The 237,340-nt window shown below is 41.6% G+C and overlaps 5 protein-coding genes and 1 long non-coding RNA gene across 6 annotated transcripts; 3 read left to right on the top strand and 3 right to left on the bottom strand.

The window, feature by feature from the left end:
* The first annotated feature begins 11,357 nt into the window (after positions 1–11,357).
* Positions 11,358–57,077, top strand: LOC134541082 (multiple inositol polyphosphate phosphatase 1-like). Its single transcript, XM_063384235.1, has 10 exons — positions 11,358–11,706; positions 30,334–30,519; positions 40,827–40,958; positions 42,323–42,501; positions 44,427–44,543; positions 45,650–45,800; positions 46,508–46,608; positions 47,673–47,782; positions 49,306–49,521; positions 50,643–57,077. The coding sequence occupies exons 2-10, from the start codon at positions 30,348–30,350 to the stop codon at positions 50,878–50,880; spliced, it is 1,416 nt and encodes a 471-aa protein (XP_063240305.1). The 5' UTR covers positions 11,358–11,706; positions 30,334–30,347; the 3' UTR covers positions 50,881–57,077.
* A 1,586-nt stretch (positions 57,078–58,663) lies between these two features.
* Positions 58,664–85,356, top strand: LOC134541291 (DNA-directed RNA polymerase III subunit RPC5). Its single transcript, XM_063384611.1, has 9 exons — positions 58,664–58,798; positions 62,243–62,344; positions 65,109–65,269; positions 66,782–66,975; positions 69,326–69,516; positions 71,143–71,347; positions 73,535–73,737; positions 79,583–79,746; positions 82,869–85,356. Exons 1-9 carry the CDS (start codon positions 58,760–58,762, stop codon positions 83,167–83,169), a joined length of 1,560 nt encoding a protein of 519 aa, XP_063240681.1. The 5' UTR covers positions 58,664–58,759; the 3' UTR covers positions 83,170–85,356.
* Positions 85,357–91,455: 6,099 nt separating this feature from the next.
* On the top strand, positions 91,456–143,615 carry LOC134541081 (monocarboxylate transporter 12-like). The gene is made up of 8 exons (XM_063384234.1): positions 91,456–91,641; positions 122,849–123,838; positions 124,829–125,062; positions 128,937–129,273; positions 131,247–131,364; positions 134,185–134,412; positions 136,096–136,378; positions 139,522–143,615. The coding sequence occupies exons 2-8, from the start codon at positions 123,067–123,069 to the stop codon at positions 139,734–139,736; spliced, it is 2,187 nt and encodes a 728-aa protein (XP_063240304.1). The 5' UTR covers positions 91,456–91,641; positions 122,849–123,066; the 3' UTR covers positions 139,737–143,615.
* Positions 116,146–118,345, bottom strand: LOC134541388 (serine/arginine repetitive matrix protein 1-like). The gene is made up of 4 exons (XM_063384811.1): positions 118,096–118,345; positions 117,771–118,007; positions 117,407–117,736; positions 116,146–117,248 (listed from the first exon to the last, which is right to left on the bottom strand). Exons 1-4 carry the CDS (start codon positions 118,343–118,345, stop codon positions 116,146–116,148), a joined length of 1,920 nt encoding a protein of 639 aa, XP_063240881.1.
* A 13,801-nt stretch (positions 143,616–157,416) lies between the features above and the next one.
* LOC134541094 (uncharacterized) lies at positions 157,417–237,139 on the bottom strand. The gene is made up of 3 exons (XR_010076547.1): positions 237,009–237,139; positions 163,236–163,352; positions 157,417–159,342 (listed from the first exon to the last, which is right to left on the bottom strand). It is a non-coding gene; the product is annotated as an uncharacterized LOC134541094 (long non-coding RNA).
* On the bottom strand, positions 212,587–214,096 carry LOC134541346 (uncharacterized). Its single transcript, XM_063384767.1, has one exon. It carries the CDS (start codon positions 214,094–214,096, stop codon positions 212,645–212,647), a length of 1,452 nt encoding a protein of 483 aa, XP_063240837.1. The 3' UTR covers positions 212,587–212,644.
* Positions 237,140–237,340: the final 201 nt, after the last annotated feature.

Genomic DNA, 237,340 nt, shown 5'->3' with positions numbered 1-237,340 from the left:
AGTCAATAAAGTATCCAATCACAAGTTACCCACTTGAGACACCTCAAAATTCAGCACCCAATGAACAGGTGCCGTTTGCCCAAGTAGGCAGAGGATCCTGGAGTCTATCCTGGAGGTCATTGAACTCGCGAATTTTTCCTGTCCCTAGACCGCAGTTATCTGGACACGTCCCTCTGCGACCGTGAGCCAACGAGGCCCAGCCAGGAGAGAATCAAGCGAATCAAGTAGTTACGGCTGACAAGCACAAAAACTGTTGTCACCATAAAAAAAAAACCGCCAATGGAAAATAAGAAATTGGAAGAACACACGCAGTGTTTTGAATTCGATACTGAACGCCAAAAGGATTCTAGTAGCCTAATTTCCAGGTCTCTTAGTCACTGTTCGATAGCAAAGTCCGTGCCTTGGCAGGTCACTCGTGATTGGTGGACGTTAAAAGCGTGTTAAGAGCACTATAGTCCAATCAGAATTCGCACTCTAGCAGTCAGCCTGGTCGGTCGAGCTCTCTCCTCACTAGCAGCAAGATGCCAAACTCGCACCGAAAGAGGAGGGGAAACCACCGCGGCCACAAGCACACCGAGCAATGCGAATCTAGCCTAGAGGCAGAGTTCAAGGACTGGTCGCCGATGCGCTCAGAAAGTGGTCGAATAATCGACTTCTACGAGAAGAACTACGAGGAACACATGCCCGCTGGCATCGGCTGCCCGGCCTTCTGCTGCACGATCAAGTGGGATCCAGCCATCGAGCCGGGGAAGCTGAGCGAGCTGGTCACTGGATACGTGGAGGACTACGACGATGAAGAGTACCAGCCAGAAGTAGATGTAGTGCCGATACGCAGCGCAGCAGGCACCACAGAGGCGTTGGTGTATCTGCGTGATTCGGCCTGCCTTGACCGTCTCAAGAGAGTGCGGGACTCAAGGTACCGCATTCGTACAACAAATGCGGCCGTCCGCATTGCATCAGACCCGCCGGATTACCTCGGATGGGGCATCTACTGGGATGTGGTGCAATGCGAGGAGCAAGCAAGGCAAAACAAGAATAACCACAGCAACGACAGCTCATTCCAGACGCCTGAGCTCACTCCAGAGCTGCAGGACTGCAGCACACAGACGGACAAACCAGCAGGGCTCCGACACACCTCGTGTCAGACGCCCGCCGCAGCCAAGTGGAAACACTCTGGCACCCAAACCGCCGTTTTTACGGCAGAGAAAGGTACCAGCACTGCAGCCACAGCACCAGCACCAAGTCAACAACAGCTGCGCACGCCTCGAGACCGCCCAGTGACGCCGGCCCCTCCAGCCAAGAAGAGGGAGGCGGCCGCCACTGATGCGCGGGAACCAAGACTGCAGCCTGCTGCAGAACATCGCCAGCGGCCTCCGCAACTGAAGAGAGTGCCCTGGCACTTTGTCGTCCTGCGGGGCGGCGGAGGGGCTGGGGTACCGACCGAAGAAGTGGAGTCTGCACTGCACGAGGCCGGCCACAAACCGACCAAGTGTTGGCGCATACGCAGCAAGGCAACAGGGCGCCCCACCGGCCTTCACCGAGTGGCTTTTGCAACACCTGAAGAAGCCACTCGACTCCTGGAGGCCGGCCTAGCCACCCAGGGCGCCCAGCTCGCAGCTGAACCAGCTCACACCAGACCGCAGCTCCCCAGGGCCTGGGGCCGCACCGAGCTGCAGTCTACTCCGCGCGGCGCAGTGCTGCAGTTGGCAAAAATGTTAACTGCGGTGCTGAGCCGCGCTAGGTACACACCGAGCCAGCCGTGGGCAGAGGGGACTTGTCCCCTCCGCCGGCCTAGCCCCTCTTCCCGTTAAAGGGAGGGGGTCAGCAGCCCACGGTCTAGGAACCTCGCCACACACACAACACACTAGCTAACACAGTAAATCAGTCCAGCCTTTGCCCACACGCAAATAAATAAATCAACACGCTCTTCAAGCAAGTAAATAAAAATCAAAACAAACTGAGCAGCTAAGGCCAACTGCTCAGCTTAAATTAATATTCACCCCCCCTTCCCCCCCTTTGAATTTAAATTTTAAACTTAAAGGGAGGGCTGGACAACACACGAGTTTAAAGTAGAGTCACCACACGAAATTAAAGTAGATTATACCAGGTCACTTGCAACAAAACACAGCTTCGCAGCTTATTTAAAAGTCAGTCACACAAAAAGTCAAAACCGAAAACACATTAGGCAAAACAGGAGGTTATGGGTCGGCAGTAAGCCACCTGGTACTCCTAAAGGGTCGCGGAGTTCGATGCCAAGATGCGGCATTCGGGCCCCGCGGCCCTCAACGGCGATGATGTTATCCCTTTATCAGTCAGACGAGAGTCTGCTGAGGGGGTGCTTCATTAAGCACATATACTGAGCCAGTCCAATCAGAAACTTGAAGCAGATGTATATGTGTTTCCAGTCAACTTTGCTACATAGAAAAAAAAATTTCTGTACGTTTACAAATAATTCCTTTGGAAACCAGCTGCCAAGTTATAGTTGTAATACTACAATAATACAGCAAATGGCAATGGTTACTTTTGCATGTATGAAATACGATTTTCGAGATAACTTAATTCTGAGTATTGCTTACGAAAGTTGGGGGAAAATTTAATATTTAAAATGATTTTTCATTCAAACATTTTTTTTTTTCAAATCATGGAAAAAAGATAATCAAATATTCAACTATTCGACTTTATTTTGTTGTAGTTTGCTTAACTATTAATGTGCGTAGTTAATACTAGTAAGCTATTCAGGGAACGGTTTTGCATATATATTTTAACTATTGGAAAAACTGGGACAACACAAAAGCCTAAATGTCCGTATTACTGCGTACACTATTTTGTATTGATAGCCTACAGTTTTTTCCACGTAAATGTACAAATTTACAAATATCTGTAATTTTACTTGAATATTTCGGTTCCATTTACAAATACACACACACACACACACACACATATATATATATATATATATATATATATATATATATATATATATATATATTTCAATTGTACCCATGAAAACGCGAAATAACAGGTGACATCAGCCGGTAGTGTGATTCACGAAGTCCGTTGAAATTCCGTTTCATTGTTTTCCTCCGGGTAAACGCAGCCTTGATAAACAAAAGCTCTGTGAAGAAGCCTCGATATCCTTATGCAAACTTGCTCTGTGGCCTTCTGCCCAACTTTCAGGGGAAGCTTGAGGTTCACATTCCGAGGCCCGATTTTTTTTCTAACCAAACTAAAACTAAGTGTATTTTGGAGGGGTCCGGGTTAGGGAGGGACCTAGGTGCGTCTCAGGCCGAAGCCTATACGCCTAGTCATGCTGGGATTAGCCATGCAGGGAGAGGGTCGCATGCATCGTGTGCCAGGAGGGGGATTGGCCAGCCATGGCAGCGATTGGAGCCATGACTAACTCGCCTCACTCTTAAATCTAGACTATAACTAGAGGCCGGAAAAATTCGCGGGTTCAATGACCTCCAGGATGGACTCCAATATCCTTTACACACTCGGGCAAATGCCAACTGTTCATTGGCTGTTGACTTGTGAGTCGTCACGACTGGGTTGCCTGTGATTCGACACTTCTACGAGTGAGGGTCTCTAATTGGCCCTCAGTCCTCCAGATTAACAGTGGACCAATGGCAGAAGCAGCACTAAGGTATAATTATTTGAATTTTAGCATAGCACGTGATGAACCCGCGAATTTTTCAGGTCTCTAACTATAACTAGAGATAGGTTGGGCCCTGCTAAAACCTGCATAGACACAGGGAAAACCCTGGGCGCATTCATGCGGGATGCAAATTGGCATGCATTACGTGTAGGAATGTACAGAAAAACCAGTGTAGGAGAAGGGGGGGGGGGGGGAGTGGAACATCACGAACGCGGCTTTTTGAATGGACCGTTGTGAATCTTTAAGAGTTTCCCCCCACTTTTCAAGTCACCATGTTAGAGGTTACGTCACAGCTGTGTGCGGAGAGGAGGTTTTTTTTTTCTCCGAGGGCTTTTCGTCTGAAAACAGGTGGCAAACAAACAAACACGTAGATTGCGTTTCTTTCTAATCCAGTGGCGTGAGCTCCTGCGATTGCAAACAGTCGGTACGTAGCGAGGCGTGAACGACATCGTACTTCGACCGCTTACCTGCTCTCCGACACATACAAACATGTGACAACTGCGCACAATTGTACAGTTGCCGTGTGATATATTTTTTTTGACGTGACAACGTCTAATAAATCGATGAACGCCGGCTGCACGCACGAAAAAAGTGTCCCGGTACGCACATTGTCCCGTCACGCTCATTGTCCCGTTACGCTGTGTCCCGTTACGCTCATTGTACGCTTGCGCCGCATCTAACTCTTTTCCACTCGATTAGCCTATGCGTTCGAGAAGAAAGACAGCGGCAGCACACAACACGTGAACTGTTTCGACGACTGTTTATAAAGTGAAGTGAAAAGTTAATGTGGTTTTCATTGCTTATTACAACAACAATTTCGGCTATAAAGGTTAATTATTCTTGCATTTTAAAAATCTGATTATTAGTATAATTTCAAGTATTTATTCTTCTATTATTAAAATAAAAATGATTCAATTTTGTTCATAAAAATATGCAATCATTTCATCAATGTTTGTTATGACATTGTCACGTTAAACCGACTTTACAGACTTTTTTTTTTTTTTTTTTTAAGAAACCTTGTACAGTGTGTGTACTTTCACTGAAACCTACATACATAAAAAACTGTTAATTCTCGTTCATTCAAAATTTTAAATCTCTGAAAGTTCTTCGCTGATTTTGTTTTGAAATTTTGACACAACGTTACGTTCGAATACGCGCGTAATTTTGATGAAAGAAAAGTTTAACGTGCGAACTTGTTAAATTAAATATATAATTTCTCTACACAATAAAATATAAGTTTTTTTTTTTTTTTGCTTTGGAGGGGCTATCACCCCACCCCCCGGGTAATCCCCCGTTTTCACCGAAAGGAGCCAAGCTTTAATAAAACTGTATTTAACATTATATTAGATCCTTTCATCTAATTGTATTGCCCGCAAACACTGTAAAATTGCGATAAACATACATTTCAAGAGGATTTACCAGCAACTTGACAATTCTTTCCCGTAAAAAACCGAACCAGTCCGTCAAAACCATGGTATTAGGAAGAAAGGAGGTAAGGGCATGCGCATCTTCCCTCCCTTCACTCCTAGGTCTCTGACGTCACCTGGCGGCCAGGCCATGCGCCTGCGTCAAAACAGCTCTCTGTCTTCCTCGGTCGAATTATTGTAGTTCTCCCGTCTGCTGTCGACAGCAGTGGATGGCGCTGAAAGCAGTGCGAAAAGCAGTGTGTAATATCTCTTATGTTGTTGGGAGTGAGAGAGACGCCACTTCGTCGTTCAAAGTTCTGACGCTAGATAGCAGTGAAGGTTTATTGTAACTCAATCGACGTACTCTTGAATTGCCGTTTTTTTTTCTCTTTCCTACAGGTTTGTCAACCAGTACAGAATCTGTGAGAATATACAATAATATAGGCATGTATACGGTGCACGGTGATGATTGCGCAGTAATACCATATTGCGATATCAGAAGGAAATTGTTTTGACAGTACATTTTATAAATATTTATTTTGATTGTTGATGTTATATTAAAACCACATGACATTTATAAGTTTTTAAAGGTACCTCAATACCTGTAAAGAGTGGTGATAGTCAACCTTATAACTAGTATATATTTTAATTCGAATTTTAATTTATAACACCAAATATAATTTAACTTCTCATTAATATCATGCAAATATAATCGTAACATATTTCTTCTTGAAAGAAGGCATAATCAAAATGTATCTGATTAGTCGACAATTATAATTCAAACAAGTTGAATGGAACTGTATATAAAGTAACAAAAACATTTTGGCAGTTACGTATGATATCTAATAATAAAACAGTACGTAGTTTGTACATCGGATGATTTTTGAAAAAAAAAATAATGAAATTGGTTACTAACATTATTTTTAACTCAAAAATATAGGTTTTAGAATTACTGTCTATTTATCTTGTTTGTTCCAGCATCAATCAAAAACTACTTGATGTATTTTTATGAAACATTTAATGTTAGTAAGGCTTTTGGCTTAACTTAAACACTATGCTATACTTAATTAAAGGTTTCCAACCCTAAGGAAGTGTGAGAAAGGGGTAAATAGGGTGTTAAGATGATTAATTATATCTCAGAATATAACCAAATAGGATACAAAATATTAGGCAACAATAATAAACATTCGAAAACTAGTAATCACATAAATTTACCATATTGCAGAATTCAACCCCTAAACGGGGAATAAGGGTTACATTATGTTTTAAAATAGTCGCAGAGTACAATCAAGCATTCTAATAGCTATTGGATACCAATAATACACATACTAAAACTACTAACCACAATTGTATCATTTTGGGAAAATCAACCCCCAATGTGTTAAAAGGGAGTAAGTATGTTTTAAGTCATATAATTATATATTTAAAGATAAGCATTATCAACTATATTGGGTACCAATACTAAACATACGAAAAGTACCAACCCCAATTCACCATTTTGCGAAATCTTAGACCCTTAAGTGTGTAAATGAGCAAGTATGGTTTTTAAACGAACTGTGAACCCTTCCTATTCAATTATAGTTATGTATCATATTATTTTTATTTGCTGAAAATCGTTTATTAAATGGGTGAAAATGGGGGTTGGTTTGGATTTATTTTATGAAATCGTATCTCCGAAACAAATCAAGTACAATATAAATTATTTGGTAAGAATAAGAAACCATAATCATTTTACTATTTTGCTAGATTTCACCCCTACAGGATGTAAAAGGGGTAAGTTTGATTTTAAGAAAAAAATGCATACTCCCGATTCTACTTGATCTAAGGATGGAAATTAATAATAAACAATACGCCTAAAGAGTTACGAATTGTATTTTATTTTCATTTGACAGGAATTCGAACTTTAAAAAAATAGGGGGGGGGGGGGGGGGTTTTGTGAAAAAAGCGTTTAGGTACGATTTTTCATAAAAAAATTATATATCAATTGAAAATAAAACTGGATGGAAGGTACTGAGCATTAATAACGTATATATTAAATTTCGTAGTGTGAGTTTACCATTTTTATAAATTCTACCCTAAAGGCGATGACATGGAAGTATGTTAGTTTTAATTGCAATAAATCATAGATCAAAGCAAATTAAGCTGGAGATAAAAAAAACTGAGCAAAAATAACATACATTATGTGATTACATAGCACGTTATTTTTTACCTTAACCGTTTTTCTATATAATTATTACCGCAAACAGGGCGAAAGTGCGGGCAGTTTTGTTTTATTTTAAAAGTCATGTCTAGAGACCTGAAAAATTCGCGGGTTCATTACGTGCTATGCTAAAATTCAAATAATAATTATACCTTAGTGCTGCTTCTGCCATTGGTCCACTGTTAATCTGAAAGACTGAGGGCCAATTAGAGACCCTCACTCGTAGAAGTGTCGAATCACAGGCCACCCAGTCGAGACGACTCACAAGTCAGCAGCCAATGAACAGTTGGCATTTGCCCGAATGTGTAGAGGATATTGGAGTCTATCCTGGAGGTCATTGAACCCGCGAATTTTTCCGGTCTCTATTCATGTCCCTAAAGCTAAGCGAGCGGAATGTAAGTTATGAGGTATTATATATAAGCATGCAAAACTTAACCAACTTTTTTATACCACTTGCTGAAGTTCTATTAAGGGTGTTGCGGGTGTATGTAATTTTGCCGCCCGCAACGCTGTTTTGTTCTTCCCGACTTTGCATCATGTTAAGGCCCCCGCCTACCCGGGCACACACCCGGTGCGCAGAGCTTTAGTTAAAACAACGCAATTTGAAAACTACTCAAGATATCCGAGTGGAGGTCTGCTTACGAAAAGCATCTACGAGTTCGCCGAGGGCCGAAAAGTACTTTTGATTTCGGATTGAGTTTTTAAACTGTACTTTTAGAAGAGTAAATTTGCTAAAAACGCATGTTTTCAGAGTTTTTTTTAAAGGCGTAAAACAACCAGTACAGATTCTTGAAAGCATCAAAGGGACATGCATTAAAACTTTATCTTCATTTCTCCGCCATATATAATGTTACGGTCACCGCTCATACGCACGACGAGAAGACTGCGCGCCAGTCCAGAGGAGACACCGCGCTAGAAGCACCAGCGAGCGTCGCGCTTATCATCCCGCCTCATTAACAGAGATACACCCCTGATCAGACGGGTGCCCCTTAACTCCTGAGCGCTTGCCACCCGCTGCATCTGGAAGCATTCCCAGTTGCCTAACTACCGAAGGAAGGGATTCTGCGCATGTCATGTGACCGGGTCATGTGACCAGCTCAGCGGAGTGATTCTTCTACTGGATGCGCGATCGTTCTGGTTCGTTCCGGGAGTACTCTTCCGCGGGACACCAGAAGCTGAGAAGCTTCTGTCGGAATCTTCTGTCGGAATCTTGTCGGAATCTTCTGTCGGAATCTTCTGTCGGAATCGCCGATCTTGCCCTTTGTTGGACTTGGCCACTGATTTGGGTAAGAGCGACCACTTTGTTTTTGAGGTCAGACGTAGCACCCGCGGCCATGAAAAATGAACTTACTGCCACCCCAGTATGAGTGCACCAGTGCACGAAGGTAACTCGCTCGAAGACAGACGTACCCAACTCGCCGAGCGAGTAGGTTCGCAAAAAAACAAACTCGCTCATCGGGAATTTGGGTACAGTTAGGTGGTCAGAATAACACCTGGTACTTTTATTAATTTCAACAATATTGGCAGAATTATATTAAAAATTACTTGTCTAAAATCAGTTCCAAAGCCAGGGTTTAGTATATATATTTTTTTTCAATTATATTTATGGGATCCGTTATATTATTTAATTTAGGATTTCACTCTGTAAATCGAATTGATTCGATGATCGTAGTAGCTGCTCCGGTAGTGAATTCTAGTGACGGGTGCGGAAAATATACTTGATTCGCTTCGAGAATAGTTGAAAAAACAATTTGCGTGTATTTATCACGCTCGGCATTAATTCAAAGAATTCTACGATAAATTTCCTTGTCCGAGTTTCGTATTATAAGTGTACTTGCAACCATAGGCGTGCGCAGGACTTCAGTATTGGTGGTGCCAGATTACACAACAGTCCTGTCATGCACGGACCCCGAGCCTAAAGCGGGGGGTCCGGGGGTCCTCCCCCGGAAAAATTTGGATTTGAAAGCGCAAAATGGTGCTATTTAAGGTGTTTCCGAACAAAAACATTAAATACACAGATGTAAAATTGTTAACATTTTTTATGACAAATTATGGCTTTGAACGTTATAATCACCAGGAAAACTACTAAACTATTTACAGTTTTAAGCTTTGTTGAGCCATAAAGTAAATTGCACAAATTGTTTGCACGGAATTCATGCTGGTGGCTTTGAAAAACCGTACTTATATGTTTTCTGAAGACACCAAATAAATGCTAGAAAAAACATTCTCAAATGTTAAGTTTTAAAATCAACAAATTAGGGGAGTTTTTGTAACATACCTAAAATATGTAAAATAATAAAATAATAAAAATACACAAATAAGAGTGGGCAAAAGTTTTAACTTTTGGAATACAACAAAAATGTTTTGTCGGCGACTGCATATAAGTCATCAAGTAAGCCTATCCTTTTAACTAACTAAACTCTCTTTTTTAAAATAAACCCTGGCGGACGGCGGCTATTATTCCGTGCGCCTGCCGAGTGGAGTGAACAGTGGACACCGAGCGCGCATTCTATGTAATTCGAGGAGAACTATGAGAAGTATTTACATTTCAGAAGTTTCGTAGCCGCGGCCCGCGTTTACAACACAAGTAGAGGTGTAAAAGTAACGAAAAAATGTGTACCCGTATGTATTCGTTACTATAACAATCAGTACTCGTTACTTTCGTATCGTTACTCGTTACTTCTGATACCGCATAACATGGCACATGCTATGTTATGTAACAGCAACGAATCGAGTCGTATTTCGTACGCGTACAGTATGACATCGCGTAAATAAAAATAAATCGAATATAAACAATTAAAAATATTTGATAATTAACAGCTTTTGTTAACCAAGAAACTATTAAATCTCATTAGAGCGGCTTTATTATAATATATCTTTTAATATAAGAACATAAAACGTGAAAATACGCGATAATAAAAAACAAAAACATACATATTTATAATTTGTAAAAAATACTTTCTTACGTTGTTTCTGTTCGAATCTAAAACTTTGTCTACACACACAAAACCTTTAATAAACAGTAAAAAACTTGGACGACGAATTTCCAAATTATACTTTTATTAATAAACAAACATCGTTCTTTGTAACGAATAAGCGCGCGCATGCGTAAAACATACGAAAGATGCGAGTAACGAAATGCATTCGTGTGTAACGTTTCGTTACTCGTTACTAGATGCCGCACCCGTTACTCAGTAACGAATACATACGGTTTGCTACAGCTCTAAACACAAGTAATAATTGCAACTGGCTTGTTTCCGTGTGTATAGTTGGTTCGATTGATAATTGATATACTGATAGTGTTATGAGCACAATCTGTAACTCGACACGATTGGAAAACATATTTTTGTGGAAATAATACGGATCTTTGTAAGTATGTATTATTTCTGCTTGTAAAAAAAATAACGTTAACCCTAATGGTGGTGCCAAGGCACCTGTGGCACCTACTGTGCGCACGCCTATGCAGTTGCAACAAGAGAACACATGAATTCGCTCGTTACCGAGGTTAGATGTTACACATCTCTGACGAGTACTGAAAGACTCACTCAGTTTTTTTTTCCTACCCAACAATTCCTAATTTAACTGTTTTTATGCACTTAAATCGCACTGGATGGCTGTGATTGGTGCGCCGACAGTAGACATGCGCCTGGAATAAACCCAGCCAACCACGAGACACAGACAATGCTACAGAGTTTTAACACACAGCTGTTCGGAAAATTACATGACCCTATTACTAGTATATTAGTGATTAATCCATTAAATCTATATAAAAAAAAGGTATGAATTTATTTTAGATAATGTATGAAACTACGGAATATTAGAAGCAAAATAATTTAGGATACTAAGATACCTTCTCCTTGGCTTCGCCACCGGGGCGGGGGAGGCGACCGGTTTGAACGTGGCGATTGTTGACATGCTTGGCACGGCGCCCACGTCCTTTCATCTTCCTCTCTCTGACACGTGACTGCGCGTCGGCGTTCCCCCCCCCCCCCCCCCCCGACAGTCGTGTTTACAGCCCGTGTGGGGGGAGGGGAGCTCTAGCCGCCCTCCCATTGGCCGGCCGCCGGCGTGCTTTCCAAAACCAAGAAGGAGGGGGGAGACCGGACAGAAGCGGCAGCCACAGCACACCTCGATCAACACAAGCTTTCCTGCCCCTGCGACCATTGCACGGGAACTGTTTTTCGAAAATTCGAACGTTTTGAAATCTCCGGGGAAAAAGAATAAAAACTGTAAGCGCGCGCGCGCGCGCCGGTGTTAAACGATTATTTTTAAAATTAGAATAAAATAAAAAAAAACAAAAGAACTCAAGCAGGAAAAGAAAACGCTTTCTTTTTTTCTTTTCTTTCTTCACCCGTGCGCGTGTATTTATTTCTCGCCAGAGAGACGTTTGAAGAGGCAGCTGAGTTTCAAGGTCGACGGTTCGTGCAGATACAGGAAGTGGAAAGGTTGGTGAATTTGAAATATATATACATATTTTTGTGATTACTGGCCAGAGATGTGTGTGTAACATCTAAACACGGTATAGCGAGCATGTGTTTGTTTCCCATGTTGCAGATGCGATGTTTATCATACGAAACTCTGGTCACGAAACGTAGAATTCTTTAAAATGATGACGAGCGCTAATTGTGTTTTCAACAGCTACGTCGAGTATTGAATCATTTTACTATCAGACCGAGGGTGTTTACACATTAACAAGAAACCCTTTCAAACATTGGCTCACGATCTGTCAAACAGAACTGTCAGAATCACCTGTAAACAATGGCGTTACGCGTTAGTTTTAATTTTTTATGTCTTTTCGAATAAGCCCGTGCTTTTGTTGAAACACTTCGTTTGGCGCGAGGCGGAAACCACAGGTCTTTTGTTTGCTCTATCAACGTTCGTTTTTCAATTAGTTGATTGTTAAGAAAAATAATAGTTTTCATTATTCGGCGCTACCTGACTCGCTTACTTCTCTCCTAGCTGGGCATTGTTGGCTCGCGGTCTGAAGGGGCGTGTCCGAATAAACTGCGGTCCAATCAAGAACTCAGGGCGACAGTTTGAAGGGTTGCATTCTAACTTGTGACCAAATGAATTCGCGAAATTTCTGTACTTCCTTCAATCGTCCTAGCGCCGAGTTTACAAACTACACCAGGCACGTTACACGCAAACAACTTAAAAGGAGTTCACGTTAATTCATGAAACTTGGAAGTCTCGATGCGTTACTAACACTATATAACTTCTAACTGTGAAACGGTAGAAAAAAAAATTTCTCCGCTTATTTTGATGATTCATTTTTTTATCGGGGAAATCCGCGAAATCTATATAAATACAAATTTAAATGTTCGTTCAAAATCTTAAATTTCCGAAAGTTCTTCACCGATCGCTTTGAAATCTCAACACAACTTTGCTTTCAAATAGGCACGTGTTTTTATATGCCTATATCACACCTGTGACAGATAAAATAATAGATTGGTAAAAGTGTAATATATAAATTAATATTTGTTGTTCGCCTTCTGTTTTGTAAAGATAAAAAATAGTTTGGAAGATGTAGACGTAGAGAGATAGAGATATAGAGAGAGTTTTTTTTTTAATATATAGATAAATATAGCGAGTTTTATAGAAGGACATAAATAAAGCGATAGAGATATAGAGAGACATGCTTTGTTTACATGTACCTACTTCAAACAAATTACACTATAGCAATGAAAATAATAAAAATCTATGTTTTTATCTGTTTATATTTTATCTACCTTTTTACCAGTCACATTTTTGAAATAAGTATGTAGAAACACGCGCGAATTAGAATGCATAGTTGTGTCAAAATTTCAAAGCAATCCGTAAGGATTTTTTTTAGATATTTAAGGTTTTTAACTAACGAACATTTACATATTTTTTTCTATTCATGTAGATTAAAAATAAATTTAAAGCTTATAACAATTTTAAAATATAGTAGTGTATTTTGGATCCACCCAATTACTTGTACCCCTCCCCCCCGTCCCCCCGTCTAACAGGACAACACGTACAGTGTGCAAAGCTCCACAAAAAAAAAATTCGATTTGAAAATTGATCAAGATATCCAAATGGGGTCTGCTTACGAAAAGCATTTAAGCGTTCGCTGAGGGCCGAAAAGTACTTTTGATTTCGGATTAGGTTTTTAAACGGTAGTTTTAGAAGAGTTAAAATGGCTAAAGCTCATGTTTTCAGAATAAAATTTAGGCGTAAAACAACCATGACAGATTCTTGAAAGCATTTACGGGCCTTACATTACGCCTTTATCTTCACTTCTCCGCCATGTAATGTTACGGTCGCCGCTCATACGCACGACGAGAAGACTGCGCGCCAGTCCAGAGGAGACACCGCGCTAGAAGCACCAGCGAGCGTCGCGCTTATCATCCCGCCTCACCGACACAGATACACGGTGCCCCTCCGACCAGGAAGGGCACCTTAGTCATTAACCAGCTGCAAGCAACGTGACTCTCTTTTCTTCCGAGTGTTATGGTTATTTGGCTCCGGAAGTAATAGCAGCAGCGAGGTGGAAAGATAGCATAAGGCGAGCACCATGCCTTTCAGCTACTCTTTGTCATGCTTCACGGCGCTCGGCGGTGATTGGCGGGTCTGCGCATGCGCCGTGACGCGGAAACTGGAGCGCAGGAGAGGTCACTCCCGCTGGAAACAAACAAAAAATCAAAGGGGAAACGGAAGAAAAAAAAACGTTAACCACATTCAAAGTCGCCGTCACATCAAACAAAGCTCAGAATCACAGACAGCCATGCATGGCCCCCCACACATTCGATTACGGGCCCTAGACCCAGAATCGGAGACGCAACCTCCCCCCCCCTCCACACACACACTCACAAACACACAATTTTACAGTCACGTGCCACATTAAGTATAATAGCATGGTTATTTCTAGAGACCTGAAAAATTCGCGGGTTCATTACGTGCTATGCTAAAATTCAAATAATTATACCTTAGTGCTTCTTCTGCCATTGGTCCACTGTTAATCTGGAGGACTGAGGGCCAATTAGAGACCCTCACTCGTAGAAGTGTCGAATCACAGGCCACCCAGTCGTAACGACTCACAAGTTAGCAGCCAATGAACAGTTGGCATTTGACCGAGTGTGTAAAGGATATTGGAGTCCATCCTAAAGGTCATTGAACCCGCGAATTTTTCCGGTCTCTAGTTATTTCTTACTTACCCACTTTTTTTGGAATGTTATTTAACCCTGAAAATGCAGGGGATAATAATAATTATGGTAACTATTTTGTAAGTCCAAACTAAGCTTTATTTGTTTAATTATTTTACTTTCAGATAACCGCAGCGAGTATGTATATTTATTTCACACACTGAGATAAAAATAAAATAAGGCTGGGCCCTGCACCCAAGGGTCCACCCAGCCCTGCCCTTGTGGGGGCCATGCGAGTCAGCACAGAAAAAACGGGGGAGCTGAATTGTTGCCCCTTGGATGGGCAGCCCTTCAGGATTTTTCTGACAGTGGTTAGTTTGTAAAGTGACCTAACCTAACCTAACCTAAACTAACCACTGTCAGAAAAATCCTGAAGGGCTGCCCATCCAAGGGGCAACAATTCAGACAACCTTTCAAAAACACTACTGTCAGAAAAATCCTGATAGGCTGCCCTTCCAAGGGGCAAGTTTTCAGGATTATTTAAACACTTAAAGAAACATGTTTTCAGAAATTGGATGGGCTGCCCTTCCAGTCGCTGTACAAGCAAACCATTGCCAGAAATATCCTGAAGGGCTGCCCTTTCAAGGGGCAGCATTTCAGTCACCCCAAAAATTCCGTGGAAGAAACTAGTAAATATATATATATATATATATAATATTGATGCACAGACGGACAGAGTGAGCTGACAACGGCGGACAAGAGCGACAAACAGCTTAACCCGACGATGAAACTAAACATAATTATGTGTCCAACACAGAGACGCACATTCCTTGAAGTTTTATTGTAAACCGCGCAGAAATTATTTAAGACTGAACTGTATGCGTCTGGATAATATCTAATTGAACTAAGTTCTGACACCACAGCAAAGTTTGTCGCTGTCGTAAAAATGATTTTGATTGAAATAATCAGGGTCAGTAACAAGTCACTTTGGAAAATAAAGGCGTTAACGCCAATTTTTTAAATGAAATTATTTACGGACAACAAATTTTGGTGGTGGTTGCAGAACTTGTTGAATTAAATCTTATCCAGACGCATATAGTGTTCTATATTAAATACTTTCTCTATTATTCACTATGAAAATATTGTTCAGCCCAACTTCAAAGATATATACCAGATTTGGGAAGGACTTTTAAAACAGTAAGTCGTAGCCTCCACATGTTTTCAACTTAATTTTTTTTCCTGTAGCCAAAGTTGGTCTTTCGAATTCAGACACATGCTGCGTAGCTATTCGCGGCTTCTTATGCATATTTATTCCTTTAAGCTGATTTTTCTATTGGCTTCACTGTTAATCTGGAGGACTGTAATCCAAATGAGAGAAACCCTCAAGCAAAGAAGTATCCAACCACGCTGGTAAACCAGTCGAGACGACTAACAAGTCAATAACCAATGAAATGGCGTTATTTGGCTGAGTGGTTATCGAAGCCGTGTATATATATATATATATATATATATATTTCCAGTCCCTGTGCAAAAGCTAACAATCTCTACAGAATACTTTATCCCTGGATTTCTACCTTAATTTCACCCCCATCAGCGCAAGTGAACGCGCAGTAAATAATGAACGACTTGAAGTCAGACTTCGACGGGCACTGACGGGTGAACGAATGGCGTTTGAAAAATTCACAACCAGGGGCTCTGACACTCGTGTGTGTACGTCTTGAAGGTTAATCACGTTATGCATTATTTAATTGGATCATGCTCTGACCACGTCTTGGCATCGCAAGTCTATCAGAAGTTTAGAGAAGAAGGAAAAAAAAACAAGGGTCTGTTATCCGCTCCACGTAATAGTTTCTGCCCTTCTCAAAAGGGCAGACGATTACAGTTTGTGATGAAAATAAGATTTACTTTACTCAGGGCCGCAACTAGAGTCTCTGGCACCCGGGGCATGAATGGAATCATGCGCCCCCCCCCCCCCCTCTTTTTTTGCACATACCACACCAATAAAGCTGGGGGTCCAGGGGCCCTCCCACGGAAAAATGGTGCTATTTAAGCATCTTCCATACCTACATGAAACAGTTTCTGTGCTACTGTACCTTCCATGCATGAATCCACTATGTCCATAAAGTAGTCCGTATAATCACTAGACTTGTTCATTAAATATATGTTGAGACGTTATATTGTAAATCAGATTAGACATTCCTGGCATGCAAGTTAAAAAAACTTTTTACCAGTTACCAGTTGTAGTAGGAATTACAATGCAAGCGATTTCGGCGCCCCCACAGCTTTGCGCCCGGGGCGTATGCCCCGTTTGCTCCCCCCTAGTTGCGGCCCTGACTTTACTTATAGTTGTCAAAATAAACCTAACGTTTAATATTAATTGCGTATTTTTATAAAGAGTCTTACTTGCAATTTTCAGTTTTGAAAACGTTTGGTAGGCTTAGTTATCAAAAAAAAACAAACATAACATGTAATGTGAATTGTATATTTTTATAAAGAGTCTCATTTAAAATTTTCAGTTTTGAAAACGTTTGGTACGCTTAGTTATCAAAAAAACCTAACATGTATTGTGAATTGTATATTTTTTTAAAGAGTCTCATTTCAAATTTTCAGTTTTGAAAATTTTGGATAGGCCTGATACTGCATCCAGATGAGTTCTGAGCCAATAGCAGAAGCAGGCCTGTTTGAATTTCAGCCAATCACGAAATGAGTCCAGAAATGTTCCAGTCTTTTTGTATAGTATACACAAAAAATGAAACATTTCTGCACTTTTACAAAAATTAGTTTGTGATACTACAAGAAAGGTGTAATTTTGTACAACACGTGACTATGGTTATTTTCACATATGTGAAATACGTTTTTCGAGATAATATTGAATATTCCTATGAAAATTAGAGCATATATTTTTTTTTAAATTTCAATTGATGTTTCATTCAAGCGTAATTTTTTTTAAACCATGGCAACGATAATATAATATTGATAACTTTGACTTTATTTTGTTGCTTCATGCTTATTACATGCACAGTTAATACTGGAAAGTTATTCAGGGGAACGGTTTACCAACAAATTTAACTATTGGAGGTGATGGAATAGCACAAAGTATAAATTCCCGGGTAAGAATCCGAACAACACAGTATGACTGCGAACATTATTTTGTAGCGATACAATGATTTTCAATTGAATGAACACATTTTAAAATACCCGTAATTTTCACATACAAAAATAGACGACAGTGTAAGTAACGTGTAATTCGTACGTCCGACAGACCTTGCCGAGTGTGGGAACGCAGCCTGAATAGCGTTGGTGTAGTGAGAGAGAGAGAGAGAGAAAGAGAGAGAGAGGAGATTGTGCAACATCGCATGACCTTCACAGTGACCTTCGCCGCGTCCTGATGCCGGCGTCGTCAAACAAACATCTTCGTGGATCGCCGCTTCTCTCTCCACAGACCACGAAGGAAAAAGAAGCTAGGGGGTGGTAAAAAAAAATCTTGTGTTATCGAAGTGAAAAAATTCTTTTGGGCGCGATGGGTGTAATATATAAAGGCCTAATTTATTAATGCAACGTTTTCTGTCTCTAATTTGTGTGGTACAACAATGTGTATTATTAAGTTATGACAGTTATAAGTTGTGTGTTTATAAATTATGATTTTCTATGCTACGGTGTTTATACATTTTTGGCGATGTGTGTTTCTAAGTTACGGAGGTCCTGATTTGTGTTATTCTGATGGACAAAAGTTAAGATGTCTCTAAGTTGTGTAGTTCAACGTCGTGTGTTTCCAAGTAACGGTAGTCCTAAGTCGTGGTTCCTGACGGTCATCAGTTGAGATGTCTCTAAGTTGTGTGGTTCAACGTCGTGTGTTTCCAAGTAACGGTAGTCCTAAGTCGTGGTTCCTGACGGTCATCAGTTGAGATGTCTCTAAGTTGTGTGGTTCAACGTCGTGTGTTTCCAAGTAACGGTAGTCCTGAGTTGTGGTTCCTGACGGTCATCAGTTGAGATGTCTCTAAGTTGTGTGGTTCAACGTCGTGTGTTTTCCAAGTAACGGTAGTCCTGAGTTGTGGTTCCTGACGGTCATCAGTTGAGATGTCTCTAAGTTGTGTGGTTCAACATCGTGTGTTTCCGAGTAACGGTAGTCCTGAGTTGTGGTTCCTGACGGTCATCCGTTGAGATGTCTCTAAGTTGTGTGGTTCAACGTCGTGTGTTTTCCAAGTAACGGTAGTCCTGAGTTGTGGTTCCTGACGGTCATCAGTTGAGATGTCTCTAAGTTGTGTGGTTCAACGTCGTGTGTTTTCCAAGTAACGGTAGTCCTGAGTTGTGGTTCCTGACGGTCATCAGTTGAGATGTCTCTAAGTTGTGTGGTTCAACATCGTGTGTTTCCGAGTAACGGTAGTCCTGAGTTGTGGTTCCTGACGGTCATCAGTTGAGATGTCTCTAAGTTGTGTGGTTCAACATCGTGTGTTTCCGAGTAACGGTAGTCCTGAGTTGTGGTTCCTGACGGTCATCAGTTGAGATGTTTCTAAGTTGTGTGATTCAACGTCGTGTGTTTCCAAGTAACGGTAGTCCTAAGTTTTGTTTCATGATGGTCATCAGTTGATATGTCTCCTAAGTTGTGCGGCTCAACGCCGCGTGTTCCCAAGTCCCGACTGCTCTAGGGTGTGTGTGAGCCCCGGACAGCAGGCGGGGGGGTCGTTGACCCTTGTCCGGGCCCCTCGGGCGGAGAACAAAGGTCGCGTCTGTCATCGCCCCGGGAGAGACCCTTCGCTCCGACAGACAGAGGCGGCCCCGCGGGGAACAGATCTCCCGTCAAATTGGGCCGGGGATACCCCGGTGTAGCGCTGGACGAGAAGGGCAGGGTGGGGGGATACGAGATGCAGCCCGAATGGACTCCAGATCAAAAAAAAAAAAAGAAAAAACAGTTGTTGTAAACACCCGACGCGGTCTCACAGAGAGAGCCGAAACTCTTCTCCACACGTGTGCTCGCCGGACGGAAATCCGATACCCTGAGTTCTCGGCATGAAGCGAGGGTCTGTTTGAAGACCATTTCCAGTTTAACATCTGCCACGCTCGCACATAAATATTCACGTAATTACAGATTTATTTTTATTTTTTTGTAAATTGCCATACATTCACACGACAACAACTGTATCACTATAAATAAATAAATAAGTATATATATATATATATATATATATATATATATATATATATATATATATTCGCGGTTATACTGGGGTTCGGATTTTTGCCCAAGAATTTATGCTTTTGTGTTGTCCCAGTACCTCCAATAGTTCCCTGAATAGCTTTCCAGTATTAACTGCGCACATATTAAACATGTTACAGCAAAATAAAGCCACATTGATGAATATTCGAGTATCTTTTTTTTCCCCATGGTTTAAAATAATAATGCTTGAATAAAACATTTATTAAAATATAAAATTATGCGCCGATTTTCGTAAGAAATTACTATCTCGAAAAAATTATTTAATGTGTGCAAAAATAACTATAGCCATGACATGAGTTGTACAAAGTTACAATATCTTTCTTGTAGTATTACAAACTATTTCTTTGCAACTGGTTTCGTGACCTTCGTGATTTTAATGGCAAGTCCTTCAGTTACGTTATTTTTTCGTGTCCTTCGGGACTTTCCTGATCAGATCTTCAGTTTTGTTACTTATTAGTGATTTTCCTGGCCATTTCTTCAGTTTTTTTGCTTTTTCATGACTTCCGTGACTTTTCCTGACTAGTACTTCAGTTTCGTTACTTATAAGTGATTTTCTTGGCCAGTTCTTCAGTTTCGTTACTTATTAGTGATTTTCCTGGCCCGTTCTTCAGTTTCGTTGCCTTTTCATGACTTCTGTGACTTTGCCCGAACAGTCCTTCAATTTCGTTACTCATTAGTGACTTTCCTGACCAGTTCTTCAGTTTTATTGCTTTCTAGTGACTTCGGTGACGTTCCCCCACCAGTCCTTCAGTTTAGTGACCTTCGTGTCTTTCCTGACCGGTTCTTCAATTTCGTTACTTTTTTTAGTGACGTTCCCGACTATTCCTTCAGTTTCGTTACTTTTTAGTGAATTTCCTGGCCAGTTCTTCAGTTTGGTTGATTTTTCATGGCATCAGTGACTTTTCCTGACCAGTTCTTCAGTTTCGTTACATTTTTAGTGACTTCCCTGGCCAGTTCTTCAGTTTGGTTGATTTTTCATAGCTTCAGTGACTTTTCCTGTCCAGTTCTTCAGTTTCGTTAATTTTTAGTGACTTTCCTGGCCAGTTCTTCAGTTTGGTTGATTTTTCATGGCTTCAGTGACTTTTCCTGTCCAGTTCTTCAGTTTCGCTACATTTTTAGTGACTTTCCTGGCCAGTTCTTCAGTTTGGTTGATTTTTAATGGCTTCAGTGACTTTTCCTGTCCAGTCCTTCAGTTTCGTTACTTTTTAGTGACGTTCCTTGCCGGTTCTTCAGTTTCGTTGATTTTTCCGTGACATCAGTGACTTTTCCCGACCAGACCTTGAGTTCCGCGACTTTCCTGACCGTTCCTCCGTGACTCGCGCGAATACTCGAGACCCGCTCACACACACACACTTGCCGGCGAGCTGCCCCGCCTCGGGCGGGGAGAGTCGCTTCTCGCGGGTCGTTCACCCCCATCAGACCGCGGGACCGCGTGCTTCGTTCCGTTACCGCGCGTGCTCGTGCGGACAGTGCGCGCGAAGAGGCGGACCCCAGCGCTGCCAGCGGGCACCGGCAGAAGGTACACAAGTCCTCCAGCTAAACTAACGAATACATCTCCCTGACTTTCCCCCCATATGACTTCTTCGGATCTACGCAAAGTGCGACGTACAAAAAAACGCAAGATTTTCTTGGAAAACCACAATTTTTAACTTTCGCACTTCTTTCTGATACTACACGGAATTTTTTTTTTTTTTTGCTTATGGCCTAAAGTGCCTTCTCAAGGCTGGTATACGTATTTAAAGGTGGGGTGGAAGAACGTATACATTATAAATAACTAGCTGCAGTACCCGGCATTGCCCGGACTGAACACAGGCTGATATATTGTCCGCAATTTTAAAGCGAAATGGATAGTGCTATATGACAGTGTGGTGGACGTGGGGAAATGACGCACAATTGCTGTTTGTATGCCTGTGACCTAACACTTCGATGTGCCAACTTTCACAAATGGGTTCCTTTTGGAAACCAGTTGCCAATAAAAAATTGTTTGCAATACTACAACACATGGCTATGGTTATTGACGCATATATGAAAAAAAAAGTTTTTTGATATAATAACGAGCCTTACTTTACGAAAATTGGCGCAAAATTTAATATTTTAATTGATTTTTCATTCAAGCGTCATTTCTTAAACCATGGAAAATATAATCGAATATCAATCGATTTGAATTAATTTTGTTTTATTGTGCTTATTAATGTGCGCAGTTTTTACTGGAAAGCTATTTGAAGAAAGGTTTACAAACAACCTTAACTATCAAAGTTACTTTGGACAACAAAAAGCATAAATGCCCGGGTAATAATAATCCGAACCCAGTATTACTGCGAGTCTACTATTTCGTTGGAATACAACTTTTTTTTTTTTCGTGTCAATTTGCAAATGTCTGTAATTCTTACATGGATATTTCTGTTCCGTTTACAACTTGGGGACGTCTGACGAGACAGGCAGCCGATGAGCGGGTGGCGACATCTGCCCGAGTGTACGTATAGTGCTGTGGAGTCCATCCTGGGGGGGGGGGGGGGGTCGCCGAACCCGCCTTCCTTCGTGCAGGTCAACAAGACAGGACCGCCGAGGCCTTGTTCGCGTCGCGCCGCGACTTCACTCCAGCTCTCCCGCACGGCAGTGTTCGCCCGACGTATTCAGGTCGGCGAGGTGAACGGGCTTCGCGTGTGCCTTCCCCCCTCCCCCCTCACACCTCCGTGCAAGTACTGCCCGCTCGACCCTATCCCGGACGGAGATTGCAAAGCTGTTAAGGCCCATGCCTACCCGGGCACACACACAGTGCGCAGAGCTTCAGGGAAAACAACGCGATTTCAAAACCACTCGAGACATCCGAGTGAGGGTCTGCTCGCGAAAAGCATATAAGAGTTCGCTGAGAGCCGAAAAGTAGATACTTTTGATTTCGGATTAAGTTTTTAAAACGTAATTTCAGAAGAGTTAAAAAAAAGGCTAAAACACATTTTTTCTCAGTAATTTTTAGTCGTAAAACACTCGGTAGAGATCCTTGAAAGCACTCAAGGGACTTGCATTACACCTTTATCTTCATTTCTCCGCCATGTAATGTTACGGTCGCCGCTCATACGCACGACGAGAAGACTGCGCGCCAGTCCAGAGGAGACACCGCGCTAGAAGCACCAGCGAGCGTCGCGCTTATCATCCCGCCTCGCCCGACACAGCAGATACGACCCTAGATAGGGCCCCTTAAAGGGCGAGGCGCGCCCTCACCCTGACACGCAAGGTTGTTCCCTGTCTCGTTCGAGCGCACGCCAGGCGTAACAGACACGCGAAGAATCTCAGGGAATATTTCATCAATTTGTAGAGACAGAAAGAAAAGTCGCTTAATAAAACCTGATCGCTAGGGCCATGTAATTTTCGCGAAAAGATTCCCAGACCAGCTGTGTGTTAAAACTCTGTAGCATTAGCTACGTTTAGTGGTTGGCTCGGTTTATTCCAGGTGCATGTCTACTGTCGGCGCACCAATCACAGCCATCCAGTGCGGAAGCCAAACTCGTCCTGAATGGCCCGGCCAGACAGGGCGATGTCTTCTCTCGCAAACGGCCGCCAATCACAAGGGAACAATGGCATACCTTGTTGCAGTCTAACGAGCGAGCAGATTATTTCGCGAAAAATGCATGGCCTCACTGATAGCCAATAACTAGAGACCGGAAAATTTCGCGGGTTCATTTCGTGATACGCTAAAATTCAAATAATTATACCGTTGTGCTGCTTCTGCTATTGGTTCACTGTTAATATGTAGGATTCTTGGCCAATTAGAGACCATTAGTCAAAAACCAAAAACGTATCCAATCACAAGTTACCCACTTGGAAACGCCTCAAAAATTCAGCACCCAATGAACAGGCGCCGTTTGCCCAAGTAGGCAGAGGATCGTGTTGTCTATCCTGAAGGTCACTGAACTAGCGAATTTTTCCAGTCTCTACCAATAACGAAAACTGTGCAAGAAGACGAAGATTTGCATTCTAGCTTGGAAAGATTCTGCATTCTCTAAGGATTTCTCTTGGCGCGAAGTCCTACGTCAGCGCCAGATTGACAACGGTCCAAACATCGCAAGACGTAGACAATGCTTCTTGTATAGGTCAGCCAGGTGGTTGAAATCAATCTCGGAAATGTTTTGCCACTCCGTAGACGTGCCTTCAGTTAGGGTGACGTTGTGACGTCACGCCGTGAGACTAGGTACGTAACAATGTGAAACCGCCAAACAGAAAAAAAAAATTTCTTTCCTCCTTTCCCCTTCCCCATTCCGCGAGCAGCCTTCGCAAAGTTCACCCAAGGTCGTGCGAACTCTGGTGCGGTCATCTTCCGAAACAGGCCTGCGCCGCCATCTGTTCCCTCCGTCATCCGCGCTGGAGCGTGTCCAGGAGATAACAGGCACAGAACAGGCACAGAACTCTGTGAGCAAAGACACGGAAAACTCGCCGACATATAGCCTGACGTCAGGCTACCTGGTTCGTAGGGGCAGGAATTTTTCGCGAAAAGATCTGAACAAATACTATACTGCAACTGCAACAAGGTATGCCGGCAGCAGCGGTTTCTTCCTCGTGATTGGCGGCCCGTCTAGCGAGGGAAGTCGTCGCCTTGCTTGACCGAGCCACTCAGGACTGCGCTTGCTTCCTCACTGGATCACTGCGATTGGTGCTGGGACAATCGGCATGTGCCTTAAAGGAACTCGTCCGATCACGAAACACAGACGACGCTACAGCGTTGTAACTCGGTCAGTCCCGAAATCTTTTCGGGAAATATACTGTAGGGCCGCGACGTCTTGGCGGGTCGACTCCCTAGAGCCCAGCGACCTTGTAATCGACACGTCCCGCCTTGCCTGCTCCGCAGATAGCAACGGCCTGGAAGTCTTCATGCCGTTCCGAAAACATTGGTCGAGAACAATCTCACGTACGGTGCAACCCTGCGCAGATATTAATGATACAAAGATGCGATAATGCTTTACGGTAATTTATTATTTAAAGGTAGTGAGTGCACTATTCGATCGACTGGGCAGCTTAGTTAAACATAGTTAAACATAGATATACAATACTTTAAAAGTTAAGAACTAAATTTGTAATTTATTGTGGGTTGCTGTAGGAAACACAATTAATTAAGACTTGCAGCTAACTCCCTCGCTGATGCTTTCTTTTCCATTTGGTTTGGCTGAAACGTGAAGACGATCGACATGACACTTTCACGCACGTCAAAAACCTTACCACTTTTATGCACTCAGGTTAGTATTTTTTCCATGATAGCAGTCTGAAAGAAACATTTTAGTCATTTCGAGGGGGCCGAAAACCATATTTCTAACAAACCATCCTCGGGTAGCAATATCGGCTACACTTGTAGCTAACAAATATTCTAACAAGCGGTGCAGAAAGTCTGGAAAATTGCCAAATGCAAAACAAACAAACCGCGGGCGAAAATACGGGGAATGCGTTAAAAAACTTATAATGTATGTATTATTATTTAAAGTTATAATTACCTTTTTTTGCCTGGTTTGTTTGTTTTTTATTTGGCGTCTCTATGTTGTGTTTTCGGATGCGCGAAACTGATCTTTTGCTTATACCTGTGTATCGCGCAGCTCTTTCGGTTGCTTTTGCAAGAGGTACTAGCAGACATTTGTTGGCAGCTTCTTCATCACAACACTGGATTACACTACTTATAATTCCCCTCTCCCAACAATGTATTACTTTATTGTATCTTGAACGTCCTGCGTCGGGCTCCATTGTTCAATTCAGACTGAGAGCGTGCCGCCTGATGTTTTTGCTATGAATCGCATAGCGGCTGATGTGCGCGCTCACCTGCTTCTCCTCTCAATCAGTCTTCCCCGCTTCCCCGCAAAACGACACGCCAAGACGTAATTGGCCCTCAGTCCTCCAGATTAACAGTGAACCAATGACAGAAGCAGCACTGAGGTATAATTATTTCAATTTTAGAACAACACGAAATGAACCCGCGAATTTTTCAGGTCTCTAATTATACATAATACCGCGAAGATGCGTATGGGAAGAGGAAAAATTGGGAAATGAAATCGAATCAAAGGCGGCAGGAGAGATTCGTGCGTGGAAACACAGCGACAAAGTTCGTAAGACGCACCAACCTTCGCTCCTGACAGTTGTTTTTAATGTTTATCGTGTCCTGGTGACCGCTCACGGATGTTGCTTGGAAAAGAGCTAGGGGTGGAGGGGGGGACGAAGAGGTCAGTTGTCGACGGAGGTCATCGGGGTCAACAGTCACGGGGTCTCTGTTTTGACCAGCGAGGGGGGAGGGAAAGAGATACAACTCAGAAAAAAAAAATACATGCTCCTGTAACTTCTACAAAAGATTTCTTTGTAAACCGGTCGCCAAGTTTGTTACACCGCAAGATAGATAATTGAAACTCTGTAAATACACACACGGGGCTACGGTTATTTTTTTTGACGTGATAACGTCTTATAAATCGATGAACGCCGACTGCACGCACGAAAAATTGTCACGTTCCGCCTGAGCCGAGCGTGCAAGAACTGGTCAACAACTGTGCGAGAAAATCTTCTATAATATCAAACAGGTTAAGGCGGCCTTTTTAAAGAATATTTCGTGATCATATTTAAAACAAATTATTTAAATTACATTTGCAAAAAAAAACTGTAAAAAATATTTGAAAATTAAAAATAAGTATGCAATTTTTTATCAATGTTTTCTTATGACTTTATCACGTAAAATTATCGTCCGTAAACCGACTTTACAGACAACAACCTCCCCCCCCCCTTTTTTTTTGCACGCATCGGAATAAGAGTGAGTATTTATTACGAAAAAATTGGCGCACAATGTTATATTCTAATTGATGGTGTCCTTCAGGCATAATTTGTTTTAACCATGGAAAATATAATCTAATATTAAATAACTGTGCTTTATTTTGTTTCGCCAAGACTATTGACGTACGCAGTTAATACTGGAAAGCTTCTTTCTCTATGAACGGTTTACAAATAAATTTATCTTTTGGAGGTACTGGGACAACCCAAAGTCTGGTAATATTTTTTTGTGTGTGATAAAATTGTTTTCATGTGAATATACAGATTTAAAAGTATCTGTAATTTTACATTAATATTTTACCCCAAAAAAAAAGACACTGTATTCCTGTTTGGGTCAGTGAATTAGGTATGTTGTAAGTATGTCGTAATGTAATACGTGGACAGTAGAGATCTGTGAAGATTAGAGAAACATAAGCACCCAAGCGCCTTGCATTACTTATTTATCTTCACGTCTCCGCCATCTCATACCGCTCAGATTTACACAGTTTCTCTATGCACGACGAGAAAACTGCGCGCCAGTTCGGAGTCTTAGCGCTTAGAGGCGATAACGCGCTAGAAACACCAGCGAGCGTAGCCCTTGTCATCCCGCCTCGCTGACACAATTACACCCCTCACGAATAGACGTGATATGAACACGTAAATAAAAAGGGAAGACGATAGAAATCAGTAGATTTGGACATCGTAGGGCAGTTTTCCGTGAGACAATGTGACGTCATTCACTTTCGGATAGGGACACGGACAGCCTATAGGTTCGGACTATTTAAATGAACCCTTATCGTGACTAAAATAAAAGTTTGGTTTTGTTAGGTCAGCAACATTTAAAAACTCAAAAAACACGAAATCCATTAATCCTAGCAATTTTTTTTTATTCCGACCGCAAAGGTCTAGGTAGATCTGAGATCAATAATTCATAGATTTCCAATGAAGAATGTGCTGCGAGTTTTTGAAATCCATAGAGCAAATTTTTATGCTGATCAGATCTCTAAATAATGTATTAGTCTACTCGTTCCTATGGTTTGCGCTTACTTTCATAATCTTTGGTTTTGTTTGCAGTCATGAATATTTTCGCAAGAGATGGGAGCTAAATTTTAGTGTTCTGTTTCACTGGACGAAACAACGTAAGTGATAGCTCATGCGAACTTAGTTTATTTAGTTTACTGTCAATGTAGGTAATACTAAACGTCGTCCAATTTCATTCCTACTAAATCTATTTCATTTTTTTTTTCTTTTCAAAATTACAAATTTTGGAGGGAAATTTCACTGGCCGGAACATGCCTAATTGTCAGTGAACTATGCGGTAGTGTTTGATGTTGTGCCACACCAGTAGTTCCATAGAACAAAGATGGTGATAGAGAAGTGTGACTCTTACAGTGGATACTGAAACCATGTTTCGAGCGACATGTGATGCTATCTGTTGAGTACAAACAAAAAAAACTCGTGCAGGAGATTCAAATGTTAATTTTTATAACGATTACTTAACTACTTGACGACTAATCGCTTTTAGAAGAGATCTAGACTGTACTGTTTTTTATTTTTTTAAAAAAAGGGGGGGGGGTGTTGTCTGTAAAGTCGGTTTACGGACAATAATTTTACGTGATAACGTCACAAGAAAACATTCATGAAAAATTGCATACTTTTATGAATTGAATTGAATTATCATCACTGAATGATCATTATTAGGAATAATACTATGAAGGAGTTAATTGAAAATTCAAATTTCTTTCATTAAATATATAATAAAAGCAGTTGACTTTTTATACGATCTTTTATATGAGATAATAATTTTTTAGTCAAAATTGTAACATAACCTATTATTACTGCACTCGCCGACCGATGATACTTTTATTTTTAAATAATCAAAGAACAAATATATGAGATTACATCGGTAATAAAATTCTTAAAATGCAAGAATTAATTACCTTTTTTTTGCTGCAATTGTTGTAATAAACAATGGAAACCACATTAACTTTTCACTTCACTTTATAAACAGTTGACAAAACAGTTCGCGTGTAGGTTGTGTGCTGCCGCTGTCTCTCTTCTACTCGGACGCATCGGCCGATGGAGTGGGAGAGAGATAGATGCGTCACAAGCCGGTCGTGCCTCTCTATCGCTTGTTCCGCGCTCTCGCTTGCACGCTCGGCTCAGGCGGAACGTGACAATGTGTAGAGACTGGAAAAATTCGCGAGTTCGATGACCTCCAGGATAGACTCCACGATCCTCCGCCTACTTGGGCAAACGGCGCCCGTTCATTGGGTGCTGAATTTTGATGCGTCTCAAGTGGGTAACTTGTAATTGTATACTTCTTTGATTGATAGTCTCTAATTAGCCAAGAGTCGTACATATTAACAGCGAACCAATAGCAGAAGCAGCGCAACTGTATAATTATTTGAATTTTAGCATATCACGAAATGAACCCGCGAAATTTTTCCGGTCTCTAACAGTGAGTCGTGCTATTTCGTGCGTGCAGCCGGCGTTCATCGAATTTATAAGACGTTATCACGTCAAAGAAATCATGTTCTATATAAATGAGTAGGACATGCAGTATGCGTGTTTTCGCGTGTCATCGCGTCGCGTCTGACCCTGTGCGTCGAGGGGAAAGTCGAAGTCGCAAGTTGTTCCGAGCGCAGGCGGATAGTTTCTCTCTTCGAGACGCTAATTGCTTGAGCAAGCCTTGACGCGGGTTTTCAGATTATCTGCTGATCCTCACCACGTATGGGCAGAGAGAGAGACGACTACATCGCTAGAGACCTGAAAAATTCGCGGGTTCATTGCGTACTATGCTAAAGTTCAAATAATTACACCTTAGTTTTGTTTCTGCCATTGGTCCACTGTTAATCTGGAGGACTGAGGCCCTCACTCGCAGAAGTGTCGAATCACAGAGCCATCCAGTCGTGACGACTCACAAGTCAGCAGCCAATGAACAGTTGACATTTGCCCGAGTGTGTAAAGGATATTGGTGTCTATCCTAAAGGTCATTGAACCCGCGAATTTTTCCGGTCTCTATACATTGCGGTAGGGACATGCACATTTTGCGAAAAGATTAAAGATTCCGAGACCAGCTGAAAGTTTAAAAAAAAAAAAAAAAAAAAAAAAAAAAAACTGTAGCGTTGTTTGTGTTTCGTGATTGGGTGAGTTTCTTTCGGGCACAAGTCGATTGTTTCAGCACCAATCACAGTAACACAGCGCTGAAGCAAAACGCGTCCTGAGTGGCTCGGTCAAACAAGGCAACGACTTCTCTCGCAGAAAGCCGGCCAATCACAAGGGTAGAAAACGCTTTTGCGGGGTATATCTTTGTTGCGGTCTAACAGGCGTTCAGATTTTTTTCTTTTTCGCGAAAAAATGCCTGCCCACAAAAATTAAGAGACCGGAAAAATTCGCGGGTTCATTTCGTGATATGCTAAAATTCAAATAATTATTAAGTTGCGCTGCTTCTGCTATTGGTTCGCTGTTAATATGTAGGACTCTTGGCCAATTGGAGACCATCAATCAAAGAAGTATCGAACTACAAGTTACCCATTTGAGACGCCCCAAAATTCAGCACCCAATGAACAGGCGCCGTTTGTCCAAGTAGGCAGAGGGTCGTGGAGTCCATCCTGAAGGTCATTGAACTCGCGAATTTTTCCTGTCTCCACTTATAAATTGGTAGAGACCTGCAAAATTCGCGGATACATTGACCTCTAGGATAGACTCCACAGTCCTTTAAATACTCGCGGAAATGACACGTGTTCATTGGCTACTGACGCGTGAGACGTCTCAACTAGGCTTTCCGTAATTCGGCACTTTCTTGGTTTAGTGTTTCCCATCGGCTCACAGTTCCCCGGATAAAATGTGGGCCAATCGCAGAAGCGGTACGAAGGTATAGTTGTTTTTATGCTAGCCTATCGCCAAATGAATCCGCGAATTTTGCATGTCTCTATAAATTGGTGATGGAATTTTTTTTATAACAGTGCTGTGTGTGTTCGCAGGCGGGCGGGTCGAGATGGCGACGTTGCCATGTCTCTTGCCGCTGGTGTTCCTCGTGGCGGCGGTGGGGGCGCAGGACGGCAACAGCGCTTGCTACGCGCGCAACGACAACCCCTACCTGCGCTTCGGCACCAAGACCGCCTACGAGTTCGTCTACCACGACCGCCGGAAGCCGGAGAACATCCCCAGTAAGTCTACCCTCCCTTCCACACCAACCCTTATTCTTTTCCCCTCTTTTACACCCTCTCTCGCCAGGAAGACACGTTGTTATCACCGTCAGCTAGAGACCGGGAAAATTCGCGGGTTCATTTCGTGATATGCTAAAATTCAAATAATTATACCGTTGCGCTGCTTCTGCTATTGGTTCACTGTTAATATGTAGGACTCTTGGCCAATCAGAGACCATCAATCAAAGAAGTATCCAACCACAAGTTACCCACTTGACGCCTCAAAATTCAGCACCCAATGAACAGGCGACGTTTGCCCAAGTAGGCAGAGGATCGTGGAGTCTATCCTGAAGGTCATTGAACTCGCGAATTTTTCCATTCCCTACCGTCAGCACACGGTTACATTTTTGAGGTTAAAATTTTTTTAGGCACGCTGTTGAAAATTTTTTTTTTTGATGAGAGTGATTTTTTTTTTTTGCGATGCACACGCACTACGCAACGAAATTTTCATAAAATGAAAAAAAGAGTTCTACATAAAAATACTATATATATATATATATTATTTATGTGCTTTTAAATCTTATTATTTAGTGATCAATGGACTTCTGGTCCATATCATTTTAAAAAACATTTATGTATTGTGAATATTAGTGATATAAATTGTGATTATAAACTTTTCCAAGTGTATTTATATAAGTGAGGAGTGTGTTCCCTTATGTATAATTTATTTGCGTCATAAATTACAAAATTTTACATTATTATTTAATGAGTAATTTAAAATTAAAAAATTAGAATAATCATTCTTGCATACATATTGATTTCTGTTGTTAATTAAATAATTAATTTTATGCACGTTTTTCTTTTAATATTGAATACTGAGTATTTGTTTTCTAAAAAAAATTTAATGTGAATGAATTATTACTTTTAATACCTTTTAATATCATTCAGACGTGGTGAAGCACCATTTCAGCAATGTTGTGTGCGTGACAATGTAGCGATGGCGAGATGAAAACGTCTGCTGAAGTTTCCTGACTCCATTGCGATACTTGACAGTACCTGATGTACTTAACAATACTTGCGGTACTTAACAATACTTGCTCTACTTAACAGTACTTGCTGTACTTAACAATACATGCTGTACTTAACAGTACCTGATGTACTTAACAATACTTGCGGTACCTGGTGTACGTAACAATACTTACGGTTCTTAACAGTACTTGCTGTACTTAACAGTACTTGCTGTACTTAACAATAGATGCTGTACTTAACAATATATGCTGTACTTACCAGTACTTGCTGTACTTAACAATACATGCTGTACTTAACAGTACCTGATGTACTTAACAATACTTGCGGTACTAAACAATACTTGCTATAATTAACAGTACCTGATGTACTTAATACTTGCGGTACTTCACAATACTTGCGGTACTTATCAGTACTTGTACTTAACAGTAACTTGTACTTAATAGTATTTTCTGTGCTTAACAGTACTCGCGGTACGGTACTTAATACTTGCGGTACTTAACATACTTGCGGTACTTAGGGCCAGTGATTATTCGCGAATCACTCCAGTGGTGCGAAAGTCGATCAGGAATGTCGACCTCTCCCGCCACTTATGGATAGACCTGCGACCCATTTTTTTTTCTCCTCCTCCTGTGACCTCTGTCAGGCCTATGGCCTACGCAACTGGAGCAAGGACACCCCTTGCTAGAGCTGCAATGGGCCGTAACGTTGTCAGCCTGGTGCTTTGCGTAACACTTGATACACTCTTAGATGTGGTTCCTCTTCCTCCTATTCCACTACCAACTATGGCGAAGAGATAAGCACAGGAAGATATCAGGCCGGTATTCCACTGTAAAATATTTCAGAACACATATTTTATAAAATATATTTTTCATATTTTAATAAAATATTTGAAGATTGATTATTTATAAAAGTTTTAGGCTTTAAGTACACAATGTAAAAGATATATGTCAAAGAAGTAACCCCTTTTATCAGAATTTCATAACATTTCATTGTAGTGTAAAGAGTATTAAGTGTTCATTAAACAGTTACACTTTTTAATCACATTTAATTGATTTTTTTTACGTCTAGGATAGTACAACCAGGTTTAACTGTGTTTATAACATCTTGCTTTTTATTTCTATTTTTGTAGTCTTCGTACTTTGCATTGTGTAGCATTTCATGAAACATTTGCACTAAGAAATAAACTTTGTCGTTGTGTCCACACTCCAAGTCTACTTATTTGTGGGCTGTGTGGCCATTTAGAAAATTCACAACTGTGACACGATCTTAACAGTTAACTGGAAAACTGCTTTTATAAAATGTAATGCCAACCCATTACTTTTTATGAAATAAATTTTTTAAATGTAATAATTTACGAAATATGGCCTATTACACTATCAAAGAATCTTGATCAAAGACATTTTATAAAATATGTTTTATAAAATACTTTACAGTGGAATACCGTCCTTATACTAGTTTCAACGGTGTCTCATGCCGTGACGTGTTTTTTCGTCTTAGCTCTCGGGATACGGCATTTGTTAGTAGTAGTAGAAGGAACGGAAATCGCGTGGAACGGAAATGTGTAACCACGGTTCTGCCAAAGGGAAACTTTATTGTATTAACTTTTTTTAATGAATTTTAAAGCAAGATGGGCAGTATTTCAATAAAAAAATTCTTGTTGATTTACCGTCCCTTTTTCGCTTTTATCGGAGTCGTTTCAGTATATGTAGTTTAACATTTCGCTCTGCAAATCGCGTGAATCTATAGTCGACGTGACTGCTCCAGCAACGAATTCTAGCGGCGGGTGAAGGAAACTACGTGTGGTTCGCGTCCAGAAATGCAGTTGAGATCACAAGATTCGTCCATTTATCATGTTCTACATTATTTTAAGTAATTATTAGAGACCTGCAAAATTCGCGGATTCATTCGGCGATAGGCCAGAATTCAAACACATATACACCTCTTAGATAATAATTTTGCTATTGGCTTACTGTTCGTCTGGACGAATATCTCAACCAGTTAAAAAAAAAACCTCAACCAAAGAAGGATCGAATCACAGACAAACCAGCTGAGACGACTTACAAGTCGGCAGCCCAGTGGCGTAGCCAGGATTTGTGTATGGGGGGTGTTAAGAAGCATGCCCCCCCCCCCCCCTTATTAAAGTGGGGAGTCCGGGGGTCCTCCCCCGGGAAAATTTGGATTTTAAGGTGTAAAATAGTGCTATTTTAGCTTACTTAAATTTAAATATTGTAATGGTAAAATTTTTATTAATTTTAATATGAAATTTGTTTAAGTGATGAATAAGCAATTAATTAAAGATTTGTTGCTAAGGGGGGTGGGGGGTTGAACCCCTAAACCCCTCCCCCCCCCTGGCTACGCCCCTGCGGCAGCCAATGAACTTTCGTTATTTGCCCGAGTGTACAGGGGTATGTGCAGTCTATCCTGAAGGCCATCGAAAACCGCGAATTTTGCAGGTCTCTAGTAATCATACTTTAAATTTTGGCGTGAGAGGCCCTATTTTCGTATTTTCGTATTTGCAACACGAGAACACATGAATTCGCTCGTAACCGAGGGCAGATGTTACACATCTCTGGCGAGTACTGAAAGACTTACTCACTTTTTTTGACGTGACAACGTCTTATAAATCGATGAACGCCGGCTGCACGCACGGAAAAAAGCACGACTCATTGTCACGTTCCGCTTGAGCCGAGCGTGCAAGAACCGGTCCAACCACCGCGCGAGAAAAAAAATCGTCTATAATATCAAACAGGTTGAGGCGGGGCTTTTCAAACAAATTGTTCGTGATTATATTCAAACAAATTTGCAAAAACTGTAAATAATATTTGAAAATTAAACAGTATGCAAATTTTCATCAATGTTTGCTTATGAAGTTATCACGTAACATTATCGTCCGTAAACCGACTTTGCAGACAACCCCCTTTTTTTATCGTTAAATTTTGAACGTTAGCATCGTTAAGATAGAGATCACTCATGAATGAAATTTCCAGAGACTATAACTAGAGACTCGGTGTTGGGTGTCAGGATAGATTTGAAAGCCATATGTTTTCACTACATGACGTCACGCGCGCATACCTTCGGGGATTACACCGACCCGGCCACACCCTGCCCCCACGCCCTGTTTCCTCGGCGCCTTTATTCTAGCCCTTAGCGGCGTGGGAACCCCGCGTGGAGTGGCGTGAACAAGCGCCGGTATTCTGGATGCTTCGAGCGTCGGGTCGGTCCGGGATGTACGCGACACGTCACAACCTCTCCAGTACATTCCAGAAAGACGGCCAACGGGTATAAAAGCGGCGACGCCGGCCTCGGACAGGCGCACTTTAATACGGATGATACAACAAAACAAAAATTCAAATAATTAAATATCCAATCATCTTTTCCATGGTTAAAAAAAAAAAATGTATATGCTTGGATAAAGTATCAGTTAGAAAATAAATTATGCGTCAATTTTTGTAAGAACCGCATGTTACATATGTGCAAAAAGAAAAAAAAAAAGATCATGGCCATGCGTCGTACAAAAGTTACAATATCTTGTCGTATTGGCTACTGGTTTCTAAAAGGAATCTCTTGTGAAAGTACAGGGGAGTGCTTTGTGATTGACGCTGTGACCGCTGTATCTACCTCTCTCCCCCCCCCCCCCCCACCCTCCCGCGAGACGTGAAGACCACGTGATTCTCGCTCGCTGACAGCAGATGGTGGGGTCTCGACGGACGATGATTCACGGATGCTGTGCCTCGCGAATGTGACCCCCTGGGTCAAGGTCTCTCTCTCTCTCTCTCTCTCCCTGTCTCTCTCTCTCTCTCTCTCTCTCCCTCCTCCGCGGACGTCCTTTACAAAACACGCCAAGTGCTTCAACGGTTCTGTTTACACAGCACCATCCATTCGAAAGTTTTTGCTGTTAGCTGAGTGTAAAAGCCAGCCTTTCCCCCCTGTCCCCCCCCCCCCCCCCCCCGCAACACACACAAACACACACACACAATCTGTCCGAACTGTCAGTTCATTGATAAGGGGAAAGGGGAGGAGGGGGGTAACTCGTCCGTTAATTACGTGTGAAGCCGATTTTGGGTGATTTTTCGGAACTACCCCCCCCCCCCCTTTTTTTTTTTTCACCTCGGTGAGATACGGCTATGTTCGGGATCGTACTGGGGTGTAGTATGTACTACCTTATCTGTGTCGGCGAGGCGGGATGATATGCGCGACGCTCGCTGGTGCTTCTAGCGCGGTGTCTCCTCTGGACTGGCGCGCAGTCTTCTCGTCGTGCGTATGAGCGGTGACCGTAACATTACATGGCGGAGAAATGAAGATAAAGGTGTAATGCAAGTCCCTTTGAGTGCTTTCAAGAATTACTACCAGTAGTTTCATACCTTAAAAAAATATATATATCCTGAAAATAAGAACTTTTAGCCCATTTAAACTTAATAAAAATTTAGTTAAAAAAATTAAGGAAACGAAACTACTTGTCGGCTCTCGGCGTGTTATTAATTGGTTTCTGAAAGCAGACCCAACTCGGACCAGTGGCGGATCCAAGGGGGGGGGGGGGGGGGCACCAGTGGCAAGTGCCCCCTCCCCCCCGGAAAAACCAGTTGTCTGCTACATTAATATTGCCGACAAAAATGATTGTTTCTGAAACCAATAAAATATTTTAATATAATTAATGAATTTCTTGTAGAATCATAAAATCTGGTGGTTGGTTGTTACGTGTAGTGTGAGTAGATTAAATACAAATTTAGTAAATTTAAGACATTTTTTTTTTCTCTGGCTACTCTGAAATCCTGGAGTGCCCCCCTCCGAGGTGAACCTCTGGATCCGCCACTGGCTGGGACACGTGGAGCGGTGTTCAGACCACGTGGTTTCTTCTGGAGCTCTGCGCGGCTTGGAAAAAGGGGGGGGGGGGGGGAAAGAAAGGCTTGCTGTGTTCGCGACGGGTCGTGTAGGGTTGCGCGGGTGTCTCGGGTTTCCGCTGCGTTCCCCCCCCCCCCCCCCCACTGTCTTTCGGGGTCGCGGCGTGGGGTCAGACCCTCCAGTCGACACCGGGTGGAGGGCGCGTCCGAACCGTGCGCAGCTTGCCTGGTTGGTTTGCCCTCTTTCCAGGTCAGATTCACTTCCGCGCGGTTAAACTTGGCGACTTCTCGATTGGCTGAACTTTCACTTCATATACATATACATATACAGGGGTGCCCACAAGGGGAGGGGGGGGGGGTGTTTAACGACGCAGACTGCGTCATTAAAATTTCAGGGGGGGGGGGGGGTTTGTCAAAAGACGAGAAAAAATATATATATATATCATTCACATACTTATAGCTTCTAATGTGAAAATACGTTTCTGGTGCTTTGATAATTGAAAGGGATCTTGTATATCAAATTGGCAAACCCGCACTTTCATCAACAAAAGCAGTTTGGCATCTGTCGGTTCAGGATGGTTCCTATCCCCGCTTCGAAAATAAGTGCACACACGCATATGACCAAAATTATTATTATTAGAAAATTAGTTTTAATTAATGCAAAATGTGACAAAAGATAATACTAAAAAAGTATAATATTATAAAATCATTGAGAAAATGGCACAAAAAATTTCGGGGGGGGGGGGGGAGGCCCTCATTAGGTTAGGGGGGGTGAGTTATAGTGTTTGGGGGGGGCGCCTCTGACATATATATATATATATATATATATATATATATATATATATATATATATAGTTATGGAGCCATTAATCTCAAAATGCCTAAGCGAAAACGGGTTATGTTTGGGGAAAAAAAGAAAACAAAGCGAAATCGCCCGAGCAGAAGCGATTTTAAATTTACAGAGAAGTGTAGTAGGTACCGAACGAGGCCAAAAAAAAAAAAAAAGTAGCCTAGTGAAAATGAGCCAGTGGGGCAAAATTATTAGTCCCCGAACGAGGGCGAGAAGCGACGGGGAATGCAGAACATTGTTTGTTGATGGACGTGTGCAGTGGCGTAGCCAGGATTTGTGTATGGGGGGTGTTAAGAAGCATGCCACCCCCCCCCCCCCCCGTATTAAAGCGGGTGGTCCGGGGGTTCTCCCCCGGGAAAATTTGGATTTTAAGGTGTAAAATAGTGCTATTTTAGCAGTTTTCGGTACTTAAATTTAAATATTGTAATTGTAAAAATTTTATTAATTTTAATATGAAATTTGTTTGAGTGATGAATAAGAAATTAATTAAAGATTTGGTGCTAAGGGGGGGGGTTAACCCCTAACCCCCCCCCCCCTGGCTGCGCCCCTGGACGTGTGGATGTTCTGATGTTGATGTGGAGTCTGTTGAGCGAGTGGCTGTGAAAGGAGGGCCGATTTCGTCGCGGTTTTGTGTTCGCCCGACCGTCAAGCAAGACGTTCATCGAAATTCACGTCAAAAAAAAAAAAGCAAAAAAAAAAATTTTTTGTTTATTTATTTATTTATTTATTTCGTACACAACATTCGCGTTCAGCGCGATGGAAATTCAACGAGACAGCTTCCTGGGCTGCTGCAGTCCAAAATACAGCCTGAACATGGAATTGTTTCTTCGAGGAAGATGCTGCTTGCAGAAAGTCCCTCGAACGCCCGACTGTGACGTATGTTGACGGACCGCTTCCTGCCGCTTGCCCCCGTGACCCCTCATCACGCGGGTCAGAGCGAGAGGCGGGGCCACCTGGAGGCGCGGGCAAGCAGCTGGTTCCCCGCCGCGCGTGGCCTCGGCCGAGTCCGTGCGGCCAGATAATTACACACGCACGTCTTTGATAAGTTAAAAAAAAAAAAAAAAAAAATTAAAATTAAACTTCCTAATTGTGTGTCATGGGAACTGTCGACAGAAGTGAAAACTTAAAATTTTGTTTTTTAAATTTGTAATATGAAATAATGTACGCAAGTGTACGCAATGTACGCAAGAAAATGATTTTGGTATTATATCGCTAGCATGTCGGTGACGCGAAACCATAAGTTTTGCCCCTACCAATAATAACTTTAAAACTAGATGAAATGAAGTTTTTTTTCATTGAAAAAATAAAAAATGATTAACTTAAATCTACAAATAATCAACATTATCTCTAATAAATCAATAACCTGACATTTGAAGAAATTCGCATCGTAAATAAATAAACAAAATAAAAAGCATAACCTGAACTTAACATCCTACTAAATAATATACAATACTCGCGATTTGTAGCACACAATAACATTAAAATTTCCTTGGAAAATAAAGACAAAATTAAAAACTTGTATCTTTAAAAATAGAATAAATTAAGTTTTATCCTTGATATATATATAAAAAATTAACATGTCACGTGACCATGTCGATGATGACTTACATGAATTTACTCCCGATCCAAACCTTCCTATAGAAGTATTCACTTCAAAAAAGTTCAAAATGTTACTTCGGAAGTTATTTCATCCAAAGCATTGTTTATCCTACTTTGTTTTAGCAAAAAGGGGAGAGGGATGGAGGAGGTTCCACATGCCCCTGTGCCCCAATTTCCCTCTCCGTCTAAATTCGCCTCTTGAATATTGCTTTGGTCTGGCAAAATCAAGCTGAAAATAGATCCACTCTCCGCAGAGAACAAACGCTTGCTGTTTCGGAACACATCTTCACACACAGCTGGTTTCTTTAGCTGGTATCATGCACGCTCCTTCTACTTCTCTGGAGTTTTTCCTCCTCCCCCAGCCGCAATACCTTCTTCTTTTTTCTTTTTTTTTTTACCCCTCCCAGGCAACAGTGAAGTTCTTCCACCTCCGCCTCAAAACTCTTCCCACCCACACCCCTCGTCAAGCCGTAATGGATCCGTCCTTCACTCCTCCCCCTTTCCTAGGTGATTTTGAGTGGCGTGGAATGGAACCAGTGATGTAATCGTTTCGTGCGCTCGGCACTTTTCGTGTTTTTCCGCCCCCACTCCTCTTTCACCCGTCGTTCATGAAGGTAGACTCACAATGATCCGTTGCATCCGTCCGTAAACTGTCCATCCGTCAACAGACCGGGCGATTCACAACTATCCACAATTTCGTCAAATTCTTTTTTTCATTTTCCTGCTGCTAACAGACTATAAGGCTTCAATAATGGTAAATATTTATCTTTTATAGGTATACTATCTGAAGTACCCGATGTTTCCCGGGCTAATATCACTACCGAGGTTCGAGTCCGTGGGACATACACTTGAAAAACGGGAAATTTTGATTCTAAAGTTCCATTGATTGCACAGTCTCGGTGCATCAAGAATACGCGACTGCAAAACCTGGAGGCCAAACTTCATTTTGTGGGGAGGCAGGTAATCCTTAGGCAAGACGTGACGGATGCACCAAATGCTAGCGTGTTACAAAGTCAAGGCAATGCCATCTATTGACGAAGTTATAAACTAAGCAGATGGGTTTCGCCAAGGAGAAAGATAGGAAATTGCCAGATCTTACAGTGTGGTGGACATCGAGAAATTACACAAACTCACTGTTCGTGTGTCTAGATCCGTTCTTTTTTCCGACCATCTGCCAATCACCTGACTTCAAGCCAATCAGGCGGCCTGGAAAAGTCCATCCATGCATTCATCAAAATCTTACAAGTTTTAACTTTTGGAAGACAGATTAAATAATAACCTCCATAATGTTTCCAAGGCATTGCCAGCAATTTTTATATTCTTAAACGGTTTTGTAATTTGTTTATTTGTTTAGCTGCTTCTCTAAGATGTGTTTAAACTGTGTTTGGACATGAGTTAAAATTTTGATGGTCTTTAAAACAAGAACGGAGACATAAATGTCATTAATAACGTGAGGTTTAAATCGATTGATGTATAAGTGCATGTCAAACTTATCTACCTTTACAAGAGAAACTTTATTTAAAATTAAACCCTTCTAGTTAGTTGGCAGCATCCAAATGGAAAAAAAAAAAAAAAAATTGTGATGTTCGTGCGGAGCATTGTAAAATAGTTGGCCAGTTAATGGTCGGGCCGTTGGCGGATGGACGGGCGATGGACGGATGCGACGGATTATTGATGGTCCACCATTATGCTTAACACCGCTTTTGGACAATATTATTTAATAATGATCGCAGGCTTTCACGGCCATTGTCTGAAGTAGCTTGGTTTCTGGGTTGTACTGGTAACTGCTCCCTGATGATGGCGACTGCAATGTCGATCGAAACGTCGGTGAATTATTCGCCTATGACACGGCTACAACCCAGAATCCAAGCCACTTCAATATTATTTACTTTGATTGGGGGGTTTCTTTACGTCATGCTCTATTTGGATTCTTCCAGTAGCTTGGCTTCAACCTAATTTATCTCCCTCCTCAGTTACAAAAGATTTCATGTGAGTTGTGTCATTGTTCGCAGACTGCCAGCCGGCCCAGGTGTGGATGCTCTCGCGCCATGGCACCCGGTACCCCAAGAGACCGGAGATACAGAACCTCACCGATGTCGCCCAGCTCCGAGACCAGATCCTGCGGAATGCGCAGGAGAGCGGTGGTGAGTGTCGACACCACCGTCAAGCCCAGATGCCGCTCAACTGTACAGGTCGTGGCCCCCACAAGGGTGGGGCTGGGTGGACCCCTGGGTCCAGGGCCCGGGCCTGTAGGGGACCACGGCCCCTGGGCCTGTTCATTTTTTAATGTTTAACTATCATAATTTAGCTATTGAGAATGAATTGGCCACGTATCTTGACTTTTCCGATGTAATTGATGATTGTAGCCCGAAGAAGCTCGAAAAACTGTTATTAATTTAAGTGGTCTTATTTTGTTGCCAGTGTCTTATGATTTACACAGATCCTAATTTTATTTTTCTGTAACTATTTTAATTTTTTAGCTCAGTGTGTGAAATAAATATACATACTCGCTGAGGTTACTTTTAAGTAAAATTATTTTATAAATAAAGCTTAGTTTGGACTTATAGAATAGTAACCATAATTATAGGCCTCCCCTGTATTTTCAAGTTAAATAACATTCTAAAATGAGTTTAGGTAAGACAATTATAATGTAGCACGTGACTGTAAAATTGGGGAGGGGTAAGGGGTCCCGTCTCCGATCCTGGGTCCAGGGCCCGTAGTCGAATGTGGGGGCCATGGTACAGGTCGTTAGTTTATTCAGACAATAGGGGCTGCGCCTGCAATTTTCCATCAGCAGGTGTCACACACATTTGTTTCCCATGCAACACAGCATTTCAGTTACAACTCAGACATGTATTTTAATTAAAAGTTTTGTCGTAAATCTAATCCAAAGCCAAGGTTTAGCATGTTTTAAAGTCTTTTTTCTCTTTTATCGGAGAGGTTTCATCATATAGTTCACCATCGAACGATTTGATAGTTCACGTAGCTGCTCCAGACACGAATTCTTGCGGCAGGTTCGGAAATTACGTGTGACTCGCGTCCAGAAATGTAGGTAGTTGAAAACACAGTTTACAAATATTTACTTTTAAGAATTCTGCGTCAAATTTTGTGTCCAAGTTTCGTATAAGTCCAATATTTATAACATGAGAACACTCGAATTTGCTTATTACCGAGGTAAAATGTTACACATTTTTGGCGAGTACTGAACGACTTGCTCACTTTTTGTAGTAGTAGTAGTAGAATAGTAGTAGTTTTAGTAGTAGTAGATTAAGTAGTAGTTTTTTTTGGAGAGAGGTTAAAAAAATTTCAAAGGACACCAACGAAGGGGAATTTGAAGAATTAGGTGGAGTTAATAGTGTGGGATTTTAACCCACTAAAAACAATCCTCTCTCTTCTAACCCTCGGCCATGAGCAGAGGTTTAGTAGTAGTAGTAGTAGTTTCAATATTGAATCGCCCTTTGAACACAGTTTTAGACGCTGCTATAATTTTGTACTCCTCCACCCACAGGGCGCCACCTGTGCTGGGAGGACCTGGAGGCCTTGAGGCGCTGGAACTTCACGGTGCGCATGGACCAGGAGTCGCTGCTGACCTTGCAGGGTCGCGACGACATGAAGTTCCTCGCCATGCGCTTCAAGACGCGCTACCCGGGCCTGCTCGAGCGGCCCTACAGCGTCGGCATGTACGAGGTGCGTCCCGCCGTCGTTTTAATACAAGAACAGGGCGACGCCATATTGGTTTCAACATATTTCTTTGAATTAACGTTATTTTTAATATGATTTTAGTACATAAACATTTTGAATTCTTAGTGAAGCGAGATATTAACAAGAAGGCGCCATATTGTTTTCATCATATTTATTTGAATTAACATTATTTTTAATATGATTTAGTACATAAACATTTTGAATTCTTAGTGAAGCGAGATATTATCAATAAGGCGCCATATTGTTTTCAAAATTTTTCTTGGATTCACATTATTTTTAATATGATTTAGTACATAAACATTTTGAATCCTTAGTGAAGCGAGATATTATCAAGAAGACGCCATGTTGTTTTCAACATATTTTTGAATTAACATTATTTTTAATATAATTTAGTAGAGAAACATTTTGAATCCTTAGGGAAGCGAGATATTATCAAGAAGAAGCCATGTTGTTTTCAGTAGTTTTATATACATTGCAACATTTTTATAGTGTAAAACTTAAATTTTTGATTTGTTAAATGCTATTTTCACCATGAGTTATTTTGATTTTAAGCTAAGCCTAAGAACATTTAATTGAGTTTAAAAAACGAATTTCATTTCATCAAATAGTTCCTTGAGTTTAGGATAAATAAAATGGTCAGAGGTTAATTTCTAGTGTTAACTTCTTACCCTAAGTTTAGCAAGCATAAAAATTGACGCACAATTGTGTCTGCTGATATTTGACAATGAGAACAATACACATAAATAACCTCAAATATTTAAGCAACAAATATAGGTTTTTTTTAAGATTGCGGGGTATCGTTTTAAAGTGTATTTTTAACACAGTACAGAATGTGCTAAAGTAAAATAAACTAAAGCTTGTTTGTGTTTTCCTCAAACACAATTAATGGAATGCAATATTATATGAATCATGATTTATATGTTCCTGAAGGGAAAATTAATGTCAACTATAACATAGAAGGATAATTTAAGGGGAAAGTAATAAAAGATAATATTTATTAAATGTATTTGTATAAATTTTGGCTATTTAGTACAATAACAATGTATGCAAAGTTTAAGCTTTCAGAGGAGATCTTAATAGGATTTTAAATCACACACTAGGTAATTTATCTAGAAAAAATAAACATACTGAGACAAATCTTTGTGCCCTCCAGAACAACAAGACAACTTATTTATTATTTTTAATTTACTTGCTGATGCATCATTTATTTTTTAACTTTAAAAAAAGGCTTATGTAAATGCTTCTTTTTTTCCCTGAGAAATATAAATCTATTGGTTGCCATTTTTTTTTTCCAAATATAATTGTTGAAATAAATTATTGTGTTCAGTCACTGCTACTGTTATTTTTGTGACATAGTAAATAATTAATTTTAATGAGTTAATTTTACTTTATTTGATTGTTACGACTGGCTAAAGTGGCTCTTGCTCAGGGCCGGTGCAAGGTAAATTGGCGCCCTAGGCAAAAAACCTTAATGCCCCCCCCCCCCCCCCTTCCCGGCTGGACACCCCAAAAAAATTTTTCTTGCCTCAAAATACATCACGTAAGCCTAAGATTTTGTCAACAATCAAATGTAAGCAGGCTTGTGTTTTTTTTTTTTTTTTTTACTGTTTTACTTATTACAAATCATAAACAGGTCACCGTGGACTTTAAATAATTACTTATATCAATATAAGCATTCCAAACTGTTACAAAAATCCATTTTCATCTAGTTTCAATAATCGTTAAACATATTATATCAACTGTTGTGTGTCATGCTGCGCCGCCCCCAGCTACTTGGCGCCCTAGGCGGTCGCCTAGTTCGCCTGTATGGACGCCCCGGCCCTGCTCTTGCTGTACCTAACTCTGATGAGGCAAAGTAGGAGCAAACAGGGGGTCGGAGACTGACTGTCTTGTTGTGCCTGTCCCCGCAGTTCCGGTACACGGTGAAGGAGCGCACCAAGCAGAGCGCCGAGGTGTTCTCTCGAGCGATGTTTGGCCACAGCAGCATCCACTTCATGGAGCCGACGGAGAACGACACTCTCCTCCGGGTGGGTACCGGCGCCCATGCCGACACGCCGGTTCCGACCAGGCTGAACTTTCACTTCAGGAGGAATGCACACACCATGGGCGTCGCAAGGATATATTTTTTTGGGGGGGGGGGGGGGGGGGGGGAGGACTGAAATTGTTTTAGTTGTTGAGGAATATCCATCCCCTGGAAAAAAAGTGGGGTGTCCAGGGGTCCTCCCCCGGGAAAATTTGGGATTTGAAGGTGCAAAAGGTTTTTTAGGCATTTTTCTTTATTAAATATTCTAATTATAGTTGGTTGCAATATATAATTTATTTTTTATAGACAAATATTTTCAGAGAACAAATTTGTAAAAATACAGTGATCAAATTACCACGATTGGACTAAATGCACCATGCGCAACATATGGGTTATACCACAGAAATCATATTAATAATATAACTACGAAACTAAATATATTATTGGAGGGGACGAAATGAAAGACTTTTATTATTGGGGGGGACGTGACCCCCCCGTCCCCCCCGGTTGCGACGCCCATGGCACACACCAAATCTTGGGAACTTTCTGGCTGGCCACGACAGGTGGTCATGCGTGCATTATTACGTGCTTGAACTGCTGTTCGTCTAGCTGATGGTTTCCAATTTTCAAATTCCATATTTGACCATTTTTATCATGCGGCAAAGTTGTGTTCAGAACCAACTTCAATTTCCCAGTTTTACGCACATTTTTGTTTTTTAATTTTTTTTCCATGAGCAAACACTGCAAAATAATTTTTTAGCAGTATTTGCTGTATTACATTAATAGAATAAATTTTTTTCAGCTACTCTTATTTTTGGGCTTCAAAAAATACAGCCTAATATTTAAGGAAACAAAATATAGGTTGTATTGTATTCAAATTGTTTGAATCCTATCCGTCATACTGTAATTCAGTACTCACTACTTTTTCCCCTGCTTAAATTGTGAACATCATTAAAAAATGATAAACTTTTTTATCACATTTCCACTTACCTTGAACCCCTAACTAACTTAACGTCTGTGACAAAATGTACGTACTTGTTTAGGAAATAAGATAGGTAGCCATTTCACAGCTCCACGTCTGACAGAACCGTTCTGTTTCTTTTCATCCAGCCGTATCATGTGTGTGATACCTGGAGGAAACAGGTGGACGAGAATCCAGAAACCTACAAGGAGATGCATCTGTTCGAAGAAGGTCCGGAAATGCAGAACCTCATTCAGAATGTTAGCAGCAGGCTGGGTTTCCGCTACAAGCTGAACATACGTAAGTTCATCAACCAGGGATGGGACATTCGAATCCTTTAACTCATGAATGACCATCAAGTCTCTAGTATGTATATGCAAGGTTAGAGATTTGATCGAAAAGATTCAAAGAAAAAAATATTGCAGTAATGTAAATTAAAAATTTCAACACTTACATTTCTTAACAATATTAGATCCATTAGAAATTATGATTTTTTTTTATGCATGTACTAATTTCCATTCCTTAACATATTGCACTTAAAATAAGGAACTATGTAAATTAAAATATAAAAAAAACATGTATTGAAGCTGAAAAATTCCACACCACAAGCTATGTGGTGAATTAATTTTCACTGGTTTTGTTTGCCTGATAAAATATGACACATTAATTCTCACCTGAGGACTAGCACTCAATCATTTCACACTAGCTAGTTGGCACCCTGGCATACCATCCAAACCATCAACACCGCATGTGGTAAGCGATAGGACGACAATTTAAGCTTTTCTCGTCTTGCATTTCTTGCGTAGTTTATAAGCATGTCTAACCACGCCCCTGATATAAGCACTAACTCGAGTGGCAGTTTCGTGTCACTGCAGGTGCCACAAGCCTGTTCGCTGGGTGAATTCATCCGCCTTCTCTCTTCCCGCACTTAGGTTTAGCACGATCATGTATGATGTTTGAAGACGTGGTGTCGATGGAAGTGTCGATGATGTTCCTCTGACGCGCAGACCAAATCAACATGATGTACGACATGTGCCGCTACGACAAAGCGTGGCAGGTGAAGCAGCTCTCCCCGTGGTGTGCCGTCTTCTCTTCCAAGGAACTGCAGGTGGGTCCACGTCGGCACGGCAGATACTTGCGAACAACTGTTTCCACTACGAAATAGTGTTCACCGAAATACTGATTTCCGATTCCTACCCGGGCCAGTGGCGGATATACCAGCAGGCTGAGTAGGCTTGAGCCTAGGGCGGCAGATTTTTGGGGCGGCAAATTTGGGGACATAATTTAATTTTTTTAAAATTTTTTTTGCTACCTCATAGAAATCAAAAAAGATTTCTGCATGTCGGTTTTCTGTTTTCTGATGTTTTACAGATAGACGTCTGCAACAAAACTTTGCCGATGACTTTCCCCTCTCCCTTGTCATTGTACGTTCCGTGAATCCGTGTAGCAAACTTCCATATTCTAGAGTAAAACAGCTATAGTTCGCAGCGCCCCCCCCCCCCTTCCCCCTCAACCAGTACTCCTCGGCCTCTGCGCCCTCTGCCCACATGATTGAGCTTCGATTAGCTAAAAAATATACCCAAAAATTATTTTACTTGCAATTTCAACGAAATTGTTGTGGATTGTAAAAATAATGTAGGACATGAAAACTGTTGAGGCAAGGGCGGCAAAAACTTTTACAGCCTATACCTTGAAAATTTGTAAATCCGCCACTGACCCGGGCACTTGAACATTATCTTGTCCCAGTACCTCCAATAGTTAAAGTTATTTGTGAACCGTTTCCTGAATAGTTTCCCAGTACTACTAACTGCGCGCTTGAGTAAGCGTAATAAAACAAAGCACAAATCATTAAAAATGTTTGATGATATATACTCAATGGTTAAAAAAAATTATCCTTGAATGAAAAAAATGAATTTAAATTTTTTAATTATGTTGCCAATTTTCGTTTGATTTGCACACAGAAGACCTTGGTGTGTAGTTAAGGTGTGGGTGGAGCGCGAACATAACACGGCCTAGGCATACGGCTGTTCCCAACGTGATGCAGTTGCCGGCCCGAGGCCAGAAATGGCGGACGCGACCAGGGTTGTTTGGGGCCGGATCTGAGCTTGTGTCTGTTGTTCCGGGCTGGGACCGGTCCCCAGCGGGGTTCGACTGTTGGGTGACCTCTTCCAGCTGCTGGAGTTCCGGGAGGACCTGGAGTACTACTACTACTCGGGCTACGGCAACCACCTCAACGTGAAGCTCGGCTGCCCGGTGGTCCACGACATGCTCGAGCACTTCAGGTAAGTCGCCGTCGCTACGACGTACGTATGTCCGATCACCTGAACCTTCATCTTTGAAAGATTTGTGCATTGGGAGTGCATGACTTGATGCAAGGCCGGTGTGCAAGGTCAATTGGCGCCCCTAGGCGAAAAAACTGAATGCCCCCCTCCCCCCGCCGGACACCCCAAAAAAAATTTTCCTTGCCTCAAAATACATCACGTGAGCCTAATATTTTGTGAAAAATCAAATGTAAGCAGGCTTGTGTTTTTTTTTACTTTTTTATTTATTACAAATCATAAACAGGTCACCGTGGACTTTAAATAATTACTTATATCAGTATAAACATTCCAAACTGTTACAAAAATCAATTTTCATCTAGTTTCAATAATCGTTAAACATGTTATATCAGCTGTTATGTGTCGTGCTGCGCCGCCGCCAGCCACTTGGCGCCCTAGGCGGTCGCCTAGTTCGCCTGTATGGACGTGCCGGCCCTGACTTGATGTAGGCTTTTGGACATACGCCATTGCTAAGCACATGTATGTCTGTAGAAGAAAACTGCAAAAAACACAAATGACAAAAAAACACAAATTAAGCAAAAAAAATTACTGTTGTCAGGATATATACACCACACAATACTCCACAACAGGAATATGGTCAACAAACAAAGAAAAAACAAAGAAAAATAGACTAACAGAACGAAAAAAAAATCCCACTAATGATGACGGAACAAAAATACCGAATGCAAAAAATTCAGCACAACAGTTGAAACGAGACAAAAACACAGCAAAACGAAAAGACGAAAACAAACACAATAGTTTTCCAAAAAACAGAAGATAACGAAAATCTAAATATATCTAAATCTAAATCTTAAAATATTACACTCCTGGGTTTATTATCTTTGAAAGATTTGTGCAATGGGAGTGCATGACTTGATGTAGGCTTTTGGACATACGCCATTGCTTAGCACATGTATGTCTGCAGAAGAAAACTACAAAAAAACACAAATGACAAAAAACACAAATTAAGGAAAAATTGCTGTTGTCAGGATTTAACGCCACACAATATTCCACAACAGGAATATGGTCAACAAACAAGGAAAAAACTAAGAAAAATGGACTAACAGAACGAAAAAAAAAACCACAAATGATGACAGCACAAAAATTCCGGACCCAAAAAAATTCAACACAACAGTTGAAACGAGACAAAAAACACAGCAAAACAAAAAGACGAAACAAACACAATAGTTTTCCAAAAAAAAAAAAAAAGAGAAACGAGAAAACGCCCACAAACCACAAATGATGACAGCACAAAAAATATTGAACCCAAAAAATTCAGCACAACAGTCAAGACGAGACAAAAACACGACCAAACGAAAAGACGAAACAAACACAACAGTTTTCTAAAACAGAAACAAGCGACGTTTCGGGAACTGCTATCTGCACCCGTCCTCGGGCAGAGACGCACATGGTACGGAAACACAGGTGCTACAACCCGGAAGCCGAGCTGCTTCGACGACCTACGTCGGCGAGTCCCCTGCCCGCAGGAAGGTGGAAGAGGCGGGCGACGGCGGACCCCAGCAGCCCCTAGGGGTGTTCTACTTCGCGCACTCGGCCACGCTGCAGATGGCGCTGTCGCAGCTCGGCATCGCACGGGACCCGCAGCCCCTGACGCACGCCAGCTTCCAGTCGGCCGCGCACAGGCGGTGGAAGACCTCCGAGCTGTCTCCCTTCGCGGCCAACCTCGCGGCCGTGCTCTACAGGTGAGGGCCACGCCCAAGAGAACGAGTGTCTCTTGTTTAAGTCATTCTAAATTTAATTTGATTTAATAGGTAAAGTGTAGAACTACAAGTGAACTGTTGACCCATACTAGGAAAAATTGCGAGTAACGGAAATGCATTCGTGTGTTAACGTTTCGTTACTCTCTGCTGGATGGCGCAACCGTTACTCAGTACCGAATACATACGGTTTGCTACAGCTCTAGATGAGAGTCGTGTCTTTTAATGAATGCACGTGTCTTCATTCATTAAAATACACGAGACTCAACTACCGAACAGACTAAACGATCTCGTAGTGTACTAAGTTAAGGGGAAAGATATGTTATGTATTTAGGTTAAGATATGGCAAGGTTGGCATCATCTGGGTTAAGGGATCGTCCATTAATCACGTGAGGCTTGAAAGGGGGGGGGGGGGGGGTCGGGAAAAATCACGAAATATCACAAGGGGGAGGGGGGTGTAGAGATATCACGTGTATTTATTTTTTCGCCCGATTTCTACTAAACCGAAAAGCTACGCGTGACCTTGACTCGCAGTAGCCAGGCAACAATATCCCCGCCCGCCGCAACATGAACCACCCGGCTCGGCTTGCCAGTCGCCAGTAAGACTGATTTTGGCGCCGAATACATGCGTAAATCACATATAAGCATTTCCTTTATTATTTTTATGCCAGTGAAAATAAACCTGCAACCTTAATGTGTGTCTGGACATTTTTATCACCGTGCTTAATTTTCCAGAATTAAATTAGATTATACCTATATTTAAAGATAATATTCTGAAATTTTTAACAAATATATTGTACCAAAAAAATATACGTGATTTATGGTGGGGGGGGGGGGGAAGAGAGATAACTCTAAAACCTCACCACAAATCACTAGGGGGGGTGGGGAAGGGGGGGGGGGGTGGTTAAAAATTTGCTAAAAAAAAAATTCAAGTGATTAATGGACGACCCTTGAGATAGTTGGTTGTTGTTGTCTGGTCGGTGTTATGTGTGTGACAGTCGAACTGTAGCCACATTTCGTGGGAAAGGGGGAAACCACTTCAATGTCGAGAGTTGTGTCTGAACGGAAGACATGTGCAGAGCGAGACGTGCCGTGGATTCGCGCAGGTGCACGGACGGGGAGCGGCACCGCGTGATGTTCTACGTGTCGGAGAAGCTGGTCGACTACGAGGGCTGCGACGTGGGGCTGTGCTCGTGGCGCTACCTCGCGGGCCGGCTGGGCCACGTGGCCTCGGGTTGCGACCTGCAGTTCTGCCGCGACGGCAGCGGGGCCCCGGGGGCGAGCCGCCTCGCGGCGCCGGCCCTGGCGGTGGCCGCCTGGGCGCTGGCCCTCCGGCTCCTGTGAGGCGGGAGAGTGCCCCGCGCCGAACCCACGACGGACACAGTCTGGCCGTCCTCCGCCCAACTCGTCCGGAACAGCAGCTAAACCCTACCTACCTGTCTCTCCTTCGTTCACCTCCGATCATCCTATCTGTCTCTCCTTCATTCACGTCCGCCCACCTCATTCGAAACAGCAGCTAAACTCTATCCCGTTCACCTCTGATCATCAAGGACCTTCTGTAGGCTAAACTCTTTATGGGGTAAGACTAAGAAACTGGGAGAAGTCATTTTGGATTGAATAGATTTTTAACACATATATGGAAATTTAGTTAAAAGTACTATATCAACAAACCTACTATTACAGATACTTTTCCCTGTGAGATTATTGAATAAACTATTTTTAGGATTTCCTAAAACTATAATATTAACAACTCTTTCGCAATCTTGGAGGAGGATTGGCAGATATCACACATGAAAAGATTTATAACAAAGAAAACCTTAAACAGTGCATATCGACAGCATTAAAACTAGCAATCGTTCCCCCCAACAAATTAATTAAATACTCAACGCAGATGACTTTAGAGGGAAAACTGTCTGTTAGTCAGTCACTGCTAACTTCGTACATTCCAATCAACTATATACTATGCATTAAAGAAGACAAATTATGAAAATTAAACAACAGAAAATAGTTGTGGCCTAAAAACTATTGAAACTATGAAGGTATCTCTTGGTTCTTATCCCTCCCCTTTAACAAAGGCAAATAATTAGTAATAAACTACGTAGATCTGATATAGCTTGTTTCTGTCATTATTGCTCCCCTTTTAATAACTAGGCCAGTGGTTCCCAAACTTTTTCACCCGGCGACCCACCTTTCCTTACAGGAATACCTCCACGGTCTATCGGTCCATGGTGGAGTAAAAAACCTTATTTGTATTGTATCCCTTCCTTATGTATATATAATTTACCATCAAATATTGCAAATATATATACATACACATATATATGGTTTTTTTAAGATATTGGTTGATTATTGATAAACAATTTTGTGTTCTGATTTGAAAATGGTTGACAAAATATAAGCACTTTGTAGCAAAACAGTTATTTATTTAACAGTAGATACGTGTTTGCACACAATTCGATGTTGTTTCGATTTTTTTTATCTTTTCTGATGGTTTATTCGATGGTTTCTGACAGTTTTAGGATCGAGTCGCGACCCACCTGTAACCCTTCCGCGACCCACCGGTGGGTCGCGACCCACCGTTTGGGAACCGTTGAACCCAATTATTCAGAGTCCAATCTCGAACAACAGATCAACTGATGTTGGTTTGTAACAGCGGGATCACGTAGCCCGTAACCTCCGTCCGTACATCATCCGTCCGACAGTCATGTGACCTGCAGCCAATCTGATGGTCCGAAAAATTCTGTCCGTCCGTCCGTCAAAAGATTGGCAAGCTCTGACTTGACGGACGGATTATTTCCATGTTTTTGGCCGCGGCAGTCAGTTGCTACCAGACAGAATACATGCCCGTTGGTGTTTGCACAGGTCTTTCAGATTTTTTTGTATAACAACAGTGTGGTTTTTAAAACTCGTGTTCAAACAATTTTAATCACGTCTCTGAATTTTTTCTGGGGTAGCATTAACACAGTATGTACGTAAAAAACCACATAAACAGTGAATAAAAAATCTATATAAATCTCCCGAGAGAGAGGAAAAACATGGATTGCTGGTAGAACTTACTTAATAAAATATTTTGATGGACGGATGAAGTCCAGTTGTAAATCAGTTGGCTGGCTGTGTGGCATTGATGGACGGACGGTTAAGGTACGGAGGTGACAGGCTGTTGTTATTTTGCCTTTTTTTGTTTTAAACCACCGTGAGACATGTCCTAACAACTTTGTTCCGATTGAAAATGTTGGAGAAACCCTGGACGTATATTAGTCAAAGAAGTCTGTGTCTGTTGAACATTTGAAGTCACTATGGGTTGAACATGGTTATATGAAGGCGAACGCTAGAAGTTACTTTAATGGCTTGAAAGGAACTCGATCTGTACAAAAAATTATCAAGGTATCTTTAAACCTCATTATATACAATGCTATCCGAAAAAGAGAAATGGGTAAAGGTATGGGTCTCATTTCGACTTCAATTACTAGCATGGAAATTATTGCATACACCAACACTAACGGCATAGGAGTATCCTTGGATTTAATCGTGTTGTAAAAAGAATCTGCGAAATTTAAGATCTTCACTTGTCATGTGGTAATCAATTTTTTTTTTCAGATCTATGATGTTAGTTTGAGTGTGGTCAGCAACTTTCCAGCAATACATCAAAAGGAAAGGCATTTAGATGAAATCTTTTATTATTATTTGAGAATAAATTCTTCTGAGAGCTATTTTTTTTTATAACTTTGTAATGCCTAATTGTTTTTACTGCTTTGTGCCCTTGAAAAATTACAGAAACATTTTGGGAGTGTAAAATCAATTTTTTGTTTTAGTACAAAATTTATAATATCATAGAGATTCTTATGATTATGAAAAAATTCTCACAGCTCCTCCTAACTTTTATCTCACAAAATCAAAGCATACACATATAAGGATATATATACTAAAAATTTCCATGATTGGGTGAAGACATGCATTAACTACATATTTTATTGTTTTGCCACTAGATAATGGTTATCTGTTTAGAATGCTCTTTTATACACATACTGGTAGTCACTGATTATTGTTCACAGTTTAAAATGTAGTATGCATTTAATGGCAAATTATTAACATGGATTTACATTTTATCAAGGCAATTTTATATTACCATTTCACAAATCCTTCTGGTACAAATAAACATAGTATTTGTAAATATAATGCAATAAATGTTACTATTTAAATAAATACCATAAAATCTCTGCATTATTTTTGTGTCCTTACTAAAAGAAAGTTTTGTTTTATACTAGCCGATAACATAAAACCTTTTGTATAATTGTGTAGTGTCATGGGTATGTGTTTAATGTTAGGCAGTGCATATAGTATGTATTTGTAAATGTTATGTAAGATCAATTTTTTTTAGTACTGTAGGAAGTGTACATTATATTTCTGATGGCTAAATGTACATTATGTAGATAGTGAAAATATTATGAAATATATTACACTAACAAATTACTACAAACTATAGTTAATTTGCATTTACGTAAAGTGATTTTTTTTTGTAACTGTTAATAGATCATTGTGTAGTTACAAGGGCCATTATCTACACAATTTCTTACTACCTACTGACTTGACAAACTACATTTACAAAATATACACGGAAAAAAAATTATTTTTGTAACACATAATATTGTTTAGCATAGAAAAATAATTGTTTATGTGCAAGCTGTTTTTTTGTCTAATTATGTAATTTTCAATAAAAGGAAAAAAAGAGACAACACATATTTTGTAGAATGTAACCATACCAGTATTTTATAAACTGCCATTTAACATCATGTACATCTTTCTTAAGCATGTAAAAGAAATTAAATTTGTTTCTCTTGTGTCTAGAACAGCGCTTTTAAAAAGGTGTTCTGCGGAACCCTGGGGTCACTTGGCAGGGTCACAGGGGTTCCATGAGTCGGGAAGTTTGTCGTACGAAGCAGGCACAGTTACTTTCGAACAACTTTCTTCGCAGGAGTTGGGGTTCTGTCGAAAGAAAAGTCGATCATGGGGGGTTCCCCGGCCGGAAAAAAAAATTGGGAACTGCTGGTCTAGAAGATGAAATTTTCAAGTTTTATCAGAATGTGTGTACCTGTTTTCTGTTTTATGAGACACTTACAAGTCCGGAGGGTTACACTCGTTGCGATAAGTGCCGAACGGGCCCCACCGTATGTCAAGGGAACACAGACCCGGCAGAGATTCCTCTCAGGGTGTGATGTTGACTTGTGTGTGGAACGAGATTCGGAGCCTCCTCATACACTTACCAACAACACCAAGGCCTGGCCCACTCAGCATCGGGCAACACCCGGTACCTGCAACTGGGTCGGCGCGTGGCCAGAAAGCAACACGGTTTCCCATTCAACGTCTTCATTCGCGTCGACAGTCACCACACGCCCTCGTACAATTCTTGATTAAAACTTTTACAATGCTTACGAATTGATTCAGGTGCTGCGTGAGCCAGCCGCGTTGCGTGACAAAGATTCAGCGTGATCTGATTTCAAAGTTCCGTTAAGGAGTAAATAATAACTATTCAGACAGGTACAGTCCGAGGCAGGCCCTAAGGACATTAAGAAAAAAGATTTGGATTAATTGAAACAGAAAACCGAATTACTTAAGTCAGTGACGGCAACGGATAAATTCCCCAGAATTGTGGCACACTTTGTGAACACACATGCACGCTTACCTACAAATGTCGGAAAAGATGTGGTGGGGAAGGGAGCAGAATCTTACTAGGCTCATGGGATGAAGCCCCGATCGATGTCAAAACTGCCTGAAGAGGTTTAAAACCACTACTAAGCTTATTTGACTGTTCATATAATTGATGGTACATGTGTCACTATTGCACACCAATGTCCCCACACCCAGGAGCACTTGTGCAACTGTTGCAATGAGTCAGATCAAAGAGTAAAGAAGGGTGAGAAAGATTTGATTAGTTTGAGTCTCATATAGACCTTTGTAGCCACACAGTCACAAAGAGCAGTTTTCGAGGTTATCTCATTTGCGCTCCATAAACTATAATATGGTCTCTTTTTTCTACCAGTTAGAATTTTAAAAGTATCCCTCCCTTTTCTTTATAAAATTTTCAGGTTGACCCTTATGTACCCTCATCTTTCTGTTGTCGAGCCGATTCTTATCATGTTAAACGTTGAAACGCCATGCAAAACTTCATAATTATTGTCTAGTACAGCTCAAAAATTACATTTAGTGAATGCACGAGAGCTGTCGAAATCAATTTAGAGGTAAATTTATTAAATCATTTAGTAATGCAAAGAAAATTAAGTAACCAAAGAGGTGCCTCGAACTAAATGTAAAAAAAGGAGGTTGTCTGTAAAGTCGGTTTACGGACGATAATTTTACGTAATAACGTCATAAGAAAACATTTATGAAAAATTGCATATGTTTAAATTTTCAAATATTATTTACATTTTTTGCAAATTTAATTTAAATAAGTTGTTTAAATACAATCACAAACTTTTAGTTATAGAAATAAACTGAAATCAAATCAATGTCAATAAATTGTTAATTTGAAATGACGAAATTGGACAAATAAATAAAAATTTTTAAATTGCTGCTTTTAAAAAGCCTGCCTTAACCTGTTTGATATTATAGAAAATTTTCTCGCACGGTGGTTAGCCGGTTTTTGCACGAACGGCTCAGGCGGAACGTGACAATGAGTCATTCTTTTTTGTGCATGCAGCCGGCGTTCATCGATTTGACGTTATCACGTCAAAAAAAAAAACTTTTGCCATCTCCATCCTGCCTAAAATCATTGAACCTAGAATTGTTGACCCTATGGAAGCAATTAAAAACAGACAACCAGAAGGCCAGAAGAATAGGTCCAGTCAGTCAGAAGTGCTTGTGACAGTCACAGCAGCTGGTAACCAGGTAACAGAGGTTCTAGATGCTTGAACATTGCCACAAAGCAGAGACGGCCTGGACGCCTAGCGCGGCCCTGTGGTAAATCAACAGTCCCCCCCTTCCATTCAAACAGGTGCATGCCACGGTGTCTCGCTCGTCTTGAATGCGGTGGGTGTCAACGCCTGCAGCTTGTCAATCAACCCAATGCTTGCATAATGACCGACATCACGTGCGTCCCCACGCCTGACCTGTTGCATGCACAGGGACCCAACCAGGGGGTAAGGTCCGTGGGATCCGGACCCTCTCTTCCAGGATTTAAAAGAAGGAAAAGAAAAACCCACAAGTGAAAACAGAATAAGGAACGTATAGCAACTAAGCTACATAAGGTTACAGTGAGATTATTGTGGAAGGATAATTTATTGTAAGCTAGGTAGGCTGCAATTCTGTGAATTCTCCCCACTACAGACCGACATACCTTACACGCAGAAGCGGCAGAAACCATTTTTAAATTTGGTCTGTATTTAATGCTGGTTTGCACGTGTTTTACTATAAGCATCACTCAAAAAACTTGACAAGTGTGTTTCATGTATTTAATAACATTAATGTAGATGTACTAATGCCTTGTTTCAAAGTAATAATCAAACCATTTTCTTGAGGACAAAGTTTTTCAATCATTAAATAAAACCCAAAATATTAAATGTTCAGTTTCCTTTTCTTGAGCATTAATCATTACTTTGTTGCGGTGTGGGCAGTCTCAAGGTTGAAATGGGTTGATGTTAATGCCCAGTGAGTTCTCAAAGGGGGTTCAGGCCACGTAGCACGTTGATGGATACAGGAGTGATTTATTGCAACTTGAAAGAAGTTAATCCTGAAGAGGTTTTGCTTTAATACACAATGGGTTGGCACTGTAGATTGTGCTACCGCAGCACTCAGCGTCCGACCCATGGCCCCCACATTCGACTACGGGCCCTGGACCCAGGATCGAAGAAGCTCACACCCCCCCCCCCCCCCCCACCCCCAAAATTTTACAGGGACCTGCTACATTATAATTTAATGGTTATTTCTTACACACTTTTTAGAATGTTATTTAACAGTAAAATTCAGTATAATTATGGTTACTATTTTATAAGTCCAGCCTAAGTTTTGTTTATAAAATTATTTTCCTTTAAAATAACAACAGCGAGTATGAATATTTATTTCACACACTGAGATAAGAATAAACAGGGCTAAGCCCAGGGGTCCACCCAGCCCCACCCTTGTGGGGGACTGATGTGGCCTCGGCGACTCGGAACAGCCAGGATCACCTTTCCCGTGCGAAGTACGCAGAGCGCGGAAACAATTCTGGCTAAGATTTGCGACACTGGTTGTAATTTTAAAAGTAGATCAAATTAGGACAATACGCTATATTAATATATTGTGTACAAATTAATGAAAGTAAGACATAGTGGATAATTCATGTCTGCAATGGCGGAAGGATACACATACACCACCTGTGAAGAGTTAACAAGGCCACACTCGCCACGCGGGCGGCTATCGATATCAAGGTTTCGGGATTGTTTATGGCGCTGCAATGCACTACATTTGCACGCACGGGCGTGATCGACGCACCCGCACTGGCTGAGGCATCGATGAGCCATTGCAGCCTGTGTTGTCGGAGATAGCACAGATGGTCGGCGTCAACTTAAATTTATGTGTGTAAATGTGAGATGTCTAAACGTCTACTATTCCCTGAGGTTTTGGTGCGACAGTCGATTTTCTTTTAAAATTATTTAGTTGTTATTTTGGACCTCCTCTTTTACAAAATCCTAACTATGGTTCTGGTAGGCAGCTGGTGCATTAAGAGCTTCCTGATGATGCTAATAAGTAGGGGCTAGAAAAACTAGGATCATTTTTTTTTAATTAGCATCATTTATTGTGAAATTATTTACATTCTAAATATTTGTAAAACAAATATTCGTGTACACATATACCTACAAATATCCCGCAGTTTCAAGTTTGTAAATTTTTTCTTTTGCATTGGTGATGTTCGATAGCTGTCTCAGAAGTAAAGATGGCAATGAAATTACACGCCATGGTGACATCTTGTGACTTGCATGAAATCTTAAAATATACTTTCATTTGGCAACAAAGATTTTTACAATACCTACTTTAAAAATTGAGTAATTATTTTGTAACTATTCAGTTCCCGAGGAACAAAAATCGAACAAAATGACAGAAATATATTTGCTCTACGATAATATTTCGAGATTTTCTGGCATATTCCTGACTCTGTGGAAGATTCAATATGGCTTTTGCGTAAGAGTTGTTGTGTTGATTTTTTACTGAAAGTAAGTACTATTTCATTGAATGGTGTTAGAAATCAAGTATAATGAAAGAGGAAGATGACGAAGACCCAGTTGTCGAGGAGGTATTGTTATAATACGTAATTATTAATTTAAAATGAGCTTAAGTTTTAAAATTTAATTTGTATAGGTTATGATAACAATACAAACACGTGTACGACGTTAGTTTTATCATTTATCTGTGTTAGATCTACGGTAGTTTTATAAGACAATTTTGTAGCTGGATACTTTTCTTAAAGTGACGATGGTGATTAATAATATTAAAATTAACTTATCCGATTGTTTACTCGAGCGAGAAATAGTCATGAAGTACCGGCGTTCAATTACGTCATGCATATAATAACGTACTGCTGTTTAGGAAGAACGGGTCGTGTCATATTTTCCCTAATACGATTATTAATGCGTTACTGGAGAAGGCGAAGTTAAATCATGTATGGACCTATTTGCCTCCTCTAGATAAATCTGTTAAGTTGGGCAGCCCGCAGTTACGCCCAATGTTAAGGAAACGGGGACTGATCCCCCGAAACATTTCTTTATCGCGTCTGCTGCTTCCAAATGTACGGACACGTAACCAATATCATCCAATGAGAACGCATTTCAAGGATACCAAGTATTTATTTAATTTAAAATAAAATTATGCATTTTGATCATAGCATATGTGAAGAATTTACATCAATAATAAACACAAATGACAAAATAATAATAAAACACAACATATTCTCGTACATTAAAGTTTTTTTAACGTATTTAGAACATTGACAAACATGGCTTCCACTGCAGCCAAGTACTCGTCCATTATTGGTAGCATTTTGGAACATACTCGGATGAGCTTAGCAATGCCGAGCTAATCCGTACAGTTCCGTCTCAGTCTACAAGCTATTGTAGAAACTCCGTTCAGTGAGATCGTTTCCATTTATGTGATCCGTCTCAGTTTCTGTGTCATTGTGGAGCATGCGCCACTCTAAAAAAAATGCAAACACCTGAAAGTGAATTTATTCTTTTCCTTATTTTATTTATAATGATTACATTTGAGGTTCATTCAGATGTTTTCGAGAACTTTCCAAATAATAACTATTTTACACGGTTGCCTGTACGGTGACTACTTGGTCGCCGCTATACTAATGTCCATGGTGTAGAACTATTGTAAATATTACATATAGACCTAAAGTAAATGTGTGTTGTGCTTTAATAGCGTAGCCGAAATTGTTTTGAACAAGAGATAACCCTGATCCTGTTATCATAGCCCTACCACTTACGTGATTCTAGCTGCAATGTGATACAATTCTCCAGAGATCCTTAAAAACACAGCATAGCCGAGGCAGTTTTCCAAAATACAGGGAGGGATGTTTAGTGTCAGTATGTAAAGGCCCGGACCAAGACTGTTTTCCACTCGAATTAAGCAGAATCAATTAAAATAATTAATTTATTTTTGTTAATATTTATCATTGTACGTATGACCCCATGAACATAACTCATCCATGAAAGAGCCTGAGTTCTGGAATGCCCCCTCTACCCTGTTTCCCTTTCTTCTGTTTTAACCTGGATACGTCCCTTGCTTGGAAGAAGTCCAGAATTTGGAAATACAGAGAATCAATTTGAAAATAGCTTGGGATTCTTCTTGGTTCAAATTTAATTGGAGTAGTCACTCATTTAGAGAAAAAAAACCAACTAAACAAAATGTTTCTTAGTATACAGCCATTTTCACAAATCCTTGCGAATAAAAGTTTACACTTGGAACATAGGCTTCGTATTTGCTGATTTTCAAAGTAATTTACAGTTACATATTTCTTTTTTTTTTTTTTTGACCATAATCCTAACTTATAAGGCCCCCACATACTATAAGTCCAAATGTTGCTATTGCTGTTGAAAGTATTGTTTCATCGTAGGATATGGAACAAACTTTGAATGCTGCAATTGCAGTTGCACTTTAGGTTAGCAAAAAAGAAGAAGAAAATAGCAAACCATCCAATAGTACGTACAAAGATGACTGCCATGACTAGAGACCTGCAAAATTTGTGGATTCATTTGGTGATAGGCTAGAATTCAAACACATATACCTCTTAGATAATTTTGCTATTGGCTTACTTACTGTTCATCTGGACGAATCTCAACCAGTTATAAACCCTCAACCAAAGAAGAATCGAATCACAGACAAACCAGCTGAGACGACTTACAGGTCAGCAGCCAATGAACTTGCATTATTTGCCCGAGTGTACAGGGGTATGTGCAGTCTATCCTGAAGGCCATCGAAACCGCGAATTTTGCAGGTCTCTAGCCATGGCGCTAAGCAGATGGAATGACGGACTGACAGTTTGGACTGGCGAGATGCTGTTCCCACACGCGGCAGTTCCGACTGATGGGTCCGAATTGACACTTCCGACTGATCGTGTGTGGGGGGGGGGGGGGGCGTAAAGGGGTCAATCTCATATGCTAAGTTGATCTAATTTTAAAGGCAATATTTATTTCTAACAGCTATTTCTGTAAATTTATCACAATACTTCCATTGCGTTTGTTTTTGTGTCATAAATCTTTTCAACAGACATTTAATATTTTTAATATATTGGGTGTTAAAAGTTGCACAGCTATTTACATGCATTATATATATCTTAATGAATATCTGTCTGGAATATTAGCGACAGTACATTAAAAGCAAAGGGAGGTCGTCATTATCATTAACTGCTTCCGTTGTGCGACCTAGTCTGCAAAGAAAAATGCCTCGCACCTTTTTTTTTTTTTTTTTTTGTCACTCCACCATTCTTCCTCCTTCAATCTATTCCAGTATTCTCTCTCCTGCACTCCTTTAACTATATCTGCTCTTCCCATCTCCTCTTTGGTCTTCCTTGGGGTGTTCTTCTTGTGTACTTCAACTCCTATCGTTTTCCTATGCAGTCCTCTCTCATCCCGTTCCCTGCACACGGCCGTACCGTCTCGTTCTTGCTTGCCCCGTGGTCTCATTAGAGTCCTGTGCACCTGCTCTTGCTTGCACCGTCTCGTTCCTGGTCCTGTCTCGTCTCGCAACTGCCAACACTCCTCATGTACGCTGCTCCTGTTGCCCAGCGTGTCTCTTGCCTGCGGTCCAAGTCGCTGCTCCGTAAGTGACTGCGGGCACAAAGGAGGTATTCGACAACAATTAATTGTTCTCTTCCATACAAATCTCTCACACACCTATGGAATGCAATTTGAAGCCTGCATATATATGTGTGTGTGTGTGTGTGCACACACACATACACACACACAGATATATATATGTTGGTTACGGTAAAGTTTATCTAAATGATAATAGTGCGAACATTATTTTTTGCGGGGAAAGTATTATTATTCAAATTTTTAGTGATATGTAGTTTGATAAAAATGTGTTTTTGATGGTAAATTTGTTTTATTTTAGTTAGTATAGGTATCTGTTATTTTTGTGATACCGATGTGACAGGGTGATCGAAGGTTGAGTGGAACAATGGAAAAAAAAACTCGGAAAATGGGCTGAAGCTGGAGTGTGGGAACGTGTGTTTCAGATCCCGGTGTACCTGTCCCAGATGCTTGCTGAGAAGCTGTTCATCTACCAGTACCCGCTCAAGCACAGCGAGAAAGGCTACGATGAGACTAGGGTTATCGCGGTATTTATCGGACTTTTTTCGCTGCCTGTGGCTTGCATATTTTTTTGACGTGACAACTTCTAATAAATCGATGAACGCCGGCTGCACGCACGAAAAAGGATGACTCATTGTCCCATTACACACATAGTCCCGTTACGCTCATTGTACGCTTGCGCCGCATCTATCTCTCTTCCACTCGGTTGGAACAACCACCGATTTGACTTTTTCGAGGCACATTAAACTTGGAACACTCCCATTCGTTTTTCTACTTTTCCTATCATCATCCTATCCTTAACGGAATAACACAGATTGGAAGAAGTTAAATAGCAAACGTGTATAGAAGTTATAGTATAAATAATCTCTTCGTTAAAGTAATAAACATATTGGAATTAATGAGTGCAAATAAAAGTAAATTTATCAATTAAATTGTAGATTTCATTTCACTCCTTTGTTTGTATCCATACAAAATAGTGATAATTCAATAAAAATGATTCAATTTTATTCATAAAAGTATGCAATCATTTCATCAATGTTTTGTTATGACGTCACTTTAAACTATCGTCCGTAAACCAACTTTACAGACAACCAATTTTTTTTTTGTGGGTGAGACCCTCTATGATAAGTTACTTATTGTTCAGTGTGATAGATAATGATAGCAGAGAAGATGATGAGGATAATGACTATGTGACTGGTGATACAACAAAAGACTATTGTGATTATCAGAATAATGGCAGCATAAGAGATATCATATGTGTCTTGGGATGGTCTATTATACTAGTACGGATGAGATAACCTCTATGCCTGAACTCGTGCGTATTTATCGCCTTGTATTTTTACATTGGCGGTATTTGAGTTATTTTTATGTTAGATGGAATTCAAAAAAAGGGGAGGGCTGTGATTTTAATATTGATGATTTTTGATAATGATTTTTCTTTGGTTATTCCTGTTAAAACTATTTTTACGCTCGAAATTGCCTTCACACCGCAGCTGTGGTTCCAAATGCAGCTGATTCTAGGACTTTTCACTTCAGTCACGTTTACAGTGATGTAAACCATGGTTCTAGCAGACAGGTAGAATTTTAAAATTTAAAGATTTCAAACATGTTAGACGGGGTCAATTTTGAGGTCGTTACCTTGAATGGGGCCTTTTGTGGAGGAAGGCTCCACTTTGAGGAATATGGCTCCATTAGGAGAATAAATTAAGCCTCTTTGAAGAAAATGTCCCCATTTATTTTTTGAGGGGGAAAATGGTAACATTTCACCAGAGACTGGTAATTTTAAGTCGTTTTGAGGACTTTTGAGAAAATGTTGACACCAAAACGGCTGCCGTGACATTACAGTCCAAGATGACATTCTGCTGCACACCCTGAACCCTGGCACCGGACTTAACATTTCTGTATTTTGTTACAAGTGGGGAAAATTAATTATATACATTTTTATTTACTACTGATATTTACTCCATGTGATAGGCACCTAACTGGCGGCAACCTTCTATGGGTCTTCAAACAGTGCCACTATATAGAGAGAAAGTCTCCCTTAACGTACCTAACAATACTATGTACAACATTTTTCATACTTTGAAATATCTTTGAAAATAAATGGTGATGGGTTTCAATTCCAATTTTCTCACATCCAAATTTCGAATTTGAATCTCAAAAGAGTACCTCGAATGTACCCCTCGAATCCGAATCTAGGTCTCAAGGATCAAAAATAATATATAAGTTATTAAAAGTATCAACTACGGTGTCGAAACATTAAAAACGTCCAGCCTTTTAAATTTTTTTATTTTACAAACTCAATTTCCAGTGTCAATACATATTGTAATTTTATTTGTATAATTACATGTTAAATTACTTTATCTTGAGGAATGGTAACAGAAAAGGTATGAAGAAGAAAATTTGACCTAGTAAACTTCAGAGGTTTTTTAAGTGATGAATTTTTCGAATTGTTTTTTGTTAAACTACGAGTAGAAAATAATTCTGGCGACACTCACGTATATCTGAAAACATTTCTGTACTTAGACGCAAAGAACACTATGTCCAATTTCAGGTAAAAAAATGCACTTTCAGCCATTTCACGTTCTTTTCTCATGGCATATGTCGAAAATTCTCTTATTTTTGTTATAAAGTGAAGCGCTGTTTGAAAATATTTCAACCGGTCTCATGAAAAATGTGGAAGTTGTGACGTAGTCTCATGACTCCGAGATACAGGCATGAATTCTTTAAGGGCTCGTTAAAAATCCTGTAGTTCTTATTAAGGGGCCCGCCTCGTCAGGGGTGTGTGTGTGTCGGCGAGGCGGGATGATAAGCGCGACGCTCGCTGGTGCTTCTAGCGCGGTGTCTCCTCGGGACTGGCGCGCAGTCTTCTCGTCGTGCGTGAGCGGTGACCGTAACATTATATGGCGGAGAAATGAAGATAAAGGGATAATGCAAGTCCCTTAAGTTCTTTCAAGGGTCTGTGTGTGTTGTTTCATGCCTAAAAATTACTCTGAAAACATGGTTTTTAGCCATTTTAACTCTTCTAAAAATACAGTTTAAAACTCTAATCCGAAATCAAAAGTACTTTTCGGTCCTCGGTGAACTCTTAAAATGCTTTTCGTAAGCAGACCCCCACTCGGATGTCTTGACTAGTTTAGAAATCGCGTTGTTATTCCTGAAGCTCTGCGCGCCGTGTGTGTGCCCGGGTAGGCGGGCCCCTTAATGTGGAAAGGTTAGGAATCCCTGGTGTGAATCGGGGAAAAGCGCTGGTCCCGTGTGTGACCCTGGGTTCTCTCGGTGTGTCCCCAGAGCTGCGTCAAGCCCCAGCACCAGGAGGTGCGGCTGGAGATCGGACTGGACGCCCGCAACCCCAACTTCGACGCGGGCAAGGCCGAGCAGATAGCGCTCAACACGGACGGCCTGCCGGGCAGGAAGGACGAGAAGAAACCGGAGGAGAAGCTGTTCAAGAGGTGACCCCGCCTTTCCGCCCCCCTCCCTCCCCCTCCCTCCTCCGTCCCGTCGAGCCATGGGCCTCTCCGGCGGAAGGGGGGGTGATGGGGGGTGACATGTCCCCTCCAAAAAAATTCCTTGTGGAGGGGACGCAGGGACTAATTTATATGCTGTTTCGCGATTCATTACAAGGTTTCTATTCTGTTTTGTGGTAAACATTTTGAACACTGCATCAAAGAATAAATAAGTGTACCTACCTAACAGAAGCGACAAGGCGTGGTTTTCATCTAACTCTTGTTTTCTCTTTTTGGGATTTCACGGTTTCGTGGCATGTTTACCGTACTCTCTAGCGGAGGGATCAGTACACATCAGTTCGCCCCCCCCCTCCTCCCCCCCTAAATTTACTTACCTGAGAGGCCCATGCGGCGTCGACGCACAGGACACTCGCAGACGGCACGTCAATTTGTTCGGTGCGTTGATCGCGCCGATTCCGCCTTGCTTGGGACCGTAGATTCTCGAGACAGGCCTTTGAGAATGCTAGCAAATACCAAATTGAATGTTAAAACGTATTCGTGAAGTCGAATCGAACTGCGAATATTACAATATTACACTTATATTATAAAATACTAGATACAATTATACAATCCAAACAATTATTTTAGCTGACTTGACTTAGCCAACTTTTAACTCGAGTAACATTGGTCTAATTATCATAAGTTGTTACAAGACGTGAAAACAGATGTCTTTAGTGAGATTCTAATTCTCATTCTTACTATTCGAATCCGAGATTCCTATTCGTGAATAATTTGATGTTCATATTCGTTTTCTATTCGAACCAAAAAACTGATTTTTGCACAGGCCTAGTGAACACCCTTTTAAAGGCGTGAAAAAATATACCTCTGGCTCGCCCCACTACTGGTAGTGTATGTGCTGCTCAGTTTTTTTTTGCAAGAATGACTTGATGTTTTCAGCCAATAGGTGGCTACCCAAGTAGTGTTTAAAATCTGTAGGATAGATAGCGCTCTCTCTAGCCAGCTAGTTCGTTCGTAAATTCATAGATTGCATTAATAATTATTAAATATAAATTTTAATGTTTATGATGAAATTTAATGTTTTTAAAATAAGAAATGAACAATAGTAAAAAAAATTATTATTTAATTTTGCTTTTTTTTTTTTGTTTACTGTAATGTGGTACCACCTGATCGCTTTTATCATAACTGAAGAAAATGAAATAAACATTTATAATATAGTCCATAATGGAAAGAACTGTTTTCATAACGTAAAAAAAAAATCCTTTCGGAGTTGTGGGACAAGTCTTGAGGTGTTTATTATTAATATGTACTCTACTATTGCGACACTGATGGTTGTCCAGTGTCTCCGTTTGATTTTGAAAAAAAAAAGTTGACAGTTGATCATTTCAGTACATTCATCTTCACGGACATTGAGTTGTGTAGATCGGTAGGTGGCGGTGCGGTCGTGTGATGTCCTGTTGCGTGGAGGATCCCCCGAGGCCCGGGTTTTGTGTTCCCCAGCGACGTGATGGACAAGCTGGTGCTGACGTCCACCCGCTCCGTGCCGGCCGCCTCCAACTACGCGCTGGGCGTGCTGCTGGACAAGGAGCTGCACGTGACGCCCGTGCGAGGCATCCTGGCGCTGCGCCCCTCCTTCGGCTACCTCGACAAGTCGGACCGGCGCGCCAAGGAGGACGCCAAGGAGCGGGGCGAAGGTATTCCTCCGTGTTCCCGGTGCTCGCGACCAAGCTGTGTTGCACTTGTTTAAGAAAAATAAAATTATTTAATTGCAAAGGAGCGTACGCCAAGGAGAGGGGCGAAGTTATTCCTCCCGGGGACACCCACAGGGGTGTCCCGTCCTCGGTTCCCGGTGCGGGGGCCCAGTGCGAAGCGAACATGCTCACGACCAAGCTCTGTTGCTCTTATTTAAAGAAAAGAAAATTATTTAATTAAAAAGGAGCGTACGCCAAGGAGAGGGGCGAAGTTATTCCTCCCGGGGACACCCACAGGGGTGTCCCGTCCTCGCTTCCCGGTGCGGGGGCCCCCGTGCGAAGCGAACATATTGCTCATGACCAAGCTCTGTTGCAATTATTTAAGAAAAATAAAATTATTTAATTGCAAAGGAGCGTACGCCAAGGAGAGGGGCGAAGTTATTCCTCCCGGGGACACCCACAGGGGTGTCCCGTCCTCGGTTCCCGGTGCGGGGGCCCAGTGCGAAGCGAACATGCTCACGACCAAGCTCTGTTGCTCTTATTTAAAGAAAAGAAAATTATTTAATTAAAAAGGAGCGTACGCCAAGGAGAGGGGCGAAGTTATTCCTCCCGGGGACACCCACAGGGGTGTCCCGTCCTCGCTTCCCGGTGCGGGGGCCCCCGTGCGAAGCGAACATATTGCTCACGACCAAGCTCTGTTGCAATTATTTAAGAAAAATAAAATTATTTAATTGCAAAGGAGCGTACGCCAAGGAGAGGGGCGAAGTTATTCCTCCCGGGGACACCCACAGGGGTGTCCCGTCCTCGGTTCCCGGTGCGGGGGCCCAGAGCGAAGCGAACATATTGCTCACGATCAAGCTCTATTGCTCTTGTTTAAGGAAAAAAATTCTTTTTAAAGTTTGTAATGTTTGAACTGATCGATTGATCAGTTGGGCCTGTATATATTACATAAATCAACTCGCAGCGTGTCATGTGCTAGGTTCCCGGTGTGGGGCCTCGTGCGAACACCAGCTTTCCGATGTGGAGCGAATGTTTCTCACGACCAAGCTGTATTGCACTTATTTAAGAAAACAAAAAAATAGAATAGAATTAAAAAAATATATATCTTCTTCACTTTTGTAGTGTTTGAACTTATTGATTGACCAATTGGACCCTATATATTATATCAATCAAATCAATAAAAAAATTACATAATAACCTTGCATAATATTAATATACAGCATTCGAAAAGGCAAATAGAGGTTATTTTTTTTTGTAGTAACAAACATTATTCAAGCAAAACATGTACAATGCAAAAAAAAAAGTGTTCGTGAGTGAAATTTAAGGTTTCCAGTGTTTTAAAGCTTCACGTCCAATGCGAGGATTTGAATCTCAACCTGAGCTTCAGATAAAATTAGTAGCAGATTTCCTGGCGGATGTCAAATTGATCATTGAAAAGAGCTTAGAAGTTTTGCACAGGCCTAGTGTCAGGGAGGCGGGATGATATTAGCAACACTCGCTGGTGCTTTTAGCGCAGTATCGCCTCTGAGCGCAGAGCTGTTGCATGTCACGCAGTCTTCTCGTGATGCATGAGGCAAATATGAGATCTCGGAGGTAAAGCTGGATTCGCAATGATCCGTCTTGTCCGTCTGTCATCCGTCAGCTTATTCAAGTCTTACCACATCTCTGGGACCCTTTAGAAAACTAGGGGTCAGAAGGATTTTAAAAAAAAATATTCTATATTCGTCAATAATTTCATATTAATTTCAGCATTTCAAACATATGATGCTACAAATATTTGTTCAGAATCTTTAGTTTTTTTTTACAGTGTTATTCATACACTGATTTTATAAATAACAAATATTCTGTGACTTGAATTAAAATTTTTTAAATTACTTTATGTTTATGCATATTATGAGTTAAAACAACAAAAAAAAAAGTTTCAATCTTAAATTTTTTTTATTAAGGTAAAGTAAATAAATGCATTTCCAGGTTTACTTTTTCTGTTGTTTATACACACATACATACATAGAGTGTTTTTTTTTTAAATTTTATTGTATTTTGAATCGATTATCCTTGGGAATCTTGTGAAGGGTGTAAAAAAATGTTTTACTGTACGTGTGTTCGTGTTTTTAGTCTAAATTCATGAATGATTTGATATATTCAGTTGAAATGTTGATAAAAAAAAGGAAAAGCAGTGTTTGCAGAAGCGTACAAAAAATTTGAAGAGCCCTGGTCCTGCCTAGTCGCCACTCGAAATGTTAAGAGGACGCTGCCGTGCTGACCCGCTTGGCTGGCGTGGCCCGGGCCTGGCTCTCGCGAGGGTTTGTGTGTCAGCGAGTGAGTGAGTGAGTGCGTGTGTTGTGCCGCGCAGAGATGTCCGGCGAGGAGGACGGGCCCGAGGAGGAGGAGGAGATGAAGCAGATCACGGTGAAGTTCGCGCGGCGCGAGAACGACAAGCTCAAGCAGGCGCGCGAGCGCTCGTACGGCTTCCTCAGCAAGCGCATCGCCGAGGAGTCGTGGTACCACACCGACTACCACCACAGCAAGACTGACCGCGCCGAGGTGGGTTGTTGGTCCCCGACTTTGGGGATTCCCCGGTGAGGGAGGGGGGGAGTGTCATGTGTCATGATTCTGTCTCCGCCATCGGCCAGACTGTGAAAAGTTTTATTTATTTTTTTCCTCGTGGTCTGAAGGTTTTTTTTTAAGCGCGAGGTCCATTAATGCTGTCTTTTGCTCGTGCGTACATCGCACCGGGGCGAAGCCGTCGCCAGTCGACACTATTGGTGGTTGTTTGTTGACTTTGGTTCGTGGCACCGCGCGTTTTCCGCGTAGGAAGTACGTAGGTCAACGGTCGGGCGTATTCATCGCCAGAGGGCCCCGTCCCTCTCCGAAAGTCGACACCGGCTGCTGTCTCGTTCGTAAGATGGATTTCACGATGGCTTTGACTGTTGGAAGACCTTGATGACCACCTCTTTAGTGTACAAAGTTTTGCTTGGATGTGCAGCATTTCTTAGCTTTATTTCGGAGGGTTTTTCAGTTCTTTTTTTGAGTCAAATCAAATTCAAAAGTTTTTTATTGACACATACTTTACACTTTACACAGTTTTACAATTACAATTAAACACGCCAGCACTCTGTGCTCTTTTGCTCATATTTACACTATTGATAATGTTAATTAAAGTACTATTGAACAGAAAAAATGGATGATTATAAGGAAAATTTAAAAAAACCTTTTTATATTGATTGTTTTTTTGGAGCATCTTTGCTCGATGTCAATGAGAAGTGTTTTTAGCACCTTCTCACAGAGGGATTTAACTAGTATGAGTGAATCCTCCATAATTATAGTATCTAACTTGGGAACTTCAGTCTTCGGGGCTTTGTTCAGCTGTTGTAGCTCTTGGATTCCTGTAGTTCTCGAACAGGGTTTTTTTTTGGATAGGAACCTAAACATGTCCACGTAATCGTCGTCATCCGAATCGGCTAAAGTGGCATCACACGGTGATAATCGAAAATCCCGGAAACTCGGGTTGGTCAAAGAGTGAAGAATTAATTGAATCGTAATTTCCAAACAGAAAGTTGTACCAAAGTGCATGGATCGGGAAAAAAAGAGTTAATGTAATTTGTTTGGATGTGCATCTACCATTGAATTAATTTTAAAACCATAAATTCTCATTAATTTTTTATTGTTTTCTGTTTTAACCCATTTTTCTAAAAAAAAAAATTATTTTACGTCAAAAAATTTAACTTATAAATTCAGCTTTCATTTGTTGTGGAAGTTAAGTATTACAAAACGGAATTTTTAAAAATGAAAAAAAAAACAACTCTGAAATTTGTACTGGGTTTTTTTGAAAACGAAATTTGACATCCCAGATGCTTAAGATAAACTGCAGCTATGAAGCAATGCACTTGTTTTTCCATCAACACAACGGACTTGTTCCACATCACGAAACTTGACTGCTATTATAGCATCTCACATGAGAGCGAAGGGCCGAATGTACATGATAATAGCTTTTTAAAAGCAAATATTTTTTTTTTGAGTTTCTATATTTAGTTTGTTTGAACCTTAAAACCATAAAAAGCTTGTCTGTGGAGTTTGAATCCTCGAGGGCGGTCACGCTCGGTTATCCCCTCCCCCGCGGGTTGCGTCGCGGTGCGAGCGTTCCCGGGACTGCGCCCCCTGTCCCCGCAGATGGAGAGGAGCAAGCTGTACTGCCCCGCGACCCACGAGCAGCTCACGGAGCTCAGCCTCTCGCCCGCGGAGTACCTCGCCGCGCTGCTGCCGCGGGGCGCGGAGGAGGAGGAAGCGGCGGCGGCTCCCGGGGCCCGGCCCTCGTCCCTGAAGGACCTCCGGCGCCTGCCGCTGGTCGACCAGGTCAAGGCCGTCCTCCGGGAGGGTGAGTCGAGATGAGGCCGTCCCATCTGTTCGTTCCCCGCCGTCCGTCGGCCGTGTGGCCGCGAACGCCTCCGTAACATCCTTGAGGGCTCCGCCTACCTGGTCACACAGACGGTGTGCAGAGCTTCAGGAAAAACAACGCGATTTCAAAACTGCTCAAGATATCCGAGTTGGGTATGTTTACGAAAAACATTTAAGAGTTCGCTGAGGCCCGAAAAGTACTTTTAATTTTAGATCATGTTTTTAAACTGTAATTCTAGAAGAGTTAAAATGGCTGAAACGCATGTTTTCAGAGTAATTTTTAGGCGTAAAACAACCAGTACAGATTCTTGAAAGCACTTAAGGGACTTGCATTACACCTTTATCTTCATTTATCGGCCATATAATGTTGCGGTCACCGCTCAAATTTCACAGTTATCCTGTGACGACGAGTAGACTACGCGTCAATTCAGAGCCTTGCGCCTAGAGGCGATACCGCGCTAGAAATACCATCGAGCGTCGCACTTATCATCCCGCCTCACTAACACACATACACCCCTGACGAGGCGGGCCCCTTAATCGGTCTTCAATCGAACAAGCCCTCTTAAAAGTGCTTAAATTTATCTAAGGATCCTTAAAAACCCATTGATAAAGACTGATGGCTTGAAAGTAACAGATGAATATGGTTTGCAATGCAGTTTTTTGGACATACAACATTAAATTTTTTCACTGTTTGTCATGGAATAATTCTGAAAATCAAAAATAGATAAAAATATTCACAGAAAACGAGACTGAATCGGCTGATGTCGGACAAACGGAACCGACGATGAAACTAAACAAGTTATTATGGACAACACTGCAACTACAGCACTTCATGAAAATCTGCAATTATATGTCCAAAAAACTGCATTAAATCAAAATCCCCCATTGATTGAATCATTTAAAGAATGTATGAATATGGGTATTCTAATGTTCTTCTGTGTCCGACTTGGCAGCACACACACGTTCTGCGCAGAGCGCCGAATTTCCGGCCATGTGATCAGGTTTTGTCTCCAAAAAACTTTTGGACTAGTTTTTCGCACTTAGTAGGTATGTTTTACTGTCTTATTTTGGATTTATAAAGTAAATGTAATTTAATTAGTGGTCAAATTGAATGTTAGGGCTACAAATTTCAGATAGACACTATGCTTGGGTTAGATAGTATGTGTTTCAGAGATAATTTTTTAACCTTGAGATAAAGTACTAAATATATTTAAACTTATTATTTCGGAATTTTTCTGAAGGGGTTTTGCCGTACAGTAAATCACCATTGTTAGGACCCCTTGCGGTTCCTGGGAATAGGGTCGTAACAAGGACTCTCAGTAATTACAGAAGCCAAGAGAGTTAGCTTTTCAAACAGCAAGCGATATCGCCCCTCAGCAGGAAAAACATGGCTGGTGTCCTGGGACTATTATCTTTGGTAGGCCACGTGCGGTACAGCACTTGTAGCTAATTTTTTATTTTTAAAAATAAGTTTTAAAATTTCTTAAATGTACATATTATTGATGGAATTAACATTAATCATAATTTGAGGCAAAGCTAAAGTTTACTAACCTATTGGAGTTTTAGGTTTTTGTGAACAATACTGCAACACATTCCAAACAAATTTTTGTCCTATTTCCTTCAAACTTTCGGATTTTTAACACACAAATTTTCCACAGTTGCTCAAAAAATAATAATTTCAATATTGGGGGTGGACATAATAATTGGAGTAGTAACAACAAGTGTGGTGCAACTCATTTCAAACAAATTTTTGTTAGATGTCCTTTAGACTTTCGGATTTTTAACGCAAAATTTTCCACGGGTGTCCACAGTTAGTACTTTCATACTAGATCTAGTACTTTCTTAACTTTTTTTAGTGGTTTCGTACTAGATCTAGTACATTTTTTCTTTAATAAAATAATATTACAGTAACTCCAATATATGTTTTATTACTGAGCGTAATTATTTAAAAAAAAAAAAAAAAATTACGGAATGTGCGTGCGTGTGGTGTGATGTTTAAGTTCGAGCGTCGCAATGTCTTGATAACTATCCTGAATTGTTAGAAACCGTAACAAATTATAATCTAGTACTTTTTTTTTCTCGCCTCAGTTGGTACGAAATATTTTTTTCCCTCGTGGGCACCCTGCGGCCGTCAGTGTAGCTCGCGCGCGTGTGGCGTGCCCTGCAGCGAAGGTGCTGCGCTTCGACGCGCTGACGTCCCTGCTTCCCGCGCCGGCGGACCCCAAGGCCGTGCTCCGCGCCGTGCAGCAGGCGGGCGTGCTGGTGCGAGGCAACTGGGTGGTGCGCAGCGACGTGCTTCACCCCAAGGACTCTGCCAGCGACCTGCACGGCGTGCCGGCCGAGATCATGTGCCGCGCTCGCGACCACATCGTGAGTGCTGATTGGATTGTGCGCGAGGCTGTTGGGAAATCTGGCTGGATGGGCCGTAGGCTTTAATTTGATGTAAGCTTTCGGACATAACGCCGTTGCCAAGCAGCTAATTAGACGTAGTTATGCGAAAAGGAACCGACCCACGTGAAAACCTATTCTAAATATTTCGAAGTTAAAGTTAATTATAAATTGTAATTCTCGTATTAATAACATAACGTGGCTATAATTTTAATGGTCTAGTATGAATACTGATATAATAATAGCAACGACGGTATAATCAACCTTGTACTATTTTAATAATTTATTTTCAAATAAAATATGACAAAATTGTGGGTTGGTTCCTTTTTGCATAACTACGTCCAATTTATCTTTTAGCTTCTCTTTGCACTGTAGACACTTCTTTTGGACAAGATTCGTGATGGCCTGGTAAATGCAATATTGAAATCTTTATAGTTTTAAGGATGGACTGAATTTCGAGCTGTAGTTGCCGAAATTACATTGTTCAAATGTTGTTTTTTGACGGTGATGTGCGGCAATTCTTTCGCTCGGCAGCTTTCGGCTGGCTCTCCGGGTTATTTGTTGGGCCTGTTCGCTGTTGACCGGGGATTTGACCGTGAGTCACCCCAGGAATGACTCCCTTGCTGCGACATTTACAGCTGCAAGCAATGGCGTATGTCCAAAAGCTTACATCAAGTCATGCACTCCCATTGCACAAATCTTTCAAAGATAATAAGTCAAACCTCTCTGAAACGACCCGTCACGGTTCCCAGGAATAGGGTATCTTAATAGAGGGGGGGTCGTAATAGATGTTTTCCGAAATTTTCAGTTGATTTCTACCCCACACCCCCCCCCCCCTCCCTCCCACACCTGTACTCGCTAAGGAACCAGCCGTACAATGGCAGGATGCTGTCACTCACAATGCCAGACGGCTTTGCTTTAAACCCACTTCAACCTTCATGACAAGTCCGTCGCCCCTACATGCCACCTCTAAAGAAAATATGTCAATAGACAGTTTATTTTTACTGGTTAGTTTACATGTACGTTTTCTGCTTGCCGTAGTTAAATACACTAGAACCCCGATGTCACGAACCCCGGATTTAACGAAGCAGTGATTTTACGAAGACGTTTTCGGGAACTGTCAAAAAATTGGACTTTTTGATCAAAATTTGAAAATCAGAAAAAAAATTAAAAAAAAAAAAAAAACGAAATGAAAGAACATTAAAATATGTTAATTTTAACACAGAGTGTATTTTTGTGTCGGCTTTAATACTTCCAATAATGTTCATATAAGAATAACAAAAAACAATGGGACATTTCCTTTAAAAATATGGCAGTGGTAGGTTCTGCAGCACGAGTGGGCGCACACGAAGCTCGCCCGGCTGGCTGGCCGCAGCGGCTTCATGACGCATAAGCTCACCCCTCCCTCCCCTGTTAACATTCTTCAAGGCTAGCTCATCCCTCCCAGACACACAAACCATCTAGTGTCCTCCCTTATAACACCCCAACTTCGCTCCCCTTTGAAAAACCTTCAGTGAGAAAATGCTCTTTTCACCCTCCCTTCTCCCGTAAAATTTGGCTATTTTGAATGGGGTACTAAAGCGGTGAGGGAGAGGTAAGATCGTTGTAAATATTTTCGGACCCCTCCCTCCTCACCAAACACGCACAAAAAAATGTATGTCAAAATATGTCACTTTTCACACCAAGTTCGAGTTCAGTCATCTCTGGCAAGGAATTTACAAGCTTTCAAAATTAAATTTAAATGTACAGTGAAACCCCTTATTTACACTTTTCAGGGGAACAGAGACAAAAAGTGTAAATACCAGGAAAGTGTAAATTGAGGGAAACATATTTTTAAAATGTAACATACCTGGTTTAATGCACTCCTATTACTTCAGTAGTCAGAGACATCAAAAAAAGACACTGAACGAAATATCTTTAAAAAAAATTCCTTCATTAGGCCTATGTAAACCAAAATAAATTTACAACATATAACTTATAAAATTGTGTGAATACAACACTGAAGCAATGTGTGCCATGATAAAATGTTACCATAAAAAAGTTTTGTAGGCTTATGTGCAAAAACTTTCATGCCTAACTTAGGTCTATTTCTTTGTAAAATAATCAGAAATCTTGGTTTGCTTGCATCTTTGAGTGTTCATGCACATGATCTGCTTCTCTAAAGTATAAAAATTATCAAAAACACCATCACAGTTTTCACCAGCAGATACTCCAATGTAGTCTCGCAGAGTTTGAAGAGCAGCAAGAGCATCTTTACTCGTGGGTGTTGTCACTTCATCATCATCATCTTCTTCGTCAGTATCCTGTTGAGAAGTACTGACATGGCTTTCTACAATATCTTCTATACATTGCACTTCCGAAGTGATCACCTGACTGTCCACATCCACGTAATCTTGAAATATTTTCTCCTGCAACACCCTCTCATGTCCTTCAACATCTTCAATGTCACTGTAATCATCTTCACTGAGAGTGTAAGGCTTTTCTGGGAACACAAATCCAGCTTTTGCAAAGCAGTTTTGAATTGTTGATGTTTTCACTTCTTTCCAGGCTCTTGCACTAAAATGCAATGCAGTCAGCAGATTTATCTTCATCAAAGAAGGGTCTTTTCCAACATCAAGCATTGTTACTGCCCTTGAAACTAGGTATCTGCGGTACAAAAACTTGAATGCCTGAATGATACCCAAGTCAAGGGGCTGTAGCTCACTCGTGCAGTTTGCTGGGAAGAAGACAATATCAGTGTTGCGAAGCTGGATGGTTGCTTTGTGAGCAGAGCACTGATCTATGAAAAGAAGAACTTTCCTATTTTGCAAAGCCATTTTCGAATCAAATGCATGCAACTGGCTCTGAAACAAAGCATTGGTCATCCAGGCTTTGGTGTTTGCTTCGTACTTTGTTGGGAGTGACTTGATGTTTTTAAAACATCGAGGTTTCCTCACTTTGCCAATGACATAAAGGGGGAATTTTTCACTTCCATCTGCATTGGTAAGCAATAACACAGTAATCCGTTGCTTGCTGAGCTTACCTCCGTGACACGTTTCCCCTTTAAAACTAAAGGTTTTATCTGGTAGAACATTGAAAAACAACCCTGTTTCGTCGGCATTGAAAACATTTTTCGGGTCGAACCCAGCAATTTTTTCCTGTAGCGTTTCCTTCCAATGTTCCACAGTCTCCACATCCACACTTTTGCTTTCGCCACAAACCACCTTGTAAACAATATTGTGACGCTGCTTAAACCGATCAATCCATCCATTGGAAGCTGAGAAATCTTGAATTCCCAGCCTAGAGGCAATAACACGTGCTTTTTCTCTCAGTATTGTACCATTTATTGGTAAATTTGCGGCACGTGCACTAGAAAACCACTCAAGAAGAATATCTTCCAGCTGTTTGAATTTCGAGTCCTTCACATATTTACGTTTTTTAGCACTTGGCCCACATTGCGCGGCATTTGCAGTGATGGTTTCTCGGCTTTTGATGATGGTGTTAAGAGTACTCACAGGGATTGAAAGTTCTTTCGTAAGGTCCACACGTGATCCAACATATTCGTCGAATTTGGCAATTATTTTAATTTTATCGGCAACGGTAATAGTTTTTCGTTGTTTCACTTTCTCCATTTTCTCACAGATATTAATAACGACAAAGAGTTAAAGATGTGTCAAATACATTTACCGCTAAAGCCAATGATACTACCAGCGCTCGTAGCGGAAAGCTGTGGAAATAGAAGTACTGTGAATAGTGCAAGGTTACTTGCACTGTTCACGACGCGAACGCATTCACATACGCAGCTTTTGTTGTATCTTTCTTCTATGGCGGCCATGTTTCGGTGTTTGTAAACACTGAACGAGACGTTAATAACGGGAATGAAGCAACTTTTCCGACGTAACAAGCGTGAAAACGACATATACCGCCTTATGGAAAATAAATTGGGCCAAAAACAAAGGAGGTAAATAACGGGAAAACGTAAATACCGTTAACGTAAATACCGTTAACGTAAATACGGGGTTTCACTGTATTTTAATAGCAAGGGTCCTATGAAAAGGAATATACCAAATAAAATCAAGCTGCTGTCACCAAACAAAGCATAAAAGGCCCAATGCGTGGTCGCTTCGTCATTGCTCGCGCGAGAGGCGAGACGTGGATTGTTAAAGAAAGATAAATGCGGGGGAGACAGACGGCAGCCAGTGTGTTTCCTGCGTGGGGAATAAGTGGCGTAGCCTTTTTTTTTATGCTGGGTGAAGCGACCTTTTTCTGTCAACCCACGGGGAAAAGATAATTGCTTGAGCTGTCAAAATAAACATCGCTGCGGCAGTTAAAACAAGTCGAGGCGGGCGTGCATCCAGTCGGTCGCTGTGTATATCTACTCGAAAAACATAACATCTCAATTCATAGCAAGATTCCTTATAACCTACACGTATTGACGGATGTTTTCAGCCTGATCCATACAAGTTCTTTAGCCACGTTTTGATTGAAAACAACTGGCGGGCCAGTGTTGTGCCCTGTTTTGCGGACACATTAAGCTTTTATCAATTTGCCGACAGTTTTATTATATTTTTACTCGTTAAAATTAAGCAGATAGCGTGATTCGAGGAATGGGGGTTGTCAAGCGCTGACAGCGGTCGACAGGAAGTGGTATCTATTTTTAGATATGCGCTGCCCACGGCAGTACAGCACTCGGCAAGAGATACGCAGTAACACGCTACTCACCACAAGATACTTATTTTCTGTCCGATTTTCTTCGGATTTTCGGCAATTTTTTCACGGTTCCTCGTAATCGGGTTGTAATAGAGAGGTGGTCGCAATAAATGGGGTCGCAACAAAAAGGTTTTACTGTATGTAGGTTCAATGTCGTAGGTTGTAGCCGGCAGCCAAGGGCAGATACAGAACGATGGTCACGGTAGGCCTAACTAATGTTTCTAGTACAATTTTAATTTTAGTACATTTAGAATTGAAATATTTAGCGCATTTTATTTTTGGTTCAAAAACGTCCTGTTATCCATAGCACTGGAGTAAAATAATTTGTGAATAAGTTTCGTAAACTTTGGTAAGGATTCAGGAGAAAATAAAAAAAAAATTTAGTCTGGGTTTAAGGGGGAGGGGAGTCATGCTGCGATGGTGGTAGCACATGTTTCGAGGTGCTTTGTTCTATTTTTATGGTGTCTGTACTTTGTGTAAGTAACTAAAAATAAAAATAAAAGTCGCTTGGTACCTTTTATATTAATGATGTGAATTTTATTTTAACAAAACTTATTTGAAATCTCAAAAAAAAAAAAAAAATCCACTTAATGAATGTAGTTTATTTAGCGTGAAGATTGTATGGAAATGTAAAATTTAGACGGATTGTAAAAAAATAAATATTAATTATTTGAGCTTTGAAATCTTGTTAAAAAGTGATTTATATATTACCGGCATTAGAAATGAAATAGGCTGGAACAATAAAAACCACAAAGTGTTGTCCCTGGCGATGAAGCGAAGGCATCTTTTGAGGACTTGTAAATTCGCGACTGCCCGGGATTCGTGCTATCGCAGCTCACCGTACGGTCTTATCCCTAGCAGTGAGATCCGCTTGCCTTAAGAGGTGAGACGGGCTGGAGCAGTTAAACCACAGCGTCTCGTCCCCGGCGACGGAGCGTTGGGCGTGTTTGAGGACTGCCCGGGTAGGGGAGTGGGGAAGGGGGCGGAGGTCAGACAGTGTCTTAAGGGGGTCTTTGAAGACATGATAACTCGCGACTGCCCGAGAAGGGAGAGAAAGGGGGTGGTGTGTGTCTTCGAGGACTGCCCCGGGAGGGTGAGGTGAGGTGAGACGGTGCCGGTGACGGCGTGTGGCCCGCAGCTGCACCAGCTGGACCAGCACCAGTTCGTGGACCGGCGCCAGGTGGCGGCGGAGGTGCGGCTGCCGTTCGAGGAGGTGAAGGAGCTGCTGTCGCAGGTGGCGCGACTGCGGCCGGGACGCGGCTGGGAGCTGCTTCTCCCGCTCGACGACGACTTCCTCTCCAGGTGCGTTGCCGTCTCCCCCCGGGGGTGTCGGCCCCCCCCCCCCCCCCCACCGTGCGCGCGTGCAGAGTGTCGTTCGTCTCCGGGGCGCGGGTTCCGGTTCCTACACCCGGACTGACAAGTCGGTCGGTTGAAGCCTGTCCGGTGGCACAGACCCCCGGTGGGTCACCAGTTTCCGAAGATAGTACGTACTGGTGGGGTCTTGGCCCGTCGGGCCAGCAGAAACCTTCAGCCAACTTCCTGTGAAACCTCTGTTCGCTGACTTGCGCGGGCAGGTTGGCGGTCCGCTATGTCGGGCAGAGTGGAGGGGGGGACCTGTCTTCCAAGACTAGTCTCCGGGGCGCGGGTTCCGGTTCCTACACCCGGATCGACAAGTCAGTCTGTTGAAGCCTGTCCGGTGGCACAGACCCCCGGTGGGTCACCAGTTTCCCGAAGACAGCACACGTGCTGGTGAGGTATAAAAACAAAATTTTTGAGTTTTCACTTCTGTCGACAGTCCCCCACGACTGCTTTTTTTTTTTTTTTGGTCCGTTTAGTAAGTATCGAGAGTTCAGGTAGAAGTCTTAATTTTTTTTTTTTTGATGATTTTACGAAATCCCCGGGGATTGCGCAAGTTTTGGGTTAATTAAATGAAACCTAGATTTTCTTTAATTTTTTAAATCTTCAAATCTGATTGATAAGGTGTACCTTGAATCTGAATCTGGGGCCGGTATTCCAAAACACAGATTTAAGGGTTTGGGTGTCGAATATGCTTCACCTGTGCCCCGACCGTATTCCTAGTGCACTTTAGCACACGGCCAGTCACTTATTTTTAGACTACGTATTTTGGTGTCCTATCCGTTGCGGTTCTGTTGCTCAGAGCTCACTTTTTCGTTGATTTTGTCCGGATGGAGAACCCGCGCCTAGTGCCGTTAACTCAAATGCTGTCATTTTTGTGAACATCAGCGGACATACCGAGTGTTTCGGTGTACCAAATGAAACTTAAGGATACTGAAACGGTTCCGGAATACATTTGGTACACATTGGTGGTCATAACATCAAGTATAATCACAATTTTAAAAGTATTTGGGGGAAAAAATGAAATTTCACTGTTTATTTTTGAGTGATTGTGCTGTTGTATTTAAGACTTTTGAGTCCAGCAAATGTATGGATAGTTGCAGGGCACGGTTTATTAAAAACTGTTGCTTTTTGCGTTGCGAAACAGGAATTGGGTTTGGACAGGTTCTGGAATACGGCCCACGAGTCAGGTTACAGTTTTATCCCAACAAGGTAGTGCTTGTTCGCTACCTAACCCGAATGTCTTGGAATGCCGCCCTAGGTCTCAGAGGCAAAAAAATATATATTTTGGTGAAAATTAAAACCTTATGCCAATTCAGCTGTTGATGATTCTGAACTTTTACATGGGAAAACACTTTAAGGTTAACAAATGTGTATACAATTTCTAATTTGCCATAAAGGTCTTATCAGAAAATCATGCAATGCAAATGCATGTGTATTTTAGTTAAGTATATAAAATGTATTTTTTTTTTTTAAATAAAATTAACTTAAAGGTGAACTGAATGGCATGTCTTTTCTCTGACCAGCAGAAACATAAATGCAAAAACAAGTGAGTTCTTGCTTAAAGTTTCGTTGTCGTTCAACATTTTCACAATCAATATTTCAATGCTAAGTAAATAATTAGGACAATAGACAGAAAAAATTCCTTGATACATGTAGATGGTAGGATATAGAGATGTGATGTATGATGAAATGAAAGTCGAGGAAATTTTTGCCGATTTGTAAATTCAACTGTTGATGATTCTGATTTGATGCATGGGAAAACACACTTAGCTTAAAAAAAAAAATTATAAAAATTACTTTATTGCTGTAAAAATCTTATCCTTAGAAAAACATGCAATACAAATTTACATGTATTTTTAGTTAAGTAGATGAAATGTATTTTTCAAAAAAATTTAACCTAAGGTGAACTGAGTGGCATTTATTTTCTCTACTTCACTCTAACCAGCAGTAACATAAATACAATAACAAGCGAGTGCTTGCTTAAAGTTTTGTTGTCATTCATCATTTTCACAATTGACATTTCAATGCTAACTTTGAATATATATACTGTATAGAAGTCGCCAGCCCAGGTTAAAATTTCTAATACGGTTTTGAGGTAGTTGGTTAATTCACCACCCCAATCGCCACCATCTCTAGGGCATCGACTTGTGGTGGTCCCTAGCGGACAAGTGTCGAACTCTTCAAACACCCCTTCCCCCACCCTCCCTCAAACACGCGTTGTCCTCCACCCACCCTCTAACCCACCCTTCATCCCTATAGTTTTGTGACGCACAAACTCCCGTTGAACGACCTTGAGCTGCAGTGAATGATGGGTTGGGGGGGGGGGGGGGGAACGGCAGCGGGCGACAGTGCTGCGCTCTTAACGTGCAAATAAAAACCTTAAGACGATACAGGGCGTTACGGCAGCGCCATGCAGCGGTGAAGTTCCCAAGCTGCTCACCATACACTCCTGAAAAAACGTAGAGTAAATCCTATCCACTCGCGACTTCTATACAGTATATATATATATATTCAAAGATGCTTAGTTAAATAATTAGGACAATAGAGAGAAAAATTCCTTGAGGCTATATGATACACTGCATGCAGATGGTAGGATGTAGAGATGTGACGTGTAATGAAATGAAAGTCGAGGAAATTTTTGCCGATATGCAGATTCAACTGTTGATGGATTCTGATTTGATACATGGGAAAACACATTTAGGTTGAAAAATTTTTTATAAAATTACTGTATCGCTGTAAAAATCTTATCGTTAGAAAAGCATGCAATGCAAATTTACATGTACGTATTTTTCAAAAAATTTAACCTAAGTTAAACTGAATGGCATTTTTTTTCTCTACTTCTCTCTAACCAGCAGTAACATGAATACGAAAACGAGCGAGTACTTGCTTGAAGTTTCGTTGTCATTCAACCATTTTCGCAATTGACGTTTCAATGCTGAGTAAAATAATTGGGACGACAGAGAGAACATATTCCTTGAGGCTGTGTGATACGCTGCACGTGGATGGTAGGATGTAGAGATGTCGAGGAAAGGATATCCCCCTGAAGCTGTGCGGTTGTCGGCCAGGCACCCGGAGGTGGCGGAGCGGCAGAGGCTGTGGTGGGAGGCGAAGCGGGGCCAGGCGGACGGGGGACTCCGCGAGGGACCGCCCCGCCCCCCGGGACGCCCCCGCCGCCAGTCAAACCGCGACTCGTCCGTCGGGTCTTCGGACGGGGAAGCCGCGGCCGGCGGCCGCCGCCGTCGCAAGTCGACGCAGCGCGACTCGATCAGCTCGGACGAAGGGGGCGGGGGTGACGGGTCCCGGGCGCAGCGCCGCCGCCCCGCCAAGGACCGCCCCGTCGTCAAGCCCGAGCCGCCGGAGACGTGACCTGCGGCTCCCGTGCGGCCGGACGCAAGACCGGGCCCCGGATCACGCCGAAGCAGCTTAAATCTATGTCCTCGTCAAGCTTTCAGCATCATTACCTACCGCCGCGGAACCCCGCACATCCCAAACCCGTCGTTTTTTTTTTTGTTTCCCCTCGTTGGATCGCGTCATGCGACGAGGAACCGACCCGATGAATCTGAGAGCGGGGGGAAATTAAGTTCAATTTTTTTGTGGTGGCCACACGTCATATAAGTTCGTATTGTATTCATCAAAGATTTAAGATATGTCGAGTGGGAGTTTGGGTAGGTGATGTATTTGTGTATGCAATGTTCTGTTTGAATTTTAATTTTTTTATTTCGTACCTGATCTATCGTATAGGAAACTGCAAATTAACCAAAAAAATTTTTAAAAACACATTTTTAGGGAAATTTGGAATTTTGGTCACGGGAAGTAGGCTAAATGTCAGGGGAAATTAGATTGCAGATTTGTGAGGACGTCGTGGATAATAATGTTTGTAAAACATTCGCAGTCTTGTTCAATTTGCCCTGTGGCTGCTGCTTCGGGATCTCGCGTTAGTTTTGGTCTTTTAAGTCGCTTTCTGTTAAAAGTCCTTCCTGTCTCGTCGGAGCCTCTCGGACGCGAGTCCGTAGATGCCAGCCACGGACGTCCGGTTGCGTAGGCGTCGGTTGAAAAGCGAGCTGTGTGGTTTGTTCAGACCAAACCAGCGTGCCTCCACGTGACAGCGGCTCCAAACGACGACAGGATATTCGCAGAATCAAGAGCTGCTAAAGGCATAGCGCGCCATGCGACCGTGGCTTGGCCGCTGTGTCTTCCCCGTACTTTTTTCCCAACCGTGCCGTTCTGGCTTCCCGTGTTGGTGTCGCCGTCCGTATCTGCGCTTTTGAATGCTGCGTTGGTTCTTGCAACCTTGTCTTCACGACATCATCAAATTTAAATTCCCATGCCGTACCAGGCCTTCGGAGGACATTCCACTCTCAGGATATTGTACTGCTTTCCGTTTTAGTTTCCTTCAGACAAACGTGATTTAGGGTCCTTTTGTTCTTTAAAAATTCTTTGCAATCTTGTTGATTCGTTGCCAGTGGAGCATTGCGCTGTTCAGCGGTGGATATGTGACCTGGTGATCTACTATTCACAAAGTTTTGCATCGGATGCGAAGCTTTGCATCACAATCGAAGCTTCAAATAAAATGGAATAGCAAATATCCTGGCCGAGTCAAATCAAATATCAAAATGAGCTTCGATTGATTTCGCGTAATCGAAGCTTCGCACGGGCGTAATAAGTCATGGAAATTTCTTTAGTGATAAATGGTGAAGACTGGATTTTTTTTTATTTCTCAGAAAATTGCTACATAAGCAAATTATTTAAAATTTAAAAAAAAAATATATGGGTAGGTAATTTGAAATTTTGGTCAAGGAAACTGTGCAAATTTTATCACAGATTTTTATGGACACCCTGGTTTGAGACTAATGCAGTTTATGTGGTACTTATTAAGGACTAAATCTCCGTGACATAGAGGAACAAATTTGTAAAATGATAAAATTGAAGTGACCCAAATTCCCATCCTGCATTGAAATGATAAATTAAAATGGTTGCAAATGTGAACTTTCCACATGTTTGCAAGTGTGTGTTAGTTAATTTTTTAAGATTATTAAAATGACGTTCTGGGTTTGTAATCATGAAACTATTTGATGTGTACATACTTAGTATTTGTATTGATATTTTTAGCAGATGTTACAAGCATTGATTGTCTTATACAAATACATACCATCAATGTAACCCACTGCAGGAAATTGGCGGGTTTAAGATTGATTGTTTTGATGTATTGCTGTTAACTGTTAGTGCATATCTTAATGCCTTGTTTCTACTGCCAATGTAGTTTTTTTTAATATAAATCCTGATATATAGAGATTGGTTGCAGTTACGTTATCATTCAAACTCCACCATTATATTTAATTACTAAGCTCAGCTGTCTTTATGTCCAGTTGTGCTTTATGTTGCATGCTTACGGCGAGTAATATGATTGGCCAGGCATCGTTTGTAAGGTCTTACTCACTGCCTTTGAGTAGCTGTACGTTTAGCAAAGGATATTATTATGTGTACAGAATATTGTAATTTTTTTTTGTAAAAAAATCTCTCTTATTTATTAAACAGTCAACTGTAAAAAAAATATGTAAACAGTTTTTTTTTTTCTTGTATGAGAGTGATTTGATTTGTTGAAAGCACATAGAATAAGTTAGTGAAGTCTTGAGGCAAAAAAATTTTATCTAAAAAAGAAGACTGAAAATTAGAGGTGGGCGGGATCCCAAAACTCGGGATAAAAGTCTGAAATGTGGCCATTCCCGATTTTGGGAAAGTAATTTTTCTCCTCGGGATAATACTTCAGGGAAAACCTATTATTAATTGTAAAATTTTCCTGCGATTTAATTTTTATATTATAAAAACTTTATGTGCTTACATTTTCTTACAATATATGTTACGGAACAAATCTCAAATTTGCACATATGTTAACCAGACAAAGAAAAAAAGATATCACAAAAAACATGTATCTGTGAAATTTAATTCAAACCTTGTTCATAAGTGCAGTTAAAAATAAAAACTTGACTAAATAAAGTACTCAAATGTGATGAAACATATTTTTACTTTTGACGAATGTACACATCTTTACCATGTCGTTAGGCTATGTTTGAAAATTAACTTCACAAGAGCAGCGATGAACAATGTTGCTAAACTCTTCACATTCAAATAGACACAAAAAACAATTTTTAACAAAGAAACTGAAAGATGCCATCTTGGTTTAAAATAATTTTAAAGCCATACATTTCTGTTTTTTTTTTTTTTTTCAGAACCATTGGAGAGGTTTTGTGTTTTTTTTTCCAGTTGGTCATCATGTATGATCAGAAGTAAATTACGGGAAACGATTAAGAAATAGGATGATCGCTTTTATTTCCAATATGTGTGTGTGTTTCTTATTATTTGTCCTTATGTATCAATATTTATTTGGTGAACATGAAATCATTTGGACCACGAATGGTTTATGGGTTGGATGAGATGTTTTTGAGGGACAGATTATTGGTAAATATTTTTTTTCAATGTACCAAGTTAAGTGTCATAACTTCAATGCTGTTGCTCCTGATTGCGATCCCGAAAATCCAATATTTTTCCCGACCGAATCCGGCCCCGAAGTAAAAATGCCTTACCCGTTCACCTCTACTGCAAATGTGTAGTGAATTTTATGCTGGGGAGAATTTGTGAAGAGACTGAGTGGCATGTGTTTACATCTTAAAATTAGACTTTGTTCTTTGTAGAGTTTAATGTAAAGGTAATTAAAAAAAAAATTATCAAATTAGCACTTAACCAGTTAATGAACTTTTTACCAATGGACTCAGCAAGCTATGTTAACAAATATAATGTTAAACAACTGACTGTTAATAGGAACTGTCTATGCTCGAATTTTGCTTCAACCAAGCCAACAATTTTTCTTCAACTTTTTTCGTTGTTCCGACTTCTATTTTCTTTTATCTTTACAGACACGCTGCCACATCTCTGTAAAATTATCTCGCAATTCACAAAGATGACAGTCGGAATGGGAATTCCTTCTAAACTTGAACACATGTTATTTTTGTGGATTCCTACCAGCAATAAAAATAAATACTTTTGTGCCAGCGTGGGATGGTTGGCAAATTAAAACATTTTAGAATGTAACTACTACATCTGAAAACACACCAGAATGGCAAGAAACAGAAGGATTTATTTGTTTTACAAGAGGAAGGCGCTGGGGAATGTATGAATCCTCGACATAACAATTACACGGTTTTGGGCAGCGATAACGTTCGTTAGCAATAGAGTTCTGGTGCATTTACTGTTTTGTTTCGTCATGCAATCCTACTCGGACAATCTACATCCACGGTATAGCAGCGATTTCAAACAAACACTTTCGTAAATTGTTAAGTAAAGAGTTTGTGTTAAATTCCAAGGATGGAATAGTTTAAATTTTTTTTTTGTTATGAGCAGGAAATGCATAGTTCGTGAAATGTTATTTACAGGATATAAATACAGTGTTTTTATTGGAAAAATTTGGGGACTTAAAAAAAATATAAGTAGAGGCAAGATTATATGGTGAATAGCGATAAAACTAAAATAAGAGTGAAATTGAAGTTCATGCACCACCAAATACCAAAATGGGAGTCAATACTACACATAAGATGAAAAATGCAAGGAAAAAATACAAACTGCAGTTAAATTCACCTCAGTTAAAATACAGAATTCACTTCATAAATCTTTAGTTAAGCTTTTATTTGAAAACCTAGAATTTAATGTAAAAAATGATGGAAAAAAAATAGTTTCTCTGTAAGGTTTTTTTTTTTCCAAAGTTAAGTAATAAGAGAATATAGGCAAGTATAATGGTTGCGGGCTTTTAAAACTGTGTTTTGATATTTTATAATCAAGTTTATAGTATGTATTGAAATGGTAACACAGTGTAAAATTTTAATTTTTAAAAAATGTTGGCACCAGAAATAAACTGAAACCACGCAATTAATCAAAATACATTTTATCTCCCCCCACTGCTTAAAAAGTTACATAGTTTTAAGAATTGCAATAACACCATTTATTTTTTTATATTTCAGTAATTTTATACATTGATGCACAATACTTGAAGTATAAAAAGAGAAATTATAACATTGAAACTTGTCAAAATATCGAACCGCCATAAAATCTTGGCTCTGTTTATAAGCCTGAAAATGTTATAGGTGGAAACATGTTTCTACTGCATGTTCAGGGACGTGACCGAAAAAAAAAAGAGGGGGGGGGGGTTGGGGAGGGGGGCTAAACTGTCAGAATAATTATTACTATAGAAATTTACTTGAATATCGACGTGTTTGAACACACAACAAAAAGCTAGAAGGCAGGTGAACTGAATTGTTTGAATTGAAAGATATATTCACGTACAACTTCAAATATTTAAATATTTTTGTGTACTTATCCAACTTGCGATGTGTATTAAAAACGAAATGACTGCAAATAAATCTGTTTATTTAGCATTTAAGTTGAATAATAAAAAATATTTGGAATAGTGATGGTTTATGCTGGGGTCGGTACGAGGAGCAGAACTTAACTAGTTACAGGATGTTTGTGGGAGAGAAAAAAATAATATTGCATTCTCGAATGCTCGTTTTGTATATTACTGTAAATATTTAGCGATACACGCTAGGAAGCACACAATCCATAGTCACTCACCTTTAGCCTGAGTGTACTGAAGGTATAGTAATTAATGTTTATAAATCACGAGATTTTTTTTTTTTAATTTATTTTTTACCATATTTTAAAATAGAATCTATTTTGAGACGGTAAAACTTGTATTTTACTCTTACCATGGGACGGACCATGGCAATTCTTTTAAAAATCATGCATGATATCAAACATGCCTGAACGTTCATTTGGACTTGAAAGATAGCGGCAAGTAGGAATAGAAAGGCGTAAGTTGAGGTGGGGTTAAAATAGGTTCTACTGTTGTAATATATGTACATTTAAGATGTGAACGTATTTGTTGTTTATTTTCTTGTGTTTTTGTTAAAAGGGATAAGGATGTTCATGTGAATGATTGTCTGAAATTGTGAAACACGTGATTACTTACTTGCATCGAGTTTGATAATGATATGTACTGAATTCAAGTATAGTCATAGAGTTGTGGAAGATAGGTAACCCAATATTTGTTAAAATAATACTGAATCATTTTGTCATAATGCATTTTTTGTTAAGTAAAGTCTGTGCTTTTAATCTGTTTGTCACAACTCATTCATTAGCCGTTAATATTTAAAAGTAATATAGTTGTGGTTAAAGACGAGAGTTTGTATTTTTTTTTTCCCCTTTTGCTTAAGCAGAAAGCAGAAAGTGATTATTTTACTCGTGCTATGAAGTTGATTTAAAGATTTTTTGGGGTGTGTGGAGAAGTATCCGATTGTGTATCTAATTTCAGGTGAATCAGTAGAACTGTAATCGCAAGTGCAGAGAAGTACACTTACAGACTACGGTCGACGTTATGCAAACCATTAGCACTGTGTTGAAGCCTAACAAATTTTCAAACTTCCCGCTGAATACAGGCTTTGTCTTGGCAACCGGTGACGTTTTGCATCGCATTATGGCTATCATTAGTCTTGTTTTAAATTTTTTTTTTTATACATGTCTAGAGAAACCTCAGAAATGGACAACAAAGATGAACGCAAACACACAGAAAATAAGTCATATACAGCTGGTGTCAAAAGTTAGCTTGCATAGATCGCACGGAGAATTCAGTGGTCTGGAATCGGAAAAATGTCACAACGCAGACACAAACACTGGGCTGACAGGGACGACTAGACAATTGCAACAAGAACCGTACCTGAAAACAAACCTGACCTTGGACTACAGAGGGACTGATAAAACTAAATGGATATTTCGGACACATCTTCAACATTGCAGGAATCATTCGAAGAACCGTTAGTTTTTTTCTATCTTTAAGGAAGAATGTCCTGTTCCAGGTTTATTTTGAACATGTTAAATTTGTGAATTTTGAGAATTTTAAAACGTTGGGTAACATTTAATAAATTAAAAAAAAAATTAAAAGCATATAAGGTAACCAAATAGCCTGTAGCGTTCCCTTTAAAACTGATTTTTAAAAATTATTTATGCTATTTGATTCTCTTTATCCATAATGTACAAAAACTGAAAGAAGAAAAAAAGCAAATTTGACAGTTAATTTTGCAAGAATTTTTTTTTTATGTCTGAAGTTTCAGCCACTGTGTACTCTCTTGAAAATTGTTGTTTGTGGGTTTAATGAAATCATTTTGAGATGCTTAGCTTAACGATATCTTTTGGAGGAGACAAAAATCCTTTTCTTTTAGTATTTCCGACTAGAGTTAAATTTTTAAATCTATGATGTCTTGTATGTATGTATATTATCTGAATACTAATGTTGTGATGTTACTGTGTTTGTTGTTTAGAGACACACACGTAATTTTATGTAATTTTTTTGTGTGTGTGTGTTAAGTTGTTTTTAGCATGTTATTCACAAAAATAACAAATATAATGCCGGGAAATATTGTAACTTTTTCTTGTTTGTATGTTTGTGCATGTTTTATTTATGCCAGTTAAACGTGATGTTTGATGGCTTGTATGTATGATAGTTCCTTACGCTCATTGCATCATTATTTGTATGTTGATGAATGTACGATTTGAAGTGTTTATTATTTTCTTCCAGGAATTCTGAAATACACTGGATTTCAAAGATTTAACGGAGTTGTTTCATTTGACGTACCTCTTATAATGATGTTATTTTTTTCCTCTGTAATCGGAGAAACAATTACGATTCCTGGGAAGGGCAGGGGCGAACATGAACATAGGATGACGTGTCTTTGTGACGTTGCTGGAAAAAACCAAACATTGATAGACATGTTCAAAGTGTAATTGCAAAGCTATCGTTCCCATTTAATTACAATAATTGGTCCCTTCCTACTACTCAATTCTTGGGCGTGTTTTTCACTGAGGAAAGACCTTCAGTCATCTTTGTCATTAAGTGTCATCATCCTTATTTCCGTTTCCCCCCAAATGCAGTACGAACTGTTCATGTTGCCGTAGACTCCAGGCCTATTTTCAAACATGTGACGTCATCAGTAGCCGTTCTCTGCTCAGCCCAGCCACGGGACTATTTCACGGCGCTGTAGTAACCATTTTTCTATGTTCTATAATTATTATTTTTTTTTTTTAGCACGTATCACATATTGCAGCAGTAGGTCAATAATTATAATTTATCTAGTCAGTTTAAGAGATACAAAATCTTTTTGACGAATGACGAATGCAGTTATTTCTCGAAGAGGAAATCGTCTACAGACGTCATCTTATCTTAGACACATGTCGTCTTCAGGTTCGGATTCATTGTAGACGGGCCGCGATTTCTCCAGCGTTCAAGGTTATGTGGAACGTACTGTACGTGAATCCCCCGATTTATTTATCTAGTCAGTTAAAGAAATGGAACATCTGTGTATGACGAATGCAGTAATTTTCTCGAAAGAAAAAAAAAATTCGTCGATACACATCTTGGACACTAGTCTTCAAGATTCGGAATTGTAGACGGGCCGCGATTTCTCCAACGTTCAAGGTTATGTGGAACGTACTATACGTGAATTCCCCCCCACCTCCCTTCCGCGCATGCGCGGGAGTCGGTCACTTCCCCCCCCCCCCCCCCCGTGTCTGTATCTCTACAACAAGCTAGCGGCGGGCAGCAGCAAACAAAGAAACTGCTATTTCCCCGCTAGAGCTCGCAGCGACATAACTTGTTTGGCGGCCGGTGGAGTAGCGTTGCGGACAGAAGACATCGTGCGACGAGACAAGTTGTGAGAGAGAACTCAACTCAACTCTCTTGTCTGCTGTGGGTTTCAAGGCGTCGCTGTTCGACACACTTGATATACTTGGAGAATGCTGGTGAGTTCCGTTGAAAACTGCAATACCTACTTAACTACACGTCGGGCGAATAAGGCCGGAGTTAACGTTAGCCCGTCGCCTAAGTCAGTCCGTCAATCAATCACGTGACATTCAGCCAATCAGATGGCCCGAAGAACTCCATCCTTCCGTCCGTCAAAAACCTTAACCAAGCTTTTAACTTTCTACGTACGGACGGATGAAATAACCTCCAGAATGTTAGCAAGATACCTATCACCGGTGAAATAGGCCCTGGCAGAATGAACAGTGCTGATACTGTCTTCTAAGGCTTAAGTATACTTATTTCTTTAGATGTTATCATTTAATGTTAATATACACGTTTGAATATAATTTTAAAAACTGAAAATGTTTTAATAAATAGAGCAAAAAAAATATTAAGTGCTTAACATTCATGATTGTGAATATTATATATATGTACAAGATAAATTTTCACCAGTATTTAAGAATTTTGGGTCTGTTGGCAACATTAAAATTAAAAAAAAAAAAAAAAAAAAAAGTATTTTTGACGGACGTGCGGATGATTGTGAATCGCTCGGCTTTTTGACGAACGAACGGATGAAATTATAACCTCAAAAATGTCTGAAAGGCATAATCTTTTTGTTAAATTTTTTAAAAGTTAGTTTATTTGTTAAGCAGCTTCCGTATTATATTCTTAACGTTCCCAAGGGCGCAACCAGGTGATTGACTTCTCGGTGGGGGGGGGGGGGGGGGGGGGCTTGCCTATGAACATGTTTTGAGTTTACTTTACGAACAATAATTTTCTGAGATACAAAAGCAAACTGGTAATCCTTTACAAGAGAAATTTCCTCAGAAATGTAAGCCTTAATAGTTGTCGGCATCCAAGCGGAAAATATTTTGACCGACACGCGGATCATAGTAAGTCCAGCTTAACACTGAGCTGAACTTAGCTCTATCCTGCGGCTCTATCCGGCCGCCCGGGACTGAGTGCTCGGGACAACAACAGCCTAAGTCATTACCCGCAAACACGGCAGTTACCATCCAAGTTTTAATTTTTTTCTAAGTGAATGTGCAGTCATAACGTTGAAGCAGTTACAAGGTGACCTAAATACATCTGTTTACTATAAATAAAAATTAAATTTACTGTGTAAACCAACGTAGGGTTGTCCCAGGGACTCTGAAAGCCACCAAAGTGTTGTTTTTCGTTGCGTATTTCACAAATGAAGGTGACCCCTCCAAAGTTGATGTAAAAAATTAATGTTTGTGATAAGTTTGTTAAAGACCACACTTTGGAGGCCCTGGAGAATCTCGTACGGGGGTTACCTCTGAAAATTAATATTTTTTGTTAGAAGGAACATAGAAGAAAGTCCATATGTACCTGCCGTGGCGTTACATTTAGGCCAAAGTAACGAAAAAAATAAAGTTTTGTGTTAAATACCATAAAAACCACACTTTGGACACCCTAAGAGGTGGTGGCTTTCAGAGTCCCTGGGACAACCCTACGTTGGTTTACACAGTAAATTTAATTTTTATTTATAGTAAACAGATGTATTTAGGTCACCTTGTGACTGCTTCAACGTTATGACTGCTCATTCTCTTGGGAAAAAAATTAAAACTTAAAAGTAATTGCCGTGTTTGCGTGTAATGACTTAGGCTGTTGTTGTCCCAAGCACTCAGTCCCGGGCGGCCGTATAGAGCCGCAGGATAGAGCTAAGTTCAGCTCAGTAGCTTAATTAACTTACTTTTGACGGACGAACGGGTGAAATCATAACCTCCATATGTGATCTAGGTGTTTGCGTGTGTAATCTTATATAAGAAGGTATTATAGTTTGTTTAATTAATTGTTTAGCTGCTGCCAAAACGAATTTCTTAACTTACGTTTGAACACATTTCAAAAGCTGTTTCTTTTTTTTTTTTCGAAAAAAAAAAAAATAAATACTGAGCTGAACTCTATCCGCAGTCTCTATTCGGCCGCCCGGGTCAGAGTGTTTGGGACCACAACAAACTAAGTCATTCACGCAACTATAGTAATTTCCGGCCGAGTTTTTATATTTTTTGAAGAAGAAGAAATGTGCTAAGATAACGATAGAGCAGGTACACAGCGACCTCATACGTGTGTATTATAAATTAAAATTAAAACTAGAGTGCGAACCAACTTACAGGTTGCACCAAAGACTAATAGCCTCGAATGTGTGATTTTCATGGTCTCTGTTCACAAACCTAATTTTTTTAAAACCCACTTTGTGATCATTCTAAAATAGAGCATGTTAATAGCGACTTTCGTACATGTGTGTTTTTCAACTGCTTGAAATAATGGTTTGTATTGACAAAAATTGTTACAGACAAAAGTTTTACGGTAGATAAAAATTAGAATATTTACAAACAATTCGAACGGATTCTATTGCGTCGAGAGAGAAAATGTTACACTTAAAAAAAAATTACGTAACATAACTTCACTATAGTCTTCAAAAAATACTTCTTTTTTTTTAAATTCTTTCCGGCAGTGCTCATTCGTACCTCACATGCCATGTAGGTAATGTTCACAAAGCCAAATGGAAACTTTATAGTGTTAACTGTTAAGTGAGTTTCAACAAGGTGAGCAGCATTTTAATAAAATTCCTTGTCGAAATTCAGTTCCAAAGTCAGTGTACAGTTTTTATTTTTGAAGTCTTCTTCGCTTTTATCGAATCAGTTTCATTACATATAATGTTTAAAAAAAATTATCTGCAAATGGAACTGATTCGATAGTCGACGTAGCTGCTCCGGCAGTGAATTCTAGCGGCGGGTGCGGAAACTACGTGTGATGCGCGTCCAGAAATGCAGTTAACACAAGTTTCCGTATATACTGAACACGGTCGGCATTATTTTAAAGAATACTACTTTAAATTTCGTGTGCGAGTTTAGATGTTACACATCACTGTTATTCCTTTCAACTGAGTAATAAAATGATAAAGAATTATATTTTTTATGTTGAGTCAATTTTTGTAAACGGCTTCTTCAAATTAAAAGAATTTCTAATTAAAAAATGCAATCTTAATACTTGTTATTGAGTATAAAAACGACTCCATATTGAACAACATTCCTATTACAACTTTATTAATCCGTTCGTAGGTATAGATTAATGCATTCAGTACGTAAATTATTTCTCATGTAGTGGTTCGGTTTAGTTTTATTAATCATGACTATTGGTACGTAAAAAAAATTTCGTAATTAAATTTTTATATATTAACAAATAAATTAAATGGTTTAACCACAAAAAATCTGATATTATGCATCACTTACGAATGCAACCTTTCTATTGCGGCTGCATTTGCTAAGCGTTAATACTTTATTTTTTATGCGTGTGTGAAAGAGAAACTCGACAAATAACGAAACATTAATTTTTGTAATTTTTTTTGTAAATTAATGAAGTTTTCATGCAATATTACAGATATTTGTAAATTTGTACATTTACACGAAAACAACTGTATCACTGCAAAATAGTGTTCGCATCAGTAATACTGGATTCTGTCTCTTACCCGGGAATGTACCTCTATGCTTTGTGTTGTCTCAGTACTTACAATAGTTAAAAAGTATGTGTAGCTTTCGGATATTAACTGCGCAAATTAATAACCATAATAAAAAAATTAAGTCAAATTATTGGATTTCCGACTATATTTTCCATAGTATTTTTTTTTAAATTATACTTGAAAGAAACGTCAATCAAATATAACAGTTTACCCAAATTTTCGTTAGTAAAAAATCATCTTGAAAAGGGTATTTCATGTATGGAAAAATAACCATAGTCATGTGCGACGCTCGCTGGTGCTTCTAGCGCGGTGTCTCCTCTGGACTGGCGCGCAGTCTTCTCGTCGTGCGTATGAGCGGCGACCGTGACATTATATATGGCGGAGAAATGAAGATAAAGGTGTAATGCAAGTCCCTTTGGTGCTTCCAAGAATCTGTACTGATTGTTTTACGCCTAAATGTTACTCTAAATACACGCCTTTTAGCCATTTTAATCTTCTAGAAGTACAGTTTAAAAACTCAATAGGAAATAAAAAGTACTTTTCGGCCCTCAGCGAACACTTATATGCTTTTCTTAAGCAGACCCCCACTCGGATATCTTGAGTAATTTTCAAATCGCGTTTTTTTTTCTTGGAGCTCTGCGCACCGTGTGTGTGCCCGGGTAGGCAGGGGCCTTAACACATTCCATCCCTCCACATCTTGGCTGTCCCCTATGCCCCAGATATCTACGTTTGACACATTTCATTTGTGGCGCAGGAGAAAGTACGAGAAGGAACGCTTTCAGCTTAAGAAATTCAAGGTCGCTAGCGCGTGTGTGTGGTGTAGCGTGTAAGGATTTATTTATTTCGAGACCGCAATGATGTAAACAGTCAACAATGCACCTTAGTGATTTAGGCAACATATATCATCACGATAAGTGGCAGTGGTATATATCAGGCGAGATGCGTGTGCATTACTAGTACATACTTGTTTACCTCATCAGATCGCCTTTATTATGTTTTTCACGTAACGCTTACATGTTAAACATTTGTACAGTATAACTCAACCTTGTTTGAAGTGTTTCGTATACACATACACAGTATCTGTCAAGCATCGCTCTGATTAATACACCACGCATGGGCGTCGCAAGGATATATATTTTTGGGGGGACTTCAATTAGTTTAGTTGTTGAGGAATATCCATCCCCTGGGGAAAAAAAGCGGGGGGGCCCTCCCCCGGGAAAATTTGGGGTTTGAAGGTGCAAAAAGGTGGTTTTTAGGCATTATTCTTTCCTAAATATTCTAATTATAGTTGGTTGTAATATATAATTTATTTTTTTATAAAAAATATTTTCAGAGAACAAATTTGTAAAAACACGGTTAACATATTTGCTGCTATATCCACAAAAAAATCATTAATTGTGCAACATATGGGTAATATCACAGAAATAATTTTTTTAATATAACTAGGAAACTAAATATATTATTGGAGGGGACGAAATTGAAGACGCCCATGCACCACGTATACCTGTATTGCGATTAGGATTTTTCGTGCTCTTTATAAAGTATCGCAGTAATACTGAGTTCGTATTTTCATCCTGAAAAATTTATGTGTTTTGTGTTTTTTCCTAGTACCCGCCAATAGTTAAAGTTATTTGTAAACAGTTCAATGAATATCTTTCCGGTATTAACTGCGCTCAAATTAAGCTCGAGATAACAAAATGAAGTCAAATGGTTGAATTTTTCGATATTTTCTATAGTTTAATAAATTTATATTTGAATGAAACATCAATTAAAATATAAAAATTGTGCGCCAGTTATCGTAAAAAAATTATTTCATATGTGCAAAAATAACCATAGCCCTTGTGTCGTACAAAGTTACAATATCTTTCTTGTAGTATTACAATCTATTTCTTGGCAACTGGTTTTCAAAGGAATCTTTAGTAAAAGTAAAGACTTTTTTTTTCTGTGTAAATAAAAAGTTCTTCAGCTAACAATAAATTGTTGCCGGATTGTGCCCTTATAAAAAAAAACCAAGAGCAGGCCAGTGCCAGCTATGTAATGTGTTACGTGCCTAGACAACACTGAAGGTTCCGTGGACGGAATACAGCAGAAAAAAAAAATTGGTTGTCTGTAAAGTCGGTTTACGGACGATAGTTTAACGTGACAACGTCATAACAAAACATTGATGAAATGATTGCACACTTTTATGAATAAAATTGAATCATTTTTATTGAATTATCACTATTTTGTATGGATACGAAGAAGGAGTGAAATGAAATCTACAATTTAATTGATAAATTTACTTTTATTTGCACTCATTAATTCAAATATGTTTATTACTTTAACGAAGAGATTATTTTAACTATAACTTTTATACATGTTTGCTATTTAACTTCTTACAATCTGTGTTATTCTGTTAAGGATAGGACGATGATAGGAAAAGCAGGAAACGAATGGGAGTGTTTCAAGTTTAATGTGCCTCGAAAAAGTCAAATCGATGGTTGTTCCAATCGAGTGGAAGAGAGACAGATGCGGCGCAAGCGTACAAAGAGCGTAACGGGACACAGCGTAACGGGACAATGTGCGTAACGGGACACTTTTTCGTGCGTGCAGCCGGCGTTCATCGATTTATTAGACGTTGTCACGTCAAAAAAAAATCACAGCCCAGACGAACACAGCGAATTAACGACGAGACAATTGCAACAAGAACATTAAATAAAGACAATAAGCCGAATTAGGACAAGCACAACGATGATACTAAACAGTTAACGTAAACTTCACAACAACAAAATTGAGACGTACAGGAGAACCTAGCTGAAGGATAAAAAAATATATATATATGTATATTTTGGAAAACACAACAAAACAGACGAACACAAGAATACAATACAGTTGCGACGTTTTGAAATCTGTTCTTGTCGCCGGGGAAAAAAAAAAAAAAAAAAAAAAACAGCCTGGATTAAATCATCTGTGTATTCAAAAACATTTTTACGTCCAACCAAAAACTCTTTTTTTCTCTCTCTCTCGTTAGTGTGTGTTTACATTGTTTACTACGCAATTCGGAACTCGGTTTAGTTTCTACAAAGATCCAATTATTTGTGGTTTCGAAGAACTATTCAATTATTTCGGATTGATTCTTCGCTAACAAATCCGTAAATTTACGTTTATATACATATATGAAATCTGAAAAGGAGTAGAATGGTCAGTTGACATTAAACAGAGGGAGATATTTATCTATATAATATTTTTTTTCAAGCAGAATTAATTGACTCTTCCCCTTTTTTCGCCAGTAAAAATATTCCGTTATAAATTTCTTTCGTTATTCGGAGGAGTGTTCAGAAAGTTGCGTCGACGGTCAGATAACAAGTGTATAACTTTAAGCCACCATGTAAGTGTACTACAAATATGAAATACTGTAGTTGAAACTGGCAAACGCTCACCTTGAACCAGTGATTCATCAGCTCTAACTCGTGATACCGATTTTGTCAGTGAGTAGTCGCAACTTCAAACACTGATTCATAGAGAAGTCACTAATTAACCAGTCTGTGGTGACACATTCTTGGCAGAATCTTCAGTTGGAAAAAAATTACAATGATTTAAGGGCGTGCCTCTCACTTCAGGTTATGATTTTATATTTATATTAGCAGTGAAACCCGGCGTTGCTCGGGTTGAGATACATTGCCTGTTTAATTGTATAAAAAATATATAAGGATACATTTTTTAACATAGATATTATAGATATTGAGAGACTTATTCGGCCATTAAACATGCGGTGTATATAGAGTATATGTAATAGAGTTAACTAATCAACGAATTAAAATAATTTTAAGAAAAAGTTTAGTAAATGAAAAATTCATGTTTTATTTACATATTTACTTTCTCGAACATTCTAAATCGATCATAATAGTTTGCACTCATAGAATTTTCTATATCGTTCCAGATATTTCTAGAACTTTCTAGAACATTCCAGATAAATTATAACCGTTTTACACATTTTGGAACTTTCTAGACCATTCAAGAAATTTTGAGATCTTTTCAGAAATCCTCATGCGTTAGAAAACTCATTTCATGTTTCTTGGCTGTCAAAATCGTAACAGATTTGAGAATGTTGAAATGCCAGGTAAAAATTAATTAATATTTTCTGAAAGAAATTCAAACAATTTCTTGAAGTAGCCAGTGGCATTGCAGTTAAACAAAAAAAGTTTCAATTCTGCAATAAATTAAATTCTCCTTGTTTGTACAACCCAAAAAAACGTTAAAAATGTTAACTTTGGCAGCTAATAATTATGCAAAAAAATATGCTCTGTATATATTTTTTCATTTCGTGAAAGTTGAACAATTGGAAAAGTCTACAAGTTTATCAGTAATTACTAGAGACCGGAAAAATTCGCGGTTTAATTTCGTGATAGGCTGAAATCCAAACACGTGTACAATTCTGCTGGTTTTGCTATTGGCTCGAAGTTTAACTTGAGCTCTCTGGGCCAATTAGAGATTATCGACCAAAGAATCATCGAATCACAAGCTACCTAGTGGAGACGCCTCACAAGTTAGCACCCAATGAACACACATGTTTGCTTGGAAAATGCAGAGGATAATGGAGGCTATCCTAGAGGTCATTGAATCCGCGAATTTTTCCTGTCTCTAATAATTACTGTAAATATAAAATCTTGACCTGAAATGGGAGGCACCCCCTTAAACAACAGATACGTATTTAGTTTGTGAGTTGCAGACGCCAGCATTTGAAATGCAGGTTCTCGGACGCCAGTTTAGCATTCATGCTACTGGAACCCCGTTGTCGCTGCTAGAAGGGAATCCAAAGAAGGGTGTGCGTTGCTAGGGCAACCATTCAAAATGCCTCCCCCCCCCCCAAACCCATCTTTTTTTTTTTTTTTTTACCTCTTCTCCCCAACACAACAAACCAGTCCGCACTTGCACAGCAAATTGATTCGAGGAACCCTCTTTTCATAGCATGGGGTTTCCCTCGCAAATTGCTGTGGCGGCATTTTATTTTTCAAGCTTCCCACCAGAGTTGATTGTGGTCTTCGGAAAACTCGTGTTCAACCGATGGTGTGTGTGTTTGTGTGTGTGGGGGGGGGGGGGGGACACCCCGCGAAGAACAGTCTTGTGACCGAAAAAGGTTTTCCTCTTTTGACAGGAGGAATCGAAACATAGTACAGAGCTTGATTTATTCACGAATAAACTTGTGTTGAATGTAAAAAAAAAAAAAAAAAAAAAAAACTGGTTTCAGTACACGGCAAACTTATGTTTGTCAATGAGACTGGAACATGGTTGGCAAGGATACAGATATTAGTAAATAAATTGTAGCCGCGTCCTTGGCGAATAATTCACCCGACGTTTCGGTCGACATTGCAGCCACCATCATCAGGGAGCAGTTACCTACTGAGGTTCTACCTACTTAAGAACCTCAGTAGGTAACTGCTCCCTGATGATGGTGGCTGCAATGTCGACCGAAACGTCGGATGAATTATTCGCCAAGGACGCGGCTACAACACCAGAAGCCAAGCTTCTTCAAACAACGGCCGTGAAAGCCTGCGAACATTATTAGGAGTAAGTATGTGCTTAACATAATGAAATCGATTCCGTGGCGCGATGGTCCGCCAGCTAAAGAGAGGCGGAACGTGGATTAAGCTGCAAGGGCAAACAAACAAGGGAAGCCTTCTTTTCACAGACGAGAGAGCCAAACGCCCGATCGTGCATCTTCGTTTTTTTTGTTTGTTTTTTTTGGTTCATTGTAAAAGGTTAGGTTAGCTACATTATAAATACTTTAAAACACTGTGGACGGTTGATTTGGTTAGGATAGCTACATTAAAGATACTGTGAAATCATGTAAACGGTTTCCTAGCCCAGGATAGCTAGCTACATATTAAAAAGTCATTTGCTAAGCAACCATAAAATGATTTTACAGTATTTTGTAATGTAGCTATACTTACCTAATATAACCAACCATCCACAATGTTTTAAAGTATTTATAATGCAGCTAACCTATCCTAATCGACCGCAAAATTTAATGCCACACCGGTTTATACAATGAGATAGAACGGAAAAAAAAAGCGAGCATGAACTTCGGGGAACTTCGGGTGTGGCTCTCTCGTCTGTGGAATGAAGGCTTCCCAAACAAACAAACAAACCCCCTCTACTCCCCTTCCGCTAGCTTGGACCCAGCCGCGAAATAACGGTTCATTGGCTGACAGCCAAGACCTCCGTAACGCGCTGACGCAAATCCACGTCCTAATAATAACCCCGCCGCCGTTCAAACAGCCGCCATATTGTCACGCCGAGCGCGCGCCAGTCAACATAACCTACAAATGGATCAGAGATATTCTTGCACGACTCGCAGATACTCGTACGTTTTTGCGCGAGAACAACCGTATCGCTGTATCAACTGTATCGCGGTGATACTTTGGGCCAAGACCTCCGTCGCGCGCTGACGCAAGTCCACGTCCTAATAATAACAACCCCGCCGCCGTTCAAACAGCCGCCATCTTGTCACGCCGAGCGCGTGCCAGTCAACATAACCTACAAATGGAGCAGAGATATTCTTGCACGACTCGCAGATATTCGTGCGTTTTTTGCTGCGAGAACAACCGTATCGCTGTATCAACTGTATCGCCGTGATACTTCAGGCCAAGACCTCCGTCGCGCGCTGACGCAAGTCCACGTCCTAATAATAATAACAACCCCGCCGCCGTTCAAACAGCCGCCATCTTGTCACGCCGAGCGCGTGCCGGTCAACATAACCTACAAATGGAGCAGATATATTCTTGCACGACTCGCAGATATTCGTACGTTTTTTTGCTGCGAGAACGTGTCGCTGTATCAACTGTGATACTTTGGGCTGGGATTCTCACCCGGGCATTCATGCTTTGTTGTGTTGTCCCCAGCACAGGGCCCCCACATGGCCGGTGCTACCGTTGCTATGGCAACGGGGCCCATGGGTCTAGGGGGCCTGCGAAGGAAATAAAAAAAAACTTAAAACAAAAAAGCAGACAATTTTAAATAAATCATAGAAAACAATTAAACAGTAAGGCCTAAATTTAGTTACCGATGAAATATTACACCAGAGTATCTAATATTATTCGGAATATGCTGTGCGTACAGAACGTATGTCTGAATCTGCAACTACTGTGAGTAACAAAACCACCAACAATTGACGTGACACCATGTTAACAGTGCAGAACACTTAACACTCATTTATTTGCCATCATTCAAAATAAATTTACGTTGACAATCGAAACACTGACTTTGTGTTTTAAAAATAATTGTGAAAAGGTTAAAAAAATATATAGGTAACTAAAACAATGTACATAAAGGGGAAAAAAAAACATTTTTTTATCTCTGTTAGAAAAAAAAGGGGTGTGGGGGGCATCATGACTTCTAGCAATGGGGCCCACAGAATGATGTGGGGGGCCTGCCCCAGCATCTCCGAAGGTTGAACCGTCTCGGGAACAGCTTCCCAGTGTCAATTTTCAGCCGAACGCCAGGTCAAGCGACACGTGTAGCTCCCAAGCTATCACGAACCAGCTTTTAAGTAATAATAAATATAGCTCTGAAATATTTTATTGACGTGACAAACGTCTAATAACTCGATGAACGCCGGCTGCACGCACGAAAAAAGAGTCCCGTTACGCACATTGTCCCGTTACGCTATATCCCGTTACGCTCATTGTACGCTTGCGCCGCATCTATCTCTCTTCCACTCGATTGGAACAACCATTGATTTGACTTTTTCGAGGCACATTAAACTTGAAACACTCCCATTCGTTTCCTTCATTTTCCTATCAACGTCCTATCCTTAACAGAATAACACAGATTGGAAGAAGTTAAATAGCAAACATGTATAAAAGTTATAGTTAAAATAATATGTTCGTTAAAGTAATGAACATATTTGAATTAATGAGTGCAAATAAAAGTAAATTTATCAATTAAATTGTTGATTTCATTTCACTCCTCCTTTGTATCCATACAGAATAGTGATAATTCAATAAAAATGATTCAATTTTATTCATAAAAGTATGCAATTATTTCATCAATGTTTTGTTATGACGTTGCCACGTTAAACTTTCGTCCGTAAACCGACTTTACAGACAACCATTTTTTTTTTTTTGCATTTTATTTCGTCGCACTTATCACAGCTCCCGGTGTTATCACTGCTTTCCGCAGATTGCGAACGCGAGAGCTGAAAAAAAAAACTTTACTCAACGCAAAGGTACAAAAAAAAATCTTGTGATTCTAACAGCTCGTAAACGTTATCCCAACAAGCGATTACACACAACGAGCAACTTTTATCTGCGCCTTACGATTTCTTATCTCTTGTTATCAGCCGGCGGCCTTCATGCACGTGTGTCGATAACAGCTGGACGTGAAGCACGTTAGCAGCTTGACCTTGGAATATGGACATCATCGGCCCCTCGATAGAGACCTGAAAAATTCGTGGGTTCATTACGTGCTATCCTAAATTCAAATAATTATACCTTAGTGCTGGAGGACTGAGGGCCAATTAGAGACCCTCACTCGTAGAATTGTCGAATCACAGGGCCACCCTTTCTTGACGACTCACAAGTCAGCAGCCAATGAACAGTTGGCATTTGCCCGAGTGTGTAGAGGATATTGGAGTCTATCCTGGAGGTCATTGAACCCGCGAATTTTTCCGGTCTCTACCCTTCGCCTACCCATATAATAATAATAAAAAAGGGTATTGTCTGTAAAGTCGGTTTACGGACGATAATTTTACGAGATAACGTCATAAGAAAACATTGATGAAAAATTGCATACTTTTCAGATTTTCAAATATTATTTACAGTTTTTTTGCAAATTTAATTGAAATAATTTGTTTTAAATATAATCACGAACAATTAGTTTAAAAAAAAAGCCCGCCTTAACCTGTTTGATATTATAGAAGATTTTCCTCGCACGGTGGTTGGCCGGTTCTTGCACGCTCGGGCTCAGACGGAACGTGACAATGAGTCATGATTTTTCGTGCGTGCAGCCGGCGTTCAATCGATTTATAAGACGTTATCACGTCAAAAAATTAATTATTTATTGTGAATATCAATTGTGTTTATGCATTTTTTCCAAGTGCGTTTGTGTAAGTGAGGTTATGTTCCCGTGTGTTGCTTGTAAGCTTCAGTTGTCGCTGGCAAGGGAGTGTTTGTGGAAGGTTTGGTAGTATTTTGGCCGTTTTTCATGTTGAGCTCTCTGCCTAGGTGTTGGGGGGGGGGGGGGGGGGGGCATGCCAGAATAAAATACCCACCGTTGGATCATCGCAGGTAGCAGGTGACCTTGGAGCCTTTGTGTGCCAGCAGACGTTGTGCCAAATGAACCCCCGCTTCCCTTTTCTGTCCCCCTGTGACACAGATGTCTCCTGTCTCTAGCTTCGGGCCTGGCTGGGCCTCCCATTTCAGTCCAAGATTTTATATTTATACTAATCAATGATCAACTTTTAAATTTTTTCAATTGTTTAACTTTCAAGAAATGAATAATATATACAGCGCATACTTTTTTTGCATAATTAGCTGCCAAAGTTACATTTTTAACGTTTTTTTTTTTGGGTTGCGCAAATAAGGATAATTTAATTTATTGCAAAATGGAACCATTTTTGATTTAACTGCAATGCAACTGGCTACTTCAAGAAAAGTTTTGAATTTTTTTTTTCAGTAAATATTAATTAATTTTACCTGGCATTTCAAAATTCTCAAATTTGTTACGATTTTGACAGCCAAGAAATATTTCGTGATAGAAATGCAAACCATATCATGAAGTAGCCATTGGCACTGCAGTTAAACCTAAAAAAAAAAAAAAAAAAATCAGTTCTGCAATAAATTCGTCCCGGTGCCTGCTACTAGTGTTTATTTAAAGAACTGTTTTCAAGTCCCTGACGGGTCGCACGCCACAGAATAAAGTCCCCATGGACAAGGCTTAGAAGTCTGTCGTTGACACTCGTTTAGGAAGTTGTTTTTGTTGTTCGCTGTTCGCGTCTCTCTCTCTCCAGTGACAGCTATTTAACCCTGCGTCTTGATTGGTCGTTGTTGACTCCCTTTAGTGGGACGCGGCGAACAGCTGTTGAGACTCTCGCTCGGCCAATGGGCTTCTAGGAGAGTGCGCGCGCACAAGGACATTCCAATCCGACGAATAACGGTGAGAATTTAAATGCCTGCACTTCATCTGTGTCGTCGTCACTAGCCCATTGTATTCGTCTGCGTTGTTTATATTTTTTTTTCCGTGTGACGAAGTGCCTTCAACGGAATTCTTGTGCTGTATATTTGTATGTTGAACATTTATTGTCCGTATTGTCGTCGATGTGTTGTCCGTAATACTCAGAGACAGGAAAAATTCGCGGGTTCAGTGACCTTCAGGATAGACTCCAATATCCTCTACACACTCGGGCAAATGTCAACTGTTCATTGGCTGCTGACTTGTGAGTCGTCTCGACCTTTGAATATATATACTGTATAGAAGTCGCCAGCCCAGGGTAAAATTTCTAATACGGTTTTGAGGTAGTTGGTTAATTCACCGCCGCAATCGCCACCATCTCCAGGGCATCGACTTGTGGTGGTCCCTAGCGGACAAGTGCCGAACTCTTCAAACACCCCTTCCCCCTCCCGATGAACAACCTTGAGCTGCAGCGAATGATAGATGAGGGGTGCGGGGAATGACAGCGGGCGACAGTGCTGCATTCTAACGTGTACACAACAACTAAGACGATACAGGGCGTTACGGCAGCGCACTGCAGCGGTGAAGTTCCCAAGCTGCTCATTTTACGCTTTTGAAAAACGTAGAGTAAATCCTATCCACTCGCGACTTCTATACAGTATATATATTCAAAGTCTCGACTGGGTGGCCCTGTGATTCGACACTTCTACGAGTGAGGGTCTCTAATTGGCCCTCAGTCCTCCAGATTAACAGTGGACCAATGGCAGAAGCAGCACTAAGGTATGATTGTTTGAATTTTAGCATAGCACGTAATGAACCCGCGAATTTTTTCAGGTCTCTAGTAATACTTGTTTAGTTTCATCGTTGGTTCCGTTCGTCCGCCATCAGCTGATTCAGTCTTGTTTTCTGTGAATTTTTTATCTTCATGTTTTTTTTTACTTTCGGAATTTTTCCCATGACAAACAGTGCAAAACTGCAATGGCTTTTGTCAAAAAAAACTGCATAAAATCAAAATTCCACATTGCATGAATCATTTAAAGGCACAATAAAAAAAACCACCCCAAAGTTGGTCGCGTGCCATGCAACACTAAAAAAGTCTGCAGAAGAAGCCATTACCGTGTTCTTCATCATGAAATGTTCAATCACTGTCATTATTCCAGTTGTGAAGTTTTCTACATGTGAACCGGTTCCGTATATTGCGAAATATTAATCATATTCCCTGATTGACAATGCACCTCTCACTGTTTATCTTTACTTTTAAGTATTCCTTTACATCGTGCTCTTCGCAAATTTTAGTTAATTTTTGTTTTTACACTGTAGAACGTCCAGATATTTGAGTCAAGCTCAGAAGACGAAATATTGGTTGATGCCCATGTTTGAGTTGAGCGCAGGAGACAAAACTCATTTGTTGCTATGTTTGAGTTGAGCACAGGAGACAAAAGTCAATTGTTGCCCACGTTTGAGTTGAGGACAGGAGACAAAAGTCAAATGTTGCCTATGTTTGAGTTGAGCAAAGGAGACAGAAGTAGGTTGTTGCCCATGTGTGAGTTGAGGACAGGAGACAAAAGCCAATTGTTGTCCACGTTGGAGTTGAGGACAGGAGACAAAAGTCAATCGTTGCCTATGTTTGAGTTGAGCACCGGAGACAGAAGTAGGTTGTTGCCCCTGTGTGAGTTGAGCACAGGAAACAGAAGTCGGTTGTTGCCCATGTATGAGTTGAGCACATGAGACTAAAGTCAATTGTTGCCCATGTGTGAGTTGAGCGCAGGAGACAGAAGTCAACTGTTGCCCATGTTTGAGTTGCGCGCAGGAGACATAATTCATTTGTTGCCCATGTTTGAGTTGAGCACAGGAGACAAAAGCCAATTGTTGCCCACGTTTGAGTTGAGGACAGGAGACGAAAGTAAATTGTTGCCTATGTTTGAGTTGAGCACCGGAGACAAAAGTCAATTGTTGCCTATGTTTGAGTTGAGCACAGGAGACAAAAGCCAATTGTTGCCCACGTTTGAGTTGAGGACAGGAGACAAAAGCCAATTGTTGCTTATGTTTGAGTTGAGCACCGGAGACAGAAGTAGGTTGTTGCCCATGTGTAAGTTGAGCGCAGGAGACAGAAGTCGGTTGTTGCCCATGTTTGAGTTGAGCGCAGGAGACAAAAGTCAATTGTTGCCTATGTTTGAGTTGAGCACAGGAGACAAAAGCCAATTGTTGCCCACGTTTGAGTTGAGGACAGGAGACGAAAGTAAATTGTTGCCTATGTTTGAGTTGAGCACCGGAGACAAAAGCCAATTGTTGCCCACGTTTGAGTTGAGGACAGGAGACAAAAGCCAATTGTTGCTTATGTTTGAGTTGAGCACCGGAGACAGAAGTAGGTTGTTGCCCATGTGTAAGTTGAGCGCAGGAGACAGAAGTCGGTTGTTGCCCACGTCTGCAGTTTCGCTTCTGCAGTAGCACTCTCTCTCCGCGCGCTCCGCCGCCGAGCAGGTCTGGGGTTCTGGGACGACCTGCCGTCACCCCGCCCCTGGCGGCAGCCTCGGGAACTGGTTCACGGCGGTTATCGCGAGTCTATTCCGGGGCTCGCGGCCCCAGCAGAGACGGGGCACGTCACACGGGTCGTTACCACAACGCCGAAATACCACAACGCCGAACGTACAGTAACGCCGAAAAATGTTGCTGCGGGGTTGGAGGAGAGGGCGCCACAGGAGCAAAATGAAAAACAACTGAATGAATTTGTGTGCTGACCTTACCTAACCTAACCTTTGTGGCAGTCCTGCAATGACCTTTTTTCGGCGTTAATGTATTTCGGCGTTGTGGTTAACTCGGCGTTGTGGTACACGGCAGTTTTCTAGCCGTCGGCGTTGTGGTCAATTTGGCAATTCGGCGTTATGGTTTTCGGCAGAAAACCTGTCCTCAACTCAAACATGGGCATCAATTGACTTTTGTCTCCTGTGCTCAACTCAAACGTGGGCAACAATTGACTTTTGTCTCCTGTGCTCAACTCAAACGTGGGCAACAATTGACTTTTGTCTCATGTTCTCAACTCATACATGGGCAAAAACCGACTTCTGTCTGTTGTATTGTGCGTTCGGCGTTGTGGTGCTTCCCCGACGTCACATCCTTGTCGACGAGACTTCCTGGAGGTGTCCCCCCCTCCCCCTGTCTCTCTGGAGGTGTTCGCCCCCAACACCTTCCACTGTGCCGCGTCCAAGTTGGAGGGTCATGACTAGAGACCTGAAAAACTCGCGTGTTCATTACGGTGCTATGCTAACATCATCGGTCCACTGTTAAACTGGAGGACTGAGGGGCCAATATAGAGACCCCTCACTCGTAGCTTGGAATATATATACTGTATAGAAGTCGCGAGTGGATAGGATTTACTCTACGTTTTTCAGAAGCGTATGATGAGCAGCTTGGGAACTTCACCGCTGCAGTGCGCTGCCGTAACGCCCTGAATCGTCTTAGTTGTTATTTGCACGTTAGAGCGCAGCGCTGTCGACGGCTGTCATTCCCCGCACCCCCCACCAATCATTCACTGCAGCTCAAGATCGTTCAACGGGAGGGGGAAGGGGTATTTGAAGAGTTCGACACTTGTCCGCTAGGGACCACCACAAGTCGATGCCCTGGAGATGGTGGCGATTGCGGCGGTGAATTAACCAACTACCTCAAAACCGTATTAGAAATTTTAACCGGGGCTGGCGACTTCTGTACAGTATATATATTCAAAGCTCGTAGTAAGTGTCGAATCACAGGGCCACCCAGTCGCGTGACGACTCAACAAGTCAGCAGCCAATGAACAGTTGGCATTTGCCCGAGTGTGTAGAGGATATTGGGAGTCTATCCTAAAGGTCAGTGAACCCGCGAATTTTTTTCCGGTCTCTAGTCGTGACGTCGCCGAAAACGTCACCAGCGAAGCCGCAAGTTGGATGACTTCAGTTTCCACAAAATGTTTTTTGAATACAGGACAGGCGAAGTCCACTAGTTAAAGAGTGGACACTCAAGTGCTATTGAATCATCTGGCCTTTTCCTCCCTTCCCTCCCTAGTAATCGCTCTACAACGTTGCAAACTTGACAAGACGATGAAAGAAAGGTTTTGTATATGCAAGTCTGTATAAATGAATTACTTTGCCGACAAGTTGTATGTATAAATGATAACTTTCTATTGAGGTTAATAATAAAAAAATTAATCAAAATGTGTATCGAATCTACTAGTATTTTTTTTTGTTACCGTGTTAACTCTGCAATTTATTTTATGGCTTTGTAAATTTTTATGTATCCGATAATACAATAGGATATTAGACCAAAAAATACTTATCATTTTCCTTGTGGTGCTACACACATACATATAAAAAAACTCAAATTTAGTTTCGAACCAGGCAACGCTGGCTGTGAGACTTCGCAGGAGCATTGCGCTAGCAGACATCTCGCTCGAGCACCGCACTGTATGACTTCTCGCCCGAGCGCCGCGATAGGAGGATTCTCACATAAGCCCCGCGCTAGAGTAGCTTCTCGCTTCAAGCAACTGTCTGGGTGACATCTCGCTTGAGCACCGCTGTAGGGTAACTTCCCGCTGGAGCACCGCTGTAGGGTAACTTCCCGCTCGAGCACCGCTATAGGGTAACTTCTCGCTGGAGCACCGCAATAGGGTAACTTCTCGCTGGAGCACCGCTGTAGGGAAACTTCTCGCTGGAGCACCGCTATAGGGTAACTTCTCGCTGGAGCACCACTCTAGGGTAACTTCCCGCTCGAGCACCGCTATAGGTTAACTTTTCTCTGGAGCACCGCTATAGGGAAACGTCTCGCTGGAGCACCGCTATAGGGTAACATCTCGCTGGAGCACCGCTATAGGGTAACTTTTCTCTGGAGCACCGCTATAGGGAAACTTCTCGCTGGAGCACCGCAATAGGGTAACTTCTCGCTGGAGCACCGCTGTAGGGAAACTTCTCGCTGGAGCACCGCTATAGGGTAACTTCTCGCTGGAGCACCGCTGTAGGGAAACTTCTCGCTGGAGCACCGCTATAGGGTAACTTCTCGCTGGAGCACCGCTATATGGTAACTTCTCGCTGGAGCATCACTGTACGGTAACTTCTCGCTGGAGCACCGCTTTAGGTTAACTTCTCGCTGGAGCACCGCTGTAGGGTGACTTCCCGCTTGAGCACCTCTGTAGGGTAACTTCTCGCTCGAGCACCGCTATAGGATAACTTCTCGCTGGAGCTCCGCTATAGGGTAACTTCTCGCTCGAGTACCGCTGTAGGGTGACTTCCCACTCGGGCACCGCTGTAGGGTAACTTCTCGCTGGAGCACCGCTATAGGGTAACTTCTCGCTGTAGCACCACTATAGGGTAACTTCTCGCTGGAGCGACGCTGTAGGGTAACTTCTCGCTGGAGCACCGCTATAGGGTAACTTCTCGTTGGAGCACCGCTATAGGGTACCTTCCCGCTCGAGCGCCGCTATAGGGTAACTTCCCGCTCGAGCACCGCACTAGGGAGACGCCTCAGCTGTTACCGCAAAGGCAACGGACGGGAGACGGAGGTCGTTTCTCCGGACGCGACCTTGACCCCGAACCATTCGTGTCGTCCAAGCGGCGATCTCGGAGGAGGCTGCGCCGAGGTCGAGTGCATCGACTGTCGCGCGTAGGTCGAGGATATCGATTACCGCACGTAGGTCGAGGATATCGATTACCGCACGTAGTTCGATTATATCGATTACCGCACGTAGGTCGAGGATATCGATTACCGCATGTAGTTCGATTATATCGATTACCGCACGTAGGTCGAGGATATCGATTATCGTGCGTAGGTCGAGGATATCGATTACCGCACGTAGGTCGAGGTTATCGAATACCGCACGTAGGTCGAGGATATCGATTACCGCGCGTAGGTCGAGGATATCGATTACCGCACGTAGGTAGAATATATCGATTACCGCACGTAGGTCGAGGATATCGATTACCGCACGTAGGTCGAGGATATCGAATACCGCACGTAGGTCGAGGATATCGATTACCGCACGTAGATCGAGGATATCGATTACCGCACGTAGGTCGATTATATCGATTACCGCACGTAGGTCGAGGTTATCAATTGTCGCGGAACGCACGTAACTAACCCGACAAAGCCTTAGAAGTTGGAGATAAAAAAAGAATCTGTACATTGGAGAAAATTATATATATAATTATACATAGTATATATAGTATATATGTACGGCTATTTATATTATTTAGAACTCAAAATTATAATTTCATTTTTTTTTGTACTTTTGTCTGTCTGTTTGACTGTTGTTCCAGCATTAATAGAAAACGGCTTGAAGGATTTTGTTAAAACTTTTTTATTTTTCAATTAGTAAGGTTAAAATAAACTAGGAACCGGAAAAATTCGCGGGGGCTATGACCTCCAGGATTGACTGCACAGTACTATATGTACACTCGGGCAGATGTCACCCTCTAATTGGCTGCTGTCTTATGAGACGTCCCGACGCAGTAGCCTGTGATTCGATACAGCAATGGTCGAGTGTTTCTCATTGGCCCAGGGTCCTCCAGATGAGTTATGAGCCAATAGCAGAGCTCGAATTGTAGCCTATTGCGAAATTAATTCGTGATTGTTTCCGGTCTGTGTATCTGTATATAATGACAGAATTCCAACTTCGAGGGAGTGAAAAAGAAGGGTAAATACGGTTTTCAAATAATTGTATCTCCGATTCTAAAAACAAACAAATTCCAATAATAATAAAAATACGATTACTACCAATCAAAAGTAAACCATTTTGCGAAATTCAAACCCTTAAAGTAAAAAATACGGTTGGTATTTTTTTATTTGAAAATTAATTATAGTATTTAATATTTTTCAAGAAGAATAGCTACAATTTTCTGGAACGCGTGCATTGTAAAAATTCACATTCATCATTTTTTTTTCAAAACGCGCCTAAATAATTAAACTTCAAAATACCCTCAAGAGCAGACCAGAAATATTGTACCATACATACAAAAAAAAAAGCCAAAGTCAGCTGACGTCAAATGTCACGTGTTTTGACAAAACAGAGAAATCCGTGGAAGGAACTTGATTTGACTTCGTTTCCATGTTTCTGTGTTCGTCTGCACAGAAAAAAAATGTCTGTACTTCTACAAAAGATACCTTTGGAAACCAGTTGCCAATAAATAGTTTGTAACACTACAATAAAGGTTTTGTAACTGTGTAAAACACGTAGCTATTGTTTTTTTTTTTTTTTTACATATATGAAATACGTTTTATGGGTTAATACCGAGTATTTTTTTTACAAAAATTGGCGTATAATTTTAAAATTTATCTCGACTATTTTACTAAATTAAATAATTATTTATAGACGTGCTTTTATTTATATCGAACAGTGAGTATATATATATATATTTTTTTATTTGATTGAATTTATTTTTTACAACAGTATTTATAATATCACTCTAGTCATTTTATTATGTTAATTATATTAGTTATTGTATTCAAAATTAAAGTTAGCTTTTTGTTACGCCAAGTATGCATAACTTCTAACACGCGTACGTAAGAACACCTACCCTTTTTTTTTTTTTTTTGGCAGAGTATTAGGGCAATAATTCATGTCTACGGAGACACTTTGTTTACGTGTCAACTACTGAATCCACACTCGTCGCTTCGTCAACATTTACAAACAGCGTGGTCGATGTTTGTGTCTGTAGATAACGAGTGTAAGAGCGGTTTGTTTGCTCTGCATCGTGCGAGAAGAAATGAGCAGGAAAATTGTTCCAACAACCGAAAGAAAAAAAAATGTTAGGTAAGACCGGGACCAAGCAATAAGTGGGAGACGCCATCTCAGTTTGTTAGTCATAACTATAGAGACCTGAAAAATTCGCGCGTTGATTTCGTGTTATGCTAAAATTCACATTATTATACCTTAGTGCTGCTTCTGCAATTGGTTCACTGTTAATCTGGAGGACTGAGGGCCAATTAGAGACCCTCACTCATAGAAGTGTCGAATCACAGGCCGCCCAGTCGAGACGACTCACAAGTCAGCAGCCAATGAACAGTTGGCATTCGCCAGAGTGTGTAGAGGATACTGGAGTCCATCCTGGAGGTCATTGAACCCGCGAATTTTTCCGGTCTCTAGTCATAACTGTATTTTTTAATAGTTTATTAATGTGTAACATCTCAGATCTCGATATACGGTAGGAGTTATTTCGTGAATGGAACGGAAGTCGTGTGGAAACGGAAATGTGTAACCGCGGTGCTGCCATCTGTGACTGATGGCGCGAACCAAAGCTCACAAAGACAAAGGTTAAATTAGTAGTATTGACTTTTTGATGCATTTTTAACGAGATTGGCAGTATTTCAATAGAATTCCTTGTCGAAATTCAGGTGCAAAGCCGGGTATGTATTATTTTTTTTAGTCTTTTTCGCTTTTATCTGAGCCGTTTCATCATATGCGGGAGCAGCTACGTCGACTATCGAATCATTTGATAAGCAGACCGAAATTATCAAGTATGTATGGCTTCGATAAAAACGAAAAAAAAAAAATACTTAAAAGAAAACCAGGCTTTGCACTTGATTTTCGACAAGGAATTATTTTAAAATACTGCCAATCTTGTTTGAAATGCTTAAAAAAAATTAACACGACAAAGTTTACCTTTGTCTTTGTGAACTTCGGTTCGCGCCATCCGCCACAGATGGCAGCACCGCGGTTACACGTTTCCGTTCCATTCACGAAATTACGGGAAGCCTTCTTTTCACAGACGAGAGAGCCAAACGTCCGATCGTGCATCTTCGGTTTTTTTTTTGGTTCATTGTAACTCATGATAACTAATGGTCAATTAGGTTAGGTTAGCTACATTATAAATACTTTAAAACATTGTGGACGGTTGATTTCGTTAGTATAGCTACATTAAAGATACCTACTGTGAAATCATGTAAACGATTTCCTAGCCCTGGATGGCTACATATTAAAAAGTTATTTGCTAAGCAACCATAAAATGATTTAACAGTATTTTTACTGTAGCTATACTTACCTAATATAACCGACCATCCACAATGTTTTAAAGTATTTATAAAGTAGCTAACGTAACCTAATCGAACGCAAAATTTAATGCCACATCGGTTTATACAATGAGATAGAACAGAAAAATAAAAGCGAGCATGAACTTCGGGGAACTTCGGGTGTGGCTCTCACGTCTGTGAAAAGAAGGCTTCCCAAACGCGCGAGCGCCCCCTGGACAGGGCTACCAACTTCACTCCGGGTGCCTCCTACCGCTGCCAACTCTAGAAATAGACTTGACAGTTTTTTCGCACGTAAGAAAAAAAATCACGCGAGCGTGTCTCCCAGTGCGACGTCTGATCCGCGGTAACGTGCAAATACACGTGTGACACGAATCTCGCACACGGAATTTTTCAATGTGGAATCCTTAAAAATAATACCGAGCGTGATAAATATACGCTAATTATGTGTCCAACTACATTTCTGGACGCGAATCACAAGTAGTTTCCGCACCCGCCGCTAGAATTCGTTTCCGAAGCAGCTACGTCGACTATTACATCATTTTATTAGCAGACCGAAATTTTAAACTCTTTAATGAAACGACTCCGAATAAAAAAATAATAAAAACGTTAAGAAATACTAAACCCCGGATTGACAAGTCAACAACCCATTAAGCCATCAAGCCGTAGTTCCATTAGATACATTGCACCAGAAACTATCATACTATACTACTTATGGCTTGAAATAGTTTTTCTTACTCTATGGTTCACATTACAGGAGGGTCGAAAACTGGTTTATTTTCAAGTACGCATTGTGTGCAAAATAATGTAATGCTATTTTAATTTTAAAACAACAATATGAATTCCTTTATATGAATTACTTTAAACCAGGGTAACCAAATTTACACTCTTACTTTTACCTCAGCATGGAGTTAGTAAATATGCCATTGTGTATGTAAGCGATTACATTTTTGTGCGAGTGGTATTTGCCGTAAAAAAAATTGTATCGGTGAATGCAAAACGTCAGGTAGAATGTGTCGGAACAAAAAAAGTCAATTTAGTTATAAATGTCAGCTGAGCGGTATTGCTTGCCAGGCGAAGATACACTCTTATCGCTTGAAATGGTAACTTGGTTCCTGTGTGGTTCGAAGATGGTGGATGGTGCGTGTACTCTGCGACTTGGAACGTGACTTGATCTGCTCCACGGCTGGAGGAACATTGTAGCCGCGACTCTTGGAACGTGACTCTATCAGCTCCACGGCTGGAGGAACATTGTAGCCGCGACTCTTTGGAACGGGACTTGATCTGCTCCACGGCTGGAGGAACATTGTAGCCGCGACTCTTGGAACGTGACTCTATCAGCTCCACGGCTGGAGGAACATTGTAGCCGCGACTCTTTGGAACGGGACTTGATCTGCTCCACGGCTGGAGGAACATTGTAGCCGCGACTCTTGGAACGGGACTTGATCTGCTCCACGGCTGGAGGAACATTGTAGCCGCGACTCTTGGAACGTGACTCTATCAGCTCCACGGCTGGAGGAACATTGTAGCCGCGACTCTTTGGAACGGGACTTGATCTGCTCCACGGCTGGAGGAACATTGTAGCCGCGACTCTTTGGAACGTGACTCTATCAGCTCCACGGCTGGAGGAACATTGTAGCCGCGACTCTTTGGAACGGGACTTGATCTGCTCCACGGCTGGAGGAACATTGTAGCCGCGACTCTTGGAACGTGACTCTATCAGCTCCACGGCTGGAGGAACATTGTAGCCGCGACTCTTTGGAACGGGACTTGATATGCTCCACGGCTGGAGGAACATTGTAGCCGCGACTCTTGGAACGGGACTTGATCTGCTCCACGGCTGGAGGAACATTGTAGCCGCGACTCTTGGAACGTGACTCTATCAGCTCCACGGCTGGAGGAACATTGTAGCCGCGACTCTTTGGAACGGGACTTGATCTGCTCCACGGCTGGAGGAACATTGTAGCCGCGACTCTTTGGAACGTGACTCTATCAGCTCCACGGCTGGAGGAACATTGTAGCCGCGACTCTTTGGAACGGGACTTGATCTGCTCCACGGCTGGAGGAACATTGTAGCCGCGACTCTTGGAACGTGACTTGATCTGCTCCACGGCTGGAGGAACATTGTAGCCGCGACTCTTTGGAACGGGACTTGATCTGCTCCACGGCTGGAGGAACATTGTAGCCGCGACTCTTGGAACGTGACTCTATCAGCTCCACGGCTGGAGGAACATTGTAGCCGCGACTCTTTGGAACGGGACTTGATCTGCTCCACGGCTGGAGGAACATTGTAGCCGCGACACTTGGAACGGGACTTGATCTGCTCCACGGCTGGAGGAACATTGTAGCCGCGACTCTTTGGAACGGGACTTGATGTGCTCCACGGCTGGAGGAACATTGTAGCCGCGACTCTTGGAACGGGACTTGATCTGCTCCACGGCTGGAGGAACATTGTAGCCGCGACTCTTTGGAACGGGACTTGATGTGCTCCACGGCTGGAGGAACATTGTAGCCGCGACTCTTGGAACGGGACTTGATCTGCTCCACGGCTGGAGGAACATTGTAGCCGCGACTCTTTGGAACGGGACTTGATCTGCACCACGGCTGGAGGAACATTGTAGCCGCGACTCTTTGGAACGGGACTTGATGTGCTCCACGGCTGGAGGAACATTGTAGCCGCGACTCTTGGAACGGGACTTGATCTGCTCCACGGCTGGAGGAACATTGTAGCCGCGACTCTTTGGAACGTGACTCTATCAGCTCCACGGCTGGAGGAACATTGTAGCCGCGACTCTTTGGAACGTGACTCTATCAGCTCCACGGCTGGAGGAACATTGTAGCCGCGACTCTTGGAACGGGACTTGATCTGCTCCACGGCTGGAGGAACATTGTAGCCGCGACTCTTGGAACGGGACTTGATCTGCTCCACGGCTGGAGGAACATTGTAGCCGCGACTCTTGGAACGGGACTTGATCTGCTCCACGGCTGGAGGAACATTGTAGCCGCGACTCTTTGGAACGGGACTTGATGTGCTCCACGGCTGGAGGAACATTGTAGCCGCGACTCTTGGAACGGGACTTGATCTGCTCCACGGCTGGAGGAACATTGTAGCCGCGACTCTTGGAACGGGACTTGATCTGCACCACGGCTGGAGGAACATTGTAGCCGCGACTCTTTGGAACGGGACTTGATGTGCTCCACGGCTGGAGGAACATTGTAGCCGCGACTCTTGGAACGGGACTTGATCTGCTCCACGGCTGGAGGAACATTGTAGCCGCGACTCTTGGAACGGGACTTGATCTGCTCCACGGCTGGAGGAACATTGTAGCCGCGACTCTTGGAACGGGACTTGATCTGCTCCACGGCTGGAGGAACATTGTAGCCGCGACTCTTGGAACGGGACTTGATCTGCTCCACGGCTGGAGGAACATTGTAGCCGCGACTCTTGGAACGGGACTTGATCTGCTCCACGGCTGGAGGAACATTGTAGCCGCGACTCTTTGGAACGGGACTTGATGTGCTCCACGGCTGGAGGAACATTGTAGCCGCGACTCTTGGAACGGGACTTGATCTGCTCCACGGCTGGAGGAACATTGTAGCCGCGACTCTTGGAACGGGACTTGATCTGCACCACGGCTGGAGGAACATTGTAGCCGCGACTCTTGGAACGGGACTTGATCTGCTCCACGGCTGGAGGAACATTGTAGCCGCGACTCTTGGAACGGGACTTGATCTGCTCCACGGCTGGAGGAACATTGTAGCCGCGACTCTTTGGAACGGGACTTGATGTGCTCCACGGCTGGAGGAACATTGTAGCCGCGACTCTTGGAACGGGACTTGATCTGCTCCACGGCTGGAGGAACATTGTAGCCGCGACTCTTGGAACGGGACTTGATCTGCTCCACGGCTGGAGGAACATTGTAGCCGCGACTCTTGGAACGGGACTTGATCTGCTCCACGGCTGGAGGAACATTGTAGCCGCGACTCTTGGAACGGGACTTGATCTGCTCCACGGCTGGAGGAACATTGTAGCCGCGACTCTTTGGAACGGGACTTGATGTGCTCCACGGCTGGAGGAACATTGTAGCCGCGACTCTTGGAACGGGACTTGATCTGCTCCACGGCTGGAGGAACATTGTAGCCGCGACTCTTGGAACGGGACTTGATCTGCACCACGGCTGGAGGAACATTGTAGCCGCGTCGCCAGCGGCCTCTGGCGACAGTCAGACTGCGCGCAGAAGACTGGGGAAACTTTCCATGACGTCACGGCGATAGGATAAGCGCCCCCATTCGCAGCGTCAGGGCGATGAGGAGGGGTAGGGGAAGTTTGCGGAACTGCCGGAGGTTGAACGACTGGTACGAAAGTATTTTCGAAGTGCCGAGCTTCGGAATAGCGGCCGTGAGTAGCGACACAAATGTTTGTCCCTGCGACGATGTGACGAGGCTGCGACCAGCGCAGGGCCAAAGTCGCCGCGACTTTTGTCACGTTTCAGCGACTTTGAGAAACCTCGATGTATGGAGGGACATCAGAACAGAACCATGGTTTTGTAACGTATCTGAATGCGATGGATTTTTTGAAACAAACGACATTCATATTATTTTTTTGTCTCGCTATCCCAAGCATTATTAATAATTAGTGTGTGACATCTGACATCTGACCACGGTAACGAGCAAATTCATGTGTTCTACATGTTGCAAATAATACTGAGCGTGATATACGTAAATTGTGTTCTCAACTACATTTCTAGACGCGAATCACACGTATTTTCCGCACCCGCCGCTAGAATTCGCTGCCGGAGTAACTACGTTGACTATTGAATCATTTGATTTGCAGAGAAAAATTGTAAACTGTATAATGAAACGGCTTCGATGAAAGCGAAAAAAGGCTTGAAAAAAATACTAAACCCCGGCTTGGACCAAATTTTTGTCAAGGAATTGGGTTTTAAAAAAATATTTTTTTTTTTGTGACAAGAGACCATGAAAATCACACATTATAGGCTATTAGAGCCACTGGTGTAACCTGTACGATGGTTCGCACTTTAGTTTTAATTTTTATTGATAGTACACACATGTAGGAAGGTCGCTATGTACCTGCTCTATCGTTACCTTCGCACACTTTGTTGTAAAATTATTTAAAAAAAAAAAAAAAAAAAAAAAAAAAAATCGGCCGAAAATTGGCGTAGTTGCGTGGAATGACTTAGACTGTTGTCCCAAAATCTCTGGCCCGTGCGGCCGGATGGAGCGGGCGGATAGAGCTAACTTAGGCGCAGTAAAAAATGTGTTTCTTCAATTTAAACTTCTGGACGCGAATAGCACGTAGTTTGATTAGCAGACCAAAATCGTAAACTATGCAATGAAACGGCTCCGATAAAAAGGGGAGGGGGAATCGAATGATGATGATGATGATGATGATGATGATGATGATGATGATGATGATAATCATCATCATCATCATCCCAGGGTTTGGACCTGATTTGTAGAGACCTGAAAAATTCGCGGGTCATTACGTGCTATGCTAAAATTCAAATAATTATGCCTTAATGCTGCTTCTGCCATTGGTCCATTGTTAATATGGAGGACTGAGGGCCAATTAGAGACCCTCACTCATAGAAGTGTCGAATCACAGGCCACCCAGTCGTGACGACTCACAAGTCAGCAGCCAATTGTGCCGTTTCAGTGCTAAATTCAGGCACAAATGTACGATTTTCTTAATTTTACGAAATTTTTAATTTTTTTTACTATATCTTCCATATTATGTCCCACTGCTTTTTTTCCTCATCGAGATTTGTTCAGTCGAGTGTACCGACAGGTTAGTTTGTTTAGCAGTTCAGTGCTCCCAACCAGTAGCGGATCCAGAGGGGGGGCTAAGGGGCTCAAGCCCCCTCCAAAAGCATCTGGGTCCACTATTATTTTAGTGTTTGCCTTGATAAAGCCTAGCCTCAGCTGGGTCAAGCCCCTCCCAAACCAAAATCCTGGATCCGCCACTGCTCCCAACGCCGTTCCCAGCAATTAAGGCTGAGGTTTGCTGGCGACATGCTGGGCCAGCGATCGTCTCGTCTGGACCCGGCTAGGCGTCACGCATCGAGCTGTTCACCCTAGGGGGTAGCGTGACTAGAAAAGCTGTTCTCTGCTCCCAAAGATGCTAACTCCTCTTCTTGTAGTCGTGCTGAAGTTAGCTGCCTCTCTCACGAAACGGTGTTCCGTTCATCAGCCCAACAACACGTATCGTCGTGTCGGACCAGCCTGTTCCCAGGCCGGGTCAGTCACCGGTCGTAACACCTCCCCCCCCCCCCCCCCACGTTTCTTCTGGTCCACGCAGGTCATAACCCACAGCCGCGCCAATGCCCGGGATGAAGGCCACAGCCCCTCGCGCCCCAGATGGACCACACACGACATCTCGCGGGAGTTTCGCCAACTACCGGGCATGCTCCCTCGCCTCTCCGCCAGAGGACAGCATTGTCTCCTCCTACCCCAGCCAGGCCTTAAGGATCGACTTGCATCCAAGTCGAGAGGTCGTTTAGGGCTTGTAGTTCTGTGCGCACTCGCCAGGACGCGCTAGAGTGCGGCTACTCCAATCGGAACCATTCGGGTTCCCTTCGGGTTTTCCGAAGCCCCTCCCCTGGACAGGCGACCAAAGACAGTTTTAATTAGGCGAGCCGGCGCCATTTTTGACGATTCGGTGGGCAGCACGCGATAAGGGCGGATCTCTCTTCGCAGCCCGAGACAACGCGCTTCTGAAAAGTCGTGAACGGCTTTCTCTAAAGAATGTAGTTGGTTATCGACAAGGCCATGTGCCTTAGCACTAAATTTTTATTTTCTTTTAGCTGCCTGAAATAGTTTAGTTTTTGAAATAGTTTTTTTTGTCTTAACTTACTATTCTTCTTGGCGACCGTCAACTTCCGCATCGCGTAGATATACTCCACCCCGCAGCTTAGGTAAGTTGTTTCGACGCCCCACACACACTTTTCCTTTTGCTGTTCTCCTGGGCTTAACTTCGCCCAACATCAGCCGCCTGTTAACCAACCTAATTTGATGGGAATACTGGTTACAGGCGGGGATCAAGAATTAGGACGAGAAATTCCGCTCCAAATTCAACTCCCGAATGCGCAGTTCATTAGTTAGTTCACCGAAATTCATCGCCTCCTGCAATCGGAGAATTTCTCAAGAGTTCCAGCTTTCAACGTATTTTCCCCTGAGTGGAAAAACCACAAAATAATTTATAATTCTAAACAACCAGTTTCAGGACACCTTTTATTTATTTAACGAGTAAATGTAAGTTTTTTATAATTTGTCTTATGAAGAGCCTGCACGCTCAATATTCAATGGGCTGTAAAGTTAAGAGACCAAATGACCTAAGATTCAGTAAAGTATAACCATTGTTACTTATTATAATATCACGCCCCGGGGCCTCCCCATTTGGTTAATTGTTTAACAAGATTTAATGTATTAAGTATAGCAAATAAGGTCAACAATTTTCTTGGTATTTTGTTTCGGCTGTAATGCCATGGGTCATCTTCAGTGGGATAATGTTTGTAAGGTCAAAAACAACAGCAACAAAATCATTAAGTAAGATTTAGTTAATGCCTATATAAACCAAACCAGATCTTATTATTTTCTTATCCTTGATCACAATCCACATAACCTTACCAAGTTTTAAGGAGGTTAATCATAAATTTTGTTGTGCGTGTGCTGTGCCCCTATGGGTAATGTGTTTAGTACTGTTTCTGCCTGGTGCTTCCACAACCAATCTATATATTTCTTTAGACGAAATGTCATATTGAGCGCAGCTGCACGTTACAAAATGATAGCAGAGCGTGGTTTGCTGTTACAAGTTGGTAGTAGTTAACGTGGTTTGGTTTATATGCATATTTTATAAGCATAAATAAATAAACAAAAATTTTAATTTAAAATTTAAAATTTAAAAAATAATTAAATATATAATTAAAGGTTTTTAGAGTTTATTTAGATTCAGATTGTATGACATATTATTGTAAGTCCTAAAACTGGCACCCCCCTTCTTTATTATTAAATTCATGTAAGTTAAAATTCTGTTTGCCCTTTGACCGACGGACGCGTATTTTTCTCCACGTGGCCCAAGGCGGGCTCCCGGCCGCTACACCCAGCTGATGGTGTTATCTCTAGGACATGCCCACAGCACGTGTCGTCGCTTCGGGTGCAGGTCAGCGCTCTGGGCGACCTTCACGGGTCGACTGTACTGCCACAGCGGCCTGCTGGGCACGCAACTTGACGAACGTCCTTCGTTCCCCAAGCCAAGCAGTAATAATTAGTTTTCATTACCGGCTAGGCCGCATGTGTTTGACCCATCCTAGGTATAAAGTTAATGTTTTCTAAATTAAGATTTTTCGTTATTTTGGGCACACAATGAACAGTTGGCATTTGCCCGAGTGTGTAGAGAGGATATTGGAGTCTATCCTAAATGTCATTGAACCCGCGATTTTTTTACGGTCTCTCTACGGGATTTGCGACAAGGGAATTTTATTGATAAATACTGCCCGTTTGCTGAAAATCTCCGAACAGATGGTGGCACTGGCGGACTGATCACGTGTTTTGTGTCCTGGTTGCAGGGATCTCGCGGCCGCGCGTGCTGACGTATGGCCGCGTCCTGCCGCCTCCCGGCCCGTGACCGCCTCGCCGCCCCCGGCGCAGCGCAGACGTCGACCTCGACTTCGACGACGCCCCCCGAGACCCGCATGAACCCCTCCCCGCTGGCCAAGCTGAGGCTACAGTTCCGCCGCGACCTGCAGGAGTGGAGGAGAAGGAAGGGGCGGTGCCCGCCGACGGGATGGAAGCTGCAGCTGTGTCGCCAGCCGCCCCCGACGACGGAGGCGGCATACTGAAGGCGTCCTCCTCGGAGAGCAAAGAGAGTCTGCACGTGCAGTTCCACAGCAGCCCCCGCTTGGAGTCCCAGGAGGGCCTCGCGGTCGACCCGGGTTCCTCCTCGCGCAGCGACGTCGACGTCGAAGACGTCGACGAAGACGTCTCCAGCGAGTCCTGCGACGAAGACGAAGAGGACGAAGAGGATGAGTCCCTACAGGAGCCCCAGCCCCCGGACGGCGGCTACGGCTGGGTGGTGGTAATCGCCGCCTTCTGCACCAACATGATCGCCGACGGCATCACCTTCTCGTTCGGCGTGATCTACGTGGAGCTGCTGGACTACTTCCGCGACGGGAGCGGCAAGACGGCGTGGATCGGCGGGCTGTTCATGGCCATGCCCTTGCTGTGCGGGCCGCTGGCCAGCTACCTCGTGGACCGCTACGGCTGCCGGAAGGCGTGCATGTCCGGAGGGCTGGTGTCGGCGCTGGGCTTCGTGGCGAGCTCCCTGGCGGGCTCCGTGGACGCGCTGGTGCTGACCTTCGGCGTGGTGTCGGGCGCCGGCATGGCGCTGTGCTACGTCACCGCCGTCGTCGCCGTCGCCTACTACTTCGACCGCCGGCGCTCGCTGGCCATGGGGCTGGCCGTGTGCGGCTCCGGCATCGGCACCGTGGTGTTCGCGCCGCTCGCCGACTACCTGCTGGCCGAGTTCGGCTGGCGCGGCACCACGCTCATCCTCGCCGGTACGAGCACATCGACACGAGTACATCGATATACGTACATCGATTTACGTACATCCATACACGTACATTGATATAGGTAAATCGATATGTATATCGATATTCATATCTATTTACGTATATAAATATACGTACTTCGATATAAGTTAATCGATATGTACATCGATAAGCATACGGAGATATAAGTAAATATATATGTTAATCTATATACTTACATCGATATGAATATCGATGTAAGTAATCAATATGTATATCGATATAAGTAATCTATATGTATATCGATATATGTACATAGATATAAGTAAATCAATATACGTACATCAATATAAGTTAATCGATATGTACTTCGATAAGCGTACAAAGATATAAGTAAATTGATATAAGTAAATCTATATGTTAATCTATATACTTACATTGATATGTATATCGATATGTATATTGATATAAGTAATCAATATGTACATCGATATACGTACAAAGATATAAGTAAAACAATAAGTATATCGTAATACATAGATCAATATAAATAAACCTATATGTATCTCCATATATGTACAAAGATATAAGTAAGTTGACATGAATATCATGATAGTATGTCTATATAAGTAAATCGATATACGTACATCGATATACGTACAAAGATTTAAGTAAATCAATATGTGTATCAATATAATGTACATCAATATAAGTAAATATACATGTAAAGATATAAGAATATCGATATGTATATCAATATGCATACATTGATATAAGTAAATATAAGTAATATAAGTGAATTTCCTGGTTCCCCCACCACATACCTAACTATTCCCTCCTCTATTGGTTCTACCACGTACCTAACTATTACCCTCCTTTCCTGGTTCCCCCACCATGTACCTAATTATTACCCTCATCCGATAGGAATTTTCATAACACTTGAAGAAGTTTTATTTCAGTAGACCGAGATACATTGAATAGAAGCGATGTATGGAGAGAGGAAGGGTGTGCGGGCAGGGGTGTTCCTGAACATGACGGTGTGCGGGGCACTGATGCGGGACCTGGAGTGGACCCAGGCGCGCTCCAAGCGGCAGCGCAGGGACCGCAAGGCACGCAACAGGGAGCGCCGGAGCCGGCACCAGAGCCAGTCGCTGCGCACGCAGACCTCCAGCCAGACGTCGTCGGCCCTCGTGCTCGACCCCGCCCACGTCGAGGAGATCAAGAAGCTGCTGGAGAGGGGCGAGCTCTCAGGTGGGTGTGTGGTCCCTCCTCCGGTAGTTACACCACCACCTCTGATAGTTAAACCTCCACCACCTCCGATAGTTCCAACACCACCTCTGATAGTTCCAACACCATCTCCGATAGTTACACCTCCACCACCTCTGATAGTTCCAACACCACCTCCGATAGTTCCAACACTACCTCTGATAGTTCCAACACCACCTCTGATAGTTCCAACACCACCTCCGATAGTTACACCTACACCACCTCAGATAGTTCAGCCAGCACCTCTGATAGTTCCAACACCACCTCTGATAGTTCCACCACCACCTCCGATAGTTCAACCTGCACCTCCGATAGTTCAGCCAGCACCTCCGATAGTTCCACCACCACCTCTGATAGTTGCACCATCACCTCCGGTAGTTCCACCACCACCTCCAATAGTTCCACCACCACCTCCAATAGTTCCACCACCACCTCCAATAGTTCCACCACCACCTCCGATAGTACAACCTGCATCTCCGATAGTTCCATCAGCTCCTCCGTAAGTTCCACCAGAACCTCCGATAGTTCAATCTGCACCTCCTAAGTTTCACCAGCTCCTCCGTAAGTTTCACCAGCACCTCTGATAGTTCCACCAGCACCTCCGATAGTTCCACCAGCACCTCCGATAGTTCAGCCGTCCCCTGAACAGCTTTCCAGTTCTAACTGCCCTCATTGATGAGCACAGTAGAACAAAATTATCTTTTATATTGGTTTAAAGAAATTGTGCTTCAATGAAACATAGATTAAAGTATAAAATTATTTACCAGTTCGTAAAAAACACCTAGTATCATCTCGAAATATGTATTTCATCTGTGCAAAAATAGCAATAGCATTGTGTTGTAATAAATCTTTCTTGTGGTATTACGAACTGTTTCTTGGAAACTGGTTTCCAAAGGAATCTTTAGTAAAAGTACAGCAAACGTTTCTTCTGTGTACAAACTGGGCTGTGCGTACAAAGGGTGGTGATATTACGCCACTAACATTTGTATAAACATTTGTATAACTAACATTTGTTTAACTAACATTTTTCGACACAAAAATCATTGCAAGAGGATGTTTTTTTTCATGCTAACAAATCCTGTTTTTAATCCTGATTGTGTTTTAATTTTTTTACATCAAGACAAACCTTTGCTATATCGATGTCTTCATAGTATATCAATCAAAATCTCACGCCCCACTATAAACATTATTCACAAATATCAAGTTTATTCTCTCCCTCCCCCACCTTTCCTACATACTTTATCACTCTCATGAATGTTAGCACTTACCCTGCTAGTGTATGATTGTAGCATTGGCAGTAAATTTTGCAAGACGTATAGGATGTAAAATTTTTGATCTGTGAAAATTAAGTACATAATTTGAATGTCCACGAGTTGCGTCTATATATAAAAGGATTGATTTTTACCATTTCTGAAATGTATCTGGAACACTGTATGCTCTATGGGTGGAGACAAGGGCCTTAAACACAGTCGGGACATTCACGAAAGCCTGACGTGTATAGGTATTGTTTTTGGTCCTATGTGGATTTTGCACTGAGACCAGACTGTAGTTCAGGAGGAAAAACATTTTAATTTAATTTTTTAAAAGTATTCTAGAAGTATAGAGATAGTGTGTTTTTTCCCCCCTCCTTCATAAACCTAGTAATTTATTTTTCAGGGTTCCGGTAAAATGAAATGTTTATTGATATATTAAAAATAAAGTGATTTATGAGATGGCAAAGTCTACACAAGAACATTATTTCAAAACTATAACTAATGATTTCATGCTCTTAATTCATGCTAGAATTGAAAAAAAAATGAAAATGGTTTTCTAAATAATTTAATAAAACTTATTTAAAAGATAGAAACACAGTTACGATAGTGTTTGGTATTTTTGGCCAAATGACAAGAGTATAGTAAAGCAATTTAGGAAAATAAAAAAAATCCCTTTGTGTACAACTGTGCAGTGTTAAAAAGTAGCATATTTTATCAAATTAACTATCCACTAGATATTTCAATTCACTTTGTTGAAGTAAAATATTATTAGGTACAGTGTGCATAAAGTATTTTTTTTTTTCACTAACCTTACATAATCAAATGCACTGTTCATTTCCTGGCACATGACATGTTTCTTACATGATAAAATATCTGAAATTTTTAAATGACACCATCACTGTATCATCGCACTAACTAAACAATACTAAAAGAATTTTTTTTTTTTCACAGCGAAATTGCTACTTTTTACATTTCTAAAGTAACAAAGTCATACTTGTGTTAACATCCACCAGGGTGTGTCGAGGCGTTGAATCAACAAAGCATAACGAAAAGTGCAGCACTCAGGAGTGGGGCGCTCGACGGCTACCACTTATCTCCTCACTCTCGGGCAAAGCGCCAGTGAAGCGATGCGACAGTGCTGCTTTTGTTTTTTTGTCACGCTACTGTAGAAAATGATTGAATATTTGTTTTTTTATTTCATTCAAGTAGGCTGTGGAAGTGTAAAGTTCCATTTCATTTGCACATGGGTTCCAACAAAATTAAAGCAAAAAAATATAAACAATATTATTGGCGGTTGGTATTCAGAATTTGATAGAAACAATGGAATAATTTTTTTTAAATAGTGTTATTTCTTTTGTTACTGTTTATAATTGTATGGCATCGTCAACCCTCCTCCGCCATTAAAGAGGTTGATTACCTTAAAAAAAAAATAAAAAACAAAAAAAAACACTTTAGCTGTTGATTTTTAAGGACTTTTGGGGTGGTTGGGGGATAAGGGAAGAGATGTATACCCCTCCATCCCCATTGCATAGTCCTCTGCCCCAAATTTGCCCATCCTCTTTCCATACTCACTTACCTCGATCTGCCCAACCCCTTTGCATACTCCCTTACCTAGATCTGCCCAACCCCTTTGCATACTCCCTTACCTCGATCTGCCCAACCTCTTTGCATACTCCCTTACCTCGATCTGCCCAACCCCTTTGCATACTCCCTTACCTCGATCTGCCCAACCTCTTTGCATACTCCCTTACCTCGATCTGCCCAACCTCTTTGCATACTCCCTTACCTCGATCTGCCCAACCTCTTTGCATACTCCCTTACCTCGATCTGCCCAACCCCTTTGCATACTCCCTTACCTCGATCTGCCCAACCTCTTTGCATACTCCCTTACCTCGATCTGCCCAACCTCTTTGCATACTCCCTTACCTCGATCTGCCCAACCCCTTTGCATACTCCCTTACCTCGATCTGCCCAACCTCTTTGCATACTCCCTTACCTCGATCTGCCCAACCCCTTTGCATACTCCCTTACCTCGATCTGCCCAACCCCTTTGCATACTCCCTTACCTCGATCTGCCCAACCTCTTTGCATACTCCCTTACCTCGATCTGCCCAACCCCTTTGCATACTCCCTTACCTCGATCTGCCCAACCCCTTTGCATACTCCCTTACCTCGATCTGCCCAACCTCTTTGCATACTCCCTTACCTCGATCTGCCCAACCCCTTTGCATACTCCCTTACCTCTATCTGCCCAACCCCTTTGCATACTCCCTTACCTCGATCTGCCCAACCCGTTTGCATACTCCCTTACCTCGATCTGCCCAACCTCTTTGCATACTCCCTTACCTCGATCTGCCCAACCTCTTTGCATACTCCCTTACCTCGATCTGCCCAACCCCTTTGCATACTCCCTTACCTCGATCTGCCCAACCCCTTTGCATACTCCCTTACCTCGATCTGCCCAACCTCTTTGCATACTCCCTTACCTAAATCTGCCCAACCCCTTTGCATACTCCCTTACCTCTATCTGCCTAACCCCTTTGCATACTCCCTTACCTCGATCTGCCCAACCTGTTTGCATACTCCCTTGCGTTGATGTGTCGCAGAAGCGGTCCTGCCCCGGCCGCAGGACCCGGCGGAGAAGCAGGCGGCCGCCATCGGGGACCAGCCCCGCCTGTGCTCGTCGCTCGTGAGCCTGCCCACGTTCCTGCGGGGGGCCGGCGCCGGCGGGGAGGTGCCCCCGGAGGCCTTGGAGCAGCTGCTGCGAGACAACCAGCAGCTGTGCCAGGCGCTGCTGCGGGCCCGCGGAGGGGACGCGGTCCTGGGCCGGCCCCACCAGGAGCCCCGGGAGGAGGCGTGCCGCGTGTGGGTGGCCGGGTGCGGGCGCTCTTCCTCGGAGCGCAGCCTCGGCGCCTGCCACCTCAGGGGCATCCGCATGCACAGGTGCCCGGCCCCCGTCTGGGACCCCTGGGACCCACCCCTCGCACACACTCACACTTCTACCTCTGCACGTTCACATTCTAACAACTCTCATCAACCACAAACCAGTACCTGAAGTAACATTCCTACACCATCAACTAGAGACCCGTAAAATTTGCGTATTCATTTCGCGATAGGAGAGAGTCCAAATGCTTTCGACATTATTTTGCTTCAGTGATTGGGCCACAGTTTATCTGAAGGACTCTGGGCCAATGGAAAATTTTAACAGAAGAATTAGCCAATCACGACCATTCCAGTCAACAGGTGTTACGATTCGGTAACCAATCAGCATTTGTAATTTGCACGAGTGCATAGAGGATCATGAAGTCTATCCTTTAGGGATTTAAAATCGCGAATTTTACAGGTCTCTAACCATCACTAACCTTACATAATCAAATGCACTGTTTCATTTTCCGGCACACGACATGTTTCATCGCACAGCAAAAATGACTGAAATCTTTAAACGACGCCGTCACGGTATAAATCACACTAATTAAAACGCTGCCGAAAGAAAAACTTTTTATTTTATTTGCAGCTTGTGGGCATTTGTGCTTTGTGTCGTCCCGGTACCTCTAATAGTTGAACCCTTCCCTTTTCTCTACATCTGCACGTTCGCGTGGACACAGCTCTGTCACCACAAACCAGCGTCCAAACTATCACCCGGGCATTCGTCCGGGTACCTCCATTAGTCAGACCGTCCTCTGAACATGTTTATCTTTCTAGTATTAAGGGGGTGCCTCCCATTTCAATTCATGATTTTATATTTGTATTAATCACTGATCAACTTTTACACTTTTTCAATTGTTTAAATTTTTTCGAAATTAAAAAAATATATACATCGCAGACTTTTTGCATAATTAGCTGCCAAAGTTACATTTTTAACTTTTTTGGGTTGTACAAATGAGAACTTAATTTATTGCAGAACTGAAACTTTTTAGGTTAACTGCAATGACACTGACTACTTCATGATATGGTTTGCATTTCTATTACGAAAACTCATTTCATGTTTCTTGGCTGTCAAAATCGTAACAAATATGAGAATTTTGAAATTTTTAGGAAAAATTTATTAATATTTTCTGAAAGAAATTCAATCATTTCTTGAAATAGCCAGTGGCATTGTAGTTAAACCTAAAAAGTTTCAGTTCTGAAATAAATTAAATTCTCCATTTCTTTTTTAAAAGTGAAATTAGCTTATAAACAAAACCATAAAATATTGTCTCTAGCAATTGGAGTTCATACTTGCATATTATATTTTCACCAAGAAAACTATCTTTGCATTATGATCATTAGTTTTTTAAACAGAAAAGTTTGGTGGAAATGTTTTAATATTTTATGAATTCTGTTTATTCACAAAGATAGCATGTTAATTGAACAATTAGTAAACTTGAATGTATCACAATACTCGCTACACCACAACAGTGTCAAATTACAAGGTATTATGCGATGCACTTGTGCAATACAATAATTTGTAATAATTTTGTCTAGGACAGAACTTCTTGGTACAATTATAATTAATCGACATGTGTTTGTGTGTTCAAAAAAAAAAGTACCAACATCGCAATGTAAAAAAAAAAATTATCTACTAATAACAGTTGTAACATGAAAAAAAAAGTGAAAATTACTCCCCCTTCCCAATCTATTTAACATAGTTCATATATTTTGATATTACATGGATTAACTTCAACATATTAATATATAAAATAGATTATTGTGCTTTGAATTAAGTTTTGATTGAAAATAATGATTAATTTCATGATTTTAGTTGCGATTCATAGCTTTACGGTGTGTAAACTTTAATTTAGGTGTTATTAGGTGTATTGACATGTTTTTTTTTTGGTGTTGTTACGGTTTTTATCGCAACTCGCCGTGTAATCGTGTCTCCGATCGTGAGGCTTTGCTTGTGAAAGCCACGTTGACTTTTATTTTGTTTGTTCCAGGAATTCGATCAGCTACCGGGGTGCGATGCTCAACATCCACAAGTACCGGATCAGGGCTTCGTCTTGTCCTGACATCTACAGGAACTCCATGATCACCATAACCAAGGCAGACGACGAGGTATTTCGGGCCATGGCAGAATCATACACCGTAACTAAAGAGTTCAAGTTATTTGAACGTGATAATCATGCAAAATGTTGATTGCGCAACATGTCTTGTCACTTTTACGAAATTACGGGAGTGTTTTTGACGTGATAACGTCTTATAAATTGATGAACGCCGGCTGCACGCACGAAAAATTGTCACGTTCCGCCTGAGCCGAGCGTGCAAGAACTGGCCAACCACCGTGCGAGAAAATCTTCTATAATATCAAACAGGTTAAGGCAGGCTTTTTAACTAATTGTTCATGATTATATTTTAAACAAATTATTTAAATTAAATTTGCAAAAACTGTAAATAATATTTGAAAATGAAAAAGTATGCAATTTTTCATTAATGTTTTCTTATGACGTTATCATGTAAAAATATCGTCTGTAAACTGACTTTACAGACAACCCCCTTTTTTTTAAATTTTATTTATCACGGACACATTAGAAACTTGATAACACGCCTCAAATACAGTATGTATCACCGTTTCGTGCAATCAAATCTGGGTCACATAACAAGGAGGTAAATGATTTTAAAGGACCTTATCAACTTAAATAGAAGTCATAAAACTTATTTTAAGAATTTAAAATAAGTGGTTTGCCAACTTGTATTTTTTAGAAATATTTAAACGTAAACATAAATTCCTAATTTTATTGTAGCATTTTAAACATTAGTAGATTTGGAAACCTGTGTTTTTTTCTTTTTAATTCAATTGGTAAGTGGGCTGGTTACTGTATAATAGCAAGTGTGCTAATTATTTTGTAGAATCTAGCACTTTTAGTAAACTTTATCACATTTGTTTTACTCTTGTTAAGTTGTATGAATGAAATTACTGATGGGTGTGTCAATCAGTTGGCAATACTGTATTGCAAACTATTTCCTGGCGACTGATTCCAGAGGAATATTTTTGTAAAAGTAAAGAAAAATTTTTTTGTTCTCATCATTCCCTGATTTGCTTGATTCTCTCCCAATTGCGCATGTGGAGGGGGGAGTAGGGGGGGCGTTTCCAAATACCTACGGCCCAATCACGAACACAGCGCGACAGCACGGAGTTTTTTTGCATTCCAGTTCACAGGCCACGGGTGCCGTTAGTGTCCCCTCCAGTATTTCGAAAAAATATAAATTTATAGTAACTGCAATTTAAAAAGGGAAATATAATTATAAAACAGTTTTAACACTGGACAGTTTTTTTTGTATCTTTCCAACTAAAGAATGTTACTCTGATGTCTATAATAAAATACGTGTGGAAGATAATTAAATTCTGACTCGGTACAAAAATGTACCCACCCCCGTATGGGTAGATACCCACCCCCGGATGGTTTAATACCATCCCCCCTGGATGGGTTGATACCCACCCCCCCTGGATGGGTTCATACCCACCACCCCCGGATGGGTTGATACCCTACCCTCCCGGATGGGTTGATACCCTCCTCCCCGGATGGGTTGATACCCTCCCCCCCGGATGGGTTGATACCCTCCCCCCCCGGATGGGTTGAAACCCTCCCCCCCGGATGGGTTGATACCCACCACCCCCAGATGGGTTGATACCCTCCCCCCCCGGATGGGTTGATACCCTCCCCCCCGGATGGGTTGATACCCTCCCCCCCGGATGGGTTGATACCCTCCCCCCGGATGGGTTGATACCCTCCCCCCCGGATGGGTTGATACCCTCCCCCCCGGATTGGTTGATACCCTCCCCCCCGGATGGGTTGATACCCTCCCCCCCCAGATGGGTTGATACCCTCCCCCCGATGGGTTGATACCCCCCCCCCCCCGGATGGGTTCATACCCACCACCCCCGGATGGGTTGATACCCTCCCCCCCGGATGGGTTGATACCCTCCCCCCGGATGGGTTGATACCCACCACCCCCAGATGGGTTGATACCCTCCCCCCCGGATGGGTTGATACCCACCACCCCCAGATGGGTTGATACCCTCCCCCCCGGATGGGTTGATACCCACCACCCCTAGATGGGTTGATACCCTCCCCCCCAGATGGGTTGATACCCACCACCCCCAGATGGGTTGATACCCTCCCCCCCGGATGGGTTGATACCCTCCCCCCCGGATGGGTTGATACCCACCACCCCTAGATGGGTTGATACCCTCCCCCCCAGATGGGTTGATACCCACCACCCCCAGATGGGTTGATACCCTCCCCCCCGGATGGGTTGATACCCACCACCCCTAGATGGGTTGATACCCTCCCCCCCAGATGGGTTGATACCCACCACCCCTAGATGGGTTGATACCCACCACCCCTAGATGGGTTGATACCCACCACCCCCAGATGGGTTGATACCCTCCCCCCCCGGATGGGTTGATACCCACCACCCCCAGATGGGTTGATACCCTCCCCCCCGGATGGGTTGATACCCACCACCCCTAGATGGATTGATACCCACCACCCCCAGATGGGTTGATACCCACCACCCCTAGATGGGTTGATACCCTCCCCCCCAGATGGGTTGATAACCCACCACCCCCAGATGGGTTGATACCCTCCCCCCCGGATGGGTTGATACCCACCACCCCTAGATGGGTTGATACCCTCCCCCCCAGATGGGTTGATACCCTCCCCTCCCGGATGGGTTGATACCCACCCACCCCGGAAAGGTTGATAACCTCCCCTCCCGGATGGATTGATACCCACCACCCCCGGATGGGTTGATACCCTCCCCCCCGCATGGGTTGGTCCCCCCCAGGTAATTGTTTCTACTGATGCCAAGGCTCACAGCAGAAGGAACCCCCGAGTGACGCGTGTGCGTGTGTGCGTGTGTGCGTGCCGGCAGCCGTGCGCCTGGCTGTGGGACGCGCTGGACGTGCTGCGCGACATGGTGGACGTGTCGCTGTTCGCCGACCCCCAGTTCCTGCTCTTCTCCGTGTCCAACTTCCTGCTGTACTCGTGGTACCACGTGCCCTACGTGTTCCTCACGGACCGGGCCATCTCCCTGGGCGTGGGGAGCGTGGACGCGGCCTACCTCATCAGCTACCTGGGCGTGCTGAACATGGCCGGCGAGGTGAGCGTGCGTGATAACGCCTCATGAATCGACGGAACGCCGGCTGCACGCACGAAAAAGCGTGACTCATTGTTTCGCCTGAGCCGTGAAAATCTTCTATAATATCAACGGGTTAAGGCACGCCTTTTTTAACTTGATTGTTCGTGATAAAATTAAAAAAGTATGAAATTTTTCATCAATGTTTTCTTATGGCGTTATCACGTAAAATTATTGTCCGTAAACCGACTATACAGAGAACCTCCCCCTTTTTTTTTTGTAGAGTGAACAGAAATATTCATGTATATTTACGTGAAAAACGGTATCGCCACAAAATATATATATATATATTTTTTTTTTTGCAGTAACTCTGGATTCGGATTCATGCCCGGACGTTTATGCTATGTTTAGTCCCGGTACCTTCAGTAGTTGAAAGTTATTTTGGAAACCGTTCCGTGAATAGCTTTCCGGTATTAACTGTGTTCACATTAGTAAGCATTTTAAAATATATATTAAAAAATGTGCAATTATTGAATATTTGATTATCGTTTCCATGGTTTGGAAAAAATTATGCTCAAATGAAACATCAATTATAATATACAATCATGCGCCGATTTTCGCAAAAAATACCCAGTTATATCTCGAATCGCGCGTGTTTCATATGTGCAAAAGTAACCTTTGCCATGTGTTGTGCAAATTTACAATATCTATCCTGTAGTATTAAAAACTATTTTTTTAGTAACTGGTTCCCAAAGCAATCTTTTGTGTAAGAACAGAAAATTGGCCCACCGCGTCAAGGGTGTAGTTACGTTAGTGAGACGGGATGATAAGCGCCGATGCTCGCTGGTGCTTCTAGCGCAGTTTAGCCTCTGGTTTGCTTCGCAGTCTTATCCTCGTACAGAGGACAACTAGTATTAGATTTGAGCAGTGAGCGTAACACTTTATGGCGGAGAAATGAAGGCAGATGTGTTTTCAAGAATATGTACAGGTTATTTTTTTTTCCATCTAAAAACTATTATGGAAACACACTTTTTAGTTGTAGCCATTATGATTCTCATAAAATTATAATTTTTAAAACAAAGTACAGGAGAAGATTTTCTCTTCTGCTGATTCTTAAATTTATCTGGAGCAGTTTCCAAGTACGTACATAGTTTGGTTTCTTCCCGAAGCTCTTCACGCCTTGGGTGTGCCCCCGGGGGCGGACGGGAGAGCCTCGAAAGTTGTTCTCTCTGAAACAAAGTACCGAAAAGGATTTACTCTCCTGCCGATTCTTAAATGCTCTAACAGTTCCCACTCGGGTGTACCTGGAGCAGTTTCCAAGTACGTAGTTTGGGTTTTTGCCGAAGCTCTTAACGCCTTGTGGGGCGGGAGAGCCTCGAAATTGTTCTCTCTGAAACAAAGTACCGAAAAGGATTTACTCTCCTGCCGATTCTTAAATGCTCTAACAGTTCCCACTCGGATATACCTGGAGCAGTTTCCAAGTACGTAGCTTGATTTCTTCTCGAAGCTCTTCACGCCTTGGGTGTGCCCCCGGGGGCGGACGGGAGAGCCTCGAAAGTTGTTCTCTCTGAAACAAAGTACAGAAAAGGATTTATGTTCTCTCCTGCCGATTTTTAAATGCGCTAACGGTTACCACTCGTATATCTAGAGCAATAGTTTGGTTCCTTCCCGAAGCTCATCCCGCCTCGTGGCGCCCCGTACCCGCAGGTGATCCTGGGCTGGGCGGGCGACCAGGCGTGGCTGGACGCGGGCCTCGTGTACGCCGCCTGCATGACCGCCTGCGGCCTGTCGGCGCTCGTCGTCCCCTTCGTCTCGTCGTACGCGGGCATGGCCGGGCTCGCGGGCGTCTTCGGCTTCTCCATCGCCGCCAACTACTCCCTGTCGTCCATCATCCTGGTGGAGCTGGTGTCCATCGAGCGGTTCACCAACGCCTACGGCATGCTGCTGCTGGTGCAGGGCGTGGCGAACCTCCTGGGCCCGCCGGTCGCAGGTGAGGGGCACAGCCTCCCGTGTGGGCGGGGCGAACCTCCATTTAATACACAATATATAGAGATCTGTAAAATTCGCGTGTTCATCACGTGCTATGCCAAAATTCAAATAATTCATACCTCAGCGCTGCTTCCGCCATTGATTGGTCCACTGTCAATCTGGAGAGGACATGAGGGGCCAAACAGAGACCCTCCACTCGTAGAAGTGTCGAATTACAGGGCCACCCGCAGTCGTGACGACTCGCAGGTCAGCAGCCAATGAACAGTTGGCATTTGCCCGAGTGTGTAAAGGATATTGGAGTCTGTCCTGGAGGTCATTGAACCCGCCAATTTTTCTGGTCTACAATAATATAGAACCAAAATGCAAGTTAAGTAGCAATCAACCAAAAACTTAATGTAAATCATAAAAAAGATAATCTTAAAGCAGTCATGAGGACTGCCGACAGAAGTGAAAATTTAAAACTACTGTATATACAAACTATAAACAAATGTTAGAATTAATAATAATAATAATTTAAGTAACTATTTTTAATATTAATACAGTAGAGCTTCATTATAAAGAACACTAAGGGACCAAAATTATGGCAGTTTGTTATAATGAAGTTCTTTATACCGAAATCACAATGATTGCCTGTTTTGGGGTTTTGAACATAACTCGATCTTGTTAAAAAACAAAGTAGAAAATCTAATACCAATATGAGTGGTACAAGCATCAATTACTTTAACAGCTATACTTTGGGATCAAGATACATACTACATACATACATACATACTAGTATGTATATGTACAATACAGAAATATGTAGGTAAGTTGTTTGCCAAAGCAGTAAGCCTACCTTTGGAATCAAGACAAGCTGTTTGCAAAAATGCTGTAATAAACCAAAAATATAAAATTTAAAAGTTAGGAATTTTTTTTTTACATTTTATTGTCTTTCAAACTGGATCGCTGGGTGAGAATTGTGGATAATTTTGATTTGGAGATACCTAACTTTTTAGCCACATCAGTCTTTTTATTTTCTTTATCTACTGCTTTTAACATTTCAAGTCGTTTCCTAGAAGACATGTTCAGTTGTACGGTTTTTTAAACTATAAAAACAAATGCACCCTACACATGTAAAAATAAGTTATACATGTAGTATAGCCACGTTTCTGGGAAGCCTACAACTCACGTAGTTTCGGTTCCCTGCAAGAATTTGCGAAGATTTCCGTTTTGCGTTTTGGTATTAACGCCACTTCAGCCACTAAATCAGAAGATCAAGCATGTTGTGACTAACCTAACACAACCCTTCGATTTTTATAATTTCAATTTTTGAGAGAAATCCGAAGTTGCACGAACGTGCTAGGGAACCGAAACTATGTGAGTTGTGGGCTACCGCACGTTTCTCAAACAATAAACAAGAAAACGACCAGAGATGTGTGTGTAGCAATACTTTATGATGTAGCACTACGCATCGGTTAAACACGTCGTGCGAGCATAGAACAAAGAGTAATGTCAGCGAACACCACAATGCAGCGCTTTTAGTCGCTACACTAGTTTTGTGCATTAATTTCAACACTAGTCCATTGCAGTCATCTATGGCGCGTATCAAAATAAATAAGATGGCAGTTTGTGGGTGAATGGCGACGATTTTATCCGTTTGTCGTTTACCGTGCCGGGCAGAAAAGTGTTCGTTCAAATGAATATTTATAGAATATTTAAAAAATTTGAACGAGATAATTCGTACTAGTGAAATTTTTTTACGTTATGTTATATGGACGTCTGACGGGACCAAAGGCATAGTTCGTAGTAATGAATTGTTCGCTCTAATGAAGTTCGTTAAAACGGTGTTTTACTGTAATAGAATTAATAAAATACAAATATAATTTGAAATAAGAAATACTATCTATGTAAAATATAATTGTGTATGTAACATAAGAAAATATTTTTTTTTGATAAAAATCAGAGACTTTTTCGCAATTTTAACGGAAAAAATATTATCACACAATAAGTTTGTTTTATCAAGTAAGTAAAATAACTCCTAAATTACTATAAAATATGCATTGCATAGTAATTGCAGGTATTAAAAAAATAAACAATGTTCTTAATTTTTAGGTTTTATTGCTACAAAGACTCCGTTTTATTCGTTATTAAAACTATATATCTATATGAGAATATTAATATATTTTATATGTACTCACTTTTTACTGCACAGTAATCGTATACTTCAGATTTAAAATCCAATAAGTTATACTAATAGGAACAGATATAGTGTTATCGTTAACACGTCACGTGACCATGTCGATGATGACTTACATGACTTTACTCCCTATCCAAACCTTCCTATAGAAGTTTACACTTCAAAAAATCTTTTAATATTTGTTAATCAAGAAATGTCATCATTTCCAGACAAAAAAAAAATTGTACCAAAGTGCACATGTTTCAGAAAAATTAATTAAATTTGTTGAGTTGTGCATCTTTTACGGATCACTGGTAAGCAATAAACGCTTGCTAATTTTAATTTTGTTGTTCTGAATTTATCTCTTTTAAGACCAGTTTACTAAAACCCTGCGTGTAAATTTTATCATTATTTTGGTGGTGTGGGTAGGTATTACAAAATAGGTTTTATAGAAATAAAAACAGTAACACTAAAATACTCTTTTTATGAAACGAAATTGGACTAAAAATAGATCCATAAAGTCTTGTCTCTCAGTAGTAGTTATGCCGGAGGGGGTTCTGTCACAACTTAGAAACACACAAGATAGAATCTTCTAAGTTATGCCTGTTCTAAGATGTGTGTTTCTAAGTTGTGATAGTTCTAAGTTATGACTTTCTACATTATGATATTTCTAAGTTGTGTGTATCTAAGTTATAACCGTTCATAACTTATGACAGTTCTAAGTTGTGCAGATTTTTTCGATGTTTTTAAGTTATGACTCTTCCAAGTTGAATGTTTCTAAGTTGTGATAGTTCTAAGTTATGACTTTCTACATTATGATGTTTCTAAGTTGTGTGATTCTGCGTTGTGTTTCTAAGTTATAACCATTCATAACTTATGACAGTTCTAAGTTATGCAGATTTTTTCAAGTTTTCTAAGTTATGACTCTTCCAAGTTGTGTGTTTCTAAGTTACGTGTGGTTCCCATGCCGTCGTCTGTCCCCCGCGCAGGCTGGCTGCGGGACGTCTACGGGGACTACGACATGTCGTTCTACCTGGCCGGGCTGTTCATCGTGCTGTGCGGGCTCCTGCTGTTCGTGCTGCCCGCGCGCAGGTGCCTGCTGGGGCGGCGCGAGGCGGCGACGCGCGGCCGCTCCCTGGGGAACATCCTCTCCGCCGGGGACGCCGGCCCCAAGGACGCCGGCCTGCGCCCCGCGTTCAAGTGACCGCCTCGTCCCTGTCGCTCCAGTCGTGACCGGACGGAGGCCCGCGACAGAGGAGGCACAACTTCCGACAAACACGACGCTTCCTTGTCCGACGGCACTTCGCCAAAACGGCGACATTTTTGACTGGTATGCGAGGCTTTTTTTTTTTTTACAATATCGTAATTTGTAATAAGTAGGGACACCTGTATTTCGCGATTTCATTTCATGTCAAGGTATTTCACAAAACACTGTAGCTTTTTCTAAGAGTCATGGTTAGAGACCTAAAAAATTCGCGGATTCATTGACCTCTAGGATAGACTCCACAGTCATTTAAATACTCGCGGAAATTACACCTGTTCATTGGCTACTGACGCGTGAGACGTCTGAACTAGTGTGTCCGTAATTCGGCACTTTCTTGGTTTAGTGTTTCCCATTGGCTCACAGTTCCCCGGATAAAATGTGGGCCAATCGCAGAAGCGGTACTAAGGTATAGTTGTTTTGATGCTAGCCTATCGCGAAATGAATCCGCGAATTTTGCATGTCTCTAGTCATGGCGAATTGTGAGGGTGCAGCAGTACGGTGACCACATTCTCATTGGCCCCCGTCAAGAGCGGGACGACACCTCTCACCGACCTCAGCCAATAACCACAGGAGAAAAGCTACGGCATTTTGTGAAATACCTTGTCACGAAATGTATTCGCGAAATACAGGTGTCCCTAGTAATAAGCATGTCTCAAGTACAGGAAAACAAAACAAAAAATTAATCTGAATGTATATGTGCGTTTGTAAAATGTTCCAATGTCGTAGTTTAAAAAAAAAAAAAAATTAGTTACAATTAACAGTTGCATGATTTTTGATTGTTCACGGCTGAAAACAGACCATGCTTAAGGGGCGTATTTGCGTTGGTGAGGTGGGATGCGACACTTGTCGTTTTTTCTAGCGCGGTATCCCTCTGGACTGACTTCTGGTTTTGCATAGGGCCATAACTTAACTATGGCATATAAATAAAGGAAAGGTTTATTGCAAGTCCCTTGAGCACGTTCAAATATCTGTAACGGGTGTTTGTTGCCTGAACATTATTCTGAAATTACGATATTAAGCTTGTCTCTCGCCCCTAAAAATACTATTTGAAAGCGAAATACGGAAACAGAACCACCTGTCTGCCCTCGATGCGTTCTTGAATTCTTTTCATGAATAGACTTCACTTGAACATCTTGAAACAGATTTTAAATCTTTTGGTTTTTGTGCCTAGGCAGGCGGGGCTTTTCAAATCCATAATGTTCAAGGTCAAAGTGATTTGCACGAGAAATGTACAAAAAAAAGGCCTGGAATAGTTTCACGATCTTACAAGTGACCAATGATCCACGTTTACTGTTGCACGATTGTTTCTCAAATCTTATAACTTCCCTAACAATTAACTTCTTCTAATGACACGAGGACATATATTCGAGTGGACAAGTAATTACTAATTAGCATTTTTTTTTTTTTGCATTTTTGTTGCAAACTGTATCTATAGTGTCCTTTGCATTGTAAGATAAGTACCAAATTTGTGATGTATAATTTTTTTAAAATTCATCAGTGTGCCGGCAATTAAATGCTATAACCACAGTTGTTATTCATAGACTTGGTACTTTAAAAACATTAACCATTCTGCCCTGTTAATGTCATAATTTACGAAAAAATTTGTATAAGTGTTTGTGTGTCTTGGTAACAAGAACTTAGAAGTGTGTAGCCTAATTGGTAGATGATTGATTTTTTTTTTCTGTAATGGCTGTTGTAAGCAGACTGATAGAACAAGACTTTTGACCCTTAATATAAGCATAGTTTTTAGGTGTATTTTTAAGATTGCAGTATTATGTAGCTAGTAATGTCAGTGCTGTTTAAAGCTGCCAGACAAGCAATGGTGTTGAGAAACAAATTTACTAACTGAAATGCCAAAATCAATCAATTTCTTAGTGTGCTGTTAATTCACTAACAATTTTCAAATGACTGTGACTCATGCATGTAGTTATCATTCAGGGACATGCAATCTTTCATACTGTTTTGTTTGTGTATTTTCACTGTAGATTTAATATTTAATTCATATTGAAATTTTTATAATTTATACATTGATGTAAAGAATTGTTAGTTGCAGTGTTAAGTAGCATATATGTCATTAAAATACATACTAGTTGCTGCCAGTGTATTCTGTGCTTAATTTAAGAAATCTGCCATAATGATTTGTTCTACAACAAGACCTGCTAAAAAATTGTTAATATTTAATGCCATCCGTACTCTGTAGAAGGTCAGTTTATTATTTAAGAAACAACCAAAAAAAAAACCATTTGTTATCCTTTACAACTTTGGTGTGTTTTGGTGCCAAAAGTTTAATTCCTGAAAAATTTATGTTCACATGTTTACATTCAACATGTGTGTCAAAGTAGCTCTAGAAATCCGTGTGAAACTAGAACTTAAGATAATCATTTTAAGTTTCTAATATTTGATGCAAAATAACTAGACCTGAAAAATTTGCGTGTTCTTTACGTGCTATGCTAAAATTCAAATTATTATATCTTAGTGCTGCTTTTGCCATTGGTCCACTGTTAATCTGGAGGACTGAGAGCCAATTAGAGAACCTCACCCGTAGAAGTGTCGTATCACAGGCCACCCAGTCGAGACGACTCACAAGTCAGCAGCCAATGAACAGTTGGCATTTGCCCGAGTGTGTAGAGGATATTGGAGTCTCTCCTAAAGGTCATTTAACCCGCAAATTTTTCCGGTCTCTAAAAATAACAATCAGATGAGATCATTTTTATTTAGTTATTTTTAGTAATTAGGTCTTATATTAATTGGTTTTTTTATGCATGGAAATATATCTTTGAATTTTATGTGTTGAATTGTCCTAAATTAGAAACCCATCGTAAAGTTCACTATTGACTTTTTTAGTTCTACACATTTTGATAAACGTACTTAATAGGGAGTGAGATTTAATGTTTATTACAAGGCAGGTGTTCGAAAACTTTTAATGAAATGTTAAAAGTACTTCAAAGTGAGTTATAGCTGTACTTAATCTTAAAGCTGTGTGCCCATTTTGTGCCAGTTGAATTTTTACACTAGGCAGTTTCTAAGGTTGAAAAAAAAACTTAAGTCTGTGATTTAGCATGAAATGTGCAATTAAAGGTCTTATAGAATTATAGAATTAATTTGTTCATATATGGAATTAATTAAGCTTTAAATATAAATGCCGAATTCTTGCGATATCATTGACCAAACATTAACTTTATACTGTGCGTCTTTTCACACACATTAAATATTGTGCTAGCTAAATAGTTTTTGTAGAAAATATTTGTGACAACATCAAATCCAAAAGAGATATTGTAGAAAATTAACAGAAATAGCCTTTAAATGATAGTTATCATAAGAAAATGAAGAAAAGCTTAAGCTAGTATTTGAAAACAGCCATTGAGATGTACTTATCTGCAGTGTAAGATAGTGCCTTTCGAAATCTGAGACTGACAAACTTTTCTTATATTGTAGAAGAATTAGTTGTCACCTATACAGTAAATGTTTTGTATGGTTTTATCTTCATGAAAATACAGACGGTATGAAAATTTTATCTTTCTGATGTGAACAAAAATTAGGAATGTAATAATTCTGAGTGCTTTATTTATATAGATATTTTATCATTTTTCTATGAATAATCAAAAAATTAAATTGTACCTAATCACAGTTATGAATTAATGTAGTGGCTATATGCAGTCTCTGTGATGATTTGAGAAACAAGTTTTCATCATATCATGGAAGGTGTTGCGAACTAGCAACACTATTTAAAATATTTGTGAAGAAAGTGTATCAATGTGAAATTGTTGTAGCTGACACTTCATCTTGATGTGTTGGTGAATAAAACTTCAACAAAAATAATGTTTTATTGTTTTAATCCTAATCTTTTTTTTTTTTTTTTTAATTCTGCACGGTATGTACTTCTACTAGTTTCTACTTTGTCAAGTAAAATGTTAGTAGGCACTACAAATCGAACAGCACGAATTGTAGACATTATTTTTTTGTGGTGGTGCAGAAAGGTTACATTGTGGTCCAGTAACAATTCTGAAAAGCATTCAAAACATTAACTCCAACTGCATCAGTACCAACACTTCTAAGGGGAAATTAGAAAGTTCTAGTTTCTTACAATTTACAACTTGTAAAATTAATTATAAGATACAAATTGTTTTATTTAAAATGTAATGAAAGTATAAAAGTGAAAATTTTTTGTTTTACGAATGTTCAGTTCAGTTGTCTATCTCTAATATCAATAATTATTAATCTGATAATGATTGTACTATGTACTTCTAGAAAAACGGACACCAGAACCAGAAGTAAACTAGTAAACTGTAACCACAACTTATAAAAAAACCACTTAAATTTTTTTTAGAAAATACTTTACACAAGCGAAATACTTCTAATGTCGTAAAAACACTTCCACCGATAAGGCGCGGTGATTCAGTGGTTGCAACTGTCGCGTTCCACCTGCACCTGGTTCGATTCCCGGGGTCAAACCAGGATTTTTCGCAAGTGTTAAATGTGGTCGATGTGGCCTTGGTCCGTGGGGTTTCTCAGAGTACTCCTGTTCATCCATCCCACCACCAACACATTCTGTCGCTACTGACCTGACCTGACCTGACCTCACACACTCTCCAGTCTGGTCGGAATAACAGGTCTGTCGCTCATGCGAGGAAGACAGCTCCTGTCAGCGTCAACCCCTCTCCATCCTTGCTGACCCTGCCTCTTGTCGAGATGTCGTGTGTCCATTTTCATTTCACTTCCGCCAACTGCATATAACCACCAGTATGTCGAAATACTACTATGCAAGAGCATGCACAAAAAAAATACCATTTACATGTATGTTAAAATATTTCTACTTGTACATTAAATTAACACTAAAAGGTATATAAAATAACCCTGAAAGTATAGTAAAACAAAAATGTCAAAATAATCTAGCTTTATGACAAAATAACACTACCATAAAACTATCATGGCAAGAAAAATAATATTATTAAAAATACAAGTTGAATTTGTTTTTTTTTCGAGAAAATACTTAATTGTAAAAAAAAATACAGTAAAATTATAATTTTACTAGTTGTAAGTACCACCACTACATTAACATTATCATATAAAGTGGAAATACCTTGACTAAAACATAACTTGAGGGCTAATTAACGTTTTGCTTTCTGTACCAAAGTTCGCAAACTAAAGTACGTACAACGTGAGGAATGCTTTTCCAAATCTGGAATTCTCCATGTCGCTGCCATAGACCACCGTAACACCAACACATATCACAGTATTTATGGACACCGAGTACATAATAGTGTTTATGTTGATACACTGTAAATTATTTTGTAAATGGTACAGAAATATTCACGTAAAATTACAGATTATTTGTAAATTTTTTTACTCCAAAATGAAAGGTGCATTTTCACAAATATTTCTCCCGGGTGAACAAACTCTCATAGTTTATCGGGGCTAACGGTAGTGCACTCTCTAATTGGAAGGAATTGCAACCCATCGGGTGATTGGCGTTATTAACCCGCGCTGGAGAACGCAAATGAGGACAGAAGATTTGCAATTTTCCCATCCGCCCTGCTCTGATGACTGGACTATTGCGTTGCAGCGAAGCCGATTATCGTGCTTGATTAGTAATCAGATTGTTGCACTCAACCTCCTATTGGCCAAATTGGCCGAGTTCGAAATGCCCACCGGCCATTTTGCATTTTTCAACACCCATCCCCTCCCCCCCGCTTTGCACGGAACCAGCCAGCATTTCGTTACCTCCCCACAATGAGCACTATGCAACATGCACTGAGTTTCATTCGTTCGGCCAGACGTGTCTTTGGTAAGTAAAAAAAAAAAAAAAAAAAGTCTTTATGTCCACGCCAGAGATTTTTAAAATCTAACCTCGGAAACGAGCAAATTCACCTGTTTTCATCTTGCAGTTGCTATACATAGAGACAGGGAAAAAAAATCCGAGGATTATTTCAAATAGGATAGAATTAAAATAGTTATTGTACCTCAGTGCCGCTTCTGCTATTATATGTAGGGGACCCGAAAATATCGCGTATTCGTTTTCGGCTTCAGGCTAAAATTTAAAGCACTGTTTCTGCTCTACCAACGCTTGCTTTTCCCATTGGCTGATTTATGTCTCGTTTGTGGGCGCTGCTCTGATTCGCTCTCTCGCTTCTCTCCTGGTTGGAGGTCATTGGCTCACAATCGCAGAGGGGGCGTGTCCAGACAACTGCTGTCCAATCAGGAACAGTGCATTATGGATTGCGACCAAGTAAATTCCCGCGAAATTTTCGTGTTAAAGATGTACACCTCCTATCTGATCATAACAGCCTGATACCATTTCGCTCAAATAGCAGAATTCTTGCTTTTCGGCGTTACAATGGCCGCTTTCTATCAAGAGATCATAAGAGACTAAGAGGTGGCATTTAAAGGTAGACCTCCTATCCGATCATAACAGCCTGATGCTTCAGGATAAAATTTAAAGCACTGTTTCTGCTCTACCAATACTTGCTTTTCCCATTGGCTGAATTTTGTCTTGTTTATGGACGCTACTCTGATTCGCTCTCTCGCTTCTCTCCTGGTTGGAGGTCATTGGCTCACAATCGCAGAGGGGGCGTGTCCAGACAACTGCTGTCCAATCAAGAACAGTGCATTATGGATTGCGACCAAGTAAATTCCCGCGAAATTTTCGTGTTAAAGATGTACACCTCCTATCTGATCATAACAGCCTGATACCATTTCGCTCAAATAGCAGAATTCTTGCTTTTCGGCGTTACAATGGCCGCTTTCTATCAAGAGATCATAAGAGACTAAGAGGTGGCATTTAAAGGTAGACCTCCTATCCGATCATAACAGCCTGATGCTTCAGGATAAAATTTAAAGCACTGTTTCTGCTCTACCAATACTTGCTTTTCCCATTGGCTGAATTTTGTCTTGTTTATGGACGCTACTCTGATTCGCTCTCTCGCTTCTCTCCTGGTTGGAGGTCATTGGCTCACAATCGCAGAGGGGGCGTGTCCAGACAACTGCTGTCCAATCAGGAACAGTGCATTATGGATTGCGACCAAGTAAATTCCCGAAAAATTTTCGTGTTAAAGATGTACACCTCCTATCTGATCATAACAGCCTGATACCATTTCGCTCAAATAGCAGAATTCTTGCTTTTCGGCATTACAATGGCCGCTTTCTATCAAGAGATCATAAGAGACTAAGAGGTGGCATTTAAAGGTAGACCTCCTATCCGATCATAAATGCCTGATGCTTCAGGATAAAATTTAAAGCACTGTTTCTGCTCTACCAATACTTGCTTTTCCCATTGGCTGAATTTTGTCTTGTTTATGGACGCTACTCTGATTCGCTCTCTCGCTTCTCTCCTGGTTGGAGGTCATTGGCTCACAATCGCAGAGGGGGCGTGTCCAGACAACTGCTGTCCAATCAGGAACAGTGCATTATGGATTGCGACCAAGTAAATTCCCGCGAAAGTTTCGTGTTAAAGATGTACACCTCTTATCTGATCATAACAGCCTGATACCATTTCGCTCAAATAGCAGAATTCTTGCTTTTCGGCGTTACAATGGCCGCTTTCTATCAAGAGATCATAAGAGACTAAGAGGTGGCATTTAAAGGCAGACCTCCTATCCTATCATAACAGCCTGATGCTTCAGGATAAAATTTAAAGCACTGTTTCTGCTCTACCAATACTTGCTTTTCCCATTGGCTGAATTTTGTCTTGTTTATGGACGCTACTCTGATTCGCTCTCTCGCTTCTCTCCTGGTTGGAGGTCATTGGCTCACAATCGCAGAGGGGGCGTGTCCAGACAACTGCTGTCCAATCAGGAACAGTGCATTATGGATTGCGACCAAGTAAATTCCCGCGAAATTTTCGTGTTAAAGATGTACACCTCCTATCTGATCATAACAGCCTGATACCATTTCGCTCAAATAGCAGAATTCTTGCTTTTCGGCGTTACAATGGCCGCTTTCTATCAAGAGATCATAAGAGACTAAGAGGTGGCATTTAAAGGTAGACCTCCTATCCGATCATAACAGCCTGATGCTTCAGGATAAAATTTAAAGCACTGTTTCTGCTCTACCAATACTTGCTTTTCCCATTGGCTGAATTTTGTCTTGTTTATGGACGCTACTCTGATTCGCTCTCTCGCTTCTCTCCTGGTTGGAGGTCATTGGCTCACAATCGCAGAGGGGGCGTGTCCAGACAACTGCTGTCCAATCAGGAACAGTGCATTATGGATTGCGACCAAGTAAATTCCCGCGAAATTTTCGTGTTAAAGATGTACACCTCCTATCTGATCATAACAGCCTGATACCATTTCGCTCAAATAGCAGAATTCTTGCTTTTCGGCATTACAATGGCCGCTTTCTATCAAGAGATCATAAGAGACTAAGAGGTGGCATTTAAAGGTAGACCTCCTATCCGATCATAAATGCCTGATGCTTCAGGATAAAATTTAAAGCACTGTTTCTGCTCTACCAATACTTGCTTTTCCCATTGGCTGAATTTTGTCTTGTTTATGGACGCTACTCTGATTCGCTCTCTCGCTTCTCTCCTGGTTGGAGGTCATTGGCTCACAATCGCAGAGGGGGCGTGTCCAGACAACTGCTGTCCAATCAGGAACAGTGCATTATGGATTGCGACCAAGTAAATTCCCGCGAAATTTTCGTGTTAAAGATGTACACCTCCTATCTGATCATAACAGCCTGATACCATTTCGCTCAAATAGCAGAATTCTTGCTTTTCGGCGTTACAATGGCCGCTTTCTATCAAGAGATCATAAGAGACTAAGAGGTGGCATTTAAAGGTAGACCTCCTATCCGATCATAACAGCCTGATGCTTCAGGATAAAATTTAAAGCACTGTTTCTGCTCTACCAATACTTGCTTTTCCCATTGGCTGAATTTTGTCTTGTTTATGGACGCTACTCTGATTCGCTCTCTCGCTTCTCTCCTGGTTGGAGGTCATTGGCTCACAATCGCAGAGGGGGCGTGTCCAGACAACTGCTGTCCAATCAGGAACAGTGCATTATGGATTGCGACCAAGTAAATTCCCGCGAAATTTTCGTGTTAAAGATGTACACCTCCTATCTGATCATAACAGCCTGATACCATTTCGCTCAAATAGCAGAATTCTTGCTTTTCGGCATTACAATGGCCGCTTTCTATCAAGAGATCATAAGAGACTAAGAGGTGGCATTTAAAGGTAGACCTCCTATCCGATCATAAATGCCTGATGCTTCAGGATAAAATTTAAAGCACTGTTTCTGCTCTACCAATACTTGCTTTTCCCATTGGCTGAATTTTGTCTTGTTTATGGACGCTACTCTGATTCGCTCTCTCGCTTCTCTCCTGGTTGGAGGTCATTGGCTCACAATCGCAGAGGGGGCGTGTCCAGACAACTGCTGTCCAATCAGGAACAGTGCATTATGGATTGCGACCAAGTAAATTCCCGCGAAAGTTTCGTGTTAAAGATGTACACCTCCTATCTGATCATAACAGCCTGATACCATTTCGCTCAAATAGCAGAATTCTTGCTTTTCGGCGTTACAATGGCCGCTTTCTATCAAGAGATCATAAGAGACTAAGAGGTGGCATTTAAAGGTAGACCTCCTATCCGATCATAACAGCCTGATGCTTCAGGATAAAATTTAAAGCCTTGTTTCTGCTCTACCAATACTTGCTTTTACCATTGGCTGAATTTTGTCTTGTTTATGGACGCTACTCTGATTCGCTCTCTCGCTTGGAGGTCATTGGCTCACAATCGCAGAGGGGGCGTGTCCAGACAACTGCTGTCCAATCAGGAACAGTGCATTATGGATTGCGACCAAGTAAATTCCCGCGAAATTTTCGTGTTAAAGATGTACACCTCCTATCTGATCATAACAGCCTGATACCATTTCGCTCAAATAGCAGAATTCTTGCTTTTCGGCGTTACAATGGCCGCTTTCTATCAAGAGATCATAAGAGACTAAGAGGTGGCATTTAAAGGTAGACCTCGTATCCGATCATAACAGCCTGATGCTTCAGGATAAAATTTAAAGCCTTGTTTCTGCTCTACCAATACTTGCTTTTCCCATTGGCTGAATTTTGTCTTGTTTATGGACGCTACTCTGATTCGCTCTCTCGCTTCTCTCCTGGTTGGAGGTCATTGGCTCACAATCGCAGAGGGGGCGTGTCCAGACAACTGCTGTCCAATCAGGAACAGTGCATTATGGATTGCGACCAAGTAAATTCCCGCGAAATTTTCGTGTTAAAGATGTACACCTCCTATCTGATCATAACAGCCTGATACCATTTCGCTCAAATAGCAGAATTCTTGCTTTTCGGCGTTACAATGGCCGCTTTCTATCAAGAGATCATAAGAGACTAAGAGGTGGCATTTAAAGGTAGACCTCGTATCCGATCATAACAGCCTGATGCTTCAGGATAAAATTTAAAGCTTTGTTTCTGCTCTACCAATACTTGCTTTTACCATTGGCTGAATTTTGTCTTGTTTATGGACGCTACTCTGATTCGCTCTCTCACTTGGAGGTCATTGGCTCAGAATCGCAGAGGGGGCGTGTCCAGACAACTGCTGTCCAATCAGGAACAGTGCATTATGAATTGCGACCAAGTAAATTCCCGCGAAATTTTCGTGTTAAAGATGTACACCTCCTATCTGATCATAACAGCCTGATACCATTTCGCTCAAATAGCAGAATTCTTGCTTTTCGGCGTTACAATGGCCGCTTTCTATCAAGAGATCATAAGAGACTAAGAGGTGGCATTTAAAGGTAGACCTCCTATCCGATCATAACAGCCTGATGCTTCAGGATAAAATTTAAAGCACTGTTTCTGCTCTACCAATACTTGCTTTTCCCATTGGCTGAATTTTGTCTTGTTTATGGACGCTACTCTGATTCGCTCTCTCGCTTCTCTCCTGGTTGGAGGTCATTGGCTCACAATCGCAGAGGGGGCGTGTCCAGACAACTGCTGTCCAATCAGGAACAGTGCATTATGGATTGCGACCAAGTAAATTCCCGCGAAATTTTCGTGTTAAAGATGTACACCTCCTATCTGATCATAACAGCCTGATACCATTTCGCTCAAATAGCAGAATTCTTGCTTTTCGGCGTTACAATGGCCGCTTTCTATCAAGAGATCATAAGAGACTAAGAGGTGGCATTTAAAGGTAGACCTCCTATCCGATCATAACAGCCTGATGCTTCAGGATAAAATTTAAAGCACTGTTTCTGCTCTACCAATACTTGCTTTTCCCATTGGCTGAATTTTGTCTTGTTTATGGACGCTACTCTGATTCGCTCTCTCGCTTCTCTCCTGGTTGGACGTCGTTGGCACACGATCGCAGAGGGGGCGTGTCCAGACAACTGCTGTCCAATCACGAACAGTGCATTATGTATTGCGACCGAGTAAATCACCGCGAAATTTCCGTGTTAAAGATGTACACCTCCTATCTGATCATAACAGCCTGATACCATTTCGCTCAAATAGCAGAATTCTTGCTTTTCGTCGTTACAATGGCCGCTTTCTATCAAGAGATCATAAGAGACTAAGAGGTGGAATTTAAAGGTAGACCTCCTATCCGATCATAAATGCCTGATGCTTCAGGATAAAATTTAAAGCACTGTTTCTGCTCTACCAATACTTGCTTTTCCCATTGGCTGAATTTTGTCTTGTTTATGGACGCTACTCTGATTCGCTCTCTCGCTTCTCTCCTGGTTGGAGGTCATTGGCTCACAATCGCAGAGGGGGCGTGTCCAGACAACTGCTGTCCAATCAGGAACAGTGCATTATGGATTGCGACCAAGTAAATTCCCGCGAAAGTTTCGTGTTAAAGATGTACACCTCCTATCTGATCATAACAGCCTGATACCATTTCGCTCAAATAGCAGAATTCTTGCTTTTCGGCGTTACAATGGCCGCTTTCTATCAAGAGATCATAAGAGACTAAGAGGTGGCATTTAAAGGTAGACCTCCTATCCGATCATAACAGCCTGAAGCTTCAGGATAAAATTTAAAGCCTTGTTTCTGCTCTACCAATACTTGCTTTTACCATTGGCTGAATTTTGTCTTGTTTATGGACGCTACTCTGATTCGCTCTCTCGCTTCTCTCCTGGTTGGAGGTCATTGGCTCACAATCGCAGAGGGGGCGTGTCCAGACAACTGCTGTCCAATCAGGAACAGTGCATTATGGATTGCGACCAAGTAAATTCCCGCGAAATTTTCGTGTTAAAGATGTACACCTCCTATCTGATCATAACAGCCTGATACCATTTCGCTCAAATAGCAGAATTCTTGCTTTTCGGCGTTACAATGGCCGCTTTCTATCAAGAGATCATAAGAGACTAAGAGGTGGCATTTAAAGGTAGACCTCGTATCCGATCATAACAGCCTGATGCTTCAGGATAAAATTTAAAGCCTTGTTTCTGCTCTACCAATACTTGCTTTTACCATTGGCTGAATTTTGTCTTGTTTATGGACGCTACTCTGATTCGCTCTCTCACTTGGAGGTCATTGGCTCACAATCGCAGAGGGGGCGTGTCCAGACAACTGCTGTCCAATCAGGAACAGTGCATTATGAATTGCGACCAAGTAAATTCCCGCGAAATTTTCGTGTTAAAGATGTACACCTCCTATCTGATCATAACAGCCTGATACCATTTCGCTCAAATAGCAGAATTCTTGCTTTTCGGCGTTACAATGGCCGCTTTCTATCAAGAGATCATAAGAGACTAAGAGGTGGCATTTAAAGGTAGACCTCCTATCCGATCATAACAGCCTGATGCTTCAGGATAAAATTTAAAGCACTGTTTCTGCTCTACCAATACTTGCTTTTCCCATTGGCTGAATTTTGTCTTGTTTATGGACGCTACTCTGATTCGCTCTCTCGCTTCTCTCCTGGTTGGAGGTCATTGGCTCACAATCGCAGAGGGGGCGTGTCCAGACAACTGCTGTCCAATCAGGAACAGTGCATTATGGATTGCGACCAAGTAAATTCCCGCGAAATTTTCGTGTTATAGATGTACACCTCCTATCTGATCATAACAGCCTGATACCATTTCGCTCAAATAGCAGAATTCTTGCTTTTCGGCGTTACAATGGCCGCTTTCTATCAAGAGATCATAAGAGACTAAGAGGTGGCATTTAAAGGTAGACCTCCTATCCGATCATAACAGCCTGATGCTTCAGGATAAAATTTAAAGCACTGTTTCTGCTCTACCAATACTTGCTTTTCCCATTGGCTGAATTTTGTCTTGTTTATGGACGCTACTCTGATTCGCTCTCTCGCTTCTCTCCTGGTTGGACGTCGTTGGCACACGATCGCAGAGGGGGCGTGTCCAGACTACTGCTGTCCAATCACGAACAGTGCATTATGTATTGCGACCGAGTAAATCACCGCGAAATTTCCGTGTTAAAGATGTACACCTCCTATCTGATCATAACAGCCTGATACCATTTCGCTCAAATAGCAGAATTCTTGCTTTTCGTCGTTACAATGGCCGCTTTCTATCAAGAGATCATAAGAGACTAAGAGGTGGAATTTAATGGTAGACCTCCTATCCGATCATAAATGCCTGATGCTTCAGGATAAAATTTAAAGCACTGTTTCTGCTCTACCAATACTTGCTTTTCCCATTGGCTGATTTTTGTCTTGTTTGTGGGCGCTGCTCTGATTCGCTCTCTCGCTTCTCTCCTGGTTGGAGGTCATTGACTCACAATTGCAGAGGGGGCGTGTCCAGACAACTGCTGTCCAATCAGGAACAGTGCATTATGGATTGCGACCAAGTAAATTCCCGCGAAATTTTCGTGTTAAAGATGTACACCTCCTATCTGATCATAACAGCCTGATACCATTTCGCTCAAATAGCAGAATTCTTGCTTTTCGGCGTTACAATGGCCGCTTTCTATCAAGAGATCATAAGAGACTAAGAGGTGGCATTTAAAGGTAGACCTCCTATCCGATCATAACAGCCTGATGCTTCAGGATAAAATTTAAAGCACTGTTTCTGCTCTACCAATACTTGCTTTTCCCATTGGCTGAATTTTGTCTTGTTTATGGACGCTACTCTGATTCGCTCTCTCGCTTCTCTCCTGGTTGGAGGTCATTGGCTCACAATCGCAGAGGGGGCGTGTCCAGACAACTGCTGTCCAATCAGGAACAGTGCATTATGGATTGCGACCAAGTAAATTCCCGCGAAATTTTCGTGTTAAAGATGTACACCTCCTATCTGATCATAACAGCCTGATACCATTTCGCTCAAATAGCAGAATTCTTGCTTTTCGGCGTTACAATGGCCGCTTTCTATCAAGAGATCATAAGAGACTAAGAGGTGGCATTTAAAGGTAGACCTCCTATCCGATCATAACAGCCTGATGCTTCAGGATAAAATTTAAAGCACTGTTTCTGCTCTACCAATACTTGCTTTTCCCATTGGCTGAATTTTGTCTTGTTTATGGACGCTACTCTGATTCGCTCTCTCGCTTCTCTCCTGGTTGGACGTCGTTGGCACACGATCGCAGAGGGGGCGTGTCCAGACAACTGCTGTCCAATCACGAACAGTGCATTATGTATTGCGACCGAGTAAATCACCGCGAAATTTCCGTGTTAAAGATGTACACCTCCTATCTGATCATAACAGCCTGATACCATTTCGCTCAAATAGCAGAATTCTTGCTTTTCGTCGTTACAATGGCCGCTTTCTATCAAGAGATCATAAGAGACTAAGAGGTGGAATTTAATGGTAGACCTCCTATCCGATCATAAATGCCTGATGCTTCAGGATAAAATTTAAAGCACTGTTTCTGCTCTACCAATACTTGCTTTTCCCATTGGCTGATTTTTGTCTTGTTTGTGGGCGCTGCTCTGATTCGCTCTCTCGCTTCTCTCCTGGTTGGAGGTCATTGACTCACAATTGCAGAGGGGGCGTGTCCAGACAACTGCTGTCCAATCAGGAACAGTGCATTATGGATTGCGACCAAGTAAATTCCCGCGAAATTTTCGTGTTAAAGATGTACACCTCCTATCTGATCATAACAGCCTGATACCATTTCGCTCAAATAGCAGAATTCTTGCTTTTCGGCGTTACAATGGCCGCTTTCTATCAAGAGATCATAAGAGACTAAGAGGTGGCATTTATAGGTAAACCTCCTATCCGATCATAACAGCCTGATACTTAGAGACCGGAAAAATTCGCGGGTTCATTTCGTTTTATGCTGCTATTGGTTCGCTGTTAATATGTAGCATGTAGGACGACTCTTGGCCAATTAGAGACCTTTAATCAAAGAAGTATCCAACCACAAGTTACCCACTTGAGACGCCTCATAATTCAGTACCCAATGAACGGGCGCCGTTTGCCCAAGTAGGCAGAGGATCGTGGAATCTATTCTGGAGGTTTTAGAACTCGCGAATTTTTCCAGTCCCTGATACTATTTTACCATACCCGCTCACTTACAACGACGTTAACAGAACAAACAATAAAAATAAGTAAATATAGGCACGTTAGGTATTTTCTTCATTTTTTTTGGTCGTTCCGGAATGTTTTGTGACTTAGACGAAAAACTATTTGGCGAAATAAGTTTGTATATTTATTTCATGAAACAATATAGAAGGGGAAAAGAAATGTACGAAACTTTAGTTTTACTTTTTTATTAAGAGAATTTGCAAACGTAAATAGACCGGGGGAAAAAAACCTCGTATTAATTTCGCGATAGGCTAAAAATTAAATTCTGATTCTGCTATTGGCTCACTGTGTTATCTGTGGGGTCTTTCTTCTTTTTCTGGGCCAATGAAAGAAAGACTATCAACGAAAGAAGCTTCCAATTGCAGGCTAAACCCATTGAGACAGCTCAAGAGCCAGCGAGCGGCCAATGAACGGGAGGCAATGTGGAAGCTAACCCTGAGATCAATGAACTCACGAATTTTGACGTGATAAACGCCTTATAAATCGATGAACGCCGGCTGCACGCACGGAAAAAAAAACATGACTCATTGTCACGTTCCGCCCGAGCCGAGCGTGCAAGAACCGGCCAACCACCGTGCGAGAAAATCATCTATAATATCAAACAGGTTAAGGCGGGCTTTTTGAAAGCAGAAATTTTAAAATAATATTTGATTTATTTGTCCAATTTCGAAATTTTACAAATTAACAATTTATTGACATTGATTCGATTTCAGTTTATTTCTATAAAGAATTGTTCGTGATTATATTTAAAACAAATTATTTAAATTAAATTTGCAAAAACTGTAAATAATATTTGAAAATTAAAAAAAGTATGTAATTTTTCATCAATGTTTTCTTATGACGTTATCACGTAAAAATATCGTCCGTAAACCAAATTACAGAAAAAAAAAAACTTTTTTTTTTTCTTCCCCCGTCTACGTACTTACAGTCGCTAGCAGGGGTCTCCTCTCCGACAGCGATGGGGGATTGTTCCGTATCCCACTCTGGTGCCATCCAAGATGGCGGTTGTGACGTCACTTACCTCTCCTCACTCCAGATTCGTTTAAATATACACGTGCCGACAACATACTTTCATGTAGGGACTGGAAGGAAAAATTTAAAAAAATTGTTGTTTCAATGACCTCTAGGCTAGCTCATGGGGGCATCTCTGGCACATAAAGTTTGGTAAAGGGGGAGGGGGGGGGGGAGGGGTTGCATAAAATAAATTTATTTATTTAAATGCTAGTACCTCCATCGAGTTAAGAATAAAATGTATGTTTATTTTCAAACAATGCTTTCTTTGTATGTAAATTTTTATTTGACACCTGATCTACTACTATGTGTCATCACTGTAAATGCGTGTATTTTATAAACATGAAAATAGAATAAATAAAACTACTGGATGTAGTTGAATTTTTTTTGGGGGGGGAGGGGGGTTCCTCCCTAGCTTCAAAAAATCTTCTTTCTCGGGAAAACGCCACATTTTCCATTGGCTACAGACTTGTGGTATGCCTGAACTAGGTAGCCTGTGATTCGATGCTTCTTTCCTTGATGGTCTCTCATGTACAGGAAACTAAAGAAAAAAAAGTAATAAATTACGTAAAGTGCAAAGTACAGACTTTTTTTTTTAATTTATAAAAATATTGTTGCTAAGGGGGTTGAAAAGGAGTTGAGCTCAATTTAATAATAAAAAAATCATACGTGTGGAAATTATGAAGCTGATGTTACGAAATTTGGTTTATATGATAAACATACTAGAACTGAAAAAAATGGGGTGGGTGTGTTTTTATTAAAAAAAAAATCTTATCTCCAAAGCTAACCAGGCGATAGATAAGAAAACTAAGGGGGGGGGGGGGGAGGGAATTCACATGTGTACGTAAATGTTACGCGTGTTAGAAGTGAAACTTCACAAGATAGAGGAATGAGAATGTAATAATAATAATAATAATAATAATAATAATAATAATAATAATAATAATACAGTCATGGGAATTGCCGACAAAAGTGAAAACCTAAAACTTTGAAATAACTGTGGTCTATTTATGAATTTTTTTAAATTTTGACTATAGTCTGAATAATTAAAATTTCATAATTTGTAAAATTGAAATTATTATCATTATTCTGGTTTTCACATCCATACGACACCCCGGACAATAATTAAACACGTTTTAATTTAGTTTATTTATTAGTCAAAACTATAAGATGCGCTCTACAATCCCAGTACAGAATATCAATACAACTTAATTCAAATAACAATTAGTATACAATTATAATATTTATTTTTAAATCATAATTATTAAATTATAAATATATAATAAAATAATTCCATGTGACTCAAATACAAAAAAAAAATAATAGACGATAAATAGCAACACTTGGGAACCGGACCTAGTACCTAAAGCTCACCAGTATTATGCGCTATCCTAAACGCTTTGCAAAAGAATTACATACACGTATTTCAGTAAGTTTATATAAGCTAGTCGTAAATCACGCCTCTACAAATCACAATAAATTATGACAAATATTTAAGGGAAAGGGATAAAAATTCATGATCACATGTAAAATTATTATGTACGCAGTTGGCAATTAGATAAAAGTTGGACACTGTCTTATTGGTAGAGACCGGACAAATTCGCGGGTTAAGTGACATCCAGGATAGACTCCAATATCCTCTACACACTCGGGCAAATGCCAACTGTTCATTGGCTGCTGACTTGTGAGTCGTCTCGGCTGGGTGGTCTGTGATTCGACACTTCTATGAGTGATGGTCTCTAATTGGCCCTCAGTCCTCCAGATTAACAGTGAACCAATGACAGAAGCAGCACTAAAGTATAATTATTTGAATTTTAGCATAACACGAAATGAACCCGCGAATTTTTCATGTCTCTACTTATTGGCTATAAAAATATCCTTATTTTTATTTTCTTGTTTTACTTTTCGGGAGATTATTGTAAACAATTTCTTTTCATTAAAGAAAATTGAAATTTTTGATTTCTATTTTATCGGGCGAGGACGTCAGAATATTTCATACCGATTTTCTCAGCTCTCTTTACCTCGATTTCTATAAACATCAGTATGATGTCAGCATGGTATCATTTATCCTTACATCATTATTTTAGTCACGACAGATGTCAGTGGTATGTCAAAATTACGTAAAAATTCATTACCTAGCTATGACTTACCCCAGTTATGTCAGACCTAGGTCATGTATTCACGTGGTCAAATTAACTTCACTTACTGCTACTAGAGCATGTCGGTGATACGAACTCACAAGTATTTTACCCATCCAAAAAAAGAGTTCAACACGCACATGATACAGTCGAGTATATACAATGTACTAGTGTATATATGCGTATACATGTACACAGGCCGCTGCGATTCGCCAGTCTGGCGCAACACGTCACTAGCATGTCGGTGACGCGAACCCATAAGTTTTGCCCCTACCAAAAATCTCTCTACCCGGCTAAATAAGTTATAGCTAGAGACCTGAAAAATTCGCGGGTTCATTTCGTGTTATGCTAAAATTCAAATAATTATTCATTAGTGCTGCATCTGCCATTGGTCAACTGTTAATCTGGAGGACTGAGGGCCAATTAGAGACCCTCACTCGTAGAAGTGTCGAATCACAGGCCACCCAGTCGAGACGACTCACAAGTCAGCAGCCAATGAACAGTTGGCATTTGCCCGAGTGTGTAGATAATATTGGAGTCTATCCTGAAGGTCACTGAACCCGCGAATTTTTCCGGTCTCTAGTTATAGCTTGTAAAAAAAAGCGCGCAAGTATACGAGTGAACAAGTATGCGATTGAGCGAGTAGTACATACAGGTACAAGTATGGAAGCATGGGAGTGCGCAAAATTTGAAAGCTTGAATGTGTTGGCTGTGAAGTGTCAAGGCCAGGGTCAACTATGATGATTCCCGAGGTCAAGGTCATTCAACATGGCGGCTGGCTTCCCTTCCTTAACCCGGTGTCCCTATGTGAACTTTATACACCTGCTTGAGGTCTTTCGCTGATTCTTCCTTGTGATTGGCGGTCGTCTGCGAGAGAAGACATCGCCCTGTCTGGCCGGGCCATTCAGGACGAGTTTGCTTCCGCACTGGATGGCTGTGATTGGTGCGCCGACAGTAGACATGCATCTGAAATCAAACCCAGCCAACCATGAGGTTCAGACAATGCTACAGTGTTTTATGTTACAGTTTGCCTCTAAATTTAATTGCGAAAAAAAAAAAAAAAAAAAAACACATTCCTAGAGACCCAGAAATGTTAGCAGATTTTGTTATTAAAATTCTTAATGTTACAATAGAATTAATTATTTGTTGAAAGTGTTTTTACTGTTCCTAATAGTATTATTATTGTTAAGATATCTCCTGCTCTCGTGTTCTAGTAACGACATTGTACGTCGAGAAGTTTACCGGTCTCTGCTCGCGAAACAAGAAACATAAACAATGCGCTCGGATTCTAGTACCGACACTGTACGTCGCGAATATTATTTTCCGATCTCTACACGTGAAAACATGAGACACAACACCTGCGCTCGCGTTCTAGTAACGGCAATCTACGTAGAAAATTTTTCTGGTCTCTACTCAATAGACTATGAAACACACCTGCGCTCGTATTCTAGTACCAGCAGTGTACGTCACGAATTGTTCTGGTCTATACTCATGAAAACCAGAAAGCCAACAGTTGCGCTCGGATTACAGTACCGGCACTGTACGTCGCGAATATTTTTTCCGGTCTCTACTCGAGAAAACAACAAACACACCTGCGCTCGGGTTCCGGTAACGGCACTTTACGTCGAAAATTTTTTTTACGGTCTCTACTCGCGATACAAGAAACATAACTCACGCGCTCGGATTCTAGCACCGACACTGTACATTGAGAATACTTAGAGACAGGAAAAATTCGCGGGTTCAATGACCGTTAGGATAGACTCCAATATCCTTTACACACTCGGGCAAATGCCAACTGTTCATTGGCTGCTGACTTGTGAGTCGTTTTGACTGGGTATGGCCTGTGATTGGACACTTCTACGGGTGAGGGTCTCTAATTGGCCCCTCAGTCCTCCAGATTAACAGTGGACCAATGGCAGAAGCAGCACTAAGGTATAATTATTTGAATTTTAGCATAGAACTTAATGAACCCGCGAATTTTTCAGGTCTCTACTCGAGGAAACATGGGACACGACACCTGCGCTCGTGTTATGGTACCGGCAGTGTACACGGATCCCCAGGCGACAAAGCGGATGGTTGTTCGTTGTGACTGCCCGACTGCCCGGCCGTCTGCTGTTCCCGCGACCACTTATCATAATGACGCGGGCGGTCTGGTGGGGGGTGGGGGGAGACGCGAGCCGGCCAATGACGGGGCTCGGGAGTACGCGCGGATAGCAGATGGGCGCTGGGCTTGCAGTTAGGCCCGAAGTTGCGCCCTCACGTGTAGCTATCCACACCTCCGGGGCATACACTCCGAGACGTGGAGTATGTCCCGCTACAGTTCGCCATTTTATATTCCTTCATCCAGTACAGTTAAACCTGCAGACATTTTGAATAGCCGAACCTCAATAACTAGAGACAGGAAAAATTCGCGGATTCATTTCGCGACAGGCTAAAATACAAACAGTTATACCTCAGTGCTGCCCCTGATATTGGCTCACAACTCACCTGGATGACTCTGGGCCAATGAGAAACACCCAACCAAAGCTTTATCGAATCACAGGCTGCTAAGTTGGGACGCCTCACAAGACAGCAGCCAATGGGTGGGTGGCATTTGACCGAGTGTACGTAGAACTATGGAGTTCATCCTGGAGGTCAATGAACCCGCGAATATTTCCGGTCCCTATCAATAACATAAAAAAAAACACATAAAATATAGAGCACACGTTTTGCATAATTAACTGGCAAAGTTAAATTTTTAATTAATTTTGTTTTGGTGCAGTATGTATAGGGAGAACCAAATAGAATAAATAACTAAAAATATTTGCGTTTAAAAGAAATGCTAGTTGCTATTGCGTGGTATGGTTTAAATATCAGTCAGAAAAATTTATTAAAAAAAAAAAAAAAAGAAATTTCAGATGATTTAAAAGAGCAAGGTAAAATAAATATTATATTTTTTCGGAAAGAAATTAAACAATATTACATCGCAGTCAGTAACATTGTCTTTAAAACATACAAAGTTGCAGGTTAATATTCAACTTCATTCTCCTTATGCATACTGTACACAATTTGAAATTACAACTTTGCTAGCTAATTATGAAAAAAGTATGCGTTATATATCTATTTATTTTGTGGAAGTTCAGTCACTCAAAAAAATCGGAAACTTTAACCGCGTGGAAAATAAACATTAAATATTGACCTGGAACGGACAAACGCCTAAAGGTCAGTAGCTAATATACTGACTTTCATTACCACTTTATCGCAAATCATACATACTCTCCTTAACATAAAGGCTGTGTCGAAGGTGGCATTAATGAAATACTGACCTTAACAAAGTTGGTTCTACTTTGTGGTTGAATTGTACTCACATGCATAATGACCAAACTTTCAATTCTACAAGCAACTCGATTGACCAAAATGCCTGTATTGCGTCTAATGAGAAAAAAAAAACTTGTTCAGGGGTTTTAACTAATGATGTGCCAAAAATTTCCTCAGATACCACCAAACCATTAGTATTCGTACGATTCGATATTCGAGGAAAAAGATTCGAATAAAAATTTTTTTGGACGAAATGTATTTATATAATTATAATGAAAATATTTATTTCATAATATTAGTAAATTATACATAAAACCCAGGAGTTGAATTTTTTAACACCGTATTAACATTTTCCGTTTCATGTACTTGATTTTTATATTTGAACCTTGGCACCCAGATTCATATTCGAGGGGTGTATCCGAGATATTCATTTGTGTTCGAATTTGAAAATCGGATTTGAGGAAATTGGTATTCGACCCATCACTTGTTATCAGCGTTAAGGAAAAAGGACGGTTTGGAAGCGGATGAAAGATAAGGGGCTTAACTTTCACCGCGCGAGAGATTCAAGCTACAGTTTTCAAATGTGTGGTTCTCTCGTTCTTCACGTGTTTCCAGTCAGCTTCTGCAAATCCTGTTTTCTCGTTTTAGAATCGGATTTAGAATCAAAAATCGATATTTTTAGAATCGAAACTAAACATAACAGATGAATCTTTTTTTTTCACACACTTCACAGGATTCCACGAAAAACCGATGCAAAAATATTAACCTGATAAGAGAGAAGTATATGCATGCACCCGTATTAGAGTTATGTAAAATGCAAGGAAATAAAGACACCTGTAAATGCATTTCCATACAGCAGGAAAAATTTTACGTTTAAAATGGGTTTGTTAATCAAACTGTTTACATAAATAATAAAAGTATATTTAAATAATTTTAAATCATAATCAAAGTTTATTTATCACACTTAAAAAATAATTTAATGTACTATACTATGTTGCGTGAAACAAATTAAAATATCTCAGTAAATGTTCTTCACTTCATATGCGTTAAAATATTTTAATTTATTTATTTTTGTGAATGTGGCCCCTTTGTTGTATCTTTTGTTGGAAACGAGTTATTAAAAAAATATATAATAAAAATATTGAATTTTCTTTCTAATAATTTTTAGACCCTCTGCTGGAAGACAGGACATTTAGTGGATTAGTTTTGTTGCAAGCTTTTATGAAAATCTTCACTCTCGTGCACCGTGTTCTTGATTGGACCGCAGTTATTTGGACACGCCCCTCTACGACCGTGAGGCAACGACGCCCAGCTAGGAGAGAAGTAAGCGAATCAGTCAGTGCCAATTAATAGGGGGAAAAAAAACAAAATTTATCTATGAGAAATTAGCAAATGGGAGCAAACATAAAGCTTCGAATTTCAGCCCGACGCGACGCGGCGCCAGAAAACCGCACGTTCGCCTGAGCTAGTTTCGCGTAGGCAACCCGCACGGCAGGCACGTACGATGCGGTTGCCTAACATCCAGGCGATCACGCTAGGGCACTACACAGAGGTGAACTCACGGGAGAAGGTTTGATGAAGGCGACCTTCCAAGAGGCTGTATTGCACCCCAGCCATCGCCGTGTGGAGGCGACCTCTAGGCGAGGTGAAACTGCAACGGATCGCCGTCACCTTCCGCGCTGAAAAAAAAAAGGCGAATGAACATAACAAGCATCCACTTGAATAACTGTTTGGACGTACGCCTTTGCTAGTTCGCACTGATTGTCGTAGATAAAAGACTGAGACCGGACAAAGAAAGATGAATACACAAAAACACAGAAACAAAATTGGTTTTTTTCTAAAGTCGGTTTACGGACGATAGTTTAAAGTGACAACGTCATAACAAAACATTGATGAAATGATTGCATACTTTTATGAATAAAATTGAACTATTTTTATTGAATTATCACTGTTTTGTATGGATACAAAGAATGAGTGAAATGAAATCTTAAATTTAATTGATACATTTGCACTCATTAATTCAAATATGTTTATTACTTTAACGAACAGATTATTTTATCTATAACTTTTATACATGTTTGCTATTTAACTTCTTCCAATCTGTGTTATTCTGTTAAGGATAGGACGATGATAGGGAAAGTAGGAAACGAATGGGAGTATTTCAAGTTTAATGTGCCTCGAAAAAGTCAAGTCGATGGTTGTTCCAATCGAGTGGAAGAGAGATAGATGCGGCGCAAGCGTACAATGAGCGTAACGGGACACAGCGTAACGGGACAATGTGCGTAACGGGTGCGTGCAGCCGGAGTTCATCGATTTATTAGACGTTGTCACGTCAAAAAAAAATAGTTCCATGAGATTCGTTCCTATTTACGATCTCCGCTTCTGCATAGCTATAGAACGGGCGGACACAGTTGCAAGAAATTACGTTAACGTCTTAGTTATTCTATTTAAAACCATCTTTTTAACGGTGTTTTCCTTGTTTTCGATCACGAAGCGAGGGAAAGGCTGTAAAAAAATCTTTAAGCAAACTATGAAATTTTTTTAGTTAGTTTTTAAGCATTGAACCCTGTTATACTTGCGGTTTTTAATGAATTGGCAGTTGGAGCTACTCGCTGCAACACAAATTGGCTTGCGTTCCGTGCAAAAAGCTACTGATTACAGGGGACGGAAATAACACGTTTTTAACACACGGAGAAGGGGGAAGAAAAAAAAAATTAATCCGAGTAGGTGGCCATTACGTGGTTTCACGGTGGAAAGGTTGAAGGATGAAGGCGCAGTTAATAACTTGACGGACGGACACGCACGACTGCGCATGCGCGCATACCCGACGACACCCGAGACCGGCCGAAGACATCCGATGAAAGCCGAAGACAGCCGAGGACAGCCGACTGACATATTGTTGCTGTCCGTTATTAATAACTTCGTTTTCATTGCCGTCAGAATTTTTTCCCCTTCCCCATCTCTCTTTCTCTTTCACTAACCACCCGTTCCGCAATTTTCTTTCCTGTCCTGGCTGCTAACCGACAGTGCTTTATCGTTTCGAGACAGTTCATTGTCTGAAAACTTTTTCGCCGGAACTCTTTAAGAAATTGATCACGTTCGCGTGCGTTGCTAACTGTATGGTCTCACGCGGTGCAGAATAATTGTAACTTCCACCGAAGCATTTACTCAATCAAAACATCGAGATAGCCAGTTAGTTACACGACATGATTTCGCCTTCTAAACCGTTACTGAAGCCAGCTTTCAAAATTTTTCCGTTTCGTGTTTTATTTTCCATATTATACTGGTTCATTTTGCCACGTCATTTTCCGATGCTGGGTCCAGGGCCCGTAATCGAATATGGGGGCCATGTTCATGCCGTAAAAAACTCTTTTCTGCTGACTTAAAATTCCCGAGACCACGTGAACAGACTCTTGCTCTTAGCATACGATTGATTTCATCCCATTTTTGGTTATTTTGTGACTTAAAATCTTTTTTTTTTCCTCTTAGCAACCTAAAATTATTTACATGCCTTCTTTGGACGGACAGCACAAGCTGAATTTCTGCGTGACTCAACGTTTAACGTGATTTCTGTAACTCAGAGCCAAGCGAATCTGTGTGCAAATTTAGCGATTTTTATTTCATTGCTGATTATTAGAGGCATGCAGATTTCGCGAAAAAGATTCCGAGACCAGCTGAAAGTTAAAACACTGTCACCATCGTTTGTGTTTCGTGATTGTGTGAGTTACTCCCAGGTACATATCGATTGTGACAACACCCATCACAGTGATTCAGTGCGGAAGTAAACGCGTCCTGAGTGGCCCGGCCAAACAAGGCAACGACTTCTCTCGCAGACGGCCGCCAATCACAAGGAAGAAACTACAGGTGCGGGTATACCTTGTTGGAGTCTAATAATTGTTCAGAACTTTTCGCGAAAAATGCCTGCCCCTACTGATTATGTATTGGAAGATCGGTTTGCTTCGAAACCAAAACATTGTCACTCACTGGGATATTTTTTTTTGAAGCACGTAGCGTCAGTTGCGACAGACACACGTAAGTTCACACACACTTATAAATAACAATAAACTTACGGAATTTCAAACGAATAATTCGCCTCAAATGAACTAAAGGTTGTTCGTAATTTCAGATAACTGGATCATCGTATAAAGTATGCCCTATTTCAAGAAATAAAACTTATTGTGCAGGAATCTAAACAAGTATTGAATGTTTTGCTAGTTTACCAAGAACATTTTCGTGGATTCACGTTCAAATGTTAATAAACTTAGCACTCGTTATTTACGAAGATAACGGCAAATTTTACGAAGATCCTTAAAATGTGTAACCGAGTTCGTCTTAAATTTAAGATGAAAATTTTTAACAATGCTTTAAAAAATATCTGCCACTAGGAAGAAAAAAAATCCCGTTCGGCACAACCTTCAGGCGTAGGTAAATTTCGAAGTAACTATATTTCTTCTGGAAATGTTTTGGAAACTTTTATAAACTACTGGAACATGTTAAGAACTTAATGTAGCTACATAACAACCTACATGTTCGCCAATATTCTTAAAAGAACGATTTAACATTTTCTCATATTCCATTCAGCGAAAATATTTTCAACTTAATGCATCCAGCATTAAATGTCTTAACGATTTTCATATTGTGCCTAATAAGGTAGTTTTGCAATTATTTTTTTCCAAATATAACATTATTTATTCATTCCCTTGCACCTGGTCTTATAATTTTTTTGTACAAAGATTTAAGTTAATATTAAGATGGTTATTAATAAATTCAGACAAATTTTATACTAGAGAAGAAACCATTTTAATTTTCAAACCCTGTTTTTACGGTATCAAAAATTGTTTGAGCCCAAAGATTCAGACTACAAATACAAGAGTAAATTTTGTAATTTGCTCTGCCTCGGAGCTCTTTGGCAACTGAGTTTCCAAATATTTTCCTTGTGAAAGCAAAAATTATTATTATTATTATTCAGTGTTCATTTAAATGTCTGTAAAATTATTATAATTTTTTTAACAGCGTGAAAATTCCCCATGTTTCTGGCTTTACGTGGTTTCCCGGGCGTATCTGTCTCTCTCTCGCCGCTGCGAACTGCGGAAGGGCTGACAACCTCGGCGGTGGAAATTCACAACTAAAATTTATCCCCCCCCCCCCACACACACTCCGGGCAAGTTTCTGAGCGGGATCATACAGCGGGACACAGAGCGAGAACTTAAATCACGTGTTTCCCTTTTGTTAAGGCGGTTGTATATGTGTATATACACATTATTTTCTCTTTCCTATCTCCCCACCCCGTCTGGGTGTTATTAAAGAGCTTTTTATGGGTGGACTTCAAGTTGATGTACGACGTCCTCAGTAAATCCTCATTACGGAAAGTCTACTACAAACACCGCAATTCTCTCGCATGAAATACGTGCAGCAAGAAGTCAACTGGAAGATATAGGATATACCCCCCCCCCCTTTTTTCCACCCCTTATTTTTTTGTGTGTTTCTGAATGGGTCCCGCCACCATTTTGTGACCCCCCGTGGAAAAAACGACGCATTGAAAATTGTGTTTTACACAGTCTCTCGTGAAACGAATTCAAAGCCTAGGTTTATACACTGTATAAATTAGATACCTGCAATATTCGCGGATTCATTCGGTGATAGGCTAGAATTCAAACACATATACCTCTTAGATAATTTTGCTATTGGCTTACTGTTCATCTGGACGAATCTCAACCAGTTATAAGCCCTCAACCAAAGAAGGATCGAATCACAGACAAACCAGATGAGAAGACTTACAAGTTGGCAGCCAATGAACTTGCGTTATTTACCCCGAGTGTACAGGGGTATGTGCAGTCTATCCTGAAGGTCATCGAAACGCGAATTTTGCAGGTCTCTATGTATAATATATTTTTTTTGTAAACGGGACAGAAATATCTACGTAAAACTACACATATTTGTCAATTTGTACATTGGCATTACAAACAACTGTATCGATACAAAAATTGTGTCCGCAGTAATAGGTACTGGGTTCGAATACTTACCCGGGCATTTATGCTTTGTGTTGTCCCGGTACTTACATTAGTTAAGAGTTATTTGTAAACACTGCCCTGAATAGCTTCTAAAGTATTAACTGCGTAAATTAATAACCAAAATAAAAATAATTATTGTTGAATATTTTATTGTCTTTACACTGTTTATAAAAATATTATACTTGAATGAAACACAAAATAGCTGCGTATTGAGCTGATTAAACATAATTATTGTATTATAAAGTTATTATAAAAAAGTAAAAAATAATTTCTAATGATTAGAGACCGGAAAAATTCGCGAGTTCAACGACCTTCAGGATAGACTCCACGATCCTCTGCCTACTTGGGCAAACGGCGCCCGTTCATTGGGTACTGAATTTTGAGGCGTCTCAAGTGGGTAACTTTTGATTGGATACTTCTTTGAATGATGGTCTCTAATTGGCCAAGAGTCCTACATATTAACAGTGAACCAATAGCAGAAGCAGCACAACGTTATAATTATCTGAATTTTAGCATACTACGAAATGAATCCGCGAATTTTTCCAGTCTCTACTAACGATGAGATTTGAAACCACGGTTCTTGAGGTTAACAGGCGCCCATTCTACCGCAGTGATACTGAGCCTCTTGGGGTTTTAGAAGGAGAATATGTATTATAATCATTGTAATGCCAGTCTTCTTGGGTATTTCAAAACTTGCGATTAATTTTTAACATGAATATTTTAGTTTGGCCATTATATTTCAATGTAGTTTCAATAAAAAAAAAAAAAATAATTTCAATTTGAACACAAATACGTTTGGCGTGTCCCCCGATGTTCACGAAAGTGACTATATACGGGTTTTTACGTTGCTACACGCGTGGTTCCGCCATCTTTGTGCAACATTTCCCGCTCCATCGACTTTCGTTTACGTTCTCACTTGAAATCACTGCTGCCAAGTGTCTTTGTACCGATAGAGCTGAGGATTTGACACGTCAGAAAGAGAATCTCAGCCTCCCCACCAGGGAACACAGGTCTGCCAATAATATTACGGAACGGCCTGGTAACACTGGCTGGAGGCACGGGGGAAATGTTAGTAGCCCTGATGGTCGCGTTCAATAACCGGAACTCGCCTCCTCAGCTGCGATTCCCAGAGAGCGAGATGTTTTTTTTTTTTTTTTTTTTTGAAATGGCAGGCGAGCGCTCGGAATAGACGCCATGACGACAGTATTTTTTTTTTTTTTTCCCAATCGAGTAAGCTTCCTCTAATCGGATTGACTTCCACGTTTACTGAAGCGCTCCTGCGCTTGCCTGGTTGGTGCGTTTCGTTCCAGAGTAACGGGCGAACCTCGATTTGAAAATTTTTATGAAACCTTTTTCCAATACGAAATTTCATTTAATGGTTTTTATTTGATCGAAACTTCTTTACAGTCGGCGTAATAAGTTACGGTAATGAGGTCGTCAGCTCGCAGCGAATAAGCTTAACGTAAGCAAAAAAAAAGATAATGTCCAGGGGCTCCTGGCACAGTGTTCAGGCCGATGTCAGCCATCTTGGATTGTGACGTCACGGCGGCCATCTTGGAAGACCTTGAACTTTGACCTTTGACCTTAACCCCGGCCGCCATCTTGTAACCGCCGTTTTGGAATCCGACGTTTTAAATCCAACCATTTTGTGATGCCGCCATTTTGAATTCTGAAACTTTCCACCATTATGAAATAATGACGTCACCATTGTAATTTTCGTTATGGCCGCCATCTTGAAAATCAGAAATTATTATCTGAGAAAATTCAAGAAACTTTTTTAAAATTTATAAAAAATTAATGTAATAAAATTTGAATAAAAAGAAATTTCCACAATTTTGTATCATTACGTCAATCTTAAAGATATGTAGTTTTTATGCTAGAAATTCAGGGAAAATTTTAATATTAAAAACATATATATTTAATTTGAATGAAAAACGAACTTACAACATACATTCCTCGGTCAAGTATTTATTTAAGTTTCTTCTTAGCAAACGAACACGATCACAAATTTTCCATACCTATCTGTTTAGTTTATGCAAACAGGTTAAAATTTAATAAAAAAAAATACACTCATTAAACCGCGAAGTTTTAGGTTAAATGTCACGATTTTCAATCCATGCCCGTAATGAAAATAGTTTTTTTAATTTAATTTTCAAGTATCGCGCGCTTAACAAACAACAGAAATTTTTTTTTTCATTCAAATTATATTCCTCGTTGGGAAAAAAAATTTGACACGAGTGATTGTTTTGGAAATTTCCCGAAGTAGGAGCCGATATTGAAACGAGCGCGCATGATCGATTTGTTGTATCGATCCTTCTCGGTCGACGGGCTCCCCGGGCTGCTAATCACTTAAAAATATTATCGCGGCCACGCCTTGTTCCCCGCCAGTCCGAGACCCTGACAGCTTCGGGCAGGTCGAGACAGGCCTTCGCAGCGGATTGTGGGTAATAACCACCCTTGTCTGGATACAGTCCAGGCACGGGGCCGTCACGTGTTCAAGGCCGGAGACGGCATCGCACACAGGAAGCACCCGGGCACGTATTTTTTGACGTGACAACGTCTAATAAATCTATGAACGCCGGCTGCACGCACGAAAATGTGTCCCGTTACGCACATTGTTCCGTTACGCTGTCGGCGAGTGCAGTAATATTAGGTTATGTTACAATTGACTAAAAAATTATGGTGATTCATATAATTGATGATAGATATTTGATTACAGTTTATTTACATGAGAACTTGTTCATAATTATATTTAAACTTTATAGCTAAACGTCAGTTTTTAAAATTAATTACAAGTCATCTATACACGTGAACTGTTTCGTCGACTGTTTATAAAGTGAAGTGAAAAGTTAATGTGGTTTTCATTGCTTATTACAACAACAATTTCGGCAATAAAGGTTAATTATTCTTGCATTTTAAAAGTCTGATTACTAGTATAATTACAAATATTTATTCTTTTATTATTAAAATAAAAATGATTCAATTTGATTCATAAAAGTATGCAAATATTTCATCAATGTTTTGTTATGACGTTGACACGTTAAACTATCGTCCATAAACTGACTTTAATTTAAGCCCGTTTAAGTTTTTGCTCAAGGAGCCGCTTCCCTGGTCTATTCTGCGTCGCTAAAAATTAAAGTGAAATTTCAGGAAATTTTCATCGAAGGACTCACCTCAAACAAACCAATAATTCTTAGTTGACATTAGATTAACTGAAGTAGCTTCTGGGTTGTAGCTGCGTCCCGGGCGAATAATTCACCGACGTTCTCACACATTGGGCTTATTTATGGAGGGGACTAGTGCAGAGCTCTGGTGGCTTGGAAATGAACTAACGGGCACTGTTTGTTGCGTGAGGCGCCAAGGGGCAGGCGATTTAGCGGACGTTCAAATACCCAGGGAAAGTAATTCGCAACTCTGCCACTAGAGGTCAGAGGCGGTACATTCGAACGCTCGTGTCAAGACCTTGAGACAGGTCGTTCCTGGCCAGGGTTAAGGACTGGTCACTGCTCTGGGCATTGTTCCCAGGAAAGGATGGAGAAGGGGTTGTGGGGTGGATTTGCGCTGCTGTGGGAAATTAAGCCAGCGACGTGCCGAAGCGTAAGTTAAGACAAGCCGCGGGTGTGTCTGAAATCGCTCGCGTAAGGCTGGCTCTCAGAACCTAGCTTCTCTAATAGCTTGCAGGACATAGCAGTTCTATTCATTGCTCGGAGGAGAATTACAGGCGATGTACGTGCGCCAAAGCAAGAATATGACGATAGCACTTGCTGGGTAATTAGAAGGTAGGCAAATTTATATTTATGATGGGAACGATTGGGGAGACAGGTCTGACAAAGATTAAACGGAAGTGTACAGGAGGCGGAAAAAGTTTGGTTTGTTGCAGCAAAAAAAAGCTTGGTGACATTATTTTTCAAAAATTCAAATTTAGAATTGTGCCATAAAATACTAATTGTTGGCACACATGTTATGCCAGAAATAACCACGGTGATGTGCGGTGCGCAGTTAGAATGTGTTTCCGTGTGTGAACAGGATGGTGTTCTTCACGCTGCACCCGGAGGACCTGGAGGCGTCTCTGTGGCCTCTGCAGCTGCTGCTGACGGCGACGGGGCTCGGTCCGGGGGGCTCCCTCCCGGGGAAACTGTATAAGGCAGTCGCCGCCGCCCTGGTAGTCGTGACGACGGCGAAGACCTGGCGCTTCAGGATCCACAGCGGCAAGAACCTGTTGTCCACCTGCCACCTGGCGGGTCTGGCCCTGCGCACATGCACCACCCTGGCGCACCTCGCCCGGGGCTTTGACCCCTCGATCGCGTCGACGCTGGCCCGGGTCGACCATCTCCTGCTGGAGCGTCCCAGGGAGACGTACCGGAGGAACACCCTTGCCCAGTTGGCGTCGACGCCCTTCTTACTGCTGTCGTTCGCAGCGGTCCTGTGCTGCTTGCATCAGCTGAGAACCTGGGGCCCGGGACCTGAAGACCTTGTGCTAGCCTCGCTCTTCCTTCAACTGGTAGTCTCTGCGGTCGCGCACGTGCACATGGTCGTCATGGTGACCTTGCTGGGCCGGAGGTTCGGGGCCGTCAACCGGCTGTTGGGTCGTCCTTCTCCGGACCTGCTCTTCCAGAGGTCTCTCGCGGGGGACCGCTCCTGGAGGAATGAGGTCGTCAAGCTGATGAGCGCGCACTTGTCCCTCTGCGAGGTCATCGAGTGCGTGAACTCGAGGCACGGCCTGCCTGTCCTCCTGGACGTGTCGGCGTCCTTCGTCAACGTCCTCACCCTGATGTACTTCGGCGTCCCGCGGGACTCGGGCTACCTCGCCTCCTCGCTTGTCTGGAGCCTCGCGCACTTCGCCAAGATCGCGTGTCTGGCGCGCGCCTGCGGGTCGGCGTCTCGCGAGGCGGGCGAAACCTCCGACGTCGTCCGGAAGCTGAGGCTGTTCGCGCCGTCGACGGCGGGTCCGGACGCCCTGCAGAGCGACGTGGTCGCCACCCGGGTGAGGTTCTCGGCGTGCGGGTTCTTCGACCTCGACCTGCACTTCCTGGGCTCGTTCGCGACGTCGGTGACCGCCTACCTGGTCATCCTCTTCCAGTTCAGCGACTAGGCGGTTGAACTCGGCACAGGGGGGCATGCACTTGCACGTTCCGCGGGAAGATTCCCCAGACTCACTGTCATCATCGTCTCTGTTTCCTGATCAGGTGTGTTTCTTCCAGGTGCGCATCGATTGTCACAGCACTGATCGGTGCTGTGCCGGAAATTAGGAATTTCGACACGTTTTTTTCTAATTTTATATAATTTATATAATTTTTGGAAATTTTATTTTGCTTTATAATTTGGTTTCTTTGGGTGATTAACTCTTTGTTAGGCTGGTGTACTCCCCTTAGTTAAACTTTGTGCCAGTAGTCTGAAGCACCTTTCCCAGAGACCTATAGGATATTTTGCAGATCTAAGACCTTGTTGGCAGACCATTTGTAATTTCCCTAGCTTACAGGCACGTCCCAGGCCTGTAATGTTACTTCACTTTATGACTAAAACTGCATTCAACAGCTCTGGACGAGTTGTTACCATTTCTCAGAGATGAGCTGACCGTAGCCTTTACTGTCACGCAAACTTCTTAGGTTCACTCCTCGAAAGTCACGTCATGGATGCACTTTCCCAGCGTCGTTGTGTTTTATGCCCCCCCACTTACTCCACTCCCCCCCTTCAGTTCTAAGAATTCGCCTAAGACCAATGACCGGTCATAAACCCCAGCAGACAGCGACCGTCTCCAAGGGCGACTGGCATAAAAAAATGTGAGTGCAAATATGGACCACCCCACGACATCTAGCGGCAGAAACAGTAACTTATTATCTTGGCCGCCAGAGCGCAGCACCTCACTGCCCCTTTATTTCCTTGTTAAAGCAGACGCCTTGGGCGAGTCGATTTTCCTTTTTATTTCAGACACCCCTCAACAGGTAGCGCTAAGGTCGGCCAGTGCTACCAACTTCGAGACATCAGTCAGAGATATTTATGATGCCCACTCGGAGAACTTCGGAACCTTTCGGTCCGGACGTCCCAGTCCCTCCCCCCCCCCTTTTGATTGAACCTTTACTTTTAATTACAAGACACAGTTCTTCGCGTGACACTTGGTGTCGCGACTGCAGCCGGACCATTTGCGATTATCGGTGAGTCGATGAGACACTGCAAGACTTCCATACGGCCACAACCGACTATGTAGTCGCCTAAATAAGGGATGCTATCCCTGTAATTTTTTAAGTAGTTTAGTCTGTCTGCTTAGTACAAAGAATAATAGTTAGTTTTCTTTTAAATCTTTTTTGAAATGGTAGAAACGACTGCGCCAGCTGCGTATTCGCGGGATCCAGTTCCTGGGGGGCGACGCATTGGAAAATAGAAGCCAACTTCCCTGTCTGGTGAGTGACAATCCGCGACTTTCCTCAACATCCCGTTAACTTTTCCGGGCATTTTCTGCCCCGTATACTGTCTGTTTACAAGTTCTGATCAGTTTTGATTTGGACTGTTCGCAGACAGGGTCCGAGAGCCGGACGCCGAAGTGGCACTTTAATCTTACTTCCTCAACACCACACAGGCACCCTGGCATCATGTTCCCGCGTGATCACCGGGAAACGAAGCCCCGACCTCCGGTGCTACTGTGCCTTTCAACATTTTTTTGAACTTTCCTAAACGGAATCACACCTTGTTTCTGTTCATTTCCAATAACAATGTGGAACCTTAAAGATTCTAGCACATAAATGGTAATCAGAGCGTGGTTTGCTGCCACAGTGCGGAAGCAAACGGCGTTCAGAGTGGCTCGGTCAAGCAAGGCAGCCACTACTCTCTTGCAGATGGTCCGCCAATCACAATGGAGAAAGCACTGGTGAAGGGTATACGTTGTTGCAGTCTGATAGGCGAAAAATTCCTGCCCCTAACTTAGTAGCACCATTGAATATACATATAATTAGAGACTGTTAAAATTCGCCAGTTCAATGACCTTTAGGATAGACTCCAATATCCTTTACACACTCGGGCAAATGCCAACTGTTCATTGGCTGCTGACTTGTGAGTCATCACGACTGGGTGGCGACACTTCTATAAGATAGGGTCTCTAATTGATTCTCAGGGTTCCAGGATAACAGTGGACCAATGGCAGAAGCAGCAATAAGGTATAATTATTTGAATTTTAGCATAGCACGTAATGAACATCCGAATTTTTCAGGTCTCTACTGATAGTACACAGCAAGTCTGAATTCAACAAAACTAATTTCCGTTGCTGGTTCATTACGGAAAAAAAAACCTGAATGTCTGAATTTGCTTCCCAAGGCTGATACACGTCTTTCCATTTGAGTCAGAATAACATTTTTGACGTGATAACGTCTTATAAAATCTATGAACGCCGGCTGCACGCACAAAAAAGCATGACTAATTGACACTTTGTGCTTGAGCCGAGCGTGTAAGAACCGGCCAACCACGGTGCGAGAAAAACTTCTATAATATCAAACAGGTTAAGGCGGGCTTTTTAAAAGCAGCAATTTAAAAATTTTGATATGACGTTATCACGTAAAATCATCGTCTGTAAACCGACTTTACAGACAACCCCCCCTTCCGCGTTTGCATACCGAAGCATGCCGCGCTTGCCTGGTTGGTGCGTTTCGTTCCAGAGTAACGGGCGAACCTCGATTTGAAAAAAATTTTTATCAAACCTTTTTTCCAATACGAAATTTCAATTAATTGGTTTTCATTTGATCGAACCTTCTTTACAGTCGGCGTAATAAGTTACGGTAATGAGGTCGTCAGCACGCAGCAAATAAGCTTAATGTAAGCAGAAAAAAAAGATAAGGTGCAGGGGCTCCTGGCACAGGGTTCAGGCTGATGTCAGCCATCTTGGATTGTGACATCACTGCGGCCATCTTGGAAGACCTTGAACTTTGACCTTTGACATTAACCCCGGCCGCCATGTTGTAACCGCCGTATTGGATTCCGACGTTTTAAATCCCACCTTTTTGTGATACCGCCATTTTGAATTCTAAAACTTTCCACCATTATGAAATAAACATGTCACCGTTGTAATTTTCGTTATGGCCGCCATCTTGAAAATCCAAAATTATTATCTAAGAAAAATCTAGAAACTATTTTAAAATTTATAAAAAAATAATGTAATACATTTTAAAAAAAAGTAATATCCACAATTTTGTATCATGACGTCAATCTTAAAGATATGTAGTTTTAATGCTATAAATTCAGGCTAAATTTTAATATTAAAAACATACATATTTAATTTGAATAAAAATCGACCTTAAAACATACAGTCCTCGGTCAAGTATTTATTTTAGTTTCTTCTTAACAAACAGGTTAACATTTCATTTAAAAAAATACTCTTTAAACCGCGAAGTTTTGGGTTAAATGTCACGTTTGTCAATCGATGCCCGTAATGGAAGTAGTTTTTTTATTTGATTTTCAAGTATCACAAACTTATCAAACAACTAAAACCCTTTTGTTTCGTTCATATTCTATTCCTCGTTGAAAAAAAAAAAAAAATGACAACAAATTTTTTGTTTGGAAAAATTTCCCGAAGTAAGAGTCGATAGTGAAAACGAGCGCGCTCGATCGATGAGTTGTATCGATCCTTCTCGGTCGATGGCTCCCCGGGCTGCTAATCACTTAAACTGATTATCGCGGCCACGCCTTGTTCTCCGCCAGTTCGAGACCCTGACAGCTTCGGGCCGGTCGAGGCAGCCCTTCGAAGCGGATTGTGGGTTATAACCGCCCTTGTCTGGGTACAGTCCAGGAACGGGGCTGTCACGTGTTCAAGGCAAGAGACAGCATCGCACACCAGAAGCACACGGGCACGTATTTTTTAAATCTAAGCGCGTTTAGGTTCGTAGCTCAAGGAGCCGCTCACCTTATCAATTATGCATCGCTAAAAATTAAAGTGAACTTTAAGGACATTTTCATCGAAGGAGTCACCTCAAACAAACCAATAATTCTTAGTTGACATTGGATTAACTGAATTAGCTTGGCTTCTGGGTTGTAGCCGCATCCTGGGCGAATAATTCACCGACGTTCTAACACATTGGGGATATGGAGGGGACTAGTGCAGCGCTCTGATGGCTTGAAAATGAACTACCGGGCACTGTTTGTTGCGTGAGGCGCCAAGGGGCAGGCGATTTAGCGGGCATTCAAACACCCAGGGAAAATAATACGCAACTCTGCCACTAGAGGTCAGAGGCGGTACATTCGAATGCTTGTGTCCAGACCTTGAGACAGGTCGTCAAAGGCCGGGGTTAAGGACTGGTCACTGCTCTGGGAATTGTTTCCAGGAAAGGATTTAGAAGGGTTGGTGGGGTGGAACTGCGCTGCTGCGGAAAATTAAGTCAGCGACGTGCCGAAACGTAAGTTAAGACAACCTGCGGGTGTGACTAAGGCTGGCTCTCAGAATCTAGCTGCTCTAATAGCTTGCAGGACATACCAATTCTTGTCACGGCTCGAAAAGGAATTACATGCGATGTACGTGCGCCATAGCGGGGATAAGACGATAGCACTTGCTGGGTAATAGGATCGTAGGCAATATTATATTTATGTTGGGAAAAATTAGGGAGACAGGTCTGACAAAGATTAAACGTGAGTGTGCAGGAGGCGGTAAAAGTTTAAGTTGTTGCAACAAAAAAAAAATGACTGGCGACATTATTTTTTCAAAAATTAAAATTTACAATTGTGCCGAAAATACTAATTTTGGCACACATGTTATGCCAGAAATAACCACGGTGATGTGCGGTGCGCAGTTAGAATGTGTTTCCGTGTGTGAACAGGATGGTGTTCTTCACGCTGCACCCGGAGGACCTGGAGGCGTCTCTGTGGCCTCTGCAGCTGCTGCTGACGGCGACGGGGCTCGGTCCGGGGGGCTCCCTCCCGGGGAAACTGTATAAGGCAGTCGCCGCCGCCCTGGTAGTCGTGACGACGGCGAAGACCTGGCGCTTCAGGATCCACAGCGGCAAGAACCTGTTGTCCACCTGCCACCTGGCGGGTCTGGCCCTGCGCACATGCACCACCCTGGCGCACCTCGCCCGGGGCTTTGACCCCTCGATCGCGTCGACGCTGGCCCGGGTCGACCATCTCCTGCTGGAGCGTCCCAGGGAGACGTACCGGAGGAACACCCTTGCCCAGTTGGCGTCGGCGCCCTTCTTACTGCTGTCGTTCACGGTGGTGCTGTGCTGCGTGCGTGAGCTGAGAACCTGGGGCCCGGGACCTGAAGACCTCGTGCTAGCCTCGCTCTTCCTTCAACTGGGCGTCTCTGCGGTCGCGCACGTACACATGATCACCACGGTGTCCTTGCTGGGCCGGAGGTTCGGGGCCATCAACCGGCTTTTGGGCCGTCCTTCTCCGGACCTGCTCTTCCGGAGGTCTTTCGCGGGGGACCGCTCCTGGAGGAATGAGGTCATCAAGCTGATGAGCGCGCACTTGTCCCTCTGCGAGGTTGTAGAGCGCGTGAACTCTAGGCACGGCCTGCCCGTCCTCCTGGACGTGTCGGCGTCCTTCGTCAACGTCCTCACCCTGATGTACTACGGCGTCCCGCTGGGATCTGGCGTGCTCGCCTCCTCGCTTGTCTGGAGCCTCGCGCACTTCGCCAAGATCGCGTGTCTGGCGCGCGCCTGCGGGTCGGCGTCTCGCGAGGCGGGCGAAACCTCCGACGTCGTCCGGAAGCTGAGGCTGTCCGCGCCGTCGACGGCGGGTCCGGACGCCCTGCAGAGCGACGTGGTCGCCACCCGGGTGAGGTTCTCGGCGTGCGGGTTCTTCGACCTCGACCTGCACTTCCTGGGCTCGTTCGCGACGTCGGTGACCGCCTACCTGGTCATCCTCTTCCAGTTCAGCGACTAGGCGGTTGAACTCGGCACAGGGGGGCATGCGCTTGCAAGGTCCGTGGGAAGATTCCCGAGAGTCACTGTCACCATCGTCTCTGTTTCCTGATCGGGTGAGTTTCTTCCAGGTGCACATCGATTTTCACAACACCGATCAGTAGGGACACCTGTATTTCGCGAATACATTTCGTGTCAAGGTATTTCACATAATACTGTAGCTTTTCTCCTGTGGTTATCGGCTGAGGTCGGTGAGAGATGTCGTCCCGCTCTTGACGGGGCCAATGAGATTGTGATGACCGTATACTGCTGCACCCTCACAATTTGCAATGACTTTTAGAATAAGCTACAGTGTTTTGTGAAATACCTTGACATGAAATGAAATCGCGAAATACAGGTGTTTCTACCGATCAGTGCGGAGGCAAACGGCGTTCAGAGTTACTCGGTCAATCAAGGCAAATCTCTCTTGCAGATGGCTTACAATCACAAGGGAGAAACCGCTGGTGAAGAGTATACCTCGTTGCTGTCTGATTAGCGTTAAATTCCTGCCCCTAACTTAGTAACACCATTGAATATACATATAATTAGAGACTGGAAAAATTTGCGAGTTCAATGACCTTCGGGATAGACTCCACGATCCTCTGACATACTCGGGCAAACGGCGCCTGTTGGTTGGGTGCTGAATTATGAGGTGTGTCAAATAGGTATTTTGAGATTGGATACTTCTTTGACTGACTGGGGTCTAATTGGCCGAGAGTCCTACGTATTAATAGTGAACCAATAGCAGAAGCAGCACAATGGTATGATTATTTGAAATTTACCATATCACGAAAGGAATCCGCGAATTTTTTCCGGTCTCTACATATAATGTATTGCTATTTGTGCAGGTTTTTTTTTTCCGCTGATGTACCGTCGGCTGTGTGTCTGTCACTACATGTATTCAAAGGTAACACGCAACCCGTTTTCCGCTCTCGCAGGGAGTGACACTCCCTTTCCTTGGCGGGAGACGAGTTATCTGACCGCCTATCACCACCACGACCCTTGCTGATAACTAGAGACAGGAAAAATTCGCGGGTTTAATTAGCTTTATGATAGACTCCAATATCCTTTACACACTCGGGCAAATTCCAACTGTTCATTGGCTGCTGACTTGTGAGTCATCACGACTGGGTGGCCTGTGATTCGACACTTCTATGAGTGAGGGTCTCTAATTGGCCCTCAGTCCTCCAGATTAACAGTGGACCAATGGCAGAAGCAGCAATAAGGTATAATTATTTGAATTTTAGCATAACACATAATGAACCCACGAATTTTTCAGGTTTCTAGTTATAATTTATAAATTGGTTAAAAATATGAAAGAATTTGTAAGCCAGCACATTAAATGTTTTCACTTTGCATTGATGTAACAATATTATGTGTAATTCACCTAAAAAAATATGTGTTACATTCTGTGTAAAGGTAATTGAGATGTAACAACATTACAAGAATTAATGCCCTACATTATAAATTACCAAAATTGTATTTTTTGTGACTAAGCTATATCATCTAATAAAAAATATTAAATGGAAAATTTGAAAGTTATTTATTTCTGTAACAGTTTTGACATTTTTCGTTTTAGTCTCAGATTCTTCAGCCAAGGTTTTATTGATAAAAATTAATATGTTACGAACCCTAACTAGTATTTTATATTGCAAAGTAAATATTTCGATGTGTTAAGTTGTCAAGTTTCGTATAAATTTTGCAGTGATAATTCAGAGCTATACACATTGTCTTGATTTATTTTATTATTATGATTGATGGTTTTTGTGGAACGGGGGTTTTATACCCTTGTGTCCTTTGTTACTAAGCATGAGTCTGAATAAAATATATTGATTGTTTAAGGGATTAAAAAATAACAGCGATAATGGGATTGATACCTACTGTTCTATTGACTTTTTTTATTCTATTTCTACTCAGCCATACAGCTTTTCCATTGAGCAGATTAGTAATCACTTAATTGGTCGTTATCACAAGGCAAGTATCCGAACAACTGCTGTCCAATCATGAACTCTGTAAATTAGCGTGAAGGCTTGCATTCTAACTCGCAAACAAATGTATCAGTAGAGACCGGAAAAATTCGCGGGTTGAATGACCTTTAGGATAGACTCCAATATCCTTTACACACTCGGAAAAATGCCAACTGTTCATTGGCTGCTGACTTGTGATTCTTCATGACTGGGTGGCCTGTGATTCGAAACTTCTATGAGTGAGGGTCCCTAATTAGCCCTCAGTCCTCCAGATTAACAGTGGACCAATGGCAGAAGCAGCACTAAGGTATAATTATTTGAATTTTATCATAGCACGTAATGAACCCGTGAATTTTTCCGGTCTCTACAAATAAGGTAACGGCCTTTCTCTTGCAGAGGGCCGCCAATCACAAGGAAGAAACAGCTTTTTTTGCCGTCCAATGGGGAGATCAGATTTTTGATCTTGAACTTTTCGAGTCCCCAGTTTTTGGTTATTGGAGAAATTTTGCGGGTTCAATGAAACTCTAGCTCTAGGTACACTGGGAACATGCCACCAAACTCATTGGCTGCTCTCTTGATGGTTTCTCATTGGCCCAGAGTCCAATAGCAGAGGCGGCTCTGAGTTATAACTATTTGAATTTTATCCTATCGCGGGAATGAATTCACTAATTTTTCCTCTCTCCAGCAATTTTTTAATTAGTTATGTTTAGGGGCATGTATTTTTCGTGTAAAAATATGAACGCCTGTTGGACTACAACAAGGTATACCCGCCACCAGCTGTTTCCTCCTTGTGATTAGCGGCCGTCTGCGAGAGAAGTCGTTGCCTTGCTTGACCGAGCCACTCAGGACGCGTTTGCTTCCCGCAATGGATCACTGTGATTGGTGTTCAGACAGCAGACATGTTCCTGAAAGAAACTCAACCCAATCGCGAAACACAGAAGACGCTAATGTGTTTTGCTGTTATTGGTGTTGTTACAATCGATATGTACCCAGGAGTAACTCACCCAATCACGAAACACAGAAGACGCTAATGTGTTTTGCTGTTATTGGTGTTGTTACAATCGATATGTAACCAGGAGTAACTCACCCAATCACGAAACACAGAAGACGCTAATGTGTTTTGCTGTTATTGGTGTTGTTACAATCGATATGTACCCAGGAGTAACTCACCCAATCACGAAACACAGAAGACGCTAATGTGTTTTGCTGTTATTGGTGTTGTTACAATCGATATGTACCCAGGAGTAACTCACCCAATCACGAAACACAGACGGTGTTCCAGTGTTTTAACCTTCAGCTAGTCTCGAAATCTTTTCGCGAATTATACATGCCCCTAGTTATGTTTCAATATGTTTGTATATGTAAGTAATTTCGACTAGACGTTTACAACCTGAACATAATTAATCTTTAATCTACGGATGTTAGTAAACTTTTGGTGATACCTGTACCAGCAGTCACCCTGTTTCGCTTGGTGAAGGAGTTGGAAGGGGTAGGGGGACTTAGATGTGGAACTCAAAGCAGGGTGCAACACCGCGCGGTTATCGGTTCGTAGCTCGACAAACTCGTCTCGTAGCCTTCCTTGGCGCGGTCTGGAAGTTCGGCTAAGTTAACATCGCTTCGCGTGCGCGAAAGCCTTCTTTTGTTTTCTCGCGAGTGGCGCCGGAAGCGAGGATAATCCGGAAGCAAAGAGGAACTAGAGTTTCGGAGACGCCAACCACGCTGTTGGAAATCAAAGCAAATTTACTGACTACCTAAGCCCCTGCCACGGTGTCAAACTTTCGCTCCAAACACATTCCAACTGCTGGGGTTTCAGAAACTTCGGAACTAAAGCGAAGGTACACGATGAAAAGACAAATTACTACAGACTAGGACATTTCTCCAGCCAAAGATAGATTTTTTGACGTGATAACGTCTTATAAATCGATGAACGCCGGCTGCACGCACGAAACATTGTCACGTTCCGCCTGAGCCGAGCGTGCAAGAAACGGTCAACCACCGTGCGAGGAAAATATTCTATAATATCAAACAGGTTAAGGCGGGCCGTTTTTAACTAATTGTTCGTGATTATATTTAAACAAATTATTTAAATTAAATTTGCAAAAAAACTGTAAATAATAATTGATAATTGAAAAAGTATGCAATTTTTCATCAATGTTTTCTTATTACGATATCACGTAAAATTATCGTCCGTAAACCGACTTTACAGACAACCCCCTTTTTTTATTTGAAAATAATTTAGAAAATATATGAAACATAAAATGGCCAGTACAGATTATTGAAAGCTCTCGACGGACTTTATCTTCAATTCTTCGCCATACAACGGTACACTTGCCGCTAGAATTTCATAGTTGTCCTTTAGCACGACGAGAAGACTATGCGTCAGTTCACAGTCTTGCGCTTAGAGGCGATACCGCGCTAGAAGCACCAGCGAGCGTCACACTTATGCGTTATGTTTAGAGACCGGAAAATTTCGCGGGTTCAATGACCTCCAGGATAGACTCCAATATCCTCTACACACTCGGGCGAATGCCAACTGTTCATTGGCTGCTGACTTGTGAGTCGTCTCGACTGGGTGGCCTGTGATTCGACACTTCTACGAGTGAGGGTCTCTAATTGGCCCTCAGTCCTCCAGATTAACAGTGGCCCAATGGCAGAAGCAGCACTAATGTATAATTATTTGAATTTTAGCATAGCACGTAATGAACCCGTGAATTTTTCAGGTCTCTAGTTATGTTTGCTTTTCCATTGGCTGATTTCTAGGTGAGGACACTTTTGTTGCCTATTGGCTCTACCTGAATCGCTTAATTCTCTCCTGGCTGGGCATTGTTGAAGTACGAATGTATTGAGAAACGGGTCGAAATATTTTTTTAAAAATAATATCTACCAAAAAATAATGAAAATTATTTTAAGTTTTTTGCGGTTTATATATTTTTGAAGTTAAATATCACACAGTTTGGGAACGATTCAGACCTAACCAAAGGGGCTACACAGCTCAAAAAAGTGCAAATAAAACTTCCTGGCCACTTAAAATAATGGTCCATTATGTTTTGGTTTTTTTTTGGGGGGGGGGGGGGGGGGAAATGACCATATTGCTTACGAATAGCTGAGTCATCAACAGTTTAAATTCCCAGCATACTTTCACGGAGTGATACAATTTGCGGGCAATACCATCCTGACTACAGAATTGTTTCTTCGCTTTGGTGAGGAAGAAGTAATTTTCTTTGGAATTGGCACTTTTTTTTTATTATTTTGTTGTTCTCTGCGACAGCCGTGATCAAACACAATGACTCGAGTCTTTCATTTTCCGGAAAAATTGCTGGAACCCATTTTCAGGCGTCACGCCTTTATGGAGAATAAAACGACGTTCGGACGGTTGGAAAAGGTCAACGTTCGTTTCTGGTGAATTCCTGACAACAAAAAAATTAACAAGTTCATATTCGTCGCGCTTCGCGCCGACAGATCTTAAGGGGGTGCCTCCCATTTCAGGTCATGATTTTATATTTATATTAATCACTGATCAACTTTTAGACTTTTTCAATGGTTTAACTTTCACGAAGTGAAAAATATACACAGCTCATACTTTTTGCATAATTAGCTGCCAAAGTTACATTTTTAACATTTTTTGGGTTGTACAAATAATAAGAAGAATTAAATTTATTACAGAACTTAAACTTTTTTAGGTCTAACTGCAATGCCACTGACTACTTCGTGATTTGGTTTGCATTTATATCACAAAAACTAATTTCATGTTTCTTGGCTGTCAAAATCGTAACAAATTTGAGAATTTTGAAATGCCAGGTAATATTTTCTGAAAGAAATTCAAACCATTCCTTGAAGTAGCCAGTGACATTGCAGTTTAACCTAAAAAGTTTCAGTTCTGCAATAAATTAAATTCTCCTTATTTGTACAACCGAAAAATGTTAAAAATGTAACTTTGGCAGCTAATCATGCAGAAATTATGCCCTGTATATATTTTTTCATTTCGTGAAAGTTAAACAATTGAAAAAGTCTACAAGTTTATCTGTAATAATTACTGTAAATATAAAATGTTGACCTGAAATGGGAGGCACCCCCTTATATAAGGGTGTGTTTCGCATTCCTCGGCTGTGAGGTTTCGAAAGTTCGGTCGCAAAATTCCGGTTTCCATCTCGTGTTTCACGAGCACTGATTTTGCGCGAATTTTTTCCGGTCTCTTGTTCATCAGCCATATATAGGGTTGTGTCGGGGAAGTTGCCTTCATTCAGCATGACCATTCCAGTGCCTTGCTCGTAGGGGTGATACCTCGTTATAAACACCAGCGAGCAGCACACTTATCATTAGAGACCGGAAAAATTCAAGGTTCAATGACCTCCAGGATAGACTCCAATATCCTCTGCACACTCGGGCAGATGCCAACTGTTCATTGGCTTGCTGACTTGTGAGTCGTCACGACTGGGTGGCCTGTGATTCGACACTTCTACGAGTGAGGGTCTCTAATTGGCCCCTCAGTCCTCCAGATTAACAGTGGATCAATGGCAGAAGCAGCACTAATGTAAAGTTATTTGAATTTTAGCATAACACGTAATGAACCCGCGAATTTTTCCGGGTCTCTATGCATCAGCCATGAAGGTTGCCTTCAGCACGGCGAAGAGACTTGCTCGTAAGGGCGATACCTCGTTATAAATACCAGCGAGAAGCACACTTATCATTCCTGCCGAACGACGAGTCCGCGCCTTTAAGGGGCCCGCCTACCTGGTCACACATACGGTGTGCAGAGCTTCAGGAAAAACAACGCGATTTCAAAACTACTCAAGATATCCGAGTGGGGCCTATTTACGAATAGCATTTAAGAGTTCGCTGAGGACCGAAAAGTACTTTTAATTTCGGATTAAGTTTTTAAACTGTATTTTTAGAAGCGTTAAAATGCCTAAAACGCGTGTTTTCAGAGTAATTTTTAGGCATAAAACAATCAGTACAGATTCTTGAAAGCACTTAAGGGGCTTGCATAACACCTTTATCTTCATTTCTCCGCCATATACTGTTATGGTCACCGCTCAAATTTCACAGTTATCCTGTGACGACGAGACGAATGCGCGCCAGTCCACGTCCTTGCGCTTAGAGGCTATACCGCGCTGGAAGCACCAGCGAGCGTCGCGCTTATCATCCCGCCTCACCAACACACATACACCCCCGACGAGGCGGGCCCCTTAACTGCGAGAGCCGTCGTGGGTGTCGACGGTCAGATGACGTCACGCCACGAGCGCCGTGGGAGGAGGCGTTTTGCGGACCGCCACTTTATAAGGCTGCGGTGTGCGGTCCGCTTCTCCCACGTCCAGCGAGCCCACACACCGTCGAGTGATGCTGCTGAGGACCGACCCAAGAAAATTTCGCGAGTTCAATGACCTCCAGGATAGACTCCACGACCCTCTGCCCTACTTGGGCAAACGGCGCCTGTTCATTGGGTGCTGAATTTTGAGGCGTCTCAAGTGGGTAACTTGTGATTGGATACTTCTTTGATTGATGGTCTCTAATTGGCCAAGAGTCCTACATATTAACAGTGGACCAATAGCAGAAGCAGCACAACGGGTATAATTATTTGAATTTTAGCATTTCACGAAATTAACCCGCGGATTTTTCCTGTCTCTACGAATAACTAACATTGTAGACGAATAGAGGAAGAGCTAAAGATGGAACACCATGAGCCTGAAAGATGCTGTAGTCAGTTTATTTTAAGTGAAATAATTTTGGGCACGCATTCATATTCCAGACATGTTAGTAGACACGTTGTTCTTTAAATGATACATGCAAAGGGGAATTTTTTATTTAATGCAATTTTTTTTGGACATACGACATTGCAGTTTTGCACTGTTTATCATGGAAAAAAATTCCGAAAATAAAAAAAAATTACTATAAATATGAAGAGAAAATATTCACGGAAAACAAGAGACTGAATCAGCTGATGTCTGAAAAACAGAACCAACGATGAAACTAAACAGGCATTATGGATAACACAACGACGACAGCACGGACAAAAAAAAATGTTCAACATACAAACACCAGACAGCACAAGAATTCTGTTGAAGGAACTTGGTCATGAGAAATAATAATAATAATAACAGCACAGTCGATCACAGAGGACTAACAACGGACGAGACAGATTCAAAATAATAGCAAATTCAAATGAACAGCAAAACTTTGACAACGCGGCAAATATACGAACACAGCGATGAAGATAAACAGATATTATGGACAAGACAACAACACCGACTAATACAGTAGGTTTCTTGTGTCAGATCAGTTGCAACGTTTCGGGAACTGGCATCATCTGTTCCCGTCATCAGGCACAGACTGACATCGTCGTTGCCAGCCCGCTGAGTACGTCTGTGCTGTTTTTTTTTTCATGACTAAATTCCTTCCACGGAAATCTTGTCCTGTCTGGTATTCAAGTTTGTAGGTGTTCGTCTGTGATTTCGTCGTTGTGTTGTCCATTTGGGTTTAATCTTGTTCGACATCAGCTGATTCAAAGCTTATTTTTCTGTGGGTTTTGTGTTTTGATTTTCATTTATTATTTTGCATATACACTATTAATTTTCCCCATGGCAAACAGTGCAAAACTGCAATGGCCTAAGTACAAGATATCATGTTGAATCGAAATTCCCCATTGCAATAATCGTTTAAAGAAAGTACATTGGAAGATGTTGGAGGATATTGGAAGATGTTGAAATATGTTTGGAATATATTGGAGAATGTCGGAAGATGTTGGATGATGTTGGAATATTGAAGATGTTAAAAGATATTGGAAGATGTTGGGAGATGTTGGAGGATGTTGGATAATGTTAGAAGATTGAAGATGATGGAAGATATTGGAAGATTGAAGATGTTGGAAGATTGAAGATGTTGGAAGATTGAAGATGTTGGAAGATTGAAGATGTTGGAAGATTGAAGACGTTGTAAGATTGAAGATGTTGGAAGACTGAAGATGTTGGAAGATTTAAGTTGTAGGAAGATTGAAGATGTTGGAAGATTTAAGTTGTAGGAAGATTGAAGATGTTGGAATATTGAAGATGTTGGAAGATATGGATAATGTTGGGAGATTGAAGATGTTGGGAGATGTTGGATAATGTTAGAAGATTGAAGATGTTGGAAGATTGAAGATGTTGGAAGATTGAAGATGTTGGAAGATTGAAGATGTTGGAAGATTGAAGATGTTGGAAGATTGAAGATGTTGGAAGACTGAAGATGTTGGAAGCGAGAATCTGACTGTGTGACGGAGCCTTACGGCGCGCAGAACCGCTGTTGTCGGGCGCGGTCGCCCTATCAGACGCGCGCATTGGAGGCGGACAGGACCGACTCCCAAATAGAGAGGCCAAGAAGGGCCTCGCCCTTCCTGCTCGCGTGACGTGTAGTTCCCGCCCCTCCCCCTCCCTCCCCCCTCTAACCGAACAACTTTCCATAGACCACCTGAAGGCTCAATTACATCGGGCGAGTCTGCTAGCTAATACACCACCTCCCCACTTTTAACCCTAGCGTGTTCACTCGTGGCGAACCAAGACACGCTCTAGGCCCGCTATGCGATGGCACGCAGGCGGAGACGGATCACGCACGGACCAACTCGTCTATGCTGAGCTCTTTACGTTTACGTAACCTCCGAGCGACCAATAGGAGCCGAGTACTCAACTTGCGGTGGTAGCCATGTCTGTTTGTCTTCTGAATACGTTAAAAATTTGTTTCAAGTGCCGTAACAGTTAGTGTTCTTTTATTACTTTTGTGGTTATTTTTTTTTATCATATGTGTAAAATTCTGCCCGCGCTTTTGATTTTGAATCTAATATAGTTTTTATTTAAATTAAATCAATATTTCGTTACCTTTAAATCAATCTCATCGGTTGCCGTTTGTTATGTTTTAGTGCATTGTGGAAGCAGCAGACGCGATAGTGGAAACAGTTTCGAGAGATCTGTCTACGTCTACGTGTCGTTGCGAAACGGGCCTCAGTAAACCGGAAGTTTCGCGGGTTCAATGACCTCCAGGATGGACTCCACAGTTCTACGTACACTAGGGCAGATGTCACCCGCTAAATTGGCTGCTGTCTTGTGAGACGTCCCCAACGTAGCGGGCTGTGATTCGGTACAGCTTTGGCCCAGTGTTTCTCATTGGCCCAGAGTCCTCCAGATGAGCAGAGGCCGGAAAAATTCGCGGGTTCAATGACCTTTAGGATAGACTCCAATATCCTTTACACACTCGGGCAAATGCCAACTGTTCATTGGCTGCTGACTTGTTGAGTCGTCACGACTGGGTGGCCCTGTGATTAGACACTTCTACGAGTGAGGGTCTCTAATTGGCCCCTCAGTCCTCCAGGTTAACAGTGGACCAATGGCAGAAGCAGCAATAGTATAATTATTTGAATTTTAGCATAGCACGTAATGAACCCGCGAATTTTTCAGGTCTCTACTAATTTACGTGGATAATTGTTTTTCCCACCCCGAGTGGGTTCTAAGCTGCGACTGCTCCGAGTCACCTCGGGGATCTCTGTGCGGCCTCCAGCGACCAAGGACGAGCTCGAAGGCCGGAAATTACAGATAATCGCGCCGCCTAGTGACGTCACATCCGGCCCGACACGCCCCCTTCGGGCGTGACTCAAACCCGCCTGGGCCGACGCCAGAGACCTGAGAAATTCGCGGGTTCATTTCGTGTTATTCTAAGATTCAAATAATTATACCTTGGTGCTGCTTCAGCCATTGGTCCACTGTTAATCTGGAGGACTGAGGGCCAATTAGATACCATCGCTCATAGAAGTGTCGAATCACAGGGCCACCCAGTCGAGACGACTCACAAGTCAGCAGCCAATGAACAGTTGGCATTTGTCCGAGTGTGTAGAGGATATTGGAGTCTATCCTAAAGGTCATTGAACCCGCGAATTTTTCCGGTCTCTAGCCGACGCCAGCTACGCCGCGCGGGTAGCACGAGGTACCATTCCTCCAGGTGCTTCAGATATCTGTGTTCATAGAGACTGGAAAAATTCGCGAGTTTTATGACCTCCAGGATAGATTTCACGATCCTCCGCTTACTTGGGCAAACGGCGCCTGTTCATTGGACGCTGAATTTTGAGGCGTCTCAAGTGGGTAACTTGTGGTTAGATACTTCTTTGATTGATGGTCTCTAATTGGCCAAGATTTACTACATATTAACAGTGAATCAACAGCAGAAGCAGCGCAACGGTATTCTTATTTGAATTCTAGAGCATCACGCAATGAACCCGCTAATTTTTCCGGTCTCTATGTATTCATTATATTTTCTCAAATACACGAGGGTATAGGTCGGTTTCATGCACATTTCGCGAAAAGATTCCGGGACCAGCTAAAAGTTAAAACACTGTAGACGTCGTTTGTGTTTCACGATTGGGTGGGTTTCTCCCAGGTGCATCTCTACTGTCTGAACACCAATCACAGCGATCCAGTGTGGGAAGCAAACGCGTCCTGAGTGGTTCGGTCAAGCAAGCCTACGACTTCTCTCGCAGACGGCCGGCCAATCACAAGGGAGCAATGGCATACCTTGTTGCAGTCTAACGAGCAATCAGATTATTTCGCGAAATGTGCATGCCCCTACAAATAAAATTGTATTATAATCCGACTATGGTAAGAAATTATATGTATTTTTTCGTGAGTTAACTTGGGGAACTAATGTTCGCGAGACACGCAGTCTCGGATCAGCGAACGTGTGGAGCGAGAGGGGAGGGCTTTGTTGGTTTCGGAACGCGCCCGGGTAGACAGCGCCGGCGATAAAGGATGACGTACGATCCCGCAATTATTCCAGCCGCTTCCTCTGCCCGAAGCTGGTGACTCGAACACGGTGATAAACGGCCAGCCAGCCCGCGTCAAACACACTCCTGTGAGGGGTTGGGGGGGGGGGGGGGTGGGGTTGGCTGTTGCGAGGGCGGAGTTGAAAAGAAGGGAGGATGAAAGGCAAATCCTCGAACAACTTGAACTCAACGAACGCGGTAACAAGCAGTGAATTCTTTTGACGCTACCACACAGCCAGGGATATACAGCCCCCACTGGTGAGGTGATGGAGTGAGTGTACCAGAGGAAGTCCAAAAACGAATGGTTGGTGCGCGCTATTGCATGACATAATCATCGGGCCATTCTTCTTCGCTGAGGCAACCATCACATCTCCAGTGCATCTGGACATGTTACAACCTTATGCTGTTCTTCAGCTGCTTGAGTATCACCCCGATGTCTATAGAGACCTGAAAAATTCGCGGGTTCATTAAGTGCAATGCTAAAATTCAAATAATTATACCTTAGTGCTGATTCTGCCATTGGTCCACTGTTAATCTGGAGGACTGAGGGGCAAATTAGAGACCCTCACTCATAGAAGTGTCGAATCACAGGGCCACCCAGTCGAGACGACTCACAAGTCAGCAGCCAATGAACAGTTGGCATTTGCCCGAGTGTGTAAAGGATATTGGAGTCTATCCTGGAGATCATTGAACCCGCGAATTTTTCCGGTCTCTATTGTTTACTCGAGGAAATGTCACTTCTCTCACAGACGGCCGCCAATCACAAGGAAGAAACAACAGGTGCTGGTATACCTTGTTGCAGTCTAATAATTGTTCAGATATTTTCGCGAAAAATACCTGCCCCTTTCCAATCATTCTCAGCTCGTTTATTTAACTATATATGTTATAATTCACACAAATTCGTGTATAATCGAAAACCGATTATTTTTTTCATATGATACCCGTCCCTATGGGAGCCGTGGACAATATTTCGCTTGGTGAAACTTAATTCTTACACGAGGTTTCAAAATATTTATCGTTGTCTGAAATTCTTCTCATCCCTATCGGAATACCACGAAGCTTATATTTTTACAAACGTATTTGTACATGAAATGTTTAATTATTATAAATGATCAACAAACTTTTTATCACTCGAACATGTAGGCTACATACTTATAGGTAACAGAGAATTTTTTTAATAATAGTCACAAAAATGTTTTAATTAATAAAGTTTCTTCAAATGTTTTTTTATTAATTTTTAAGCTACAAAAATTCTACGTATGAAACGTCGAACTTAATTTCAAAATACTATGTGTGTGTATATATATATATATATAAATATATAGCTTTGTTCTTTTTGATACAGAGAAATTCAGTAGCAGACAGCTTTCATATAAAAAAAATGCTTCACAACCGCATTTCTCTTCGACATGCCACTCCCGACTGCGTAAAACAGGGCGCAGGATGAAAAAAAATATTCGATAATTTCCGTGGTTAAAAGGCACGTTTTTGTTAGTCTGGCCCCGTCAAATACCAGGATTTTTTTTTTTTTTTTTTTTTTTTTTAGAGCCCTTTCACATCTATACCGACTGTTAACATTTAACTACGCAAATTTTATTTTTGGATGCCACGAATATTTGCGAATGTAGGAATGTTATTGCAAATCTAAAAAAAATAATAACAGCATAATTTAGGAATGTACTTCATAACCAAACGGACCCGTCACAAAGTAAAAAAAAAATTTTTCAATGATACTGTTTTTACATCAATTCCGTATGCGTATTGCTGGTAAAGAAAAATAATGATGGAAAGTTTATTCTAAATTGGGGACATTTTCCTACATCAAAAGGTACACATAACATTATAACTGAACCTGTTTAACTGGCTCAACTAAAACGTTTGGACTTAGGCTCTTATAAAACTTGCTAAATGATTTTGAAAAAAAAAATATTGATAGAAATATGATATAAGGGTTGGATAGAAAAAGAACTTTCGAGACATAATATACAATAAAACAAAAAAGGTTGCCAAATGGACTCCACAGCTAAACGTACACTCGGGCAGAGTCGCCAGCTCTTTGGCTGCTGTTTTGTCAGACGTCCCAACGTGGTATCCTGTGGTGCGATACAGCTTCGGTTGAGTGTTTCTCGTTGACCCAGAGTCCTCCATACTAGTTGCGAGCCGATAGCAGAGGCAGCACTGGGGTAAAACTATTAGAATTTTAGTCGATCGGGAAAAAAATTCTGCGATTATTTCTGTCCATTAGTATAGTACATTAATGCAGAGAGACCTGCAAAATTCGCGATTTAAAATCCCTAAAGGATAGACTCCATGATCCTCTATGCACTCGTGCGAATTGCATCTGCTGATTGGTTACCGACTCGTAACACCTGTTGACTGGAATGATCGTGATTCGCTAATTCTTCTGTTAAAGATTTTTCATTGGCCCAGAGTCCTTCAGATAAACTGTGGCCCAATCACTGAAGCAAAATAATGTCAAAAGTATTTGGACTCTATCCTATCGCGAAATGAATCCGCGAAATTTACAGGTCTCTAGCTATGCATTTAACACCTACAGAGTATCCAAATAAAATTTAAAAAAATCCTAAACACTAGCCGAAGTATTAAAACACAAAGAAGTTTTTTTTTTAAATATATGCCAATCTTCATACGAAACAAATAAAATCTACTCCCTCGCATGTAGTATACTTTACAGGAATCTCTTCTGCAGTGGTATACCAACGCACGCAGGGAAGATTATCTGGGCAAACTTGTGGGCGGGGGCTTTCAAACAAACCAGAGCATCGTTCGAGATGCTTATTATTAAGGCGAGCTGGCACGGAGGCCCTTAAACCAACCGTCGAGATCACGAGATAGGTAACTGCTCCGGGTGTAGCATTTGCCTCCCCTCGTAGCCGCGCGATCTGTGTTATTATCTGATAACAGCCCGCCCCCTCGACTTCATTACTCGGGCCTGCAACCGCGTGCCTGGAAGGAGCAGTTCCCCAGTTAACCATCGCAACGTGGAGGAGGGGGGAGGGTGTGAGAGTGTGTAAACTCTGACATTCCTTTGCGCAATGTCGCTTGCGTTTTTTTTTTTTTTTGACGTGACAACGTCTAATAAATCGATGAACGCCGACTGCACGCACGAAAAAGTGTCCCGTTACGCACATTGTCCCATTACGCTGTGTCCCGTTACGCACATTGTCCCATTACGCTGTGTCCCGTTACGCTCATTGTTCCGTTACGCTGTCGGCGAGTGCAGTAATAATAGGTTATGTAACAATTGACTTAAATAATTATGGTGATTCATATAATTGATGATAGATATTTGATTACAGTTTATTTATATGAAAACTTGTTCATAATTATATTTAAACTTTATAGCTAAACGCCAGTTAGTAAAATTAATTACCAGTCATCTACACGTGAACTGTTTCGTCGACTGTTTATAAAGTGAAGTGAAAAGATAATGTGGTTTTCATTGCTTATTACAACAACAATTTCGGCAATAAAGGGTAATTATTCTTTCATTTTAAAGATCTGATTACTAGTATAATTTCAAGTACCTATTTATTATTTTATTATTGAAATAAAAATGATTCAATTTTATTCATAAAAGTATGCAATCATTTCATCAATGTTTTGTTATGACGTTGTCACGTTAAACTATCGTCCGTAAACCGACTTTACAGACAACCAATTTTTTTTTTTTTTTTAACTGCTCTGCGGATGTCAATCCATTTTCCCCTGGTTAATAGTAGGGGCAGGCATTTCTCGCGAAAAAATTCTGAACACTTATTAGACTGCAACAAGGTATATCCGCAATTGGAGTTTATTCTTTGTGAATGGCGGTCGTCTGCGAGATAAGTCCTTGCCTTGTTTTGACCGAGCCACTCAGGACGCGTTTACTTCCGCAATGAATCACTGTGATTTTTGGTGTTAGAGTGTTTTAACTTTCAGCTTGTCTTGGAATCTTTAAGCGAAATCTGCATGCTTCTAGCTATGACTAGAGACTGGAAAAAATCTCGGGGTTCAATGACCACCAGGATGGACTCCACAGTACTATATGTACACTCGAGCAGATGTCACCTGCTCATTGGCTGCTGTCTTGCGAGTTGTCACGACTGGGTGGCCTGTGATTCAACACTTCTACGAGTGAGGGTCTCTAATTGGCCCTCAGTCCTCCAGATTAACAGTGGACCAATGGCAGAAGCAGAACTAAGGTATAATTATTTGAATTTTAGCATTGCACGTAATGAACCCCTCCAAATTTTCAGGTCTCTAAAAATACATATCTGTAAATTTTACGTGAATATTTACAAAAATATATATATATGTTTACAGCGTGATGCCCGACCCACTCCCGAACCGGTACAGGCACTCCTCGATGAAGTCATCGGTAACCGTACGAACCGCCTCTTACTCCTGACCCACCTTCTGCGAACCCAGTTGCACCGCGCCCGCTGCAGAGACAGAGAGAGAGAGAGCAATTTGAATGAGCGTGTGTGATCGCTAGAGACTGGAAAAATTCGCGAGCTCAATGACCTCCAGGATAGACTCCACGATCCTCTGCCTACTTGGGCAAACGGCGCCTGTTCATTGGGTGCTGAATTTTGAGGCGTCTCAAGTGGGTAACTTGTGGTTGGATACTTCTTAGATTTATTGTCTCTAATTTTGCCAAGAGTCCTACATATTAACAGCGAACCAATAGCAGAAGCCGCACAACGGTATAATTATTTGAATTTTAGCATATCACGAAATGAACCCGCGAATTTTTCCGGTCTCTAGTCATAGATCTAAACAGGAAAAATTCGCCAATTCATTTCGCGATACGCAAAAATTAAAATAGTTATTCCTTACTGCTGCCTCTGCTATCGGCTCACAACTTATCTGGAGGACTCTCTGCCAGTAGGGACTGGAAAAATTCTCGGTTTCAATGACCACTAGGATAGACTCCACGATTCTCTACGTACTCGGGCAACTATCACCTGGTCATTGGCTACCGACTCGGGACACCTGTTTACTGCGATTCTTATGATTCGATACTTCTTTTGTTGAGTGTTTGCCATTGGCTCAGAGTCCTTCAGGTAAATTGCGGTTCAATCACTGACGCAGCATTAAACTAAACGAGTTTGGATTCCAGCCTCTCTCGAAAGGAATCCGCGAATTTTTCCGGTCTCTATCTGCCAGTGAGAAACTCTCGACCAAAGCTGTATCGAATCAAAGACTATGCTACGTCGGGACGTCTCAAGATACAGCAGCCAATGAGCGGGTGACATCTGCCCGAGTGTACGTAGAACTGTGCAGTCCATCCTGGAGGTCATTGAACCCGAGAATTTTTCCAGTCTCTAGTCTTAGCTAAGAGGCATGCAGATTTCACGAAAAGATTCCGAGACCAGCTGAAAGTTAAAAAACACTGTAACACCGTCCATGTTTTTCGTGATTGGGTGAGTTACTTCCAGGTACACGTCGATTGTTAACAACACACCAATCGCAGTGATTCATTTGCGGAAGCAAACGCGTCCTGAGTGGCTCGTTCAAGCCTAGTAGACGGTCGCCAATCACAAGGGAGAAAAAACAGCTGGTGCGGGTATACCTTGTTGCAGTCTAACAGGCCATCAGCATTTTATTTTTTCGCGAATAATGCCTGTCCCTAGTAATTACTGACTGTAATATCTGGCCGTGTATCTTACGACCGGCCGTTACTTGGCATCTTCGACATCATGCGGCTACCGGCCAGCCCATGTTTTTTCCTGTCTCCCCTATAATAACGGTGACAAATATGAACGTGTGTCACCCTCATTAATGTTCGCGATATTCAAGAGAGTGTCGCCTTCGATAGCGACATCTTGGCAGCGTTTCAGCGAGCTGCCATTTCTGGAAACGAGGAAGTTTTTGCGGGCTCGTGTCAAACACGATGCTGAACTCTACAGTTATACGCTGTTAAAATATTCTCACCTTCAAATTTACGAAGAGAGTCGGTTACTAAAGATCCAGGGATCTTCGTTTTTTTTTTTTTTTTGTTTTTTGCGGTCATGTTCGTGAATTTACCGGACACTGGGTTCACTTATTTTTAGGGACTGGAAAAATTCGCGAATTCAATTACCTACAGGATAGACTCCAAGATCATCTATGCACTCGGAAAAATTACATATGCTCATTGGCTACTGACTCGTGATACCTATTAACTAGAATACTTTTGATTCGATACTTCTTTCGTTGGGGATTATTCATTGGCTTTGATTCCTTCAGACAACCTGTGGCCCAATCACTGAAGCAGAAAAAGGTTAAACACATTTGAATTTTAGCATAACACGAAATGAACCCGCGAATATTTTCAGGTCTCTATCAATAACTAGTTAAGTCTACAATAACTGCACTCTTTTTTTGTTCACGTGTGTGTTTACCTTTGGTTTAGAACGAAACGTACAACTCGGGCAGTATATATATATGACGTAGTATCTAGGAAGGTTCCAATTTTTGAAATTATCGAAAACTCTTCGTTTATCTTATTTGAATTTTTCGGTGAAAAGTACGTAAATTTACTGCATTTCTAACAGTGTACAGTTACAGCTCTAGAAATGGTATATTTTTTTTACCAAAGAAAAGTACTGAATCTTTTCCTCGTTTGAAAAAAAAATAATTGATTTATCGGCGTTTTAACACCTCATGAATATATGAATTAATTTTATTGTTTTTGGCACGCAGTACCCAGTTTCCGTACAAGCCACAGTCATCCAGAGTTAAGGTTTAGTTTGATCAAAGAGTTCAAAGTCTTCTCACACGTGCTACAGTAAAAACCAAATCCTGTAATTATCAGATGATTAATTAATAGACCATAAAATTTCGAGAATTCGCTCGGCGTCAGGCTAAGTTACAAAACCCCTTATGTTTTCTCTACCTTCGTTTGCTTTTACATAGGGCCATGTATTTCGCGAAAAGATTTTCCGACCAGCTGTGTGTTGAAACTGTGTAGCATTGTCTGTGTCTCGTGGTTGGCTGGGTTTATTCCAGCTGCATGTCTACTGTCGGCGCACCAATCACAGCCATCCAGTGCGGAAGCCAAACTCGTCCTGAATGGCCCGGCCAGACAGGGCGATGTCTTCTCTCGCAGACGGCCGCCAATCACAAGGGAACAATGGCATACCTTGTTGCAGTCTAACGAGCGAGCAGATTATTTCGCGAAAAATGCATGCCCCTAATAATACCGAGTACATCTTACAAAAATTAGCGCATAATTTTATATTTTAATTTATGTTTCATTTAAGCATAATATTTTAGACCATGAAAAATATATTCGAAGTTTCAGTAATTGGACTTCACTTCACTTTACTATGCTTATTTACGTGCGCAGTTAATAATGGAAATCTATTCAGGGAACGATTTACAAATAACTTCAACTATTGGAGGTACTGCGACACCAACACTAAGCATAAATGCCCGGGTTAAGAATCCGAACTCAGAATTACTGCGAACACTAATTTGTAGTGAAACTGTCTTTTTCCTTGTAAATGTACATATTTACAAATATCTGTAATTTTTTTCATAAATATTTCTGTTCAATTTACAAAAAAAAAAAATCAAGGTTACAAGTGGTCAATCAAAATGCACGTACATTAATTTTAAAATTCACGCTGCCTAGCTTTTAAATTGGGTGTTATTACGTTTTATAAATAAATAAAAATTGTTGTCTGTAAAGTCGGTTTACGAACGATAGTTTAACGTGACAACGTCATAACAAAACATTGATGAAATGAATGCATACTTTTATGAATAAAATTGAATCATTTTTATTTTAATAATAAAAGAATAAATACTTGAAATTATACTAGTAATCAGAATTTTAAAATGCAAGAATAATTAACCTTTATTGCCGAAATTGTTGTTGTAATAAGCAATGAAAACCACATTAACTTTTCACTTCACTTTATAAACAGTCGACGAAACCGTTAACGTGTAGATGTAAGTTGTATGCTGTCGCTGTCGCTGTCTTTCTTCTCCTCGGACGCATAGGCCAATCGAGTGGAAGAGAGATAGATGCGGCGCAAGCGTACAATGAGAGTAACGGGACACAGTGTAACGGGACACCACGTAACAGATCAATTTGCGTAACGGGACACTTTTTCGTGCCTGCAGCCGGCGTTCATCGATTTATTACTTTATTAGTAGAGACCTGAAAAATTCGCGGGTTCATTACGTGCTATGCTAAAATTCAAATAATTATACCTTAGTGCTGCTTCTGCCATTGGTCCACTGTTAATCTGGAGGACTGAGGGCCAATTAGAGACCCTCACTCGTAGAAGTGTCGAATCACAGGCCACCCAGTCGTGACGACTCACAAGTCAGCAGCCAATGAACAGTTGGCATTTGCCCGAGTGTGTAGAGGATATTGGAGTCTATCCTAAAGGTCATTGAACCCGCGAATTTTTCCTGTCTCTATTTTTCATAAATATTTCTGTTCAATTTAAAATTAACGCAGCCTAGCTTTTGAAATGGTTGTTTTTACGTTTTACAAATAATAAAAAAATTCAAATTTTAACTTAACAGACCGGTGCTTAACATAATATTCCCTAAATAATAATTAAAATAAAATGTCTAACTTCGTATTCCAACCGAAACTGTTTTTTTTTTTTTTTTTTTTTTTTTTTTTCAAAAGTAATTTCTGGGAAAGAAGCATGTAGAGGTTAGGGCGTGAATTATATTTCGGGCGAACACATTTTCAGTCCAGTTCTCTTTTGTGGTCACGTGATTTCCGACTGCCAACCAGAAACGTTCCGTGGCGGAAGCCGCAGCAGGAAATGAATTAATTAGCTGTTTGTGTGGTAGCAGAACGCCAGCCCTGCCCGGATCCAGCGAGCGAGGGAGAAAAACAAACTTTCAAAAAAAGAGAACGAGAATTAACGAAGTAATTCTCCCGTTTCTTAATCCCCTCCACAGTGTAGCCGCAGCTCAGATGTCGGCGGAAGGCGGTCATGAAAAGACAGCTGATTAAAAAAAAAACACACACACACACCACAATATGCACCCATGTAATTTTTAGAGACAATAAAAATTCGCGGGTTTAATGACCTTTAGGATAGACTCCAATATCCTTTACACACTCCAGCAAATGCCAACTGTTCATTGGCTGCTGACTTGTGAGTCGTCACGACTGGGTGGCCTGTGATTCGACACTTCTATGAGTGAGGGTCTCTAATTGGCCCTCAGTCCTCCAGATTAACAGTGGACCAATGGCAGAAGCAGCACTAAGGTATATTTTGAGTTTTAGCATAACACGTAATGAACCCGCGAATTTTCCAGGTCTCTAGTAATGGGTAGAGGCCGGAAAAATTCGCGGATTCCGTTCGAGACAGGCTGGAATCCAAACTCGTTTAGCTTAATGCTGCGTCAGTGATTGGACCGCAATTTACCTGAAGGACTCTGAGTCAATGGCAAACACTCAACAAAATAAGTGTCGAATCACAAGAAACTCAGTAAACAGGTGTCCCGAGTCGGTAGCCAATGACCAGGTGATAGTTGCCCGAGTACATGGAGAATCGCGGAGTCCATCCTAGTGGTCATTGAAACCGCGAATTATTCCAGTACCTAATTATAAGGCGGGTGATGAGGTGATGTGATGAGGTGATGAGGTGTTGATGAGGTGATGGGGCTGGGGCGAGTTGGAAAAAAAACGAGCTGCCTGGGTGCGGACAGACTTCGCTGTCACCTGGGACGATGTTGCCTCACCCGGTGGGTGAGGAAGGGGAGGGGGGAGGGGGGGGGGGAGGAGATGACATTCCTGAAGAGCGACAGGGAAATGTTAAAAGCGCCGAACTGGTTACGCCCAAACGGAGCGGAAACTTGCGAAACCGAACACGGACGCTTGTCAACTGGACGATCGTCGTCGCTGACATACGTCCAAGTAGCGGTCTCGATAACTGAGGTCTTCCAGTTACCGTTCTGCGTAAAAAAGAAAAACCCTCTCTCGCTCTAAATGAAACACAGTTGTGATTTATAACGACATTTTTTTTTCTTTAATTTTTTAATTCAACAGAAAATCAGGTTCTGTACTTTTTACAAAAAACTTTCCTTTGGAACCCAATTGCAAATACAAGAAAAATTATACGTACCTAGTAACTTTGTACAACACATGGCTCTGGTTATTTTTGTATACATGAAATACTTTTTTAAAAAATAATACTGAGTATTTCTTACGGAAATTGGCGCGTTTTTTTTTACATTATACTCAAACATATTTTTTTAAACCATGGAAAAAATGATAAAGTATTCAATAATTTGACTATTTGGTTTCATAATGCTTTACCTTAGGTAAGTGGTGGGGGGCCAATATATAAGTACGCACCTTAGAAATTACACTTACGTGGCCTAGTAAAAAAACTAACTTTAATTTTGCATGCAAATAATCAATATCTATATATAAATTAATAAAAGGACTGAATGGTAGCCTATTATAAATAATGTTGGTAAAATTTAATCTCAAAAAAATTAAAAATTTTAAATTTAATACTCAGTATACAATATTAATATAAATGCTTGTATAAAAAATTATTTCCTTTAGAAAAATAATTGAAATGAATTTTAAATAATGATGAAAATTAATAAATTTGCTGAACGTTTATTTTTATTTATTAATTTAAATAATCTATTAAATAATAAAGTGATAATTTATAACGCCAATAAATTATACATACGAGAACATAAACTAACTTATATAAATACACTTGTAAATACCCCTGAAAAAGTTTATAAACATATTTTGTATCACCTTAGCTCACAATAAATATATATTTTTCTAATTTAATGTACACAATAACTAAAGCATATGTTTCAAAATCCGTGTATAATATTTATTTGTCTGTAGTCTTTTTCCATCGAGTCAATTTTATTTTAATGCTGCGCTTGCAAGTAAAAATTAATTTTCATATTTTTTATAACACTCCTATCGAAGAATAACTTCAAAATCTATACATAGGTTTCTAGAAAAGTTCGCTTAGTTGGCTTAAGCTGGTGCCGGTTGATCGGGCATTCTAGATAGTTGGATGCCGGACTATCGGAAGTCTATTTTACTATTTCTGAGAGTCGTCATACTTGAGACGAGTTACGTGGTAAAGGTTTGTGTGATTATGGCTCACATGAATCAAAGAATAAATCTTTACGAAAGAAGCTCTTTTTGACGTGATAATGTCTTATAAATCGATGAACGCCGGCTGCACGCACGACAAATTGTCACGTTCCGGCTGAGCCGAGCGTGCAAGAACCGGCCAACCACACGTGCGAGGAAACTCTTCTAAAATATCAAACAGGTTAAGGCGGTTTTTTTAACTAATTGTTCGTTATTATATTTAAACAAATTATTTAAATTAAATTTGCAAAAACTGTAAATAATATTTGAAAATTAAAAACTACCTATGCAATTTTTCATCAATGTTTTCTTATGACGTTATCACGTAACATTATCGTCCGTATACCGAATTTACAGACAAACCCCCCCCCCCCTTTTTTTTTAAACCCCTTCAAAAGTGCTTGTGGCGAGAAGAAAGAAAGAAAGAAAGAAAGAAAGAAAGAGGAACATTTGTTGTAAATGCGCGGTGCTTTCCCGTGATGGCTTGGCATGAACTGTAACGGCAGCGAAACTCCATTCTCCGTTTTCTTCTATTGTCCTTGTACCCGCAGTTACGTCTTTCCCCTTTTATTTTTGCTTTCCTCTTCCCTAATGCGCCTCTCCTCAAAGCCTTGTCGTTTATTTCAATATCGTTCAACGTTTCTATCCCTCCACATATCTAGTAGGTGCAATGCGGTAGTGCATGGTTTACGCGAGTTGCACGAAACAGAACCAGGGATGGCCAAAGAAAATAGGCAGTTTCCACAAAAATACAGCGTGTCCAGAAAATAACGTCCTCGTTTCAATTATATATTATAACTAGAGACTGGAAAAATTCGTGAGTTCAATGACTTTCAGGATAGACTCCCCGATCCTCCGCCTACTTGGGCAAACGGCGCCTGTTCATTGGGTGCTGAATTTTGAGGCGTCTCAAGTGGGTAACTTGTGATTGGATACCTTTTTTGACTAATGGTCTCTAATTGGCCAAGAGTCCTACATAGGCTATTATCAGTGAATCAATAGCAGAAGCAGCGCAATGGTATAATTATTTGAATTTTAGCGCATCACGCAATGAATCCGCGAATTTTTCTGGTGTCTGATTATAACATTTCAATTTAGACTATTTACAAACAAATCATACACTAAATTGAAGGTGAACTATATATATAACCAGTTTTTCTTCTTATATAACCGCATCTCTATTTTTTATACGGCACACAATCCAACCTAAAGTCCAATTTATCTCAACACTTTGGTTAACACGTCCGGAGTTACGGAAGCAAAAGCTAGAGACAGGAAAAATTCGTGGGTTCGATGACCTCCAGGATAGACTCCAATATCCTCTACACACTCGGGCAATTGCCAACTGTTCATTGGCTGCTGACTTGTGAGTCGTCTCGACTGGGTGGCCTGTGATTCGACACTTCTACGAGTGAGGGTATCTGATTGGCTCTCAGTCCTCCAGATTACCAGTGGACCAATGACAGAAGAAGCACTAATGTATAATTATTTGAATTTTAGCATAGCACGTAATGAACCCGCGAATTTTTCAGGTCTCTATTTATCAGACTCGGCATAGTTTTAAAAGAATTCTACGTTTAATTGTGTGTCTGAGTTTCGTATTACGAGTGTATTCCCAACAGTGTAACGCATTAATTTGCTCGTTGGATGCTCGTTAGAGGTTAGGATGTTACACACATCTGTTTATTTTTTTTTTCAGTTGTTTAGTTGGCAGTTTTTTTTTTACGTAGCCAAGGATGTTGTAGTATCCTTCTCCTTGATTCTCGACGGGCTTTGTCGAGAAGAGTGAAGGGAGAATAAACGTCAGAAAAAAAAATGAAGTAAGCGTGAGAGAGAGTGAGAAAGGGGGAGGGGGGATAATCGTGTTCGGAGAAGATGTAGCAGGGCAGAGTGAAGCAGAGAGCTCGTCCCTGGAGCGCAGTTGCAGGCATCTGCCGACCACCTGGCAGAAACGAGATGGACTAGAAGAGAAGAAGGGAGAGAAAATAAACTAGGACCTACAGCGAGCACGTGTACTGAATACAGTCCGTCTAGTGCAAGGGTCGGCAACCTGCGGCTCGCGAGCCACATGCGGCTCTTCGAATGTGAAGCTGCGGCTCTTTAGTTCCGTACCAGAAATACTGCATCACCGGGTCATTTATACAGAAAATACTTTTTTATTACAAACCAGTAGTAAGCCTGGTTTATTTCCACGCTTGTTATATTTCACTAAACAATATATCAAGCAGTTAAATTATCAATTTAAAGCTATCCATCCGCCCGAGGTTTTCGTTTTACTAGTACTTACGGGCTGTGCTGTAGGTAAGTGTTTAATTGTTTTAATTTTTTACTAATATAATAAGTGATTATCTAATAAGACCATTTATATTATCAATTTTGTTGTGAAAAAACACTTCTTATATATATGAATAAATTTTTCTTATGAATAAAAAAATAGATTAGTTTTTTATCAAAAATCTTTATTATGCAAGCACTATTTATTGTTGGCAAGAAAATTTTTTGTGGCTCTTAAAAAACTTTGAAATTTTGTAAATTGTAATTTTTGCTCTTTCGACTCAAAAGGTTGCCGACCCCTGGTCTAGTGTAACTCTTCTAAAAAAGGGTTGTCCGTTAAGTCGGTTAACGGACGATAATTTTACGTGATAACGTCATGAGAAAACATCTATGAAAAATTGCATACTTTTTTTTAATTTTAAGATATCACTTACAGTTTTTTTTTGCGAAATTTAATTTTAAATAATTTGTTTAAAATTTAATCACGAACAATTATTAGTTAAAAAACCCGCCTTAACCTGTTTGATATTATAGAAGATTTTCTCGCACGGTGGTTTGGCCGGTTCTTGCACGCTCGCGGCTCAGGCGGAACGTGACACTTTTTTGTGCTTGCAACCGGCGTTCATCGATTTATAAGACGTTATCAGTCAAAAAATCGTCGTTTCTCGAAAGCAGTACCAGTAAAAAAAAAAAACAGAATTTTTAGGGATATACACAGAAAAAAAAACATTTTCCGTATTTTTACAAAAAGATTCCTTTGTAAACCAGATGCCAAGGAATAGTTTGTAATACGACAATAAATATATTGTAACTTTGTATTACAACGCATAGCTGTGGTTACTTCTGCAAATATTAGATAAATTTTTGAGATAATACTGAGTTTTATTACTAAAATTGATGCACACTCTTATATTTTAAACTACCTTTTATTCAAGCATAATTATTTTTAACCATGGAAAAATAATTGAATATGCATAAATTGTACTTTATTTTGTTATAACATGATCATTATGCGCGCAGTTAATACTGGAAAGCTATTCTTCAGGGAACGGTTTACAAGTAACTTTAACTATTAGAGGTACTTCGACAACACCAAACGTAGGTAAATTCCCGAGTAAAAATTTTGAACCCAGTATTACTGTAAATACTATTTTGTAGTGATACAGTTGTTTTCAGTATATATGAACATTTACAATTATCTGTAATTTTAGTTGAACATTTCTGTTCCATTTACAAAAACAAATGCAGTATACAGAAAATTTCAAGATTCGTTTTATCGTGTTATAATACAAATTTAATACTTTTACAATGTGTTTATAATTGGACATTTTTAGAGCCAATAACGTTCAGCTAGAGGAGAAGTGAGTTCATCAGATATTGGCAAATTAAAAACAAAAAAACTCTCGAAAAAAAAAACAGCTGATGGAAAAGGAAACACGTTTCTTTCAATTATTTTTTTATAAAATTCTAATTCATTTTACGATTTTAGTTGCGATTCGTACTTATGATTGTTGTAACTTGCATTTCTGTGTTTTATGGTGCATCGACAAATTGTTTTTTTTTTTTTTAATTCCAACATATATTTTTGTTACTATGTAATTACTAGTGGTGCGTATTTGCCAACATTTTTTTGCACCTAATAAATGGAATTAATTTAGCCACAAGACTGGTGACAACCAGGTTGAGGTATGGGCGTGAATTTTCATCGAATGAAATCAATCACAAAAACGTATTCCCCGTCAACTAAACTGTCAGTTTAAACGCGTGTCAATCATACAGGGGCTGTTGGCTTGTCCGAGAAGAAAAAAAAAAATTACCAACTAGCGAAACATAACTCTTTATAAATAAGGGGTGTGTTTGTTGGTTTTATAACAATCAACAATTTTACTCTCAGCTTGATGAAAGTTTACAAACTTGACCCATAAAACAAGAGGAATGTCATTCAACGTCTACGTTAGGTTTAGAAAAAATATAATCTATCTTTATTCTCTTTTCTAATCCATTGAAACATAATTTTATGAATTGACGTTCAAAATAAGATAAAAGCCTCTGTCTATCAGAAATTTAGAAAGAAAAAAATACTCAATTGTTTCTCTAGATGAAATTGCCCATTTCTCAATGTTATTCTTGATCTTTTTCTTTTGAAATTTGAAGATCCAAACCATAGGAAAATCATTGACTACTGGAGAGTTCTAAAAATAACTAATCAGTATATCAAAATAAAAATAAAAATTCAAGGAGGTTTGTGCATCTTATTTAGCTTATATACTTATTTAAATAATATTTTTGTGGAATTATTTAGTATGTAATTGCAAAGAGATTTCCAACGATATAATATTAAAATAAGAAACAAAAATATAACAAAATATCACATTTATTATTTTTCTTGTGTACAGGATTTTCAGGAACAAATAACCAAGAAATTACGTACATGGTTGAAGTTTAGTGGTTTGTAGTTAGTTTCAATTGCAATTGTTTCATTAGCTTTCGACCCATTGTTATAAAAAAACTTACGGATATCAAGAATTTTAACTTGTCTGTTATTGAAAACCAGATGTAAAAATAATAACAATAATATATTTATCCATCAAAATTACCTTACCTTATGGGGGTATACTAATTTGATACACTAGGTAAATGTAAATAAGTATTGTATGAAGAAAATTAAACTTTCATGGTGTAGGTTTATAACAGATCATTTTTAAAATACCAGAAATATAAATATTTTTTACAAAAACACTAATTAGTAGCTTTGTAGTTGCAAAATTGATACTAAATTCACACTCGAGTACTAAATTAAGTAAGTTCAGAAAAAAATTGTTTTTAAATTTTGGTACCATATTAATAAAATAATACAGCTTTCAAACAATTAGGAAGTTTATTTACATAATATACTGTTTAGAAAATATACTGCCTTTTAGATAGTGCAAATTCTGTAAATATACAATGTTCACAAAAAAAATTAGAGTGACACACTTGTTATAGATTTTCTGGAAAATCAAATTGGAGGTGAAACGCAAAATTTTAGGTTCTCAAAGAATCACGCATAAGCCAGATAAATCCGTAGAAATACATATTAAATTATATATACCATTAAGTCATGAATTGTGTAAAAAAAAAAATGTTTCAGACGTAGGTACCTAAAATAACGAAACTAAAGTTGAAATATTACGGATACATCATTTCAGTTCACACACATTTTAAACGAGCACATAAAAGGCATGGCAAGAAAAGCAATGATAAATGTGACACGAAATTTCGTCACTAAATGCGCTTTAGTGACAGGTTTGCCTCAAGCAAGCCTTTGACTAGTTAAAAAAAAACACACGTACTTAATGTCATTGCATGACGGTTCGTGGGTCCAAAACAAAAAAAGACCAGTTCATGACACTTCGTCACAGAAGCTGGTGCAGGTATAAGTCACAACAACGAAAATTCTTAACACCACTCTCTCATCTATCTAAAGCTGTAAACACCACGACACGACAAGTTTGAAGTAAATGACATAACGCGACAACCAAATAACGCATTCCTATTGAACATGCGGATTTTTTTTCATGCGACAAACAAACAATAAAGTATTCTATAAATTTTTTTCTTGTTATTAAAACCACGAAGAAACATACGTCAGAAATCATTGTTGACAAATATATTTTTTCAACAATTTTTTTAAACAATTAATAGAATATATTTAATTAAATTTTGACATCCATCGGACAAATATATTTTGGGTGAAATACCTTCAAATATATCACATGTAAATTTAGTAAACAATTCCTACCTTAAAGATTACACTTATGATGCGATGGGACCAGAAAACTTTAATCGGAATGTCTGTCGCGCACGCAATTTTTTTTTTGGTGATGTCACAGATTAGTCGATTGATTAGCGGAATGATTATATTCGCGTATCGTCCTGTCGCGCTTTTGATTTTCCAGCATGTGACAAGTAACAAGTGTAGTGACACACAAACAAGGATGTAATCGACGCACCAGAATGTCGTCACGGTTTGTGACCGTATCTGACAGTTGTAACGACATCAGCTCGTCGTATCAAGATTTTTGTAGCACCATAGGAACATCCACATACTGTGACGTCATTGCACTTGTAGCTACACAACAGCTAAAACTCTTGCAGCACCAGAATGCCGTCCACGCCATTGTCGTCACTGACAGTAGTTGTTGAATCACCAGAATACAATCGTGGCCACAGCCTTAGTTGTAGCACCAGAGGGTCACCACATTACTATTGTAGCTACAGCACGAGGCCGTCGTAGCAAAACCCTGTATTTGTTTAGAACCAGAGGTTCCTCCAGGTTATTGTCGACACTGGCGGTAGAAGAACTGCCAGCTCTTGCAGCACCAGAGGCTGCTCCAGGTTATTGTCGACACTGACGGTAGAAGAACTGCCAGCTCTTGTAGCACCAGAGGCTGCTCAGGTTATTGTAAACACTGGCGGTAGAGGAACTGCCAGCTCTTGCAGCACAAGAGGCTCCTCCAGGTTATTGTCGACACTGGCGGTAGGAGAACTGCCAGCTCTTGTAGCACCAGAGGCTGCTCCAGGTTATTGTCGACACTGGCGGTAGAAGAACTGCCAGCTCTTGTAGCACCAGAGGCTGCTCCAGGTTATTGTAAACACTAGCGGTAGAAGAACTGCCAGCTCTTGCAGCACCAGAGGCTCCTCCAGGTTATTGTCGACACTGGCGGTAGGAGAACTGCCAGCTCTTGTAGCACCAGAGGCTGCTCCAGGTTATTGTCGACACTGGCGGTAGAAGAACTGCCAGCTCTTGCAGCACCAGAGGCTCCTCCAGGTTATTGTCGACACTGGCGGTAGAAGAACTGCCAGCTCTTGTAGCACCAGAGGCTCCTCCAGGTTATTGTCGACACTGGCGGGTAGAAGAACTGCCAGCTCTTGCAGCACCAGAGGCTCCTCCAGGTTATTGTAAACACTGGCGGTAGAAGAACTGCCAGCTCTTGCAGCACAAGAGGCTGCTCCAGGTTATTGTAAACACTAGCGGTAGAAGAACTGCCAGCTCTTGCAGCACCAGAGGCTCCTCCAGGTTATTGTCGACACTGGCGGTAGAAGAACTGCCATCTCTTGCAGCACCAGAGGCTCCTCCAGGTTATTGTCGACACTGGCGGTAGAAGATACTGCCAGCTCTTGCAGCACCAGAGGCTCCTCCAGGTTATTGTCGACACTGGCGGTAGAAGAACTGCCAGCTCTTGCAGCACCAGAGGCTCCTCCAGGTTATTGTCGACACTGGCGGTAGAAGAACTGCCAGCTCTTGCAGTACCAGAGGCTCCTCCAGGTTATTGTCGACACTGGCGGTAGAAGAACTGCCATCTCTTGCAGCACCAGAGGCTCCTCCAGGTTATTGTCGACACTGGCGGTAGAAGAACTGCCATCTCTTGCAGTAACAGAGGCTCCTCCAGGTTATTGTCGACACTGGCGGTAGAAGAACTGCCATCTCTTGCAGCACCAGAGGCTCCTCCAGGTTATTGTCGACACTGGCGGTAGAAGAACTGCCATCTCTTGCAGTACCAGAGGCTCCTCCAGGTTATTGTCGACACTGGCGGTAGAAGAACTGCCATCTCTTGCAGCACCAGAGGCTCCTCCAGGTTATTGTCGACACTGGCGGTAGAAGAACTGCCATCTCTTGCAGCACCAGAGGCTCCTCCAGGTTATTGTCGACACTGGCGGTAGAAGAACTGCCATCTCTTGCAGCACCAGAGGCTCCTCCAGGTTATTGTCGACACTGGCGGTAGAAGAACTGCCATCTCTTGCAGCACCAGAGGCTCCTCCAGGTTATTGTCGACACTGGCGGTAGAAGAACTGCCATCTCTTGCAGCACCAGAGGCTCCTCCAGGTTATTGTCGACACTGGCGGTAGAAGAACTGCCATCTCTTGCAGTACCAGAGGCTCCTCCAGGTTATTGTCGACACTGGCGGTAGAAGAACTGCCATCTCTTGCAGCACCAGAGGCTCCTCCAGGTTATTGTCGACACTGGCGGTAGAAGAACTGCCATCTCTTGCAGTACCAGAGGCTCCTCCAGGTTATTGTCGACACTGGCGGTAGAAGAACTGCCATCTCTTGCAGCACCAGAGGCTCCTCCAGGTTATTGTCGACACTGGCGGTAGAAGAACTGCCATCTCTTGCAGCACCAGAGGCTCCTCCAGGTTATTGTCGACACTGGCGGTAGAAGAACTGCCATCTCTTGCAGCACCAGAGGCTCCTCCAGGTTATTGTCGACACTGGCGGTAGAAGAACTGCCAGCTCTTGCAGCACCAGAGGCTCCTCCAGGTTATTGTCGACACTGGCGGTAGAAGAACTGCCATCTCTTGCAGCACCAGAGGCTCCTCCAGGTTATTGTCGACACTGGCGGTAGAAGAACTGCCATCTCTTGCAGCACCAGAGGCTCCTCCAGGTTATTGTCGACACTGGCGGTAGAAGAACTGCCAGCTCTTGCAGCACCAGAGGCTCCTCCAGGTTATTGTCGACACTGGCGGTAGAAGAACTGCCATCTCTTGCAGCACCAGAGGCTCCTCCAGGTTATTGTCGACACTGGCGGTAGAAGAACTGCCATCTCTTGCAGCACCAGAGGCTCCTCCAGGTTATTGTCGACACTGGCGGTAGAAGAACTGCCATCTCTTGCAGCACCAGAGGCTCCACCAGGTTATTGTCGACACTGGCGGTAGAAGAACTGCCAGCTCTTGCAGCACCAGAGGCTCCTCCAGGTTATTGTCGACACTGGCGGTAGAAGAACTGCCATCTCTTGCAGCACCAGAGGCTCCTCCAGGTTATTGTCGACACTGGCGGTAGAAGAACTGCCATCTCTTGCAGCACCAGAGGCTCCTCCAGGTTATTGTCGACACTGGCGGTAGAAGAACTGCCATCTCTTGCAGCACCAGAAGCTCCTCCAGGTTATTGTCGACACTGGCGGTAGAAGAACTGCCATCTCTTGCAGCACCAGAGGCTCCTCCAGGTTATTGTCGACACTGGCGGTAGAAGAACTGCCATCTCTTGCAGTACCAGAGGCTCCTCCAGGTTATTGTCGACACTGGCGGTAGAAGAACTGCCATCTCTTGCAGCACCAGAGGCTCCTCCAGGTTATTGTCGACACTGGCGGTAGAAGAACTGCCATCTCTTGCAGCACCAGAGGCTCCTCCAGGTTATTGTCGACACTAGCGGTAGAAGAACTGCCAGCTCTTGCAGCACCAGAGGCTCCTCCAGGTTATTGTCGACACTGGCGGTAGAAGAACTGCCAGCTCTTGCAGTACCAGAGGCTCCTCCAGGTTATTGTCGACACTGGTGGTAGAAGAACTGCCATCTCTTGCAGCACCAGAGGCTCCTCCAGGTTATTGTCGACACTGGCGGTAGAAGAACTGCCATCTCTTGCAGTACCAGAGGCTCCTCCAGGTTATTGTCGACACTGGCGGTAGAAGAACTGCCATCTCTTGCAGCACCAGAGGCTCCTCCAGGTTATTGTCGACACTGGCGGTAGAAGAACTGCCATCTCTTGCAGCACCAGAGGCTCCTCCAGGTTATTGTCGACACTGGCGGTAGAAGAACTGCCAGCTCTTGCAGCACCAGAGGCTCCTCCAGGTTATTGTCGACACTGGCGGTAGAAGAACTGCCATCTCTTGCAGCACCAGAGGCTCCTCCAGGTTATTGTCGACACTGGCGGTAGAAGAACTGCCATCTCTTGCAGCACCAGAGGCTCCTCCAGGTTATTGTCGACACTGGCGGTAGAAGAACTGCCATCTCTTGCAGCACCAGAGGCTCCTCCAGGTTATTGTCGACACTGGCGGTAGAAGAACTGCCAGCTCTTGCAGCACCAGAGGCTCCTCCAGGTTATTGTCGACACTGGCGGTAGAAGAACTGCCATCTCTTGCAGCACCAGAGGCTCCTCCAGGTTATTGTCGACACTGGCGGTAGAAGAACTGCCATCTCTTGCAGCACCAGAGGCTCCTCCAGGTTATTGTCGACACTGGCGGTAGAAGAACTGCCATCTCTTGCAGCACCAGAGGCTCCTCCAGGTTATTGTCGACACTGGCGGTAGAAGAACTGCCAGCTCTTGCAGCACCAGAGGCTCCTCCAGGTTATTGTCGACACTGGCGGTAGAAGAACTGCCATCTCTTGCAGCACCAGAGGCTCCTCCAGGTTATTGTCGACACTGGCGGTAGAAGAACTGCCATCTCTTGCAGCACCAGAGGCTCCTCCAGGTTATTGTCGACACTGGCGGTAGAAGAACTGCCAGCTCTTGCAGCACCAGAGGCTCCTCCAGGTTATTGTCGACACTGGCGGTAGAAGAACTGCCATCTCTTGCAGCACCAGAGGCTCCTCCAGGTTATTGTCGACACTGGCGGTAGAAGAACTGCCATCTCTTGCAGCACCAGAGGCTCCTCCAGGTTATTGTCGACACTGGCGGTAGAAGAACTGCCATCTCTTGCAGCACCAGAGGCTCCTCCAGGTTATTGTCGACACTGGCGGTAGAAGAACTGCCAGCTCTTGCAGCACCAGAGGCTCCTCCAGGTTATTGTCGACACTGGCGGTAGAAGAACTGCCAGCTCTTGCAGCACCAGAGGCTCCTCCAGGTTATTGTCGACACTGGCGGTAGAAGAACTGCCATCTCTTGCAGCACCAGAGGCTCCTCCAGGTTATTGTCGACACTGGCGGTAGAAGAACTGCCATCTCTTGCAGCACCAGAGGCTCCTCCAGGTTATTGTCGACACTGGCGGTAGAAGAACTGCCAGCTCTTGCAGCACCAGAGGCTCCTCCAGGTTATTGTCGACACTGGCGGTAGAAGAACTGCCATCTCTTGCAGCACCAGAGGCTCCTCCAGGTTATTGTCGACACTGGCGGTAGAAGATACTGCCAGCTCTTGCAGCACCAGAGGCTCCTCCAGGTGGTTGTCGACTCTGGCGGTAGGAGAACTGAACCAGAGGCTGCGCGACTCCGGGAGGACGTCATCGCGGCAGCAGCCCCAGCTCCCGCAGCACCGGCTCCACGCGCGCCACCAGCTCGTCGGCGAAGCGCAGCACCAGGGTGTCCTCGACGCGGTGCCTCAGGAAGTTGTCCTCGCAGTCTCGCACGAGCAGCGGCTCGCAGCCCGCCTTGTAGTGGTTGAGCTGCGCCAGCGAGGTGTCCAGCAGGTGGCTGCTACCCACGGCGGGGTCGAGCGCGCCCAGGGCGTAGTGGTTGAAGACGGTCAGCGCGCGCTCCGTCGACACGAAGCTCTTGACGGCCTCTCCGGCGGGGCTGAAGTTGGCGGAGCGCGTGGTGTGTCGCAAGGCGTGGTGGTGCCGCGGGTAGCGGAAGGACTCCCGCGCCGGAGGGAAGCCGTCGAAGAAGTACGCGTTCCGCGCGGAGATCGAGGCGTACGACCGCTCCACGGCCGGGTCCAGCGAGGCTAAGAGCTCGCCCCAGGTCCGGGCGCTCGTCGGCACGATAACCTCGTCCACGTCCAGCGGCACGACGTAGCGGTGCGAGCGCAGGCTGCGGTACAGGCAGTCGTTGTAGGGCACCACCTCGGTGCGGCGTCGCTGCCACACGTGCGCGCGGAGGTAGCGCGACCTGGCGGCCGGGGAGTTGGGCAGCCTGCCGGGCAGTCGCAGCGGGAACTGGGTGACCACGCCGGCGCGCGAGTAGCGGTCCAGCACCGCCTTCACGTTGCGGTGCGCCGAGTACACGTACACGAGGAACGAGTCTGCGCCCAGCAGCATGTTCAGCTCGAACCACTCGACGAGGCGTCGCGAGATGTCCTCGCGAGGGAAGTCCAGGCCCTTGACGCACACGGCGAAGTCCTTGCGGCGGGGCTCCGCCCCCGGGGGCGGTTGGGCGGGCACCGCGAGCATGGACCCGGCGGCGGCGCACGGCCGGCGCACCAGCGCCACCCCGCGGGGGCGGTGCCCCAGGGAGCTGTGTTCCCGCGGGATGGGGCAGCTCAGCAGCACGGGCCGGTAGCTGGCGTCGTCGCGCCACGCCGACAGCCACAGCTCCGCCTGCAGCGCCTCCACGACGAGCGGCCGCCGCCCGAACCACAGCTGGCAGAAGAGCGACGTCGAATTGTCGTAGTCCCGGCCTTCCAGCGCAGCCACCACGCGCACGTAGTGGTGGGCGCCCAGGCGCGAGTCGTAGTGCGCCGAGTAGAGGTGCGTGCCGTGTGTGGTCTGCTGCCAGCCGGGGGCGGCGCGCGGGGGCGGCGGGGGCGGCGCGCAGGGCACGGGCACGCGCTGCTCCATCTGCACGCGGCTCTCCAGCGAGTAGGCCACGATGAGGCGGGGCGAGGCCGGGCCGGGGGGCGGCTCGGGGGCGGCCGGGGGCGGCGGGACCCGCCTCTCCGGGGGCGGCAGCAGCGCCGGCGACAGCCAGGCGGCGGCGGCCAGCAGAGCCAGCAGCACGCGCCGCCACCGCGGCATCGCGACGACTGACTGGCTCGTTTCTCTCTCCTCCGCTCGGCGCGGCCTCCGGCAGCCCGCATCCCCTCCACTTCTCCCTCCCTAGCAGCCTCCACCACCCCTACCTCCCCTGTCACCCCTCTTCTATCTGGACCGGGCGGGCTCGAGGATGCTGCGCTCATCCCGCACGTGTGTTGATCGTCCAGGTTTTTTTTATGGAACCACTTCGGTTTTAAGTGCCATTCCGTGTATATTTATAACGGCGTTTTTTTTTATATTTCTTTCTTCGGCGGTTGAAAATTTTTGTCACCTGTAATAGGTGCGCAAAAATGTTAATTTTGACCTGTAAAATTACGTATGAGACTTTTTTTTTGACATCTCTCGAATTTTTGCCGGTAGAAGATGTGAAAACTAAATATGTAAATGTTAAATAGTAAAAAAAAATTATATAGCAATAGTTGTCGCACTAAAATGGCATTACCTCCATAGCACGGGAAACTGAGTTCTAAAGAGGAAGTTACATAATCAGCATTTAGGTGGTCCTGTTAAAGGAATCTTTGCCTATAATTTTTTTTATATATAATTTCCTCCGGTTGTTTCACAACGAGAACTTTATTAGTATTATAGAATTTAGTTCCTTAAAATCCTTTGCAATAAAAATATTAAATGTTTAATAAATACATAGTCCGAGCCCAAGGTCCAAAATTGTCCACTAATAAGAGCACAGTATTTAGTAACACAGGGCAGTTCCGACTGTTAAGTTCCAACTGATAACTAGAGACCTGAAAAATTCGCGGGTTCATTACGTGCTATGCTAAAATTCAAATAATTATACCTTAGTGCTGCTTCTGCCATTGGTCCACTGTTAATATGGAGGACTGAGGGCCAATTAGAGATCCTCACTCATAGAAGAGTCGAATCACAGGCCACCCAGTCGTGACGACTCACAAGTCAGCAGCCAATGAACAGTTGGCATTTGCCCTAATGTGTAAGGGATATTTGGAGTCTATCCTAAAAGTTATTGAACACGCGAATTTTTCCGGTCTCTAATTATCACGCTCGGCGTTATTTAAAAAGAATTCTACGTTAAAATTTGTGTCCGAGTTCTGTATTATATAAGTGTGTTCGCAACATCGAGAAGGCGCGAATATGCAGGTTACCGAGGTTACATGTTACACATCTCTGGCAATCAAGTAATGAACGACTCACTCACTTTTTTTTTTTTTTTTTTTTTAAGTGCACATTTTACATCGTGTCCACGGGTTTCATTTCCATAACCAGCTTCGAGCTGTTCGCATTTGCTCATATTTACGCTTTTCCGACGGAGCGGTATAGCCGGGCTCAGAAATGCCTCCCCTCCCAGGTAATTGCGGGGGGGGGGGGGGGGGGGGGGTGGAGGGAATTGAAGGGGAGAGAGAGAGATGAATAAATCAAAAGTAGCCCAGTTTTCGCAAATTCAACTGACGTTCCCAGTACCAGGAAGCAAAGTCACGGTGGAATTATGTCACACGGCGCTTTTCGTAAAAAAAAAAAAAAAAAAAAAAACAGTTATACATTTCGCGGTACACTCAGCCAATTAAAAAAAACTAAGATCATTTAAAAAAACAGGTTAAAACTCCAAGTAAAAAAAACATATTCTGACCTTAAAACTTTATCTCACACGTCATGTGTTCAATTCTTCATTTCCTCGACGTAAATATAATTTAAAGACTAACATTGAAAATTTTAATCCCGACACCTCCCTTGAATTTTTTTTTTCCAAATATTTTTCAACAGAAGAACACTAAGTGAAATGTAATAGAATAACAGTTATACTTGCGAGTCATTTACAGATACTATACTACACTAACTGAAATTATGTTTGCAATATTTGATACGGAACAACAATTTCAACGGAGTACAGCATGTTCAAAATTTTGAAATAGCTCTTTTAAAATAATAACGACGAAAAAATGAAAACAGATATCAACTTGGCGTGTAAGAAATGAGCTTAAATAGTATTGCAATCTGTCTTGGTCCTAAAACATTTCGTATAAATTACCATCTCTTAATGGTAATAACAAACAGTAGAAAAAAAATATTAATTTTTTTTGGGGATATTAGTGCACAGAATAAAGTTTCTGTGCTATTACAAAAAATTTCTTTGGAAATAAATTGCCAAGAAACATTTTGTAATACTAAAGAACAAGATATTGTAACTTTGTACAACACAATTGTTATTTTTGCATTTATTAAACACGTTTTTCAAGGTAACACTGAGTATTTCTTCCGTTAATTGGCACATAATTTTATATTTTAATTGGGAATTCATTAAAGTATATTTCTTGAAACCAAGAGAAATATAAATGAATATTAAATAATTGGACTCAACTTTGTTTAATTATCTTATTAATGTGTGCAGTTAATATTGGAAAGCTATTCAGGGAATGGTTTACAAATAACTAGAGACCTGCAAAATTCGCGGTTTCGATGGCCTTCAGGATAGACTGCACATACCCCTGTACACTCGGGCAAATAACGCAAGTTCATCGGCTGCCGACTTGTGAGTCGTCTCAGCTGGTTTGTCTGTGATTCGATCCTTCTTTGGTTGAGGGTTTATAACTGGTTGAGATTCGTCCAGATGAACAGTAAGCCAATAGCAAAATTATCTAAGAGGTATATGTGTTTGAATTCTAGCCTATCACCGAATGAATCCGCGAATTTTGCAGGTCTCTACAAATAACTTTTAACTCTTGGAAGATACTGGGACAACACACAGCATAAATGCCCGGGTAAGAATCCGAACCCAGTATTACTGCGAACATTTTTTTGTAGTGATACAGTTGTCTTCATGTTAATGTACAAAATAAAATAAAATATCTTTAATTTTACATGTCTATTTATGTTCCATTTCCAAAATAATTTATAGTGCCGTCATTTATGATTTTTTTTTCCTAACACTGAGACCAACAGTGGGTATGTGTGATCTAACTTAATTATTACCATAATTTGGGAGGGTAAGTTAATTTCTTCTTCAGATTAACTCGCAGTAGAAATACGGAAATCTCTCGGAATAATTTATTCGCGAGATAGAATGTAAACCTTTATACAATCGCACTGTTTTCTTGATTGGATTGCAGTTGTTTGGACACTCCCCTCTACGACCGTGAGCCAATCACGCCCAGCCAGGAGAGAAGAAAGTTATTAAATAGCACATACAAACAAAAAAATAAATAAAATTCATCCCTAAGAAGTAGAGACCGGAAAAATTCGCGGATTCCTTTCGAGACATGCTGGAATCCAAACTCGTTTAGCTTAATGCTGCGTCAGCGATTGGACCGAAATTTACCTGAATGACTCTGAGCCAATGGCAAACACTCAACAAAAGAAGTATCGAATCATAAGAATCGCACAGTAAACAGGTGTCCCGAGTCGGTAGCCAATGACCAGGTGATAGTTGCCCGAGTACATAGATAATCGTGGAGTCTATGCTAGTGGTCATTGAAACCGCGAATTTTTCCAGTCCCTACTAAGAAGTAATCCAACGGAAAATCAAACTGCAATAGAGCCGAATTATAGCCTGACGTCAGACGCATTCGTGAAATATCCTCTTTTCTTCGCGATACGTATGTATTGTAAAAACCAACTGCTTTTGTTAAGACATGCTAAAAATATATATATAATGCAAAAGTTAAAAAATAATAATTCTTCGTGAAAATTACTAAATGTTTTTTTTACAGGAAACCAACGCACATTCCAGCAAGTGTAACTTTTATTGGAATGGTAATTTAAGAAAATTTGATGAACCGAAAATAAATAATAAATTTCTTTTTTTTTTCTACCTAGTAGTATGCTAAAGAGACGCCGAGCTTTAAAGAAAAATATGAGATGTAAATTTTAATAAATGGTAACTGAATGATCTGACATTCAATTTTAACGACACTTGAATGAACTACGACATTAATGATATTTTTTTTTCACTTAGTAAGGTGGCACTCATTTGATATTCAACACAGTGTTTAGCACCTTTTTGGCCAAGTTTCAACTTGAGTTCCAGTAACGCTTGTATTGGAAAAAGACCAGTTTCTTCCATTTTAGGGGCACTCAGGTTATTTACCATCTGCTGTCTCCGTACATGGACACGAAACAGACTGCGAAAAAGTTGAGCATTTAATGACTTCATCGCGGACTAAGTAAATTAAAGACACGCTAAAAAATCTATTTGGCGCTAATGCGTTCAGAATACAAATGGGGGAAAAAAAAATACGGTTTCTTCTCAAGCCAGATTGGTAGAGACCTGCAAAATTCACGGTTTCGATGGCCTTCAGGATAGACTGCACATACCCCTGTACACTCGGGCAAATAACGCAAGTTCATTGGCTGCCGACTTGTAAGTCGTCTCAGCTGGTTTGTCTGTGATTCTATCCTTCTTTGGTTCAGGGTTTATAACTGGTTGAGATTCGTCCAGATGAACAGTAAGCCAATAGCAAAATTATCTAAGAGGTATATGTGTTTGAATTCTAGCCTATTACCGAATGAATTCGCGAATTTTGCAGGTCTTTACAGATTGGGATTGAAATTAATTTAGATTTACTTTAATGCATCCCTTATCCACTCCCACCATTTTCCAACAAAGGAATAATGTTTTTTTTTTTTTTTTAATTTTGCGAATGTAATGTTGGGAAACTAGTGCCGAAATAATTCCTTGCTTATTTTTTCCAACGAATATAACTGTGGAAATTATGAAATACATTTCTTCGAAATAGAAATACATATTACAAATCTAGAGTTTTATTCAAAGCTTCATGAATCATGATATTTTACAGACTTTACCTTCGAAACAATTAAGTTCCTGTACTTTAACAAAAGATTCCTTTGGAAACGATTTGCCAAGAATACTTTTCGTAGACTACTGTAAGTTTATGTGCTACGTGGACAAAATGAGAATACGTGGGTTTATTCGTCACCGAGGTAAGATATTTACACTTCACTGGCGAATACTGAAATAATATCTCGCTTCTTTTTTGACGTGACGACGTCTAATAAATCGATGAACGCCCGCTGCACGCACGAAAAAGTGTCCCGTAACGCACATTGTCCCGTTACGCTGTGTCCCGTTGCGCTCATTGTACGCTTGCGCCGCATCTATCTCTCTTCCACTCGATTGGAACAACCATCGAGTTGACTTTTTAGAGGCACATTAAACTTGAAAACACTCCCATTCGTTTCCAACTTTTCCTATCATCGTCCTATCCTTAACAGAATAACAGATTGGAATAAGTTAAATAGCAAACATGTATAAAAGTTGTAGTTAAAATAATCTCTTCGTTAAAGTAATAAACATATTTGAATTAATGAGAGCAAATAAAAGTAAATTTATCAATTAAATTGTAGATTTCAATTCACTCCTTCTTTGTATTCATACAAAATAGTGATAATTCAATAAAAAATATTCAATTTTATTCATAAAAGTATGCAATCATTTCGTAATGTTTTGTTATGACGTTTTGACGTTAAACTATCGTCCGTAAACCGACTTTACAGACAACCAATTTTTTTTAACAGCGTAGCCGCAACATCGCACGCACAAAGAAACGTGCGTAATTTGACTGCCGACTTCACAACCACTCAGTGCGTGACCCCACGATCCCAGCGCCAGAAAAAAATTACGCAGATAAAGGTCACGTGTTTCTCTGACATGTCGGAGACCTCTTTTCTTTTTATTTACGATGCCAAATTGCACAATATTTTTGTTCCTGCATCCGTGAAATACCTACTACTCGTATATGACTGTACGGAAGGTTTCGTGGATTATACAATACCTGGCGTAACTCCATCTACGTTATTGGCTGGTGTGCCGAACGCTACTCCTGCTGGTTATAACACGGAAAAATATTCCATTATACACTGTTAAAAATGTCTGCTTTAAAATTTAAGAAGAAAACTGTTCCACTACAGAAATTTAACGTGCGGATTTATTCGGCCGCAAGACAGAATGCAAAACTTCATGCTTTCGCAACGTGTTCATGATTGGGCCACAATTATTCTGACACGCCCCTCTACAACCGTGACCTAAAACTAGAGACCTGCAAATTTCGCGGTTTCGATGGCCAACAGGATAGACTGCACATACCCCTGTACACTCGGGCAAATAATTCAAGTTCATTGGCTGCCGACTTGTAAGTGTCTGTGATTCGATTCTTCTTTGGTTGAGGGTTTATAACTGTTTGAGTTTGTCCATAACAACAGTAAGCCAATAGCAAACAAATCTAAGAGGTAATATGTGTTTGAATTCTAGCCTATCACCGAAATAATCCGCGAATTTTGCAGGTCTCTACTCAGTGGTGCGCGCGCAACCAGTACGCGTCTTCAGTCCCTGTACATCAATGCTGCGCATATGTGAATCGAAAGTGTGTGTATACAGTGTTCAAATTGTGTTTTTGTTCAATTTTTATTTTAAATCGTAAGTATACGATTAGTGTGCAGTAAAAATGAGTATGAAATATTCTCATATATATATATATAGTTTGAATAACGAAGAAAACGGAGTCTTTGTAGCAATATAACCTAAGAATTAAGAACATCATTATTTTTTTAATACCTATAATTACTATGCATTGCGTATTTTATAGTAATTTAGGAGTTATTTTATTAACGTGATAAAAAAAATTGTTGCTCGATGATATTTTTTCCCCGTAAAAATTGCGAAAATCTATTTACTTCTGTCGGCAGTCCTTATGACTGTTTTGATTTTTTTTTACAGCGTTCGCACGTGAGCATGTGTGTGAGACTGTGAAGGCGGGAGTGGCCTTTTTTTCTAATTTTACAACGGACAATATTGTATTCTTCCGCGAGGTTCCAGTAGACAAGCAATCTCGCCTTTGTGGGAAGAAGCAGCGAACAACCTCGCCTTCTGATTGGCTACCGTCCGGTGATAAGTGGACCGGGGAGTTGTTTCACGCGCGATTATTACAACTCGTGACTCAAAACATTACCTACATCCGCATCTGCCGAGTTATATTAGGCTACACACGGCGGAGGCCTACACTGTAAAGTTTGACGTGAAAACGTCTTATAAATTGATGAACGCCGGCTGCACGCACGAAAAATTGTCACGTTCCGCCTGAGCCGAGCGTGCAAGAACCTGCCAACCACCGTGCGAGAAAATCTTCTATAATATCAAACAGGTTAAGGCGGGCTTTTTAACTAATTATTAGAGACCTGCAAAATTCGCGGATTCATTTCGTGTTATGCTAAAATTCAAATAATTATACCTTAGTGCTGATTCTGCCATTGGTCCACTGTTAATCTGGAGGACTGAGCGCCAATTAGAGACCCTCACTCATAGAAGTGTCGAATCACAGGCCACCCATTCGAGACGACTCACAAGTCGGCAGCCAATGAACAGTTGGCATTTGCCCGAGTGTGTAGAGTGAAGTAGAGTCTATCGTGGAGGTCACTGAAACCGCGAATTATGCAGGTGTCTATTTATGACATTCCTAGAATTTTGCAGGTCTCTAATGACATTCCTAAACAAACGCTTATATCAATAGTATTTTTAAACTCTCAAATAATGACTAAGACAGAAGTCGCAAATCTTTTCGGTCTTCACAAATTAAGTGTGAATGAATACTAGCACAAAAAAATATAATCAAATGTTAAGAAAGAAAAAGTTTTGTGAACACGTTCCGGTTGAACGTGGCTAAATGGCTAAATGGCTTGTTCTTGAAGCTTTGGTAATTTGTATGTTAATTCTCGTTTAGTTAATATTCCAGCTAAGCTGTTACCATGTCATCAGCCCCACAAGTCGTCACCTGATTTACGATTTTAATCTCTTGCCCCATCAGGTTTGTGGTACCTTTTTTTGCACGGGTCAGCGAAACAGAATATGTATATCAAAACTAATTATAAATTCATGAAGTCAGGGCAAACAGCCAGAGTGGTATGCACACATATTAAAACTGGACAGCTCATTTCTTAACGAAATAATTTTACGAACACCTAGGTATTTTCTGCTTCCACAAGAAGAGTTATTATTTAGCAAATTTTAAATTACTATTTGGTTTTGGCTTGGTAATCTAATTAAACAATTGATCTTTTAAATTAAAAATTATATTTAATTTCTCCGACAAGTAATCATGAGGATACAACTCGTCTGGAAGTCTTCCCCGCGAAAAGTACATGGATCTATCAGAACGTAGGGCCACGTAATTTACGCGAAAATATTTCCGGAACAGCTGTGCGTTAAAACTTTGTAGCATTGTCTGTGTCTCGTGGTTGGCTGGATTTATTCCAGGTGCGTGTCTACTGTCGGCGCACCAATCACAGCCATCCAGTGCGGAAGGCAAACTCGTCCTGAATGGCCCGGCCAGACAGGGCGATGTCTTCCCTCGCAGACGGCCGCCAATCACAAGGGAACAATGGCATAGCTTGTTGCAGTCTAATAAGCAGTCAGTTTATTTCGCGGAAAATGAACGCCCCCCTACCAATAGGTAGAGACCGGAAAAATTCAAGGGGTTCATTTCGTGATATGCTAGAATTCAAATAATTATACAGTTGTGCTGCTTCTGCTATTGGTTCACTGTTAATATGTAGGACTCTTGGTCCAATTAGAGACCATCAGTCAAAAAAGGTATCCAACCACAAGTTACCCACTTGAGACGCCTCAAAATTCAGCACCCAATGAACAGGCGCCGTTTGCCCAAGTAGGCGGAGGATCGTGGAGTCTATCCTGGAGGTCATTGAACTCGCGTATTTTTTTCAGGTCTCTACCAATAGGCCTTGTATTAGGCCCTTGTTGATCCGCCTCACCGCGCTGGTAGGTCGGTCGGCAGCCGAGGCCGGGAGTATCTGCATATAACGGGGCCGACAGGGGGAGGGGGGGCGGTGTTCGGGTCAGCGGCTCGCCGCGTGGGCAAGGCCTGTGACGTCACACGGGGGGCAGCACCACGTGACACCGCGGAGACGGTTGGCAAGGACAACACGTTCCCCCGGCCCCCGCGCCTGCTGGACCGCCGCTGGTACACTCGCCCGCTCCGAACTTGAGCGCTCAACCAACATTGGAGCGGCATTTTTTTTTCTTTTTTTTTCGTGATTTTCCGACCAGCTGTGTTTCGCGTAGGAACACTGCCCCTTGCTAATAGCTAGAGACCTGAAAAAATTCGCGGGTTCATTACGTGCCATGCTAACATTCAAAAAATAATTACACCTTAGTGCTGCTTCTGCCATTGGTTCACTGTTAATCTGTTGGACTGAGGGCCAATTAGAGACCCTCACTCGTAGAAGTGTCGAATCACAGGCCACCCAGCAGTCGTGAACGACTCACAAATCAGCAGCCAATGAACAGTTGGCATTTGCCCGAGTGTGTATGAGGATATTGGAGTCTATCCTAAAGGTCGTTGAACCCGCGAATTTTTCCGGTCTCTTCTAATAGTGTCTAAATGTTAGCCAGAGGAATCTTAAACAGATTACAGCCGTCAACTAAATAAGTACCAAGTCACAGGCAACTCATACGAGTAGAAATATGAAAAAAAAAAATCGGGGATTTATTTCGCGACAGGATAGAATTCAAACATTCGTATCTTTGGACTGGTACTGCTATGGGCTCATAGTTTGTCTGTTGGCACCTTTTGGCCGATGGGAGACTGTCAACAAAAGAGGCTTCAAATCACAGGCCACCCTATCGAGACATCTTACAAGTCAGCTGCCAATGAACGGGCGGCATTTTTCCTTGGGTAAGAAGAGGATTGTGGAAGCTAGCCTAGATGGCACTGAACTCGCGAAATTTTCCAGTCCCTACATGTCGAACTTTTAGTGACTCAAAAACGGATGAAAATAAAATTTAGAAACTCGAGTCCAATCCAAGGATTGGTGGCAGCAGAATCGGCATGTTCGGATAAACTGTACCCAGTGATCGTGAAGCTGATAATTCTGCTGTGACCCCACGGTATGATAAAATGGAGAAATTCAGGATTGGCGTTGCAAAAGTAGACACGCGCCTGAAAGAAACTAATCCCCAAAATCACGAAAACACAGATGATGCTTAAGTGTTTTTAGCTTTAATCTACTCTCGGAACCTCTTCGCGAAAAATGCATGCCTCATATTTAGAGCCACGGAATTTTCGCGCATTCATTTAGTCGCAAGCTAGAATGCAAACCTCCACACTGTCGCACTGTGTTCATGATTGGACCGCAGTTATCTGGACACGCCCCTCTACGACCGTGAGCCAACGATGTCCAGCTAGGAGAGAAGTAAGCGAATCAGGTAGTGCCAATCAACAAGGATAAAAATGTTCTCGCTAAGAAATCAACCAATGGGAAAGTAAACATGGGTCGAGCACACCTATAACTTTGAATTCTATCCTGAGGCCAGAGGAATCCGCGAAATTTCCGGGACTCTACTCATATTTACAACTATTGTTTCGCAGATTTATTCCTCATATCTGTAGCTGTTATATTTCGCAAGATCTCTTCATTCCAGACTCGACTCAACTTGCCATGGTTTGACCCGCGACGCGAGGCACACATCTATATCTGCTTCAAGTCTAACTTGTCTAGACAATGAGCACGCGGAATTGTAGTGCCTCTGAAATATCGCCGAGGAACCGGAAGTATCAAAAGGACCGAGAACCGTGTCCGCATCCGCCGGAAGTCAAAGATTTTCACAATTTGCTTAGAACGGCGTAGACTGTTAGAAATTACAGTGAATTTGAGGAATTTTCTAGGAAGATTTCACCTGAAATAAAAGCAGAGTTCTTCGTATTTTCAGGATGTATAAATAGGGGCAGGCATTTTTCGCGAAAATATCTGAACATTTATTATACTGCATCAAGGCATACCCGCACCTGTGGTTTCTTCCTTGTGATTGGCGGCCGTCTGCGAGAGAAGTCGTTGCCATGCTTGACCGAGCCACTCAGGACGCATTTGCTTCCACACTGAATCACTGTGATTGGTGTTTGTTACAATCGATATGTACCTGGGAGAAACTCGCCCAATCACGAAACACAGACGATGCTATAGTGTTTTAACTTTCATCTAGTCTCGAAATCTTTTCGCGAAGTCTGCATGCCTCTATGTACAAGTCTTCACAGAAACAACGCCTATTTGCGACAACCAAGATTTTTTTCTTTTAGGTATAAACAAGGTAAACACACACGCTGAATAAATAATTGAGGTTTTTTTTAGTAGTCTTAACCAGTTTTTTTAAAATGTTTTGCTTATATACCAAGATTATTCTTGTGGATTCATTTTCAAAGTATCTGAACTTAGAAAAATTAGATCTATGAAGATAACGATAAATTAACGAAGGTTCCTGGTTGCAAACAATGTTGTTTTTTTTCTTCGTAAATTTAAGGTAGGCAAATTTCTAACAGTGTACAAAAATTTAATTAAAAGATTTGTTTAGATTCTTGTCACGTGATAGTTTTTTGCACGGATGATTATTTTATCCGAGCAATCAGTGCTGTTTTATCCGGGGATACTGTTCCAAATAAGTGGTCAGGCTCCCAAACACGAAAAAAATATGAAAGAAAAAAAACGAAATTTGGCGTGGGAAAAAAGGTTTCCAACATTTATAATTACTGGTTCGTGTAAGCTCGTCCATTCAGGACGAGGTTCTACCAGCCAGTGTGTAATCCACGAGCATAACATAATCGAGAGAAAATAGCCGTGTCACGCCTTGGACTGGGTACACTCGTGTACAGAAAATGTGAGTGGTCTGCAGGACCAAAAAAAATCTATCTTATAAAATATCAGTCGATGGGCAAAATCTTCAGCCACTTACAAATGCTGGCTGTGGCAAACTTTAAAATAAGAGTGGTATTAAAAAAATAACCAAGGTAACTCATGAAGGTATTTGTGGGTGATATCCCTTGATTATTATTTGATAGGCTAATATATAGAGACCGGAAAAATTCGCGGGTTTATGACCTTTAGGATAGGCTCCAATATCCTTTACACACTCGGGCAAATGCCAACTGTTCATTGGCTGTTGACTTGTGAGTCGTCACGACTGGGTGGCCTGTGATTCGACACTTCTATGAGTGAGGGTCTCTAATTGGCCCTCAGTCCTCCAGATTAACAGTGGACCAATGGCAGAAGCAGCACTAAGATATAATTATTTGAATTTTAGCATAGCACGTAATGGACCCGCGAATTTTTCAGGTCTCTAACTATGAGTTGTACAGATGTTTTTCAACTTAATTTTCGTCGTGAATGCAACCGAAGTTGGTCGAGTCGAACAGAGACCCAGCCTGTACGGGATCTAACGCTCGTACGTAAGTAGGCGCGCCCGTTGTTTTTTCTTCTCGTCTTTCTTCTTCTCTTCTTCACGGTGTCTTGCCAGCACACGCTCTCAGCCCGGAAAACGTGCGGAAGAGAAAATTGGAGCAGCGTGGGTGGCTGGGAGAGAGTGGTGGGCGGGGCTAGGCGAGCGGTCACGAACACACGCCAATCGTGCGTTCCGCTAAACCTCGGCCACTCACGCGTCCAGATGATGCATCCCCCCTCCCCATCCCCCCCTATTCCCGAACAGAAGGTCGGACTGAATCACCACGCCGCTCTCGTGATTCATAATAACCACGGCACGAAGTGCGACGGGTTGTTTAGGCGAAGATTGCTGTGCAGTCGACTTTACCGTCAATTCGGTCGATTCCAAAAAGAAAAAAAGAAAAATAATTTTTTTTGTCCATGTTATACTTACAGGTAGAGACCCGGAAAATTTTCGCGGATTCTTCTGGCCTCAGGATAGAATTCAAAGGTGTGCTCGACCCATGTTCACTTTCCCATTGGTTGATTTCTTAGCGAGAGCATGTTTATCCTTGTTAATCGGCACTACTCGATTCGCTTACTTCTCTCCTAGCTGGGCATAATTGGCTCACGGTGCTAGAGGGGGCGTGTTCAAGTAACTGCGGGCCAATCATGAACACAGTGCGAGAGTGTGAAGGTTTGCATTCTAGCTTGCGACTAAATCAATCCGCGAAATTTCCGTGTCTCTAACCATTTCGCTTCTTCCGCTTTTGGTTCACTGTTAATATGTAGTGACTCTTTACCAATTAGAGACCGTCAGTCAAAGAAGCATCCAATCACAAGTTACCCACTTGAGACACATTCGAAAATTCAGTACCCAATGAACGGGCGCCGTTTGCCCAAGTAGGCGGAGGATCGTGGAGTCTATCCTGAAGGTCATTGAACTCGCGAATTTTTCCGGTCTCTACTTACAGGTTATACTTATGGCCATGAAATTTTTCGCGGAAATTATTTTCAAGACCAGCTGTCTTTGTTAAAACTCTGTAGCATTTTCTGCGTTTCGTGATTGGCTGGGTTTATTCCAGGCGCATGTCTACTGTCAACGCACCAATCACATCCATCCAGTGCGGATGTAAACTCGTCCTGAATGGCCCGGCCAGACAGGGCGATGTCTTCTCTCGCAGACGGCCGCCAATCACAAGGAAGAAACTGTTGATGCGAATATATCTTGTTGCAGTCTAATAGGCGTTCATTTTTATTCGCGAAAAATGCCTGCCCCTAGGTACATCTATTTGAATTTTAGCATATCACGAAATGAGTCCGCGAATATTTCCGGTCTCTACGAATAATCAATATAAATAAAATAATAAAATCACCGGAGTTCTCGCGTCAGGAATTTCTCCGCAGAGACGCGACCCCGGGAGATAAGGAGATATCGCGACGGATTACTTCCTCGTGCCCGACGCGAATAGTGATGGGAAGAGGGGGGGGGGGGAAGAACGACAAAGAGACTGCCTTGCCCGTCAGACCGCAAAAATTTAAAAGTCACGCATCGTCCACCGACTAGCGGGTTCGCGACGATAAAAAAAAGAGAGAACTATACTTCTTGGCGGCACATCTCGCGTAGCTGTGCCTGGCGACATGTTCCGGTTCTTTTTTTTTTTTGTCTCCAAAACGGACCGCTAGCGGTACAGCATCCCAGCCGCGACTGTTACGGCGGTGCGTAAGATGAGAGAAAACCGCAAGACCGCAGTTGTCCTTCCTGTCGGAGGCTGTTGATCTTCCTTCCGACTGCGCGCGCCGGATCACAAGAATTGGACACATTTTCCGTTGTTCTTATTCTTTCGCGAGGACGTCACTCGAGACTTCAGACTAGAGGCTTTATAGGTAGGGACACTTGTATTTCGCGATTTCATTTAATGTCAAGGTATTTCACAAAAACCTGTTAAGTAAAACATGCAACATATTTTTTTTTACGTGACAAAGTCTAATAAATCGATGAAAGCCGGCTGCACGCACGAAAATGTGTCCCGTTACGCACATTTTCCCGTTACGCTGTGTCCCGTTACGCTCATTGTACGCTTGCGCCGCATCTATCTCTCTTCCACTCGATTGGAACAACCATCGATTTGACTTTTTCCAGGCACATTAAACTTGAAACACTCCCATCGTTTCCTACTTTTCCTATCATCGTCCTATCCTTAACAGAATAACACAGATTGGAAGAAGTTAAATAGCAAACATGCATAAAAGTTATAGTTAAAATAATCTCTTCGTTAAAGTAATAAACATATTTGAATTAATGAGTGCAAATAAAAGTAAATTTATCAATTAAATTGTAGATTTCATTTCACTCCTTCTATGTATCCATACAAAATAGTGATAATTCAATAAAAAATGATTCTATTTTATTCATAAAAGTATGCAATCATTTCATCACTGTTTTGTTATGGCGTTGTCACTTTAAACTATCGTCCGTAAACCGACTTTACAGACAACCAATTTTGTTTTTCTCTCTGGAGTACAGTCCCTATTAATGGATTACCTTGAAGGCAATTTACATCAATATTTGACTAAGTTTTCGCTGAATACATTCCCTTTACAGTTTCTGATCAACCAGGGGATGATTTGTGGACACCATATTAAAGCTCGAAGTTCGCAATGTAGCGTGCCAGCAACTAGCGGAAAAGCTTAAATTACGTTTGCGAGTTAATAAATTGTAGCATAAAACCGGCTGGGTTTTTTTTTTTTTTTTTTTTTTGCCGAGCAACACGCTTGTCATATCTGTCCGGATTTTTCCTTTCTTCTTTTATGCTATGATTTACCAGACTCAATACGAGAGTTATTCCGTCGTGGAAAGATAATGATCTTTTTTTTTTTTCACCCCGGTTATTTATCGATCCATTACACGCTAAACGACTTTGATTTTAATTGGACCACGCTACCGCGTTTGAACTCGCATTCCAGGCGCACCTGGCAAAAAGGGAGATCGGTAAACTTCCAGAGAGATAAACGTTGGTGTAATTTTTTTTTTCGAAGGAAACTAAATGAAAAATAAAATGTACCGAATTAAAACGTTACAACTAGAGGCACGATTTTTCTGCGGATTTATCGAGCAGCAATGTAGACTTGAAACTTGAAACACATAAACAAATGATTCACGTTTCTGATTAGACTACAGTGCTCTTGAAAAACTCTTGTCGGCCATCAGCCAGTTATAAAACAAGGAGAAGCAGCGGTTACCCTCCACATCATCAACCAGTAAACGCTTAAATTAAGCTTGATTATGTACCTAAATTTTTTTAAACAATTATTTAAATTCTTTTTGTGCCAAGGCCAGCAAACTAAAAAAAAAAGTAACAATACAATTTTTTTTCCTCTGAACTGATATTCTTTTACGTATCTGTCTTTCATTGCTAGTTACCTACGATTTAAAAAAAACAAATCTAGGTATTCTTGCAAGAGGTCTATTTATTTTACTATATAATTAAGCTACAGTTAAAGAAAAAACATTAAAACAACTATTTCTTCTGTAGTAAAGATTTCCTAAACGACTATACTCTGTTCTCCTAAGAAGATAACTGTTGAATAAATTATATATTTATTGGTCATTTGATGCATTCTGTTTACTTTTTCTTTAAAGTTACTGAAATTGATGAGTAATTTCTACCCAAAAAGTTATGCACCAGAATCATCATATATTTTTTTTTAAACAAATGATTATCTTTGAGCTTTTAGTGTGTCCTGTAGATCTGTTCTGAAAAAAAAAAGACTGGGGCGTTTAATGGTTCTGGTGTGACAACTGGCGAATCAGTTCCGCGTAACGGTAAGTCTGGCGCGGGGAAATTCTACTATTTTTAGTAAAAAAAAAAAAAAATAGTTTTTTTTAGGTGGTCGCGAAATTCTTCTGTAATTGCTCTTCGGGCGAAGCTGACCGTTACACGTACGACTGGGCGAGAACTCGTTACCACGAATACGGTCGACTTCGAGGATCGCGAGCTCGCTTTCAAGGTCACTAAACCCGATCAAGCAAATATAAATTCTTTCCCCTGGTCAAACTAATCATAGATTACGCTGAGTTAGTTTCACTACACAGAAGAAAAAAAACATCTCAACCCCCCCCCCCCCCCCCCGCCCCCGTACTTTTACAAAAGATTTCTTTGGAAACCAGTTGGCCAAGATATATATATATATATATATATATATATATATATATATATAGTAACTTTGTAACGACAAATGGCTAGGGTAATTTTTGCATGTACTGAAACACATTTTTTTTTCTCGAGATAAAAGTGAATATTCCTTACGAAAATCGGCGCACAATTTTATGCTTTAATTGAGGTTTCATTCAGGCATAATTTTTTTTAAACCATGTTCAATATGTGCGCAGTTAAGGGGCCCGCCTACTCGGTCACACACACGGTGCGCAGAGCTTCAGGAAAAGCAATGCGATTTGAAAACTACTCAAAATATCCGAGTGGAGTCTGTTTACGAAAAACATTTAAGGGTTCGCTGAGGACCGAAAATTATTTTTGATTTCGGATTAAGTTTTTAAACGGTATTTTTAGAAGACTTAAAGTGGCTAAAACGCGTGTTTTCAGAGTAATTTTTAGGTGTAAAACAACCGATACAGATTCTTCAAAGCACTTAAGGGGACATGCATTACACCTTTATCTTCATTTCTCCGCCGTATGATGTTACGGTCACCGCTCAGATTTCACAGTTATCCTGTGACGACGAGAAGACTAAAAGTACTTTTCGGCCCTCAACGAACTCTTAAATGCTATTCGTAAATAGGCCCCACTTGAGTAGTTTTGAAATCGCGTTGTTTTTCCTGAAGCTCTGCACACCGTATGTGTGCCCAGGTAGGCGGGCCCCTTAACGGCGTGTATGAAGCCACTGGCCTGGAAGATTGTGCACGCACGGGCCTTAAGAACAAGCCGTTAAGCCCCTGGTTGTTTATGCCACAGCTGAGGAGCGAGCGTGCGTTGGCCGTAGGCTTCCGAACCTCTTGGAGCTCATAAACCCCAGAGACAAGGTACAGCATCCTGTCCCGGACTGCCGTAAAGTAAAAAAAAAAAAATAATAATTTTGTCTGTAAAGTCGGTTTACGGACGATAATTTTTCGTGATTTCGTGATAACGTCATAAGAAAACATTGATGAAAAATTGCATACTTTTTAATTTTCAAATATTATTTACAGTTTTTGTAACTTTAATTTAAATAATTTGTTTAAATATAATCACGAACAATTAGTTATAGAAATAAACTGAAATAAAATCAATGTCAATAAATTGTTAATTTGAAATGACAAAATTGGACAAATAAATAAAAAGAATTAAATTGCTGCTTTTAAAAAGCCCTCCTTTACCTGTTTGATATTATAGAAGATTTTTTTTTCGCACGGTGATTAGCCGGTTCTTGCACGCTCGGCTCAGGCGGAACGTGACAATGAGTCATGCTTTTTTCGTGCGTGCAGCCGGCGTTCATCGGTTTATAAGACGTTACCACGGCAAAAAATAAATAAAGAGGCGTTCAGTTTTTAAGTCAGTGTTTATGCAGCAGCAGGTTTAAGCCGACGGTACCTCTACCATTATAGAGGATGCTCCCAACATTTTTTGGATACCGGCAATTAACAAAAAAAAAAAAAAAAAAAATTACGCGAGTCTTTTAGTAATCGCCAGAGATGCGTTAACATCTAACAACTGTAACGAGCAAATTCACGTGTTCTCATGTCACAAATACACTTGTAACACGAAACTTGGACACAAAATTGAACGCAGAATTCTTTATAATAATTCCGGGTGTGATAAATATACGCAAATTGTGTTTCCAACCAAATTTCTGCGCGCAAATCACACGTAGTTTTTACGCTGCACAAGAAATTTCTTAGACTAATGAATCATTTTATAAGCATACCGAAATTTTTAGACGGTTCCGATTATAGCAAATAAGATTTTAAATATACTAGACCCCTGCTTTGAACCTTAAGTTCGACAAAGATTTTATTTTGTAAATACTGCCCATTATGTTAAAATCCTTCAAAAAGGTAATTCCTTAAAGTTTCCCCTTTGGCTTTGTGAACTTAGGTTCGCGCCATTCGCTACAGATGGCAGCACCGTGGTTGTTACACATTTCCGTTCCACGCGACTTCCGTTCCATTCACGAAATCATTCCCACAAATGCTGTACATATACCGAGACCTAAGATGTTACACATCAAAAGTGTAAATTGAATTTTTGTTTTGGACATTAGTTACTAAACCTTTTTTTCTAAGAGTGCAAGAAGAGTGTCGTAAACTCTATATATATATTTTTTTTTGTTGGGAAAAGCATAAATAAATAGATTAATTTCTACAAAGATGTACATAGAAACTAGAACATCGGAACATATTATTATAAACGTACTGCTTATCCCATCAATCTAGTTCATAAGGTCTGTAGGCAAATTTCAAAGGATGGTTTATGCTGGTGCAAGAAAAGGATAACATTTTCACATTGATTGCTTTGTGACGTTACAAGAAATATCTTACACCATAACGTGGTAACTTCCTGGAAGACGAATAAGCCACTTTTACTGTTAATTATTATTTTTTCTAGTGCTCATTGTGTTTACGATTTTTTTTTTTTCGTCATGGGAACACATGCCACAATGCTTTAAATTTGCTAGGTGCATACACATTAGGTGAATAAATTACATATCCCGGCAATAATAGCATATATCTCTTAGTAGCTAACTCCACATGCCAAATCCAGGTAGCTAACATATAGTCTGAAGCTGGGAAAGGCTGGCGAATAGCTAAACAAATGACAATACATTTTTCTGAATCGTTTTTATTTAAAATTAAGTGTCACCTTTCCAGTAGTGATTTTCATGATGTTGTAAATCCTGCGCCTTGTGCGACAGGCTAATTATAATTTTTTCTCCGGCTCATAAGACCAATATAATTTGTTTGTTTATCAAGAGGGATTTTTTTTGTAACGAGTACTCTGCTAGTTGGTAAAGGTTTTGTCTATGCATTTCAGGTTGTTTTTTTTAAAGAAGTCTACTGCAAACTCACTGACTGCACTAAGCGTCGTTGCACTATAACAACTACGAGCTGGCCCGTAGCGGTGGAATTTTAGGGAAAAGTCTTTTTAAAGTTATTTTTGATTGGGTAGAAATATTTATGTAAAATTACAGATATTTGTTAATTTGTACCTTTTCATGTAGACAACTGACTCATTACTAAATTGTGTTCGCAGTGATACTGGGTTCTTATTCTTACCCGGGAATTCCTGCAACAGCGACAGTGACAGTGACAGCGCCCGTTAAAGCGACAGCGACGTGACAGTGACATAGACCGCGACAGCGAAAGCTTCAGCGACAGCAACCGCGACCGCGACAGTGGCAACGACCGTGACAGTGACTGTGACAGCGACCGCGACAGCGAAAGCGACCGTGACTGCGACAGAGACATCGTCAGTGACAGCGACAGCAACCACGACAGCGACAGTGACAGCGATCTTGACAGCGACATCGACTGCGACAGCGACAGCAAATGCAACAGCGACAGCAACAGCGACAAAAATAGCGACAGCGACCGCAACCGGGACAGCGACCGTGACAGGGACAGCAACTGTGACCGAGACGGTGACAGCGAAAGCGACAACAGTAACTACGACAGCGATAGCATTCGCGACAGTCACCGCGACAGCGAAAGCAAAAGCTACAGTGACAGTGACAGCGTCCGAGACAGCGACGACAGGGACCGCAACAGCGACCGTGACACCGACAGTGACAGCGACCTCGTCCGCGACAGCGACAGTGATTGCGACATTGACCGCGACAGCACAAGCGTTAGCTACAGCAACAACGACAGCGACAGCGACCGAGACAGCGACAGCAACAGTAGCCGCGACAGCGACCGTGACAGCAACTGTGACAGCGACCGCGACAGCAACCGCAACAGCGACAGCGACCGTGACAGCGATAGTGACAGTGACAGCGACAGCGACAGCGACAGATACAGCGACCGTGACAGCGATAGTGACAGTGACAGCGACAGCGACAGCGACAGATACAGCGACCGTGACAGCGATAGTGACAGTGACAGCGACAGCGACAGCGACAGATACAGCGACAGCGACTGTGACCGTGTCAGCAACAGCAACCGTGATAGCGACAGCGACAGAGACATCGATAGCGAAATTGACCGCGACAGCAAAAGCGAAAGCTACTGCGACCATGACAGCGACAGCAACCACAAAGGGGACCGTGACAGCGACCGCGTCCGCGACAGCGACCGCGACATTGACTGTGACAGCGACCGCGACAGCGACAGCGACCGCAACAGCGACAGCGACTGTGAACGAGACAGTTACAGCAACCGTGACAGCGACAGTGACTGAAACAGCGACTGCGAAAACGACTGCGACAGTGACTGCGACAACAACAGTGATAGCGACAGCGACAGCAACCGCGACTGTGACCTCGACAGCGACAATGACCGTGACAGCAAACGCGACCGATACAGCGACCGCGACAGTGACAGCAACAGCGACAACAACAGCGACAGCAACAGCGACCGCGACAGCCAAGGGTCAGCGACAGGGTCAGCGACAGCTACAGTGACAGCGACAACGAAAAGTGACAGCGACCGTGACAGCGACAGCGACCGTGTCAGCGACATTTGTCCTCGTAACACTCGTCCGTGACGTCATCGGTCACTTCCGTATTTTCCTCCGAAAACATTATAGACAAACAATCCGCTTTCTTAATATGCATAATAGTGACATTAAAATGCGTTAATCGCATAATCCAACTACTTATCTGCCCTAACGGTCTCCATTTTAGCAACCAACTTAAGGTCTGGTTGTCCGTTTCGACTTCAAAGTTCACGGGTTCTAAATACTTGCTGAATTTTTCCATGCCTACCTGACGTGCTTAACATTACTTTACATACACAGAATATATATTTACGTTCGTTAACATTGAATAGGCTGCTAGCGTAGGTTGCCGGTGATTTAGTATCTACAGCTTCTGTCTGGAAAAAAAAATTCACTATCGAAATTTGGCAATGTTAAAACTGGCGGTGTAGTTAGAGCACGTTTGAGAGAATTTAAACGCCTTTTCGTGTTTGTCCGCCCAGTCAAATTCTACCCTCTTACTCTTCAATTGACTTCGAAGGTCTGTCGGGTCGTTACCACAACGCCGAAATACCACAACGCCGAAAAATGTTTTTGCGGGGAAGGGGGGCCACAGGAGCAAAATTAAAAACAACTGAATGAATTTGTGTGCCAACCTTACCTAACGTAACCTTTGTGGCAGTCCTGCAATGACATTTTTCGGCGTTAATGTATTTCGGCGTTGTGGTAATTCGGCGTTGTGGTACACAGCAGTTTTCTAGCTGTCGGCGTTGTGGTCAATTTTGACATTCGCCGTTATGGTATTCGGCGTTTTTGTACGTTCGGCGTTGTGGTATTTCGGTGTTGTGGTGCGTACCCGTGTAAAAGTAACGAAAAAAAGCGTACCCGTATGTATTCGTAGTAAAACTATAACAATTAGTACTAGTTACTATCGTATCGTTACGTTACTCGTTACTTCTGATACCGCATAGCATGCTATGTTATGTTGCAGCAACGAATCGAGTCGTATTGCGTACACGTACAGTATGACGTCGCGTAAATAATAAAAAAATAGAATATAAACCATTAACAATATTTGATAATTAACAGTTTATGTTAACCAAGAAACAATTAAATCTCATTAGAGCGGCTTTAATATGTTATCTCTTTTAAGATAAGCGCAAAAAAACGTGATAATACGCGATAATAAAAAACAAAAAACATACATAAGTATTTCTAATTTGTAAAAAACACTTTCTTACGTTGTTTCTGTTCCAATCTCAAACTTTGTCTACACACACAATACCTTTACTAATCAGTAAAAAAAAAAAACTTGGACGACGAATTAACCAAATTATAATTTACTTAATAAACAAACATCGTTCTTTGTAACGTAAATTCATCGAATGTGCGCGCGCATGCGTAAAACATACGAAAAATGGGAGTAGCGAAATGCAGCCGTGTGTTAACGTTTCGTTACTCGTTACTAGATGGCGCAGCCGTTACTCAGTACCGAATACATACGGTTCGCTACAGCTCTAGCGCGTACAGCGCACCTGGAGGGACGCCGGCGAACTTCGTGAGTCTAATTACGGTGATTTTTCACAATCAAAACCATTTAACAACACAACCGAGCACCGAACAGAAAATAAAAATCAGGGCATAGGATTGGTTAAAAATATAAGAAAAATACAATAGTGAAAATGCCCGAATTTAAGAATTAAAGAACGGTAAAAATTAAATAAATAAATTGTTCAAATAAAATAAATATTTAAATGATTATGGTCTCTCATTGTTCAAGAGTGCTGTAAATTGAATTAATTAAGAATTGTTATTGTAAAATAAGAATGAGTCAGTACTCAAGTCTAGATCGCGCACAGTTCTAAATTACGAAATAAGTTTGTGTAGGTTAGAATTAGTTCGAGGGCCGTTAGTCGGAGCAGTACATACTCTCACGAAATGGCCGCCGCGGCAGTTGGCCACACTGAGCACTCTCTACTCAAACATCAACCCATGGTTGCTTGTTTACATTAACAAGCGAAAAATGTACATTTGTTTTAAGCAGGTTTTGATACAAATTACTGATGTAAAAGACTCACATTCATTTGCAGAAGTAAATTTGATGTCCAGGATCCATCTCACACACAAAACGAGGCCGAGAGCGATAAAATACCACCAAAAACACCGATTCGCGCGCGAGCCGATTCCATAGACACAATCTTTAGGTGATTATTTTTATAACATCTCTGCTCGGACCACCGCGCATGCGCCAAACCCGGGAGGGGAGGCTAGAAGCAAAGCACATCACAACAATGGGGAAGGGAAAAGGAGGGAGGGAGAGGCCGTTGACGCTGTTTGAAAGAAGCGGGACCTGACCGCTGCAACTCCAATTTTTTTTTTTTTTTTTAATAGAATAAATTGTCTATTATTG

The sequence above is a fragment of the Bacillus rossius genome, chromosome 18, assembly GCF_032445375.1.
Source record: "Bacillus rossius redtenbacheri isolate Brsri chromosome 18, Brsri_v3, whole genome shotgun sequence".
Classification (NCBI taxonomy): domain Eukaryota; kingdom Metazoa; phylum Arthropoda; class Insecta; order Phasmatodea; family Bacillidae; genus Bacillus; species Bacillus rossius.
This window is presented reverse-complemented; position numbering and strand designations above follow the sequence as displayed.

Excerpts from the sequence above, each read along its gene's own strand:
- LOC134541388 (XM_063384811.1), bottom strand. The coding sequence starts at position 118,345 with ATGTTCCTCCAGCCGTGGAGCACATCAAGTCCCGTTCCAAAGAGTCGC. Across the intron at positions 117,737-117,770 it reads CGTGGAGCACATCAAGTCCC|CCGTGGAGCAGATCAAGTCC; the intron begins GTTCCAAAGAGT and ends ATGTTCCTCCAG. Across the intron at positions 117,249-117,406 it reads ACAATGTTCCTCCAGCCGTG|CCGTGGAGCAGATCAAGTCC; the intron begins GTGCAGATCAAG and ends ATGTTCCTCCAG.
- LOC134541082 (XM_063384235.1), top strand. The coding sequence starts at position 30,348 with ATGGCGACGTTGCCATGTCTCTTGCCGCTGGTGTTCCTCGTGGCGGCG. Across the intron at positions 30,520-40,826 it reads GAAGCCGGAGAACATCCCCA|ACTGCCAGCCGGCCCAGGTG; the intron begins GTAAGTCTACCC and ends CATTGTTCGCAG. Across the intron at positions 42,502-44,426 it reads ACAGCGTCGGCATGTACGAG|TTCCGGTACACGGTGAAGGA; the intron begins GTGCGTCCCGCC and ends CTGTCCCCGCAG.
- LOC134541346 (XM_063384767.1), bottom strand. The coding sequence starts at position 214,096 with ATGCCGCGGTGGCGGCGCGTGCTGCTGGCTCTGCTGGCCGCCGCCGCC.
- LOC134541081 (XM_063384234.1), top strand. The coding sequence starts at position 123,067 with ATGGAAGCTGCAGCTGTGTCGCCAGCCGCCCCCGACGACGGAGGCGGC. Across the intron at positions 125,063-128,936 it reads GGAGAGGGGCGAGCTCTCAG|AAGCGGTCCTGCCCCGGCCG; the intron begins GTGGGTGTGTGG and ends GATGTGTCGCAG. Across the intron at positions 134,413-136,095 it reads TGCTGAACATGGCCGGCGAG|GTGATCCTGGGCTGGGCGGG; the intron begins GTGAGCGTGCGT and ends CCGTACCCGCAG.
- LOC134541291 (XM_063384611.1), top strand. The coding sequence starts at position 58,760 with ATGAAAGAGGAAGATGACGAAGACCCAGTTGTCGAGGAG. Across the intron at positions 58,799-62,242 it reads AAGACCCAGTTGTCGAGGAG|ATCCCGGTGTACCTGTCCCA; the intron begins GTATTGTTATAA and ends CGTGTGTTTCAG. Across the intron at positions 73,738-79,582 it reads GCCGCGCTCGCGACCACATC|CTGCACCAGCTGGACCAGCA; the intron begins GTGAGTGCTGAT and ends TGTGGCCCGCAG.